The following is a 244,351-nucleotide window of genomic DNA, read 5'->3' as shown; positions in this document are numbered from 1 at the left end:
CGGCCGCTGAAGGCGCCGCATGTCCCTGCACATTGTTGTTTAAACAGAGGCATCAGCAGCGGGGAGGAGAAGCATCGTGAACAGTCGACTCGAACTCCCGCGCGTGCAGCGTGCAGGGGCGGGTGTGAGCCGCACGTGTGGCGCGAGTGTAAATATCTTAACCGGTGCTTTCTTTTGAGCTTGTTTCTCTTTGTTTCCGTTACCCCCCTCCCTCCCTCCCTCCCTCTTCTCTTTGAGAACGATCGGTCGCGTGATACAACTCTCTGAGTCATTTGTCCATAATTGCATTGTAAATAAATATAACTATATATATACACATGCTCTCGAGGGCCGATTGCGTTTTAATTTTACGCGCGCGCTGCTGCATAGCGTCGTTGGTCGTGCGGTCTACGAAGATCGAGGCGTGGGGTCGGTCTGCGAGCAGCAAGCGAATCTACGCGGGTCCCCAGCCTGGGTGTTGCTTGCGCGGTCGATCACGACACACGAGGAGGTTGTCCACCCTGGGGGGCCTACGGGGCGACGTTGTGGGCAGCCCAGCAACATCCATCGTTGTACCGTACTTATATGCTTTCGCGCGTCTATGCTCCCCGCTCGCCTTCGCCAAACCCGCACTCACCAGCGCGGTGATGTATGGCCAAACAACTCCACCCGCCACATCACCGACACGGCGTGACGGAGGCCTTCATCATCCAGCAGTGGACTGACAAAGGCTCTGCAGAGTAAATTACCAATGCGCATGCTCAGCCAAGGAACGGAACGCGTCCGAGAGGCACGTCCACCGGGGAGATGGAGCGATAGAATCACGTTCGTGTGCAAGTTTCCAGAGATGGATTGTTGCACCCTAACAATCGTGAGAGGAGGCGGGCTTTAAGGCGGTCTTCATCCAGCAGTGGATGAAATCACGGCAGCTGCTGCTGCTGATGGTGATGCTGATCATGATGATGACGACGACGTTCGATGTGGCGTAAACGGGGCCCTGCCACGGGGCTTGCGTTTGACACCAGCGCTCGCATCACAATCAGACGTATTGATACTGGAGGAATCCGATGAGCTATGAAGCTCTTTTTCACTGACAAAACAAGAGAACGCGGAACGAGATGTGACGACATCGCGATGCAGCGCGCAATAAGTGGACGTCCAGGCGCCGTAGCAGCAGCAGCAACAGCAGCAAAAGTAGCAGCTGCACAGAGGGACAACAGTAGCAGCAGCAGTAACAGCAGCAGAGAGAGACAGCAGTAGCAGCAGCAGTAAAAGCAGCAGCAGCTGAGAGAGACAGCAGTAGCAGTAACATCAGCAGCAGAGAGAGACAGCAGTAGCAGCAGCAGTAAAAGCAGCAGCAGCTGAGAGAGACAGCAGTAGCAGCAGTAAAAGCAGCAGCAGCTGAGAGAGACAGCAGTAGCAGCAGCAGTAAAAGCAGCAGCAGAGAGAGACAGCAGTAGTAGCAGCAGTAAAAGCAGCAGCAGCTGAGAGAGACAGCAGTAGCAGCAGCAGTAAAAGCAGCAGCAGCTGAGAGAGACAGCAGTAGCAGCAGCAGTAAAAGCAGCAGCAGCTGAGAGAGACAGCAGTAGCAGCAGCAGTAACAGCAGCAGCAGAGAGAGACAGCAGTAGCAGCAGTAACAGCAGCAGCAGCAGCTGAGAGAGACAGCAGTAGCAGCAGCAGTAAAAGCAGCAGCAGCTGAGAGAGACAGCAGTAGCAGCAGCAGTAACAGCAGCAGCAAAGAGAGACAGCAGTAGCAGCAGTAACAGCAGCAGCAGCTGAGAGAGACAGCAGTAGCAGCAGCAGTAAAAGCAGCAGCAGCTGAGAGAGACAGCAGTAGCAGCAGCAGTAACAGCAGCAGCAAAGAGAGACAGCAGTAGCAGCAGTAACAGCAGCAGCAGCTGAGAGAGACAGCAGTAGCAGCAGCAGTAAAATCAACAGCAGCTGAGAGAGACAGCAGTAGCAGCAGCAGTAATAGCAGCAGAGGCAGCAGCAGCATCATAGAGAGACAGCAGCAGTAGCAGTAATAAAAGCAGCAGAGAGAAATAGCTGCAGCAGTAGAAGAGAGATACAGCAGCAGTAGCAGCGGTAGTAGCAGCATCAGAGAGAGACATAAATGAAACCGCCACGTCATAGACACATCGTACATAGACACACCGTACACAGACACATCGTACATAGACACATCGTACACACACATTGCACATAGACACATCGTACATAGACACATCGTACACACACATCGTACATAGACACATCGTACATAGACACATCGTATATAGATACATCGCACATAGACACATCGTACACAGACACATCGTACATAGACACATCGTACACAGACACATCGTGCATAGACACATCGTACACAGACACATCGTACATAGACATATCGTACACATACACATCGTACACAGACACATCGTACATATACACATTGTACATAGACATCGTACATAGACACATCGTACATAGACACATCGTACACAGACACATTGTACACACACATTGTACACAGACACATCGTACACACACACATCGTACATAGACACATCGTACACAGACACATCGTACATAGACACATCGTACACAGACATCGTACACAGACACATCGTACATAGACACATCGCACACAGACACATCGTACATAGACCCATCGTACATAGACACATCGTACACACACATCGTACACAGACACATCGTACACAGACAAATTGTACACAGACACATCGTACATAGACACATCGCACATAGACAAATCGCACACAGACACATCGCACGTAGACATCGTACACAGACACATCGTGCATAGACACATCGTACATAAACACATCGCACACAGACACATCGTACATAGACACATCGTACATAGACACATCGCACACAGACACATCGTACACACAAATCGTACATAGACACATAGTACATAGACACATCGCACATAGACACATCGCACACAGACACATCGTACACACACATCGCACATAAACACATCGTACACAGACACATCGTACTTAGACACATCGTACACAGACACACCGTACACAGACAAATCGTACATAGACACATCGTACACAGACACATCGTACATAGACACATCGTAAACAGACACATCGTACACAGACACATCGTACATAGACACATCGTACACAGACACATCGTACATAGACACATCGTACAGACACATTGTACACAGACACCGTGCAGGGAAAGCCACAGATTGCCACCCGCCCGCCGAGTTTTCTCTCGCCTGTAACACTGCACCAGGTGCTGATTTTAAGTCTGAGTCGACCTAAGGGAGGCACAGGGCCATGTTGAGATGGCCGGGTTGGTCGTGGAGTGCGCTAACCACGACACTACCGCCACTCCACCGCTATTCGGCGGGACGCACAGATAGACACACGCAGACAGACAACGACACGCTTCGTGGAATGCAGGCAGGCAGGAAGAGTGAAAGCTATTGACATAGACGGATCGATAAACAACAAGAGAAATAGGGATACTGACAGACACACACACAGACAGACAGACCCGCAGACATGCAGACAGGAATGCAGGCAGGCGAGAAGAGTTCGGGACAGTGAAAGAGGCCTTGACACAATGGCATACAAAAAGAGATAGGCATACAGATAGACAAGCTGACTGACAGACACACAGATGCAGTCATGGAATGCCGGCAGGCAAGGGGAGTCCACGAAGAGCAGGGGACATGCAGACATTCAGCCGGTTTGGACGAGTAGCGTGAGAGACAGCAACTAACACACAAGGAGATATGAAGGAAATAAATAGGGCAATACGGAGACAGCCAGAAGAGTGATAGACATTCACTTCGATGTATAGAGAGACAGAAAGACGGGAATGAAAGCATGAAGCCAGCATGCAAAGAGTGAGAGACACTAACGAGCAGTAAGACAGACAGACAGCCAGGGAGACACGCGCACACACACACAAGCGGAGTGAAAGGCAACCAGACACACAGACGTACAGGGAGACACGTGCAGAAAGACAGACAGACGGTAACGTCGACAGGCAGGCTGGCATATGGAGACGGCACCGATCTTGATAGACAGGAGAGCAGACAGACGAGTGGAGAGCAAATCATAGACACAGAGGCAAGCGTGCGTCCACGACGCTTTGGATGAAGGCCTTCTCACTCTCCGTGTCAGTGATGGGGGGTTGTTGGCCATACTTCACCACTCGCCACTTACGGTGCAACCGGGTTTATAACGCAGTGCACTAAGCACTGCGTCACCACACCATCCCTCCCCCTCCACGTATATAAAGACACACACAGAGAGAGATGCGCAGAGGAGTCGGTCGGGGAGAAGAGGGTTAGACGCACAGAGCGGGTTTGTGTGGGGTGAGAAGAGACGTTTGTGTGTGCGTTTGACGAGCAGGGCGGGTGGCGAGAGGATGGGGCGAGGGAGGTGAATTGGTCATATGTAAAGCAGGATGGTCTGCCTTGGCCTTAAGCAAGCAACGGAGGCGATACAGTGTCGGCCAAACGATTGTCCCAGGTACACGGGGCACATCCATCAGCATGAGAAAGGCGGGCGAGAGAGAGAGGCCAGCTCCCCCCGGCATTGAAAGGGAATTGTGGGCGATATAAAGACGCCACGTATTGGCCTCCGTCTTTAGTGCGTAAGTGGATTAGGACCCCCAAATTCTGACCCCGTAAATTGCTTTCCATTCCGCGGTCCGCAAAGCAACGTATCCGTGACCCGCGCGCCAGCAACTCCGCGGCAGCGAATGAGGATTTGATGATGAAAAGGAAAATGTTTTTTAGTGGGGTTTTCTTCTTTTTCTTTCTGACACGAAGGGCGCTAAGGGACGTGACTATGTGTGTTGAGGATAAACGGAGAAAACGAGGGACACTCATTGCTGTTTTATTTTTTGTATATATATTTTTTTAGAGATTAAAGATGACAAAATAAAGTTTGTGTGCACACATGCCAGATTTTCAGCGGTAATGTGCTTCGGTTAAATAATAATAATTATATACTCAATTAGGATAAAAACACAAATACTGTGTATACAACGGCAACGGATTATTCGTCAGAGTAGTAATAATAATAATAGCACGGTAATCAATTGATGAGGTGACATGAGATCTACATTACTTTGCATTGTAAGAAAAGCAAAGTGGTGTTGGGCAGGACACGTCGCTGGAAGGGATGACAGAGCCCCCCGTGGTCGAGACTGGTGACGGATCGGCAGCCAAGGTTGGGGAGCGCGCCCGAGAGGACTGTCCCCTCCGTAGAGACGGAGCGGTGAAATCACCCAGCTCGTGTGCAGGCGCCAAGCGAATCGTTACAATCGCACGACCGAGACGGATGGCGACCGCTTAGAGGAAGCCTTCATCCAGCAGTGGATTGATCACGGCCGATGGTGATGACGATGAGATTCGCGCTCATTTTGGACGCCAACATTCTGCTGACTCACCTCATCCCTCGCTCTTCTCCTCTTTCATTGTAACCCCTCCCCCCACCCCCTGCCACCGCCCCCTTACCATCCCACCTCACTCCCCCCACGTTGCCCTTCCACAAGGAGGACGCAATCTTGAAGACCCAATTAAAGGTCCCCTCGATCACCCCAGCACCGGGCGCAGTGGTGATGCGTGCGCCTCGTTGTGATGGCCCAGTCCGTGTCAGTTGGGCTAAGCTGCACGTCTCAACAATGACACCACGTGCTCTATTGTGTGCCCTTCTTTCACCACCGCTTTTGAACATCGATGTTGAGAACTTCATCGTCGTCGTCAGTCATAGTTAGTCCACTGCTGGATGAAGCCCCCCCCCCCCCCACCGCCCACAAGCCGCCGCCGCCGCCACCACCACCACTCGCGATTTTGCGATGCGTCGATCCCCTTAGCACCTGCATACCAACTTATATAATCATCGCTCCCATCTCCACGGGTGGGACCCTTGGGGAAATTATGTTGCTCAAAAAGGGATTTGGTTGAATGTGCGTGCAAAGCGGATGAATGCAAAAATAGATAATTTACAAAAAAAAGTCATGAATTTTCTGGTCTGCGTAAACAGTGTTGCTGATTATTTCATTCCTGTTGTTCTCTATGTTGGACTTATCTTCGGGCTAATTATTTAATGACCGCGATTTACAACGTCGTGATACGAGTCGAGATATATCCAATAAAAAAAGCAACAGCACAAACTTCTTCCTTTATTAAAATATAATACATTTCCGGGAAAGCCAGTGTGCCAAAAAAATAACTCGTGCGGAGAATGCGTTTCATTGTTGTTGTTGTTGTTACTCAATCATCTCTACAATAATTGTAACCCAGTATTAATAGTGCAAGGGATTTATCTTGTAATTCGCTTTCAGAAAGCTTGCCCAACAATCGTTACACATGCGGGGCTATTAACAGGGTTGGACAATTCTCTGCCTCTAAGTTGTGTCGTTCACTATTAGACACAATTACAAGAGAGACTGCCAACAACAACAAAACAGCATCACGCTCAACGCATGCATCATCACGTTCCGCTCTGAACAAGGAAAAGTGCCCGCAACGTCGAGGGACTGCTAATTTTATTTTTATCAGTGGCATGAAGTTGCTGATTTATTAAACGTACATATACAATCACAAGTTAATAAAATTAAAACAAGAATTGTATTACGATGTCACCGAGAGGGAGGAAAAGATCTCGACGTTTCGGTCGACTGACGTTTGAATTGAGTTTTAAACAGCCTTGGTTTAGGTGAAAGATTGGTGGTGGATGTTTGTCAGATGCGGAACGTGGCGAGCGTTGATTTATTTTTATTTATAAAGTGAAGCCACTCACTGATCACTGTGAGTGAGTCTGTCCGAATGCTGATGCACAAAGATCCTCCGTATAGCCTTCACAGTGTGTGGTGTAAAGTGCTGTTAGCGAGCACCTATTAAAGCCGGCACGGCACACGAGGGTGTGGGTGGCCAGTACCCATCCCGGGCCGCCTTCGTCTCCCGAGCGACGATTTGTTTTCACGTCGCACCAGCCATTCATTTGAGGCCGAGTCGACCTAAGTGAGAGCCTGGGACCGGTCCAGATAATCGTCACTGGTGTTGACCCGTGAGCGGGAAAAATCGAACTCGCGTCGGCCGAGTTTATGCGCTCACCACTTTGCACCAAAGCTCGCCATGCCGGGTCTCGCACGCGCCACGGGCACGGGGAACCCTCAACAGCAACCCACGACTCGACAAACTGAAATGGCTTATGCGAGGCATGCAGTTTTGCTGCCATGGCTACAGCAGTTAGGGATATATTCGGGATTAAAGTTGCTCCATCTATACAGCCAAACGTTCTCTTTCTCTGTCCCCCCCTCCCTCCCCGCCCTCCATCTTCTCCTGCTCCTCCTTTCAAATAAGCCTTCGGAGAGCAAAAACCGGTCGCTCTAAATAATCCCAGAGCATTATTAAGGCGTGCGCTTTGAAAACAGACGGATTAGCCGATTGAAAGGCTCCCCCTGAATGGGCCAAAACGGGGGAAGGCAAAGGGTTGATGCTAATGAGGTTAATTCTGTCTGTATCGCCGCATTACACGAAGTCCAATTCGCCTCTATCTGCTGAATGCAGCGCGACTCCATCCCTCCCTATCTTGCTGAATACAGACGGGACCTGAAACCCCGGGACCTCGGCTCTGATCCTCCGCTACCTCCCCTAATCCCCTTAATTACGGCTTTTCTCCAGCGCGCCATTGAAGTAATGGGTGAGAACATTCAGCGCCGCCTGTGTTCAACGGCCGCTCCATTGAGTCGACGCATGCATGGCCATAATGTGCCATATATAGGAGGAGGGGCGCGGAAGGGCGGGGTGGGGGGGGTGGGGGTCTAAGGGGGCTGCGGGGGAGGGAGGGAAGAGAAGAAGGTTCTGAGACAAGATTCCAAAAATAAGATTACGAGAAAAGAACTATTTTTTTTTTTTTTAAAGCGATTACCAGGTAAGACGCACTGAGCTATATATATATATTTTTTTTTCAGAAGTGACCTGGCGTTCACAAATGATAGCTCAAACGAAGTGGCTTATCACGTGGACATTCATAGCAGCCGAATACTCTAAGCGCGTGATGTTGATTCTAAATGCGGAGGGAAAACCCCAAAGGACCCGGAGGAAAGCCCACGCGACCACAGGGAAAGAGAGAGAGAGAGAGACACGCAAACTCCAAATATACAGCAGGCGTCAGGGTCGGGTTCGAAGCCACGACCTCCTGCATCCCAGGCGAGGCAGATGACATCTCGCTACCGCGAAGCGCGCTAATTACAGAAGCCACCATCTTCTTGCGTAGTTCAACCGCATCACGCGCACGCGTGTTCTTAACATGCGTGAGCCTGAACACGCATGTGTTCTTAACACGCGTGGGTCCTCATGTTGCACGTGGGAGCGGAACGCGCCACCGACACGGCCTTTCCCCCTAGTTTGCTTTGTGGCGCGGCGCTTAGTCCAAGACGCGTTACAAGATTGGTGCTGAGTGACCGCACTGATGGATGTTAATTCTCATGCTGTTCTGAGAAGGGTTACAATGCTGACATGTGACACACGCGCAGTGGCGTCCGTGCTTCTTAAACAAAACATAACCCCGAATAATATCCCCAAATTAAAATGTTTCGTGACGGTAATAGATAACACTGTGTAACATTTTGTTTTGTTTCTGGGTAGCAAGTGTTATTTCCTAATTGCTTATTCCTCAAAAGTACAGAAAATGGGTAATATTCCCCAACAAACTTTGATTTTGTGACCAGGACGGTGATATTTTTTAATTTACCAATTTTCCAGAACATTCCAGATAGATTGAGTGCTGAGTAAACTTGGAGTAACTTCTAGAACATTCTAGAAGTTTCCAGTCATATAAATAGTAGTATAAATACAGGGACCTGAAGCCCACTAGTTCAGTTTAGCTCCAGCTGTCTAAGTGGATACGTATCTGCATTTTTCTGAGATGGCATCAAGAGACTGCAAGCATCCAGCAGACGCATTTTGCTATTTCTGTGGCCAATTTATCAAGACAAGAGCGACAAAGTACTCTGTGGAAGCATCTGCTAAGAAGTGTGAGGCCTACAAGGCACATTTCGGCATGCCTGTCGGGGATCAAGACAAACCCTGGGCACCTCATTTCACCTGCGAGCAATGCAAAAAGTCTCTGGAAGGTAAGATGGAAAATTGTTGCTCGGAATTTTATGTTATAAAATTTGTTAAAAGTTTTATATTTTAAAATGTTTTACAATTTTCAATGTTATTGAAAAAATATATCATATATGAAAAATGTTGCGAGAATCTCTTACACATTAGTCATGGGGGAAATAAATGTATTTTGTAGGATGATACAGAGGGGAAAAAAGAGCCATTAAGTTCACTATCCCATTAATTTGTCGGGAACCCAACTGAACCCCTCAAGCAACTGCTACTTCTGCATGGTAGACCCTTCGAAACGTCAGACTGGCAAGAATGCACCTGCTATCACGTATCCGGACCTTCCTTCATCCATCGCCCCGGTGCCACACTGCAATGAGCTCCCCGTACCCACTCCTACGGAGAGAGAGCAGCCGTCTTTAGAAGAGAGCGGCAAGTCAGAGAGCGAGGAAGACGTTGCAGATCCAGATGAAAGTTTCAGAGGTGGAGCTGAGGAGAGAACCCCATACTGTCCCAACCAAAAGACCTCAATGACTTGATCAGAGATCTTGGTCTCAACAAGTCCAATGCCGAGCTTTTGACGTCTGGGCTCAAGCAGTGGAACTTGTTGGATGAAAGTGTGCAAGCCGCAGATCAGAGGAAGCGTCACCAACCTTTTTACAGCTTCTTCACCCGTCAAGATGGGCTCGGCTTCTGCCACAGTGTGACCAGTTTGTTCGAGGCAATCGGAATCGCCTGTAACCAGAATGAGTGGCGCCTTTTCATTGACAGCTCATCCAGGAGCCTCAAAGCCGTGCTGCTCCATAATGGTAACAAGTACCTGTCTCTTCCCGTGGCTCACTCGGTGCACCTCAAAGAGGATTACAACAGCATCAAGACCTTGCTGGACGCCTTGAAGTATAGTGAGTATGGCTGGGAGGTCATCGGAGATTTCAATATGGGGGCATTCCTGATGGGTCTCCAAGTAGGTTTTACCAAGTTTCCCTGCTATTTTTGCCTTTGGGACAGCAGGGACACCAAGGCGCACTACCACAGGCGGGACTGGCCACAGCGTACAGAGTTCCCTGTGGGGAGGAATAACGTCAATTGGGAGCCACTGGTGGACCCCCGGAAGGTGTTGATGTCAACACTGCACATCAAATTGGGCCTTATGAAACAATTTGTCAGAGCTGTAGATAAGGAGTCGGCAGCCTTCAAGTACCTTCAAGACTTCTTCCCTAAGCTGTCTGAGGCAAAGGTCAAAGCCGGTGTCTTCGTCGGACCACAGATAAAGAACATCCTGGAGTGCAATTAATTCCCCAAGAAGCTCACTAGTAAGAACTAAGCGGCTTGGGACAGCTTTGTCGCAGTGGTTCGTGGCTTCCTGGGCAATCACAAGGTCGAAAACTATGTGGAGCTAGTTGAAACTCTGGTGAAGAACTACAGCACAATAGGCTATAGGATGTCCCTCAAAGTCCATATCCTTGATGCTCATCTTGATAAATTCAAGGAGAACATGGGAGCGTACTCGGAGGAGCAAGGCGAGCGCTTCCACCAGGATATACTGGACTTTGAACGCCGCTACCAAGGACAGTATAACGAGAACATGCTGGGAGACTATATTTGGGGGCTGATTCGTGAAAGTGATTTAAAGTATAATCGTAAATCTCGAAAAACTATTCACTTCTAAATCTTTTGCAGTAATTTTTGTATTACTTTAGTATAAATAAATGTTAATTTGATTAATATGTTGTTGTTTTCTGACTTTATGTGAACGAAAAGACAAATTTGCCCGTTTTCTCATTGAAAATAGGTAAATTTCAAAATATCACTTTCCTGGTCACAAAAGCAAAGTTTGTGGGGAATAATAGCCATTTTCTGCACTTTTAGGCATAATCAATTCCGAAATAACACTTACTACCCAGGAACAAAAAATTGTGTTACATCGTGTAATCAATGATTTAGCCCATTTTCACCCCCCCACCCCGCAGCTTATTAACAATGACGATGCTACGACACGCGTGGCATGTAGTAGCATAATCATCATTGTTATACAACTGCACGTGTGGCGTGTCGTTGTATAATGACTGTGTCGTGCAGAGATAAATGAAGCATGTCACGATGAGTAACGAGGGAGAATATCCCGTGTTGAGAAATACCTCGCCACGTCCTCAACCGGCAGCGCGCAATCATATCCTCGGAACATATTCTGCATCAAATATATATTTAAAATATATAATATATATTTTTCACATGTTGGTGTGCTAAACGCCCCGGCTGGTATAGAATTTGTTAAATTGCAACTTTGTTAAATAAAGAAATATTATTTTTAATGCGTGTGTGTGTGTGTCTCTCGCTGGTATATCAAGAATTGGAATAGGTGACGACGCTTTTGCCGTGACACCGCCAACGTTTTGGAACAACATTTGTTTCTTCCATTAAGCTAGCAAATCTCTATTCAAATCGTATCCTTAAGCAGAATATGAGTGCCAGATACAGCCACATTTGCAACGGCGACTTTAAACTACGAACCTTACCCATGACATCGATAGTTAAATAATAAAGTTCAATATAATTGTATCGGTGTCGTTTTGGATTGTTGGTACTGTTTTTTTGTTTTGATGTGTTGAACCATCTACGTGACTTTACCGAAAGACCCAAAGAATATGTCTTGCCCAAGCTTACATTTGGTCTTGATACATCTGCAAAAAACACTTTGTACACCAGTCCAATATGTACTTCCATGCTAGATCTATATTTACTTACTAATGACCTTAAATGTCTCTATCTTGCTCTAGTACCCTTTATTGTATTATTCGTTGATGTAACCTGCTCACCGGTCTCTACTAGACATTGATGAAAAACTAACTTCATAGCTAATGACATTCCTCCAGGATAAAGATTCTGAGGTCCGTGAGAGCATTAAACATAACAACGACGAATAAAGAAATAGCTCGTGGAATGGATAGTCAGAGGCAAAGTCTGTTGGCACATTTTCGTAATGAAAATGTAACCGCTTGAGTTCTGATCACGTCCAGCCCTTTACCAAGCCGCTGGTGAATGAAGTCCTCCCTCAGAACGCTGTGCTGTTCGGGGTGGAGATGGTTTGACCATACTTCACCAGGCTGGTCACAGCGGGTTCGGTGAAGGACGCGGTGGTTGAGTGGAGCAGGGATGTATGTTGAACTTCTTTCGCGCCGTACGTAACCGAACGTGCTAATCGGACGTGTGGAGGATGGACACCAAACTAGACACAACAAGCAGTTCTAACGAAATGAGGGATGGGAGCAGAGGGCTGGATCGGTTCGGATATCACTCGCCACTGATGATAGCAGTGGCCCGTGGATCGAACTCAAGTGACCGCCAGGTTCATAACCACTCCAGCGCTGTAACCACTGCTCCCATTAGCCAGCTTACGCGTTTTAATGAGGTGGCACTTGTAGGACCGTTCTGTTTTTCACCAACAGCTGGCCAATTGTGTTTTCTTTCAGGCTACGTCAAAGTCGCAGTTAGTAAGTGTCCTTTCAAGTATGGCACGAAACGATCGTAACTATGAGTATGACGTGAACGATGATGGCGACGATCTCGATGATGATGATGACGATAATGAATTTGATGAGATGCGTGTCCATGCATGTTTGCAGTGATGGTTACTCTAAATGTTCAAGTAGGAAGGCAAAACGATGCCTTGTTAATATGTAACCCTCTGCGCGCACGCAGATGTATATACAATTATACACGTTCTCTAAGACGTATTTGGCAATTAATGTATCGATCCTTTGATGGATGAAGGCCTCCCCAAGTTATGCCTTTCATGGCGGTTGTATGACCATGCTTCACCTGGATGGACTTGATAAATAATCATAAAAATACGGATCTGCGGATTTACGAGACTTCCAAACGATTTGATGAATTGTCGTTATTCTATAATCGTTCCACTGTTTTGTCATATTTTACGGCGAATATAGTAGCGGCCTCTTGCGGCTGCAGGAGCTAGGTAACTCCATTTACATGATTCGAAATACATCGTTTCAGGAAAATGCACGCATCGTGAGCTTCGGAATGGATATCAATCGATGATTCGGCGCACCTTCACAGCCCAAAGTAACACCGAATCGCAGCTGGTTAAAACAAAAAAAGCGATACGCTACAGTAAGCTCACGTTATCTCCCTGCGCGGCAGGCGAAACTATAGGAGGGTTCATTTTCACCACCACCCCTCCCCCCCGCCGTCGCCACTGTCCACCCACAGCAGGACGACTGGACACACACCACGCAGTTAGTTGATCGACAAGGTTCCGTGCGGTGGACAACGATGACGTGTAAAAGTATTTCCACCTCTTCCAAGACATCATGGCCGGCGTCTAGAATAGTGAGGTCACAGTAACCCACCTCTCGACTCGGGAATCTTTCAATCTCTAAATGGCAGTAATACAAAATGATTAATATTTCCGGAACATGAAAACACGTCTCTTTTATTTAAACGCAGCAATAAGTTGTTTCATAGTCGGTGGTGGTGGTGGGGGGGGGTAGTTTAATCAAGGTAGTTTATCTAACTTCATTTTTAAATTAAATATGATGAGTAAAATATTGATTAATGTGCGAAACAAAAAGGTATAATAAACATTGTCACTATTTCCGGAACAACCCGCAGCGGCTTTTGGCTGGCCATCGAGCAAAGGCGGTCACCGCATCGCTCGTGCTTTCAGATGCGCTTCCGCGCCCGTCTGGAATGCTCTCCCTTCCGATACTTATGAAGCCACTGGAGCTATGCACTTCTTAAAATCGAGACTGAAAACGTATTTCTTTACAACGCCTTTATGTTTATGTTGTTGCTTCTCCCCCCGCGCGCGTCTCCGATGCAAACGACGTTCAACATACGTACGTGCATTTGCATCAGAGCCTTTCGAGGGCTACTGATGGTGTGGGGACCATACTTCGAGAACCACTGCTGTAGAGTGACGATTACTCCTAACGGTAAAGATTCGCACGCACACGCAGCCTCTCGTTAATATATATTCACACAAAAAGAAAAACGTGCGTGATGGTTTTTTTTATTGTTGTTGATCATTCCGTAGCGAGCACGCTCGGAGCAATATTTGCACAATTAAATAATAAATAGCTTCGGTAAATTGGCATTGCTGTTCACACGCGCGGTGAATGTATGGCTACAGTCAGCATTAATGTGCTTGTTCTCCCTGTGTGTTTACCGCATTCAGACCTGTAATTAATACACACGGCGCATTCATTAAAGCGGTATCGTATTCGTACGTGTAGGGTGTGAGTGCGTGTGTGTGTGTGTGTCACTTGTCCAAAAAGTCGGTGAAGGCTACACGGGGAATCTTTGTCTTGTAGCGGTCAGCGCGCTGCGCTCCGAACCCGACAACCCGAGTTCGATTCCCGCTCACGGCCAACACCGGTGACGATTATTTGAACATGGTCCTAGGCCACCCCTAGGTCGACTCAGCCTCAAACGTGTACCTGGTGTGTTGTGTATACATCGTCACTGGGGAGACAAAGGCGACCGGGCGTGGATGTTGGCCACCCACCCCCTCGTGTGCCGTGCCGGCCTTCATAGGTGCTGCTCGCTAACAGCACTTTGTCGAAACAGTCTGTTAAGACTACACGGGGGGGGGGGGAATCTTTGTCTTTGTAGTGGTTCGCGGAATGCGCTACGGACCTGGCCATCCCTGGGTTCGATTCCCGGTCGGTGACCGATCCCGGTCTCTTCCTAGATCCACTCAGCATTAACATAAAGCATCCGCTGCGGGTGTTGTGGCACAATCAGCGCTTTGGAAGATCACGGCAGTCGCATGTGCTTCTTCTGACGACACCGAAACCCTCACGCGCATTGCCAGACTCAATAGGTGCTCGCTAACTACACGTGCCCCATATAGTAACACGGTGCGTACGTGCATATGTATACAACTGGATGTGCATACTTTCATAACGTGGCGTTTGAAGCTGTCTCTGCAGGCGAATGATGCACGCTCATAAAAACACACATAGACCACCCCCCCCCCCCCGTATAGCCTTAAATAGACTGTTGGGGCAAGTGCTGTTAGCGAGGGGGTGGGTGGCCGGCACCACGCCCGGCCGCATTTGTCTCCCTAGTAGCGATGTTTAAACACCGCGCGAGGTGCTCATTTTGAGGCTGAGTCGACCTTGGGGAGGCCCATGACCGGTTCAGATAATCGTCACCGGTGTTGGCCGTGAGCGGGAATTGAACTCGTGTCGCCGGGGTTCGTAGCGGGGCGCGCTAACTACTGCACCACCGCTCCCTCCTCCAATAACATATAGGCGCTCAACGGTGAGTGGATTCGATGCGATTATTAATCGATGTAATTGTTCTTAAAATATGAATTAGGATCCTTGCGCTCACGGTAAACACGAGTCGAACGGTGCGTGTTCGTTCCGTGCACGATTCGTAATAACCGTTTGCTTGTACCACTTGTTGATATTGCCGCAGTCAACCTCGGCTCAGATGGAGGTCACTCGTTCTCCTCTGCTGCATCACTCACAGTCCCGATACCTCCATCCCCACAGCCAGCCGTGCTCTCGACTCCCGGCCCCCCTTCAAGTCCTGGCTTAAGAGACCTTCAAATGTGTCGTCCCCTCCTCTGCCTCTCCTCTGACGTTAGTTCTATTCTCGGCCACGGCGAGCATGGGTGGCGAGTGGCATCCGAAGCCATCATCGGCAGCCCCCCTTGCTTCAAACCAACCGGTGTGGTGAATTATGGTGAAACAAAGGCGGGGGGGGGGGGGGGATAGAAGCTTCATCCAGCAGTGGATTGACTAACATCCGCGAAGTAGAGATCGGCCAGTCCCCGTGGGGCCCCGTGACCCCGAGTTAACGCGTCCGTCGCGGACACAACAATAGTGTGACAAGGCGCAAATGGCTCCGGAGGCAGGCAGGGGTGTAAATTCCCGCTCCGTTAATTAACAAACGCCGTAAATGAGGAGGGCCATGATGAATATGTATGATTTTGCGGCCGCGATCCTAAAAATTGCTCGCGACAATCTGGTGTTTTGGGTCAGGCCGTTCCTGCCACCCAATCAGCCCGGCGTGTGATAATTAGCGAGGAACACGTCTGTGTGTGTCTGTGCGTGTTCAGGTGTCGGTGTGTTTTTGTGTTGTGTGGACGTGTCCGTGTGTGTGTGTTGTGTTGTACGTGTTGTATGGATGTGTCCGTGTGTGTGTGGTGTACGTGTTGTGTGGACGTGTCCGTGTGTGTGTGTTGTGTTGTACGTGTTGTGTGGATGTGTCCGTGTGTGTGTTGTACGTGTTGTGTGGATGTGTCCGTGTGTGTGTTGTGTTGTACGTGTTGTGTGGATGTGTCCGTGTGTGTGTGGTGTTGAACGTGTTGTGTCGATGTGTCCGTGTGTGTGTTGTTGAACGTGTTGTGTGGATGTGTCCGTGTGTGTTGTGTTGTGTTGTACGTTTTGTGTCGATGTGTCCGTGTGTGTGTGTTGTGTTGAACGTGTTGTGTGGATGTGTCCGTGTGTGTGTGTTGTACGTGTTGTGTGGATGTGTCCGTGTGTGTGGTGTTGAACGTGTTGTGTGGATGTGTCCGTGTGTGTGTGTTGTGTTGTACGTGTTGTGTGGATGTGTCCGTGTGTGTGTGTTGTGTTGTACGTGATGTGTGAATGTGTCCGTGTGTGTGTGTTGTGTTGTACGTGTTGTGTGGATGTGTCCGTGTGTGTGTTGTGTTGTACGTGTTGTGTGGATGTGTCCGTGTTGTGTCGATGTGTGTGTTGTGTTATACGTGTTGTGTGAATGTGTCCGTGTGTGTGTGTTGTGTTGTACGTGTTGTATGGATGTGTCCGTGTGTGTTGTGTTGTACGTGTTGTGTGGATGTGTCCGTGTGTGTGTGTTGTGTTGTACGTGTTGTGTGGATGTGTCCGTGTGTGTGTTGTGTTGTACGTGTTGTGTGGGTGTGTCCGTGTGTGTGTGTTGTGTTGTACGTGTTGTGTGGATGTGTCCGTGTGTTGTGTTGTACGTGTTGTGTGGATGTGTCCGTGTGTGTGTGGTGTTGAACGTGTTGTGTCGATGTGTCCGTGTGTGTTGTGTTGTACGTTTTGTGTCGATGTGTCCGTGTGTGTGTTGTGTTGTACGTGTTGTGTGGATGTGTCCGTGTGTGCGTGTGTTGTGTTGTACGTGTTGTGTGGATGTGTCCGTGTGTGTGTGTTGTGTTGTACGTGTTGTGTGGATGTGTGTGTTGTGTTGTACGTGTTGTGTGGATGTGGCCGTGTGTGTTGTGTTGCACGTGTTGTGTGGATGTGTGTGTTGTGTTGTACGTGTTGTGTGGGTGTGTCCGTGTGTGTGTGTTGTGTTGCACGTGTTGTGTGGGTGTGTCCGTGTGTGTGTGTTGTGTTGTACGTGTTGTGTGGGTGTGTCCGTGTGTGTGTGTTGTGTTGTACGTGTTGTGTGGGTGTGTCCGTGTGTGTTGTGTTGTACGTGTTGTGTGGATGTGTTCGTGTGTGTTGTGTTGCACGTGTTGTGTGGGTGTGTCTGTGTGTGTTGTGTTGTACGTGTTGTGTGGATGTGTCCGTGTGGATGTGTCCGTGTGTGTGTTGTGTTGTACGTGTTGTGTGGATGTGTCCGTGTGTGTGTGTTGTGTTGTACGTGTTGTGTGGATGTGTCCGTGTGGATGTGTCCGTGTGTGTGTGTTGTGTTGTACGTGTTGTGTGGATGTGTCCGTGTGTGTGTTGTGTTGTACGTGTTGTGTGGATGTGTCCGTGTTTGTGGCCTCAGGGTGCACATAGCCTGGCACAAGCGTCGTGGTGACGTCACCGCCACTTAGTGGCGAATGGCGGTTGTTGTTGTTGTTGCTGTGTTGTACGTGTTGTGTGGATGTGTCCGTGTGTGTGTTGTGTTGTACGTGTTGTGTGGATGTGTCCGTGTGTGTTGTGTTGCACGTGTTGTGCGGGTGTGTCCGTGTGTGTGTGTTGTGTTGTACGTGTTGTGTGGATGTGTCCGTGTGTGTTGTGTTGTACGTGTTGTGTGGATGTGTCCGTGTGTGTGTGTGTTGTACGTGTTGTATGGATGTGTCCGTGTGTGTGTGTGTGTTGTACGTGTTGTGTGGATGTGTCCGTGTGTGTGTGTTGTGTTGTACGTGTTGTGTGGATGTGTCCGTGTGTGTGTGTTGTGTTGTACGTGTTGTGTGGATGTGTCCGTGTGTGTGTGTTGTGTTGTACGTGTTGTGTGGATGTGTCCGTGTGTGTGTTGTACGTGTTGTATGGATGTGTCCGTGTGTGTGTGTGTGTGTTGTACGTGTTGTGTGGATGTGTCCGTGTGTGTGTGTTGTGTTGTACGTGTTGTGTGGATGTGTCCGTGTGTGTGTGTTGTGTTGTACGTGTTGTGTGGATGTGTCCGTGTGTGTGTGTTGTGTTGTACGTGTTGTGTGGATGTGTCCGTGTGTGTGTTGTACGTGTTGTGTGGATGTGTCCGTGTGGATGTGTCCGTGTGTGTTGTGTTGTACGTGTTGTGTGGATGTGTCCGTGTGTGTGTGTTGTGTTGTACGTGTTGTGTGGATGTGTCCGTGTGTGTGTGTTGTGTTGTACGTGTTGTGTGGATGTGTCCGTGTGTTGTGTTGTACGTGTTGTGTGGATGTGTCCGTGTGTGTGTTGTACGTGTTGTGTGGATGTGTCCGTGTGGATGTGTCCGTGTGTGTGTGTTGTGTTGTACGTGTTGTGTGGATGTGTCCGTGTGTGTGTGTTGTGTTGTACGTGTTGTGTGGATGTGTCCGTGTGTGTGTGTTGTGTTGTACGTGTTGTGTGGATGTGTCCGTGTGTGTGTGTTGTGTTGTACGTGTTGTGTGGATGTGTCCGTGTGTGTGTTGTACGTGTTGTGTGGATGTGTCCGTGTGTGTGTTGTGTTGTACGTGTTGTGTGGATGTGTCCGTGTGTGTGTGGTGTTGAACGTGTTGTGTCGATGTGTCCGTGTGTGTGTTGTTGAACGTGTTGTGTGGATGTGTCCGTGTGTGTTGTGTTGTGTTGTACGTTTTGTGTCGATGTGTCCGTGTGTGTGTGTTGTGTTGAACGTGTTGTGTGGATGTGTCCGTGTGTGTGTGTTGTACGTGTTGTGTGGATGTGTCCGTGTGTGTGGTGTTGAACGTGTTGTGTGGATGTGTCCGTGTGTGTGTGTTGTGTTGTACGTGTTGTGTGGATGTGTCCGTGTGTGTGTGGTGTTGTACGTGTTGTGTGGATGTGTCCGTGTGTGTGTGTTGTGTTGTACGTGATGTGTGAATGTGTCCGTGTGTGTGTGTTGTGTTGTACGTGTTGTGTGGATGTGTCCGTGTGTGTGTTGTGTTGTACGTGTTGTGTGGATGTGTCCGTGTTGTGTCGATGTGTGTGTTGTGTTATACGTGTTGTGTGAATGTGTCCGTGTGTGTGTGTTGTGTTGTACGTGTTGTATGGATGTGTCCGTGTGTGTTGTGTTGTACGTGTTGTGTGGATGTGTCCGTGTGTGTGTGTTGTGTTGTACGTGTTGTGTGGATGTGTCCGTGTGTGTGTTGTGTTGTACGTGTTGTGTGGGTGTGTCCGTGTGTGTGTGTTGTGTTGTACGTGTTGTGTGGATGTGTCCGTGTGTTGTGTTGTACGTGTTGTGTGGATGTGTCCGTGTGTGTGTGGTGTTGAACGTGTTGTGTCGATGTGTCCGTGTGTGTTGTGTTGTACGTTTTGTGTCGATGTGTCCGTGTGTGTGTTGTGTTGTACGTGTTGTGTGGATGTGTCCGTGTGTGCGTGTGTTGTGTTGTACGTGTTGTGTGGATGTGTCCGTGTGTGTGTGTTGTGTTGTACGTGTTGTGTGGATGTGTGTGTTGTGTTGTACGTGTTGTGTGGATGTGGCCGTGTGTGTTGTGTTGCACGTGTTGTGTGGATGTGTGTGTTGTGTTGTACGTGTTGTGTGGGTGTGTCCGTGTGTGTGTGTTGTGTTGCACGTGTTGTGTGGGTGTGTCCGTGTGTGTGTGTTGTGTTGTACGTGTTGTGTGGGTGTGTCCGTGTGTGTGTGTTGTGTTGTACGTGTTGTGTGGGTGTGTCCGTGTGTGTTGTGTTGTACGTGTTGTGTGGATGTGTTCGTGTGTGTTGTGTTGCACGTGTTGTGTGGGTGTGTCTGTGTGTGTTGTGTTGTACGTGTTGTGTGGATGTGTCCGTGTGGATGTGTCCGTGTGTGTGTTGTGTTGTACGTGTTGTGTGGATGTGTCCGTGTGTGTGTGTTGTGTTGTACGTGTTGTGTGGATGTGTCCGTGTGGATGTGTCCGTGTGTGTGTGTTGTGTTGTACGTGTTGTGTGGATGTGTCCGTGTGTGTGTTGTGTTGTACGTGTTGTGTGGATGTGTCCGTGTTTGTGGCCTCAGGGTGCACATAGCCTGGCACAAGCGTCGTGGTGACGTCACCGCCACTTAGTGGCGAATGGCGGTTGTTGTTGTTGCTGTGTTGTACGTGTTGTGTGGATGTGTCCGTGTGTGTGTTGTGTTGCACGTGTTGTGCGGGTGTGTCCGTGTGTGTGTGTTGTGTTGTACGTGTTGTGTGGATGTGTCCGTGTGTGTTGTGTTGTACGTGTTGTGTGGATGTGTCCGTGTGTGTGTGTGTTGTACGTGTTGTATGGATGTGTCCGTGTGTGTGTGTGTGTTGTACGTGTTGTGTGGATGTGTCCGTGTGTGTGTGTTGTGTTGTACGTGTTGTGTGGATGTGTCCGTGTGTGTGTGTTGTGTTGTACGTGTTGTGTGGATGTGTCCGTGTGTGTGTGTTGTGTTGTACGTGTTGTGTGGATGTGTCCGTGTGTGTGTGTTGTGTTGTACGTGTTGTGTGGATGTGTCCGTGTGTGTGTTGTACGTGTTGTGTGGATGTGTCCGTGTGGATGTGTCCGTGTGTGTTGTGTTGTACGTGTTGTGTGGATGTGTCCGTGTGTGTGTGTTGTGTTGTACGTGTTGTGTGGATGTGTCCGTGTGTGTGTGTTGTGTTGTACGTGTTGTGTGGATGTGTCCGTGTGTTGTGTTGTACGTGTTGTGTGGATGTGTCCGTGTGTGTGTTGTACGTGTTGTGTGGATGTGTCCGTGTGGATGTGTCCGTGTGTGTGTGTTGTGTTGTACGTGTTGTGTGGATGTGTCCGTGTGTGTGTGTTGTGTTGTACGTGTTGTGTGGATGTGTCCGTGTGTGTGTGTTGTGTTGTACGTGTTGTGTGGATGTGTCCGTGTGTGTGTGTTGTGTTGTACGTGTTGTGTGGATGTGTCCGTTTGTGTGTGTTGTGTTGTACGTGCGTTGCGGAGCGGTGGCGCAGTGGTTGTCGCACTGCGCTACGAAACGTGGCCAGCCGAGTTCGATTCCCGCTCACAGCTCACATCGGCGACAATATATGAACCTGTCCTGGGCATCCATCCCCTAGCTCGACTCGGCTTTAAATGAGTACAGGGTTGCGGTGTGTAGTAAACATCCGCATTGGGGAGACAAAGGCGGCCAGGTGTGGTGCTGACCACTGACCACTTCATGCGCCGTGCCGGTCTTAATAGGCTCTCTCTTAACAGCACTTGCCCCAACAGTTTGTTAAAGGCTATATGGATAATGTTTGTCTTTACTAAGGGCCATAAAAAACAACGTTCGAACACAAACACACACACACACTCTAATGTCTGTACACACATATAGAGATATACACAAACGCGAGGTAAATATCCCGATCTTAATAGGTGCTCGCAAGAGACTGTTGTGGCAAGGGCTTTGTTTTCCTACTGGCGATGTTTACACATCGCACCTGGTGTTGGCCGTGAGTCAGAATCGTTCTCGCCGGTTTCGTAGCACAGCGCGCTAACCACTGCGCCACCGCTCTCCACAACACACACATCCCAGTTGTCTGTTCTGTATATAAATGTCTGTCTGTATACACACACACCCGCTATCATTACTGCTGCTGTTTCCTTACCCCCCCCCCCGCCCGCTCCGTCATGACGATAAGAAAAAGCAACAGCTCTGATCCTTTGTGCAGTTTAATTTTTCAAAAGGCAATTAATGCATCAATTACGGCGCAAATGGTAAATCCCATACCGGGGGGGGTAATTTGTCGCCTGCCGTTCGCTCGCTTGCACAGAGACACCGCTGTGTAGAAGAGGGGGGGGGGGGCGGGGAGGTGGCCAATGGGGGGGGGGGGGGTACGAGGGGGAGGAGGGAGGGAGCGGAGGACCTGGCGTTCTGTACACATACACAAGGCTGGCGTTGCACTCTTTCCCCATGCGGATAACGCTCCCCGGGATCTCTCCCCCCCCCCCCTCCCAATGTGGAAATCGCCACTTTCGTCAACAATGCTGCTCTAAATGAAAATTCTATGTATATATATAAGCAGGCGACGTTACGGGCAATGACCCTTCTTCGTAGCGGAGTGATGGAACCGGACAGCACAAAAGCGCCACACACAAAACCGTCACGTCTCCTCTCCCTCCTTGAACCATGTGGGGGGGGGGGGGGGGGTTATAGATGAAAATGAAGTGGCAGCGAGTTTACAAACACGAGATATAGTTTAAAAAAATTGCATACAGCTGACGATTCAGTATACTGCAGCGAGTGCTCTGTTCACCAACGTGCGGTGACAGGTCAGGGTTAGTCCACCTCTGTGACAGCTCCCTCCTTCATCCACAGCTCTCTCCTCTCGTCCCTCCTCCGACGTGCCCTCGTATCCCCACGCTCTCCTCTCCCATTCCCTCCCCCAAACCCCTCAAAGCTTTCACCTCACTTCCTACCTCTAGCTCGGACCATGTCTCCTTATCTACAGCCACGAATCCCCTTTATTGATACCGGGAAGATCAAGTTCGGTGCTGGGTATAGGGAACCGTTATGGACGGAAAAGCGGTTAGATTGTGTGCCTCTGCCGAATGACACTGTGTCACGCAAAGTGCATGATATGTCACCTCATGTGAAAGACATTTATTGTGAAACGTCTGAACAGCAGAACGTATTTTGCATTGCAACTGGATGAGACCGCTGATGTCGCTAACCTTGAAAATCTTCTAGCATACATCAGCTATGAGTGGGTAGGGAAAGTACTGGAAGATATAGGAATAGGTTTTACCCTTTTAACTGGCACAAAAACTGACACCTTTATGCAAGGCATCATGTTTGCAATAACCACAACACAAGCAGTCAAAATGCAAACAAAAAAAAGACAACTCTGATAATAATATGCACTGTCCTTGAATTTGATTGGTCCACACCCGAGACAGCTTTTCTTAGAGCCTAGTCTCCACTGGTGTTGGACCAGAAGACGCCAAAAGGCGTACAGCTCAAAAACAGTGCACTATCAGAGTATTGAGGGCTCGGGGTGAGCATTTACATTATGAGACCTCCTTTGCCAGTAACAAGGTATAGGAATAGGTTTTACCCTTTTAACTGGGTTATAGATGGAAATGAAGTGGCAGCGAGTTTACAAACACGAGATATAGTTAAAAAATTGCATACAGCTGACTATTCAATATACTGCAGCGAGTGCTCTGTTCACCAACGTGTGGAGACAGGTCAGGGTTAGTCCACCTCTGTGACAGCTCCCTCCTTCATCCACAGCTCTCTCCTCTCGTCCCTCCTCCGACGTGCCCTCGTATCCCCACGCTCTCCTCTCCCATTCCCTCCCCCAAACCCCTCAAAGCTTTCACCTCACTTCCTACCTTCAGCTCAGACCATGTCTCCTTATCTACAGCCACGAATCCCCTTTATTGATACCGGGAAGGTCAAGTTCGGTGCAGGGTATAGGGAACCGTTATGGACGGAAAAGCGGTTAGATTGTGTGCCTCTGCCGAATGACACTGTGTCACGCAAAGTGCATGATATGTCACCTCATGTGAAATACATTTATTGTGAAACGTCTGAACAGCAGAACGTATTTTGCATTGCAACTGGATGAGACCGCTGATGTCGCTAACCTTGAAAATCTTCTAGCATACATCAGCTATGAGTGGGTAGGGAAAGTACTGGAAGATATAGGAATAGGTTTTACCCTTTTAACTGGCACAAAACTGACACCTTTATGCAAGGCATCATGTTTGCAATAACCACAACACAAGCAGTCAAAATGCAAACAAAAAGAGACAACTGATAATAATATGCACTGTCCTTGAATTTGATTGGTCCACACCCGAGACAGCTTTTCTTAGTGCCTAGTCTCCACTGGTGTTGGATCAGAAGACGCCAAAAGGCGTACAGCTCAAAAACAGCGCACTATCAGAGTATTGAGGGCTCGGGGTGAGCATTTACATTATGAGACCTCCTTTGCCAGTAACAAGGTATAGGAATAGGGTTTACCCTTTTAACTGGCACAAAAACTGACACCTTTATTCAAGGCATCATGTTTGCAATAACCACAACACAAAGCAGTCAAAATGCAAACAAAAAAGAGACAACTGATAATAATATGCACTGTCCTTGAATTTGATTGGTCCACACCCGAGACAGCTTTTCTTAGAGCCTAGTCTCCATTGGTGTTGGACCAGAAGACGCCAAAAGGCGTACAGCTCAAAAACAGCGCACTATCAGAGTATTAAGGGCTCGGGGTGAGCATTTACATTTGACCCTTTTAACTGTGCCAGTTAAAAGGGTAAAACCTATTCCTATATCTTGTTACTGGCAAAGGAGGTCTCATAATGTAAATACTGGAAGATATATATCGCTGTCAGTCACTGCCAACTAGAAAAATTGCAGAACATATTTTTTTCAGTTATTCGCCGAGTTTGTGAAGGAAGACAGTATTGATTGGCAACGTGTTTACTGGCGGCGCATGACCAATTACGGGAAGACGTCGTGGGGTGAAGGTTCCACGAAGTGGCACTTCATGCGTAATGGGTGCATGACAGCATTCGTGTGGAGGCACTCACAGTCAACAAAATGCTGTGCAAACGGAGGACGTTTTGGATTCTGCAAAAATATTGAAAACCTGTGCATTCTCAAATGTTAAGTGCACAGGCGTGTCTCGCTTCATGGGCGTTCTTCCTACGATAATTCGCTATAATGATAAATTTGAACTTAGACCAATTCGTTCGCAAAGCGAACAAAATGTTCGCGTAGCGAGCAGAGACCGATCGACCGAATGCGTCCTGTGGTGGCAAGGGGAGCGTGGCAGTTGTGCTGTGCCCACGTGTTCTTGCCGTGTTGGGGAGGGCGTCTCGCGGTGGCACTCCAACGGGTGGGTGTGGCAGTGGTGGATGCGGAGGAGCGGTGGGTGGGTTGGTGGGGGCGGCACTCATTAGTTGCAGACGCTGAGGACAGGAAGTCGCGCTCCATCTCGCATCCCGGCAACGTTGCTATGAACCCAGTAACGCTGGTTCGATTCCGAGCCACGGCTAACGCCAGTGACGAGTGATATTTGAACCAGCGGTCGTGCATGGCCCGCGCCGCTCCCTCCACTCACTGACATGTACTCTTGAAACAGCATAAATGCCAGGCACTTGCAAGTACCGTGGTTCTTCACGTTTGGCAACTGCTACAATTGATGTTTAATGACTTTATTTAAAATTTTTAATTTGCATTTCCTCGCAAATTTCAAGTGGCACGCGAAAAAAAACACCGTTTGAGAACTGCTGGCAGATGGCAGTGAGGTGGTGGCGGTCGCAGCTCTCCCCAGAAAACATTCTTGACCGTTCTCCATGCAGTTCACGTCGCGCTCTATCGAAAACAACTGTTCTAAAAGCGATTTTTTTTTAAAGGAAGGATTAACCGTGTATCGCTCCCCCATTCTGCAACTTTAATTCCCCGAGTTATAAGCAACGATGACCGATCGCCTGGAAAGGATTTGTGGCCGATGGTCAAGAATAACGACTGAGTGAAGTATTAGGATAAGTAATCCAACTGACACACGTCCACCGAGGAGATGGACCGATGAAATCAGTTCCGTGCAGGTGCTGGGTGGATTATTACATCGCAGGATCGTGAGACGTGGTATTGGCTTGGGGACCCCTTCATCCAGCAGTGGATTGACCATGGCTGATCATGATATTGATGACAAATATGTTTCAATCATTCATTAGTAGGTTGATGTCATAGCAAGGCAAGCAGGGGAGGTGGGGGGGGGGTTATGCAAGCAATGGCGTCAGAATATGAATACGGCATTTTGTAATCGCCAGGGCCCCAGACATACGCGATACCTGGAATGCGTCTGAAACATCGCAGCGCACGCGCGATCAGTGCACAGATAGCGGAGAAGCCACTCCACGCTTCTTCTTCTTCCACCGCGGGTCCGTGACATCACCTGACCGCAGCTACGCAGGAATTCGCGGCATGTGCGCCCGACGCGGTGTGACGATGGCACGCCGCGTCACGAGCACTGCTGGACCAAGGGGGTCGCCAAACGTGCGCCTCGGGATCGGCACGCGGCTCTTTTAAGGAGCGCAGTGGAGACGCTTGAAATTCGAAAAACGCTGGCTCTTTTATTTTGTTGTTTTGGTTGCCGACAGTGCCGGATTAAGCTTAATGCGGGGCCGGTAGCATATGTTATAAAGGGGCCTTAAATAAAATAAAAAAAAACTAAATATTAAAACGCATACATTTATTAAATTGCATAGTAAAGTAATTGTATTTATTCATTTGCTATACAGCGAGATAATACGACACAACGCTAACCTTAAACACCCAGTCGTTCATAAAAGTTGAAGGCAGTATAGTACTATAGTAATAGAGCAAGTGCAGAATTACTGAACCGTAATTGATAGCTTGAAAGCACTTAGCGCGGGGCCCTTGAAAGTGCGGGGCCCGTAGCTACTACATGTGTAGCTATTATACGTGTAGTAGCAGCTACACGTGTAGTAGCTACTACATGTGTAACTACTACACGTGTAGTAGTAGCTACACATGTAGTAGCTACACATGTAGTACATGTAGTAGCTACACATGTAGTAGCTACTACTACACGTGTAGCTACTACACGTGTAGTAGTAGCTACACATGTAGTAGCTACTACTACAGCTACTACTACACGTGTAGCTACTACACGTGTAGTAGTAGCTACACATGTAGCAGCTACACATGTAGTAGCTACTACATGTGGTAGCTACTACATGTAGTAGCTACTACATGTAGTAGCTACTTGTGCTACTTGGATCATCTGGCACTGGTTGCCGTCCCCGTGAGCATGGAAGTCCAGTAAAACCATGGGCTTCGGAGGCGCAAACGGCTCATTAAGGACTGTTTCGTGACGTTATTAATTAAGGACCGTCTCGCCTTCACGTGCATTGCGGCTCTAGAAATATTTAGTTTTTTTTAAAATCAAATAATACAAATAATGGCTCTTCTTGTCACTTTGGTTGACGACTCCTGTGCCAGACGCACATGCAGGTTTTAATTTAAAACCATTATTACATTATATACATGGACCTCCCGGTGTGTCAGTTAAAACAATTTGGCATGCTGATAAAATCATATTACCTTGGTCCACAATTATAATGGGGCAAATCGCAGTTAGTCGGATTGGCAAGTTGACGTCTGGTGAGCCTGGAAGAGTAGGCCAAATACCGTCCCTTGACATCCTTCAAGTGGAGGACTTTGCTACGGCAGAGGTGTTAGTGAGCCATTGCGAGGCTGCGCCTTATCTCTTCCAGATATGGGAGGAGCGGTGGGACAGTGGTTTTCGCATCGTGCAGCAAACCCGGCGACCTGAGATCAATTAGCGGCCACGGTTGTCATCAGTGGCGAGTGATATCTGAAGGGGGTCGTGGATCTCCCCTTCCTTCACCATTCCGCACTGACCGGCGTGGTGAAGTATGGCCAAACAATTCCCCATGACCGATAACGGCGTGGGGGGTAACGCAGTGGATCGGCAGAGGTCTCTTCAAGAGAGACGGCAACGGCTTGGCGCGGCCTTCGTCCAGCAGTGGATCGATCATGGCTGACGAGAATGATCCACACGTGCACAGCTGTACTGCGAGAAGACTATTTCTATCAACATGACAATGTCGCTTCAACACCTTCGCATGTGTACAGCCTCTCTATATATATATCGTGACGCCTCGGGGCGAGAAGAGACTAATTAATGGGAATTCGCTACGGCAGAGCAGCTTATTGCGCTTTCGCAAGTTTTATTATTATTATCATGTGTTCCATCAGCGTCGTATTAAAGGGGAGGAAAACGACAGAGGCCACTTCTTCACCACTCGCGTTCTCTTTGTCCACGCACAGACACGGCCCATATTGCACTGTGGGTGACGATGTTGATAATGATGACGATGAAGATCATGATTATCTTGAACATGACGCCACGCCTCTCACCGACCCTCCATGTGTTTCCCACGCAAACGTTACCGTGTATCCCATGCAAAGGTGCGGGCAGTGCGAGTTGCTATATATATATTTTTTCAAAATATGCATACTGTACATAGCAAACAATTCATTCATACGCCCAAGTTTCAATGCATGTTTCGTGATCGTAAAAAAAAAAATCGTTTTTTCGTAAACTGCACACTTCGTGGTGCGCCAATCGTCTCCATCGTCAGACGCAGCACGCGCCCAATGATTGTTCAGCACGCTGCGCGTGACAGAGAGAACGTCCGATTCAAACTAAGATCAAGAACTTCTATGTGTGTGCGTGCGCGTTTGTGAGTGTGTGTGAGGAGCGGTAGTGTAGCGGTTAGCGCGCTGTGCTGTGAACCCGGCGATCCTGGTTCGTTTCCCGCTCACGGCCAACACCGGTGACTATGATCTGAACCGGTTCTGGGCCTCCCCTCGGTCAACTCAGCCTCAAATGAGTACCTGGTGCGGTGTGTAAAATCATCGCCACTGGTAGGACAAAGACGGCCGGGCGTGGTGCTGGCCACTCACCCCCTCGTGTGCCGTGCCGGCCTTCATAGGTGCTCGCTAACAGCACTTGCCACAACAGTCTGTTAAGGCTTTATGGGGGATCTTTGTACGTGTGTGTCCGACGTGAAGTAGGGAGACAGTGAGACTTGTTTAGCAATCATCGGGCACGTGCTGCGTGTAGAGGCCTGATTTGCGTATGAGCGGAGAAGACTGTCAAAGCATGGAAAGACGGGCCTTGTAGAATCGCGAGGACTGGAGTTTGAGAAACTGAGTTTGAGAAAGAAAGTGCGGTGCCATCACGCGTGTTCTATTCTGAGCCATGCAAGCGTCCGTGTGTCTACTTCACACGAATGGACACATCTCCAGACCGCTGTAATATTCATATATTATAGACCGTGGTTGGGAGCTTTAATTAAGAAGACACGTCTCATGAATTAAAGTCTGTGCGCACTTACACTGGCATATTATCATCGCATTTAACCGCCACTGCAGCTGATTTACTATATACAATATATGATTCACTATATACAATATATGATTCACTATATACAATATATGATTCACTATATACAATATATGATTCACGATATACAATATATGCAATGTATGATTAACTATATACAATGTATGATTCACTATATACAATATATGATTCACTATATACAATATATACAATGTATGATTCACTATATACAATGTATGATTCACTATATACAATGTATGATTCACTATATACAATGTATGATTCACGATATACAATATATGATTCACTATATACAATATATGATTCACTGTATACAATGTATGATTCACTATATACAATGTATGATTCACTATATACAATGTATGATTCACTATATACAATGTATGATTCACTATATACAATATATGATTCACTATATACAATATATGATTCACTATATACAATTTTGGTATGTCAGCGTGACCGCAGGATGAGACCCATTGGGCTGTTCATGCTTTGTATCCAGAAGTCCCCAAACCCTTTCAACTGTGTGGACAACAAGTCAGGCGTATGGGGACGTCTGTCCAATACTAGAGTATACAATTCATCGGGATATGTGAATGATCGTGTATACATTAAGGTGGCGAGGTGGTGAAGTGGTCACCGCACCGCGGTATAAATCCTGGCTACAGCTAAGATCTGAACAGGCCCTGGCTGCCTCTCCCAACAACAACCCCCGCCATTCGCCACTTAAGTGTCAGTGACGTCACCACGGCGCGTGTGCCAGGCTAGGTGCTCTTTGAGGACACGTGAAGTATCCAAGAGCTTGCTGGCACGAGGCGAAGTGTGGTCAAGCGACCCCCGTCACTGACACTGCGTTGAGAGGTCTTCATCCAGCAGTAGACGCACATCGGGCTGGACATTATAATTATTGTGATAGGCATTCATACGCACATATTGTACATTATTACAAAGCCACGCAAAGTGCCAATGCGTAGCGGCGCTCTTCTATATTTACGGCCCCGAGGCAGTGATGGGAATTCCTTATTCCTATGACAGGGCGAGTCCATCTGTAGAACAACCACACATACGATGCGTATCGACGATCGTGACCGCGTGAGCGACTCATGCAAATTCTAACAATGTTCTAGAAGAGCAACAATGCTGATTTTAGAAGAAAATAAATATATATACCTAAAACAACCCATTCTCATTCGGGACTAATCCACGGTCACGACGGAGAGGTTGCCTCCAGTTTGGTTCGAAGGCTTCACGCATGACGGCAGGGCAGACCGAGTGATTCGCCTCCCATGGAGAGTGACGCTCGAGCCAACAAAAAGCGGGACAATTTATCTACCCGGTTACCGGTGTCTACATCAAAATGATGATGATCATCATAACCATGACCTATCCACTGCTGGACGAAGCGGCGCCTCCCTCGCTACTCAAGCCGTCGCCATCTCTTGACGGGCACGCGAACCGACGGTCACGTTCCCAGAGCCGTGATTTTTCTCGACGTTTCTCTTCGCGGGGAGGGCTCGTGAGGCCATGGGCAGAGATTGTGAAGCAGGAGGATGCACAGACAGTGAGCGGTGCGGGGAAGAGGTGCGCGGCCTTAAACACATATTTCTTTGGCCTTATCGTCAGCTATTCTGACAAATACACACCTCTAATGAGCAATTACACCGTAATATGCATCCAATTAGTTGGAATAATGACACATCTACGTGCCTACCTTTTTATATATAAATCGTATTTTTAACTCACGTTCCCCCACCGCCCCGACGTTGGCAAATTATTTTGCGCGGAAAGGTGGTGGTGGTGCTGGTGGTGGTGGGTTGTGTGAGCTACATCCCACCATATCCACGTGTATGGATAGAGACAGTTTCCAAATATCAGTTTCCATCGTCTCTCTCTCTCTTTTATTCATTGTCTCTCTGCGCTGGACCTGCCCCCCTCCCAGTATAATTAAGCATTACGGACAACTCCAATGTGCCCCCCCCTCCCACTATTGCTTGCGCGTTCATATTCTCATCAGCCAACTCGAACACTTATGGGAATTAATTAAAAGAACCGTATTATTGGGGGCCGCTCGCACAGACACCACCTGAGTGTACGGGCTTTAATCACATTAACATTTTCATTAGCGGTGCTCTCGCTCATTAACCATCGTACGGTTTTAATAATACCTGAAATGTCACGAACCGCGCGCCGCTCACGTTCCGACTCAATTAGAACGCTAATAAGGTCGGTGCGCGCCTGGCCGTCTCCCTCGCCCCACTCCTCTCGCGCTGTCTTTTCCTGTTGTCGTCGTCACCACATTACTCTCTGGACGTATCCTCGCGACTAAAACATCATCCCGCCGTGGGCCCACCACGTTCCACGCAGGCTTCGTCCGTGTCCCCGTCTGCGTTCGCGGTGCCGGAGTAAGAGGACGGCAGTGCGGGCGAGGTGGTGGGCGAGGTGGTGCGGAGTGGGTGGGCGACACGGCACCCTCCAAGCAACTTTGTCACGGGGGTGGGGGGGGGGGGGGAGGCGCCGTCGGTAACGGAGGAGACGATTTGCTGGGGACGATGCGAGCAGTGGCGGCCGGTGACTCAAATTGTTGGCGGGACCTGGTTTTCCGGCCACCACCATGTCTAGCTTGCTTCTTCTTCTTCTTCGTCTTACGTGAGGTCTGCCTTCCTCTTGTCCTTCGTCTCCTCGCTCATCCACTCTGGAACACCACCGCCGTCTCTCTAGGCCTGCACTCCCTCTGTGTCCGCTGCGGTGCTCTGCTTGTTCGTCGCCTGTCTCCTGCTATCGATGTGTGTCGGGGGGGGGGGGGGGGGGCTCTCGTCTTGCGGCATGTCCCCGGCTGTCCTCAGTCGACTTCCTTTCAGCTTGTCTCGAGTGGCGAGCCCACGAGGCTGAGCTTCATAGCGGTCGAGGACTTTTCCTTTTCTGCCCCGCCGTTCGAGAATTGCGTCCATGTAACGATCTCACTCGCGTGACGCCAAAAGCCCACTTTGCCCCTTTCATCTCCTGGGCGTCGGTGGGAAAAGAGCTTTGGAGCTCTTCCTCCAGTATAAATACAGAGATTCTGATCTCCAATCAGAATTGTCCGCCCCTCTCCTGCGATCTTCCCCTGGTTGCGTCGATTCGAGTTGTCGCGTCAAACATCGAGGCATATATATCTTTTTTTTGTTTCAATTATAAAAAAACGACAACCTCTCGTGCGGCAGTTGCGCATCTCCAAGGCGTCGGAACAAAATTCTAGTTGAGATGTAGTTTACTCACACGTCCATTCAGCAGTGGAGTGGGCCAACGGCCTGTCGAGTTGTCCGTGATAAGTTTCGAGAGGCTCCGAAATGAGCGCGTCCCTGACTGCAAAGAGCGCGAGACATCTCACGATTGCCTTTTTTTTTGGGGGGGGGGGGGTGTTTTACATCTCAGATAGATCTTGTAACACGCTGTCCCCTCTCCGTGAAATGTAATCATTAAGATGATTTCACAGTCTTTGGGAATACATTACTTGTCTTGATTTCCAAGCGCGAACGTTTCCACCCTTCCCCCGACCCCGCGTCTTCCTTGTACAAATAGTTGTTCGGTCTCAATGGGATCTCGCTCGGGTTATAAATACAGATCACTTCTTTATCCACGTGTCTAATTAATAAAAAAATCGTAATAATTTACAGGCCCTTGACGGTCAAAGAGGGGTTTTTTTCACCGTACTTCACCACGCTGATAAGTTCGGCTTTGGCGACGAGTGGGGTGCGGCTAGGGACCGGTTCTCGAGATCTCACTCGCAACTGATGTCATTGAGACTCGAGGTGGCTGGGTTCGTGGCGGAGTGCGCTGACCACTGCGCCACCGCTCCTCCGTAATCATCTTACATTATTATAATTAGCAATGGATACACTGTACTTGTTCCTGATGGTGTTGTCAAACGATGATTATTAAAAAGGACACAGTTTTCAATGCTCTCGGACCCTGCAGTTAAGCAAAGGTCATCGTCCCTCTAATTGCCTGACTTCCACGCAACAATGTTTCGCTATTAGGGTTACTAAGCGGCATTGGCATTAAAGAATGACTTCATTGTAGAGAGATGTCTTCGGTTTCACAAGGGTGGAGCGGTAACGCAGTTTTTAGTTATCTCATTGCTCTCTGAATCCGACCTGCCTGAGTTCGATTCCCTGCCACGGCTAACATCATCAGCCACGAGGCATGTCTACATTGGTTCTGTGCCTTGGCCTATCGATCCAACAGTCCGTACTGAGGTATGGTCAGTATGAATGTTTTTTTTTTCCCTTACAATAATGACGTGTGTTAGAGTAACTTTGACGTTTGTATTATATTCGGGCTTTCGCTTCAAACTCAAAAAACAAATTCGTTGTAATTTTGCAAGAATTAGTTTCACACACTTATGTAGCGATCACTCCAACTGATGGAGAACTTGCTGTTAGCGAGCTCCTATTAAGGCCGGAAATGCACACGAGGCGACAGTGTGGCCAGCACCACGCCCGGCTGCCTTTGTCTCTCTCAGTTATGAATCTGTCACACGCGACGAACGATTTGATTTAAGTCTGAGTCGACCTAGGAAAAGCCGAGGAGGGTTTCAAATACCGCGTGGCACGGACGTGCATCGTGTCCAGGATTCGAACTTGGATTACATGGATTGTGGCATTCGCTTGAACGTACAATGACACACACGTACAAAGACAAACACACACGTACAAACACACGTACACAGATAAACAAGGCGAAACATCTCACAGACAGTAAGGGGCAAGTGCTGTTAGCGAGCACCTATAAAGGCCGGCACGGCACACGAGCGGGTGGGTGGCCAGCACCACGCCCGGCCGCCTTTGTCTCCCCATTGGCGTTGTTTATACAACACACTAGGGTACTCATTTAAGGCTGAGTCGACCTAGGGGAGGCCCAGGACCGGTTCAGACAATCGTCACTGGTGTTGGCCGCGAGCGGGAATCGAACTCGGGTGGCCGGGTTCGTAGCGCAGCGTAGCGCTAACCGCTACATCACCGCTCCCCAGAAAGATAAACACACGGGTACAAACACGCACACACTAACAAAGGCACACATGCAAAAATACAGACACACAGACAGACCCAAGAAGACCGAGGTACGTATACAGTACATAATATGCACAGATACACACACGTACAGACAACGTATTAAGAGACAGAGATATTCGTTAACGATGTTGACTGTTAGCGGGAATCGAACTCAGGTTCGAAGCGCCGTGCACTAACCACGCTGCTGCCGCTTCTCATAAAGACAAGGACCCACACAGACACACAGACGGACAAACACATCTTCAGAAACACACACACACGCACACACACACGTGCGTACGCACGCACGCACGTACGCACGCACACTCGGCGGCTTTGAAACGCGCGAAGGAGTTTTTTCGGACGACCGCGCGTCTGCGTGCCGGCTGCGCGTAGCTTGCCCCAGCGATATAGGGTGACCGCTCTGACAGCTACGAACTGTGGGATGACAATAACCTGCCCGGTAAACACCGCCGGCGCGGCTGCTTGGGTTTCCGCCTCTCGGTGTCATTCAATCTGCCGGGCGGTTACCTGCGCAGGTGTGCGCCTTCCGAGGCCCGCATTCTCGCCTTGCCGCGGCGTTAAAATGCTCATCAAGGTGTCACAACTCAGTGAGTCCGCGCTCTCACAATCCCCGTACGCACACAAACACACACACACGCGCGCGCGCACACACACACACAGAGGCATGCACTAAGATAAAAATCCCCGGTATAGCCTTAACAGACTGTTGGGGCAAGTGCTGTTAGCGAGCGCACATGAAAGGCTGGGCGGGCGGGCGGGTGGGTGGGTGGCGAACACCCCCCACCCGGCCGCCTTTGTTGCCCCAGCGGTGATGTTCACACGTCGCGCATCGGGTACTCGTCTAAAGTCGAGTTCGGGCGTCGAATTCGGGTGTCCGGCTTCGCGGCGCAGTGCGCTAAGCACCGACTCTAAAGCTCCCCCTCCACGCAATCAAAGACACGTTGACACACAAACACACGCGCGCACGTGCGTATATACAAAGACAGACACACATAATCACGCGTCCGTACGCAAATACGCACATGTACTTACACACACACACACACGCAAACACTCACACACACCTAGCCATACACACGCGCACGCCTGCATGGTCATTTAGAAGCGTCTGTCTCTATCCGCTCCACCGACTTGGCCTTTGTAACACGGGCCAGCATACCGTCGCTGGGACTCTACACATCGGCCCTGCATGGTGTATGCGTGTTTGTCTACATGTCTGTATGTCGGTCGATCCGTCTTCTTGTCAGTCTGTGTGTACGCAAGGCTGTGTGTCTATGTGTCTGCTTGTCTGGCTCTCGCTATGTCTGTTTGTCAAACTATGTGATTGTCTGTGCCCTTGTGTATCCGTTTATGTGAGCGTCTGCCTGCCTATCTATCTATCTACCTTTCTAATTGTCAGTCTGCTTAGACATCTGTCGGTCTGCCTTGTGCGTGTGTGCGCGTGCGTGTGCGCGCGTGTGTGCGTGCGCGTGTGTGCGCGTGCGTGTGTGCGTGTGTGTGCGTGCGTGTGTGCGTACGCGCGTGTGCGCGCGCACGTTCTCGGGCAGCTCCTTCGTCGCGTCTCGTGTTTGATTTGCTGCCTTGAAGAGTCAAGTGGATTATATTTATCTTATTATATTACATTACAAAAGACGAGATAAATACACGAAGAGAGGGGGGAGGAGGAGGAGGCGTTGGAGACGGGAATGCGGGTAATTACCGATTGATGTGTTTGTTTAACGTGCAGGGGCTGCTGCCTCAAAGGAACAAATCGGGGACGCGTTCTTAATTGCGTGAGACTCCTCACTCAGCGCGCGCGCGCGCACACACACACAGGTGTCTCGAGTTCACACGCACACACCCGCGTGCCGTCAGCACCTTCACAGGTACAGTATACGTGTGGTGTGTCTGTGTATGTGGGGAGCGGTAGTGCAACGGTTAGCACGCTGCGCTACGAACCCGGGCCTCCCCGAGTTCGATTCCCGCTCACGGCCAAGACCAGTGACGATTATCTCTATCGGCACTGGGCCTCCCCTAGGTCGACTCAGCCTCAATTGAGTACCTGGTGCGGTGTGTAAACATCGCCACTGGAGATACAAAGGTGGCCGGGCGTGGTGCTGGCCACCCACCCCCTCGTGTGCTATGCCAACCTCCATAGGTGCTCGCTAATAGCACTTGCCCCAACAGTCTGGCAAGGCTATCCAGGGGACCTTTGTCTTTTTTTGTATTTGTTGTAGTACCCGCATGGAAGTGGTGCAAACCACGATTTTCCAAAACTTACGTCCGCGCGACTCATCCGTCCATCCATCACCTTTAGTAAACACACATTTGTAAAATGAAAAAAATATATATTCGTACCGCGTAATCGTTCGGGTGTTAGGTGTCTGTGCAACTCAACCAACAACGCACGCGCGTTCATTTACCTCGAGGGTTTCGCTTCTTATTGCCGTCTGATTCACAGCGGACGTTCGTGATCCCGTTCCGTAATTCGCAACACGTGGCCCCACCGTGCACCGGTGTGACGGTGCGAGTTCGCGAGGTTGCGCCCTTTTGGCGATCGGGACTTTTGGTAAGCGTGGCCCCCAAACTATGGAGCGCCTTGCCACTTGAAATCAGGGCAATCTCAGTCGGTAGATGTCATTAAGTCTGCTTTGAAAACCCCATCTCTTTAAAGTGGCCTTCCCTCTTCAGTTTGGTCGGTTGCCCCTGGGTTCTGTTTTTGTTTCCTGCTTTTCATGCATTGCGCTTTGGGATCCTAAGACGGAATGCGCATCAAACATTTAGTTTATTATTATTATAAAACTTGAAAAACATCCCAATTGAAAAAAAATGCCAATGTTTTACTGCGAAAACATGGGCAGGACCCTCCTGAAGAAAAAGTGTCGTAAGCCTCATTGAGGCTGTGCTGAATAAACAAACGACATAATTGAGGCGAGTGAGAGCCAGGTCTGTAGACCTTTCTTAACCACATTGGCACGCGGTCACGTTGACACACGCGAATATAAAAAAAAAACACCCCATTACTGGAATAATTGTAATTTACAGAACGCTGGTAAAACCACAGCCGCACGGAGGCCTCCACATCCCGTGTCGGCTATGGGGGACCATACTTCACCACGCTGGTCAGTGCGGATTGGTCAAGTGATACTCGATCGTATGGCCGTTTTAAGTGTCACTCGCTAGTGATGGGGGTTGGTAAAAAAGGGGGGGGGGGGCGGAGGCCAGGAAAGGTTCAGATATAAATCGCTACTAGTTTGAGCCGTGGCCAGGAATCCAACTCGAGTCACCGGGTTCATAGCGCAGTTGCGGCGCGCTAATCACTGCGCCACCGCTGCGCCCGCGTGTATTACAATCGGGCTAAGTCACAGCTGTTTCAGCTGTTTTACGCAGTAATTATTTGGCTGGCAGGCGAGTGCAGTTATGCACGCATTATATGGTCATGTTATTAGCCCATTACTATAACACGTGGCTCCACCTGTCAATGCCCCCAATCAAATCGACCTAAAATGTGTCCGATCTCGACAGATCTCGGAAGCTAATCACGTTGTGAGTCTGGATAATAGTTGGACAGGAACCTGATAGCCTGCGACTATTGGGTGTTATCGGCTTGGGCTGCAAGGTGTCCAGGAGGGTAAGCCTACAGTCGCAGCACGAATTAAACTAAAACTTTTTCTTTATTTTTACCAGGTAAGACCCACTGAGCTATACAGCTCTTTTTCAGAAGCCACCTGGTCACAAATGATAGCTAAACGGCTTTTCACGAGGAAATGTATAGCAGCCAAATACTCGAAACGCGTGTTGATTCTAAATGTGGAGGGAAAACCCGGAGGGCCGGGATGGAGAACTTGCAAACTCCAAATGTACAGGCGTAAAGGTCGGGATCGAACCCACCACCTCCTTCATACGTGGGAACGTAGTTAAAATCTCGCCACCAGTACAAATATGGATTCTTGAATCTATCTGTGCGTAGCTCTCAGGGTTTTTTCTCTGGCGACTTCAGTTTCCTTCCACAAGCCAAACACTCATTAAGCATCTTGAGACTCAGTGAGCCTTTTCTTGGTAAATACATTATATTACAATTATCATTATTATATCACACTATATAAAACACTCGGGAAATTTACCCGAGATACCTTTCGATTGTTTAGAAAAATCTTAAACTTCACCAAAACTACGCAACCATATTATAGACTTGTCTGAAAATTCCACGAGGCTCGTCTAAAATAAATTAATTGCCAGTTGCCATTTTCAGCCTGCAGGGAAATCCAAGAGCGTCGTGCGTACATTTCTCGACTGTCTCTCAACGGACGTGGCATTATTTTTTTGAGAAAACAAATCACTGTTAGAGCACGTGGAGGTGTCTGGTGTCAAACGTGAATTTGGATAACTGTGACCAAATCACCCCCGTGCCTCTATTGCTCCCACGTCGACGCTCCCCGCTTTCACCCAAGGCACATCGACAAAACATCTATTGATGCTAAAATGGTGAAAACAATTGCACATTGCCAACCCATCCAGTAATTAGGAGTGGAACAGTGGCGCAGTGGTTAGCGCACAGCACCTATGTACCCAGCGACCCGAATTTAATCGTCGTTATCGGTATCAGCGAACATTCGTGGCGAGTGATAACTGAATTGGTCCCGGGCCTTCACTTTCTATACCTACCACAAAATCAAACGACCCCCGATGACTGACACTGTGCGGAGAAGGCTGCATGCAGTAGTAGATTGACCAAGGGCTGTACATGTACACGGAACATAACTACATACGACTACACCACACGCACACACGTAACATCAACCGACGCGCGTGTGTTTTTCGTGTAAATAAGTGTTGTGTTAGTTCTTGCACGTTTACACATTTCCTCTCTGAGGTGTTCTGAAGCTACCGCCACTACCGCCCGTCTTGGGCTGTGATCGTCCTTGTAACAGAGCTTATTGCCTCAATGGGGCCTTCCTTGCCAGCTGAAATAATAAAGCCTAAGTGTGAGTAAACACATTACTCAATGATGCTGCTGCGTTGGCAGTGGTGCAAAATTAACAAACAATAACAACTCACTCGTCATTAACAACATTGTAGCCTTAAAATAAAACATATATATTGTTCAGGCAATGGTCCTTCGTAGCTTCTCAATGACTTATAGTGGCGACGTTTCGGCCAAACGGGTCTTCATCATAGCTCGCACACAAATTATTCCGATAGTGTGGGGAGCGGTAGAGTAGCGGTTAGCGCGGCTGCGCTACAAACCCAACGATCCAAGTTCGATTCCTGCTCACGGCTAATACTATTGACGATTATCTGAACCGATCCTGGGCCTCCCCTCGGTCGACTCAGCCTTAAATGAGTACCTGGTGCGGTGTGTAAACATCGCTACTTGGGGAGACAAAGGCGGCCGGGCGTGGCGCTGGCCACCCACCTCCCTCGTGTGCCGTGCTTGCCTTCATAGGTGCTCGCTAACAGCACTTGCCCCAACAGTATGTTAAGGCTACACGGGGAAGCTTTGTCTTTGTCGGCGTTCGACATCCCGTGCCAGTAAACGTGACGGCCCCTTTGCCCCACGTTTTCAGTCGCAGGGAGCGTCGGCAGCAGGAGCCGTCTTTAGACAAGGGGCGGGGGGGGCGGTGATGAGTCACCGCCACGCTCGTGACAAACGCTGTCACAATACGAGCGGGCACGTGACGCGCCGGGATGTGCAGGCTCTGCAAACAGCGCGAAGATAAGAGCGGAACTCGAGCCGATGTTTGGGTAGAGGTGCGAAAGGGGGGGAATGCGCAGGGCGGGTGTAAGAGAGCCGCGAGTATGCGCTTGTTTCGCATACGTGAACACGTGTGCGAGGATGAGCGCGTCTCGCGCGCCCGCGGACAGAAGCGCACGTGGGGAGGAGGCTACGGCGAGTTCCTGCCGACACTTCGCGCGGCCTCAAAAAAGTGTGGGGGGCGGGGGGGGGGGCAACCTGGCCCGGCGCAAGCTCTCCATGGTGCTCGTAGGTCCGCGTATCGTTAACGAGGCCCAGACATGATTATGATTTCACTCGGCCGGCATTATCGTCGACCGGCTCCCCCAGAGCCGTCGCGGCCGTCTGCCCGTGGACTCGCGATGCAAGGATCCATCTCGCGCCTGCGCACGCAACGGCGAGGCCGATCCTCGTGGCCTCCATCTCAGGTGGTGAACTTTCGGGCGTGTCCGCCCCCCTCGGCTTTGCCACTCCCCATCGTTCGCCTCGGCCGCTGGCCCGTATCCTCGCTAGCGACTTTAATAGGCGACGAAGCAGCGCCGTACGTTTCACTTGGTGTTACCATGGAATTCGTCGCACGGTCTGGGTTGGCCACGAGCCCAGACCTGCGTTACTCTTCGTTATTAAGCTTCATGGGTACCGATTTATGTATGTTGCCAATGCGAGTGAATGGTGCGAATGGGTGGGTATCGCACAACTCGTTCTTGTTGAAACAGGTGAAATAACAATACCATCTCATAGCAGCGGTACGGCGGTTAGGGGGCACAGGTGGTGAATCAGCCAGTGAACTGAGACAACCCATGGCACCTGCTGGGTCTGAACCATGACCTCCTACCAGCGGGCGTTCGACACTTCACGTGGCTTTAACGTGCACGTAGCCTGGCACAAGCTCCGCGGTGACGTCACCACCACTTAGTGGCGAATGGTCGTTGTTGGCGGTTGTAGCAGCGCTATTTGACTGACGACCCTGGTTCCATTTCAAGCCATAGCTAACGTCAGTAAGCGAATGATATCCGAACCGGTCCTACGCTCCCCACTTTCACTCACAATGGCCAGCGTGGTGACGTATGGTCAATTAATCTCCACGATTGGCACGATGTGGGACACCTTTAGCCAGCACACTGACATGGGAATGTGATATCGTCGTGATTTTTGTTATTTTTTTTACCTACGTGACTTTGCCGAATAGAACCAAAGAGTAGAAATGTGAATTATGATCAACAATAATCAAATACATAATCAGATATTCATGCTTCACCAACCGATTTAAATCATGACGATGTTCTCAATCGATCTAGTGTCATCCTTATTAAAGACCTTTTCCTTATTTCACGATCTTCTGCGTCTCTCGTGGAGACTCAACTCTAACAATTTCCCACCAGCCGATATTTCTATTCGTTTCCTTCTTCCCTATGCGGAATCATCTGCGTCCAATTCTTAGGATATGTCCTGCACGTGGCCCAGTTCCTTTTGGTCAAACGTCTCAGTAATTAAATCTTGACTCAAAGCTTTTCGTGACTGCAGGAATTCACTTCTTTGGTTCTTTCGGTAAAGTCACGTAGATAGATAATAATAATAAAAAGGTTATTCCCACTTGTAGTCTCTCTCTTTCTCTCTGTGCACATGTTCATTCTTTGTGATGTTATTGAAGTCGTAAAGAGCTGACATTCTGCACAAATATAGATGACGCGTGCGGCACTTGACGCAACAGAATTGCCATCATTATTATTGACGATGTACACGACAGTCAACATGAAACGCGCAAGCGTGAACGATATCACTGAAGTGTAAACTTTATTTCGGTGAGAAATTGTTCAATAGATGTGCTACCCTGTTTAGTGTGAGGCGTACATTTTAACAAAACAGTCAGACCACAAGTGTGAGTGGGATTTTTCAACAACATCATAATTAAAATTATACTTAGCGTCACGCATTAACAATTAATACATCTTGTAAACGTTACATTATTTCATTACATTGTTACATGACAGACAACTGTGGAGTGTTGACACCGTGCTGAGACAGAGAACTGCACTATCAACCCAGCCACACCGAGTTCGATCCCCAACCAGGGGCTGACATCTGAACCGGTTCTGGCCACCCTACCCCTTCCTTCACCGACCTACGCTGGCTACCATGGTGAAGTATGGTCAAACAACCGCAATGATCATCACGATGCGAGAAGCCCTTCAATCCAGCATTATATTAATTATCACTGTAGTCATATACTTATTTACGAATATATTATGATTATGTGCATGTTTATGGAAGCCCGCAAGTTCATTATATTTTCAGCTACTAGACATTTTGCAGGCACGAGAGCGAACAATAATGATTGCGGCTTGAATACATTCACAACCTTACATGCCAAGGACAATTATCTCAGATATCATGCTCAAGACTCTGACCAAAGCGAACTCACAACAAAGCGTACTTTCAACATTCTAGAGTCCTTGGTCAAGATGATTGAAAGCAACAGCTTATTCTCTAGGTAAGTCACGAGGCACCGATTCGTCGATTTAAATTACAGAAACAACAACAACACTAATATAATACGACTCTCGTGCATGCTGCATGGCACCAACCAGGGCCTTCTTTTTACGGAACGCAGCAATATTCTTGTGTTGCGTTTGCCGCACGCGACCCTTGCAGCCACGAGAGACGACGCTACGTTAACTTTTCACAACAATCACACCCCTAGATTGGAAGCTTTCGTGACTGCAGGAATTACTCTTCGGTTCTTTCGGTGAAGTCACGTAGAAAATTAAATTAAATAGTAATAGAATACGACGTTTCGATTGCAACACAAGCAACCGTCATCAGGTAAGAATGAATTGGAAAACCTAATATAGTAAACTTTTGAAATATAATGCGATACAACACAGAGAGTCGGCTAAAACAAGTCAACACGCGTTGTGTTAGCCGACTCTCCGTGTTGTATTGCATATTATTCATATTATTCATAATATGCAATACAATCCGTGTTGTATTCTATTATTATTACATTTTATTTTCTACGTGACTTTACCGAAAGAACCAAAGAATAATCACACCCCTCTCCTCCTCCTCCTCCCCCCCACATTGATTCTGTAATCGAACCGTGACCTCAAATCGCGACGATTTATTGGAACGAGAGGAAACAAATCGTTAATTGTGGCTGCAGGCGTCGTACAAACAAATAACGCACCACGAACAGGATTCGTCAAAAACAACTCATCCTTACACAAACGATGTAATGCGCTTATCGCTATTTTAATTATAATTAATCAGTTGTAATCGACGAATCAATGCAGCGCAACATGCCCGCAAGGCAGAAACATGACACCTCGCCTTCCCAGCCGATTCACTTTGTGTCATCTGCATCATCTTTCTTCCCCTTCGAGTTCGCGCAGTTTTGTTCACTCCGTTAGCCTAAATATATCGTAAGCGTCTCATCTCTATGAGCGGTAAACCATCGGCTGTTTATACGCGCACAATCCAGTTTATGGAATCCAACTTATGGATTGTGAGCACAAGACCCAATTACGGGGCTAGCAGGCTAATGGACAAGGTCCAGACCCTCTCAAACCCCCCCCCCCCCCCCCCTACTGCACTGAGTGATTCAATGAATTCCCACGATCCATGACACACATTTCAAGAACCAATGACAGTATTTTGTTTTAGCACTGCAGTCAATGGCAGTGTAAGCAGCTGTAGCGGCTTGCGGTAGGGGGGAGAGGGGGGCTCACGTGACACAGCCGTTGTGACGCGACGCGAATCGTCGCTACCCGATGCGGTTCTCTGGTGATGCACGCGCGCGACCACGAGCGAGAGAATCAAGACCCGTCGACGAACCGGACTTGTAGCTCAAACCCGGCTGGCACGCGATGTGGAGGGAACAACAAAAAAACTGGCACGTACGTGGGACTTCTTTCGCACCGTACGTAGCCAACCGTGCTAGTCAGAGGTGCCGCGCGGTGTGCGTGCAGGTATCGGGGACGATTACGTAATGAGCGGCTCTTCTCCTCCTGGCCCGCTCAGTCCCCCCCTCCCCCCCCGTGTCTCTCGACAAAGGCCCTGCATCATTGTCGCGTCGTGTCGGACGCGACAGGAATTCGAGTTGGTGCAGCTGTCCGTTTTCTGCAGCGCTCAAAACACGCGGTTATTTTTCTCTCTCTCTCTCTCTACGTCTACCTCCCCTTCTTCGGGTTCAAACCCCCATGTGAACGTTATACTAAGCTTGTATCGGCTTATCTTTCAAAGCGTTGTTGTTGACCTCAGAGGGATTTTGTTCCGTGTTCACTGCGAAGGGTTTCATTCTCTGCCGTAGGAAGGCACGGCATTAAATAACAGCCATTACATTTCTCTCTCTTGGTAGGGCCGCGTTTTTTTAAAATTATTTTTTACTCTTGTAAAATTGCGTTGGGGGGGGGTGGGGGTTATTTTTAAGTAGCTCACGCATTCCAGCGGGTCAAAGGGTTTGAATTATGACTTGCTGCTCAATAAAGGCGCATGTCACATTACGTCCACAATACCAAACAATCCCAGGGAAAGAGAGAGAGGGGAAAAAAAAACACCGAACGCTGCGTCGGTCCGCATGCGGCGAGCGGCGCACGCACCACGACGCAACGCGATGAGGGCCTTTGCCTGGGAGGGACGTGCAGGTGCGAGCCATGGGGAGAGTTGCGATTTGTTGATTTCTTGCAGGCGTCTTCCAGGGTGGAGAGAGGAGGCGTCACTTGCCTCACAGGCCCTTGTTGTAAGTGAGGATCTTGTCCGTGGTCGACGCTTGTATCTCTGGCTCCAACAGGGAGACGTCAATCTGTGCAAAAATGAGAGAGGGAAAAGGCAAGGAGAATTAATAAGTGAGCAGGCGTTAAGGGGTGAGACTTAAGGGGTGATACTTGGGGCGTGGCGAGAGGCAATGGGAGCACAAGCATTCTTACTCTGACCTTCAGATGTCAGAGTTCATTTTTGTTTACTTACAAATGTAATTTTTTTTATTGGATTCACCGCAGAATTTTATTGTTGTTGAATAGTTTCAGCACAAAATATATACAATTACAAAAAATTGTGTCGTCACTTAATTTGACGGAATACCAGTTCTGAGAATTAAAACATCTGTTGACCGTCAACGTAACAAACACCAGTCTCATAGCAGTGTGTATCAGAGGATGCGCCACCTTTACTGAAAAATAAAACACCCCATTAAGAGAGGAATAAGAAGACACAATAGGGCCGAGATTTCCGAATGTATGCCTTGTGTCATCATGACGATAGCGCAGCGAGAATAACATTAGGAAGACCAAAACACAAATACATAAGTAAGAATCAATGATAATTGATTAATCAATGCATCGTATAACCCATACATTCTCTCGACCACTTTCTGAAATGACAATGGATCTTGACATGCGACATTGATATTCCAATCTGGCCTGGGCGTTAGCTTCGCGCAAAACCAACCAGATAGTTTTCACAAGAAGTATCTTTCAACACGACAAAGGGGAAGTACATTTCTAGAGACACCAGAACCATCGCCTGTATAATAATAACAGCTGTTGGACGTTGATTAGGATTTTATATTGAAAGGTCAGGCAGTGGTCAGTTACCCCCGTTACTCATGAGAGCAAGGGTCAGGTACATGATTCATGAACAATCGTCACGCCTCTTCGTCCATTCAGGTGGTGGAGGTTATTCGACCACACTTCACCACGATGGTCAGTGTGGGGTCGGTGCAAATGCGGGGGAGTATAGAAGTGGGAGTATAGAAGCACAGCGCAGCGATGGATTTCTCTGCACTGCCCTTCGCTGCTGGCCACAGAACAGCGGCCTGTGACAACCTGCCCGCGCACGCTGGATCACCCATTCAAACACGAGCTTGGAAACAAAAAAATCGAATGCGATCCGGTAGAGTCCCTACGTGCTTGGGTCATAGTTCTCTGCACAACCACGGCGCTGCTAAATTAATCCGCGCGGTGCTTAAAGTGCCCGCGCAAGGTTAATGAGGCACACGGTTTGATTGTGAGCAGCAAACGGTCGCAAGGCGTTGTCGCCGACGAGGAAGACGCAAATCAACGGCTTTTTGGTAATCTACGGGACGCCAAAATTAGAGCACAACACTCATCAGATAACCGGCGAAGCCAATTCTTTTAGATTAATTGAGAGAGAGAGAAAAAACATGGCGTTTGACGAGACTTAGGGTGATTGCCAATTGTCCCTTTAAAGATAAGTGGCGGGTACGTTTTTTTTTACTCTATTGGCCACGCAGGGGATAATTATGACTCTGAATGCAATCAAAATGTTATTGAAAAGCAATGAAATAAATAACTGCCCGTAGCATTTCCCAACACAAATGATATAATAATGAAAGGGCTTTTTTTTGCGCTGATCCATGATCGCTGCTGTACGTGCAGATTGCGCCCTAATCTGCTCGCTCCGGCGCAAACGCAGCAAACAAGGGGCGCTAAAACAGCACTAATTATGCGCCTAATTGTGTCGCGTCGTGTTTGCTCTGATCAGTAATTAGTCCAGACGAGGGTAGATGCAGCCTGTGTTTAACGTGTTCTCACCCCCAGCCCCGCCCACGACCAATCAGACCTTCCCCATCCCTTCATCCACCCATCCTCACCCCCCTCTCTCTCATTCTCCACCCACGCCAATCCAGCCTGCCTGCCTGCAAAGAAGACAATGACTGCTGCAACCGCACAGCCAAAGTATCGTCGCATCAAGCAGTGGAGTCGCGTGATTGGGCCATGGGCCAACGTGCAAAGAATGACATAGAGGGCCTTCTGTCGTATCCCCGCCCTTCTTCGTGGCCCAGAGCCTGGGACTCTTCCAGCCTGAGCGCCCCTGTGCAGTTGCACTGCCTACACACTCGATGGCTATGCCCCCCCCTCCCCCCCAGCATGAAGCAGTGGCAGTAATCAGCTGGCTTGTAAACATCTCCAGGGAAGGAGATAGGGGAGACGGGGGGGGGAACGCAGGGGTGTGGGGAGCGGGTCAGGGCAGTGGCTAGGGAGGGAGGTGGGGGGGGGTACACGTTGTTGTCTGTGCCTCCCCTCCCCCGGCTCCCCCCCTCCCTCCTGGCAGACTCAATCTCCCCGTGTAACCCCAGGGGTGTGGGTTGGGGGCAGGCATGCAGCTGGCTGTGACAGCAGGGAGGGCGTTGTACTACTAAATGGGATTATATGGTTTTACTTGATCAGGCGGGAGGGGAGGGAGGGAGGATGGTGGGGTAGTGGTGTGTTTAAGGGGTGCTGGAGGGGTTGAATGGGGGAGGTGAAGAAAATTGGGGAGTTTGGGGGAATTGGGGGGGGGGGGCACAGCCTGGTGTAGGTGAGCAAGCCCGCGGTCATCTCAAGATCTGTGTTGCACGTGGAGAGGAGGGGTGGGCACAGCGGTTAGCGCGCTGCGCTATGAAACCGGCGACGTGCGTTCGATTCCTGGTCACACATTCACACACACATACACACAGTCTTATGTGCATACACAGACACACATTCACATACACACATTCACAAAGATCCCCGTAGCTATATAGACTGTTGAGTCTATCAACTGTGAAATCTATATAGCACCTATTAAAACTGACACGGCACACGAGGGGGTGGGGTGACTAGCCCCACGCCTGACCGCCTTTGTCTCTCCCTAGCGGCAATGTTTACATTGCACCAGGTACTCGTTTGAGCCTTAGTCGACCGAGCAGAGGCCCAGAACGGGTTCAGCAAATTGTTGCTCTCACCTCTTTCAAGATGTTTGGTCAGCGCGGAAGAGGTCACAAAAATACATTCACGGGGGAAGGGGGGCGGGGGGGCTCTTTCTCGAGTTCCCTTCTGGTGAAGGTCCTTCTGCCAGCAGTGGTGAGAACAAGCAATTGCAGTGCTGCACCTCTACTGTGGACATTATCAGCATGCCTTTCCAATTATCTTTGTGAGCAATGTAAACACAGCACGTGCAACAAGAGGCCATCAATCCTGCAGCAGTGAATTGATCACGGCTGATGGTTACAGGTATGTTGGGGGTGAGTGGCTGTGCAGCTGCGCGCACACTGCGCCATGGGTCCTGTGTGTTGCGTTTTACTCCTGACCACGGCTAACATCAGCGGCGAGAGACACTTAAAAGCGATAATCGGATCTACCACTACTTTACCAATCCGCGCTGACAAGCGTGGCGAAGTATGGTCAAACAACCCCCGTCAACGACACGGTGTGCGGAGGCTTTCATCCAGCGGCGGATTGAAGTTTATTATTTTGATTGATAACCAGGTGAGAACTCGAGAGACGAGGATGAGCCTCATTTGCGAGAGTGGGTGAATGATTGTGTAGGTGATTGAGTGGGTGGGTGAGTAGGTTCGTGAGATGGTGAGTGAGTGGGTGGGTGAATCAGTGAGCAGGTGACTTCAAGTCGATTGTGTTTTCAGGTGTGAATTCAAGAGACCAGGATGAGTCTCATTTGCGAGAGTGACCTAGGTCACCAACACAGAATGAGCAAAACAAAGTAAACAACAGTTAAAACAACAAAACAACAAAAAGCCGCATCACACGAGGAATTGAAAATATGCCACGAACGTAATTATGTGAATTGCAAAATGATATAATTAAGGTTTAAGTTGCCACCATGGCTCTAGCCGTTGATACGAACATATGCTCTCTCCCCTCCACCAGACCCTTTACTTGAGCTATATAATCTATATAATAATAGACTTTAAAAACATTATTAATGTGTATTACAGTGGGAAAGTGTGACCCGACTGTCTGGTTGTGATAATACACAGTTGTAATTGACTAGAAAAATACAAATTGTGTTGTTTTGTTTGATGGAATAGATTATTACACGTACACACAGAATTAGCGAGCACACTGTCACGAGACACCATTCGAGGGTGCAGTAATAAGGGAGATTTTGCACGTTCCCTGATTTGCAGGGCTGGGACTTGATACAGATTTAATTGGGATGGACATTTTTGGACGAGGAAAAAAAAGCATTGCCAGTGAGGCTACCTGGTGTGCAACAGTCAGTTGTAGAACACAAAGTCAGTCGGGCTCGACTTGACATCGACCGTGGATGCACGATTAAGGAACGTCGAGTCCGGCCAATGAGACATTCCGGTTCGGATGGGCACGGGCCAAGTATCTTCTGCTTACAGTTCCCATCCATCATCGTATCTCAGCTACGGTTCTGCAATGCCAGTATCCACCGATAACCTGCACGCGAGCTTGATTACATCGCCACATTTTTAATCCCGACCTAGTGGTGGACATTCCTCATTCCTATGATGGCAGCGAGTCTATCCACAGGACAAAACCACTATTGTATGCATGTTCCACGAACTTCTTTTGCACCGTACGCAGCCAACCGCGCTAATCAGATGTGTGGGGGAAGGACAACAAACTAAAGCGATATTAATTTTATCGACCCTGGAGACATGAACGGCCGAGTTGATCTCAACCAGGATGTGAACAGAAGCCTTCTAAATTGCAAGTTGCACACTTAACTATTATAACTCCTGGCCACATCTCTCCCGCGCAAGACTAACTTACGCATGTACCAAAAAACACCCACGTTAGATGCCCACGAGAACACATCATTCTTGAACCAAGAACGTCACAGCCTCGGGTGGCGCTGCGGCCCAGCGGTGTAGCACGATCACCGCTTGTTGCAGAGGTTCACGGTTCGAATCCTGTCGGCCGCCCTGGTTACTACTGCGGGCTACATACGGCGAAAAAGAAATTCAATATGCGTACATACGCGCCGTCCGCTTCACAGTGTACGTTGATGATTGCCTGATGTCGTTCGCAAGAGTTAGGCCCCCACTGTGTGTCGGCGTAAGGGTCCAAATTTGGCAATGTCGTAATGTACTCGCAATTTGCTCAATTGGGGTTATACGCGCAGCAGCATTCGTCACCCGCTACCGGCAGACTAATGGGCCTGGGTCACTCTTGCAAGTGAGGCTCATTCTGGGTCTCTTGAGTTCTCACACCTGGTTAAGCATAAACGTTGTAATTATGACCATAACTGAGTCTCATGGTGATATATATTTTTTTATGATGGCGCTGTTTGTGATGTTTGGTCAGTTCATAGTAAAGCACCTTGAGTGTGGGATAATGCCAGAGTGCCCGGACAAAAACCCACGCATTTGAGTGGAAAAGACGCCACGTGAAGAGAACCCGTATGCGATACACGACACATCATACAGAAACGTTAAATAAATATCACAGCAATGTGACTGAAATTAATCGAGAATTCTACAGTTTCATGAACATTAAAAACATTTAATTAAAACAAAATTAGCAAAGGGGAAATGTAATAAAAACATTACAGAGCGCAGTGAAACTGCTAAATGACAAAATTGGCTCGACATCATCTCAAGCCAGCACAGGAAGCAGAGCCAAACGCACGCGCTCACACACCTGCACGGGGTGACACGACAAAGACGTGCGTTTGTGGGTGCGCATGTATGAGTGGGTGCGAGGGTATGAGTGTGTGCGTGGATCTGTGTGTGTGTGGGCGAGGAGTAGTGACGCAGTTAGCGCGCTGCGCTACGAACCCGGCTACCCCAGTTCGGTTTCGGATCATGGTCAACACCAGTGACAATTGTCTGAACCGGTCTAGGGCCTCCCCGAGGTTGATGCAGCCTAAAATGAGTACCTGGTGCGACGCGTAAAAATATTTCCACTTGGGAAACAAAGGCGGTCAGGCGTGGTGCTGGCCATCCGCCGCCTCGGGTGCCGTGCTGGCCTTGATAGGTGCTCGCAAACAGCACTTGCCCCAACAGTCTGTTAAGGCTATACGGGGGATCTTTGTCTTTTCGTATGGGCGAGTAGTCGCATAGTGGTTGGCGCACTGTCCTAAGAACGCTGTAGCGTGTCCAAGTCCCAGTCATGGCCAACATCAGCGGCGAGTGATGTCGGAACTGATCCTGGGCCTCCTGTAGGTCGGCTCAGCCTTAAATCAGTCGACTTGGCACAGTCGGTAAAGCTCAGCACTGGGGAGACAAAGGCGGTTGAGCATGGTGTTGGCCATACCACCCCATCATGCACTGTGCCTGCCTTAATAGGTGCTCACGAACAGCACTTGCCCAAACAGGCTATAGAAGCTAAACGGGGGGGGGGGGGGGATCACTGTCTTGATACATGCGAGTGTGCAGGTGCGTGTGTGTGTATGTGTGCATGCACGTGTATGTGAATGTGTGTACGTGCACGAGTGTGCGTGTGTACGTTCATCTCTACGCGTGCGTGTGTGCTTCAACTGACCCCTCCTGACCCCCCCCCCCTTTCCTTTCCCTTGCCCCCCCCTCCCCTTCCCAAAAAAAAATCCCAACGGGGCAGCAGCCAATGGCAGGCTCCGTGCCCGCCTGATCGGTCAGGTGTTGCCAGGTAACCGGACAGATCCAGCTCAACGCCGCCCACCGCACAAGTTAACAAGGCACCCACGGGTACAGAGGAGGAGAGCGATCGCTAAAGCCGTATTCATTTTGGTTTGTTGTTTTTTTTTTCTCTCTTACGTAATGACTTTAGCGGAAAGCTGTAGTCATTCGAATTGTTTGAACATTCATCGTCGAGACCATTCGAAGGGAGGGGTGGTAGCGGGCGCGCGTCAGGGTCGCGGGAGGGAAGACGGTTTTGCGGTATTTACCCAAAGTAAATGATACGAATCTTAGAAAATTTAATAAAAATCGTTACAAAGGATTTTTTTTGGGGGGGGGAAATGTTGGCAAGCATTAATTCGGCAGAATCAATTACCGTTGTTATTTTTTTCATTTTATTTGTTTAAAAAAAAAGAAAATTCAGTCTCGTGGAAATAAAAAAGCAACTATAAAAAAAACTTAGCGTGTAGAATTATTTTAATATACACACACGTGCGCGGTAATTTGCGCCGTTAATTTTAGTTCAAAATTTTTTTTTTATCGTGCAGAAAAATGTCAAGAACCAAATAATTCCGATATTATTTTAAGCGGAATTGGGAATAATTTACCGAGAAAGAACGCCGCCGCCGCCGTGAACGCCTCCTCCCCGTCAGAGCCTAGACGCGCTCACGAACGTCGAACATCCCACCGACACGGCTCGCCCCTGCAAGAGATCTAATGAGCTGATTACCGTCCGCGGTTTAACACTCGCGCCTTCGTACGACGTTAAATCACCCCCCCCCCCCCTTACATCCGACGCCGTCGCTCAGCAACAAAACATCGTCCGCAAAAAAAAAACTTTAAAAAAATCTCAGACAAGCAAATCTTAACCCGCTTATTGCGACATTCCCAAATGTGTTTCCTTGGGAGTCTCAACCACAGTTCGTATTTTACTCCCCCCCCTCTCCCCCCGGCCCCTGCCCCCAACGCCCTCGCAATGTCCATAAGCATTTAAAGTCCTGAGACGGCAGAACGAGTGGCAGTCAGCCCTTGCCTTGATTTTCCCGAGCGGCAACTTTCACGAGTGAACTGCCGAAGGGGGGGGGAGGCGGGATTGGCGGCCGGGCGAGCGAGGGTTAAAGGAAACGTCTCTTTGCATGTGCTCGCTTGCCGTAGCGTGTGCAGCCAACAGACGGTTGGCATCAATAATTATGAGGCTGCTGCTCTCGGTGGAGGTGGCGGATTAGGTAACATTTATAACCAAATGATGCCCGGCCCTGCCTGCTAATTAGGATAATTAGGAAAACAGGGGGCTTCATTATTGGGCGCGCAGCCTCCCAGGACTCCCTCCGACGCACGCTCACACGGTGAGACGCCCAGACGTCGCTCGATCGCTCGCTCGCTCGCTCACTCAATCCACTCACCCACCACCCACTTGCTAGCTGACTCACCCCCCTGCTGACCCAGCCGCTCAATCGCCTGCCAACCCACTCGCGCGCTGCCTCATCGCTCACTTGCCCACCCACTCGCTCACTTCCATGCCCGCTCGCTTGCAAAGTCGTCGTTGATGATGACGATGATGAACGCGCAGCCTCCAATAGACATGGCTGCACGTTATATTATCAATCCAGGGAAGCTGCCAATGCGTTGCGGCGCACGACGTCTGACAATGATCCCGACCGACATCAAGCCGAAAGCATAACTGCAGAATAAACATCAGTGCAGAGATGATGCTTTTCAATAATGCCGCCAATCAGCAAATGCTTGGATCTCAAATCGTTCTCGAGCACCGCTCACACTCCAATGGTGCAATCGGCAATGCTTTGGGACCTCATTACAGCCCCGAGTTGTTGACCTATCAGTATGCATATCCTTGTGACCTGCAGACATCAGGCAATTAAAATGGATTCACTCCCACGCTCCACTGCCTCCTAAACAACAGCCCCCCCCCCCATCGCCACCCCTATCCCCCCAACCAGTTCCCTCCACTGCCTACCCCCCATCCACACACGCGCACATACAAACACATGTTCGCGCACAAGCACGTACACACATGCACGACCACGCACGCCCACACACACGGACGCATGTTGCACGCAAAAATACCGCTCCCCCCTCCGTATAGACCGAACAGACTGTTGGGGCAAATGCTGTAAGCAAGCCCCTATAAAGGCCAGCACGGCCTTTGTCTCTCCAGTGGCGACGTTTACACACCCCACCAGGTACTCATTTGAGAGGCTGAGTCGACCTAGGGGAGGCCCCAGGACCGGTTCAAACATTCGCCACTGTCATTTGGTCGCGAGCGGGCATCGAACGAGGCGCGCAGCGCAGTGCGCCAACCGCTGCGCCACCGCTCCCCACGCGCGCGCGCGCACACACGCACACGCGGATAAGCCGGTCTCCACGGTTGCGTGATCTTTAGGAAACGGCCGGTGGAGTGGCGGCGTGCGAGCGCCACGCTGGCCCCGCGCGCGGCGCCCTTCCCCTTTGGCCTTCCTTTGTTCCGACGGCCGTCGCAGTCTTTTACATGAAAAGGTCACGGCGCGAATCGATTCCGCGCGCACCTCCCGGGAAATCGGTGGCACAATTCCAGCCCCCCTCCCCCCGCCGCCAGGCTACATCTCTGAATCTCTCGGCGGTTCCCCCCTCGACGACCAATTCACCCCCCATCCCATGCCCCGCACGTGCCTCATCATGTCCGACCTCGAAGGCTAAGCAGGCTGAGCCTGGTTAGTACGTCGATGAGAGACCGTTGCTTGAGAATGCCACTGTGTTGTGAAGGTTGGGCTGCAAGCGGGCCAAAAGATGGCAGGGCAGCGACGGATTCTTGAATCCATCTGTGCAGAGAGATGGGTGTTACCACCCACGAGGGTGTGCGTGATGGGTTTTCTCTGGGGTTCTCTGGTTACCTCCAACGTGCAGCCAAACAAAAGCTCGTTCATGGGATTGGTGAACTACCCGGTGGAGGGCCCTCCTGAAATTGAGCTTTCAGACTCATGCGAGTCTCTTCTGGATAAATAAATGGCGTGACTATTATTATACAAATAATACAAACTATACAAAAATAGCCATAATAAATAATTATACAATAAATAATTATAACTGCGAGGGTTAGTTTACGTAACATAAAGCACTATATGCATGTCACTCGCTGTTTGCTCAGTGCGCATTTGTATCACTTGCTCGGTTTTTTTTTTAAAGACAAGAGAGAGAGAGAGGAAAACCGGGAGTGCTAAATTTGTGAAAATGCACACCATATGTAAGGGTAATTAACGCTAATAGGTCCTCGCCGGCGAGAGAAGATGCGCCGAGCGTGAAAACAAAGAGGCGCGTGCACGCGACAGCGACGTGGCAGACACCAAACTCCTCCTCCTCGTGCCGCTCGGATCCCCGCAGGCTCACGTGGTGGCGACACGGCGGGTCGAAGGGTCCACGTCGAGTGTATTTAGTCATTTACTTCGGAGCTGTTGCCGATTTAGTGGCTCGCCCACGCCGCGCCATGAACTCGGCGGACCGCGATTCGTAATCGAGTCGTCGGTCGGGTTCGCCGAAGTGAAATGTGTGCTGTGAACCCTCCGCCACCTGACGCGGCCAGTCCATTAAGTTGTCACGTCAACAAGCGTGTCGGGTGGAGGAGGGTGTACAAGGCATGTTTTTAACCGAGCACGATCTCACCCAAAAATCAATAACGCATCATGGCAATGGTCGCGAATGGTTGCGCCTGTTTAATTTGGCGAGCGATGCCAGAACCGGTCCTGGGCCCACTCCCCATCGCACCTCCGCCAAGCCGCATTGACACCAGAGTGGTGAAGTATGGTCAAATAAACTAACAAGAAACCCCCCCCCCCGAATTATCTCGGGGTGAAACTTTGACGTGGCCCAAGCCCACTCGGGTGGCGATTTGATGCAAGGATCATTTAACACTGGGGTGAAGGATAACGCACACGAGTGGCTGCAGGGGCATGCATGTTGAACTTCATTCTCACCGTACGTAGCCAACTGTACTCATCTGAGGTGCGCGGGGGAAGGACAACAAACTACAACTTAAAAACGGAGTTCTAACGAAACGAGTTGTCAATCTGGACTTAAAAGTGCACTTCTCCAGTCGCTACCTAAAATCACGCGGAGCGGAATCGCATCAGACGCACACGTATCGTAGAAGACATCGATTCCCACACGCGCACGACTCAACCGGCAGGGGCGCGAGCTTCAGGATCGACGTCGAATCGACGGCACCAACTCAGCGTGGGACCCCGACGAGCGGGCAAGCAAGCACCGCGAGCAGTGGGGATATCAAATTCACCATCACTGGCACGGAGCCATCCCGCGTTCCGCACGGCCATCTGCACGCGACACGTTCATTAGGCAATCACCAACGCGGCACGTTTAATTACCCCTTAATTGTAAGTCGGGCAAACACAAGCGAAAAGTTGTGCAGCAATATCTGACCCCTTTTTTGCTCGCCTGTTTGTAAAAGCGCGCGAGCAAGTTTACGGAGGCCGTTTCGCGTGGCGGTTGCACAACGGCACCGTTCTGCGAGCCGTTCGGTGTCGCAGTGACCGCCAGCGATGCTGATCTTTACAGGCGACCCGCGCACCTTGTCCTTGGGGAGGCCAGGTGTAAACTCGCATTAACACAATTCCTCCGGGGGAAGATGGGGGGCCCTGCGGGGTTTTGGTGTGCGCCGTGAGCCGTTGAGGGTTTTGGTTATTTTGGACAGGGACTGTTGTTTGGAGGAGCTCGTGGGCAGGAGAGACGGGAGGGCCAAAGGAGGGGAAAGTTATCTATTGAAATTTATGGCCGCCCATTAAAACGCAGCATACAAGCGATGCGCGAAATATTCACATCGGTGCGATAAGTCAAAGCGGCATAACAGATGGAATTTCCTAATCGCTTTCCTTTTTCTTTTTTTGGGGGGGGGGGTGGTGGGATGCGACGACACGTGACCCCAACAGGAGCTGTTTTTTGTGGCAGTGCCGGGGTGGCCTTGGGTTCTGCAGCCGAGGCCGTCGGACGAGGCGAGCTGGGGCGGCGGTTGTAAGGGCCGTGATTCACTCGGCCAGGTTTAGCGCCCACCGCTGGCAATCGTCTCCGACAAAGCCGTTACTCTCGAGCGGCTCTGGCAGCTTGGCACCGCAGTGACACGGCGTGACAACGGGGCTTCCGTCAAGACAACTGTGAACAAAGACATCTATGTGTGTGTGTATGTATTATGTGTATGTGGGGAGCGGTCGTGTAGCGGTTGCTACGAACCTGGCGACCCGAGTTTAATTCCTGCTAACGGCCAACACCAGTGACGATTATCTGAACTGGTCCCGGGGCTCCCCTAGGTCGACTCAGCCTCAAATGAGTACCTGGTGTGATGTGTAAACATCGCCACTGGGGAGACAAAGGCGGCCGGGCGTGGTGTTGGCCACCCCCACCCCTCGTGTGCCGTGCCGGCCTTTATAGGTGCTCGCTAACAGGACCTGCCCCTACAGTCTGTTAAGGCTATACGGGGGATCTTTATGTATGTCGCAGTGCATGTCGCACTGTACGTAGCCAACCGTGTTACGGGGGAAGGACAACAAGCTAAAGACGAAAAGCAGTTCTAATTTGGTCCACTTGGTTACAAGTGTGAGATACCACGGTGTCGATGATACTCCGGTGAACCGACTCACCCGTCCATGCTGGAATGATGATGGTGCGTTCAGTTTTGTGCGGACGTCACCAGGTCATGTTTTCTAAAACTAGTGATAATTACCTTCAGAGTGACACCCGACGTGCATAATTAGGATGATTTTGACTCGTGAGGGTTGCCTAATTTGTGGAACCAACCCAATAGCGTTGGTGTCGTGGACGATGTGATTCCCGATCGTGAGTCTGGCTACCAGTCAAGTATTCAGTTTCATTTTTTTTATTTAAAGCTTTCGTGACTGCAGGGATTCATATTCTTGGTTTTTTCGGTAAAGTCACGTAGAAGGGAAACAATAAAACAATTAAAAATATATATAAAACAATAATATTCTCACGACGTTTCGACTGCAACACAAGCAATCATCATCAGGTGTGAAAACCACAGCAAGAAAATTTGAAAAAAAAAATATTGCTGTGGTTTTCGCACCTGATGATGATTGTTTGTGTTGCAGTAGAAACGTCTTGAGAATTTCATTGTTTTATATATATTTTTATTGTTTCTCTTCTACGTGACTTTACCGAAAGAACCAAAAATATATATTCAGTTTCAGTTTATTATTATAATTTCTTTGTATAGCCCTGTGAGCCATTCGGCTCTTGAATCGGGCGCAACCACAACAAACAAAAAAACAAAAACACGAACAAAGTATGCTGGTTCTATATAATTAACAACCTCGCCTACTATGCAGGAGGCCGTGGGTTCGCCTGTATATTTAGAGTTTGCGTGTCCTCCCCGTGGTCGTGCGGAATTTTCTCGGGATCCTTCAGTTTCCCCCCCAAAATTTATAATTAACGTGCATCTAGAGGATTTGTCTGCTATACATTTCCACGCGATAGACCACTTCGTTGGACTATCATTTCTGGTCAGGTCACTTCTGAAGAGCTATGTAGCTCAGTGGGCCTTACCTGGTAGAAAAAAAAAATGTTTAGTTGTATTTGAAAGGTAAGAGGTAAAGGTGCGGCCCCGCAATCGCTCACTCACGCCACTGCTGGCCTGGCGGGAAGGGCCTCCGATAGAGGGAGCTCTAGAGAACAACTTTGCAGGATATTTGGCCTACTCTTCCATGTCTTTGAATACCACTTGCACCTTTCCCCACTCGCGAACTTCTGATAGACCGTGGTAGATCCACTTCTACTGCTGGGTGTACAGAGGCCGGGCTATGTAAGAAACTTGCTCACACGGGGGTTGTTTAACCATACTTCACCATGCTGGTCAGCGCAGGTTGATGAACAGGTTGTACGAGGCCAGTTCAGATATCGCTCGCCACGAACTTTAGCTAGGAATCGAACGCAGGTGTTCAGTTTCACAGTGCAGTGCGCAAAACACCGCACCACCGCTCCACCCAATAAAAGTAAAAAAAAAAGAAAAGAACAGCACGTGCTGAAAATTTCAACAAAATATATATTAAATATACACAACTCAAAAGCATTAATCTCGTCTGCAAGTGGCTGATGGATTGTTACTCTCCTCAGCACCGTGAGAGACAGCAAAGGCTTGGGGAGGGCCTCCATCCAGCAGTGGGTTGATCACGGCTGCATAAGAACCCCGCTCCGCTGTTACATTGGGGCGGCAGAGTGGAGCAGTGGTAACGCCTGCGTCCCGCAGCAAGAAAGCCCTGGGTTCACGTTCTGACTTGGGCGCCGGTCTGTGTGAAGTGTGTACGTTTCCCCCACCCCCTCCCATAGCCAAAAACATACAATGTCACCGGTGTTGGCCAATAATCCCAATGCAGGACCCTCCTGAAAAGGAGTCTTCGGACTCAGCGTGGCTTTTCTGGGTGAGCAAGTCAATAACTGTAATAATGGTGGGAAAATAAAGCAAGTATTGTGGGCAATCAAACGGCGAAAAATGTAAACGTGAAACAATTCCGCCGGCAAGGCCGTAACACCTGCACGGCTCACGAGTGCGGGCAACGTATTAGCACCGGCACGGTAACCACCACTACCACACCAAGGTCACAGAGAGAGAGAGAGAGATGCTTCTACATCAATTTTACTTGGCGGATTAGCCAGGCGGGCCTCTGATCAAAGCACGAGCACTGACATCATCCGAATTAATAGCATCATTACTCCCGACATCAGGTTACAACAGCCTTGCAAGGGCTTCTGTGGGCAGTTACGAGTAATTACTTCTGCCTTCTGTTATCATGAGGAGAGCCCACAATATTTACGTCCACTTGACTTAAAAGGAAAAAGCCATTACGGTACATTACATTTCTAGCGGAAAAGGGGAGTAAGAACAAAAAAAAAACGAAAGTGATTTAATTAAAGGCGCGGGGGGTGGGGGAGAATGTAACTTTGACAGTTTGTAATTCTAATTTTGACTTCTAACACCGCTGGGATGGCAACGGGTCTCTCAAGCACGGGGACACCTGGTCGGGGTGATTGGTGACGTGCGAAAGTAGGATACAAGCCCCACCGACATGCCGGTCGACGTTTACCGCAATGCTGCAATGTGTTGTCGTGAACGAATTTGCAGGCCACTCTGCCTCCCCGTAATGGGCCGCGTGTATCGTTATGCCTTGATGATGATAATAATAACAATAATTATTTAAAGCCCTTCGTCACTCCACTGTCGGATGAAGGCCTCCCCGCACACCACAGGCTGTGAGCGTTGCTTGAGGTGCGTGTGGTCTCGATGATATATGACCAGTTCAGATATCGCTCGCAAACCTATCCTAGACGTGGTCAGGAATCAGACTCGGCTTGCCAGGGTCATATCGCGGTGCGCCAAGTGCAGCGCCAACGCTTTAACATTGCGATTGGGAAAAAAAAAATCACAACTCAAACTACTAATGTTTGGCCTGATGAGAACTGAAGACCAGGATTGGCTCATTCGCAAGATCTCTGCCCTCTGCGATCAGCTCAGTTTGCGCCTGCGGGCACGCGCACACACATCACAGGCTGCTGCTACCGATCATCAGTCTCCTTAGAAATTCACGCAAATTAAAACGTTTATCGATAGGTATGAAATTGTCGCCACTCAGAGCGAAAAAGTGTATCCGTTATTTTAGTTGCGCGGCTGTGTTTTTGGCGCAACACCATACCGCGAACGTGCGTCACTTGTCGCAAGCGTAAGACATTCAATTAATTTCTGATTAAAAAAAAAATTAAGATCGCCGAACTCGATGGCACTCGGCCGTCATCAGCTACTGCGGACGGCTTCCGATAACCGCGAGAATCCGTTCAATTTCTTTCGTCGCAAATTAAAATCCGCACACAAAAGGAATTCCGACCTTATGCAAATTGCAACAGCTTAGCAGCCATGCGATTATATTCATAGAGATCTTAGAAACTATTTCAGACATAAGGGCCTTAATTAGATGTAATTTTCCTTTCTGAATTGAGGGTCAGGAGAGAGATCCCCCGAACGGAGCCACCAAATGAAAGGGTCGGGTCTCAATGCGGTTGCGTTGGAAGTAACTGCCATGTGCAGGTCACATTCGCTTGAGAAAGGAATGTTCCAGTTACCGGAGACATAATCCGTTAATCGGCAATTTAGCCGACTTGCTGGACGGCTGCCCCGCCAACGGGGGATTTCTGAAGATTGTCCGGTATCTTGGAAAACGCTGCCGCGCTAAGCGACGACAAAAAAAAAAAGACGGCCGCTGTGATGAGCAAGTTATCGCACAGTCCCGGCGCGAGTGTTTGTGTGGCGTCTCGCTGTAAGAGCAGGGCCCGCGCTGCCGGTGAGATGCCAGCTACGACGTGAAGGCGGTGAAGGGCGCAGCGCTGCCATTCGACCGCTCACGCCACCGCTGGCACAGGAAGGGCTTCCAACTAGGGGGAGCTCTAGAGAAACCCTTTATATTTCGATTTAAAGCTTTCGTGACTGCAATGATTCATCTTCTTTGGTTCTTTCGGTAAAGTCACGTAGAATGTGTTATTTTATTTTATCAATTTATTATTTTATTCTCATTCTACGTGACTTTACCGAAAGAACCAAAGAAGATAAACCCTTTATAGTTGAGTATTTGCCCGACTCTTTCATGATATTCTTGGTTCTTTCGGTGAAGTCACGTAGATAGAAAATAAAAATATTAATTAAAATTTTAAATGATAGCCAGATTAATTGGAAGACGTGGGAGTTACCACACTCTATCTCACCACCCGGGACTTGGCGATCGACTCTTTACACCGCTGGAGGAGGAGGAAGGGTGGGGTTGGGGGGGGGGGGAATTAAGGATTTTAAATCCCATGCCGGAAGAACGAACCTTCGACCTCAAGATTGCAAGTCCAGCGGCTCTCCATTAAACCGCGGCAGCTTCCCTTCTACTACGTTACAATTTAACGCAGCGTTGCAACAAGGCAATCGATGTCTACGGGAACGACGCATGCCGATAGCCGCGAGCAGCGGTCGAGTTGTCATCTCAAGTCCGTTGACTTCGTGACTCTGAATGTGTGAGCCACCCCGTAGCACGCGACACCATCGGGCGCAAAACCGCGTCAACGTTCGCCTGCAGACATGCCGAGAGCGAGCGTCGTCGCCGTCACGGACGACGACGCTCGCTCCACGCAACACGACGTAGGAGCGGCCGTAACGACGCGCCAGTCGGAGTGTTGTTGATTACGACGACGCTGTTCATTCCGCGCCACGCTCACAAACATCGTGTCGCGAAGACACGCGCTCTCAGGGCATGAACATTTTGATTTCGCACCTCTGATTGGCACGGGTGGCTACGCGCGGTGCGAAAAAAAGTTCAATGTATAAAATCCATTTACCGGTTTCGTTTTGCAACGCGTGTTAAATCACAACGGACTTTGGCTTAGCCAAGACGGTCACCGCATCACGCACTTTCAGACGCGCTTCTGTGGCCGTCTGGAATGCTCTTCCTTCCGATATTAGGAAGCGACTAGAGCGATACACTTTTAAATCTAACACTGAAAACTCATTTCCCTTTAGAACTCCACTCTGTGTTCAGTTTGTTGCCCTTCCCCCGCACCTCCGGATTAGCACGGTTGGCTGCGTACGGTGCGAAAGAAGTTCCACGTGCACATTTTGCACTTGGCTCCCAAACCCTCAGCGCCCACCTGCGACACTCGCCACTCGCCGAACTATAATGTTCACGGGTTCAACTCCGCGAGCAGACGCACGCGCGTGAACGGCACGCGGCGCTTGAATCCAACGAGCGGGCGTGTTCAATTGCCGCTTCCCCAATAACACGAGAGAGTGGAGTAAATTGCGGGCTCTGCGTTATGGGCGCGCTTACACGACACCCTCGGGGGGGTGGGAGGGTCACGGTAATAACTCCCCCCCCCCCACCGCCTCTTCCTCCCCCAAAAAACCTGTCAGCCCGAAGCGAACGAGCGTCCGTTTCACGTGCACTCAACCCTGTACGTCGCGTACGCATTTCCCCGCACGCGTGCGCCATTTCAGGCTGAGGTGACCTAAGCAACCCCCCCCCGCCCCCCCAGGTCATGTTTCGATACTCTCAGCCTCTGTATCCATCGTGCCGAGAGAATTTGCTAACCCCGACGGTAACACCAAGGTAAAGATCCTAACCCCCTAACCCCCATCCCTTAACCCCTGACTCCAAACTTAACACCTAATCCTCATGCCTGGGGCATAGTGCAGTTGTTGGTGGGCACCTATTAAGGCCAGCACGGCGCTCAAGGGGGTGATGCGGCCAATATCACACCCGGATGTCTTTTGTCGCCCCAGTGATGATGTTTGCATACACAACCAGATACTCATTTAAGGCTGAGTCGATCTAAGGGAGGTCTTCGGAGAGATCTGGATACCACTTGCCACTTGGTGTTAGCCGTGGCTATGAATCGAAGTCAGGTAGCTGGATTTGTGAGCACAGTATGTTTATTATTGTGGCAGCGCTCAAAGAGCGTGCATGCGCGACACCATCAGTGGTGCAGTGCACTGCGCTACGAATCGAGCGAGCGACCCCAGTTCGATTCGCTCTCACGACCAAATGTCGGTGACGAATATCTGAACCGGTCCGAGGCATCCGCTGGGTCGATTCAGCCTCATGCGAGTCCCTGGAGTGGTGAGCAAACATCACCACAACCTCGTGTGTGCCGTGTTGGCCGCCATCATACAAAACAGCACTTGTCCAACAGTCGGTGAAGGCTATAGGGGGGATATCTCTGTCTTTGTGATCCTGCACACGTGCACACACGCATAAACAAGCACACGCATATGCACGTGCAAAATACAATGATCCACCTGTGGCCTTTAACGGAGTTGTGGGGAAGGTACTGTTACCGAGCAGCGAGTAAGGCTCACCACCGATGTTAGACGAGGTTGGGGCTCGAACTCGTGCATGCGTGGGGAGCAGTGTGCCACCACTCCCAACACACAAATAAAGACAAAAAACCCCCCAGTACAGTCTTAGCAGACTGTTGGGGCAAGTGCTGTTAGCGAGCACCTATGAAGGCGGCACGGTACACAAAGGGGTGGGGTGGCCAGCACCTAGCCCGGCCGCCTTTGTCTCCCCAGTAGCGATGTTTACACACCGCACTAGGTACTCGTTTGTGGCCGAATCGACCGAGGGGAGGCCCAGGACCGGTTCAAACAATCGTCTCCGGGTGTCGGCCGTGAGCGAGAATCAAACCGACGTCGCTGGATTCGAAGCGCAGCGCGCGAACCGCTACCCGCTGCCGCTCCCCACACTCCCCGCACTCCCCACACTCCCCGGACTCCCCGGACTCCCCGGACTCCCCGCACTCCCCGCACTCCCCACACTCCCCGCACTCCCCGCACTCCCCGCACTCCCCGGACTCCCCGCACTCCCCGCACTCCCCACACTCCCCGCACTCCCCGCACTCCCCGCACTCCCCACACTCCCCGCACTCCCCGCACTCCCCGCACTCCCCACACTCCCCGCACGCGTGCAGACATCACTGGTCAACGCGACGGCGAGGCGAGTGTTTCACCTCGGAGCAGGATCGTGAACGGGTGCAATTGATGCACGCGGCCAATTACCCGTGCGGTGGAGGCACGTGGGGGGTCTGCGTGGCAGCCAGGCGGGACAGCCAGGCGGGACAGCCAGGCGGGGACAGGGTACGACAGGAGGGGAAGCCAGCAGCAGCCGATGTCTCAGCGCGTCGGGGAAAGTATCCGCTCGTGCAGTGAAGAAAAACATTGCTGCAGAGGGTGGGGCCGTTGTGTGATGTGTCAGCACAGCTTCGACCCTGGGTTCGAATACGTGTTGCAGCACCTGTTGTTAAACCAGGTTCTCGAGCAAAGTGAGTTGATGATGGTCTGGGTCACCAATGACTGAACACAAAAACCCAACTTCATATTGAAAAAAAAAAAAGTTTTGCCGGCTGCCTGTCTGTCGCACGTCAAAAGTATCCGCACCCGCCGAGGTCGCCGGCCAGTGTTCCACGGCGAACGGCGCTGCGCCGGCATCTCGGCGGGCGGGCCGCACGGCCACCCAGGCCCTGCCCCAAAAACCGCTCACGCCCGAGGCCAAGTTTACGACGTGAAGCGAGATCCGTCCCTGGCAGTCCACGCGTCTCCCCGAGGTCCCCCCCCGTTACCTCTGGATAACCGCGTGCCGCTCTCGCAGAGGAATGCAAAGGCAAAGCAGAACTCCAGCTGCACAGGCAGGCAGGGGCTGCTGTTCTTTATCCGTCTCATTGGGATCAGCTGTGCGAAACGCAGCGCGCACCGCACCGCTTGGCCACGCGGGTCTCGAGCTCGTCATAGATTGGAAGTAAAAAAATAAAAAAAGAGCGATTTACTAAATCATTTTTTTTTATTCCGCTACTGTTCTTTGTAGTACAGTGCTACATTTGAATGTTGGGGTATGATACAGCCCTACTCAACTCAAGGTTTAGATTTTATTTTTAAACAGCCCTGAGTCAATTCACTGCTCGACGAGGGCCCTCTCTCCATGCTGTGTCAGCAGTGTGGGATTCATCGACCGTATGTCGCAGTGCGGACTGACGAAAGCGCAGAAGTGCGGTACAACGAGGGGACTTTGCTGCACTGGTCTTTCTCTACTGACATCACAGCCCCGCAGCAGCAGCAGCAGCAGTCTGCAGCGCCCATCCAAGCACTGTCCAGGCTCAACCCTGCTTAGTTTCAGAAATCTGATGAGATCGAGCGCATTGCAGGCGATTTGGTCACTTGTCGTCGTTGTTGTTGTTGTGTGTTTTGTTGTTTGAAGGCATATTAAACAACTGTGCCAGGTGGTTGTCTTGATTCCGCTGGCCAGGCAAGTGTCAGGCCTAACACAGGGACTCGCTCCGCTGTAGAGAATAATCTGATTGAGACTTGGACAGCAATGGCCAGGAGCCAGATAGGAGCAAATTTTCATGCAAAAAATGCATGCCAGCACCATGGGGGTTTTTTTCCTACCAAGTAAATTTATTTAACGAACTATTTTTTTTATTTTACAAGGTAAGGCCCACTGAGCTACATAGATAGCTCTTTCGCAGAAGTGACTTGGCCACAAATGATAGCTGAACGAAGTGACTTATTACATGGAAAATGACAGTAACCAAAATACCACTTTGGGTGTCCGAGTTCGCATTAAAAGTGAACATCTCAAAGTTTGTAAAACGTAAACACCAAGAAACCGCTTCTTGGAGATGCACGAGAGGAGCGTGCAGGGAGAAGTGCTGGGCAGTCGCCATATATGTGGAACTTCTTTCGCACAGTACATAGCCGACCGTGCTAATCGGAGGTGAATAACCTTCGACCTCTCGAGCGAAGAGATGAATTGTCACGATTCAGAAATGCCATTTTCAATATTTTTTAACGGTCTCGTTTTCATTGGTTCTCAATTTTGGTCCGTCACATTTGTACGGTTTCCTCCACTCCATCAGCCTCGTTGCGGCACGCGCGGAAAAATTGCAACAATATCAACGAGCGGTTATCAAGCGCACGCTTCGACGCATTTAAACGAGAGCGTAGGGATTGGTCTCTAATCGACGAGCCGAGGCATCGTGACAGGCCCGTTGGTAAGAACGACAAACAAACAACAACGCCAAGCTGCACCGACCAGCGTGGTGACCACGGTCAAACAAACCCCAAATTCTGACACGGCGTGGGGGGAGACCATCATCCAGCAGGGGACTGACAAAATAAGCTACAATATTTTGAAGCGTTGGCTTATCTATTTCACTGTGAATGGAGCCTAAAAAGTCAGCCACTGTGAGAATTCAAATTACTTCACGTAACTCCTGAAATCAACGTCTTCGCTCTGAACACTGCATTTGATAGTGTTTTCGATACACGATCACATGACAGCATTTAACATTGAACTTGGTATTGTTTTTGATTTAGCAAAGGAATGCTTGGCAATGACGTGCAGAAACTGGACCCTCACATTTGCCTCATGCTGAAAACCGTTAAACCAATTTACCCACTGAACCTTGGCTGCTGTTCCACTATTTATTTAACCCAGATCCCCCCCCCCCCCCCTTTGCTAAAGAAACTCCTGCTCCCAATGGTCTCTTCCCCCTGGTCTTAAATAAAGGACGTTAACTGACTCCGGCACTTCTCCGAGTGCATTAGGTATTTGGCTAGGATCTTCGTCTTCATGGTATCAGAGCAATTAGCATAATCACCTAAGTAATAAAGGTTCTATTAATAAATCACCCCTCCACAAATTCGTCTGAGATCCCAGAAACCAACTGTTGGAGTTCTGCTGCCGAGGATCCTATCAAAAGTTGAGGGCCCCGCGCATCTGCCCCTTCGTGGCTCCGTTCTGCCAAGAGAACTGTAGCGGCTCCGTCGTCAGCCGTTTCAGGAACAGCGACCACTCGCTGCCGCGCTCGCCTCTTTGCCGCAGTTGAGTCGGTCTAGAATCACGGCGACAGTGCAGTCAAGACCTTTCCAAATCACATTCCACGAAAAATAAAACCCAACTGGACGGAGTCTGCTGCCAACGCTCAGCGGTGCCGTTCCCGTCCAGCCTGCGTGCGCGCAAAATACACGGGGGGGGGGGTGGGGGGGGGTTCTTGGTGGTGGCGGCGGCCGTGAGTAATGGAGCGCACACTCTGTGGCTGGCTGCGCGGGAAGATGTGAGCGCGTGATAGAACCGACGTGGGACGGCGCAGATACGATCGACGGGCGAGCGCCGGGGCCTGCCCAGAGGCCCCCGTGCGTGCGTTACATGGCCAACGAGCGAGCTGAGAGCGGGCGGGCGGGCGGGCGGGCGGGCGCTCAAACACACGCCGCATTTCCTGAGGGGCCCCTTCTTGGCCGCGCTGGGCAGGTGAGCGAGGGGGTAGCGTCCCCATTCGTTGCGGTTAAAAGTTCAAAGTTCAACTGCTGCTCAGCTCTACACCGCCACCGCCATCATCGTCACTGCAATGCTCCAGAATGTGACAATCAATTCCACGCACCGTCAGCGTAGAGAACGGGGTGAACCCTGGGCATGTGACGATTCATCCCGGTGAATATTATGATAAATCCGTGTCGCGATTTTATTTTTTTAAATATGTTTTTCCTTGGAAAAAACATCTGATGTTTTTTTTCTCAATTGTTTTTTTTCATCTCGTCTGTACAGTTTTGGTCGCTCCATTTTTGTAAATTTAACGTTAGCATATCTGGTACCTACAATTTGCACAGTGTGTAAATAAATGCAGGATTCTGTGTGTATTGTGAGAGTAAGAAGTGGTTTTAACTGATGAATCGATGCCTCGATGCACAAATAGTTACTGGAACTGTATGTCACACACACCTGCAGAGCTATTAGCTATCCCACATTAGGCTGTACAAAGTTACACTGATGATCTATCTGGGTTTATTTTGTGACTGAAACAAAACATTACCCGCAAGCTACAGGAGTGAATTATCATTGTTAATTTTCTCTATAATGTACTTATTAATGCAACGTTATTAAAATTATAAACACAGCAGGAGACACCATTTGGCACTATTGCGTGACATAAGAGTGTACCTGTGACATTTTCTCCTCCTCCCAAAACTTAATAAAAATTACGTTATCAGTGGGAAAAAAAATTCGCGAATCTAGAATCGAGTCACAACCACGAAACGTTACAACTCGTCTGACCATGTGGATGAAAGGAGAGGTTAACTGTTACCTGTCCGAGCGACATTTTGGGCTGCCACCCCCTGACATTAAAATATCCAGGACATATTACAAGAAGGAGGAATGTCTCACATCGTCCGGAACGGCAGACGGAGCAGTTAACGTAAGCCGTGAACAGTCCGGAGCACTGCTCCGGGAATTATTTTGGCACCCAGCCACATTCACCTCGCCTTGTTTTGTCCTCGCGATTCAGTAGTGTGGGTGGTGGTGGCAATATAGGGAACGATAATATGGAATCATTATGCTATGAAGAAAGGGCCATTTCCATGAAACATCGCCTATTATATGTTTCCTTTTTGGGCCGCAGTGTTATTGATGAGCGTGTTGAATGTTTTATTTGTCCTTGGGCACCAATGCTAACTCAAGTATCACCAAACAATTTACAGGATCGTTATGGATAGGCATACCTTGTACTTGCTGCATTCACAGTTTAGTGAATAACATAAAAGAAAACATTTATAGTCCTGTGTCAGTCCACTGTTGGGTGAAGGCCTCCCCACATTAAATTAGTTGTAGGAATCTTTTGACCAAACAGCGCAAGGTGCGAGGCCTAACGCCAGCCTAGCAGCAGTCCAGGAAAATAATAAGTGAGAAAATGAGCCCTGGGTGTATCATCATCATTATTATTATCACCCGCCCCTACTGGACATCTGTGAAATAGAGATTTATAGCTCATCGGATTCCTCCAGTATAAATACATATTCTCATTTTGACTTTTAGCGTCCCGGGAAAGACTTACAGACCTCGCAGGACGGACAATCGGAGGAGCGGGAAGACGATCCTGGGAAAACCGGAACAGGTGGCGGCGGTTCTTGGTGTTGTTATCGGACCCCCCCCCCCCCACCACCGTGGGTGTGAACGGAGGGGCGCTCACCTGGGAGTACTGCGGGAAGATGGCGATGGCGAGGGGCAGCGCGGCGGCGAAGGTGGCTGTGCACACGAGGGTCTGCAGCGGCAGGGCGAGGCGGGGCCATGCACGCAGCAGCGCGGTCCTGTGCCAGGCGCACGCAGTGAGCCCCCCGCCCCCCATCGATTATTAATTATGATGATGATGACACAATGCGGTCGGTTAATTAAACATAAGGAGCAAATCCCACAGACGGGGTTGGCTACGCACGGCGCGAAAGAAGCCTAACGCACGCACGCACATACATACCAAGCAAATGAAAACCCTTACTACCAAAGCAAAATAAAAAATGAACAAATTAAGAAATGGCACTAAAACAAAAAAAGCACAAACAACAAAAGAGTTATCACAACAAAGATTAGCACGGCTGGCTACGTACGGTGCGAAAGAAGTTCAACTACATACATACGGCAAACTACAACAATGACAAATTAATGTACACTCACATGGACAACAGGCAATTAACAACTATTATCGTTATTATCATGCTGTTATTAAACAGAAGTGTGAAGGCAAATCTTGTGTGCAAGTGGAATGCTTACGCAGGCATTATTGACCTCTCAAGCACATAAATATTTCATTGGGTAATGCTGATCCTTTCTTATTAGATCCTGTGGCTAATATAGATCCGTAAAAGAAGACATCTTAAAAATAAAAAAACGCCAGCAATTACGCACTCTTTTAGAGATACGTCGAACATTTCACGCGCGAATTAATAAAAAAAAACCTTTTAAAATGAACACGTTGTGCATCAAGGGCCGTTAACATGAATTTGCGCGCTTCCACGCGGAACTCTCACAAGGCATGCCGGCCACCGTGCAGGCCAATCCTGAAATGTGAAAATCGATATCCCAAAAAAGAATTTTAAAATATATATCACACTTAATCAAATTACTATTCTTCGATTAAACAAAAAATAGTGAAGGAAAAAAAATCCCATTATCTCATCAACCCGAGCACCACAACTACAGAATGTACAAATCACGCAGAGGCAATCACCACACGGGGCAGTTGCTGCAATTAAAGGCGCGAGCGAGCGACGCTGTGCGTCGTCTGAGAATGGAAGGGGCTCTCTCTCTCTCCTCGTCTCTGTCTCTCGCTCGCTCGCTCGCCCCCTGTGTGCCCCGGCACACCTGTGGTGGCGCGGGTCAGAGATCACAGCGCGGCAGGAAATCCGAGCCATTCTCCGCTCATTTCCCGAGGTCGCGAACCCTGAGCCGCACCCTTGGCATGCGCGCGTTAGAGCGGGTTGTCAGGCTCTGCGTGTGTTTGTCTTTGTGTGCGTCAGTGGGGAGCGGTAGTGGAGCGGTTAGCGCATTGCGCTACGAACCCGGCGACCCGAGTTCGATTCCCGCTCATGGACAACACCGGTGACGATTAGCTGAACATGGTCCTGGGCCTCTCCTAGGTCGACTCGGCCTCAAATGAGTACCTGGTGCAGTGTGTAAACATCTCGCCACTAGGAAGCCAAAGGCGGCCGGGCATGGTGCTGGCCACGCACCCCGTTGTGTGTTGTGCCAACCTTCATAGGTGCTCGCGAACAGCACTTGCCCCAACAGTCTGTTAAGAGGCTGCATGGGGGGGTCTTTGTCTTTGTAAGTGGGAAATGGTGAAATGGTGAAATAGTGGACAGTGAATGGCGCTTCAAAACCTGAACTTCTAACTTTGAGTGCCAGCCATAGCATCGGTTGTGGAGTTCCTCGAGGTCAACTCGGCCTTATATGAGTACCTGGTGCTGTGCCGGCCTGAATGGGCGCTCACTAACAGCACTTGCCCCATCAAGCCTGCTAAAGGCTATATGGGGCTTTTGGCTTTGTTTGTGCGTGCGTGCATGCGTAGAGCAACTGAAAACAAAGTTCAGCTGATGTATCATTTGTTCTCTAATTTGTGTGCTTACGGATGTCAGATGTGCCCGGAATGGCTGCCGAGATCTCGTGTCACCGCATGTTGGCATGAACACCGTTTGAGACGAAAAGACAGAGATGCCGTTGTATCTTTGAACGCTCGAGTGTGTGTGCAATACGAAGATCGAACAAAGATCCCCCATATAGCCTTCAGCAGACTTTTAGGGCAAGCGCTGTTAGCGAGCACCAATGAAGGCTTGAATGGTGGACGAAGGAGGTGCCGATGTTTACACACCACACCAGCTACTCATTTAAGGCCGAACTCACAAAGGGGAGGGCCCGGAACCGGTTCAGACGACGCTCGCCGCTGACATTAGCCATGGCCAAGAATCAAACTCCGGAAGTCAGATTTGTAGCGCAGTGCACATGCACACACAAGCACGTATCCCGTACTCTCCGCAATGAGTGTAGCTCCTCTTAACTTTGTTTGCAAAAACTAAAACAGTAGATATCTGGGAGCGATTCCTCCGCGTCCTGTGCGAGGCTACCCACGTTTGACATGAACACTGACACGGCAAATACAAGTCTCATTCGTGAATCATTTTCATTTCTTTGTCAATTTTCAGTCCACCGTAGGATGAAGGTTTCCCCGTCTGCCCCTGGGGTGATTTACTTCACGAGGCTGGTCACTGCCAGGGGGCGAAGGGTCGAGGGCCCAGGACCATATCAGATTTCACTCACCACTGATGTTAGCCATGGCTGGGAATCGAACTCAGTTCTGTAGGATGCAGGGGCTCTCTCACCCCCCGCCCACTCACGGCTTGTACTTTATGCAAGTGGCTCGAGGCAATTATCCAGCAGTGGATAAGGCATAGTTACTGTTGCTCATGATGAGTATAGCACATTTTATATATGCATGCATTCTCCCATACTTGCAGTGCCGACAAGTCGGAGAATTACAAATCCGAAATCAGAATCTGAATATTTATTTATACCGGAGGAGCTATGAAGCTCTTTTTTCACAGATGTCCAGTAGGGGCAGGTCAGAACGTTACACCAACAAACCAAATGCCCTGCCCACTGCTCTTACTGCTGAGCATCTGTGAAAAAGAGCTTCGTATTCTTCGAGGATAAAACACATTTTTTGAGATTAACTACAACTTTACTCACCACCATCCTCTTCCTCCTCCTGCTCCGCCAATCACACCGCGAGCAGATCCACGCTTTTATTTTCACAGATAGGCCTCCCCGCCCTGACAAACAGCCACCCAGGCCTCCGTTCCCTCACGGGGGAATCCTCTCCTGACATTCCTCGGATTGTAAAAGTAATTTCCTGGGGTCAGGCCCCTTAATGACGGCTGCACCCCCCCTCCAAATCACCTCCACAATCCAGAGATAATTTCCGCTTGTGTATGTGTACACACAACCACACGTATACACACACACACGAACACTCATTCGCACAGGCAGGCGTACACCCATACCTTTGTGTGTGTCTGTGTGCGCGTCTTCATATTCGCATTCATAGGTCCGAACATGTGAGCAAGCAAATATGCAACGACCGTGATGAGAGCCTCCACACACCGTGGAAGTCGTGGGCAGGGCAGGGGGGGGCATTTGACCATACTTCATTTCGAGAGCCGGTGAAGTTGGGCACACATACAAAGACAAAGATCCCCCATATAGCCTTAACAGACTGTAGGGGCAAGTGCTGTTAGCGAGCACCTATGAAGGCCGGAACGGTACACGAGGGGGTGGGTGGCCAGCACCACGCCCGACCGCCTTTGTCTCCCTAGTGGCAATGTTTACACACCGCACCAGGTACTCATTTGAGGCTGAGTCGACCTAGGGGAGGCCCGGGACCGGTTCAGATAATCGTCACTGGTGTTGGCCGTGAGCGGGAATCGAACCCGGGTCGCCAGGTTCATAGCGCAGCGCGCTAACCGCTACACTACCGCTCCCCACACATACACACATACACACACACACAAACCGCATTGCACACAACCACGACGGAGCCATACGAGAGTCACATGGACCGCCACGAACGTGGCCTCTCGCACGGCGAGGGTAGATACACAAATGAATGCACAGACACTTCATCTCCGAGCGCCGGCAAGCGCTGTTGGCCACTGTGCTAACGTGCAAATTAGGCCGCGAGAAACGTGTTGCGCGACCAAAGCAACGGGAAAAACCGGCACAACACGAGCGGCGGTGAGTACGGGGCGGGGGGGGGTGCATCTCATGAAGTGGTGCAAGGCAGAGGAGGACGTGGGGGGGGGTCGATGGTGCTGATCGTTCGGTCCCTTCGCGATTGATCAAATGCGCGAGCTCAGGCGAGCCTGACGTTCATCATCGTCATCGTCATCCCACTGCGGGGTTGGCGGTGGGCAACACCAAGGGGGAGGAAACCGTCAAGCGAATCCTCCTCCTCCACCCTCCTCCTCCTCCTCTACCCCCCTCCTCCTCCTCCTCTACCCCCCTCCTCCTCCACCCTCCTCCTCCTCTACCCCCTCCTCCTCCTCCACCCCTCCTCCTCCTCCTCCTATACCCCCCTCCTCCTCTGCCCCCCCCCTCCTCCTCTGCCCCCCTCCTCCTCCTCTACCCCCCTCCTCCTCCTCTACCCCCCCTCCTCCTCCTCACCCCCCTCCTCCTCCTCTACCCCCCTCCTCCTCTACCCCCCTCCTCCTCCTCTACCCCCCTCCCCTCCTCTACCCCCCTCCTCCTCCTCTACACCCCTCCTCCTCCTCTACCCCCCTCCTCCTCCTCTACCCCCCTCCTCCTCCTCTACCCCCCTCCTCCTCCTCTACCCCCCTCCTCCTCCTCGACCCCCCTCCTCCTCCTCTACACCACCCCCTCCTCCTCCTCTACCCCCCTCCTCCTCCTCTACCCCCCTCCTCCTCCTCTACCCCCCTCCTCCTCCTCTACCCCCCTCCTCCTCCTCTACCCCCTCCTCCTCCTCTACCCCCCTCCTCCTCCTCTACCCCCTCCTCCTCCTCCCCCCCTCCTCCTCCTCTACCCCCTCCTCCTCCTCTACCCCCTCCTCCTCCTCTACCCCCCTCCTCCTCCTCTACCCCCCTCCTCCTCCTCTACCCCCTCCTCCTCCTCTACCCCCCTCCTCCTCCTCTACCCCCCTCCTCCTCTACCCCCCTCCTCCTCCTCTACCCCCCTCCTCCTCCTCCTCTTCCTCCTCCTCCACCCCCCCCTCCTCCTCCTCCTCCCCCCTCCCTCCTCCTACCCCCCTCCTCTACCCCCCTCCTCCTCCTCCACCCCCCTCCTCCTCCTCTACCCCCCACCCCCCTCCTCCTCCTCTACCCCCCTCCTCCTCCTCTACCCCCTCCTCCTCTACCCCCTCCTCCTCCTCCTCTACCCCCCTCCTCCTCCTCCTCCACCCCTACCCCCCTCCTCCTCCTCCACCCCTACCCCCATCCTCCTCCACCCCCACCCCCCTCCTCCTCCACCCCCACCCCCCTCCTCCTCCACCCCCACCCCCTCCTCCTCCACCCCCCTCCTCCTCCTCCACCCCCCTCCTCCTCCTCCACCCCCCTCCTCCTCCTCTACACCCCTCCTCCTCTACCCTCCTCCTCCTCTACCCTCCTCTACCCCCCTCCTCCTCCTTTCATCCCCCCCCCACCACCAACACCTCTTTGTGTCTTCCACCCCCACCGCCACCTCCCATGCGTCGCATCCCCACGATTCGAAACGAATATAATCAGCCTGACGTGTCCTTGCCCATTAAGCGGCAATTACACAGCTGGGCGGTTCTCAGTGACCGGGTAAATAAACACCACTGCATGAGGACAACGATCTTCGCCGTTCTGCTATCTCCTTGCCCCCCTCCTCTCCTAACACACCCCACACACAATACTTGGGGGGGGGAGGAGGGGTAAGGCAGAGGAGGAGCGGGGCACGGTTAAGGAGTTGGGCGAATGTGCTAGGAAGTGGGAGAGGGAGGGAAGCGGAGGCGGTGGAGATTGATCGAGCGCGAGTTGGAGGGAGGGTGAGAGGGAAGGCTCGAAGCAGCCGTGTAATTACTCCAGGCTGCACAAACAAGCGGCGCTAATGAGCCAATCAGGGCCTCGTGCGCGTCTCTTAACTCGCCCCATCCCCCGCGCCCCAACGCACACCGCCCCTCTGGTCCGAGTCGCCACGACCCTTGACAATGCATCCGCCATCAAGTCGGCCGCTACCTGCTGGCGGCACCGGGGGTTGCCACCTGTCTCAGTCGTTGTTCTTGGGAGCTTTCTCTTGCGAGGTAGCTGCTGTCCCGGGCAATCTGTGAGTATTCCCGGGACATTGTAAGCGCCAGTTTTTTGTTCAGTTGCATAATGGTAACGATGCATTTACACGCAGATCTTCTCCCTCTGCTGGTATTGTAAGATATTTGTCGTGTCACGCTACCGTCCCGGTTTTTAGATATCCCTGAGGTGGCAACCGTTTCTGGTATCACACAGCCACTGACAGCAGCAGCAGCAGCGCGCTTCGGTGCCTGCAACCCCACCGCGTCCACTCTTCCGCTCGGGTTCGCAGAGGTCTGGGGATTCAGACGGAGTAGCGGTCTCGGTGCCGTGAGCGAGATGTTAACCCCCTCGCCTGGTATACAGGAGGTCGGGAGTTCGATCCCGACCCATCACGCCTATATATTTGGAGTTTGCATGTTCTCCCCCCTGGCCGATCTTTCTCCTCCGGTTTTCCTATTCCCACCACCCCCAACCCCCCCTCCATATTTAGAATCGACGTGCGATTATAAGAGTAATTGGTTGCGATTCATTTCCACGTGATAAGACACTTGGTTGAGCAATCATTTGTGGCCGGGTCGCTTCTCAAAAAAAAAAGCTAGATACATACAGTAGCTCAGTGGGGCCTTACCTGGTAAAATAAAAAAAACAAGTTTAGTTTGGTTGAGATTCTCGGCACGTTGCTAAAAGCGAGGGCGGCCGTGGTCTACGCCGTGGCGTGGTGAGTGCCGTGCGTCTTGTTTTGGCCAGCATTTGGTGGGGGGGGGAGGTGGGGGGGGTGGTAAATGTGGAGCAGATGGTCGCGGCCACGTTTCGTGGATGTGGGATTGATTAGGCAATTCTTACACAAGCGAGAGAGAGAGAGCGGGAGAGAGACACTCCGATACACAAACACGCAGTCCTTTGCGATCTGACAATGTGTTAGCCAGACAGCCAACACATCCACTCTTAAATCTATATATGTATTACTAGACATTTTTTTCCCCCCTCCATTTGTACAACTATCCACAAAATGAGACATTCATGCTCGAATTTTACGTTTAAATGGTTCAACCCTTTTGCCTCTTTTTTGATATCTAATATCTAGTGATTGATTTTATTTGAATATATATTGCTTTAACAAAAACTACGATCTGTACCGCTGTTACAAATTGTTCTATAAGGTGCTAATAGGCTCAAAAATATCGCTAGTGGAGTCGAATTAATGATTGTACCCAACTGCGCAGAGCTTTGAGTTATCAACCTTGCATTGGTCATGAGCATTCTTCTGGTATCTCTGGTGTCCTCCAACGTTCGGGCAAAACACCGGTACATGGCACCGGCCAAGCGTCACGATGCAGGACCCTCCAGAGAACGAGTCTTCAGGCTCAACAAAGTTTCATTGGCTAAAGGGGCGGTGGCGCAGTGGTTAGCACGCCGCGCTAACCACTGCCATGTCTAACATTTCTGAACCAATGCTGTAGCCCCTCCGCCCCCTCTCTCCCTTCGCCAGCCCTGACCGACCAGCACGGTGAACGATGGTCACAACTCCCACGGCTGACATAGCGTGGATAATCTTTCATCACATCAGCGGACTGACATTAACTCTTAAAATAAAATGACCTCATAATTTTTCACCCCCCCCCCCCCGCATCCCCAACGTGCGTAGCTCTCCTCCGGCGAATTACACGTGCGCTAAATATAACCGGTGACACATATCCGCTCAAGAATGTGAAGGATGCTTCATTATAATAGATTTAATTGATTTAGCGCCTCCTGACTGCCATACAAAAAGAAGTGTTGTCCAGAGGTCACGGGGCCTAGCGGGCTGTTCCTAAGCCTGCTGGCGCGCTCGCAACGATAGTTTATCTTAGATCTGTCAAGCGCGCTCCGTCATTCAGCACTCGGCCGTATTATTTCAGGTGCACTTACACTTCTGGTTAATATTAGCGCTTTGGTACAGAAGTCAAACAAACTCGACCCAGCGTCGTCGTCGGCGCGGGCAATATTGGTTTTCCTCGTCAGTGCGAGCTCGGGGAGCACGGGGCCGGGAGGGTATGGCTGTGAAGAGGGGAGTTGCGGGGTGCTGAGGTAGGGGGGTTTAGTGGGGGGAGGGCGAGAGAGGTTAGGGAAGGGGGACAGGGCCATGGTGGGGTCGGTCGGGGTGGGGGTTGACGGGGAGGTGATGGCGAGAAGAAGTGGACCTAATATGGGATCAGGAGGCGGTACAGCAAGCGGGGTTGCCAAACTATCTGCGAGGACGTTCGTATGTTTTCCGCGCAATTCCGGGTGCCATCTCGTCAGCATCGTTCATTCATAATAGATGCATGTAATAAAAAGAATGAACGGCCATTTCTCAACCTATTTCTGGACGAAGGCCTCCCCGTGCCGTGTGGTCACGGGCATCGTTTAAACGTCCGTCACCGCGCTGTCCCGTGCGAGGATGGTGAACTCGGAGGGCAAGGGGGCCAGATTCGGATGCCACTCATGTTTGCCGTGGCCAGGAGTCGCGCGGTACACGAACCACTAAACCACCGCCTCCCAATTAGTGAGTCCACGCTCGTGAGATGATAGGCGTGTTATAGGCATGAGATTAATAGGCGTGTAGCCAATGCATCGATTCCACAAACAGCTCTTGATACAGTACTTGCATCAATGTGGCAAGTAATACTCAATTATACAAGAAAGCAAGGCTCTATTGTAACGCTGATTTTAGGCTAATGGAATGGGACGTAAAATCGTGACCAAGATTTGACAATTCATCAGCACGAAATTGTGACAATTCATCAGCACGAAATTGTGACAATTCATCAGCACAAAATTGTGACAATCCATCAGCACGAAATTGTGACAATCCATCAGCACTAAATTGTGACAATTCACAAGCACGAAATTGTGACAATTCACAAGCACGAAATTGTGACAATTCATCAGCAAGAAAGTGTGACAATTCATCAGCACGAAATCAATCCACTGCTGGATGAAAGTCTCCACACCCATGTTGGTTTTGGGGTTTTCTTCAGCTACGCTGATCAAGGGGAGGGGGGATGCAGTCAGGACTGAGTCAAATGTCCCTCCCCACCGACGTTAAGTCGTGGCTAGGAATCGAACTCCTGCCAGATTCCCAACGGGGCATTAACCGCTGTACTCTACCCCCTAAATACAAAACACCTGAATATATACACGTTTATATATTTTTATTTTTACGTGCGAAATCAAGAATCAATTTGTCAATCGAACAACACCTTCATAATAGCATCCCACAACGCTGTACATTAATTATCCATGAGGGTCAAATCCCATATTCAAGCCACTACACCAAGCAAATGAAAAGCCTACTTACCGAGCAAAATGAATCAACAAATTAAGAAAAATGCACGAAAAAATTCGCACGAAGAAAGACAAAAGCACATTGTTCCACTTCCTTTGCTCGCCGCAGCTACCCGGCTCTCGTGGAGCACGGGCAACACGGCAACAGCAACAACAACAACAACAGCGGCGGCGCTCAACGACGACACGAGTCCCTGCTTATTGGAAACTGGCGTCTAAATCCTATTTTCAAAATTACATCAGCCGCTTTCTTCTCTCGTGGGCTCCGCACAGTGGGAGGGGGCTGAGCGGTTGTGGGGCGGGGAGGGGGATCTGAAATCCGGTACCGGGAGTGGGGAGCGGCGAGTCAATCCTGCCGTTGTGGGTTTTGTGGATTTTAGGAATTGCGTTGCATCGCGGCTGAGAGCCGCGGTGTCGTCGCGGTTCTGTTGGAGAAAGGTTCCGCGAGCCCGACCACTAGCACTCGCGCGGACCCAAAATACGGACTCAATCCCCCCCATTATACTTCATTAGTTGTTATGTCTCAGCCTTTAATTAAGAAATAACATTTTCACCTTCGATATATTTGCACTGCGGCTCATGCGTGACCGCAGGTGTGTCCTCTCGGCCCAGCCGAAGGGGCCCAAAACATTCCACTTTTTTTTTTGCGCCCGTAGTGTTTTGATTGTATAAACTTGAGCCCGACGCTTGTGTAAACATCCCTAAAGAACCTCCTTAGTGTTTGTTAACGTCCAGAGAAGTGCAATGTATATTTTAGTAGCTAACTAGAAAAGTGTATTTTAAACGCCGCTTTTTATGCCTTGTTAATCATGGTTTCATTAAAAATAAATAAAGCTTTACTCAAAATAGGAGAGCACTGATCGCTATAAATAAGCCCTGTACTTCGAGAGAACTGTACACACAGTAGTGCGTACGCACACGTTGTGCGCGTACGACGTGTTTCAGCACGTAACGAGGAATTGCACGGCCAGCCGCTGAAACACTCGTGTCTCACAGCTCGAAGACCACACTCGCCGCAGTCCACCCACGACCTCGAACTTCCAAAGTGCTCCGTTACAATTAAAAACACACGGCGTGTTGGGCAAAGCGGGCGTGCGCACGCGCCAATTACTTAACTCGTGTCAACACTTTTCATACATAGCTGAGCAATTGCATTCTCAGCCCGCTGAAAAACACTCGTCCCGGCAGCTCTCAAAGGGGCTAACACTCGCTGCTAACACTCGCCGCTGCCGCCGCCAGCACTGCAACCCACACACGCATCCTCAACTTTTCCCAAAAACCGAACCGCTCCAACACAAACAAAACGCGTGGTAAATCAGCAGAGCGGCTCGCCCGAGTTTCTGAGGACAGGCCTACGCCGTTGCGAATATTTTTGTCGATCGTCGGAGAACTTGACGTTTGTGCTGATTAGCGGGGACAACATTAATCGAGCGAGTGACACATGTGCAGCTTGACGGATGACTTAATGACCCGCCACAGGGGTTAAGCTGTGTGACTCTTGCTTGACGGGTAAAGGATTTAACGCCATGCATATGGAGTTAGGTCGTAGAGTGTTTGTGTGTGTGCTCGTGTATCTGTATGCGCGTGCGGCTACACGCGTGTGCACGTACATATATGTCCCTGTGCATGTATGTAGTGACGCACTTCGCAGACAATGGGAGGCACTCTGTTTATTAAAGCCTTCACAGGCACAAGGAACACGATGCTTAGGTCAGGACAGCAACAGGCTGCCTGACCCACAACGCTGTAGACGATGACAAAGATGGAGACTTGTGTCGCTCCACGGGTTCCCCTCCAGCGACAGCCCTGAGTCGTCTCTGGGGTCCCCCTTTTATTCCCCCAGGGCAGACTCGCTCCCCCATGGCTACGCCCCCCCCCCTCCCCCAGTTCTAGAACCTCCTAGAAGGTTCCCGGGCTTCTCCCGTACCTCCTCCGTCACCTTCTCCCCACATCCCTTCCTCCTGCCTATCCCCTCACCTGCTGGCCGACAGGGTTGCCATGGCAGCCGAGCTCCTTTTTGCCAGCAGCCAGCGGTACACGCTGTAGTGACCTATTAGATATCACTACATTACCCCCCCCCCCCCCCGTGAAAAAAAACAGCCATCCTGGCTGACCTCCATCCATACCCCGTGTAGCGGGATAATACAACAACCAACAACAATCCAACACTAACAACAACAAACTAAAAAAGACTTTCGGAAACGCACCCCAATAACCCAACCCCGAGACTATATACAACACCCGACGACCGCTGGCACACGACAGCCCACGAACCCAGGGAGGACCCAGTTCAGGCGATGAATACAGTCCGGCTCGTGTGTGTGACCACTTGCCAGACAGTGGCGGAATAATTAGGATGACCGGGGCGGTCATTTAAACTGCACGGATTTTGGGATCTCATCGCCAGGCCCCCTGGTTCCCCGGGCCTGTCTCGGCGGGGGCTTATGACAAGCACATTCAACACATCCCTTCAGCATGTTATGGACATCCTCTGACATTCTGGACCAAAAAAAGTCGCGTTTCAGGGTCAACAAAGTTTTATGTACCCCGAAGTGCATCAATCGCACATGGACAGCCCGCGTAATCCTACCCCCGCAGAGCAGTCGGTATGACGATGCAGTAACGTTGCATCTCTGCATCTCACCTCATCAGCAACCCATTGCGGAGGACCATGAGGGCCATACCCGCAGGTCCTTTTCTACCTTCTGTCGCTCCCTGATGCGACGTTGCAATTTTAAGAGGTAGGCATCTTTCATTTGGAGGCGTCCCCATTCAGTGTGCGAGAGGCCAATTGTGTTGTCGCAAGCAACGGTTGTTGCAGGTGGCAACGCGTCAACCGATGCTGTGATGGTGCATGGTAGTCCTGCTACCACCTGTTTGCAGCGGCCTGCACCCATCAAGCATGCACACTGGCTCTTTGGCAGCAATCTCGACAATGCATCCGCGTTACAGTGGCGTGTTCCCTTCCTGTAGGTGACAGTAAATAGATAATGCTGTAAGATTTCTAGCCATCATGAGAGCTGGCCGGACAGCTGGCCAGACGGCTGGTCAACTCACAGCGCATATTGATGAGCTGCGTGGTCTGATCATATAACAAAATGCCTCCCATATAGGTACGGACGGTATTGCTGTACAAAATGTACAATTGCCAAAAATTTGCGGCACGTGACGCAATAACGCTGCTCTGCGGGAGACAACACGCGACTACCATAAGCGACCACCCTCTCTACACCGTCCACTACCTGCGACAACATGGCGCCGATTCTGGTATCACTGGCGTCCGTGTCAAGAAGAAATGGTAGTGAAAACTTGGGGTACTCAAGGGGAGGTGCATTGACAAGGCCGACGCACAGCGCAATGAAAGCGGCTTCCTCCTCCTCCTCCTCCCCTCACTGAAATCTTTGACCTTTTGCGGTGAGCGTGTTGAGCAGTTTTGCAATAGTAAAAAACCCTGGCACAAAGCGATGGTAATACGACGCAAACCCGACAAAACTTCACCCACCAACGTGGGGATTGGCCACGTGCGCACGCACGCAGTTTTGTCGGGGTCCGTGGCTATCCCGGACTCGCTAACGATGTGACCCAAGTAGTGAACCGGCCTTTACAAGAGGTGGCACTTCTGTGGTTTAAACTTGAGATTGGCCGCCCGTACCCTGACAAACACTCACCGCAACCTCTGCAGGTGCTCCCGGAACGTGCGTCCAAAGATGATCACGTCATCCAGATAAGGCACGAGTCCCATTGGAGGCCCGCTAAAACCAGCTCCATAAGTCGCTGGAACATGGCAGGGGCCGAGTGAAGTTCCATGGGAAGGCAATTAAATTGAAATAAACCCTGTGGTGTTCTGAACGCGGTTTTTGGTTTGGAACTCTCTTCCAAGGGCAACTGCCAGAACCCCGACAACAAGTCAAGTGTGGAGAATAACCGAACACCTGACAGGGCATCCCAATGAATCGTCCATCCATGGGAGCGGGTATGCATCCGCCATGGAGACCTTGTTTATAACTTGTGGAAATCAACGCAAAATTGCAAACTCCGATCATGCTCTTTAACAAGCACCATCGAAGCTCCCCGCGGACTGGTGGAAGGGGAGATGATGTCGGCGACCAACATCTTGTCAACTGCTTGGCGAACGTGGTCCTTCTCCGTGGGGCTTAGCCTATATGAATTTTGGCGAATGGGAGCAGCGTTACCCGTGTCAATGTGGTGCTGCATAAGGGATGTGCGGCCAATGTCATATCTGCCCTGACTGAAAATGTCCATGAATTCCCGGAGCAATGCACACAACTCGCTTTGCTGCTGACCGGGTAAATCGGGATTTTTGGAGCACAGCTCATCCATCCATGACTCATCCGGCTCGCCTCCCTGCTCCACCGCGGCCACGACCCGCGTGGTCACACCACTGGTCTCCTTGCAAAATGCGGCCGTCACATCGGCGAGAACCGTACCTGCCTGGATAACCGCGGTGCCCAGGCCAACATTCAGCACTTGTAGGAAGAGTTCTTGGTCCTCGTTAACTATCGTTTGTGCCCCCACTAACGTGAGACCATGAACCACTCTGTTGGAAGGTGTTAAAATAACTCCTCCTGCAGTGTCAGCACGATCAAGCTGCTTCCAAAGCCACAAGGGCACCATTTGTGCCCCGGGGGGAATCGTGACAGTTTCTTTAACGAGAGCCTACACCGTGGTGTTGGCCATATGCAACCGAGTTGGAGATGATAAAAAGCCCATTCTACGCCCCAATGGCAACTCGATGCACCCCTGATCCCACAAAATCTTAAGGAGCATCTTACCCAGAAAATCGGTCCCCAATAAACAGGGGACAGCCAAGGACTTTGAGACCAACACTGGGCCCGTCAGTTCAATGTCCCCGATACGTATTGTAGCCTATATGTAGCCCACAATGCCCAGACTCCCATCGTTTGCGCAACAAATGGCCTACCCACCGGACAAAGACAACAGTTTTTTGTGGCAAAGTACTGTAAACAATTTCTGAAATAATTGTAGCGCATGCACCCGTGTCGATGAGCACCCACAACTCCACACCTTGCACCCACCCTACAACCGTGGACGATCCTGCTGCTGCCGTGACAACACGCTGCTCCAACGCGGTCCACTGTTCCGGACCCTGCGGGCATCCTACACCCGCCCAGGTCCAACTTCCATGCGCTATAACACGACAAGAAGTAGCGGTGTGTGAACCCGACATGGACTGAAATGGCGATGCATGAGGTGACTATGTCGGCCAGGTGTGTGATGTGTCGCGACTTGCCTTTGGGCTGGAAGAAGCGGAGGACGGCTGGCCCGAAAAGGTCGAGGAAGAGAAGGGCTGTCCCGGGTCCGCGCGGCATCCCCTGGTGATGTGGCCCCACATGCCACACTTGAAGCAGGAGACGATGGCCCTCCTTGGTGGAGGGGAAGTTCCGCTCTGGCGCTCCCACTCCTGCCGCCGCTGTCCTGCATCGGCACCCCCGCGTGGATTTCCAAGTGATCGACGTGCAGGCTTGGGAAGGATCTTGCTGCTCAGGATCGTCCTCCTCACCCGAGAGTGCAGCGCAGGCATCTACCCCGGCCCGCCATCGCAGGTTGCAGTGGGCTTGGATGCAACGGGCGATCTTGATGGATGTTAGGTCGTCCTCCTCCGTGGCGGGTAGAAAAACATTCATCTCCTGTGCTAGAGACAGCAGACGCTCCAGCACTATAAAGTCCAGTCCCGCCTGCTCCATTTTTAGGAAAAGCGGCTTGCAGCTTTTCCTAACAAGGCAAGGGGCATCTCGGTCTCCCCCTATCTTCGCAACACGAACTTCTGGCATGCGTTCGACGGCGGGTCGTACACAGCCGCCATTTGGGTGTACGCCTGTGACAGCATCGCCCTGTTCACTGGTGGAATGGCATAAAACACCGCTAAGCCGTCATTGTCCAGGCCGATGGGGAGAGCCCACAGCGCCTCTGCGTCGGTCCATCCCGCGAGCATGCAGGTAGCGGTGAAACGGCACTGGAAGGCAGCCCAGTCGCCGCCCACGGCCACAAACTCTCTCATGAAGGGCAGCCCCTTCTTGAAGGAAGGCGCCCCCGTGAGGAGAATTGGCGCCAAATCAATTTTGGCGGGAAGTGGTTCCCGCGCGACCGACAAAATGGCGGCCGATCGCGCGGGCAGGAGCTCTGCCGCTTCCCGCGCTTGGCCGGTGACAGAGGAGCTTCCCGCTTGTAGCCCCTGACCCGCGGCCTCTTCCTCCAGCTCCTCCAAGTCCAACTGGTAGACCAGCGCCACTACAGTGGACAGCAAGTTCTTGAGGCACGCAATGGCCTGCCCTCCGCTTTCTCCGGCCGGCAGCGCAACGCCGGCGTCTCCTGTGCTCTGCTCCGCCGGGATCGCCTCGTCGGGACCGGTGTCCGGGGTCCCAGTTTCCGGGGCTGTCTGGGGAATCATCCCACCATTGTCCTCTTCGTCCGAGGATAAAACGGTTTGGAGCCTTACTTCTTGTGGACCTAGACATCGTCCAGCCGTTGCATTTTCCCTACTATATGAAATAAAATAATACAATTTACTTTATCGTTAGCACTTCTGGCACCAATGTAGTGACGCACTTTGCAGACACTAATAATGGGAGGCACTCGGTTTTTTAAAGCCTTCACAGGCACAGGGAACACTATACTTAGGTCAGGACAGCAACAGGCTGCCTGACCCACAACGCTGTAGACGATGATGAAGACAATAACGAAGACTTGTGTTGCTCCACGGGTTCCCCCCAACAACAGCCCTGAGTCCTCCCAGGGTCCCCCTTTTATCTCACCAGCGCAGCCTCGCTCCCCCTTGGCTACGCCCCCCCTTCTAGAACCTCTTAGAAGGTTCCTGGGCTTCTCCCGTACCCCCTCTGTCATCTTCTCCCCACATCCCTTACTCCCGCCTACCCCTCACCTGCTGGCAGACAGGGTTGCCATGGCAGCTGAACCCCTTTTTGCCAGCAGTCAGCGCTACACGCCATAGTGACCCATTCAATATTACTAGACATGCATGTATGCATGTGTGAGCGCAGAAGTGGAACATTGGTGCGGCGGTTAGCGCTCTGCGCTACCAACCCGGCGAACCGAGTTCGATTATCGCTCACAGCCGACATCGGTAACGAATATCTGAAAAAGTCCTGGGCCTCCTCTAGGTTGACTCAGCCGTAAATGATTACCATGCTGGGGGTGTGGAAGTCCTGGCCATCCACCCCCCCCCCCCCCCCCCCCCACGTGTGCTGTGCTGGCCTGAATAGGTGGTCACTAACAGCACTTGGCGCAAAAAAAGTCTGCTATGGCTAGACGGGGGATCTTTGTCTTTGTTGCGAGTATGTGCGCGTGTGTGTTTTTCCACGGTCTCACTGCAGACGTGAAAATGTTTAAGGTGCGCTCGTCCACGCCAGGTGTAATGAAAAATGTAGTTTGTGCTCATTTTCTTTTCCTAAATATGTTGTGTTTACTTGTGGGACACATCTTGGTGGCAGCCAATGAAGTACATTAAATTATTTGACTAATAATCCAAAACATTACTTCACGTAATACATAGCATAATAAAATGTGTTTTTTTATGTTCATAGTAAAAACATTGTAGTCTGTATAATTAAACATTAGAAATAAAGGCTTTACTCTTAATGAGTATAGCAAGTAGGCTACTGAGGAACGGTCTCTTAATGTATGACAAATAATCCCTTCTTTGATTAGTTTTTTTTCTTCATAAGCTCCAGAAACACGCAGAGAAGAAATGTAATTGGCGATACACCCCAAGAAGGACCGTCAATGAGACCGAGTAGGGCTTTCCTGCACATATATCTAATTATGATGATTATATTATATTGTAGTGTGCCACAGTAGGGGCACCACCATTTATGTACCCAATCAAACCAAGATGATTCAGTCTCAGATATGGAATTTAGCCAAATTCAGTATAAAAAAAATACAAACTTAATATAACGGGTTTTATTTTTAAGCAGCCATTGGTGACTGACCTGAGATCATCAACTCTCAACTCAGTTTAACCATGGGTGGCCAAAACCCAGATTCAAACTCCGAACCTGGGTAGTGCTGGCTCATTATCCCCGTGATTCCCCGAGCCACCCAGACGCTTTTGAGACAACTGAAACTTTTTCAACCTCTCATCACAATCGCACTTTCTACCAGAGGGGAAATCAAAGTGAATTCTCAATGAGTGAGCGAGCGAGCGAGTTGGCGAGCGAGCGAGTTGGCGAGCGAGTGAACTATGAGCGAGCGAGTTGGCGAGCGAGTGGGCGAGAACGCGAATTATGAGCGCTTGAGCAATGCCCTCACCTCTCCAGCATCGCCATGATGAGGGGGGGCAGCACCAGGATGGGCATGGGCAGCACGATGCGCGTCACCGCCGTCTCCGCCAGCGCCTGGAACGGAGCGAGCACGGCCGCCGTGCGGGGCGAGACAACCAAACACGGTTGTGGGACAAACGTGCAAACACGTGCCACGTGCCCACTCTCACTGGGAAGAGTGCCGGCTAGGTGTGTGAACCGGGCAGAGCTGACTCGGCTTGTGTTGCCACGGCAGTCCTGATGGGGCTGGGCCGGCAACGAGCAGGGTTGCCAAGTGAGCCTGCGGAGCTGCACGCAGGTTGGAGCTTCAGGCTTGGTCTCACGCGTGGTATTTTACTAGAGGTGACTGGTTTTCCAAATGCATAGGTTTTCGGCATCACAGCAACACATCTCAATTCCGCAGTCCGTGTAAGACATCTATTCAGACTTGCCTTCCCATAAAATCGAAAATTTTAAATTAAAACGGTCTCTTTACTTTTCCTGTGTTTTTAGGGACTACTTACCTTTCTTATGCTATTCGTTGCGCTCGGTTTGCACTTTATTTTGTGTGCGGTTACAATTGACTCTGCTCATCCGGTGTTCCCATTCCGTTGTAATGTGCACCGATGCCCACTTTATTAAGGGCATAAAATAAAGATTGACTGATTGATTGACATCTCCCTTGGTGGCCAGGAGAAATGCCCAAACTTCCCACGAACAACAACAACAAATGACACACGGGGCGCCCTTCAATGGAACTGAGCGCGTGCACGACCATCAACGTCGATGTGAAAGCAAGTTTACGGAGGCGGCGTCCCCAGCGTCTCGTGAGAGGGAGGAGTGGAGGGCTTGAGCGATGAGTGTGAAGGAGGACAGGGAGCAACTCCCCAGCGACTCGTGGAAAGTGGGGAGAAGGCGACATGAGAGATGTGTGGGAGGGAGAGGGAAGCGGCTCTCAGAAACTCGCCAGAGTAAAGCCACATGCTAGGATCCGAATCGGATGACAGGGTGGGGAGGCGGTGTAAGCCTCCGAATTTTACTCTCGGGTGAGCGTACGCAGCAAGTGTCAATAGGCTCAAAATATGAAGCGAGATAAGTCGAATGATAAACGGTGCATTTTATAAGAAAAAAGTGTGACCGCACTATTTCAATGAATAACTTACAGACCCTTAATAATGGCTGTGAGGTAGCAAGGAGATGGCAGCACGACAACAAATTGTATCCAACTGCACAGAGCTTTGAGTTATCAACCTTGCATGGGTCACGAGCATTCTTCTGGTATCTCTGGTGTCCTCCCACGTTCGGCCAAAACACCGGCACATGGCGCCGGCCAAGCCTCATGATGCAGGACCCTCCAGAGAACGAGTCTTCAGGCTCAACAAAGTTTCCTTGGCTAAAGGGGCGGTGGCGCAGTGGTTAGCACGCTGCGCTAACCACTGCCATGTCTAACATTTCTGAACCAATGCTGTAGCCCCTCCGCCTCCTCTCTCCCTTCGCCAGCCCTGACCGACCAGCACAGTGAACGATGGTCACAAACAACTCCCACGGCTAACATAGGTTACAAATTAATTCGCGAGGCCCCGCAAATTAGTTCATGCAGCCATCGTTTAACGATTGCTTACGGGCGGGCGAATCGCAAGGCCCCCTCCGCGCTGCTTGTAAACATCCGGCATTGCACCGCCGCGCGGTTTGGTGTACGCCTTGCGAACACATTTTTGGGGACTAATTTGACAATAAAAATGCCGTGCCAGGTCACAGTTCTGCATTGACGCTCTTGAAAAGCATCGCGCCATGTACACCATCAGTTATCCAAGAAAAGTGCGTAAATTAAGTGACGACGTGGTAACGGCCCGGAACACGAGTTTACAGCTTCTGATTAAGTCTCCTCGTCAGTGTTTTACATTCAGGTGTCAGCGCAGCTGGAAGCATCTGCACGCAGGAGGCCGATTTTCAAAGTGTCAACGCTGGCTTGCAACGTGGATAATATATATAGAAAAAAAAGAAACATTTACTGATGAGAAACATGAAAATTGAACAAAAGTTGGAAAATGCACAAAGGTAGCAGAAGAGCTGAGCCGGCACTGCCAAGACTCTGGGTTCGGATCCAGGTTTCAGCCACCTACAAGAATCGAACCAGTTTCTCAAGTTTGTAGCAAGTTGAAGATGTCAACCCAGTCACCAATGACCATCGTAGTAAATCTGGTTCTGTAATAGCGCTGAGAATTAAAAACAATACGTGATGGACAACAGCACGTGGGTTAGCGGGTATATAACTACATACGGTGCAAAAGAAGTGCAACATACATGCATGCATACAATTTAGTTATCATGGATACTGTTAATTAAAGTGGCATTTGGGCAAGAAACGCCAATGCAAGGGATGATGGACAATTGGCAAGACTGATGGCGGAATGGCAGCGAAAGTGCAAAGGAGGGAATGCGCCTGGGTGGGTACAACTGCAGAGATGGAGCAATGAGATCAGCTCCGTGTATAGCAAGCGGGATGGACTGGTCGCATCACGGGACCTTGTGGGAATGGTGATGGTGTGGGAATCCTTTCATCCAGCAGCGGATAACACAATCGCTGCAGGTGATGAGCGATCGATAAGTTGCTCGACGGAGAAATACATAATTTAGAACGCGCGCACACGCACACCTCTGCAGTTTAGTCTGGGGAAGGAAATGTGCAAGGCATCCGAGACTCACATGCCACCGCGTTCGAAACGGCTTCGGGGGCCCGGGCAATGCGTTTGGGTGTTTGACGAGAGCGGTTATTTGCTGCCGCCGTTTTCGCAACGACAGAGGCCACGTGCGCGCGTGAGCGCTCATTTGTGCGCTCGTTCGCATTCTCAAAAAGGGCCTTGTAGGGAAGACTCTCGCAAAAGTAGATTAACGAGAAAACGCGGCGACGTACGAGCCCGCCACGGGCTGTGTGTGAAAAAAACACACAAACACACAACAGTGTGAACATCAGATTATATAGGGCGCGTATACATCCACACGAGCCGATTTCATCACTCCATCTCCATGATGGGCCCTTATTCCAAGGTGCGTTCCCTCCTTAGGCCACCACGCTTGTTGCAGTTCTCGCCCACTTTACTTTTCTTAACAATCAATATTGACGTGTATAAACGTATTAATCCACGTGTCCCCTCCCCCCCACCTCCCCTCTAGTTTAAACCAATTCTAACACTTTGGCTAAATGATGAGAAACTGATCAGGCAAGAAATGTACATGCAGGCTGAACATAAATAAAGGATAGCAATAAATAACATAATACGAGACGCACGAAAGAATGTGATTTCCAGATAAAAATTTGGTTTATAAAAAAACTATAAACCACTTCTATTTTACCAGAAGTGACCACAAATGATAGCTCAACAAAGTGCCTTATCACGTGTTAAAACCAGAGGAGCTGGAGAAAAATACACGTGACCACGAGGGGAAGATGCAAACTCAAAATGCACAGGCATTGTCAGGGTCGGGATCGAACCCAAGACCTCCTGCATACCAGGCGAGATAGTTAACGTCTCGCCACTGCGGCACCATAACACCTAAACGCAAGCCGAATTTTCATTGTTCCAACTGCAGTGGACGTCCTCTCGGGCGTGTTCCTTCCTTTTGGTCATCACTCCGTCGCTCGGCTCAACCAGTGCCCCACCATTGGCTCAACCACCGTCATGCGGGTTTGTTGGCGTCACGCGGGATTGGTGGTGTCACGCGAGATAGGTGGTGTCACGTAGGATTGGTGGTGTCACGCGGGATTGGTGGTGTCACGTAGGATTGGTGGTGTCACGCGGGATTGGTGGTGTCACGTAGGATTGGTGGTGTCACGCGGGATTGGTGGTGTCACGTAGGATTGGTGGTGTCACGCGAGATTGGTGGTGTCACGTGAGATTGGTGGTGTCACGCGGGATTGGTGGTGTCACGTAGGATAGGTGGTGTCACGCGGGATTGGTGGTGTCACGTGAGATTGGTGGTATCACGTGGGATTGGTGGTGTCACGTGAGATTGGTGGTGTCACGTGAGATTGGTGGTGTCACGTGGGATTGGTGGTGTCACACGGGATTGGTGGTGTCACGCGGGATTGGTGGTGTCACGCGGGATTGGTGGTGTCACGCCAGATTGGTGGTGTCACGTGGGATTGGTGGTGTCACACGGGATTGGTGGTGTCACGCCAGATTGGTGGTGTCACGCGGAATTGGTGGTGTCACGCGGGATTGGTGGTGTCACGCCAGATTGGTGGTGTCACGTGGGATTGGTGGTGTCACGCGGGATTGGTGGTGTCACACGGGATTGGTGGTGTCACGCGGGATTGGTGGTGTCACGTAGGATTGGTGGTGTCACGTAGGATTGGTGGTGTCACGTGGGATTGGTGGTGTCACGCCAGATTGGTGGTGTCACGTGGGATTGGTGGTGTCACGCGGGATTGGTGGTGTCACGTAGGATTGGTGGTGTCACGTAGGATTGGTGGTGTCACGCGGGATTGGTGGTGTCACGTGGGATTGGTGGTGTCACGCGGGATTGGTGGTGTCACGCGGGATTGGTGGTGTCACGCCAGATTGGTGGTGTCACGTGGGATTGGTGGTGTCACGCGGGATTGGTGGTGTCACGCGGGATTGGTGGTGTCACGTAGGATTGGTGGTGTCACGTAGGATTGGTGGTGTCACGCGGGATTGGTGGTGTCACGCGGGATTCGTGGTGTCACGTGAGATTGGTGGTGTCACGCGGGTTTGTTGGCGTCACGCGGGATTGGTGGTGTCACGTAGGATTGGTGGTATCACGTGGGATTGGTGGTGTCACGTGAGATTGGTGGTGTCACGTGAGATTGGTGGTGTCACGCGGGATTGGTGGTGTCACACGGGATTGGTGGTGTCACGCGGGATTGGTGGTGTCACGCGGGATTGGTGGTGTCACGCCAGATTGGTGGTGTCACGTGGGATTGGTGGTGTCACGCGGGATTGGTGGTGTCACACGGGATTGGTGGTGTCACGCGGGATTGGTGGTGTCACGCGGGATTGGTGGTGTCACGCCAGATTGGTGGTGTCACGTGGGATTGGTGGTGTCACGCGGGATTGGTGGTGTCACACGGGATTGGTGGTGTCACGCGGGATTGGTGGTGTCACGTAGGATTGGTGGTGTCACGCGGGATTGGTGGTGTCACGCCAGATTGGTGGTGTCACGTGGGATTGGTGGTGTCACGCGGGATTGGTGGTGTCACGTAGGATTGGTGGTGTCACGCGGGATTGGTGGCGTCACGCGAGATTGGTGGTGTCACGCGGGATTGGTGGTGTCACGTGAGATTGGTGGTGTCACGTAGGATTGGTGGTGTCACGCGGGATTCGTGGTGTCACGTGAGATTGGTGGTGTCACGCGGGATTGGTGGTGTCACGCGGGATTGGTGGTGTCACGCCAGATTGGTGGTGTCACGTGGGATTGGTGGTGTCACGCGGGATTCGTGGTGTCACGTAGGATTGGTGGTGTCACGTGGGATTGGTGGTGTCACGTGAGATTGGTGGTATCACGCGGGATTGGTGGTGTCACACGGGATTGGTGGTGTCACGCGGGATTGGTGGTGTCACGCGGGATTGGTGGTGTCACGCCAGATTGGTGGTGTCACGTGGGATTGGTGGTGTCACGCGGGATTGGTGGTGTCACACGGGATTGGTGGTGTCACGCGGGATTGGTGGTGTCACGCGGGATTGGTGGTGTCACGCCAGATTGGTGGTGTCACGTGGGATTGGTGGTGTCACGCGGGATTGGTGGTGTCACACGGGATTGGTGGTGTCACGCGGGATTGGTGGTGTCACGTAGGATTGGTGGTGTCACGCGGGATTGGTGGTGTCACGCCAGATTGGTGGTGTCACGTGGGATTGGTGGTGTCACGCGGGATTGGTGGTGTCACGTAGGATTGGTGGTGTCACGCGGGATTGGTGGCGTCACGCGAGATTGGTGGTGTCACGCGGGATTGGTGGTGTCACGTGAGATTGGTGGTGTCACGCGGGATTCGTGGTGTCACGTGAGATTGGTGGTGTCACGCGGGATTGGTGGTGTCACGTAGGATTGGTGGTGTCACGCGGGATTGGTGGTGTCACGTAGGATTGGTGGTGTCACGCGAGATTGGTGGTGTCACGTGAGATTGGTGGTGTCACGCGGGATTGGTGGTGTCACGTAGGATAGGTGGTGTCACGCGGGATTGGTGGTGTCACGGGACGTGGAAGGCACGATGGGTACACGACCGATTGTTTCGCCACTATTGTGGCATTTTCTGCCATGGAATAGCACGTTGTGTGAATTGTTACACAGCCATTCCGTGTCGGATAGTTGGAGGAGTAGCTTTACTATTTGAGTTCAGGGTTAGGTCAGGGTCAGTATTGGGATTTGCATCCCAATTGCCCTTTATCCATCGAGTAAAGCCTCACTCGAGTCTTAAGTATGTACGTTTGAATCCAACCGTGCTAATCGGAAATGCTAGTCCCGCCTGTGGTAGTGTGCGTTGGTGTCTAAATCTTTTGTATTCTTTTTGTATTACTTTAGTATAAATACATGTTAATTTTGATTCATATGTTACATTTTCTGACTTTATGTGAACGAAAAGACACAAATTCGCCGGTTTTCTCATGGGAAATAGGTACATTTCAAAATATCACTGTTCTGGTCACAAAAGCAAAGTTTATGGGGGAAAATAGCCATTTTCTGTGCTTTTGAGGCATAAAAAATTGTGTTACATAGTGTTATTTGTTAGTATTAGGCATAGCATTAGGGTTGGCAATGAGGTTATGGTTAGCAATAGCATAAAGGTCAGAGTTAGAGGCTGGTTTTGGGTTCGTATCGGGGTTAATGTTCGTGTTGGGACTAGATAAACGCTTATTATCAGCCTTGGCGTAAAGGTTAGTTTTAGTTTTAGGATTAAAGCTGAGGGGGTTATAGCGTTCGCATTGGGAGTTCAATTGAGGATTAGTGTTGGCATTAGGGTTGGGGTTAAGGTTGTGATTAGGATTACCGTGGTCACTATGGTTATATTTTACCAACACAGCACGAGACACTGCTGGCATGGATGACATCACTATTTTACAGGCAGCGGGGGGAGGGGGGCTAAATGATGCCTTGACTTTCTGGGGTGGTGGTAGGGGGAGGGGCTGGGGGAGGGGCTGTGGGTGGGGGTGAGAGGCAAGTGGGGTTACTGTGGTCGGTGGTGATTGATGGAGAGCCTGTGACAGCCAGGTTGAGGGTAGCTCCTGCTCGGCTGACGGCCGTGTGCGTGTGTGCGTATGTGCGTGCCAAAAGTGGCAACTGATACAGCACGGAGCACAGCTGGTGCATCTGACAGTCATCTCGGTCAGTCAACCCATGGCACCTGGGTCTGTTCCGTGACCTCCTGCCAGCGATCATTTCGACATTTCACGTGGCCTTAAAGTGGACATACCCTGGCACAAGCGCCGTGGTGACATCACCGCCATTTGTGGCAAATGGCGGTTTTTGTTGTGTCTGCGAGTGTGTAGGGGGGGGGGGAAGTGGTAGTGTAATGGTTAGCGCACTGCGCTACGAACCCTGCAACCCGAGTTTGATTTCCGCTCAAGGCCAATACCAGTGACAATTATCTGAAACGGTCCTGAGCCTCCCCTAGGTCGACTCAGCTTCAAATGAGTAACTGGCGCGATGTGTAAAGATTGCCACTCGGGAGACAACGGTGGTCGGGCGTGGTGCTGGGCACCCACCCTTTCCGGCCTACATAAGTGCTCACTCACAGCACTTGCCCCACCAGTCTGTGAAGGCTATATGGAGGGAGGGGGGGGGATCTTTCTCTTTGTGTGTGTGTGCACGTCCCACACTCACGTGCTTCGCTGCTGTCCGCGAGGTCCCCACGACGCGGCCGTGCTCATCCACGACGTCCACCCCCTCCTGCAGCTCGTTGTGCCGCATCAGCAGAACGTTGCACACATTGGCGGTGGCTGTTGGGTTTCCGCATGCGAGGGGGAACGCTTCAGGACCGGGTCGCACCCCGGGAACGTTTCTTTTTAGGGTAAATCGTTTCTGGTCAATCGTGGCCAGCAATAGTTGTCGGCGCCGTTTTTCGAAAGCTTTGACAAATTTACTCGCGCAAAATCGGGCAAACATGATCGCTGCCACCAGGGCCGGATTAAGGCACGGGGGGCTTTAGGAGCTGCAGCCCAGGGACCTCTGCCAGCTGGAGGGCCTCCAGAGATTCAGTTAAAAGTTATTTCATTTGTGAACGCTGAATTTTATTTGTTGTTAGCCATGTAAAAATAAATTATATTTCTCTATAACTTTGCTTTCCTTTTGACAATATTACTGGGGGCCTCACAGTACCTGTAGCCCAGGGGCCTAAAAAATCTTAATCCGGCCCTGGCTGCCACCGCTCGTGGGTGACTGGGATGGCAACGTCGAATCGGATCACAGAGATCACGTGCCCGCCCGGGGGTGCTCTGTGCGCCAATCAATATTCAGCGAATGCTCTTTTCAATAAATTATGTTTTCATCGGCTAGACACGACTCAATGCCACGGATGCCCCCCCCCCCCCTGCCGCTCCCACCAGGGATTAAAATCAGTGTTCTCATTTGTACAGTTTTGATGGCTACATTTGCTTACATGTGAATTCACATTTTATTTGCATAAATCATAACTAATCTCACACACACAAAAATTATACGCTTGTATCATGAGCCTAAAAATAACTGAAGGGAGGGGCCAGAATCGGTTGAAATATTCATCACCGATGTTGGCCATGAGTGGGAATTGAACTCGGGACGCCCAGGCTCATGGCACGGTGCGCTAAGCACTGCCCCTGCCGCTCCCCGTTCGATAGGAACGCAGGCACGCACGCAGGCACGCAGGCACTCCAGGAGCACAACGACGAGCAACTGGAGACTCTAGGAACGGCTGTGGCTAGCGAACTAAAGACATTTGAGGTGACACAGAAACGCGCGGTGACATCTTAAGGAGGTGAAATGAAATAATCCAAAACAACAAAGAGAACGCGCTATTTATTTATTTATCTCTGCCCACCGTCCTTCGCCCGTGAACAAGGCCTCGTCACGCGAGGCAAGGGCAGAGCAGCTCATTAACCTTTAACGGGCCTGGTCTAAAGCCGATAATGAGGACGTTAATAGAAGTTTTAGGTCCTTATGCGCTTAATAATTAAACTGCCCTAGCTCGCTCGCAAATCTCCCTGGAAGCCTTTAATTTCCGCGAAACTCAGGAGTCCTCCATTAATTAACGCCGCGCCAAAACTGAATAAGCTACCGAGTCTGGCGGCTATATGATACATTTATTTCAGAGAGCTCATTATAAACCTTCGGTTGTTTTCTTTCTGCTCTGCAGTGTTGGTGATTTTCTCAACTTTTTCTATCAATTGTATTATTTTGCGACCCCGTTTTTTTTTTCTCTCGCGTGGAGGAATTCCTGCAATAGTTCTGCGTAACGCAAGTGCTCGCTGTTAATGAGTCTTCACACTTCTTGGTCGCTAGGTTTCCCATGAAACACCTAGCAACGATAATGCAGCTTTATCGAATAAAACAATGCATTTGTTAAAGTTGAGAAACTTTGCTTTCAAATAGAGAATAGTTTATCTTTCACGATCACCTTTCTCACGGAAATTTAGGCGTTTTCACAGTAGCCTCCTGATTACAATTGGCCGTGATCGGACACAGTCTGTCACGTGCACCCTAACTCAACTTAATCTTCATTCCCTTTTAAAAAAAAATGATTTTTTTAAGACATGCGCGTTCCTTTTATTCAAACTTAAAGAACAATTTTGCAAGAACATGTATATATATAATCTTATCCATCCCATACATTTGACAAAAAAATATACGTATATCCAAACAAACAACACTTATTTGAATAAAATATTTTGGCTCACACGCACATTTCAGTGGCATTAGCCTCTCCCCGAACAACAACAACTACAAGCACCAGAAAGAAAGGCCAATGTTGACACTGACGATGTCAACTGTTCAAGGTTTTTAACAGAAACGCAGGAAATTGTGGCTTCGTCACAAGGGCTGTAAAATAAAAGTGAAATTCAAAACAGCGGAATGTGGAAGGGGTGGGTGCGGAGCGTCATGTAAGGTGTGTGTGGGTGTGGTGTTGCGGTGGGGGAAGGAGAGGGTGGGGTGGTTTGGGGGGGGGGTATTAGTGGGGGGTAGAAGTGAGGGGGTGTGGAAACTTTACCCACGGCAGGGAAGGGAATGAGGCGCTGGATGAGGAGACGGGTGGCCGGGCTGAAGCCGCTGGCTCTCTTAATGAAGACGTTTAGTCCCACCTGCCGATTGCACACGAGCACATCACACAAAACAACACCAACTTCCCCCGTATAGCCTATTAACAGGCTGCTGGAGCAAATGCTGCGAAGCGAGCACCTATGAAGGCCGAAAACCACGCCCGACCCGCCTTTGTCTCCCCAGTGGCGATGTTTTTGCACACCGCACGACCCGGGAAAGGCCCAGGGGACAGGTTCAGATCATCTTCACCGGTGTTGGTCGTGAGCGGGAAACGAACTTGGGTCGCCGGGTTCGTAGCGCAGGGCGTTAAACACGACACCACCGCTCCCCACACACCCCGCACAACCACACACGCACATACACACATGCACGCATAAACACTGCTTACACATGCTGTCTAATGTGTATCGGGGTAAAGCCGTATAAGTGCCAACTTTAAAATGTGACAAAACATAAGGATTTTTTTTTTACTTAAAAAAACATAAGCGATTACTTCAGGCAAACAGCATGTATATAGTACGTCAACATAATTTGATAATGGAGAAATGCTCATGAGGTACCCATGGTATCGGACACACTAACACTTTTTTTTACTGCGCTGTGGTTTTGATGCTGCATTCCATTTCACGTATTCGTCAAATCTGTGACTTAATCCACTTACAAGTCATATTTTCTAAAACCAGTAAAATTATACCCAATTAGTGTTCTGTATTTTTTCTGTCACAGTTATCCTAATCTCTGAAACTGCTGCCAGATTCATATTCTTGGTTCTTTCGGTAAAGTGACTTTACCGAAAGCTTTAAATCAAAATGCTGCCAGATTACCAAATTATGTTGTAAAGTGAATATTTAAGACAGCCATAATTCTATCTGAATGTCGACTCAATTCCCTCTTGGGCCTGGACAATTATGCCCACAATTCCTTCTCGTGAGGAAACAACAACAAAACCTTGCGGATGGGCACATTTCTCTACATTTTGTCAGCGTCTTGAGATTCATCACGCGATTCGACAATTTGTAAATCTAAATTGGAGTGAGTGTGGAACGTCATGGCTTGAAATTTGACAAATGTGACAACGTCTCGCCAATAAGGCTGCACAACATGTTCAACTGAGCAGTGTGCCTTTAATAATATTACATTTTATTTGTGAGCGCTTTCTGAATACTCAAAGACGCTTTACATGAAATCATAAAAGCAGCAAAAACAACATCAAATGGTAAAAACACTAAAAACACATCAAACTTAGCTAAACATTAAAAACAATTTTAAAAAGGTGAGCTTTAGTCAATGATTTGAACGCTGGAAGGTCGGTGCAGTCACGGATTTGTTTTGGGAGAGAGTTCCAAAGTGAGGGGGCAGCTATAGAGAAGGCTCTGTCACCCCAGGTTCGATGCATGGTCCTGAGAGGTGGAGTCAGGAGGTTGGCGTCAGATGAGCGAAGGCTACGGGATGGGTTGTGGCGGTGGAGCAGGTCAGTGAGGTAGGAAGGGGCCTGGTTATGGAGGGCTTTATGTGTGAGGAGGAGGATCTTGAATTGAATTCGTTGTGGGACCGGGAGCTTATGAGACGATCGATTAATTTGCACACACAAAAAAAGTGAGGTCATTTTTGGGACATTTGCATTCATTTCCACATGTTCTAATGTATCTATTTAAGCCAGAGACGAGGTGTGCAGTCCAGCGGTGCAAGTAACATGCCGATCAGATGGACAGAAAGCTCTTGGCGATGTCGAGAACGAGACATCACCCCAATACACGGATCCTTCAGCTGGCTGCTGTTCCATTCACGTGAGCTGTGACCGGGAATCGAGCTTAGGTCGCAGGGTTCGTAGCACAGTGCATGAATCAAATTCACCGCCCCGGTTAACAAGGACATGTATATTCTTGGTTCTTTCGGTAAAGTCACGTAGAAAGAACCAAGACTATGAATCCCTGCAGTCACGAAAGCTTTAAATCAAAAGGATATGTATTTTAAAACTATCCTAACATTTATTGGGCGCAACTTGTTCTGGTGATATACAATTGGAAATGTTTCTGAACTCTAGTTGTGTATACTGTGTTTATCGTACACAAAGACAAAGATCCCCCATGTAGCCTGAACAGACAAATGGAGGTAAGTGCTGTTAGCGAGTAGCACCTATGAAGGCCGGCACAGCACACAAAGGGGGTGGGTGGCCAACACCACGCCCGACCGCCTTTGTATCCCGAGTGGCGATGTTTGCACATCGCACCAGGTACTCATTTCAGGCTGAGTCGACCTAGGAGAGGCCCAAGACCGGTTCAGATAATCGTCACTAGTGTTGGCCATGAGCGTCAATTGAACCCGGGTCTACAAGTTCGTAGTGCAGCGCGCTAACCGCTACACTACCGCTCCCCACTTACGCACACAAAAACAAACACACAAACGCAGGTGTGCATTCAGAGACCCCGTTCACGCGTCGTGTTTATTGTACCTCAAGCCTGCTTGCTGACACTCTTCGTGCTGCCACAAAGCAGGATCATTAACACACTTGAGAGCAGTCTATTTTCTACAGATGCTCACCAATTAAGGCATAATTATACACATTTAATCATTACTGCTGCAGATAGCGGCCTGAAGTAATTTTAAAAGTTGGTAAATATGACATAATTAATGCACAATTGTGTGCCTATCTCCCCTCTCATTTAGAGAGTTTCTTTTATACAATAGCATATATAATTTTGTATTATAATGCAACACTTGCAAAAGGAAACTTCAACTCTACTGTAAAAATGCTAGCAATAATCGCGTTTAAACGCTCCACTTTAGTTTTGTGCAATTCAAATTGTGAAGCGATATCTCGTTAAGAGTTTTAAAATAATATAAAAAAAGCGGGACAGAAATACACACCGGATTTCCACTTTAACTGCGAAACAGCAATTTTAGTTCAAGGAATAAAATAAAATATTTCAGAGCGTTTTAATTAAAAGCTTATTTTAATAAAAAAATATTAATAAAAATAATAATAAAAAACACACAAGATAATATTAGAGATGGTTGGTAGGGTACAATTATATTTTTTAATAACTTTTTTTTTTGCAGAAAAGTCAACAGTACAATTAAGGCGTGACAAATCGGCAATTGTGGCACTGCTGAGGAAGGGGAAAAAACGTGTTCTCGACAATTGCAGACGTGATAAAAAAAAATCTAATTAGCGTTACGCATATGCAGCCAACCTATGAGCCACATTCTATCATTTGAAAAATTCTCAACACAGTCAACTAAATAACTGCTTTGTGCCGAGTTAGGCAAGAGTGGAAAACAACTGTTCCGCTTACGATAAATTGACACTTTGCAACTTTGGATAAGCATTTGTATATTTTTTACACTAATTTTTCCACTTGGAATCCCAAAATGAACCTGCATTTATGAGTTTCTAAAAAGCCGCCAGTCCCAATCACGCATGTCACGGATTACAGCCATAAGCCAGTGATGAAAATTCCACATTTCTCTGGCAGCAAACGTTTCTTCAAACAGGGCAATTATTGACTTCTGCCAAGCGACTTCCATTCACGACATCACAAAGAGAAAACGCATTTTCTACAACTATGACACACCTCTTAGTTGGCCGCGGTGGACTGGAGGTGAGATGTGTATCACAACTGCGCTGTGAAACTCGTCAACCTGAGTTTAATTCCCGAACTCGGGGGGGGGGGGGGGGGGGGAAGTGCAGGGAGGAGGAGGAGGTGGGGGGGATTGCCACACCCACAATATCGCCTTGGGTCTTGGGACTCTGTCGGCCAGAGGCCAGATTACAAGCGCCCGGCACTGCGGCGCTCCGGGAAAAGTTAGACGCATCAAAGGAACACACTCCTGGGGCGCTTGAGCTTGGGCTCACTGCTGCGCGGGGACAAACGCGTTAAGTAATATTACACCCCGGGCGACCCCCGAAAAGCCGGCAAATCTGCGCAAAGAGAGTGAATAGCAAACAAGCAAAAAGGGGATTAGACCACATAGCCCACATCACCTTCCACTCTACCGAGTCCTCCCTCCCCCACCAGCACCCTCCGCCCCCTTTTCCAAACCTCCACGACCTCGCCACCCCAACTTCCACCCACAATGAGTCGCCCACCTGATCTAACGTCCGGTGTCACTGCCCCTCAACCCTCCCGACCCTGCAACTCCAATACGCCAACCCACACTGACCAGCATGGTGAAGTATGGTCATTTAAGCAAAACGACAGCCCACCCCGCCCCCTTGACCAAAAAAGTGTCGGAAGGACTTATTACAATCGAAGTGACCAAGAGTTGTAAATTATTAAATGATTGTTAATGCTACTGTTAAACCCGCGTTCTACGAATTATAAAACGTTCCAGAAAGTACGAAGCACCCCAAACTACAGTTGTACAAATATAGTCTAACACACAAAAGACAAAGATCCCCCATATAGCCTCAACAGACTGTTGAGGCAAGTGCTGTTCGCGAGCACGGTTTTTGCGAGCCAAATCCTTCACAAGCATGCGTCCACACACACACACAAACAGACAAAAAAGGACGTTTATAGGTAACAAGACGCACTCCCAACTTTGCTTTAGAACACTGGGGGAAAATACGGTTTTATCCACTTTCCAAACTCAGAAACAGAATCTTTATTTATCCTGGAGAAATCCGATGAGCTACGAAGCTCTTTCCACATGCGTCCAGAAGGGGTGGGTCAGAGAGATACAACAAACAATACGAAAAACTATAAGATTTCAAAGTATATGAAAATGTAAGCAAATCACTCAAATACTAAAATAAACTATTTTTGTTTTACCAGGTAAAGCTCAATGAACTACGAGTTATTTTTCAGAAGCAACCTGGCTGTAAACGATAGTACAACAGAGTGGATTTTGTGGAAATGTATTTAAAGTAGCCAAATAATCATCTGGTGTTGTCTTGCAAGCTGTCAGCTCGCAGGAGATGCACCGTGTAACTCGTGGATGCGTTGCACCCCCGAGTCGCGGATTGTAACCCTGAGCCCTAAACGGAATCATTCCACTGCTGGACGAAGGGTGGTATTAGCGAGTGTGAAACGTGCTCCCTTCTTCTTTTCGAACCCCGACAAGCCAAAAACGGCGAGCTTCCTTTCTATTTACGCTTACAGGCCGGAGGGTGAGGAGAGCACGTAGAGATGAGTTGCATTCGGTAGGGAGATCGGGTGCAAAATAAACGGGATGGGGATTAATTACAATTAAAGACGATATGAATAAATGGTCCACAGACATAATAACCGAATGCACACTGCAACAACCATGAAATGTAAGAGCGCAAATCAATTTAAAAATGCAATAGGCGTTTGGTGGATAGACTCTAGTTTCTGGCATTAATCTGCTAAGAAATAATTGCGTTCATGATAGCCAAATACATTTAATTTTGCCGAATGAAATTTGATCGAAATTGCATGAGATGAAAGATGCAGGGCGCACGCAACGTCGTTCGAGGCAGGGTTGTGTGCAGCACCGGTTCACCCCAACAAGGCCACCGCTGTCACCCCAACCACCTCACCACCCCTGCAGCACTCACCCCAACCATCGCTGCACAAACTTCCTCCCCCCCCGCAAACAACATGCCCCCTAACCCAACCCCCACAGCTACTACCCAGGCCGTCCACGCTGTGGTCGGTCGCGTTAGCGCCCAATTACCAGCCGAGTGGCACCGTGTCAGAGACGAGGCGGGGGACCCCATCCGCACTCGCTCAATCCGCTCTGACGGGGGGAGGGCACCTTCACGCCTCTGCAGCCTTTGAGGGGGGGGGCGGGGGCTGCTTTAGCGACTTAGCGGAGCGCTGGCCCCAAAGAAACGGCCCTGGTGCTCGGGGTGAATGCGCAGTGTTGCGTGCGCTTTCATGTGCGTGTGTCTGTTTGTGTGTGTCTGTGTGTGTGTGTGTCTGTGTGTGTGTCTCTGTGTGTGTGTCTGTCTGTGTGTGTGTCTGTCTGTGTGTGTGTGTCTGTCTGTGTGTGTGTGTCTGTTTGTGTGTGTCTGTTTGTGTGTGTCTGTCTGTGTGTGTGTCTGTCTGTGTGTGTGTCTCTGTGTGTGTGTCTGTCTGTTTGTGTGTGTCTGTGTGTGTGTGTGTCTCTGTGTGTGTGTCTGTCTGTTTGTGTGTGTCTGTGTGTGTGTCTGTCTGTGTGTGTGTGTCTCTGTGTGTGTGTCTGTCTGTTTGTGTGTGTCTGTGTGTGTGTCTGTCTGTTTGTGTGTGTCTGTGTGTGTGTCTGTCTGTTTGTGTGTCTCTGTGTGTGTGTCTGTCTGTTTGTGTGTGTCTGTTTGTGTGTGTCTGTCTGTGTGTGTGTCTGTCTGTGTGTGTGTCTCTGTGCGTGTGTCTGTCTGTTTGTGTGTGTCTGTGTGTGTCTCTGTGTGTGTGTCTGTCTGTTTGTGTGTGTCTGTGTGTGTGTCTGTCTGTGTGTGTGTGTGTCTCTGTGTGTGTGTCTGTCTGTTTGTGTGTGTCTGTGTGTGTGTCTGTCTGTTTGTGTGTGTCTGTGTGTGTGTCTGTCTGTTTGTGTGTCTCTGTGTGTGTGTCTGTCTGTTTGTGTGTGTCTGTCTGTGTGTGTGTCTGTCTGTTTGTGTGTGTCTCTGTGTGTGTGTCTGTCTGTTTGTGTGTGTCTCTGTGTGTGTGTCTGTCTGTGTGTGTGTCTGTCTGTGTGTGTGTCTGTCTGTTTGTGTGTCTGTCTGTTTGTGTGTGTCTGTGTGTGTGTCTGTCCGTTTGTGTGTGTCTGTCTGTGTGTGTGTATCTTTTTGTGTGTCTGTCTGTTTGTGTGTGTCTGTCTGTGTGCGTGTGTCTGTCCGTTTGTGTGTGTCTGTCTGTGTGTGTGTCTGTCCGTTTGTGTGTCTGTCCGTTTGTGTGTGTCTGTCTGTTTGTGTGTCTGTCCGTTTGTGTGTGTCTGTCTGTGTGTGTGTCTGTCTGTTTGAGTGTGTCTGTTTGTGTGTCTGTCTGTTTGTGTGTGTCTGTCTGTGTGCGTGTGTCTGTCTGTTTGTGTGTGTCTGTCTGTGTGCGTGTGTCTGTCCGTTTGTGTATGTCTGTCTGTGTGCGTGTGTCTGTCTGTTTGTGTGTGTCTGTCTGTGTGCGTGTGTCTGTCCGTTTGTGTGTGTTTGTCTGTGTGCGTGTGTCTGTCCGTTTGTGTGTGTCTGTCTGTGTGTGTGTCTGTCTGTCTGTCTGTGTGTGTATCTGTTTGTGTGTCTGTCTGTTTGTGTGTGTCTGTCTGTGTGCGTGTGTCTGTCCGTTTGTGTGTGTCTGTCTGTGTGTGTGTCTGTCCGTTTGTGTGTGTCTGTCTGTCTGTGTGTCTGTCTGTTTGTGTGTCTGTCCGTTTGTGTGTGTCTGTCTGTCTGTGTCTGTCCGTTTGTGTGTGTCTGTCTGTCTGTGTGTCTGCCCGTTTGTGTGTCTGTCCGTTTGTGTGTGTCTGTCCGTTTGTGTGTGTCTGTCTGTTTGTGTGTCTGTCTGTTTGTGTGTCTGTCTGTTTGTGTGTGTCTGTCTGTTTGTGTGTCTGTCCGTTTGTGTGTGTCTGTCTGTGTGTGTCTGTCTGTTTGTGTGTGTCTGTCTGTGTGTGTGTGTGTGTGTCTGTTTGTGTGTGTCTGTCTGTTTGTGTGTGTCTGTCTGTTTGTGTGTGTCTGTCTGTTTGTGTGTCTGTCTGTTTGTGTGTGTCTGTCTGTTTGTGTCTGTCTGTTTGTGTGTGTCTGTCTGTTTGTGTGTCTGTCCGTTTGTGTGTGTCTGTCTGTTTGTGTGTGTCCGTCCGTTTGTGTGTGTCTGTTTGTGTGTGTGTCTGTTTGTGTGTGTCTGTCTGTTTGTGTGTGTCTGTCTGTTTGTGTCTGTCTGTTTGTGTGTGTCTGTCTGTTTGTGTGTCTGTCCGTTTGTGTGTGTCTGTCTGTTTGTGTGTGTCTGTCCGTTTGTGTGTGTCTGTTTGTGTGTGTGTCTGTTTGTGTGTGTCTGTCTGTTTGTGTGTGTGTCCGTTTGTGTGTGTCTGTCTGTTTGTGTGTGTGTGTCTGTTTGTGTGTGTCTGTCCGTTTGTGTGTGTCTGTCCGTTTGTGTGTGTCTGTTTGTGTGTGTCTGTCCGTTTGTGTGTGTCTGTTTGTGTGTGTGTGTCTGTTTGTGTGTGTCTGTCTGTGTGTGTATCTGTTTGTGTGTGTCTGTCCGTTTGTGTGTGTCTGTCTGTTTGTGTGTCTGTCCGTTTGTGTGTGTCTGTGTGTGTGTGTCTGTCCGTTTGTGTGTGTCTGTTTGTGTGTGTCTGTCCGTTTGTGTGTGTCTGTTTGTGTGTGTCTGTCCGTTTGTGTGTGTCTGTCCGTTTGTGTGTGTCTGTCCGTTTGTGTGTGTCTGTCCGTTTGTGTGTGTCTGTCCGTTTGTGTGTGTCTGTCCGTTTGTGTGTGTCTGTCCGTTTGTGTGTGTCTGTCCGTTTGTGTCTGTCCGTTTGTGTGTGTCTGTCCGTTTGTGTGTGTCTGTCTGTTTGTGTGTGTCTGTCCGTTTGTGTGTGTCTGTTTGTGTGTGTCTGTCCGTTTGTGTGTGTCTGTCCGTTTGTGTGTGTCTGTCCGTTTGTGTGTGTCTGTCCGTTTGTGTGTGTCTGTCCGTTTGTGTGTGTCTGTCTGTTTGTGTGTGTCTGTCCGTTTGTGTGTGTCTGTCCGTTTGTGTGTGTCTGTCCGTTTGTGTGTCTGTCCGTTTGTGTGTCTGTCCGTTTGTGTGTGTCTGTCCGTTTGTGTGTCTGTCTGTCTGTTTTTGTGTCTGTCCGTTTGTGTGCGTCTGTCCGTTTGTGTGCGTCTGTCCGTTTGTGTGCGTGTGTTTGGGAGAAGTATTGTCACTGTTATCGCACTGCGCTACGAACCTGTGTCACGGCCAACAGCAGTGACGATTATCTGAACCGGTCCTGGGCCTCCCCTAAGTCGACTCAGCATCAAATGAGCACCTGGCACGGTGTGTAAACATCGCCACTGCGGAGACAAAGGCGACCCGGCGTGGTGCTGGCCAACCATCCCCTCTTGTACTGTAGTGGCCTTCATAGGTGCTCGGGTAACAGCACTTGCCCCAACAGTCTGTTAAGTCTATATGGGGATTCTTTGTCTTTGTGTTTGGACGCGTGTGCAAATGCATCTTTATAAGGTGAGTGGTCACATAGTGGTTAGCGCCATACTGTACGAATCCGACGACTCGAGTTCCATTCCTGCTCACGGCCAACACCACTGACAGTCACCGGAACTGGTCCTCAGCCAAGAGAGAGTCAAGTGAGGCTTTCTGGAGCAAAACAAATGTCATCATTATTGAGGTTAGCGAGCTTGGGCAGGACGCATAACTAGAAGGGATGACGGCCGACGGGCACGGCTAACACCAGTGTCTGCCAAAGCAGGAAACGTGCACGGGCGGCAGTCGGAATGATGTTCCACGGAATATTCAGACTCCGAAGAAGCTGCCAGCGCACGGAGCGTAACGTCGGACATCGTTCCGAACAACACGCGGCACGACCCTGAACACCACTCCACGCAGCAGCGCCTGACGAATTGGCTGAAACTGGAGGACAGCCGGAGACGGCAGCTTCTGGGGAGACCTCCATCCAGCAGTGGGCTTTACTATCACGGCTTACGACGACGACGATCGATGTCGTACGGAGAACACGCGAATGATTTCGCACGGGGAGCTCGTTAGCCATCGGGCCCGCATGCCGCCCGCCGCTCACGGCGAGCGGCGAGCGAGCCCCCTACCTACCCCCCACCCCCCCCCGGTTCACGCCTCCCCACCACCCCCTGGGCTGTCCCCATTGAGAGAGGCACCGCCTCAAGCAGGGAGGCTCCTACTCGCACATAATTGACGCAGCCGAACACAGGGGAGGTGGCGGGGGGGAGTTAATCGGGGCAGGATTCCCAGCCACGCTTGACCGGCTGTTCAGTGTGCGATTTTCGGATCGGCTTGGCTCGTCAGAGGAGGGGGGCGGTGGAGAGGTGGGGGAAACAGGGGGGCGGGCGGACGGACGGGCGGGCGGGCGGGCGGGCGGGCGGGCGGGCGGGCGAGCGAGCGAGCGAGCCTTCTGGTGCCGGGGAGAGGGGGAGAGCGTTGTGCGATAGGGGTCACAGTGGTAAGTGGCAGAATTCAGCTCACAAGATCCGACCTTAAACGGCTCTCGACGACGTTATCCGGCGCGCCAAGCGCGCACGCAGGTGGGCCGAGGCGAAAAATCCATGCCCACGGGCTCCGTGTGCCGACATGCACCGAACGCCGACATGCACCGAACGCCGACATGCACCGAACGCCGACATGCACCGATCGCTCTCGCCTCCACCCGTGCACGCTCTCGCCTCCACCCCGGAGCACAGGGGCGCATTTTCAGCCGCGTCTGTCCAGATCGGTAAAGCGCGACACGCGATACACACCACATCCAATCCAGGATACCTCTCACTGTGGCAACTGCCCGATGAACTTAGCAACCGCTGGGCCAATGCCGGCATGTGGTTGGAACCATTGGAGCATGTTTACTGTATTTCCCACCTGTATTCTAGAGAAAAAGTTGTCGGTGAGTCTCATAATCTGTTCAGTTTGTGTGCGTGTGTGCGTGCATGAGCGTGGGGAGCGGCAGTTCAGCGATTAGCATGTTGCGCTATGAACCCAGCGACCCAAGTTCGGTTCCCGGTCAAGGCCAACAACAGTGACGATTGTCTGAACAGGTCTAGATTCTCCCCTAGGTCGATTGTGTAAAAACATTGCCACTGGGGAGACAAAGGCGGCTGGGCGTGGTGCTGGCCACCCACCCCCTCGTGTGCCGTGCCGGTCTTCATAGGTGCTGCTCGCTAACAGCACTTGCCCCAACAGTCTGTCCAGGCTATGCCATACGGGAGATCTTTGTCTTTGTATGTATGTGCATGTGACCAGATCTGTATAACTTTCTTGACACCGGGCCACAATGTTTGGGTTGTATCTTACTTAGAATAAGGTGGTCACGTGCAAACGACTCTGGGCAACCAGCGGTCCCGGAAAATATTTCCAACACCTGGCACACCCCACCACATCCAGTATACCTCACGCTGTGGTCGTGGCTACGAGTAAACGTCACTGGCAGATGTCGTCTGTGCCAAAGAGGCTGAGATTAAGAACATGAGCCGGGTAAACAGCACGTTTGACCCCGTTTCGTTTGTGACACGTCTAGCCGTGCCTCGGGACAGCACTCAACAGTGAGTGACTCAACCCGAAAGCATCAAACCACTTTACTCCAAGAGCACAAAGACAAATACACCCCGTGTAGCCTTTCACGAAGAATGGGGCAAGTGCTGCGAAGAAAGCACCTACGAAGGCCGACACGGCACACTAGGGGGGACACGGGTGGTTAACACCATGCTCGGCCACCTGTGTCTCCCCAGTGCTGATGTTTACACAATGCACCAGGTACTAGTGAAAGGCTGAGTTGACCTAGAAGGGAGTCCAGGGATAGGTTCAAACACTGCTCTTCACTGATGTTGGCCATAGCTCGTAATTGAAACCAGGTTTGCTGGGTTTGCAGCACAGTGAGCCGAATCATTACATCGCTTTTTTGCAAAAGCACAGGGACACACACACACACGGACACATACGAGTACACAATTACATACTCAAACAGACATACCCATCTACAATTACACTCAGACACGCAGTAGTGTAATTTCACAAACGTGGTTCGCGAACGTTAATACCAGGCACACACACACACACAAACGTACCAGACATGTGCACCATTGCTAGCTCATTATAAGGAGATCGAACCTCGGCTATGCAAGTGTCACACACAAGTCAGGTGTTCACTTTCAGAATAGTAGCTGGCCTACTTACAGCATCTCCATCGCCAAGTTACCCAGAATGCACCACATGCTTGTCAGACCTCGGAAGCTAAGTAGGCTTTGGGCCTGGGAAGTACAGGTTGTTACAGGCTGCATGGCTAAGCAGTAAGAAAGCAGATGGTAGGCAGCACAAACAAATGTTTTTTGGACTGTACCTCGACGCTCATGCTTACGTACGATCCTGCATTAACCCTCGCGATGGGCAAATTAGTGGGTTTTTTTTTACATGTACGGTTCGAACAGAAAAACAAAACGCACACGCATGAAGCACCACACCCAGGTAGTCACCTGGGAGAAGCTGTCCGTGTGTCATACCGCGCATGTGTCATAACGCGCGTCTGTGTCGTTCCGCACGGTGTCCAACAATTCGCTCCGCGTGCCGGAGAGCTCCAGCTGCACATGGAGCGAAAACGTCCGACATGTACGTGTGTATCTATGTTGAACTTCTTTTGCACCGTACGTAGCCAACCGTGCTACTCGGAGGTGCACGGGGGGGAGGGTCGGGGGGGGGGAGAAAGGACAGCAAACTAAACACGCACAAAAAGCGTGGACAACGTGCCAAACGACGCGGGGCACAACCCGAGAAACGCACTTGGAGCGCCACCGCGAAAAAACTTCCTCCGCAGTGCGACCTTTTCTTTTGTGAAAACTAATTTTCTCTTCCGGCTGCCGCGTGGCTCCGGTTAAGATCCCCGACTCAAATCCCGGGGCTCATCGCCGAGCACGGCAAAGCGACCGAGGATTTTCAAATTCCGCTCGCCAGGTGCGATTCCCGGAGGTCACGCGGACACGCTGGGCAAGCGGTGGGGGGGGGGGAGGGGGGGGAGGGGGGCTGGAGGGGGGGGACCCTGCCCGCCACGTGGACGTGGGAATTGAAAGCGTGGCGAACTCACTGAGAGGCGCGTAAAAAAAAAAAACGGGGGGCGCGTAGCCATTTCGGTTCCCGGCTGCGGGTGGAAAAAGATAGTGACTGTGTTTCCTCAACGCAGCTGGGGCTGCCGACACACGGAGCTTAGTGGAGATTGGAGATGATTTGGATGTTGACACCCTTCGGCGTGACACGCCGCATCAACACCCTCGCCGGATGTCAAGGGCGACCGGGCGCTGCGGGGGGGGGGGGGGGGCAGCCGAGATTAGCGGCGTGTGGCGCGCGCTCAGGGCAAGCGGTGCAAGACGGGGCGCTATTATCACAGGCGGCACCGCGCAAAATCTTCCATTTCCTTTCGGCATTCTCATGCTGAGGACCGAGTGCGTCGTGATCCGGCGACTTGATGATCTGTCACGATTCATGGGTCGCGGTACTTTTATTTTTATATATATTTTTTAAATACATTTTATATCCGAACTATGTTCGTCTGCGTTGTCTGTCGCGCCTGTTCACCGTTTGTACTTTCTCACTGGTTTTGCCTCGCTCTGTCTGACTTCTACCATCTCACTTTGTCTGTCTAATTTATCTCGTCTTGTATTTTCCCGTTACATAGATATTGCTCGTCTTGTTTGTGCTGTCTCGTAAGTTTCGGGAGCCGAACGCATCAGATCTAATGTACAGCCTTTTATCAATCCACTACTGGATGAAGGCCATCGCGCATATACAAAGACAAAAATCCCCCACAGAGCCTTAACAGACTGTTGGGCAAAGTGCTGTTAGTAAGCACCTAGGAAGGCCGGCAGGGTACACGAGGGGGGGGGGGTGGCCAGCAATAAGCCAGGCCGCCTTTGTCTCTCCAGTGGCGATGTTTACACACTGCACCAGGTACTCATCTGAGGCCGAGTCAACCGAGGGGAGGCCCAGGACCGGTTCAGATAGTCGTCACCGGTGTTTGCCGTGAATGGGAAACGAAATCGCGTCTTCGGAAGTGGCAGCGCAACGCGCTCACCGCTGCACTCCTGCTCCCCATAATCCACTTTCTTTTCTCACGCACATTTCCTTCAACGCACTGCATCGTAAGCGTACGAAAATCGACGTTCAATCGATAAGCCACGTGCATCGTTACGTGGCCAACGAGGGCCGCTTACAAACGGCGAGCGACGTGCTGCTATGCTGGCAGCTGCCAGACTCTGGTAGGGCCGTGTGGTCCGCGATGGGGTTAGGTAAGTAAATAAATAATGTGCACATGCCTGGGGCTAGCGAGCCGGAACACACAGGAAATTACAGGTAATGCCGTACACCCAGGAGTGGCGGAGTGGGGGCACTGGGGTCAACCCCAGCAAAGCAAAGGCGCTAGTGGAAGAACAGACGAAGTCGGCAGGTTTCCCCATCAGCTGTGCCCATCATAAAAAAAGGAGCGCCGGGCCATGATCGATCCACTGCTGGATTAACGCCCACCCAGAAAAACCCGCCGCATATCCCCCCACGGTGTTGCGATGCTAAAACAATCCTCCCATGGCCAACGTGCCGGCTGATTGAATCGTTCCGTCTCCGTGGTGGACGTGCTCTCGCTCTCGCTCTCTCTCTCTGCTGCGTTCCAACTTCGGCTGCTGCTCAGTCGTTACTCTTGCCCATCGGCAATCATCCCTTCGAGCGACGCGTCCTGCCTTATCGCTCAAAACGATGTCGTTAACCTGCGTGTGTACGTATGTATGTTGAACTTTTTGTCGCACCGTACATAGCCAACCGTGCTAATCGGGGGGGGGGAACAAACTAAACACAAAAAGCAGCTGTAAAGAAATTAGTTTTCAATCTAGATTTAAAATTGTATAGCTCCACCGGCTTTCTAACACGTATCCTAATCCACTGCATTAACTAATTCGAACACTTTTGTTTGACAGTGGTTTGTAATTATTGTGTGTGACAAATACACATACGACTTTTAGTTGAATGCAGCTTCTATAAAGCTCCTAATAGCTGCTGAGAATTACATTTCACGTGTTTGTTTTGTTTTTTTGAGATACTTCTATTCGGCGCGGGTGATGATCGTAGTTTATCCAAACTAAGGACGTGCCTCGTTCATCACCTGTGTACAAATTATTTGGCTAATTTTAAAAGAGTGTCGCTCTCCTTTCGCATCACCGTACACTACGTATGTCGCATTGCGGAGCCGCGTGAGATGGTGATAGCTCAAAGAGGGCCCTCGTCCAGCAGTAGATTGATCGTGGATGACGGTAACTGATTTATTATGCGCATGTGAAAATATGCAACTATATCCTTGATACACATATTGAATGGAAATGTCATCCTTTTTAGAAATCAAAACATATCATATCACAATAAGTATTAAAAGCACATGAATGCCAATTTATATTGTCTAAGCTGATTTATTAATGCTACTATTGAAAATGTTGGTGTAATGTAACGCTGTATATGTTTTTTGAGAAAAATATTAAATGGCTCTCGTTTCATTTTTTAAAGTATAATGCCTTATTCAAAGCGTTAGAGTTTAGGGTAAGGGTGGCTGAATGTAAGAGTAACTATGGCTGTGACGATGGCTGTGGTCGTGCAGAGCAGTAGTGTCGTGGTTAGCGCACTGCGCGATGAACCTGGTGACCTGCGTTTAATTCCTGCTCACAGCCAACACCAGCGACAATTATCTGAACCAGTTCTGGGCCTCCCCCCTAGGCCGACTTAGCATCAAGTGAGTACCTGGCGCAAAGTGTAAACCCTCACCACTGGGGAGACAAAGGCGGCCGAGGCATGACACTGTCCTGCTACGCCGTGCCGGGCTTCAATAGGGTGCTCGCAAACGGCACTTGCCCAAACCATCTGTTAAGGCTATACAGGGGATATTCATCCTTGTGTGTTTTAATCCGACAATGGCTGTGGTTGTGACAAGAGGCTGTAGTTTAATGGCGAGAGCGACTGCGGTTGAACGCGACACTGAAAAAGAGACAGTGTGACCCTGGCTGTGAGGGTGGCCTGTGGTGACGGAACACTCACCGCAAGCGCCACCGCGCTGCACACTGCTCCCAGGTATCCCTGCACGAAGCGCGCCGTCGGCGTTGGCTGTGGTGGACAAAATGCGCAGAAACGTCGAGGTCACAGAGGCGAGAAATGGAGAAAACAACGTTTTGACTTGCGACCGAATTTGCACGCGCGCTTAAGTGCTTCAACATCGCGGCAATTACAAGTACAGTATCGAAACGACAAGATCCGTGCGATTTAACCAAATGTAACTCCGCGACGGAGCATTAACCAACATATTCTCACCAACGCCCAAAAACAATAACAACGTTTGCCGTTGCTGCCGTTGAATTAAAAGAGATGTTTGTGAACGGTGCGGTAATATTAGCAGAGGGTACGACGCTGCATGCCTCCACTATTACGCTCACGTTAGCGAGCAGAGCATTTCCCAGATGCTCGATACATTTACACAATAACAAATTAAACTTTCACAGCCCTTTGACAAATCCGCTGCTGGATGAGGCCTACAGATACAGATGAGGCTTATGGGGTGCCGCGGTGGCGAGATGTTAACTCCCTCGGCTGGTACGCAGGATGTTGTGGGTTCGATCTCCAACCAGACGCCTGTGTTTTCTCCCCGAGGTCGTGTTGATTTTTCTCCGCGTCCTCACATTTTTCCCTCTACATTTGTAAACATGCATTTAAAGTGTTTGACTGCAATACATTTCCACGTGATAAGCCACTTTTCGTTGAAAAACAGCTATATACTGCAGTGGGCCTTACCTGGTAAATAAAAAAATGTTAAGTTGAAAGTTTAGATAGGATGATAAAAATTATTATTTCTGGATGTACATTATTCTTTTTTGTTACAATTAATATACCTAATAACCCTCCACAGCTTAAGCAACAACAAAAAGTCAACGTGCTCGTCGATAACAACGCGGCCTTAAAAGGGGCAAATAAAAATCACGTGGGCGACATTTTTGGGCTTTGGGCCGTCTTCTTCACAGCACACGGCGGTGTGGGTGCGGGGGGAGCAGGAGGAGACGGTGAGGCAATGTCCTTACGCTCGTGATGCGTCCGTTAAATTGTCCTTTGTCGGACTCGAATGACTTGCGATGACTGCAAATTCACCGATATCACCGAGGGGCGGCCGGTGTAAAAAACAAAGGAATGCGGCAAGCGCGTAGTAAAACGCCGAACAAAAAAACACCGTTCGAAACTTAAAATAAGAAGGGATACTTTAAGTGTAAGCGTATGACATGCTGATGTAACTCTTAGGCCAATGGAGCAGAATATAAGTATACAATTCAAGGCAAGAACAATACAAAAACACTGTTCAATCGGATAACAGGCCCGAATCGTGACGATTAGTCGAATCGATGCCAGGGGGAGGGTGGTTAATTCTTAGGTAGCAGCCAGTGACCCTATCGGGTGGACATGGGGGTGCTGTTTGGATGCGGCAGGGGATAGGAGGGCAGTGAGGTGGGCTTGGCACCGCCGACAGCTTTCATGGACCCGACTTTGATGTCTCCCGAGGCCGGCCAGGGAGGTAATGGATATCCCGGAGGCATTTCCTCCCAAAACAGGTGGGGGCATCGCCATCCCTCGTATCATCTGCCGCGAGGTCCTGACACGGAGAGCTCGCGCGCCGCGGCCGGAAAGAGCAGCAACGATGGCCCTGCGGTAAAGAACACTGGGCGTTGTTGTTTGTTGGCCAGCGAAACGAGGCTTTAGGGCCGGGATTAGTCACCTGAACCTGGGAGCCCGAGAAAGAGCGAGACAGCGAGCGGAGTGAGCAAGGGACAAAGCGCTACTTCGGCGTTTGCGTGCGAGCGTCGCTCGTTTTTATTATTGTTCTCGCGCGGCAATGCGCACAAAAACCAATTAGGGCGAAAACAATTTGAGCTCGAGCGCCGGTTTCCCACTTTAATTGGCGGCGCTACTCGGAAACATCGACGTGTTTTGAAGTGCGGCGTACGCGTCCCCCCCCCCACCCCCACCGCCTTGCAAGAAGCGAGCGGGGGGGGGGACGCGGGCGTGCTGCTCACGGCCGCCGAAATCACGCGGCCCGCGATCGAGCGCTCGCCGTTGTAATGAGAACGTGCACATCACGCACCACGAAGGGGCACCCCCTCCACCTCCACCTCCCCCCCATCCCTCCCCTCCATCCCTCCCCTCCATCCTTCCCCTCCCCTCTCCTCCCACCATGCCTCTCCATTGACCCACACCCATCGAACCCCTTCCCCAACATCTCGCTAGTCCTATTAAAATTGTAACGTTGCGACCTTCCACCGCTGCCTGTTGACTAATTGTTAACGGTCGGGTTTGTACGAAGTCTGGCGTGTTTTCTCTAAATAGGGACTTTTGTTCCGTGGATTCGCTTCCTGGGGGTTGGCCGGCCTTCCTAATGCATCTGATCACTCGCAAAGCAATTTGGAAAATTGATTTACAAGCGTCGGAAGTCTACGATGTGCACTATGAGCAACGACACTGAAAGGGGAACAACAAGTGAGAATGGGGACTATTTAACGCGCCGGAGATGCGGTACGGGTCACGTTTGAGTCGGTGCGAAGAATTAACGCGTGAGACTGGCTGACTAGTTGGTCAGGATTAGGGGTTAGGATTCGGGGCGAGTGTTTGGTCGACTCTAGTGCTCCACCCCCCCCAAACCACTCGCCTCTCTTTCCCATGTCGATGCACGACCTTTTCATTAGTCCGCCCATTTGTTTTTTAACGTATGCATGCATGTAACATGCATGCATGCATGTAACATGCATGCATGCATGTAACATGCATGCATGCATGTAACATGCATGTATGCATGTAACATGCATGTATGCATGTAACATGCATGTATGCGTACTAACGTCGACGCACACAGGATCCTCACCTTGCTGGCGTTGCGGTTGGCGTAGTTCACGCACGCGTTGTGACTTTGGTTCAGCCACTGCAAAGCACGGCAACGGGGGGGGGGGGGGGGGGTGGCGTCGCGGTGACACGGGCTCGGTTACACGTGCGGTGGAACGAGACGTCGCGGTGGCCCACGAGCCGCTGCGGTTACCGCACTGAGCCGCTGACCCTCGACAAGTCAGGAGCCGACAGCAATAGAAGCGGCGTGCACCTGCCGTGAACAAAATGTGCTTATATTTGAGCGAGCGCAGCCAAATCCGGCGGCCGCGGATAATCCAGCGCTAGATGTGCGTGTGAAGATGAACCGAAACAGGACTGCGTCGCCCGCAAAGACTCCTCTCGGTATTTTTTTCGGTGGAGCGGAGTACGACAAACGTTCGTTTTGAATTATTTCAGGAGGGACGGCCCCAATGAGCTTGCTGCTAGCCCCTGTTTCATGGGACGTCCTGCGGCGACGGTCGAGATGTTGTACAGCACAGGATCTTGGTTGCAATCATGGTCACAGAGGTGGCGATACACGCAGCGCCAGTATCGGTAGGCTTCTTCGCACGTTATAGGAACAGTGGACCGGTCACAAAATGTAACAACAACACAAAAAACGACTACATTCTTTTCTGAGCAAAAAAACCGGAAGGAAAAAAAGTTTCATCTCACAAAGGGAATTAGAAATAATAGCAAGTAATGCTGTAAGGGGATGTTCGTGAAAACAATGCTCGGAACTAAATGTTTTAGAGAAACCAAACATACCTGCCAAAAAACCGTGGTGGCGAGCGTCTGATTGGGGAGTAGGAGGCCAACAACCTGTTGATGAGAGGACACGGTTCTCCAGTTGTTTTGAAGAGCGAACACGCAGCCCATGCAGCGGTAAACAACACCCATGGCACACGACATCACCAGTTGTTACTGCATTGACAATGCACAATGTCTACACACCTCAAATAATAAAACCATCACATGGTACGACGATTTATGAGTTGCAGGACGCATTGCCTCCACGTCAGGTTTCGGGAGGCCTTTATCCAGCAGTGGCTTGGTCATGGCTGCTGCTGCTGATGATGACGACGATAAGCAATGTGAGTGATAGAGGGAGAGAGAAAAGTTTTTTGTTGAACTCGAGTACCACCCACCTTGCGGTGAGAATTAACGTGACTGTTGCCATGCTTTACCGTAGGGCGTGCAACAATGCTCCAATTCGCCGATTCACGGAGAAATATTGATCCGTCAATTAATATTGATCCTACATGCTTCAAGTCACACGTGTAAAAATATATATTTTTTATTCGTATCGTGGTTCACACGTTGCACTGTAAACAATACATTTAGTTCCGGGCCACAGCTAACATCAGTGGCAAAATGATATCCAAACTGGTCTCGGGCACCTTGGGCTCCCTCCACCAACCCGCATTGACCAGCGTGGTGAAGTATGGTCAAACAACTTCCACGAAGGACATAGTCCGGGGCAGACCTTCATTCAGTAGTTGATTAAGAGTGATTTAAGAGTAGTTTAAGAGTTGATTAAGAGTTGTAAACCATTACAGACAACAGAGGCTCTGCCATTCACCACATGGTTCACAAAACAACAATGTTCCTGAATTGAATTGTGAGCATTCATTGCATCATAAGAGTGGGGAATTCGGTGTGGGGGGGGGGGGGTGAATTGGGGGGAGGGGAGGACGGGGAGCGGTGGGTGGGGGGTGTAAATCAGTTCACCCCTCCTTTGGGGGGCGGGGGCAGTGGGGGTCACAGGTCATTATTAAGTGCCATGTGGGAGCACGCAGAGCCCGGCACCTGTGAGTAAACCCAATAGGCCGCACGTGGCGGCGGCCAGACACGTTCTCATCATCGCCATCGTCAGCCAGCAGCGATCCACTGCTGGATAAAGGCCTCCCCAAGGCCTGCGCGATCTCTCCCCGCCCTGCAGTGCAATTATATAAATAAAGACCACCTTGCGCCCGCATACGGGGCCCATTTCAGTCGCTCCACCTCCTTTGTGGCCATTCTCTCTCTCGTGTGTGCTCCCTCCTTTGGCTGCCACTCAGTTCCTATTCTTGCCCAGCGACGCGTCCTGCCCAAGGCAACATACTTTTCAAAAATGACGTCTTTAACGGTCGACGTCGTCTCGAATGCATTCCATCCTTTGGCCAAAACTCCGTTTTATTTTTTTATTTTTCGAGCACTGGACAACTATCCCTCCTAGCCCTGACGTGTGCTGTCCAAGTCCACTTAATATTCTTTAACAAAAGCTATGCCGCCTTTGGCCTGCGTACGTTTTCGAACGCGTGTGTTTAAAGCACCAACTGTGGCACTTTCAAGACGTGACGAGAAACCCAACGGATGGGAAAATATGAATGCATTCAAGGAAGAGATGAATCCACCTTAGCAGCCGAACCGACATTCACAAGGTGCATAGGTGCATGGAGGCCTTGAAGGAAAGGATTGGTGGGGTGTTGGCAAAGTAACTGGGCTATGTGAGACCGCGCTTACCCACATGTGTTAAGTTTCCTGGGAAAATACGATCGTGCGGATATCCAATTATTCGGAAATATGCTTCGCCGTATGATTTATCGCCTGTGTTTTAGAGCAATTCTTTTTCTGTCTTCCGAAAATTGTGATTTGCAAGCGCGCCGCAATTGACATATGGTATTAGAATGCTTATTGCGCCCCAATTTAGGGTTTAATTTCAGAAAGCTATAATTAAAATAAAACTTTCGAGATAAAGCTCATTAAAACGTTTGTGAACGAATAGCAAATTGGAATTAGATGACAGATGTCAAAAAACACAAAAATGTGGTGCACGGCAAGGTTCAGGATTTTTTTTTCGTCACAAAAGGAGAAACATCACTCGCTCGTTGTTCATGCTTCCAATGGTGCCCACTCATTTTTACGAACAAGGTAAATATTTTCGCGAGAAAAAAATCACCTGGGTTTGCGCTGCTAAATCTGCCGGGTTTTAAACGGACCATTGTAAGAAGAAATGACGGCAAAAACAGCAAAACGGCGCGCTAAATTAGCCGCCCCAAATTAGACGAAGTAAGATTCTGGGTGATCATTAAAAAGACAACAGAAATAAATATATAATATACCCGATGTGTATATTTAAAATTGGATGAGGTGACGTTATTGAAAATGTTAATTGCAGATTTTTACACAGACTTTACCGCTTCTTTTTAAAGTGTTTTTTTCCTCTCTCTCGTAATGGGGAAAAAAATAATTTTGCGCACTTATATCGTACGTACATTTCAACATCTATAATTATTACCATTATAATGTACAGCCCCTTTGTAAAATCAACCTTGCCTGATGAAGGCCTCCCGACGCTGGGCTCACCATGAGGGTTGTCTGGGACCTACGTCGCCAACACCCGGGGAGCACGGGTTGAAAAAGTGCGGCGACGCAAGCGGTTCGGAAATCGCTCGCCACCGACGCCAGCCATGGGCGGCATTCGGTTCAGGTCGCTGGGTTCGTAGCGCAATTCGCTGGACTACTGCGCCACCCTAAAGCCAAAGATCCCCCTACCTCCCCCCGGCCACATAGCCTTCAGCGCACGTGGCATGGACCAACAAACGCACACCCCCGGTTATCTTTGACTGCCCCAGTGCTGATATTTACACACCGCACCAGGTACTCATTTAAGGCTGAGTCGACCTAGGGGATGCCTAAGACAGAATTCTTGTAATTGCCATTGAAGTTGGCCATGAGTAGGAATTGATCTCACGTCATCAGGTGCCGTGCGATAACCAACACATGACGCGCGAGCACGCACGCACGCACGCAATCTCACACACTCCTACACGTCAGGCAATTCCCACAAGTTGTCTCCATTTAAAGGATTATTTGAAGCCCGTTGCTTGTTACTAAGTACCTGACATTCTAAGAGTCCTACACCGTGCGGCTTAGAGACTGTATCCTCATCGCGCACATTCACCAAGTTAAACGCGGTCCTTCTCCTACCTGGGAAACAGGGCGCCACTGACACACGTAAATGGGCAATTTGTATCCAATAACCCTACAATATTGTTCCACGGAATTCTCCATAATGGCAGTCATGTGCCACCCGTCAAAGGTTTAGCTCATGTTGATCTTGGGTCATCCACCAAAAATTCAGATGTTAAGATAACACCGGGGGCTGCTAAAAAAAAAACCCACTCCCGGCAGTAGCGCGGCGACACGGAGTGGATCTGCGGCGCACATTTCTGCTGGAGCAGCAAGCCGCCCCCGCGAGGAGCCCCCCGCGAGGAGCCCCCGTCGGCGACCGGACACGGCGGGGGGCTTACGCTCGCGCCATTCGAAGCCAATAAATAGTGCCGGGCTTGGGTGTAAAACATTTTTTTTTTACTCTGCCAAAAATTGGCTTAGCGGGGGGGGGGGGGGGTGGCTGGGCGAGCGAGCGGTGCTCAGCTGTGTGGGCTAATCAGGAGGCCTGCGGCAGTGGCGGCGCGAGAGCCGAACGGGCGTGAGCGCGCCCGCTGTTAACACCGCACACGTGGGCTGCCCTTCGTCTGCCCCCCGTTTAACCACAAACATGTGGGGTGGGGGGGGGGCACTGCCAACCCACCCAACGCCTCCCCCCCCACCACCACCACCGTCGTCCCCCGCCACCCACCGCCAACACAAATTTGCCACATTCCACCTAACAACCTCCCCTCGACGTCAGTGTCAGATCCACACAGGAGCCAGCGTTCGTTTTTTTCTGGCAAGATTCAAAGCAGGGATGAGCCTGTGCTTTAGGGTTTTTCTCTTTGTGTCACGGTTAATAATAATAATAATTATACTTTCATTTTATATAGCGTCATTCATGCCAACAGCATCCCACAACGCTGTACATTCATTATACAAGGACCAAATCCCATATACGCGGTTGGCTACGTACGGCGTGAAAGAAGCCCAACACACACACACCTATATACCAAGCCAATGAAATCTGTACTACCAATTAGAACTACAACAAAAATACTTTAAAAAATATGAAATGGTACCAAAACCAAAAGCGCAGGCCCAGAGGCCTCGAGTGCAAGCGGCCAGGGGACTCAGTGTGCCAATGATGTGCAGTGCAGATAAGGGCCGACGTCGTTCTTTAACTGTGTGAGGTTAGGGGAAGTCGGGTAAAAGAGATGATGGGCGTTCTAAAGGGAGCAAGGGAGAACAAAAAGGACAGAAGAGTCGATGCAAATGTACGCGTTATCGTGTCCATTAGAAGCTTGAGGCCGCGTTGTACTTGGATGGGAGACTGACAGGGAAAACCAGGTGCTGTAGACTTGGGCTGAGGTGAGCGGGAGATGGCAGCGTAAGCGTGGATTCCTGAATCAATCGGTGAAGGAGCATTACGTGTAACCCCTAGTTTTTGTGTGGCATTTCTCGAGACACGTGACGAATGATCGTTCATGGTACTGGCCAAACATTCTACCGCAGGGACCTCCAGAAAAAGGGTCTTGCGACTCACTGGTGGGTGTTCTGGGTAAAGGGGCATTGTCCCCTGATCACGATGAGGAAGAGAATGGAGGGAGGGGGGGCAGAGACACTTTTCACATATTCGGAAAATGTTACCACTTCAGTGACAGCTCATACAATAGCAGGTTACATTGAAATAACAACACTGCTTTGTTTTGCTCCGAGTAAAATTAAAGAAAGATTTAGACATTCCAGCTGACTGCCCTTCTTCAGTCCACCAGCAATCTTCAGGCCAGACAGCTAAAATGTCAACAACTTCCTCTCCACTCCCGACGAGAGTCAAAGAAAACCCCGTTATTATTTTAAATTATCCGGTTATTCACCCTTTATTTATTGACGGGTAAGCACACTTGAAAGCTATTATTACAAATGATTGGCATTAATGACCACGTGCGATTAATGGTGACGACTTCCAGCCCTGCGTTCGAAAGACGGAGAAAGCGCCTCCGGTCCACCCCCCCCCCCAACCTGGTTTCACTGCAATCATGAAACTATGTACAGTAAGGAGTGGGATGTATTTAATCCATTAAACGATATTTCGACTCGAGTCTCTTCTGGTTAATATCACATGAGCAGATGGCCCTACGTTGCAGATTTCCTGAGTGAACAATTTGTATTCTTATTATTACCGTTACTATCAGCGGGAGGAAATGATAGCGCAGCGGTTAGCGATATTTGCGCTATGAGCCAGCCCACATTCTAGAGTTAAATTCCCAGCCACGGCTAACATCAGTGGCAAGTGATATCCGAGCTGATACTTGCCCCCCCCCTCCCCCTCCGTCGTCACCAATTTGGTTGAACCAACGCGGAAATTGATAGTCAAAAATAACCACCACGACTGCTGCGGCGTGGGGGAGGACCTCATCCAGCAGTGGATTGACAAAGTGCTGTGATGTATTTAAAATTCGTATCCTTTGTCTGGCGAAAACAGCAGCAACAATTACCACCCGCATGACGACTAAGTTCCTTTTGTGTTGTTGGCGAGGTGGCGTTTTGATCCGATTTGGCTTTTGCCGTCGTATAAAGCAAACAAATAATGCGTTTGGGCTTCTCGTGGAGCAGTGGTTACCTCCCGTGCTGGAGAACATCTCGCGGAAGCAGATCTCAGAGAAATACTTCTGACGTCTCTTCAAGCGAGCGAGTGAGCGAGCGAGCGAGCGAGGTTCGGAAAGCGACATTCGCGATGCTGCCAGCGAGCTGAACGCGTCGCGTCACCCGCGTTCACCGTCACCCGGCCACGCGCGTACCCCTCTGTCTGCTCTCTCGCGTTTGGGATTACGCGCTGCAGGCGAGCGTGCAACTCTGCCTTCAATTAAAACTCGGCAAAAAAAAACGAATATAGTTCGACCAAGCCTGGCAACGGTTCGAATTTAACAAACAAACGGGCTTTCCAGTTTTCATTTCATTTATTTGTTTTCTTGGTTCTAGAATTAACACAGCTGTTCTTGTTGTGGTTACGGAAGAGAATGATATATATTTTTCGGGAAGGGAGGAGGGCGGATAATTTGATGGAAAAGTTGAGTCCAGAGGCAAATGATTACAGTACTCTTAGTAAAACAAGGCCCCAAACTGGCAGAGCATGATGGTTAACCAAAGTGACATTTCAATTACATTTTTAAAATGTCCTTGTAATGAGTAAAATGCCAAAAGTGGCACAGTCGAGCAATTAACTTTCTTCTTGTCAGTTCCCATCTCACTTTGATAAGAGATTTTCAGCAGTTAAAACTTATTTACTGTAATGGTTTTTTAACTTGCGTGCACAAAGCGGGCGCCATAGCAGCGCAGAGCGCCGTGCAATGGCAGTGTCAGTGGCAATGAAAGTGAGGGAGGAGAAGGCATCATTTAGTCAACAGGTTAAGCATTACAAAACACCGAGAAAACTTCACGCAACAACCTTCAGCGCTTGGTGCTATGATACCGGGCGACAACTTGCCGAGTGCCAGATTTGGCGCATGTGACAAACGCAAAAGCTCGCGCGTTCGACCGCTGTCACCGGTCTTGGTGATGGGTGGCGGTGGCGGCGAGATGAGTGCCAGAAGCAGTCATGCCGACACCCGACCCTGCGTCCTCACCAGCCAACCTCCCAATATTTCCTGCACCGAGCTCTGGACAAAGAACGACGTCCACAGGACGAGCCGCATGGCCACACCCAAGCCTGGTCACCAAATCGTACCACCGGGTCCTTCCAAAACAGAAGCAGAATTCTTTATTCTGGAGAAATCCGATGAGCTATGAAGTTCTTCATCACAGATGTCTGGTAGTTTCTTGGATTCAATCTGACCGAGCTCGCTGCTGTTGTTAGATCAGATGAAGCCCGATAACACTTCCCCCCCCTCCCCTGCCTCTCTTCCTCATTTTGTTTCCCCCTCAAAAAACCCGAAACGCTGCTGCATTATCTCAGTGGGCTGGAATATATATCCGTATCAACTTTCGATAATTATGGAAGGACTCGGTGTTTTGCAGGTGACGTAACGTTAAAATTTGCGGCAGACAAGCGTTAACGATCGCCAAGTGAGCCACCGGTTTAAATCAAGCGGCCAAAACGCGCCGACGTCTCGGCGCCTTTGTACACCGACCGCAGGCCTGCACTTTTCACCGCCTTTGCCGCATTTGGCCGCGCAAATGCCGTGCTTTGGCAAATCATCACGCGCGCGGTTTGGTTCAGCGGAGGCAAAACGCGCACGGCCCCCCCCCCCCCCCCCCCCCCACTTGTATGCCCAAAAATGAAAACCACGGGTCGGCGCATTGTCCAAAAGTAAATTGGAAGGAAGCATCCAAATTTTCGAAAGCATTCGGAGGGCGCGATGCTTCCGGACGCATGTGCGCCCGGGGCAACGTTCAATATGTGCGCGGACGCTCTGTGTACACGCGCGAGCGAGAAGTGTGAAAAAGTGTGCATTTAGCACCAACGCGCATTTGAAGAAACGAGGCCCGGCAAGCTGTGCCGAACAGAAGGGGGAAAAACGGGGGAATTAATTTTCTTCGCTGCAAAGGTCAGCAGCAGACACCCCCGCTGCTTGCTCGCATGCCCCGGCCCGCGCGCGCACGCACGCACGCACGCACACACACACGCCCCGCACGCACACACACACACGCCCCGCACGCCACGCACACACACACACACGCCGCACGCCACGCACGCACGCACAATTACTCCCCACGAGCAGGGATCGGCTGCGCTTCGTTAAAAAAGAAAACCCCCACCCTCGCAGCGCAGATAGGTTTACACACCGTCTGCCCTGCCGCCACCCTGCCGACTCTAATTACTGCTCTTCACCGGGGTGCTAGGTGCCGTGCCAATCTCACTCCCCCCCTTTCCTCCTATTATTTTATACCTCCTCCGTTGCACTCTCCCTCCTCGTGATATTTCTCTGGCGCTCTTCCGCTCTCTTTCGCTCGCTCGCACTCCCACGCTGCGTCTCCCTCACCCGGGCGCTATCTCTCACCTCCGACACGCGCTCCACATCCCCTCTCGCGTTCTCGTTACTTTGCTCCGTGGAAGACTCGCGCAATCTCCTTTGCCCACCCCCTCCTGCCGTACCCCCCAACAACAACCTTGGCGAGTGAATTTGTTCCACATTTTAATGTTGGTGGCATTGCCACTCAGCGCCAATGCCCAAGATGCCATTTCAAGTGACGACTTGTGTCCTTTGGCAAAAATACATTTTACAAAAATATCTTCAAAGTACGATGGCCCCCGGTAACACGGAATGATATTTCGCATCTGGGCTGCGTTTGAGCATCGCAATCAAATTTCGTTTCACGGACTGAAACATGAATCAGCAAATACGAACGAGTTTTACAACGACTTTTACAACGAGTTTTACAAGGTTACATACATATGATGCGGCTACTTGACATGCATGTATTTTAATTTAGCCCAGGTCTGCCTTAAAAAAAAATACTTTAAAAAAATCTCAATTTGGAGCTCACTTGTTAAAACAATGCTAACGGATGATTCACCACCTTTCATAATTCCAATTGCCACATTTTCTCATTATCTATATAAATTAAGACCTTGATCTGTACGTATGTAGGTCTCAAAAACCTCCAGGGTACTTCCCGACAAGGTAGAAAGCTGACATTTGGTACATGGGTAGCTTTTAGGACACAAACAAGTGGAGCAATGTGAAACATCCGAGATTTTGTATTTTCAGGCCGCCAAATCTCGATTTTAAGTAACCCCATGAAAATGTGTGCGCGCATCATTCAGAAACCATTCCAAAGATAAGACGTCAGCTTTTTTTCGTTTGACAGGATTAAACAGAAAATACAATTTAAGCGAGAACCATTGGTTCTTTCATTTATTGTTTTGGAGATATTTCGGACTAAAGTGGTTTTGAACAAAAAATACGAAAACGGAAAAAGATAGGAGCTTCCCATCATTGAGTATTAAGTTAATTAGTGTTTTTTCTTTCTCATAAAGAATGGGATCTTTCCATTGAGTGGTTTCCGATAGGTATGTCTTTAAATAAAAAAACAATGTATTTTTCGTGTTGAAAAATACACATTTATGGAGTAGTTGTTTGTGTCTGATCGTAGATTAAAAAAATCATATCAGGTTCATTATTCGATTTATTGAAAACTTTTGCCTGGAGAAGACAGACTTTATGAACTAGTCAAGATATATATTTAAAAAAAGAAAATAGTGGCATCAAAGCCATTCCTAAACTGAAATATAAATCTATAAATATGTAAACCAAATATTTTGATAGAGTATATTTTACTTAAACAGTTATTGGGGTGGAGCAGTGGTACAGTGGCTAGGGCACAACACTACGAACACTGGCAAACCTCAGTTGGATTCCCAGTCAACAGTTAACATCTCTGCTAATGTGATATCCGAACCATCGCCAACCCACACTGACAAACGTGGTGAGGTATGGTGAAACAACCCCCACGACTAACGCAGCCTAGGGAGGCTTTCATCCAGCAGTGTATTGACAAAGGGCTGTAAATTTGTTGCTATTAAATTATTAAATATAATACACAATCATTTCAGTTCCAATTGCCACCAAGTTTCATTTGCTTGTGAATTATGCATCCAATTAAAAGCACACATGGAAATAATTTCTCAAATGTACTTGGTTCAGCATACTTTAGGGCAAAGTGCATTGGCTGTGCTGGTACTTATTATTCACGGACAGACAGTGCAGGATCATTGCAATCTTTACATTTTCAGACGTATATATCGTATATATGTAAATAAATAATCTCAATATATACACACACACAGTACGTTAATGTTTGTTTGTAAGCCGCGTATACGCAAATAAATACCCCGGCATGTCATATTCGGTTGGAAAGCAGATGGCATGTAAGTGTGCACAGTGCAAATCAGTTTTGAAACATCTCCAAGCCAGGTAGAATTCTGAGCTATCGCGTTATTCACCAAAAATGTTATGCCCCAGTTCCTCCAATAGCAACTGCTGCTTTAGCAATGCCCGAAATCTGAACTCTTCCTTTCACTCCCGAGTACGACACTGGGGGAACTACAGAGCGAGCCGACTCATCGTGAATCGGATCCGGACTGGTGGTAGTAGCACGACGATTGTGGTCTGGGATGCGACCTCGTGGACTCATTTCTTTGTTGTGATATATTTTTGTAGTCTGTGCTTTTTGTTTTGGTGCCATTTTCTTAATTTGCTTATCAATTTATTTTATTTAGCTTGGTAGCAAGGGTTTTCATTTGCTCGGTATGTGTACGTGTGTGTGTGTGTGTGCTGGGCTTCTTTCGCGCCGTACATAGCCAACCGCGTATACGAGATTTGGTCCTTGTACATAATTAACGTGCAGCCTTGTGGGATGCTGTTAGCATGAATGACGCTACATAAAATGAAAGTATTATTAACTGTGACACAAAGAGCAAACCCCTAAAGCACGTGCTCATCCCTGCCTTGAATCTTGCCAGAAAAAAAACAACGCTAGCTCCTGCGTGATCTGACACTGACATCGAGGGGAGGTTGTGTTTGGTGGAACGTGGCAAATGTATACATGTATAAAATTAAAGTATTGTTATTAAGCGGACGTCGCAAGCGGCTATGAGGGGTTACAGAGCCGGTGAGTTCCCATCTCGTGCAAACTCCACGGGGGGTGGGGGGCTCCGTGAGCAACGCCTTCCAGCGGTCCGATCGCAAGCCCCTCCCGTCTGTCTAAATACCACCGGAAAAAAAATTTGCATCGGAAAATTCGCTCAGAAGGAAAAAAAAGAGTCCCAAGGTGAGAGATGTGCCGCACGATTTATTCACTTGCCTCGGGGTTTTTTTTTCTCCCCGCGTTAATTTATTTAGCAAACTAAACTGCGAGCTCCACTATAAATATGTGTTAAATAGGCAGACGGAGTGCCTTCCACACGTTTATAATAAATGAGAAGAGCTCGGGATATGCAGACACCGTGAACGCGCGCACGCTCACTAAAACACGCGCGAGCGCACACACACGTTCGCTTACAACCACGAGCAGACCCACACACACCAACTTACATACAAGCACACTCAAGACACATGCTCAATCACACTCTTATACTCTTACACATGTAGTGGAGTAAACGATACGCATAGGAATTGGCCACATACAGTACATACAGACAGACAAGGAGAACGGGTCACATGAGGTCGAACAGGTGGTCGAGTCACGGGTGGCGTAAACAACCCGAAGTAATTAAGGGAGTCGTGGCACGAGGGCTGTGATTGGTCGAGAGGCTGTTAGTGTTAAGTGGTGGCGTCTCGAAGTCTGACGAAGGGGACAGGTGCGAGCTGGCGGGAAAACGGCCAGCGAGCCACGTGGCAATTAATTAAGGCTAATGCGAGAGGGGATAAAACGCGAGGTGATTTGAACGGAGAGAGAGTGGTTACTGGGGAGTTGTTGGCGAGAGGTGGAGAGATACTAAGAGGACAGCTGGAAATGTGAGGGAAGAATAGATAGAGAGCCGAACCCAAGAGACAGTAAATAGCGATAGGGAGAGTTAGCGTTAGCGGAGACAGAGTCACTGTGTGTGAATAGACAGATAGAGTCACTGTGTGTGAATAGATAGATAGAGTCACTGTGTGTTAATAGGTAGATAGTCACTGTGTGTGAATAGACAGACAAGATACTGTGTGTGAGGAGATAGAAGAAGAACCACTGTGTGTGGAAGGGAAGTCACTGCGTGTGAAGAGATGGCGGCGATACTGTGTGTGAGGAGATAGAAGAAGAACCACTGTGTGTGGAAGGGAAGACACTGTGTGTGAAGAGATAGAGGAAGAACCACTGTGTTTGGAAGGGGAAGCACGGACGATGCCGAAGTGAATCGGAGTGTCCGAGTTGGCGGAGCGCGAAGAGGAGAATTACTGTGTGTACGGAACTATGGAATAAAAGTGACGGTGGAAAGGAGACGGTTATCGTCCGAGTGAATTCACGGCACTACATTTGGTGTCAGAAAAAGTACGGAACACGCCACGATGTCAAGGAAAGCGGCAAAGAAAAGAAATGTGCCAGTGGACTCGGGCGGCGACAGCGACAACGACGATTTGCAGCCCGGCCAGATGGCCGGCAGTACTCCGGACGGTGACAGCGGTTCGGGTGGTGCTGAAGGCCCGGGATCGCCGGAGGATTGGCGAGTCCTCATGACCCAGTGGGAGGCCAGAATGGAGAAGTTGTCGGAGGAATTCCAGAACTTCTTGACGGAGAACCGCATTCAACTACCTGTACCGGGTCCACCGCCGGAGGTTGCCGCTCAGCCGGAGCGGTTGGAAGATTCTGACGACGAAGACGGCCAGTCGGAGGGACCGCCACGACGGCTACACGTACAACAATTTGAGGCCAAAGGGGGAGATTGGACGGCGTTCATACGAAGATTCCGTGCGGCTTACGAATCCCTGAATTGGACGGAGAGTGCCGCGTAACAAGCACTGCCGACGGATGATGACTCCTTGGCGACGGATGATGACTCCTTGGCGACTTTTAACGGACTCCCTGCCGCTGTCAGAAAAACATTGGACGGTGCTATTGCGGCAATGAGGAAGGTCTACAAGCCGCGGTTGGTCGCCAAACGTCGATTTCAACAGAGGAAACGGGAGGCCACGGAGTCCCCCCTGGCATTCCGCAGCGCCTTGCTGGCCCTCGCCCAGGTTGCATACCCGGCGATGAAAGAGGAGGGCTGGGACTCCCTGCTGCAAGAGAAGATGTTACAGCTGGCGAAAGAACTGAAAGTCGTCTTGTCGCTCCCGGACAAGGATGATGACGATAACGTGTCATCGTTGCTGATCGCCAGGAACATGCAAGTCAACTTTGACATACGAGACGAACCAGCAGCGGCGGTAGCGCAGCCGTCGCTGACGACCCCTGCCGGGGCTGCGAGCACGGTGGCGGTGGTGGTAGACGAGACGCCGCCGATGGCAGCGGCGGCCGGGCTGTCGACCGGAGAACGACGGCGTCGTCCCGGGGTATATGGAGATGGCGTGCATTGGACATGCTACGAGTGCGGGTGGAGGGGTCATCTCGCCCGCGACTGCTGGAGACGGAGAGGTGGTCCTCCGTGGGCGCCGAACAACTACAGCGGGCGGTTCCCCCAAGACCAAGGATCCCGGGTGAGTCGAGATGCATTCAATACACGGCCGCCCTATCCACATCACTCATCCGCGTCATCTCAATTGTATTCATCGGGTTCGGATAGTACGCATGGCCAGGATATGTGGGGTGCGTTGGTACATCGTGTGTTGGGGGCCACGCCGGGATCGTCGGATGTGATGGCATGTATTCAAGGTGTTATGGTACGGGTTATTGTAGATACCGGGGCGTCGGCAACTCTCATTTTGTTGCAAACTTTTCGGTCGCTGCCGACGTCGCCTGGATAGTTAGCGCCAGTGGAAGGGCCATGTGTAGCGGCAAACGGGGGTAGTTTGGGCATTATGGGCTGCGTGGTTGCGACAATTCAAATTGGGGAGGTCATTGTGACAGGAAGTGTTTTGGTTTCAACGGCCTTGGCCGTACCGTGTTTGTTGGGCACGGATTTCTTGCAAAAGATGCCAATTAAGATTTCAGTGAAAAAAAGGTTGTTTGGAATTACCGTCGGGGAGATGTATGAAATTTTTGGGGACGCCTTCGAAATTTGCGGTGGCGAACGCTGTGGTGCAGGCCGTGGTGAACCGCACCGTGCGCGTCCCGCCTGCATCGCAAATATTGGTACCGCTACGGTTAAAGAAGGAATTGCCTTGGGATGAGCTACAGGAGGGAGTGCTGTTGACACCCTCAAATGCTGTGTCGAGAATGCCCACCGTGGTAGGAGCTTTGACCATAATACCAACATATTGTGATCCCTTCATTCAAATTGTAAACGCGGGGCACGAAGAGGTTGTTATTCAAGGGGGCACTACATTGGCGCACGCAACGGGTGCGTCGGGTCCAGAAACAAAAACATGTTTTGCTACGGGACAGGATGAAATGTTGTCAAGGGAGGAGGACGATCCGGAATGGTTAAGAGATCTTTACAAACAAAATCCAGAGTTATCGCCTGTGCAACGGTCGAGTTTGCATGCGTTGCTAGTGGAATTTAAGGATGTGTTCAGTTCAGGGAAATACGACGTGGGTCGAACGACGTTGTTGCAGCATCGTATTGACATGGGGAACGCACCCCCGATCAGGCTAAATTCGCATCGTGTAGGTCCTCTTTAGAAATAATGTATTCGGCGATCTGTTGATGAAATGCTAGAGCAGGATATTATCGCCCCATCGTCCAGCCCGTGGGAAGCCCCTATTGTCCTCGTTAAAAAACGTGATGGAACCATGCGATTTTGTGTTGACTATCGGAAATTGAATAAAGTTTCGGTGGCGGAAGCGTACCCGCTTCCACGAATTGATGATTCACTGGACGCCCTGTCCGGCGCCAGAATCTTTTCGACCCTCGATTTGTTGTCGGGCTTTTGGCAATTGCCCCTGGATAAGGAGTCAAGACCTAAAACGGCATTTCGGACACCACAAGGATTGTATCAATTTAACGTGCTCCCGATGGGATTTCACTCAGCGCCGGCGACCTTCCAGCGATTAATGGAACTCGTGTTGTCGGGCCTGCAATGGGAGTCATGCTTGATATATTTAGATGATGTGATTGTTTTCAGTAGGAATTTCGATTAACATTTGCAATGGCTGCGCGCCGTTTTTGTCAGAGTGCGGCGCGCTGGATTGAAATTTAAACCACAGAAGTGCCAATTGTTAAGAACATCGGTGAAGTATTTGGGGCATGTCGTTAGCGCGTCAGGAGTGGCCACTGATCCGGAAAAGACGAGTTGTGTGCGTACATGGCCAGTGCCAAAAACAGCAGGGGAGGTGCGTAGCTTTGTGGGCTTTGCGTCGTATTATCGGCGGTTCGTTAAGGATTTTGCCACGATTGCTCGACCATTGCATACGCTGACCGGGAAAGGTGTGAAGTTTCAATGGGGGATTGCTGAACAAAAATCGTTTGAAGCGTTGCGGGCCGCACTGGTGGACGCACCGCCGTTGGGATACCCGGATTTTACGAAGGGATTTATACTTGACACGGATGCCTGTGATACGGGCATAGGCGCGGTTTTGTCACAAATAGTTGATGGCGTCGAGAGAGTGGTGGCATATGGCAGCCGGGTGTTATCGCCGGTGGAGCAAAAATACTGTGTGACGCATAGGGAATTATTGGCAATTGTCCATTTTGTGCGCCAGTACCGACCGTATCTATACGGCAGGGAATTTTTGATTGGCACTGATCACGCGGCGCTACAGTACTCGCTGCGCGTGGATCAGCCGTCGGGGCAAATGGCTCGCTGGCTTGAGATCCTCCAGGAGTACTCTTTCACGATCCAGCATAGGAAAGGAACGCACCATGTAAACGCGGATGCTTTGTCGAGGTTGCCGCGACCGGCTGAGACGTGTCGGTGCACAGAGGGCTCGCTGCGTTGCGGCCCGCCGCTGCAGGAGGTTCCGCAAACGGTCGCTGCAGCGGGTTCGGGGGTGCCAGGGATAATCCCTGGAGCAGAAATTGGACTGTTGGGGCTGTCATTGAAGCAGTGGAAGCAACTGCAGGTGGAAGATTCCTCGCTGACCAGGATGAGGCTGCGTGCCTCTCGTTCAAGGGGATCGGAGGATCGCCCATTTTTGATGTTAACAGAGGGGTTGCTTGTTCACTGGGATGTGGAAACACAAAAATTTTGTATTGTTGTCCTGAAGGTGTTGCGGGGGAAACTGATTAACGAGATACATGAGAAATTGATGCATCTGGGGGAGAAGAAGACCGCATTAACGGTGGGGAGTGAATTTTACTGGCGGGAATGTTTAACGATGTGAAACAGCATGTAAAAGCGTGCCAGGAATGTGCACGGAGGAAAGCGCCGGCACGGCCATATCGTGTCCCTTTGCAATCGATTCAAGTTTCGAGAGTGAACGAAATTGTGGCACTAGATATTTTGGGTCCGTTCCCCGTCACCCCCCGAGGGCACAGATATTTGCTCGTCAGGGTGGAATACTTAACTCGTTGGCCGATGGCATGGCCGCTGGTAGACCAGTCAGCGACGTCGATCGCTGAGGCTTTCTTGAAAGGATACGTATTAGATAAGGGGGCCCCGGAACATTTGCTTACTGACCAAGGCAGAAATTTTTCCATCGAAATTGATTAAGGACGTGTGTGACTCGCTGGGGACCAAAAAGATCCGGACGTCCCCGTACCACCCGCAGACTGACGGGATGGTCGAGCGGCTGCATAGGACGCTGACGTCCATGCTTTGTCACCAAGTAAACACCGCTCAAGATGATTGGGATCTGCATGTTGCAGCGACGCTGGCCACGTATAGATTGGCCCCGCATGCCTCAACGGGGTACTCGCCATTTTTTCTGATGTATGGACGGGAACCGGAAGCGCCGGCTATTGTAAAATTGGGGATTCGAAAACGGGAGAAATCTACGACGGTGCCTGCTCCGATGCAGGTGGCTTTGGACCGTCTACGGGAAGCCCGCTAATGAAAGATTGTTCGGCAGGCAGCGGCCACGAGAGCCGTGGAGTGTTGGAGATAAAGCCTGGTTGCACTGCCCCATGGTGCCGGTGGGAACGTCCCCGAAGTTTCACCGCCCCTGGCAGGGGCCCGTTGATATTGTGGAGGTTTTACAGGATCAGAGTGTGCGAATAAAATTCGGTCGTCGGACATGGTTTGTTCACCCGTCGCGCCTGAAGAAATTTGTGTTACCATATGATGCGTCATCCCCAATCCGAGAGCGGCCTGTATTGGATGTGTCCGACGAACCTGTGGGGAGGTCACAAGTGCGCGTGTCCCAGAGATCTGCCCCCCGTGTGCCTGCAGGATCACCATTTTTGGGCAGGGTTACCGACCGGATGCCGATTGAACGGCCACAGATCCGGACCAATGGCCGTCCCGACCGTGAACGACGGACAGCCCCGCCAGCTGAGTGTCGCTGGGACAGGGATGGGCGCAGGGTTCATTGGCAAGACGAGCGAGGCCCTCCCTTACCGCAGGGTATCCCGTGCAGGGGAGATAGACCGGCAGCGGGAACCCGTTCCATGAGGAATACAATACATTGACTTTGGGGGTTGGGAATTCTGTATATAGGTGCTGTGTGCGTGTCGTTGTGTGGTTGTCCAAAAAGGTTGTGTATTGCAAATGCGTTATGTATATATGTTGTCATCGTTCCGTCCGCTTCACTCCACTACTCCAATTCGAGTATATCGTAGCCAGGGACGGCTAGGTTCTTTCATCACGGGGGGGGGGGGGGGGGTGATGTAGTGGAGTAAACGATACGCATAGGAATTGGCCACATACAGTACATACAGACAGACAAGGAGAACGGGTCACATGAGTTCGAACAGGTGGTCGAGTCACGGGTGGCGTAAACAACCCTAAGTAATTAAGGGAGTCGTGGCACGAGGGCTGTGATTGGTCGAGAGGCTGTTAGTGTTAAGTGGTGGCATCTCGAAGTCTGACTAAGGGAACAGGTGCGAGCTGGCGGGAAAACGGCCAGCGAGCCACGTGGCAATTAATTAAGGCTAATGCAAGAGGGGATAAAACGCGAGGTGGTTTGAACGGAGAGAGAGTGGTTGCTGGGGAGTTGTTGGCGAGAGGTGGAGAGATATGAAGAGGACAGCTGGAAATGTGAGGGAAGAATAGATAGAGAGCCGAACCCAAGGGACAGTAAATAGCGATAGGGAGAGTTAGCGTTAGCGGAGACAGAGTCACTGTGTGTGAATAGACAGATAGAGACACTCTGTGTGAATAGATAGTCACTGTGTGTGAATAGACAGACAGGATACTGTGTGTGAGGAGATAGAAGAAGAACCACTGTGTGTGGAAGGGAAGTCACTGCGTGTGAAAAGATGGCGGCGATACTGTGTGTGAGGAGATAGAAGAAGAACCACTGTGTGTGGAAGGGGAAGCACGGACGATGCCGAAGTGAATCGGCGTGTCCGAGTTGGCGGAGCGGGAAGAGAAGAATTACTGTGTGTACAGAACGATGGAATAAAAGTGACGGTGGAAAAGAGACGGTTGTTGTCCGAGTGAATTCACGGCACTACACACACAAGACAAAAGGCAACGATCCCCCCTTATAGCCTGAAACGACTGTGCTGTTCGTGAGCACCTATGAAGGCCAGCATAGTACACAAGGGGTTGGGTGATTAGCGCCACGCCTGGCCGCCTTTTTCTTCCTCCTGGTTATGTTTACACACCGAGACTGAGCCGACCTAGGTGAGGCCCAGGACCAGTTCAGATAATTGTCACTGGTGGTGGCCGTAAGCGGGAATCGAACTTGGGTCGCCGGGTTTGTAGCGCAGTGAGCTAACGGTTGCACTACCACTCCCCACTCTCTCGCGCGCACACACCCTGACTCTCAATTGTACACATACACGCATTCTCTCACTCCAACACACGCACAGCGTATGTCACACACATCTTAGCACCCCACTGAGCTGATCTTTACAGACACCTTCCCATTACCAGTTCGCATGTCACTCTTGCTTGTCGTCACAATGTCACTCATTCCCAAAGCATCAACTACTGTTGAATTAACCCCGAGCTCCCAACACTCAATAACTCTTCAACGTGTGGCTCAGCCATACTTCACACTTATCCCACTCCTAATGCCATATTCAATCTTGACAATCGCAGTCCGAGTTTGGAACATCGCTTGTAATATTACATTTTACAGACACTAGACTTTTGTTGGTTGCTTGTTGTTGTTTGTTCTCACGTCATCATCATAATCGTCAGCCATGACCTATCCACTGCTGGACAAAGGCTTCTCCAAGCCGTCAGCATCTCTCTCTTGGTCCTGCAATGTTAGTGATCAAAGTAGGTCCTGCATACGAGCCAATCACACAGCTTCATCGCCGCAGTGGCCGTCCACACGGGCGCGTAAAATTAATATTTTTTTGTCATCATCATCATCCAAAATCAATCCACTGCTGGATGAAACCTCCAAACTCCATCCCTCCCCACCCAAGCTGCTACCATCTTTCGTGGCCCTGTGATTTTCTGACTGGATGAACCAAGTCAGAAAATCGAGGTGACTCACACGAGTCGCTAAGCGCCTGCTGCCCATCTCTCTGGCAAGCCAACGTGCGCGTGTCCGTCCGCTCTCTTCACGAAAATGTTCATCACTGGCCTTGACATTGGTCAAACCGGATGCAAGAGATAATGATCACCCCCCCCTCCCCCCCAAACGCTTCGGGACTGTCGTAGGTATCGCTCGTGGCATGAAAGGGGAACCGGTCTCCTTCCGTCGCTTCGTATCCAGCACCCCCCCCTCCTCCCATTCCACGATTTCTCCCGATCCTCCTAGATTGTTTTTCTTTCATGTTCTTTTCTTTCGAGTCTTCTCCTTTGTCTCCTTCTTTTGTCGAACACTTTTCTGTCCCTCCGCACGTTCCTGGCTGGGGGGGGGGGGACCACCACGATTGCGTTGCGCTGCGTCGGTCGGTCAACCCGAGGGTGCGGAGCCTCGCTTCGGGTGTCTTCTGCTTCGACCTCGTCGCCGCTATTGTCGCTGCTGCTGCTGCTGTTGTTGTTGTCAGAGGATACAAGTAAAACAAAATTCGAGCTGGCTAACGACTTGGGGCGGCCGCGTTCCACTCCGGCACATTGCGTAGTAGGCAGGCAGGCAGGCGAGACAGCGCTACAAGCGTCGCGGGCAGGAAGCCATCGGCAAGGAGGGAGCTGCCACACAGGCCTCCGGCTCGTCACAGCTCCTCCCAGCCACGCTAATGAATCGCTCCGGCGTTTTAATGCAAAAACGTCAAAGAACGCTCCCGCATTCTCCGCCGCTTCGCCGAATAAATTGCACGCTCGCGCCGTAATTAGTGCCACGCCGTAACGTACTTGTGCATTCAACGCGTGAATTAAATAATAAAAATAAAAAATAAATAACTTAGATTTATTTTTTTCGGATAAAAAAAAAGGTAACGGCGTATACTTTAAATAACAATCCCGTCAGTTGTCGCATATCTATTGTAGATTTTTTTCAACATAGGTTATTCGCATTAAATGATAAGGCCTGCTTATAAAATGTATTATTTCTCATTATTCACAAAATGCTTTTTTTGGTTAAAATATAAATATATTCGCTCTGAGCAGATTTTTTATTTAAATAGCATTACACTTTGAAAAAGGTGTTGCAGAAAATGTTCCATGCTGTTAATACTGGTCACAAATGCTCATTAAATTGAAGGAGGCTTTTTTTATTATTTTGTAAATTAGATTGGGAAATGTAATTTTGCAAACGTGTAGACAATGTACTAAAATGAGTGGAGATTATTGATAATATCGTGATATTTATAATATCTGTTGTACTGGCCTAGTGGCTTCACTTTGTTTTCCACCGTCTGACTGAATGTAGAACTATCCTAACAGCACATTAACGAAACTTGAGATCAGAATTGTTAGAAGATTTTTATCACGATAATGAACGCTGGCAATCGACTGCTGGATGTAAATTTCCCCACGCCGTCTCAGTCATGGGGGTTGTTTGACCATAATTCACCACGTGATTGAAGGTGGTGGAAAAGGGCAGGACCGGTTCACATGTCACTCGACACTCTTATCATCCGTGGCCAGGAATCAAACCTAGGTCTCAGAGCTCCTAGCATAGTGTGCCAAGCACTGTACCCCAATCGCCCTTCACCACTTACCTTGTCGATACAAAAATAACAATGCAATTATAACCCATTGCATAGTCTACGAATGTAAATTGCTTAATATTGTTCATCGGATAGCATCAAGTGGTAGCTTAAATTTGAAGAAGCAATATAGTCACGTTTCTTGTAAAGTTACAGAATGTATTGATGTGAGTTATGAACTGAACAGCTAAACTACCGTTATGCAAAAAAGGCACTTTAGAAATTGATTTGAGTGGTAACAGTTTGTAGCTGCCAGCTGGTTACATTCTCAAACCGTAAAACATCCACACCTTTCATCTCAAATCATTACAGAAAGTTGCCATGCAAAATTCACAACCTTTGCCAAAAAAATATGTTGTCCCACGTTAATCGCTCGTGCTCTGCCCCGCTGTGAGAGCGGTGAAATATTTATTAAGGACCCCACCACCCCCCCCCCCACAACGGGCACCACCAGAACGGCAACCCACCGGCTAACATCACCTAACCACTGGGGACGTGTATAGACCAGGGATGCGTACCAACTTAATGGAACAATCCATAGATAATCCACAAAATTATACCAATATATGAAATATTGAAAGAACCAAAGAGTAATCTGAAGTAAATGTTTCGGATTTATGTGACTGTTGGAGGTGATCTCACTACTAATATGACGTTACTTCCACTCTTTTCCTGCTAAAGGTGGTGTCACACCGCATCGGGCAACATCACTTTTGAGCACGAATACAAAACGGACATGATCCGTAAAAATCCAAACTCTTGAACGTTTTCATCCAAAACGTATCCCTAGGATAGACACAGAGGAAGCCAGTGAAAATATTATTTGTGGGGCTGATTTTCTTTGGACATACACAAAATGTGTTCTTAGTTTATAAATATACATACAAAAATAAAAAAATAAACAAAAGAGTCCAAGGTTGACCCACACAAGCAGAGCACGTAGCAGACAAATGTGGCCAACAGGATCGGTTCAATAATTGCATCAGTCCACCCCTTCTCTTGCTCATAGTGAGTGACCCTGCACCCTCTCGTTTTTGTACATTAATTGTCTAAATACATTAAAATTGCACGGGTTCACCATTGCATCAGCCCACCACGTCCTCTGCTAATGGTGAACTTGCACCCTCTCGTCCTGCCTCGCTGCATGAGGGTTTCACTGTACAGGCTGTTTGAATGCCAGCCGGTGAAGAGGTTTGAGGAGGGGGCTAAGCCCCATTCGCCCGAGCCGCCCGACCGCCTATGCACAGACCTCCTCAGCCTCGGCCCTCACCGGCTATGCACGCCGGCTATGCAAGTCGGCTAAGCACCCCGGCTATATACACCGGCTATACACACCGGCTATGCACTCCGGTTAAGCGCTCCGGCTACGCACGTTGGCTATACACACCGGTTAAGCACTCCGGCTAAGCGCTCCAGCTATATACACCGGCTACACACGCCGGCTAAATAAACCGACGACGCGCTCCGGTTAAGCACGCTGGCTTTATACACCGGTTATGCACGCCGGCTATGTACACTGGCTATGCATATCGGTCGATGTCTTGCACGTGCTCACCTATCGGTGACTGACAGCATGCACACACAAGCCAACCGCTGATTAGCGCCCGGAAAACTGGCTTCAATTAAGGCGGCCTTCTCCAAACGGTGCAACATAAAAAGGAAGTACCCTTACAGATTTTGAAATGTGATAGGACATGGCTTTAAAAGAGAGAAAGGGGAAAAAATTAATGCTTTATCAGTTTTTTTAATACCGTACTTTAGTCTTGATATACTCAAACGCAATCATTGCGCCAACAATTTGCCCTAATGCCAAAAGCAGCATGAGAAGGAATAATTTTGCAGCAATTTCATTCTCATCTCGCCAACCGATCACGGGACTTTAGCCGAGTTCCGGGACTAATGAGATCTCTTTCCTTATTTGAAACAATCAATAATACTATTCCCAGTGATGACGCAGGCAGCGATTCTGCCTTCTAACTCAGTGTTTTATTCAATGACCGAATCAAAAGCGAAGGTGAAAATCAACGAATTTTCACCAAAACCCAGTGACTCGGTGGCACTGTAGAACATTAAACGACTGGCACAGAACGCACTCGAGCAAATTAAAACTCGCAACCGCCAGAACGACACGACTCCAGGGCACGTTCCTCACCCGTTGGACCTACAAAGCAGATGAAACGACATTGCGTACTTGTCATTGATATGGAAACAGCACCGCGGCATGGTTGGCATGGCGTGGTTGGCGTGGCCCGTGGAGCACGGAATTAAGTGGGGCCCTCTTTGTCTCCCTCTTCATGGTCTGGCCACCTCGGCGTCTCCAGGCCGTGGGCCTTGGTCAAGTTTGCGCCGCCTGGACACTCGATAGCAAATGTGTCCGGGGGCCTCATTTATCACCGAATATGTTACGGGTCGCTGGGATAATGGAGTAGGCACACGGCTCTAGTGTCCGCGGCCATGACAAGAGGTATAGTGGACGTGCTGCGTTTCGGATTGCGGCAATGCGGTAAGTGTCACCGACCCAAACAGCCCAGGTGGAAGTTAAGCGCTGGCTACTGTGGAAGAGACCTGAATGAGGCTTGGCTTTCAATAATGCAAACAGGAAATCCGTTCAAATGGGCCAAACTCGAATTAAACGGCTCTGCACCCGCACGATGCCGCCCCGCAGAGTTAACGGCGGCGAGAGCCACTCTCGCGAGGAGAGGGTAAGAGGAAGCATAGGCGCTAATAGGCGTCGTGGAGGCAAGCCCCTCCTCCCCTCACCGACAACCAAGCCTCCCCACCATGCCCCCCCCCACATCCCCCAACAAGATCTTTCCAGGTAAGAAGTCATCTTCACAGATTGCCAACAACCAGTGGCAACACTGAATTGCACACGTGTAAGACAACGTATCGGCATTGGCTGGGCACCCACAGCTGTGCACGCTGACCTTTAGCAGATTTCTGCGTGCAAAAAGAAATGTATTAACTTTTGACACAATGCGCATAGCGAGACGAAGTGGGGGAAATAAAGAGAGAGAGACAGAGAAACACATACGATTAATTTCACATCAGGTCAGCTCATTTTATGTGACAGTGGTAATCGCTGTATTTACTACATATATGCACGAGTATGTATATATACATACATACAAAGGAGAAAATAAATAAATAAACACTCCGTTAATTTTTGCACTGGGCCTTGGGCACCATTCCCTGGGTGTGTGTGATTGCTGCTTCAGGTTCTAACGACTGCTGGGTTAATTAGGCGTTTCGTTTGTAATTACCACGCGCTACAGAGTGCGAACAGCATTTCAGTCCCTTGGTATTCCCCCTCATGCGCTAATTTGTATGTACAATATTTTAAACATGGGGTGTAAATACAGTACATTCCCTGTATGGGACCCAGTCTGCACAAACAGAAAAATAAAGTTTGCAAGCCTGCCTACAATAAAACATCTGTGGCTATAATTTTTAAGTAAACAAACTTAATTGGTTTAAATTGTGATTTATACACAGAGACAATTTTAACCGAGAAGATGGATTCTGGCTTAGCAATCATTGGAAGGATTTGATCAACCATTTCGGGTCTTAATTGATTGTTCACGTGGCTTTCAGACCGCATCCATTATTTTCGTCTCCCCCCTCCTCTTTTCCGAACATAGATGGACTCGTCCATCTGAACAAACTGCCAAATCGCTCTCCGTGGTGCTAATGTTAAAAAAACCGCCACTTTTTTCAAAATTTCTTGCTGTGGTTTTCACACCTGATGATGATTGCTTGTGTTGCAGTCGAAACGTCGTGAGAATGTTATTGTTTTATCTTTTTTATTATTTTATTGTTTCCCTTCTATGTGACTTTACCTAAAGAACCAAGAATATAAACTTAATTGAGTTTCATAGGTTTTATCGATTGCATTTAAACAGGTCATACTCTAGCTTCTCCACGTTTCACAGGTGACAATAAAGGTTTCCGCCAAGGTGATTATCATGGACGTTGAAAATAAAAACAAACTTGGTGTAGATAAATGTACGAACATGAAAGGGGATCATTTTGACTGTTAAAAATAAAAACCACAACCCATCAGCCCCACAGCATTCCAGGATCGTATAATTTCAGTAGCATTCACTTTCATTTTTTTTAAGTGAGTGAGCTTGGAAAGGGCATGCCCCTAAGAAGGGATGATCCCGGTAAAGACGCAATGATGGGCCCCAATGTTGGTCTCACGATTCCAGCCACATGTCAACGTTGGCACAATGGTGTTGGAGCTATTTAAGTCTGTTTGAACACTCACCTCTTTAAACTGGCTTTCACCCCCTAAATCTGGCCGTTTACCCCGGTTCTGTTCATTTCCAGATTTTCATACACGGGGTGCATGGGGATCTACGGCTGAAATGCGCTTTACACGTGTAAATTATTGTTATACTGGTAGGAACGAAGTTGTAAACTGAGTGTACCAGCCTGCAATAAATTAATGTGTCCGTCCCCTTTCAATACTTTAACGAAGTGAAATATCGTGCTGTTGGGTGTAAAATCAGCAATGGACAGCACAGAGACTTGTCCTACCAGCCCACCCTGCAGGGACCTGTTTATTGATACAATTATCTGGTACCTGCATCTGAGTTTCCAACAGTAATGGTAAAAAAACGTTTCCGTCATCCTGCTAAGATTTTACGCCGGCTAGAGGATGTAGCCTCCTGCAGGTCCTCTTACTTCACCGACGCGTTACGACATTAAAACAACAGGTCATAATAATGAGAATAATGACAATTACTTGAGGTAGCTTCCCAAGACTATTTTCAGGAGGACCCTGCATTGGGATGTTTGCGGTCAATACCATTCACGAGTATCTGTCATGCAGGGGGTGGCCCACCGGAGAGAAAAAACAACATACGTACGAGGGGGTGATGTACGGCACTTCCATGTCCTGTCCACCTCGCAGCCCCACACCTCTAGCAAACAGCTGCTAAACATTGGGCTTACCCAAGTATTGGCCAGGCTAAAAAACACTGCATAGCTTCTGAGATCCGAAGAGGTTAAGTGTATTTATGGCAAAACATCCAAATGCCAGACCCTCTTGTGTAAGGTGTCTTTAGACTCAGTAAGGCCTTTGTGGGGTAAATCATTGCCATTATCGTGATTATGATTTTGATTTTTAAAAAATGACATTTACAAACATAATAAATAATGTTACCAACTGCCAATTGTTTATAACAGACTTGACCACAACTGAAGTAGTTTCGTATCGACGGATAAGCCCGGCATTTATATAAATCAGCGGGCCGACTTACGTAAGAGCGTGCGCGCAAACCTTTCCTTCCTATCAACAGGAGCACGGCGATAGCGGATGTTTCGAATACCGCACGGTGCACAGCCGCTATCTCCTCGTGGGTGTAAATCACGAGCGGTGTCCTCGATTAAAACTAACAAGGACGAATGCGTTTTTTCGGGGGTGATCGGGTGGGTTGCATTCCGCACACGCGCAAGCGTCCATCCGCCGGCTCCGTTATCAAACCCGGCATGAGTAACGGGGGGGGGGGGGGGCCCCCCCGGAGGCCACGCTGCAGGCCGAAGGAATCCCCGCGCTCGCGTTAAGTCATCCATCCCGCGCGTGAGTAATGCGCTCTATCCGCCCCGTGGCAAGGATCTTCCTCCGACTCTCTGCGTCTGGATTGTGTCACCCACGGCGGCACAGGAGAGTACGGCACCCACGCCGAAAGGCAGCTCGATCCGTCGCCCCCCTCCTCACCCTTCGCCCGTCTTTCCCATCTGTACGTTCATCCCTCAGTCCGTCTCTCCATCAGTCCTCCCATCGGTCCGCAACGGTAAATGCCAATGACGCAATGCGCCCCCCCCCCCCCTCAGCGCAATGAGGGTATACGTGAAGCATAATGAGAATAACTCCAAGGCAAGTATTTGTTTTTATATTCATATATATATTTTTTCACGAGGTTTCAACGGCCGGCACATTTAAAACCAATTGACGCAATGCATTCAACGCGTTTTTCCTCGACCCCCCTCCGTCAGCGCAGGGTCACTTTGATCACCAGACGCTCCGCGGCCAAGCACGCCCTCGCGGCGAAGCCCGCGGAGGGCGGACAGCGGCAGCACTGTCGCATTGGCACAGCACGCGGGGGGTGGAGGGGGGCGGGTCGTGGCAGTCGGTGGGCAGCTGCGTACCGTCAGCCCTGACAGGGCCGCTCGGATCGCGATCGTAAAACTCCCCGAGCGGCAAGACGTGGCACCTGCGAGCCCGCCGCCAAGGAGGAGGCAGGCAGGCAGGAATGAAGGAGGGAGGAGGAGGAGGAGGGGAGACCTGGCGGGCCCCCTGTCCCTGCGGAGGATTCTGGAGCGAGTCTCGTCTCAACGGGGTCATCCGCCAGGTGCGCGTCGCCAACCGCCAGGCCTCCCCCGAGTCCGGACAGTTGGGGGAGGCCCGGGTTGGTGGATCAGGCAAAGATGAAGCCACCGTACGCATGAGGCAACAAAAAGACAAGAGATTTCCCCCCCTCCCTCTGTTAGCGAGCAGCTATGAAGGCCGGCACGGCGCATGAGCGGGAGGATGGCCAGCACCACGCCCGTCCGACTTTATCTCCCGAGTGGCGACGTTTACGTACCACACCAGATACTCATTTAAGGCTGAGTCGACCTAGGGAAATGCCAGGGCCAGGTTCAGATGTCACTCGTCAATAGTCACCAACCGCCGTGCCCCACCACTCGATGCACGAGTGTCTTGCAGTAGGCCAGTGCGGCGAAGAGGTTGCTGCTCAACCTATCGCCTCGCTTGCGTAGGTCTTCTCTGGGAATCAAGTTCACTTCCCACATGCCGAGATGCTCCACCAGCTGAACACTTATCAATAATTAAGACCCTCCGCCACCGCACCCCCCCCCCTCCCCAGGAGAGCGATTCTTCACCGGGTTACCGAGGTCTCGGCGTGGTTTTCCAGGCTCACAAAGGAAATCCTTTGTGAGCCTGCGATACGACGCAGTCTAACCACGTTCAGCTGGATCTGTGCGTGTGTGCATTTGAGGCTTAATGGAATATGAGAACAGACAATAAAAAAAACGTGAAAACAGAATACTTTCATGAATGTAAGTATGAATGTCGAACTTCTTTCGCACCGTACGTAGCCAACCGTGCAAATCGGAGGTGCGTGGGAAGGACAACAGACCATACACAAAAAGCAGTTCTCAATAAATTGAGTTTTCAATCTAGATTTAAAAGTGAATCGCTCCCCAGTGGCTTCCTAATGTCGGAATCGCATTCCAGCTGACACATTTAAGCGCGTTATGCAAATGGGACATTGCTCGAAACGTCGCCCGTTACATATTGTGCCGTCTAAGGCCATGCAGTGTTGTCGACAAATGCGTTCCGTTTTATTGTTTGATAGATGTGCTTTGTGCACCTCTGCCAACGCAGCAGCGGCATCGCCACATCATCTGTAATAACAAGACGTACTCATTCGTCCCATTAAAGTAAATATTTTACAGCACTGTAGCTCTCTGTAGCAACGTGTTTGTATTGACCGATTTCTAATAGTCAATCGGGCCCCACTTCCCGGCCAAGCATCACACATGGTCAGTGTTAATGACTGCCGAACAATCCCCAACTTGTTGGGGAGAGTTGTGTGCTCGGCTCTTTCGATTTTTCAGTGCAAACGGCCACGCGGTCGGGTTAAAATTTCACACGCAAAACTGTGTGGGGCCCCGTGGCAACTGGTGGTAGGCTTCATGCGCTTTCCACCGGCTTCAGGATCACACTCCATGGAGGCGAACTACTTGGTTCGCTGACGATCATATATATGTGTAAGTGTTTAGAATGGGACAAAGCAATTGTAGAACTGCAGGCTTAATCTTGCCCAATTAAAGTGAAACCAATCGGCCTCGGGCCGTCATTTTTTGCGTTTGTACGGGAGGCCACACCGCTATAAAAGGGACCATGACCGGTGGGTCGGCACCAAACAACGGAGGGGAGAACACATCCGGGAGCACGTCCACCCCGGCATACTGGAGCGGCAAAATCGGCTCGCAACGCCAGAGCCCCAACGGATTTCCGCAGCGCAGGGAACCACGGAGCAACGGCGAAACGGCCTGGGGGAAGGCCTTCATCCAGCGTTGGATAGGATCGTGGCCGACATAGCGTCGGGGAAAACAACAGGAACGCGTTTCAAGCCCTCCGCACGATGTTCGGTCGTTGGGGCTGCGCTTGCCTGAGCAGCCGCAACTCTCGCCGAGCTGTGGCGGCAGCAGCACCAGCAGGTGCGACCGTTTTGCTTGAGCATCCGATACGCGGCTGCGCGCGCGAAGTTTCGCAAGCGCCATGTGTGCTGCGTGTAGCAATCGGCCTCACACAGGCTACGGGTCACGGGGCACGCACCGGCTCACCCCTCGCCACGACTCAACTCGTGTACCATTCGGAGGGTTAAATATTTTTTTACCCGTATAGTTTATGCCTTTTCGTTTCTATTGTTTCTCAATTGCTGTTGTTGTTGTTTTTTTCCCGTCTCGTATGCACAGTGTTTGTAAAATTAAACCCGAGTGCGAGACGTTGGCGTTTCACTCGCATGTCATTTGCATCACTTGTAACATCACATCCATTTGAACGTCCACAATTCCACGCAAATATCCCGAGCGTCGGCATCGATGCTCGTTATGCGCCCAGTCCCCCAGTGTTTCCTGCGGCTCGCTAAAAACAACGTCCATGCAATGGCCTTCATCACACGCGCAAACCGGCGAGCAAAACAATAATTTATTTGGATCCCTCGTGCGGCGCATCGTCAAAACGCCGAACGCGCAACCTTGAGGGTGGTGGCTTTCGCCTTCCCTCTTAAGACAATGGGCGAGCGGTGACACAGCGGGACCCACTCAACTCAACGACAGCGCCGTGTCTCTAACGTGGTTGGGCATGAGCAAGCGGCCGCATTGACGGAGAAGCAAAACGTGAAACGGACCTTCGCGAATGGTTCCGCGATCGGCGTCGTCGTCATCAGCCAGTGTCTATCCACTGCCGGATGGAGGCCACGTGCCGCAGCCAACGCTCGCGGCTCTGGCGAGGTCTTAAAATATTGCGCAGAAATGGTTTGCAAGCTTGCAGCCTGTAACAATGGAGCTGCAGTTAATACCAATTGGCGAGCAGTGACTGACCGTACGAGGGCCGCGAAATGGTCACCTTTATGTCCCCAGCGCTTATGTTTACACACTGCAGAAGGAACTCGTTTTAAGGCCGAGTGAAACTGGGGATAGGCGCGGAACTGGTTCGGATATCATCGTGTGCGACCGATATTAGCCGTGGCTGGGAATCAAACTCGGGTCGCCGTGTATTTAGAGCAGTGTCCAAAACGGTCGTCATTGGTCTGACGACGTTGGTACGATGGACACAAAAACGATGAAGCCCTCTGTCAATCCACTGCTCGATGAAGGCCCTGCCCATGCTGTGCTGGCACAGTGCGGCTTGGTAAAGCGGCCGCCTGGCACCTGTTCAGTTCATAGATCTCTCAGAGATCTCTGAACTCGGCTCGCTGGGTTCAAAGCGCAGTTCGTTAACCCGCTGCACCGCTGATCCTCCGCGGCCATTGTTTTCGCGAAATTATAAAGTACAGAAAATAGGATCTTTCATTTATAAAAAAAATTGTTAGGAAGTGAATAACATGAGGAAGCAATCTCCAAATCTTGTGAGATTTATTTTTCCTTCGCCATAAAAATGCTTTTCCTGCGAGCGGTAACGCCGGCGCAAACCCCACTACCCCCAGTCATAACACACGCAATAATGCGGGGCAGCCACGTCAGGTGTGAGGTTACATCCTGAAAGAAATGCGGTAATAAATGAAGCAGTGTAGATGAAATGGATGAGATGTAACATACTCACAATGGGGGTCCCAAACGGTACGTAACCTGAGGAGAGAAGAAATTTGCTCGTTATATTTTAATCACAGAGCACATAGTCCTCACATTAAGAGCCAGACACCAGGCAGAAGGGAAACATTAAGTCATGAATTAGGCTGGCATTACTCTTAAATTACTTTCTCTTTCGTGGCAATTTCATAATGAACGGACTGGACTCCGAGTTTCCTACCCTAATCTCGCTCGCTGGTGGCCTGATATTTTGAAATCAGTTAAACGAAACTGAGATGCCTTTTCCTATAACGTGCTTTTGGTTTTAATTATAATCTCTTAAACATGATTCATTCGACTGTTATTACACTGCCCGGCGATGGCTAATTATTTCATTTTAACGCAATTTTCAAGTCAATAGGAATATACAGCAACACAATTACCGCCGTGAAGGTCACGGACGATAGGATTACGCTTTTCCATGAAATGGGAGCCGTGGCTTCAGCGGTACCACATGCACGCGGTTATGAATACAGTGGTAAATAGAAACAAGAGCTTGTGTTGCATCAAGTTATATTAGGGTAATTTCAGACAAAACAGTTCCCTGTTTGAGTGCGGAATTGGCCTGGCCCTTGTTTTCGCGTGTTCTTCATTGCTCAAATATAAGCACACCCAGCCTGAACGCATGGCCGCCCACCCTGCCATGCCACCCCATTACGCTAACTGATTAAGACACAAGAGCTGTAACCCACAAATTGCACGGCACTGTAATAACGAGATTCCTCATTTCTCTTTTCCGCAAGCAAGCTTCTATGACTTTGTTTGCCCACAAGTGACACTAAATTTGTTTAACGAAATAAACAATGCCTCCCCTTCCAATATTTGTCTCCGTAAACCGTTTTTTTTGTTTAAACACCAAACCATCTGCCACACGGCCTACTGGGAGTAAATCGTATCAGCAGCATTGGTTCATGACAAGCAAACGCTGGACCGGTTCCAACATGTCCCTGTCATATTTGCAGTCAGCCTTGCTTGAGAATAAATGCCGGTGAACCTGCCCGGTGTTTCTTGGCAAGGACCCTCCCCAGTAATAAACGCGTCCTCGCTCAACAAAAAAAAGATATAAAAAAACATGACGCAAAATAATCATTACAATTTGTATCAAATATCCAAAAGGCCACACACATTAAGGCATCGTATAATAATTATTATAATAATGTGTTGAAGACTGCATTTATGAAATGCTTGGTAATTACATTTCTCTAAAGTACTATTTTTATCCCAGGTTACGTAATATTGGAAAATATGCCGTGGAATTATCAGCCAAAATCAACAAAATGTCATTTCTTTAATCAGGTTCCCAGTGTTTTTGTTGATTTTGTAAAGGTCGTTAACCGCTTTATAATCAATAATGGCAACGTTAGAAAAGCAACATTAAAAAAAACTGCTGCAAGAACTGAAAGTCAGATACTACACTCATAAAAACCACCTGGGCGACTCAGATGAGAAGAATGAGAATTAAGACTTTGGTTTTGGATGGCTGTGGATTCTGTTGCGAGTTCACAATTCGGTCCAATTTATATACAACTTGATGGGCAAGGCTTAGTTCGCGTAAATAAATGTTTTTTGGCTCTTGTTAGTTTTTACATTCCCTCCCAGCAATGTCCTGTAACTGTGATGTCCCGTGACTGTAATGTCCCGTTAACTGCAATGTCCTGTAACTGTCAACACTGCCGACAGTCTTGAGCTGTGGTCGTCCTCGTAGCAGAGCTGCTCAGCTCACTGGGGCCTCACCAGCTGGAATAATAAAGTCTAAGTCCAAGGCCTCAAACGGAACGGAAATGTGTTCAGCTCTACACTACCTTGATTCAAGCTAAGTTACAATCATTTTTTTTTAAATAAACATCACTGCTTACCTTGAACTTACAGTAATTTTAATTTGTATACAGAATTAGCAACGCTGCCTTGGGAATATAGCTTTTCTTTTCAACCATAAAACATGCGGAATTAACGTTTATTTACAGAGCGGTTTTTGGTTTTGCATTTGTTGGCCAATTCGCTCAAAACAACTCTTGATCTGCCGTTATTTGTCCATTAATTTAGGCCACAAACAACAAAGCAAAAGTACTTCGTAAACACACACACCAGGCACTGTTATTCGCATACCTGTCAACCCCTTATCAGTGCCGACCTTATTACAGACCAATTCAGACATTATTGGTCACCCCGTACCCTTATACATCTCAACGTTCATCCCACAAAGTCCCATCACAAGGGAGAAACACAAATTTAAAAAAAAAATGTTCGCCCGTATTGCAACGGCTGTACGCCGTATGGACCTGAAAACTCAATTTCACTGTACTAGAATACGGGTAAACCGTATGGGTTTGACAGGTATGCGTTCGCCTTAATAAGAACTTCGCTCTATGTCAACAAATTACTTTTGAGTGAATGGCTGCGAACGTAATAAACATCTAACACATCTCGCAACACCACCCTCTCCAGCAGCGCGAACAGCGCCAGCACGTGTGCTTAATAAATGTGATAAACAATATCGAATCATTGCCGGGGCTCAATCGGCCTCCTGTTTTATGGGCTGAAACAGCTGCTTTCAGAGGCCCCGTCGAGCATTTTCGCTGCCGAGTCATGTGATTCCAATGAAAAATCATCTCGGATTTGAAGTCGGCAAAGTGCGTTCAGGACAAATTTTGCAACGTTTTGCAGCTGCCAACCAATGGAACGCATTTTATTTACTGCCATGGATGGCCAAAATAGGAACGGCACTGTTGTAGGACATCGGCTATCGTTTAGACCAGGGGTGGGGAACCTTTTTTCTGCCAAGGGCCATTTGGATATTTATAACATCATTCGCGGGCCATACAAAATTATCAACTTAAAAATTAGCCTGTTATATTTGGTCAAACATTTAATTCACTCACCCCTAATGTGATGGCTGGAACTGCTTCTCTTTGGTGAGGGTGTGATGTTAGCTGGTATTGATGATGTTGCTACTCACAACTGCTTTTCCAGGTTTGCTCCTAGATTTATTGAATTTCGAGTCTCGCCTGCGGTTGCCTTGGCAGGGCCAGACCAAATGATTTCGCGGGCCTTATCCTGCCCGCGGGCCAGACGTTCCCCACCCCTGGTTTAGACTGACGTGGCCCATGGGAATTTTTATTTATTTTGAATTTTTGGCCACTATAAGTGTCCACGTGATGAGCCAATTCGTAAAGCTATCGTTTGTGGCCAGGTCGCTTCTGAAAAAAGAAGCTAACAGCTCAGTCGGCTTTACCTGGGAAAATAAAAATATATATTCGTTTAATGATTTGCTTACCTCTCCTATACTCTGCACTCTGATCGTGTTTTGTTACATTTGTTGTTTTAATTATCTGACCCACCGCTACTGGACATCTGTGAAAAATAGCTTTATAGCTCATCGGATTCCTCCAGGACATAGGAGGCCGGGCACAGGAGGCCGGGCACAGGAGGCTGGCTAGAGGAGGCCGAACAGAAGAGGCTGGGCACAGGAGGCAGAACAGAGAAGACCAGACAAAGGTGGCAAGGCACAGGAGGCCAGCGTAACGGTTTATGCCGACGCAGAGGAGCATGGGCTGTCAAGGCGCCCGGCGCATTAAGACTGCGAGTGGAAAGCATGGCGTAGCGTGGGCTAGACGTGGAGGCAGAGCTCGCTAGGCCTTGCAAGTGGTGGCAAGCAAGGCGACAAGATCGGTGTCTGGACTTAGGGCACCACGAAGGAGAGCCAAGGATTATCCACAAGGACGGGCAATTACACGGTCCTTGAAATCATAATACATTTGGTATTTTGTGCCGTTATTTATAGCAAAGGGGCTATTACGAAACCGCTATGTTTTAGACAATTATGGTCTACAGTAGTTTCACAGTAAGGAGTGATGTTACTACATGGCTTCAGCCAATTAGTGTATTTTTCCAATTTGGGTTCATAGCATCGCAAGGGTCATTAGGCTAGTTATGATGATCATTTGGCAAGTCACTCCCTCCCTTGGCCATGATATGCTGTGTATTACACTTGAAATTGCAAGCGAGTGGTATCTTGAGAATTAAAAATAAAATTCTGGTGGACGACCGTTTTCATCGAATATATCTGGAGCATTATGTAGAACGATTCAAATCATCGTAGCACAACAATATCACCACTTGTAGGGCAGGGACATGTCGCAAGGAGACATGACGGGCCAGTGTTCACACCCAAGAGGATGAACACGGCGAAGAAGTGCAAAAGCCAGACTGGCATCGTTTGACTGTTGGACGTGGTGACAGCTTGAGGAGGAGGCCTTCATCGAGCAGTGGATAGATCATGGCTGATGATGAAGCAGTGGGTGTATGAATACTAAGAGGTTCATCGGCCTGGGAAAAGGCCTCACAAGCCCGTCCTGGCTTAGAGCCCATGAAAACGACCGGCACAGGGGCATTACGGAGATATAGATATATATTCCAAAATAAAAACCCTTGCAAGGCCTTTAAATTACAGCTCTTGCCACTTTAAACATCCCCAAAAGTTACCCTTGGATTTAACGACTGTTATGGTGTTATTTTAGCGGATCTGGCGCGAACAAGGTAGACGTTAGGCACCCCAGGTGGTGTGAAATTCACGCCACATGTCTTGACACAAACGTGTTTCGGCCATGTCTTTTGTGGGCCCGCTTCACCTTGCTTTATTACACGCAAAGCTTGGGGTGTGTAAGAAATAACAATAATACCTTCCCCTGTCTCTGTGTAAACACAGGATGTTGAACATCGTTGGAACAGAAAGCATTAAATATCAACATATAATTAAGGGGGGAGGGGAGTGCATAGTAAGTAAAATCTCAGGCTCATGGAAAAGGTTTTTGTCTGTTTTTTTAAAGTTATATTTAAGTACTTCTCATTTGCAGGTTAACGCATCAATCAACACTGTTCTAAAGAAGAAACAGTGTCCATTAGGCAATGTTTTGGGCAATGGCTCTTCTTCATAGAAGAGAGACAGGGTAGCGGCGAGAGACATAGTGAGTCAATAGTTCTCAACCGCAGTGCCCGATAGAAAATATTATTTTTAATACATCACGTGTGTGTCGTGTGCCACTGCGGCCGGTTCACAAGAGCGGGGGTGGAGAAACTCCACTCACGAATACCGCGGAGGAAACGCAGAGACAGAGGCAGGTGGCGCACGGCTGACACGGGTAGGCGGTGTTGACGGATTGGTTGTACGACTGGGGATTAGTCACCGCAATGTGTGTGGGGCGGTCAATGTGCCAGCGCAAGGGCACCTGTGCAGCGTCGCCAAAGGAGAAAAAAATCGAAATGCTCGGGCAGCAGAGTGCGGCACTTTACCGTGGTCACCACGACCCGGTACGCTGTTATCCAGAAAGCCGATTTGCGGACGCTGCTTGTACCTGCACCTGTGCGGCCCATTGTCCACTGCTTGATGAGGGCCTCACCGGGACATGTGGCTTCATTGGGCCGTAATCGTTATGTTAGTGAGCTCAGCTCGGTTTGGTGAAGGTGATGAACATATCCGCATGGAAGCGCAGTACAAAGGTGGACTTTATGCTGCACTGCCCTCTGTCGCCCATCACGCTGCCTTCAGAGCCTGTAAGACCTGTTTTGCATGGCAGTGGCCCATCCAGGAAATATCCAGGCTCAAGTTCGCTTAGCTTCCGAAATCTGATGAGATCAGTGGCATTGCGGGTGATATTGTGACAGGTGGATGATGCGTATTAACTTTGTATTACGTTCACATTCATCCATCTCAAATCACCTCTGCGATGAAACCGTTTAAAAAAAAAACAATAATCTCTGCAAATGCGTTTTGTTTGAGAAAATGTAACGTAATTTTTTTTAACGCTGCATAATTCACGCATGATATTTAAAAACTATTTTAAGAGGTGACTACGTGGCTCAGAGGTCAGAGCGCTGAGCACCGCTGCGTTCCCTGGGTTCGAATGCAGGCAGCCACCCGTGACTAAACCGTCTTCTCACAAATGACTGCACGACCAAAAACCCTCACGTAAAATGTGTTTCTGCGCTTAAAATACGAGCTCCGTCAATTCATTATCGGGCTGGCCGTCACGAGATGAGCATTACTCTCTACTGTATAGCCAGAGTCCACTTGAGAGCAAGCTCTGTGATATCCGCTTCCACGCATGCATGAGATGCATGCGAACGGATATTTTGGTCTCACGACGCGATCGGAGAGCGCGAAAATGACAACTACAGAAGACGGAAAATAAAACACCGCATTTAGATTTGTGTGCGCTTATGAAGACGATCGGGAGGGTAGCGACGGCGGGGTGAGGGGAGGGGCAGTGGAGAGGGGGGTGGGGGAGGGGGGTTCACCCTCTCGGAAACGCCACACATTCGCTCGGCCGCATGCTCGGACCTGTCCCGCAAATTTCGCCGTGCGCACACCGGGTAATTATCCCACACGGAATCCCCATGCGATGGCGGCCAAACCGCACCCTCGGCCCGGCCTGAGCAGGCGGGTGACGAGCGGTGGCCACTGTGAGATGTATGCGAACACGTGGATCGTGGCCCCGAGCATTTCGGCAAACGCGGCGCGTCACGGTGGAGAAGTGGCGGCGGGGGGAAGAGGGGAAAAACCCCCCACACGCTTTCCGCCATTACCAAGCCCAGCATTATTCCCAAGAACATGTGTGCACGGGCAATAAATTACCGGAGTGTGTTACTGCAAGCTCCGTTCGTTTGCGCGGGGCAATGTAATGTGGGGGTAATGTAACGACATCGCTTAATTCAGAGGGACTTTCCTTCTTTGCACTCCTGGACGTGTTGAAATATGGAACGCCAATTACGTTCAAGGGTGTTTGCCCGAGAGCGATAATGATCAATTAACCCCTCCCAAGGGTTATTTATTGAGCTGTGCATTATCTTCAAGAGGGGCCCGGCTGCTGAAGACAAGGAGCCGTCGACGGGCGGGATATTTATCGCTCTTCACTTCGGAACTCGTCAAAGACGCCGCCTTCCCTCCCCACTCCCGTTAAACAAGCCGAGCGCCACGGAGTCCTCAGTCCCCGGCTCGAGCGCGGGCAAAAGGGAGGCACCCACGGTGGCGAGATGGTAACTGCCCTGCCTGGTATACGGGAGGTCGTGGGTTCGATCCCGACTCCTGACGCTCGTATATTTTAAGCTTGCGCGTTCTCCCCGTGGTTTGCCTGGATTTTTGTCCTGGACCTCCGGTTTATCCCTCCACATTTAGAATGAACATCACGCGTTTAGAGCATTTCGCTGCTATACATTTCCACGTGCTAAGCCACTTCGTTGAGCTATAATTTGTGGGCGTCGCTATATAGCCTCAGTGGGCTTACCTTGTAAACCATTTTTTTTTGTTTGAAAACAGCGCCCATGCCAAAATTAAATTAGTTAATTAACAGGCAAACAAAGTCGCTGATGAATCTACAGACCCTTGGCTCATTAAAGCTGGGTTTTATTTTAAGGTCCTTTAAATATACATCCCATTGTGTTTAGAGGAAGGGGGGAAAAAAAGCACCCAGGCTGGAGGTTGGGTATGAGTTTCATATTTCATGCCTGGTTTAATCTGATAGCAGGGCTCTCTCTCTGCCCAGCCGTATGCACGGTTCTAAAACTTTGCTGGATGCAGTCGATCACGTTAGTGCACCGTGATTCTCTTTTACACGCTCTTTCCAATTTTTTTTTACTTCCTCCCTTTCCCACTTCTGCATTTAATTCCTTCTCTAACAGACGCCGCTACTCGTTAATTGCCACCAACGGCCACACCAGGTGAGCGGGAGAGGACGGCCCACGAGGGTGGCGGTGCTGGGTGTTGATTCGTAGCGGTGGTGGGGTTGGTTGGTTGGATTGGTGGTGCTGTTGGAGGTGGGGGTGGCGGGCAGTGGTGGTGGTGATGATGACTGTGGTTTCAGTGTTGCTGGTGGAGGAGGTGGTGACGGGGGTTGAGGTGGCGATGGTAATAGAGGTAGATGTTGGCGATGGTGGTGGTGTTTGTCGTTGCGTTGGCAATGGTCGTAACTTCAACGGTAGCGGCGGTGGTGGTTGGAGTGGTGGTGATGGTGTACAGCGGCGGTGGCGGCGGTGATGGTGGAGCTGTGGTGGTGGTCGGAGTGGCGGTGGCTGTGGTGGAGGCGGCGTGGAGTGGGAGGTGGAAGCAAGGAGGGGCAGCGACAAGCGGGAGGCAAGGAAGTTCGCATGGGGAGGGGGCAAGGGTGCTGTGGTGGAGGGAGAGAGCAGCCCAGTAACCCCTCGTTAACGAGCAAAATATTCGGCATGGTGCGAAAAGACCGCGTCCGAGTGCGCCGAGCGAAAGCCTCACCTGACATCCGGAACGGCATGAAAATCTTCTCGCCCGTGTCAGGGTGCAAAATGGCCTGCGAGAGAAACAGCCATTAGGAGCGTGCACAGACAGAGGGAGAGGAGAACGACCGGGGCCGAGTTAAAAAAAATCAAATAAACATCGGAGCGAATTCTTCGCCTCAGCGGAATGGAGTGAGAGAGAGAGAGAGAATTGTTGCGCACCACGCACGATCGAAGAACGGCTTTGAGCAAGCAGACGGCTCGGCGTAGAGGACCTGGGGCTCCGGCACTTCCCATTACCCGACGCCATGGGGCTCTTCACACACAAATGAAATGCCGAAGTCTGAGCGCACCTGCGATCGCGGTTTCCTGGCCTCTGCAGGCACTGTGCTTGGGCCGCAGGGCGCGTCGCCACTCATTTGTGCATTTGTCCCAAGCTCGGGAGATGGGTAATTGAAACTGTCTGTTAGCGAAAGTTGGGAGCGTAGCGCCCTCGTGATACGCACGTGGTCTTTTCTCCCCGGCTTCTCTGGTTTTTGTCCCACGCTGCGGTAATCTCAAAGCCGAAAAGCTCACGACTGGAAATGGCCAAATATCCCAATGCAGCAGGACCCTCCTTACAACTAAAATATTGAAACTGAATGAGGCTTTGGCTGCGTAACGGGAATTATGACCGATGTATTATGCGACCCCGGGGGGCCTTCACCAGCTAGAAAACTACACCCACGCAGCGACACATTTCGACGAGGTGCCGCTCCTTACACGTGCCATCAAATTAAACGGGGGGGGGGGGATAACATTGCACGCATCCTACCGAACCCCCGCCACCGTTTCACAATGGAACACAACACACCCAGGTAAGACACCAAAGAAAAGTATGTGGGGGGGGGGGGGGCAGAGGGGAGAAAAAAAATCACCATCATCAGCAGCAATTTCATGTTTTTCTGCAAGAACCTACACTCGGGGAGTAGGAAAGTAAGGCTGAAAGAGAGTGCAACAAGAGGGTAGAGGGAGAGAGAAAGAGGGAGGGAGTGCGCCAGTGATGGGGAGTGAGAGATGTGCAGCCAAGATAAAGGAAGGAACGGTAATTAGCGCCATGCCACTTCTTTGCACAGCCTCCTGACAGGTTTCATGCCGTGAGCTCCGGGCTAGGCCAATTTGTACTCTGCCACGCTCTCGCTCCCCATCTCACCAGCTGTTGCCCAAATTAACCTTTCGAGGGCCACGACAGCCAGGAGCAGATTTGCGCTTAAGAGCCAACGAAGAACAGCCGATGGTGATTTGCAGCGTTTCACGCCGTCGCGGGAACCGTTAGGGTTTTAAACTGCGAACGTCATCCCGCGGTAAGGAAAGTCGACCGAGGCAGAAGGGACCGTGGCAGTGCAAAGCGGGATTTTGTGTGCGCGATCGCTTTAAGGACACGTTCGAGCGGCCCGGTGAGAGGCGCCGTCCGGACCGGCAAAAAAGCCACCCGGGTCCGCGCCTTCGCCGAAACCGTCACACGATGGCCCCCCACCCCCCCGCCCCCCGCGAGAGTTCGTAGACCCGCTCGGGCCCCGGCTGTGCTAAGGCGGGGAGCGCTCGGAAGAAGTCTGGGTTAAAAAACAGCAGTCGTTCTGGTCTATTTTTTACGCGCCTTACAGGGCAGCGGGCGCGTGACTTCCCAAACGCCTCGGCGTGAGGGGCGCACGACTTTCTCGCCGCTGGTAGACCGGAGTAGACGTGGCACGTGACTCGAGTAGCCGGAGCCTTAGCGAGAGGCACACTGGACGTGGGTACCTCCGGGTACGAAAATCCTTTCCAGGTCGCAGACCCTGCTGAGTCGTGACCCGTCTTGCAGCACAGCACAGCAATGCTAATTAATGGCGGCGGAATTGTTTTGACTTAATGTATGAGCAATCGCAGCTAGGTTGTGTTTGACAGTGTCATTTCGGTTTCTCAAAGAGGTTGAAAATTACCATGCTGAGGCTTAACATTGCTGGGAATGGGTAAGAAGCAGTTGGACTTGACAAAGCCCGGCTTTGATTATTGGTTCCACACTATGCTCCAACTGGCTCACAAAGGCAGCAGATTAGCATCGTTAGCTGTCCGTCAGAGCACTTTCGGGACAGAGGGGAGAACGGGGCCAACGTTTATGGATGAGTGTGTACGCCAGTGCACGTGCGTCTTCGTGTGTGCCTGTGTCTGTACGTGTGTCTGTACGTGTGTCTGTACGTGTGTCTGTACGTGTGTCTTTGTGGGGAGTGGTGGTGTAGCGGGTAGCACGCTGCGTTATGAACCCGATGACCCGAGTTTGATTTCCGCTCATGGCCAACACCAGCGACAGTTGTCTGAACCGGTCCTGGGCCTCCCCTAGGTCGAATCAGCCTCAAATTAATATCTAGTGTGATGTGTAAACATCGCCACTGGGGAGACAAAGGAGGCCGGGCGTTGTGCCAGACGCCCACCCCCTCGCATGCCGCGCTGGCCTTCGCTAGGCGCTCGCTAACAGCACTTGCCCCAACAGTCTGTACGTAAACGCGCATCTGCATATGACTGTGTGCATGCGCGCAAGCGTGCGCCTGCGTCCATGTGAATTCCCCGTGTGCGAGAATTTTCATGTGTGCGTGTGTGCATGTATGCATGCGCGTGCCTACTACCTGCATGTGCTTTGTGTGTGCTCGTGCGTGCGTGTACGTGTGTGCATGCGTGTACGTGTCTGTGTCTGCGCGTGTGCGTGCTGGTTAGCCTCGGCCACGAGAGAGCCTGTGCCCTGCTCCTGACTCGTGTCCTGGGCCTCCACCAACATCTGGCTTATGATGAACATTCCAGGCCTAGTGGGGGTTTTCATTTAAAAAAAATTATAATTTCTTTGGTCTATCGACTGCAAACAGGCAGTAAAATGGGCCATGTACTAAAAAAGGAACTTTGATTCATCAATATCACTTGTTAGTGTTTTAATGGCATTGCTTAGCACAAGCGCCGAATGCCAACAAAGGTGATCAAGATCTCAAAGCGCTAATTATATCGCAGCAGAAATTAGCTAAGACAATTTTTTTCTTTGATTCGGCGAGGTTATAGCAACTTTGGGGAAAAAGATGACGGATCGCAGAGCAGTCCTGAGGAAGGGAGCAAGAGAAATGAACTCTCCGGCACCATAGCATGTGAACACTAGGCGCGTGACTGACGATGCATTGATTAATCAATTAACACCAAGTGTTCCAAACATACCGATTGGGAGCGCGTGCGTGCGAGTTTGTGTGTTGCGTGAACGACTTATTGTTGACCTGTGTAAGATTTAAAGTGGTTGCGCTTTGGTGAAAACCCTGCAGCAGCCACTAGAGGCGCTAAATTAAACACAATACGTCAAATAGGATGACGGTTGCGAATGGTGCGCGGCGGAAATCATCTCGTGCCAAACGGACACAGGATGACACGGCAAAGTTAGCGAAACAAAATTCAATCTGAAATCATTATTTTAAACTCTGCCACACAACTTCCGAGTTGACGTCCTCGTGGATAGAACAAAACGATTCACGCTGTGGAACTGTCGCTCAAGGCACTGTTGCATGCGCACATTTTCCATGGCAACAAACATTCCTATCGTTCGTTACGACTGTTCCCGCTAAACAGCTTGCAAGTGAAACTTATTACGAACAAACTGCGCATCTGCGTGCCAATCCACTGCTGGACGAAGGCTGCCACAAACGGCGCGCGCATTCACGAGGCGAGGTGCAGCCAAAAGATGCCCCGTGAATTTGTGTCAATGTAGGCCACCAAGAATGGTGAGCTGTGCCGGCAGCCACGTTGTAAGCCACAATCACCTAAACTGTAAGGTCACCTATTTCTGTCGCTGTAGATGGTAATTCATTTTCAAAAACTTAAAAAAATGTACATTTTAGTAAGAGCAAGTAGGCCGGAATTTTTTATTATAAACTAAAATGAAACAAATTGTTATTTTACCAGGTAAGGCCCACTGAGCTATATAGCTCATTTTCAGAAGCGACCTGGCCACAAATGCTAGCTCAGCAAAGTGGCTTATCATGTAGAAATTTATAGCACCTAAATTCTCGAAAACGCAAGTTTCTAAAAATGGAGGGAAAAACCGGAGGAGCCTGAGAAAAATCCACACGAGGGTTGGGATCGAACCCATAATCTCCTGCATAGCGGGAAAGTAAGTTAACATTTGCTCATCCATTCAGCACATTGAACGATGTGGGGGCTTTCTCTTAGCACTTGGCTTTCCTCCCAGATACAGCGATCACTTCGAAAATCTACCGGCCTAACATCGCCAACAGAGACGGTATATTAATTTCAAAATCACCACTGTCATAATTATCATCATCACCATTATCATCATCGTACAAGAGATATAGATGTATCTTTATCAATGATCGAATACTTGAATAAATTACACACTGGCACAGCACCACAACGGACAATTAGCACATCGTCCGGTTCCAAAATCTTAAGGTAAAAAGAGGACCAAGAAAATGAAAGGAGGGTGGCAAGAGGAAAGGGCTCTCTGGCAAACAAAGCCGATATCACGCACAATATCGCGGCTCGAGTGGCCTGGACGTAAATCGCTTCGCCCTCGGATTAGAGCACAAAGGCTCAGTCTCCGCGGAGAGCCGATGACGAGTTGATTGCAACGCGCAAAAATGTTAATGCGGCCGCCGCATTGCAGAGCGAGCGAGCGGGGCCGGAGATGGCCGATCTCGGTGGATTATGCAAATGTTAAACCAACTGTGCGCGCACTCCGAGGGGCTTCCACGTCTGATCCCCGAGTGACTCTCTAATCGTCTCAAACGTCTCTGTTCGGGGGGTCAGCGTACAGAGTAGGGCATTGTGGGCGAGGACAATGAAGTTCAGGTTCGGTCAGCCTCGTGCGTGCGTGCGGACGTGCGGACGTTCTTGTGCTTTTGTTTCATCGCTTGGACGAGTTCAAATGGATTGCCCACCCCGCCCCCCCCCCTCCCCCAAAGTCCAGGTCTGGGAGGCTTTGTACCGAGCGTCGGGGAGCTGACGAACTCGGCGTGCGTTTGCGCTGGGAAGCCCGCGCCGTCACTGCCGCTGCCGCCCCTGGGTTTGCTCACGGCTTTCACTGGGAGGGTCCGGATCGCACCGAGAACGTGGATTACATACCTGCTTGACTTTCTGCGCTTCCCAGAGCTGCAAAAACAGAAAACAGAACAACGATTTTGACTTAAAACTTTCGTCACTGCAGGAATTCATATTCTATTAAGACCGCTTGTGTTGCGATTGAAACGTCATCAGGACCGCTTGTGTTGCGATCAAAACGTCGTGATATTTTTCATCACTTTCTTTTTCTATCTACGTGACTTTACCGAAAGAACCATAGCATGTAAAAACGATTGCTTTTATATGATTATTATTGTTGCTAGTATTCTTTATTTTATTCAATGTAACATTGACAGTAAAATGTTTTGGTTTTCACAGCCCTTCGTGAATCCACTGCCGTCAGTCATAATAATGCAAATTTCAACTTGTAACGCAACGCACAGTATTCACTCACTATCCAAAACAGGAGACGACTCAGAGGCGCCAGGAACCAGACAGGCGGGAATGCAGCCTCACGGTGCCAACAATTTCCCAAGCTCCATGTTCCTCTGCATAATAAGGTGCTATTATTGGCCAATTAAGGAGTGTTCACACGTGGGTGGAAACCGGAGCACTGGGAGAAAACCCACGCATGCAAGGGGGAAACACTCTATCCCACAGACGGAACTGGTGGCGTCCACAATTTTGCTGTACTGCATTCTCCTGGCGAGACAGGGAATGACACCTCCTGGACATCCACACAAAGGGAGCTTCACGTGATTTGTGTGATCCACTAACCCTCGCGTCTACAGTGCTGGATTAGAGGGGTGCGTAGCCACCACCGGCCGGATCATTACTTCACCACACTGGTCAGTGTGGCTTGGTGAATGAAGATTAAATAGTTATAATAATTGAGTCTTCATTCACCAACCACTAATAATTATTTTCAAAATAGCCCAAGTAGGTTTCCCACTGAACTGGACATAGGGTGGTGCTCACCTACTCTTCACAGCCCTGAGCTCGTGGTATGAAATCCACATTTCTTTGGCGAGAGAGTATTTATAAAAGATAACCGCTCTTGATTTCCTCATAAAGTTGTATATATTTTATTGAACCGAGATGGATCATGGGCTGAGTCGACCCCGACTGGAATTCGAACTCAAAGGCTTCCAACCAAAAGCCGCTGAGCCACCGGGGGCATATGGTCAAACAACTATTAAAATAAAAACCAGAGCAGTCTTCATTTGAGTATTTAACTTAACAATGCCATGACGTTTACATGCCACCCCATCATGCGACAAGACATTTCACTCTTACATTAGGGACGAAGTCAGACAAAATGTTAAATAAACCCCTGTGGGTTATCATCGTCAAGTCCAGACTTGCACATCTAAAATGTATGTCAGGTCGCACTATATCCGTAACACATAGGCCAGACCAAGATCAATAATAATTATATTAATATATTTACCAAGGAAAGTCTTCCTAAAATTACTGCAATTGTTGTCACGACTGTTCATAAGTATCGCTGCTTGTTGGAGTTCATTTTGAAAATAACATGAAATGCCAATTAATGATTCCAGTATTTAAAAAAAGAAAGGCTCTCTCTGAGTCTCTGCACACTGTTTTCAGGAGGGCCCGCTTCATTCGGATGTTTGGTCAATTCCATCAATGAGTGTTTTGGCATCGAACAAGCACTCACATTGACCCCCCCAGGCCTCAGCGTCGATGCCATCAAACCTTAACAACCAACTCCCCTTCGCTACGCGGAGTCAAAGGGGAATGGGACTTGGTCGAAGGTCAAATGTCAGCTTCCGACACAAGTGGCCGAAACCAGAGTTTGAGCCTCTCCCACTGACGAGATTGCACACGTGTGTTCCCGAAAAAAACCTACAAGCGAACTTTAAATTTGGATTCGGCATATTACAAAAATACACACAGTATGTTTCCATCACCAATGTAGAACCACGCAAACTTCTATGGTGGTGAGATGTTAACTACCTCGCCTGGTATACAGCAGGTTGTAAGTTCGATGCCAACCCTGACGCCTGTACATTTAAAGTTTGCATGTTCTCCCCGTTGGAGCGTGGATTTTTCTCTGGGTCCTCTAGTTTTTCCCTCCGCATTTAGAATCAACATCATGCGTTTAGAGTATTTGGCTGCTATACATTCCCACGTGATGATAAGCCACTTCGTTGAGCTATAATTTGTGACCAAATCGCTTCTGAAAAATAACTATATAGCTCAGTGTGCCTTAACTGGTCAAATTGAAAAAAAATGACATAGTTAGTAAAAATCAATGTATAGTCAGGGTTTTTCCCCGAGAATGATTTCTGTGAATCTCTAAGAAAATGTCAACCACTTCAACTATTCAATCCTCAGCTTTATATTAGATATATATGTTTTAAACTGCACTCGTATTTACCGGAATCGTGTTGGTAAGTAGAGATAATGATAATGAAATGCACGAATTAGTTAAGTACTATATTGGTAAATTAACTAATCAATTTAAGCGTCAATTACTGGCAGGATCCTGTTGAGAGGCAGAGAGAGATGTGTAAATTAAACCATTAAATTAGAGGGGGGGGGGGAGGTGGCAATGAAGCGATGAATTGGATTTATTAGCATCCATTTACCTTGCAGCCTTTTCCTTTTTCCTGGCCCATTTCCCAATTAAACAGCGCTACCAGCCAAGACAAGTCAATGTGGAAATGTCAGGGAAAAAACAAAGACAAGTGTCCCCCGGATAGAACAAACTGTAGGGGCAAGTGCTGTTAGCGAGTAGCAACCTATGTAGGCCGGCACGGCACACGAGGGAGGTGGGTGGCCAACACCACGCCCGGTCGCCTTTGTTTCCCCGGTGGCAATGTTAACGTACCGCACCAGGTACTCATTTAAGGCTGAGTCCACCTAGGCGAGGCCCACGACCGGTTCAGATAATCATCACTGGTGTTGGCCGTGAGCGGGACTCGAACTCGGGTAGCCGGGTTTGTAGCGCATCGCGCGAACCGCCACACTATCGCTCCCCACACACACACACATATATCCAAAAAAGACAAAGATTCCCCGCATAGCCTTAACAGACTGTAGGGGCAAGTGCTGTTAGCGAGCACCTATGAAGGCCGGCACGGCACACGAGGGGGTGGGTGGCCAACACCACGCCCGGCCGCCTTTGTCTCCGTAGCAGCGATGTTTACTACACACCGCACCAGGTACTCATTTGAGGCCGAGTCGACCTAGGGGAAGGCCAGGACACACACACACACGTGCCAAGTGGCCAGACTTGTGCTGCCATTTAATTGAAACCAAGTCAACTGAAAACCTGTCTTGAAGGGCGACCTTCTCGAGCAACACCGGTGACATCTGTGAGTTGGTTATTAATGCGGTGGCTCGAGATGTAAATTCATCACCTGGAACACCAACTGGGGGCTATCTTCATTTCATGGTCCCTTTGGCAATCGTGCATTCGGCTAAATAAACGATTAAGAAATGAGAAGGTATCTTCAAACATAAATGTATTTTGAGAGTGTGTGTGTGTGTGTACAATGCACACAATACATAAGTGAACGCCTCATTTACATACCAATTAAGCAGTTCACGTTGCAATTTCAAAGTATTGTGTTGAAAGGATGAACACAATTTGTTTATGACCCAATTAAGTGAATCAATGCAACTGCTAATTTAGCGTTAATTGGATAATAATTGTTGAAATATAGCAGGTAGGTATTAATTGTAAATTCATTTTTAAACGAACAGAAAATAACGGCTGTATTTAACGTACAGAAACACCACAAAAGCAGGCATATGAATACTATTCCATTGACATCACCGCATTTATTTCCTAAACCACAATTGTCATGTTTTCTCTTGTGAAGTCATATAATAATAACGTAATTGGATTATTTGAACAGGGACACTCAGAATGTATCACCACATGCAACAGTAAAGTGACTCAGCGACTAATTGCAATGTAAACAATTGCATATTATGCGGGAACGCTAACCGTTAATTCACGCAAACCAACCAACACGCGCCTTTTGAAATATTTCACATCGCGCGCCAAAATACACACGCACATCAGCGAACACCCAAGCAAATAAAAATGCGTTTGGGAAAACGAGCCAGATGGATACCGCACTGCGTTGAGAAGTTTGAGAAGTTCCTCAACGCAGCACGACGGATGTGGCTACGGATTCGTGCCGATCTCAAGCGAAAAGAATCATGGACGGCGGCGCTCGCGTGGTTCCAACGGCGGAACCTGCGTCGGCGGTACGCGCATGCGCACAAAGGCAAAGGATCCCCCCCCCCCCCCGTATAGCCTCGTCGGACTGTTGGGACAAGCGCTGTTGGCGAGCACCCACAAAGGGGGTGGGTGGCCGGAATCCACGCCCGGCCGCCTTTGTCTCCTCCCGGGCGGCGATAACTTTTACACATCGCACCAGCTGCTCGTTTGAGGCCGAGTCAAGCTAAGGGAGGCCCGGGACCGGTCCAGGCAATCGTCGCCGACGTTGTCCGCGAGCGGGAATCGAACTTCGGGTGGCCGGGTTCGTGGCGCAGGGCGCGCGAACCGCGGCGCGGCGCCGCCCCCACGCTCGCAGGCGCGTCGGCGTGCCTCTCCATCTCGGGCGCGAACCCGCGCGGACGTCACGCGCGGGTGACGCGCGTGACGTCACGCGCGCGGACGTCACGCGCGGGTGACGCGCGCGTGACGTCACGCGCGCGGACGTCACGCGCGGGTGACGCCCGAGGTCGCGCTACCTGCTTGTCCGTCACCCCGGGATGAGCGACGCCTTTCTTGTAGTCGTCGAGGGTCTCCACGGCTCGCAGCAGCTCCGCCTGGGCCGGGGTCGGCGGTTCGCAACGGAGCGGCGGGCAACGACGAACGTGACAACAGGTGGGGTGGAGAGGGGGCGGGGCGGGGGGGGGGGAGCATTCCGAGCAAAACAAGGAACGGGAGAGGGGGGGAAAAAAAAAACGTTAAACGTAAAGTTAGGTAAAATCAACGAGACAAAATGGATTTTTTTTTTTTAAACATCACCGCAACATTTGGTTCACTTCACGGAGACAGATGGACCGAGGGGCTCCACCCATGCGCATATCCGAGGGGGAGGCGGGGGGGTGTAAGTTGGTGGAGGGGGGGGGGGGCAGGAGGGGTGTTGAATCGGTTCCTGTCGCCGCACAACAAACCCCAATTAGCGCGAACGAGATGACTCTTACGCCACCGGATCAAAGCGAGAGGCCTGGGCCCTCCTAGGGGCCACTGCGAAGCCGAATTAATTAGTTTCTTGAGCGTAATGATGAGAACGGAGCCGAGTGCAAAGGAACTCCCGCTGTCTCTCCCCGCGAAATAGCGGTGACGGGGAAAAAAAAAAATACCCGCCCTCGCTCTGCACCCTCATTATCCACCTGTTAGGAGACCAGCCCCCCCCCACCTGCCCTCCTTGCCCTCAACCCCCCCCCCCCCCAAAAACCTTCCCTTAATGCCTTCCCACGTCTAGTTATTTATTTACATCGTATTTCTCCTCCTTCGCACATTCTTGTGGGGCCAATTTTGTCTTTGGGCACAGGGAAGGGAAGAAAAAAAAACCATTCGCAATTCAAAAATCGGCTTCTTATTAGCCGGCGACTAAACACCTCTTAAGCAAACGTCAGAAACCGCGAGACATTTCCACACCCTCTGAACTCGGAGGCCAACTGTCACAATAGCCCCATGCAGCGGTGTCTTTTTTAGAATGTGAATAACACCGCGAGAGCCAACGTGGCGCACGTTGCCCGCGCGCCACAGTGCGCGCGACCGGTTTAACGAATAACACGTACGTACGCACGGACGGACGTCCGCGAATTTTCGTTGGGAGAGCAAATTACGATAAAAGCAAACGGCGCGAAGAAGATACTGGAATTTTTGAGGGAATGGCAACGAACGGGATCTTACGCGCAATCCACCCCGCACTCAAGTGATTTGGAAGTTATTAAAACATATAATGGGCCCGGAGGTTCTTATAAATTAAATACGCCAGTTCAAACAAATTAGCCCTTTAAACTTTAAATTAACGTCAACCAAGAAAGGTTTTTTTTTTTCTCAACTGCAAGCACGTGGGATCGTTTTTCATGTTTCCCAGCAGAAAATTTGAAATTACCAGGCAAATGCGAGCACTTAAAATGTTCCCTTTGGCTACGAGACTGTTTTTAAAAACTGATGTGCCATGCTGTTAAAGCAATTTACATATTCAATATTTTTTTTCTCATTTGTAACTGAAGTCAAATTCTTTTATGCAAATTAATCTTTCACTCTAATCACTTTGCTTGTTCAAAAGTTGCTTCCAGTTTAATATGTTTTTTCATAATAATCGTAAAAAAAAAATAACTTCTGCGGGAGGATTCGTAATAAAGAGGTCGTGTTCTTTGTTATAATTACAAAATACTTCCATTAAACAAGTGACTTTAATAAGCGCAGCTCACCAACATAATTTCTGTGGGTACTGGCAATTACAGTAATGACAGTATAATGTAACGTGTAGTCAATTTCTGATTATATATCCAGGGCTGCTCGTGTACACGCGGGGCGCCGCGGTCGTACACACGCGCGTATGTGTCCACGGACCACACGTTTGGACGCGTGGCGCCCCACGCTCGTGTCCACGCACGCTCGTGTCCACGCACGCTCGTGTCCACGCACGCACGCGCGGCGCTCCGCGTTTAACAACGTTCCTGCAATTACGAGCAATCTTCGCGTCAGGCAGGCACAGGCGCACGCACTTCAAGCCGGTCCACAGGCTCCGCCGCGCTCCTTCAGCGAGCGTATTTATACGACGCCTCGCTGTCGGAGACACTGCGTAATTTTTCTGTTGGCCAATGCTTGAAATGTATATGCCGTATATATCGACGGGTATACTGGACGTGGCGTGTGGAGGGCCTTCATTCAGGAGTGGACTGACAAAAGGCCTGTAAATCATGACCATCATCGCTTTACTACGGGTGGTGAATAATTTTGAGAAAACGTCTTCCCTTGAATGGCGAAAGCGCGTCACATTGTTCGACTCGCCCTGTGACAGGCGTTTCGTTAATTTCTCAACGTAATCTCAGTGTGGCTGTTCCAGTAGAAACAAAGGCATACATGTAAATGGAGAGAGAACGTTCACCATCTCAGATTTTTTGACAACAAAGATATGAGCTGTCACTCATTAAGTTCATCATCATCGTTAGATATTCATTTTAGCCATGCGGTGGTGGCTATGCTTGTGGCCTGTAATCCAGGGTTGGTGGATTACCGCAAAAATGTTGTGAAACTTCCTTCCTGTGGGCGTGGATGTTACCATACCCTGATTCGCCAGGAGAAGGCGATACAACAATTGTGAACTAATCTCCATCCGTTACCAAAAGTACCGGGATAGATTGTTCCAGTTTCCTCCCACATATCAAATAATCATCATAAATTGTCTGATAATGTCTTGAAATAAAAACCCTGTGTTGTAACACTCTTCGGAAAAGGAGTCGTTGGACACAGCGCAACTTTCCTGGATGAATAATGATTGTAATTTTTGTTAAACATAAACAGATATCATGTGTTGTTATGCAAACATGCATGCATGGGGAGTGTATACAGGTGTATGTCAGTATTCTCACAAGGGGACGCACTTGTAACTGACACGCTGTTGCTCAATTACATTGTGCAGTATTGATAGCTTTCTTATGTAAATTGAGTTATACAATCTGAATAACTTTGGAGGATATTGCAACTCTACTGGGAAACAGTTCGAATGTCTAGCCACCCGTTGCCGCAATTCAATTCTTGAAATCGAATGAAATAACATCAGTCTACAAGACATCTTCTGAAATTTATAGATGGTTCACACATGACATTAAAGTTTACATACGGTGAGGGAAAAAAAGTATTTGATCCCCATGCTGATTTTGTACGTTTGCCCACTGACAAAGAAATTGATCAGTCTATCATTTTAATGGTAGGTTTATTTGAACAGTGAGAGACAGAATAACAACAAGAAAATCCAGAAAAACGCATGTCACAAAATGTATCAATTGATTTGCATTTTAATGAGGGAAATAAGTATTTGACCCCCTCTCAATCAAAAAGATTTCTGGCTCCCAGGTGTCTTTTATACAGGTAACGAGCTGAGATTAGGAGCACACTCTGAAAGAGAGTGCTCCTAATCTCAGCTTGTTACCTGTATATTAGGAGCACACTCTTAAAGGGAGTGCTTCTAATCTCAGCTTGTTACCTGTATGAAAGACACCTGTCCACAGAAGCAATCAATCAATCAGATTCCAAACTCTCCACCATGGCCAAGACCAAAGAGCTCTCCAAGGATGTCAGGGACAAGATTGTAGACCTACACAAGGCTGGAATGGGCTACAAGACCATTGCCAAGCAGCTTGGTGAGAAGGTGACAACAGTTGGTGCGATTATTCGCAAATGGAAGAAACACAAAAGAACTGTCAATCTCCCTCGGCCTGGGGCTCCATGTAAGATCTCACCTCGTGGCGTTGCAATGATCATGAGAACGGTGAGGAATCAGCCCAGAACTACACGGGAGGATCTTGTCAATGCTCTCAAGGCAGCTCGGACCATAGTCACCAAGGAAAACTATAGGTAACACACTACGCCGTGAAGGACTGAAATCCTGCAGCATCCGCAAGGTTCCCCTGCTCAAGAAAGCACTTGTACATGCTCGTTTGAAGTTTGCCAATGAACATCTGAATGATTCAGAGGACAACTGGGTGAAAGTGTTGTGGTCAGGTGAGATCAAAATGGAGCTCTTTGGCATCAACTCAACTCACCGTCTTTGGAGGAGGAGGAATGCTGCCTATGACCCCAAGAACACCATCCCCACCGTCAAACATGTAGGTGGAAACATTATGCTTTGGGGATGTTTTTCTGCTAAGGGGACAAGACAACTTAACTGCATCAAAGGGACGATGGACGGGGCCATGTACCATCAAATCTTGGGTGAGAACCTCCTTCCCTCAGCCAGAGCACTGAAAATGGGTCGTGGATGGGTATTCCAGCATGACAATGACCCAAAACACACGGCCAAGGCAACAAAGGAGTGGCTCAAGAAGAAGCACATTAAGGTCCTGGAGTGGCATAGCCAGTCTCCAGACCTTAATCCCATGAAAATATATGTGGAGGGAGCTGAAGGTTCGAGTTGCCAAACGTCAGCCTCGAAACCTTAATGACTTGGAGAAGATCTGCAAAGAGGAGTGGTACAAAATCTCTTCTGAGATGTGTGCAAACCTGATGGCCAACTACAAGAAACGTCTGACCTCTGTGATTGCCAACAAGGGTTTTGCCACCAAGTACTAAGTCATGTTTTTCAGAGGGGTCAAATACTTATTTCCCTCATTAAAATGCAAATCAATTCATAACATTTTTGTCATGTGTTTTTCTGGATTTTGTTGTTGTTATTCTGTCTCTCACTGTTAAACTAAACCTACCATTAAAATTATAGACTGATCATTTCCTTGTCAGTGGGCAAACGTACAAAATCAGCAGGGGATCAAATACTTTTTTCCCTCACTGTAATGCATTCTCCCACGAAGACTTTGATCATCACTCTGACCATGAACCAATGGCACTGACAATTTTTAATTACGGATAAATATGGCACATTACACAACAAGACAGACGCCAACGTAAGTTACAATTAAAACGTACCATTCAGCCTTGATAAGAAAATCAACATCATACGGCAAAAACCACCAAACGATAATCAACACGAGGAGGAAATCGAGACAACATGCCACAGATAAATGAATCTATTTCAGCACATATCACGCAGATTAACGCGAAAGTACGTATCTTATTTTCAACCCAAGTCACATCAAAGCTTCGCATCAGACTATAAAATTCTTGTTTTTTTCCCACGCATCTCAATGTATCGTCCTTTTTGCCGCCAGTGAATTTCGGTGATAAACAGCTGAGAATGATAGCGGCGTTCTCTGCAAGCATTGCATTGTGTCAGTTAGCGTTGAGTGTCACTGTGATGCAGCGTCTCATGATTTATGTCTCTTACTAAATAAAAAAGGTGAGCAAACTCTTGTTTAAAAAAACAGCAATGGCTATCGACTCGCATTACCTCAACACAAAGGACCTTAAATCTTTAAGTGGCGTCGGTTTACCTCCCTCACCAGTTGCCGCTTTTGTTTTAAAAGTCGCATCAAGTAAAAAAAAGAGACATCGCGGTACCGTGCATCATTGTGCATCCGGATGAAAATGAATGTGGATATTCAGCCACAAACAAACAGCTGCATACTCTATTTTTACTGCATTTTTTCACAATGACATAATCCGCGAAAGTGCACACATCTCCTTCGTGAAAAGGAAAACTGAAGACAAGCCAAAAGCGTGCGACTGCAGCCATGTAAACCCCAAAACATCGAGCGCATAAGAGCGAGCCGCCAAAGTCTGCGCTCCTTCAACGGAAGCGCAAAACTACCGAAGCTCTGTTGTGGCCTGCAAACATCGACTATTCGCATTTAGCGCCTGAACATATCCCAATGAAATAGAACCCACTTCTGTATAAAGGCCTCCCCCCACCCCGCCCGCCCGCCAGCCCGCCCCCGTGTCGTGTCAGCCGTGGTGGTTTATTTGACTATACTTCACCCCGCTGGTCATAAAAGAGTGCTAAACTGGGGATGGCGGGGGGAGGAGGAGGGGGGGGGAGGAGGAGGGGCCGGGGAGCAGGACCTGTTCAGAAATTCGCTCACCACTGATGTGTCAACCGTCGCCGGGAATCGAACCCGGATGGTCAGGTGCATGGCGCAGCACCTGAATGCCTACACACGCTGTTGCCCCTCAACCACAACTGCACTGTAACTCATCAAAAGGGGAAATTGTTATTCATTATGACTATGACGAGCATAAGCATTGCTACACGTACCTGTAAAAAAAAATATTAAAAGTGCAACTGTGTACGATGAACGTCAACGCGTTCGCGAGCGCTTGCTCCACCGTACAATTGGTCGCGGTGCGTCTTCGAAGCAAGCACTGCATCACGCAGACGTAACATTCATTTTCATAGCGCACCTCGTCGTCGTTAACGAGGTTTAACTACCCCCTGCGCGTGTATTTGTTTGCCAGCCTTAATTATGTGCTCACCGTCGTCACCTGCCCCGACAGCCTTTCAGTGGGCTTCATACGAGGCATCCTGCTGGTGGCGTGGCATCGGTGAAATTTAGCGAATAACAAAAAAATAAGCAAACAGAGATACACCTGCGACGGTCGGAAATAACTCGGGAGGCCGTGCCTTCATTGAATTATTTCATCTGTAAGTTATGTGTGCATGACGAAGGTGAGGGAGGGGGTGGTGGGGTGGGAAGAACCTCATAATATAAGAACATCCAATTACTTGTAAAGAGCCCGAGGTCCCTTTAAGCTCTCAAATCAATTGTGAATAGATTACACTTCAATAGCCCTATAGCACGAGTGGTGGAATATTGATTGGTGCTCCGCAAGCCTCAACATTCCTCTGGCCCCTCTCCTCGCACACGTGTGCACGGCTCGGCTCCACAGCCCAAGGCTTAAATCCAGATTTTCTTTGTTAAACTCAGTTATAGCACTTGAATTAAAAGTGCCAATCCTATTCACGGCAAACACACACACACACTCACGGACGTATGTACGTACGTAGGTATATATGTGCGTGTGAAATAGTTTTTGAGTAATGGTCTGTCAGCTAAAACATTGATTTGTTCCTTTCCATTCAAGTATTACATTTTAATAAACTTAAGTACGGGCGTTGAACGAGCATTACTATGTTTTATTAAACATTTCTTAAAACGCCGAAGATGTATTTTTTATTTCTTTAGAATGCCGTAAAATTATCCCCGTGTGTTTTAGTTTTTCCCCCCTTTCGCGCCAGTGATGAATGTTGACATTTTTCATAAATTGAACAAAAATATATATTGCTGTATGCATTATCGTCGTCATCATCATAATCATCGCCGTCATCGGCCATGGTCGATCCACTGCTGTATGAAGGCCTCCCCAAAGCCGTCGCCATCTCACACGTGCACGCACAACGGCGCGTTTCTAAAAATGCACCTTTAAAAAAAACGCACCTGGGCTAAGACGCACACACACGATGTGACACGCACACACGATGTGACACACACACGCGCACACACGATGTGACACGCACACGCACACGTGCACACGTGCACACGCGCACGGCACAGCGTCGTGCTTCTAATTCGATACCGATAGGACACAACGAGAAGCTCGCTCGTTACGAAAGCCAAACGCGCCGCACTCCCCTTACAGGCGGTAATCATAATAATAATAAAAAAAAAACGTCTGGGAATTTTGCTTCGAGTGTCATTGCGGCTTCGCGTGCCACATTTCCAATCGTTCACAATCGGTGTTTTACACTATGATGCGTGCAAGGTGATTCTAGACTCGGGCATGCAACTATTACCTCGATGTGCACGTCCTCCCCATTTGTACGCCGGTTGGAGATGCGGTCTCGCACTTGGGATGAATTATAAATCCAATTTGTGTTGTGTTTACGCCCGAATTTCCATGGTTGATGGAATTACAGCACGGCCAGGGCACGGAACCTGATGATCACAACATTGGACACGAGAGCAACGTTTAGGTATTCATCGTTTATGAATGTTATTTCGCAGAAGATGGGCCCACAAGGCGTCACGATTGTGTTTTAATCTTACTGCCTTGCTCTCGAAATTTGGTTGTGGCGTAATTGCCCATGCACAGAATTCTTATACACCAGGCCGGAGCCCCGTATTGAATTAACCATCCTCTCCAGTGACGCACGTCACAAACACGCAGCAGCAACAACAAAAATACAAAGTAGCATTTCAGAGGTGCACACAACACGTATTACCCTAGCGGCGTCCACGGCCCCCACAATTACCCAGGCACAACCTCCACCACCACCACCACCACGACCGCCCCAACCGCAATCCCCAAACAGTGCAGACCGGATCGCGCCGATAGCGGTGCGGTTCAGGCCCACCCCGGACGCTCGGGCCGAGATGGCGATGTTGCGACGGGTCCGGAGGGAGCGGCACAGGCGGGACCCCCTCGCGCCGCCGTCTCCTTTCCACTGCCCTCCGCCTGCCGTGGCGGCTGTGCCGGCGTCGGCGCAGACGGGCGTCAGGCGGCCACCCCCTAGCGGTGTGCTGCCGAGCCTTAATTAGCACGTAATTAAACACACAGCTCCTGTAATTATCGGCACAGACACTTGTTTAATTGTACAGACACCTCTCCTCGGCGTGCAGGGGTTACGTTCTCCGGGGAGGCTCGCATCTGTGACACTGCGGGGGGGGGCAAATGGAACCAACCCTCCACCTACGACCCACCCATCTCCTCCGAACTCGCGCCTTCTCTCCAATCGTTTCATTTCTACACTGAATGTGGCTAAAATCTTGCTCTGGAAATTCAAACTGTCGGTACGATCGTCACGTGACGTAACGTTACTCTTCGTCGTAAATTGTGCCCACCACTGTGTGGAACAGCGGTCCGTCGGGATAGGGTTGATGGAGTAAACGAAACGACACCCACAAGACGGAAACAAACACCAGTAACAAACCGACTGGAAATGAGACCGAAAATAATTGCAGATTTGAATCGGGTCACACCCCATATTCTTGATCGCTTGCGATGCAGCTGTGTGCTGCATTGAAGACGCGCTGCTTGATGTGAGAGGGAATTTTTCGACACGGCAGTTCGGTTCCAAAGTAACTCAATAAGCGCAAATATTAAAAAAAAATGTATACGCTTGCTATAGCTGATATACATATAGACGGTGCTTTAACAACATAAACACATACTGTGTACTACAACAACAACAGTGGTGTTTCGATGGGAAAACTGCCCCCCCCCCCCCCCCCGGGCCATATGAATGTAGAATATCCACCAGAAGCGGATGAGCACTATGCGCCCCCCCCACCCACACTGTCCAAATAAGCGCACGACTTTCACTTGCCGTCATCCTAGACTGGGCAGCAGCCAGCGAACTGCAGATAAACTCAAGAACATCACGGGGAGCATGAACATTCCACCTTTTACAAAGGCTTAATGCCACCTTCGAGCTAACACTTACGGAGCAACACAGCGGCCAAGCTCTCCGTTGCCGACTGAGCACCGAGACACAAACCCCAACAACGCAGCGCGGGTGCACGGAGACACGGATTCGCCGTAGAGCTTGAACGGACTTTTGAGGGCAAGTGCTGTTAAGCGAGCACCTCTGTGATGGGCCGGCATGGCACCAAAACGAGGGAGGGGGTTGGGAGGTCAGGACCGGTTTAGATCATTGTCACTGGGTTTTAGGCCGTGAGCGGGAATTTAACTCGGCTCGATGGGTTCGGGGCACAGAGCGCTAATCACTGTGCACACGCACACGCGCACACACACACACGCAGACACACGAGCACACACACACACACGAGCACACACACACACACGCACACACACACACACGAGCACACACACACACACACGAGTACACACACACACACGAGCACACACACACACACGAGCACACACACACACACGAGCACACACACACACACACGAGTACACACACACACACGAGCACACACACACACACGAGCACACACACACACACGAGTACACACACACACGAGCACACGCACACACACGAGCACACACACACACACACGAGCACACACACACACACGAGCACACACACACACACGAGCACACACACACACACGAGTACACACACACACGAGCACACGCACACACACGAGCACACACACACACACACGAGCACACACACACACACGAGCACACGCACACACACACACGAGCACGCGCGTGTCGAGTCGGCCACGTCCGCTCACGCCCGACTGCAACCTCACCATGTTTTCATTTTGAGTCGTTTATTTTTCCTTCTCGTACACCAATAAACCTACGCATAACCTGAACCGTTTTGAAAATAGCGGTTTGCCCTCAACTGTTCGCTCGAACCGAACGATCGCGACGGTGCGTTTCCATGAAGGCCGCCTTTGTGTTTCGCCACGCCACAGCGGACCGCCGCCGATGCAGTGTTATTGCGACTGTCGTAGGTCTGACGCCGGCCACTGCACCACAAGACGGGTGGGGGATTGACGGTAGGTAATATCACATCATCGGTGGAGAGTGATGTCTGAACCAGTCCTATCCATCGACCCCCACACACGCTACACCGCTTTCCCCACGCTGCTGCGCTGCCCAGCTTGACGAAGTATGGTCAAACACGCCCCAGATGACCAGCATCGTGATTAGAGTCCACTAATTTGGATGCAAGGGTACTTTTTCATATATTTAGCTTAATTATGATATTTGAGAGAGTACATTCAGCACATTTACAAAAGTGTGCACTGCAACGATTAAATTAATTTATACCACCGAATTAAATAGCAAATATTCATTGCACCGTAAGTGCCGTCAACCATCCCGCAGCTAAGTTAAAACATTCATCCACCGTGCGTCACGCCGAAAATCAATACAGGGGGGCGATGGAGCAGAGGTCCGAGAACTGGGCTCCGAACCCGATGGACCCGAGTTCGATACCTGGACACGGCTAACGTTCAGTGGCGAGCGATACCTAAAACCGGCGCTGTGACCCCACGACCCTTCTCCCATTGACCCATTACCAAACGGCTCTGACCCGCGTGAAGTATTCTCAACCAATCACAAGGGTTAAACCTGTCATGGGGGTGGGGCCTTAGTAAAGCGGCAAATTGATAAGGGAGCGACGTTAAGCTTTCCACTTGGAAAAATTGGGAGGCATCTTGGCAAATCTCTTGATCTGCGAGACGTAAAAAAGCCACACGAAATAATTTGCAAAATGTGTACGTTGCCAACAAATTCTCAAGCAGGCGTCAGAAGTCACGAACTTTAGAACGCCCCTGGGTGGTTTAATAAAAACAGCGTTAAAAACACTGCCACGGATATCACAGTTGGTGATGGCAGATTATTTTTTGTGCATGAAACGCCGCATATTTGACAACGCATCGAGCATTATTTTTTTTATTGAACTGCACGCTTATTTTCATTTCATTTAAATTACATCGCTTAAAAACTTGCAGGCTTAACTTATAACAGGGCGAGCATCTAGGGCCAATTTTAGCAAAACGAAAGTGAATCTTTCTCTTTTTGTTAAATGAACCGATCGTACCAAACTAATGCAGTGGAACTTTGGCACTCAACTGTAACCTCCTCCAAGTAAGCTTGAGTAGAGGTACCATACTCCGTACAAAATGTTAACTTTACGTCGTCACATGCATGCACGCGCGCACACACACACGGACACGCGGAAACTCCACCGCACTCCAGTGCCGCTACCGTGCATTAAAGAACATCAGCCCGAAAGAAAATAAACGCCGAACGAGGCTTGACGTTCGTCCTCGCACCCACACTCGAGGAGTACAACGACGGAAACGGATCTTGAATTTCACGCTGGGAAAAATGGTCGCGGGGTGAGCGTGGGCCGAGTTTATTTGCAGGGCGGCCCACAGGGGAGGGTCTCGTGTCCCCGCCAGGAGGGTCTCCCCCCGTTCACCGTTCAGGTTCAAGAAGCAGCAACACGACCCCCGAGCCGACCTCCTCAGAAGTCCCCTCTCACGTGGCCCTACCCCCTTCCCCCTCCTTCCCTAGCCAACAACACACCACCGCTGCGCGGCGCGAGAGTCAGCGAGAGAGCGGGGGGGAGGCGGTCACGGAGGTTGTTGCTGAAGTTGGGGTGCGGGGGGCAGGGGAGTTGAGACGGGCAAAGGCCGGGGTGGGGGCAAGGCTGGTTATGTCTTTAGGGAGACAGAGCGGGGGGGGGGGGGTACTGCACACCACTCGCACGTCAAGGCGTGTGATAATCATTATGCAAATGCAGTCTCGCCGGGGAGGAGAGATAAGGGGGAGCGAACGAAATTCGCGGGCGGCTGCAGAGGAGGGAGGCGCCGGCGGCGGTTGGCGGCCGAGTCGCTCGCCGCAGGGAGGGAAGTCTCGGGCGCGGCGGACGGGACCTGTCGTGACACGCACGCGCGTGCCCGCGTGTTCCCGCGCGTGCGTGCCCGCGCGTGCGTGCCCGCGCGTGCGTGCCCGCGCGTGCGTGCCCGCCCGCGCGTGCGTGCCCGCGCGTGCGTGCCCGCGCGTGCGTGCCCGCGCGTGCGTCCGGGTGTGCTCGGCAGGGGCGGTCGTGGCGGTGTGGCTCGGTGGGGAGCCACGAGCCGAGGACAGCTCCCCCGCGGAGAGTCACAGCTCCGGCAGCTCTGCCGCCATCTGGCGCTGTCACTTCCCGCGTCGTCTTCACGCCCGCGGTGGCGCGGGGGCCCCGCTGTGAGCTTCACTCCGCCGACACCGCTGCCGCAACTGGTGCCTGTGTAGCTCTCAATTAAATGTGACTTGTTGTTGTCGTGATGTTAAAAAAAAAAGACTTCAGAAAGTAAAAAAGTTACGAGTCTTAAGTTCTGAATGTTATTTTGGTTTTCACGGACGTAAGTTCTTCCTTTGATGTTGTTTTATGATGATGATGATGATGTTGTTGATGATAACAATAATAACAGTGCCACAGTGGTTCACGCACTGAAGCACATATTCGGTGACAGCTTAAGTGATATGTGGACTGGCTGCGAGCCTCCCCCTTCACCAACATACACTGACCAGCGTGGTGAAGTATGGGTCAAGGAAGCCCTAATCCGATTCATTTTACAATTTATGAAAATGACACGCCGATACTAAAGCAAACAAAAAAACCATGGCAAATATTGTTTCAAACCAGACGGTAAAAAGGAGACCAAAAATTGTTCTTGAATGGAAATGCAACACGATTGGTAAAAAGTTCTCAAATACATTGGGGGGGGGGGCAGTTGAATGATTACATGCCTAGAGTTGAGGGAGGCCTTCATCCAGCAGCGAATGATGGCTATGATAACTATGGGAATTAATTAACCCTGGTTCATGAGCCTATTCTTGCTGTGATTTTAAAACAGGACCTCACAAACGGGAACCCTTCCAGCCAAAGACTAGGCTAATCTGCCCTTCACCAAACCAATCCACACTGACCAACACGGCGAAGTACGGTCAAACAACCACCACAACCAACGTGACTCGGGAAGGTCTCCATCCAGCAGATAATTGCCAAAGGGCTGCAAAACGTTGTTTCATTACGATCGTGAACCTTGCAAAATGTAATAATCTCAATCTCAAGTAACACTGCTCACATTAAAAGGGGAAGCGAATACTGCGCACAGAGGATAATGATCGCGGGCGTCTGGGTGAGTGTGGCGACGATTGGTTTTCCGTTTGGCGAAAAAAATCTGTTTCAAAATTGCCTTCAAACTTCCTGCAGACTAAGCGCCTCATTTTGCACGACCAGGGCAAGTTCAACTAACGGACAAGCGGGCGGCTCACGTCAGAGCCAAAACCGTTTAAAAATGAAGGCATCGGTCACCGCCTCATCAAACTTCCGACGTGACGAACACGTCCGAAAGGAGACGAGCGCTGTTACGCCCCTCAGAGCGTACCGCTCGGTGGGTTGCCCACATTGCGCCTACGCTAAGCGATATCCGAGTCACCGATTTGTTGAGCACCCCCCCCCTACCACCTTTGCTCCCCGCGCTGGCGATGTTGCTTTTCTTGGCACGGAGGGCACGCAAGCTAAGTTTGCGCCGACGTTCCTTGAGAAAACCGAGAGGGCCCGTTTTAACCCAGGGTAACCTTCAAGCAACGGGTGGAACAGAAGTTCCAATTACCCGGCTAATCGTTCGAGCAATGTCTCCGCATCATTCTTACTTACTGTCATCGCCATCACGATGACAGTAAGTATTCAATAATGATTACTTTGGTAAGCGTGGTGCTTGTGTATCGATGGGTAGTGAGAAGATTGAGATTTTTTTTGTAAACATCTTGAAGACGATCACTGTGCTGGTTACTAAACACGCGAGACATTCGCGACAAAAGGGCTGTCCCGAACTAGAGTTTTCATTACGTGAATAAAGAACCAACAATCCTACTAAGCCACAGTCCAAGCAAGACAATGCTGATGCACGTGGGACAGCCACGGCTGTGTCCATCACTTGGAGTGAAAACGACTTTTGTATCGCTTCAATTCGTATACTTTGGGGTTGGATTGTATTGGTGCGAGCCTGCATGAGTGCGTGTTTTGTACAGCGCATCGTCACCTCCGGGTGAAAGGCGCATTAGAAGTGTCAATTGTGATTATTATCGTAAATATGTAAATGTTTTTTTTTTTTTTAATGGGCCGAGTGCAATATAACACTGCTCAAGTCAAAAGTCTCGAGTACTTTAGTCAGGGAAAGAAAATGTATAAGCATTCCATTGACTAAAACATAGTCGACGATACACTACCCTGTGTTGGGACATTGTAGATTTCAAGAGTACAGAGTGCTTTTGGGTGATTTTTTTTTAAGTTGGCAGCACCGCAGTGTACAAACGTACACAAGTGAAAGTGAAAAATATAACAATGTCATTTACAAGCAATTTGTAATGCTATTGGAGGATGCTTTGACACAGCAACTATCGCCAATTTCAACATGTAACACGCTATCGATTTGCTGATGACAGCTCTACTCGATTGCAAAGGCAAACACACGCGCAATGTCCTCAAATAAAAGTTTACAAGCGCCCACCGGCAGCACCGACTCCACAGCCTCCTACACCGACCCATCTTCTCCACTCGCACGCAATCTACACTAACGTGCACCGCGCGCGCCCGATGATGGGCGGACGCAGGAAGCTAGGCCAAGGTGGAGGGGCCGACGCAGAGACTGAAGTTACACGACAGCTGCGCCGATGCTGCGCCCGTTGGGATTTGGGCGCCGCTCGCTCGCTGGTGCCACTGTGCGTGCAGATGCATCGCCCCTCACCTCTACCCCGTCCAGAGACTTGGCGGAGGCTGCGCTAAGTCACGCCTTCCACTTCACACCGCGGACTTAGCAATTAGCCGAGGCTCGTTAGGGAGGCCCATATCCGACACATCCGTCAGAGTCCTCAAGGCTGTGTGGTCTCGCACACGTGTCGAAAGCAAGGGAACGATCACGCGAGCGTGGGTGGGGATGGTTGGGGTGAGCCGTCAGCTGATGAGACGGACGGACAGATGTGCAGCAATTGAGACTTAGCGAGGTGGGCACGGGCGCTCCGCTCGGAAACCCGATTCCGCCAAAAAGCCACCGCCACCATGAGACGCTGCTCCCGAGAAGGTCAAGGCTCTGTCCACGTCACTCGGTCCGGATGGCGGAGCCACCAGGTGCTGCGAGCTAATCGCTGCGGCTTCACGGCGTCGTGTAATCGTGGGTTGTGGAGATTTGACCGCGGGGTTACGAACAACTCGCAAACACACACTGCCGTTTCCTGCCGGCCGATTTGGAAATAAAAGATCTTTCGGATGGATAAAAGTTTGATTAAAAACATGCTGAATATAAATTAAAATGTATACACTTACAAATTTGGACTTGTGTAGGATGTAAATGCGACCACATCAACATGTCAGCGTGCAAAATAGCGAAGATCGTGGTGGATGTAATATATCCTCAACATTAAAAAAATCCATTCGGCAGTATTCAGTAGGCATGTAATGATCCATTCGTTAAAAGGGATTTAGTAACGTTACATTTTGACTAATGATGCAGCATAACTGAACAAATGTAAAATTATACAAACAAGAGAGATATTTTTTCACCTGATGACGATCACTTGTGTTGCGATCGAAACGTCGTCATATTTTTATTTTTGTATCTACGTGGCTTTACCGAAAGACTCAAAGAATATAGATACATCACTTTTTAAACATTCCGGTGCAATATATGACCTCTAGCAGCTGCATGGGTTTACAGGAACCAATTGCAACATAAACAAACGCTAAATAGTACATTCTTAAGCGCACAATTATCTACATATACCTTGAGCATAACATTCGATTTTAATTGAAGATTCGACCCATCACTACACCTCTAATACCTTGTCACGGATTTGATGTGAGGATATTTGATGTGACACTGTTGTTATGTTGCATATTGTCCCTTCAATCCACATTCACAGAGTTAAAATCCCGGACGAGATAAATTCACCTTGAGACAATATCTCCATCTTAGTGGGTGCATTACAGCAAGTCCATTGTCATATGGGCAATTCCACGATCAGAATCAGAAAATTAATTTGTATTGGAAGAATCCGATGAGCTACAAAGTTATTTTTCACAGATATCTTGATGTACAATTCAGACACTACGTAAGTGGGTAATCATTTGTATAGTCACGAAGTGGCATATTACCTGGGCATAGAATGTTAACGAATTATGACTTTTATCCAGATGTCAAATAATAAATTGGCCACCCTTTTCAATCGGGGAGTAAAGCGAGCACGGTGCCGCTGTGAAGGACGAACTCAGGCGAACCAACTGCTTCACCCAGGCTGGGACAATGACGACACATTTAATTTCGCATACGCGCCAAACCAGCGACTTAGTCTATAAACAAGCCGGATTAAACAATTTTATTTTTTTACCACAACACTATTATTACCTAAAAAATGACACTCCAAATGTATTGTTGAGATGATTTTTTTTTTATTTTGACTGCGGGGTCACCCAATTTGCACAGCCACCAATTTCATCGCTTTACGGTAGTGGTAACAATCATTCGCCATCACCCAACACTTGCAAGGCAAGACTTGCAATTTACTTAATCATTTTTGTTTTGTTATAACCATCTATCACCAACGCTGTGTGCCGAAAGCTTCCACGTGCCATGTTGATTTTGGGGTAGGCCTGATCATACTTCACCGTGCTCGTCGGCGCAGGTTGGGGAAGGATTTTCTTAACCCCAGTTTGGGTTTGTGTGGAACGGTGCCTAAGGACCGGTTCAGACCTTCCCCACCACTGACATCAGCTTGTTTCTGGGGGGGGGGGGGGGGGGGTATCCGACTCGGCAACACAGCGCAGCGCGCTCAACCTCTGCGTCACCGCTCCGCCCCCGGTAATAATCGTTAACGACGATAACAAAAACAGCTCGCGAGTCAATCGTCGTGGCGCGGAGGGCCATATGGGAGGCCGCTCGCTTGCAGGGAGGTCTACCGGGAAAGTGGGCCCCCGTAATTTTAGCGCCTCATTCGTCACATCAAGGCCACACAGCGGTCCGCGGCCTAATTGCGGCCGAGGCCTTGGTCGCATTCACCCCCCCCCCCCCCCCGCTAGCGGAAAACAGCGTGGGGACACCGGGCGTCGGGTGCAGCCGGGTGGTCCGGCCCGGGAAGGCCGAGCTCACCAAGGCTAATTGCGACCGCTCAGGTGCAGCCGTAAACCGATCTGCCGCCAAACCAAAGCTGACAAGTTCAATGTCACAGAGCCGGGGGTGATGGGATACGGAAGGGTAAGGGAGGGGGGGGGAGAGGGATGATGTGGGAGGAAGGAGGGCTGGTTCGTTCGTAGCTCAAATACCTCGCGGGCTCGGGACCAGATGTTCTCAATTGTAATGACGAAATAAGTGAGCACGTGCGTGCGTGTGTACGTACGTACGTGCGTGCCGGTGAAAAACAGAGGGACCGGTTTGAAATGGGCATACGCGTAAGCTAAGTGACACGAGTGCAAATTGAACATTTTAACAAGCAATGTTAATGGTTCCGGTTTAAACAGTCGTTATGTAACGCCTTGAGAAAATAATTTGTGGCACATGTTGACCTGCAGGCATGGGAATGTTCATTTGGATCCCAATTTTTTTTTCTCAAATTGAGACACTCACCCAAAATGAGATGGCCGGGTGGCTTATGGAGATAACGTTCAAGGCGAAGCCTCGAACGCAATACCATTTCAATACTAGTGCTTAAAGACCAAAGGGGACAGCTTTTGCAAAATAACCACAGCCTCTTGTACATGCAAAATAGATTGCAATGCAAATGCTAAACATCATGCGTGTAGAATTGTATCCGATTGGTTACTGCCGATTGCAGAAATATTAATTGACATGGCTCACGCCTGGGGGATATCTTCCACCGATAATGTAACGTACAACCCTTTGTCAATCCACTGCTGGATGAAGGACTCGCCACGCCGTGTTGGTTTCGGGGGTTGACCATACTTCACTATGCTACTCAGTACAGATTAGTGAAGGTGAGGGTGCCTACAAGCCCGTGCAGATAACATTCGCCAACTGATGCCAGCTGTGCCAGAATTTAAACTTAGTTCCAAGGCTTTATACAGCACTGTGCACGTGGCACTGTGCCACATCTACCACGCCCTTTTCTATTGATGGACTGGCGCAAATATGAATAATTTGTGTCCGTCACCAAGAACATCAACGGGCATGCGGGATTTCGCGACATCACAATGTCTGCACACACAGTATACGTGCGCATGCACAGAAATGCACGCAGTTATACACAGAGTGCCAGACTAAGGCACCTTTGGAGTTACCGCAGCTTATCATTAATGACCAAGGTTCATAGAACCAGAGTAAGGCACGTGAAGAATGATCAGGGTTCAACATTAATATCTCAAGCTCAGAGTTACACAAAGCCACCTACTGGCTTCTTGGTGATCAATAATGCCTGATGCTCATATAGCCAGCCTAAGGTACATTTTTATTAAGGCAAATAGTTACTGCCCAAGCTGTATAGAACAATACCAAGGCACGAGCGTAATTCTTAAGGTTCAGCAATTAATCCCTCAGACTATGCCAAATTGTCAAATTCTCCTGATGACAGAGAGAGAATCAGAGGGCACTAAATTCTACACGTCCATTCATATGTCTTACACCAACAGTCCGGACCTTAAATATATGTTTTTGCTTTCAACTGTGATAAAAACAGGGCTTATAACAAACTAGGGGACAAGGAAAACACTGGTCTACCGGACCAGGGGCTGAGCCAGGGGGGGTGACAGGGGTGAAATTCTGCGTATAAGTGTACGACACTCGGTCTGGCGGACTCCGTGCAACTGCATTGTCAGAGTGTGTCGCCAACCGATGGCGTCTAGCTCAACAGCCTGACTCTCTAATCATTCTTGAAATTAAAATTTGTTGAATGTCACCCCGGCCTGAAAATCCTGGCTCCACCCCTGTACCGGACACTTGAGTTTTACAAGCGTTTAGAAAACACGGCAGAGAGAAGGGATCTTTAACAAAGGTGCGCTGTGTTTTAATTTTTTTAAATAACCAATGTGAGTACACCACATGCTATATGTGTCCTTCAGGCCAAAAACTCTCTGCACATCATGCACGCCAGCAGTTTTTATATGCACCACAATGCCAAATTATATAAGTCAGACACTATAACCGTTAAGGATAGACTTCCAGCCACACAAGTATTATGTATCGGTCTATGGAGAGAAATCAAAGATATGAAATATTACTTGTGTGTTCGGCAAACGTTAGCTTCAGATGTTTTGTTTAAGGTTACCACATGGTTTACTTTATGTAGGTATAGGAATACATTCATATTCACACTGGAAAAATAGCACATTAAGAGTATTGTTTCATGCAAGGGATGCGGGCGGGGGGGGGTGTCACGTTGGTTGGCACACTGCGCTGTGAAGTTGGCGAAATGAGTTCGAGACATGGCCAAGCAAAAACATCGGTGGTTCGCGATATGTGAACCAATCCTGCACCCCACCCCCAAATTCAACAACAAGCATTGGCCAACAAGGTCAAATATGGTGAAAGGATCCACATGACCAACGTGGCATGGGGAGGCATTAATCCAGCAGTGGATTGACATGGTGAATTGTTACATACAACTGCACTTCAGTGGAAATGCCTTTAACCATTTAATTTTCAAACATACGATGTATTCATCACTGCAATGCCTCTCAGATACTCCTTGCTAAATATATGAAGTATAATTCTGGAATTGTCATAATTTTTCCCAAAAAAAAACACACTCAGCAAAAATCCAGATTGGCTGGCGGAAAAAAAAAATATATCGTACTAAATTCATTATTTGGCTCTGCCAGGTATCGTGTATATATGTCCTATATGGACAGTAAAAGTAATGATCCACAACTCGCACAGGTTATTAATGGCCATGGAAAGCACAGCTCCATTCTCTCAGAGGTTCAGGTATCAAGGACTCCCAGTAAGGCATTCCAGATGCCAGAGCAGCCGTTTCCAGTGCTCACCTCGCTCACGAGCAGAGTCCTTGGGTCAATGATGTCGAGGAAGTGCCGAAGGCGTCCGTAGAATGTGGTCTGAAAATAATAACACGGTACATTAATAATATAACAAAAAAATTACGGTGATATTAAAAACCATTGACTGAGACGGAGCAGTGCTGAATGACCATCAGTCATAATCAATCCACTGCTGGATAAAATCCTCACCAAGCCGTCACCATCTCTCATCATCATGTGATGTCATAATCCTATTGTGAACCATCTTGCCCCAGCCGATATCATTGATGCTCTGCACCCATATTGTCCCCTCAAGGTCCTTAAGATCTGGGTATGATGCAGATCTTCTCTGCATTCCTAGGTCGAGGTTTCAGTCTATGGGTGGCTGAGATTTTTCCCCGTGTAACCCCCCAGACTATGGAATACTCTTCCATGAGATATGAGGATCTGTGGACATTTTAAAACGTGTCTTAAAACATATTTATACGCTTCTGCTTATGAAGATTTTAGTTAATTTAGTAAATGGATTATATTTTTTTTTTAATGCTGAGTGTCCGCTGCTGCAGTGTCCTGTACAGCACTTTGAAACCCTTGATGAAAAACGCTATATGAATGGAATTATTATAATAATAATTAATCCACCGAGCACCTGCACTTCACTGCATCTCCTCGGTGGACATCCTCTCGGATCCATCACGTTCCTTGGCTGCCACTGCGTTGTTATTATTATTATTATACTGGACCATGTAATAGTCAATTCAATACGATGCCTCTACCATGCGTGTGTTGCGGTGGTATGCACCTGACAGCCTAAGATTTGTAGGTGGGCGTTGGTAAATCATCCAGAGATCCGAGTGTGTGGCGTGCGTGTGACTACCCGTTGCAGCGGCTACAAGGTGCCAGAAGGCAGTACAGCAAGTATGTTTGTGGCCTGTGTGGAATTTCAGTTATTCCCCTTGGAATGAGTGTGTTTTCTCCAGGCATGCCAATTTAATTCCACGCACAAACATGTCCAAAACAGAATTGCCAAACAATCCTGACACAGGGCCCTTATGAAGAACACTTCTTTAAACTCAACAATAAGCCTTAGCTGAGAAAATAATTACGCCTTATAAAAAACTTATTCAATTAGTGCAAACTTACTCTATTGAAGACCGCAAACAGGAAGACTTCACAATACTGACAAATCGCCTGATGAAGTTGGTTGTAATCACCAGCGAAACTCAATATTTAAATTGTAAATGTTGTGGGTTTACTCTCCAACACACCGATGTGCTGAAGTAGTAACTAATTGGCACGTTTTGTTCACTTGACAAACCTTACTAATTGGCTGTGTCGGGTGGTGGTGGGTTATCGACACATTTGTATTTAAGCAATCTAACCCAAAAAAAACTTTATTATGAACAGTGCAAACTACCTGCTATGGCATATGGATCAGCGAGATATGGTCACCGACAAAGAAAGTGGAACAAAAGGTTGAAAAGTGCACAAAGGAGAGATATGGTGCACGCTTGGGATTGCTCACAGATAGACAGAGGGATCACATGGACCAGTGAACGTGCACAAGTTGTATATACATCATACTCCAAACTTACAATGTGGTGAGGCGCTAACCATCGGACATATCACTGATCACCGGCCAAAACAACACGCGTATGCTGGTGGAACTAGCAAACTCCACTCGGCTACCCCGTATGCTGTGGAATGGCTCGCAACATACACGTAAAAATGTCAGTCTGTTGCCTTTTTTCAAACGCCATACGTAACGAGATACTGTACATCATACGGACTCTGTAAGTGACGCACACCTGTCAACCCATACAGTTTACCCCGTATTCTTGTACAGGGAAATGTAGTTTTCAGGTCCATAAGGCGTACAGCAGTTTCAAAACTGGCTTTAGGAGATGGACGTTGAGATTTATAAGAGCAAGGAGTGACCAATAAGGTATTGAGTGGTCTGTCGTAAGGTAGGCACTAATAAGGGGTCGACAGGTATGTAGTGGTGAGTGTACTAGTGGTGAGTGCTAGTAGTGGTGATCGTCTATTTGCTTGTGTTTCTCCCTTGTGATGGGACTTTGTAGGATGGACGCTGAGCTTTATAAGGGCACGGGTTGCCCAATAAGGTCTGAATTAGTCTGTAATAAGGTAGGGCACTGATAAGGACTTGACAGGTGTGTAATGAGCACGGGTGAGGCCTAGGCAGGATGACCGCTCGTCGTCGAGACTAGCGACAGAGTGGCAGCCCAAGGATGGAACGCGCGCGTGAGCGCCCACGGTGGAGATGGAGCGTTCGAATCGGCTCGTTGTGCAGGCGCTTCGCAAGACCATGCGAAATGGCCAACGGCTTGGCGGAGGCCTCCGTCCAGCAGTGGACAGATCACGGCTGACGCCGGCCACGACTGTAACAGTGATTTTGTTTCCTACGAGCAAATGAAATTCACACTGTTGTGAGCTCACCACAGCCGCGGAGAGTGTCAACGCAACAGCAACAAAAAAATGTACTTAGCAACGGTGCGTGCAACTGGTACAAATGCTGTTTTGGACAAAGGCGTGCTTGTGAGTGCAAGTGCGCGTGTCTAAACTTCACGGACGCCAGTCCTGGTCGTGCACTTTAACTCTGCGTCGTCCTCTGCGCATGCTCCTTTCGGCATCGTCGCCAACTGAATTCGCCAACGCAGTGGATTCAAGGTGCGTAAAGTCTACGAAGCATACGTACCGATGGCAAAACGCCACGTAAATATCCGCCTATGACCAAACCAGGTTGCGTTCGCCCTCCCACCGCTCCCCGGCAAATCTCAAAAGCTAAGCAGTTGACGTCTCTAAGCGAGGCAATCTGACGGGTGATCACCCCAAAGGCTTGCCAGGAGTTGTAGTCACGCAGCTGATGGCAGTGCCGCACGTAACCACCCCCCACTACCACTTCTCTCCAAGTTTCCTCCAACACAGAGCAAAAAAATCCGTGAACATTTGATGGCATTCACGGCCAAAAATCAATCGCCCCAAAATGCAACAGGACCCTTTGACTAAGAGCGAGGACACCGTGATTGCTGTGCTGGGGTCACACCTATTGTCGACAGGACGAGGCACCGCCGATGAGCCGGCCTCACCAAAACATCGAGACGGGATGTGTCGCGAGATATGAACCCGTGCCACATAACATCCAACTCTTTTATAGTCGGATGCAGCGAATGGGGGGGGGGGGCAGGGTGGGGTGTCAGCGGTGGGGGGCAGTGGGCCGCGTGTGAAGAACGCAAAGTAGACGCGGTCTCTTTTCGACAAGAGCAAAAAAAAAACCCCACCCCCATCACGACGGAAAGCTTCATCTCCTTCCTTCCTCCCTGCCTCTCGCTCTCCCGGCCCCACGAGTCCATGCCGAGCCGATCAATAATGGATGCAGTCTGTTGTGTACTGTCGAATGCGAAGGGAGCCGCATATCCTGCAGCGCGCGGGATCAAGCGTCCAAAGCGGCGAATTTGAAGCGCCCGTGCTAAAGCGAGCGAACAACGCGCGGCTGGACCGACTCCCCCGTATGTCGCGCCCGATGAGCCACGGTCAATCCACTGCTGGATGGATGTGAAGTCGCTTCCCCCTACCCCCCGCGCCAAGCTGCGGCGGTGCCGTCGCTCCGTCTCCCGCGGAAGAACGTGGTGGACGCCACTCTTTTACTCTCTCGGAAGCGTTCCATCGGCTGACCATCTCGGCGCATGTTAAAACACTAAAACAACTCCATGCCCCACGTGGCTGTGACAAAACTACCACGGTTATCTTTCACGTTATGCAATGACAACAGCACACACGCACACACACACACGCGCGCGCGCGCGCACTAAACTACGCAACTTGGCTTTTAACAGGCTTAGTTCCTTCAACAGGACTGTAAACAACAGTGTGTAGAGGATATTTTCAAATACATCCATTGAATTTTTTAAAACGTTGTTCTTTATTTTTGTTACCTGGTCAAACATGGACTTTCCAAGCTTGAATGGCGGGCATCCTGGACGCTCCTCCATAGCTGCTTTAAGAAATTCAGCGTGCCTCGCGTAGCAAAGGTTGTGCCACCGACTCTATTCGAGTGAGTGAGTGAGAGTGGGCGCGCGCGTGTGTGTGCGCGTGCGCGTAAGTTTACGCTCTAGTTAGCAAAAAGTGTGCGCTAATTGTTTGTGAAGCAGATTGCGTTGCCGGATCAAGGGACACAGGCTGCGCCAACGTTACGCGCATCAGTTCCGCATCCCTCGGTTCTACGGATACCAACCACGGCGTGTGGGTAAACACGTTTCACAAACGCGAGGCACTTGCAGCAAGGTGTGTTCCTGTGTACGTTGGACGTGGTCCCACCGCAGGATGGTGCACTGCTGGCTGCGAGAATGCCCGAATGAAAGGGTGAGGTTTCTCGCCTCGTCACCTAATTATTGAAGCCGACAGAATCATTGAATCGAGTTTGCCTTTGAAACATTTAATTTTTTTTCAAGCCAAAAATCGATTATCATTTTATGTGCTATGATAACGTCGTCTATTAGATATTTTGTATTTTAATTTTAAGGCCAGTGTTTTTGACAAATTTGTTTTAAATTCGTGTCATTGCCGAAAGCTTTTTGGGAGGAGCAGTGACATGCAATATGTACTTGGCAAGTGAACTCATCAGTTTGAATCCTGGTCACGGCTGACATCAGTGGGGAGTGATTATCTGAACCAATCCTGGATGCACCCCTTTACCAACCAGCACTGACCAGCGTGGTAAAGTATGGTCAATAACCTCAATGACATGGACAAGGTGACGGTGACTACCTTCAGCCAGCAGTGGATTGACAAAGGGCTGTAAATGATACGTGCATATTTATCACACCAACATAGTTACCTCTACACCCTTCTCTACAACCCGGCCAGATGTTGGGTTGGAGGACCACGAAGAGATGGGGATATTACTGTATTATGTGTGCACTCAGCTACAGTGTAAGAATTAACAAATGAAGAGGCTAAACATTTACAATCAGGACCCTCTTGAATATTCAGTCTTTGGACTCAAAGATACTTGGCAGGGAGCAAAAATTATAATAACTGTACTATAGACGACATAACACTTACATATATTTGCCGAGCCATTAGTGGCCATGAGTTGTTTCCAAGCACACTGGGGAATTGGAACTGCCCCCTGCTGCTTCTCTGTATTTATCATCAATCACTGCTGGATGAAGCAATCAATAATTACGGTACTTAATAATTCAGTGCCGAGTGTTCCCACCTCAAAATGCATGGTGGATTTTATAACAAGCGTTTGTCCTAGGAAGCATTTAATTAGCGGTAATAACGATAGCGCGCATGCCAGGCGCACAGGCAAAGCAATGCGTTAAGAGTATTTGGCTGCTATACATTTCCACCTAAGCCACTTTGTTGAGCGATGATTTATGGCCAGGTCGCTTCTGAAAAATAGCTCTATAGCTCAGTGGGCCTTACCTGTTAATAATTTGCAAAAAAAATACGTCCTTAGACCATGATAAAACATCAAGGCAAGTACTTTTAGCGCTGTTTTTTTAATCTCCACGTTTTGGGCAACACCTTGATCGATTTATCCTGTTTTCTGTCGGGTAATTCCCTAACACAAACGCAACTTTACATTAAAGTTTTGCTCATATTGGATCACCTTTACGAGAGTTATTGACAGATGAACAAAGCTATGACTGCATTAAGCCTTAAACCGTAGTTTTAGTGTTCAAGGTGTGAGAGGCGTGGCTGCAATCGCCCCGCCAGCCTTGAAACCAACACACTCCGACATGAGATTATTGAAACAGTACCATATCGATATCTATTCCCGAGCACTGTTGTGGGTACAATGGTCATTCCAACATCCCATGGTGTATTACCCGGGTTAATGAATCGACGTGTTGTAGACTGAACAAAAAAGTGGACGATGTATATGATTTGTTTCCAAGTTAAACTTTGCCGAATCTGAAATGTTTAGCCAATTCCTTTCTCACCGGCCCTTGGTTGGGTGACCACCGCAAGGTCTTTCCATGTGTTGTAGGCGGCGAGGTGGCCAGAAGATGGCAGTGCTGGGTGTTACCCCCCCCCCCCGCTCCCATCCTTCATGAATGCTTGATTTTCTGTTCGTTTTTTTGGCATTTGCCCATAAGAAGGCACTCATGAAAGGAAGAGATTCGAATGTAGAAGAAACATGCACTGTTCAGTAATTTGTGTAACTCTTGAAAAACATTGCTCTGATCAATTCTGAGTTCATTTCACAGTATGCGCTGTCCTAGTTTAGAAAATATTTCTAAGTGTGTGTAAATCGCTCGTATTTAACAACAATTGTATCCCTGTTATGATTATTGCGGTAATAATAACGTACAATGTTTTGTTCATTTTGTGCCACGTATTCGCCACGTCATCTTCATCACCATCGTGGACGAAGGCATACGATGTGGCCGTTTCCCCCGATCAGTCTTAACAGCAAATAGCAATTGCATCATTATCTCAATAGCCTCTCACCTGCTCACAAACACCAGAGCCTTCCACTTAAGCTTCCATTCATCCTCATCTTAAACGGCTCATTAACGTGGGCCACGACATTCTTACTCCAACAACCCCATTGCCACTACAGCGGACCACTTTCATGATTGTGATTGAATTAACGCAGCGCACATCTGGCCATGCACCCTACCACATCAAACGCGCTTTGGGAATTAAGACTGCATCATGCAGATTTGAAAAAATAAAATGTGCACACCGTGTTTCATAACCAAGCACATGATTTTTTTTTATCTCATTGCATTGAGCAATGTAGAGTCTATAAACTCTTAAGAGTTTTTTTTTTTACAAGAGCCCGGTACAAAGCACGAAAGAGGGCACATAAATCCCGTGGACCGAAACACAAACTCAGTGCCCCTGGATTTAGAGAAGGGGAGACAATTGGGCTCACTGCCCCCACGCACAAAGGGACTGCGAGCGGAAACGTAGGGTTTGTTTAGTTTTTATATGGGGAAAGAGAAGACACGGGAAGAGGCACAAACGTAAGTGGTGGTGCAGGAGGGTAGAGTCTATATAACTAGTATTTGCTGTACCAACAGTGGAGAGACAGGCATGTGGCGATGCATCTATTCATACGAATTATTAAAGCTCACGACATGTTCATGGGATCACGTTTAAAAATAAGACATTTTTTTACGTCATATACATTGATAATTAGGCGTGGGCAGATCACGTCGCTGGAAGGGATAATGGCCATGGTAAAGAAAAATCACAGCGGCAACCAAGGCATGGAACTTATCCAAGGGTACCCAGTATTAGCGATTAAACCAGATCATGTGCAGGTGCTAGAGGTGGATTATTGTATTGCATGATGGCGAGATGGCTGTAGGCTTAAGTAGGTCTTCATACAGCAGTCGAATGACCATGGTTGATGATACGTTGTATGCAGTGGGTTCGCATGAGCCCTTCAGTTTCTGTAAAACATAATTATTAAGTAGAATCGCGAATTTGAAATAGCTACGATTCGCACAATTGTCAAAAAGTTGGGGAAAAGTGGGCTATGCTCTACATCCCTCATGAACAGCATCTAATAGCGGCGGTTCGGGTTCATGGCCTCCCACACGACACTCTTTGGCATTCCTTGGCATGGAAATGCAACATTCCTGCTTGGATCCTCACTTCACGTCGCATTAAACGAGGGGAAGTGATGCGTGTCGCTTCCACAAGAGGGCACCAGAAAACAGACCACAAGGGCCTTTTTGGGCACTCCCACAAAGTGTTGCCAAAATCACAAAGACAAAGATCCCCCGAATAGCCTTAACAGACTGTTTGGGCAAGTGCTGTTAGCGAGCAGCTTTGAAGGCCGCCACAGCTCACGGGGGTGGGTGGCCACCTTCCCCTCCCTAGTGACGATGTTTACACACCACACCAGGCACTCATTTGTGGCTGAGTCGACGTCAGGGAGGCTCCGGACCAGTTCTAATTAAATATCGTCACTGGTGTTGGCCGTTTGCGGGAATCGAACTCAGGTGGCCGGGTTCGCAGCGCATCGCCCTAACTGCTACACCACCGTTCCATAAATAATCACAAAGACAAAGATCCCCCGTATAGCCTTAACATGCTGTTGGGGCAAGTGCTGTTAGCGAGCACCAATGGAAAAAAAAGAATACGCACAACACACACGCGCGCACGGCCATGCTGTTCGAGAAATGCGCGGCCACCAGTGACACAGACATCCTCCGCACACGCAGATGACAAATGTCACTAAGAGGGCAAAACGGATCGGGCAGATTCTTCCTTGATGCTCTTTATTAGTTTATTCGCAACACACAACGCTGCCATGCTGTACACGCTGCAGCAACATTCTTTGGTAGGTTGGCATAACCCATCCAACTATTAGCCGTGCCCTGTGCTCTGCACTTACTCGAGACGACGTCCAAAAGACAACGTTTGCTTGGCATTCCAGCCCACAACCTTGAAACGAGAGGCGTATACTGTGCGCAGCAATTGCCTATACATTATTGTCGGATACCTCTGCATAATCGCGACGGGTCTCCGGTACTGCAGCAATTTAAGGCAAACGAAAGAAAAACCGGCGATCGGAGAACGACAGCAGAACACACGTTCAGACGGATGCTCGCACGTAACATTAACTGAACATTATCGATTGCGGAACAAAAGGTCACACGCACTGCAAAGTCCACATAGCACGGGTTTTATGATCCACTCGTCACACGCTGCCGGGAATAAGCAACCAACCACAAGCGGCTGCGCAGGCACTCGATTACAATGAACAAACAAGCTGCGTATATGATTTTAATAGATATGCATTTGAGACTTAATTTTCCGATCAGAATTGTTTACTGTAGACGTCAACGTGAAAATCAATTGCAAATTCGCCACTATCATCATCATCATCATAAGCCATGATCATGCCATTCCTGGATGCAGACTGATGAGTATGGTGAAGTATGTTCACCCCCCACTGCATCCACCCCATGAGCAACACACTGAAATCAATAAAATGCGAATTATTTGCGTTAAACCTTTCCCAGCAACTGGACGCGAATTGGCTTATTGGTGCTGTTAGAGTCCTGGGTCCTGGATATGATTTGCCTTTTTAAGTCTGTTATGGTGTGCTGCACGAATTGCCAAGCCATTGTGGTGTTGCAGAACACGAACAGCCGCCGCACGTGTGCCAATAATGCAGAATTATTAAGCATTTGAGTACCGTTCACCCGAATGTATCCACACCGCAGGGCAGGTAAAAGACATGGATGTTGCTTTTTCGAGTTGCTTCGTACTTGAATAGGGTTGATGTTTTGCACGAACAATTATCAATCACCAGTATCAGAGCAGCCGGGAATCTACCCACAGTGGGATGAATGCCTCTCCGATTAGCTTCCCGCACCTCTGATTAGCACGGTTGGCTACGTACGGTGCGAAAAGAGGTTCGGCATACAACAAAACAGTCTCTCCAAACCGTCGCTTTCTCTCAGTCTTGCAAAGCGGAAATCCCATCGAGTCACTGCACGTGAGCCGATCCCGTTGCTCCATCTCCACAGGGGAGATCCTCTCGGGGAGGGTGCGCCTCGTTTGGGTGCCACTCTTGTCACGATTCCTGCAGTCACGAAAGCTTCAAATCAACTCTGTCATTAGTCTGGACCAATGTGGCCTTCATTCCGTCGAACGGACGTGTCCTTTCCAAAATGTCTCAAACGTGCGTGTGTTCTCCAATCCACGTGTTCCTTATTCCTCAGTGAAATTCCTATCAAGCGCTTCCACGTTTGGAAAAGCGGAACTTAATAATGAATGGCGCCCAAAGAACAAAGTTGTGTCATCAGCGTACATTACTTGCAATGGCATGGATTAGAAACGTAAGTCTGACCATTTGTTATCGCGCAATCATTTGAGCCTAACCCATCACGAAAGCATGAACATTGCTATACCAACTAAACAATCCACGTTGCCATAGCGACAAAAATAGCATTGTCAGTGAAAGCGCAGCCTCGTATTCCGTTCATAATAGGGGTGTAATTAATCGTAACCTCTCGCTTCCCATATTCAAATTAATTGTCACAATACTGGGTCATTTTGACCATGGTCAGATTGACTTAAAAACTCAGCGATGCCCTGGAAGAAAAAAAAAGTAACAACACAATAAGCCACATATATCCCACTGTCCAGAAAGAAGGTGAATTTGGCGCATGGAAAATGTGAATCATTAAAGTTAACGATGTGGCTCTGCCATTTAGAGATGATAGAATGAAAACTACCACAAGTTCAATGGAAAAAAAAATGTTGCCAATTTGAAGATAAATAAAAGCGGGTTATAAAGGCGTTCTAGTGCGCCACTCACTAGATTGCGTACCGTGTTGTGTCTGTCCAGGACCTGACCACGACACACGAGGGCGTTGGGTGGCCTGCACCACGTCTGGCCACCTTTGTCTCCCGAATAACGATGTTCACACACCGCACCAGGTACTCAACTGAGGCTGAGTCGACCAAGGGGAGGCCCAGGACGGGCAAACTGTTGGCCGTGAACAGGAATCGACATCGGGTAGCAGGGTTCGTAGCGCAGTGCGCGAACTGCAATACCACCTCCACCCACACGCAAACACACACAAGCGCATACATATATACAAAATACGGGTCTGTGCGCGTACACGCACGTGTGACCATGCACTATTTATACATCTGCAAGGCTGACTGAGTTACGCTCCCCGGAGTGGCAATGGAACTAAAAGGCAGACCACCATGCAATTTAGTTACTAAAATCCAGCCGCTATTTCCACGTTCACGATTGTGCGGATGTAAGTAAATGTTGCGAACAAACATGCCAAAGAAAAAAAGCCTCGTGCGTGCATGGGATTATTTTCTATGAAAATAAAATATATATCAAATAACATTAATACATGTTATATATGGGCCATTGCAATTTCAAAATGTTACTTTATTGTTTTCAAATTACTTTAAAAAACAATTTAATTTCGAAAAAAAAATTTTAGCCATCTGGTTTTTGCAAATATAATTTCCCTAGTTTTCTAAAACAAAATTAAAATGTTAAAACCTTCCACGTGTTTTTTTTTATTTTCCATACTATATTGATGGGGACATTTAAGTAACTGTAAAATGAAGATGTATAATAGAACAAAAATGTTGGCAGAGTGAAATAACAAGAGGTTCAATAACAATGTGTACTTTATTTTAAATGAGGCAACCAACTTTCAGCCGCAGTATAATGTTGTTGTTGCCGTACGTCTTTCTGTAACTTCAAGGAAGGAGCCTTTGTAATTGCAACAAATTTTTTTTTAGAGCAAAACAACGCATGGTGGTCCCTTTTTAACCTTTGAACAAATAATTCCTTTGTGGGAATCAACAACGGTGCTTTTAAAAAAAATCACAATGCAAAGTCAAGTGAAAACCTATAGCCGATTCACAAGGAGTACATTTTAAATGCTATCATTCAAAAGCAACAGAGTAAGCGGTAATTAATGTGGTTCATTCGGTCTGGACCGTCCAATTTTTTTTTTATCCCCGTATTTTTCCTAGAAACTGTCAAAGAAAATAAACAAGCAACAATAGATGAAACCTCGGAACAGGAAAGCGAATGCTTTCATAAGGTGTCTCCAGTAACAGAATACTGTAAAAACATAGCCTTTTTTTGAAACGCAATTTGCTGCACACATCAGGGAACAGCAAATGTAATTAAGAAACGCTTCGCATGCCACTTCTCAAAAAATGTAGCACTCGGGGGGGGGGGGGGGAACAAAATGCAACAAAAACCTGATCATTTCTATATGCTGTTATTGTGCTGTTTATTGCTGGCCGCTTGTGCACAGCAACTGTGATTTTTCACTTTAAATGTAGAGACAGACAAGTTCGTTTTATGGGCAGCGACATTTTTTGATTGAGTCTATTGTAGTCCGTACAGCACTAATAACAAACAAAAAAAAATCTACATCAGCCACGATACATCATGTTTACATGTGTTCAAACACTTAAGGCAAATAGACATTTTAAATCCTTAAGATTCTGGCAGAATATAAAAAAAACATTCATGCATCCAGGTCAACTAATTGGGTCATTTTATATGACGGGGAACACTGAATATGGTATTTGAAGCCAGTCCTCCTACAGGATTGGCTTCATGCACTGTAAATCGATGTAGACCAAGCATCTTGCAATAAGCCAGTTAAGCTGTCCATAAAATAAAACTAAACTATTTTATGATAATAGGGGTTTCCCCTCTTTGCTGGCAACAAAACAGGTTTTGATTTAAAGCTTTCGTGACTGCAGGGATTCATATTCTTGGTTCTTTCGGTGAAGTCACGTAGAAGGGAAACAATAAAATCATTTTGTTTTATATTTTTATTATTTTATTGTTTCCCTTCTACGTGACTTTACCGAAAGAACCAAGAATAACAAAACAGGTGTTACGATGTTGAAATAGCAAACTGAAACCTTTTACAAGGAATCATGTCTGCATTAACCACAATACTTGTGGTCAGAATGCAAACAAAAAACATAGTCTGATAATATGATGCATTGTCTTTGAAAATGATTGGTTCATACTAGAGACAGCTTCCTTTTGAGCCTCGTCTCAAACGGTGTTAGACCAGAGGACGCCATATATATATACAATATAATTACCTCTGTTTGAAAAAAACTACGTGATTTTAATTTTACCAGGTAAGGCCCACTGAGCTATATAGCTCTTTTTCAGAAGCGACCTGGCCACAAATGATAGCCCAACAAAGTTGCTTATCATGTGCAGGGAAAAACCGGAGGACCCGGAGAAAAAAAACATCCGACCACGGAGAAAACATGGAAACTCCAAATATACAGGCGTCAGGACTGGGATCGACCTCCTGTATACCAGCAAGGTAGTTAGCATCTCGCCACCGCGGCGCCCCTAAATGGCCGCGTTGCAAAGGACATTGCCACCAGATCGCCGTGTCATTTTTAAACATGGTTTCCGGCACTAATCCTCTTTGCAGTGTTACTGCCAGCAGATATTGACTTTCTGTCAATAACACTTGCCCGTTGCACATTTACCTGAATGCGATTTGATTTATATCGTGGAATAATACCGATGCAAAGTAAGGCAGCGAGCTGTACCGGTACGGCCCTTTTGTCAAATCCATTGCTGGGTAAGGGCCTCCGCATACCGTGCGGGCCGTCACAGGTTATTTGACCATACTTCACCACGCCGGTCAGTGTGGGTTGAAGGCGGTGAACACGTTGAGAGCACACAAGTACAATGCAATAATGGACGTTGCTGCAATGCCCTCTGTCACTGCTCTATGACACCCTCTGGGTGGTGGTGGTGGTGGTCACCCATTCATGCTCAACCCATGCGTAGCTTCCAAAATCTGACGGCACTGCGTGCATTCCGGGGTGATTTGGTCGCAGGCGTTCAATATGGTGTGCGGTATATTAAATATTTGATGATGCGATAAACTGATGTAACACTCAATCCGATGGAAAGCACGGCAGTTAGTAGTTGTAGATCACATACAGATGCGAACAATATTTAGCGGAGTGTAAACACGCCAAAATAAAGCTGGTGTAAAAAAATACAAAATGCTCACGCTTAAAATAAAGCTCACATTTATGTGAGCATTACACATTCAGTTTTGTCACAACTTAAAAAAAGCAAAGTTTCTGTTTGTACCTACATTAATTCAGCAACGTTCAACCCCTACAGATGCGGATATACTCAACAACACTGTTTGATAAACAATACAATCTTACAATCACTATTATTGTAATTTTTACTTTCCTATATTCTTAATTGGCTTTGTGCTTTCACTTACAGCTATGAAGTTCAATTTGACATTTCCATTTTTGCAATGTACATTATTGTCGTTTCTTCCACAGCATATTGAGGCATACATTATCGTATAAACATATACTATACTGTATATACAGAATTGAATTGGCATATAATCATGGACTTGTATTTACCCAAATTTACAATAATATACTTCTGATGATAAACCAAATAACTGTAATGCAATAAAAATGGCAATTAATCTATGGAACGTAACTAATAAACATGTATTCATGCATGCAGTTGGACCTAGACCTTCTGAATAATTTCAATCATCAACTGCACCAATCCTTTGGGACAATGAACAAGCAGCCCTGCAGCAATTACACTGCAAAATGGTTCGACGAGCTTGGGCTGTTTTCATAGCGGCGTGCCTTATTTGGAAGAGCACATTCGACACTGGTTAACATATTCCATACGCACTGTCAATTAAAATTTGCAGTATCGTTCTTAAACACTTTTGCTTACACGTAACCCTCTGGCCGTGCGGTCACGTGTTAAACTAAACGGTTTTTTTTAAATTTTATTTTACGAGGCATGGCCCACTGAGCTGTATAGCTCTTTTTCAGAAGCGACTTGGCCACAAATGATAGCTCAACGCAGTGGCTTATCAAACGTACAGGGCAAACTGGACGACCCGGAAAAGCAATCCACGCAACCACGGGGAGGATATGCAAACTCCAAACATACGGGCGTCAGGGTCGGGATCGGGATCGAACCCACAACCTCCTGTATACCAGGAGAGGTAGTTAACATCTCCTAGCCACCGTGGCGCCCAAACACACAGGCCATACACGTACATCTTCACTAAACGAATCTCGATCGTCCTTTGCCAAATCCATCACCGTATCCTCTGGATAATAAGGCGCACTGTTTTCCCCTGTATTTTACAGCAAAAGTTGGTGGTCAGTTTTGCAACCCAGTAGGTGTGTGCATGTGTGTGACCTGATTTTTTATTTAACTTTATTGGCACCAGGCACAAGACTGAGGTGCGCCTACTTTCTGGGACATTTATAATTCGCAGAATGCAGTATGTATATCTGCTTTCGATAAGAGGGTGTCAAACACATACCCATAATAATACCACCTGAAATGGAATTAGCCTTGCTGGTCAATAGCAAATACTAGTTGGATTCATAAATATTTTAAAGCCTTGCAAAGGGAATACTCCCATTACGGGCCGTTTAATACATGCCCAAAGAAGTCTTATTTAGCTCCACAAGTAAACGCATGAAATCTGTCCTTGTACCACAGGGCAAGTGTGGATGGCGGAAATAAACTGTAGCCCTTAATCATGAGCCTCAGCCCACGCACACATCTGAGCTAAGCTAATTGATCAACGTCCTATACTTGTTCAGATTGTGCCTAATAGAACCCAAACAAACATTTTACTTTTTTACCTCCCTGTAAATAGACTTATTATAGTTAATTCACCAGCAACTGTCCAGAGTTTTAGCAGCTGAGGGGAATGTCACTAACAGCGCTCGGAGTAGGGGAGCATAGCGGAGTGCCGTTTACAGTTGACAGTTTTTTTTTTAAATCCTCGCCCCCACCCTCCCACCCCAATGGCTGACTCCTCATAAACATTATCATCGTCATTTAATATTCATATCACGCCTTTCCACGCAGTACATCCGGGCATGCCCAGGGCTTCATTTCTCTCCAAATATTTCCCGGCTTGCCGGTTGACTCGAGAACATTGCACGTGACTAGTAGTAGCCACAGCCGTAGTGACAGGTACACTGGATGTGGTGCACCGGGAGCGGAAATATTGTCTGGGTCGCTGACCCGGACATGCTCGGCTGAAATTAAGCCCCGCGCACACCACTAACCGGCGCTGGCAAGGCCCCACCACCGGCATCGGCAAGCGACCAACAGAGGCACACGGGGCCAAGTCCGGGCCGAGCCGAGGGCACGAAGTGATGCCGAGGGCATCACTTCTGCCCGAGCGTAGCGGCCCTCTGGTATGGCACGAGCAACAGGTGCGGCGTCTCCTCCATGATGCGCAGCAGCAGCCCGTCCATGTACTCGTGCAGGTTGCGGATGGTGTCGTCGCGCCGTGCCAGCTCCGCCTGCTGACGAGTCACCAGCGCCACCAGCTCGGCGTGCGAGAGGCGCGAGAGCACCGCGGCGTTTGCCGCCACACCGCCGTCCTGGGGGCGCGGGAGGGGGACGCAACGAGTTGCAGCGCTTCGGGGCGAGGCTCGGTTGTGGGGGGGGTGGAGTGGGGGGGGTCAGAGCTAAGGGTTGCAACCTCTGTGGTGCACACTAAATATATATCTGTGGGGTCGTGTGCAAATGTGTTGTTTTGAATGCCATAGTATTACGGAACAGACAAAAACCAGGAATCGTCACGCCCCGTGAAGACTTACAAATTTCTCAGGATGGCTACGTCTGTGAAGGACGATTCTGGGAAAACTAAGACAGGTGGCACCGCTGAGGTCCTGGATTGGAATCTGGGTTTCAGCATTCTATGATTAATCTGGGTTCTCTCTCACGTGTAGTCAGTTTACGGTGTCAGGATGGTCACCAAAGCAAGACCGAGCTTCAGCAGAAGGTTGAATGAGAAAGTAGCCGCGTTGCTCAGGGGCAGTGGCATAGCTATCGAGCGTGCAGGTGGTGGCAACTACACTTGGGCCAGCGGGCTGGAGGTTCCCACACGCCATGCGATGAAGACTCTTTGCAACGCTTATAAAATGTATGTCCTTAGTGTGGGTGAGAAGGCCTATTGTTATCTTCTGGAGTCCTTCTCAAGACACACGGTGGAGCACCGAGAGTCCGGTGAAACTCTCTCGCACAAAATAAACATAGAAAACGTATAGCATCACGTATCCGTATATCGGTAAAGGTGCAGCCCTGCAATTGCTTGCTCATTTCACTCCACTAGGACGAGTTCTAGAAGGTCCCAGTAGAGGATTTTTGACCTACACTTCCAGTGGTTACACGTCCTAGAGGAGGTGAGTTTTCCCACACTTTACCCCACCACAAGAGACCTGCCGAGCATTTAACTCTGGCGTACCCATTTGTACTGCTGGGTGCACAGAGGTGGGGTGATTCAAGAGGATTGTCAATGGTTTCAGTTGCCGCGCCGGGAGATTGAATCAAACCGCCAACGTTAAATGCAAGTCTATTGTGCTAACCATTATACCTCGGCAATATCCCATAAGATATATATAACATTTTATATACATAAATATTGAATGTGTTTGCTGGCACTCTTGTGTCATTCACTGTGACGACTGTGGCTAACCCGAGCCTCGTTTTGTTGCACCTCCAGGCAACGTCACGAGATTAATGTCACACACCACTTCTTTGGCACGTTAACATGCGTTTACAATGAATACGCAATGTACATGTTACAGAGAGGTCTCTTTGAGTGTGTTGCTGAGCTGCAGATAACCAACCTTGTGAGTTCCAGCTGGAAAGGTTTTAACATGGTCTTCCATTTTCTTCCCACTTGCGTTCAACGGTGGCACCGAACGGGGGCTGCATTTGCAACGGAAGACAAATACGCTGGCAGCTTTATTGGCCGTCATTGCTAACATACCAAATTTAAATCGAGGTTTACAATACAACGTACAACGTATTTTTTTCCCAAATCTCTTTTTTAGGGCGCCACAGAGGAGAGAATGTTAACTATCTCGCCTGGTACGAGGTGGTGGGTTCAATCCCAGCCCTGGTGTCTGCATATTTGGAGTTTGCGTGTTCACCCCGTGGTCGTGTGGATTCTTCTTCAGGTCCTCCGGTTTTTCCCTCCACATTTAAAAACATGTTTTTAAAGTAGTATCTGGTTGCTATAAATTGATACACAAGCCACTTCGTTGAGCTCTCATTTGTGTGACCAGGTCGCTTCTGAAAAAGAGCTATATACCTCAGTGGGCCTTACCTGGTAAAATTAAAATAACGTATTTTTTTTCAAACAAGGTAAAAAAATTATCTGATGGGCAATAGTAAAACTACTGCCGAATGAAGTGGTTACACTTATGTAAAAGTTAAAGGTGCAGGCTGCAAATTACGCTAACCATGGTTAGTGAGGATTAGTGGAGAGGAGGGTGACCAGAACCGGATCGGATATCACTCACCACTGATGTTAACCGTGGCCGGGATTCAAACTCAAGTAGCCGGATCCATAGCACAATGTGATCACCACCGCACTGCTGCGATACAAATCTAAATCCTGCAGCCAATTCCTTGTTGACTTGAACAGGCAATTGCCCAAGTGCACCACCGTACACAATAAAGCAAATGTTACAACACCCTGTAACAGCTTTCACAGAGATAAGTTGTCATGACAGATATACCACTATCGATACAAGACCTAAGAATGGTAATTTAAATTAATTTGTTAATCCACTGCTGAAGGAAGGCCTCCTCATGCCGTGTCAGTTGTGAGAGTTCACCATACTTCGCTCGACTGCTCAGGTGAATGGAGGGCCAAGCCTGGTTCAGATATTACTTGCCACTGATGTTAGCTGTGGCCAGGAATCAAACTCAGGTTGGTCGGGTTTATAGCGCAGTGCATTAGCCGCTGTCCCACCACACCATCAACACAACTCTTGATGATTGTTAAATGGAAGCTTCTAATTTAATATATAAACATAACAAGAGCAACATAAACAGCAGCTATGCTAACACATTTTTGTTCCTCAACTGCAAAATGCCTGTTTTGGTAAAATACAGAAATACACCATATTTACCCTGCATGCCAATGTGAATATTAACACATAATGTATATACATACACGTTTTAAACATTTCATTATTCCATTCTCTGCGAGAGAATGTTTCAAATGTGACGCGTGAACCGCACGTTGAGACCCCACGCTGGAACCCAGCGATTTGCTGGGTTTCTTGCACACACCTGAAAATAGCTTCACTGGGTGAAAATTTTCGGGTTTGCAAACACGCTCGTGAGAAAGACCTCGTTGGCGCGCCGCTGAATGCACCAATCAGGATTGAAGGTATACCGCCTGTCTAAAACATGACCCCCTGCAGTTTGACAGTCTCAGGTAGCCACGGAACGATCTGTTACCGAAGCGGTCGGATGCATATTTACAATTCTGGGTCATGATTAAAAAAAAAAACATCGTTCGTCTCGTGTCTACTCTCCCCATACGCATTATTTAGCTTATGATTTTCGCGTCTTTTTATTGTTTTTTGCAGTCGTGTTTGCACCAGATTATCCTAAAAGCATCGTTGTAGCATTTGCATAAATATAAAATCCAAATAATTCAGTTCATCACTTGGTGATGCTGCGTTGGCAGTGGCGCGCAAGCACGGATATCTAAAAACTCAAACACATTCATCAATTAGACTGTGGCCTTAAAAAGAACAAGTATATAACAGGTGACATTTTGGGCAATGGCCCTTGTTCATATCACTTCTCAATTTGAATATAATGACCGACACATCATTTGATGCATTGCATCATGAACCAAACAACCGAGATGTCGTTAAATATCCAGCCCAAAGACCTCTTGCTGCTGACAAAACATCTTCTTGGAACATATTTTACATCGTAGATTTATTGTTCCTGCATCAAGGAATGCTTCCAACTATAAACTCCAAACACTGGGCCGGTTTTGACATTTTTGAGCCTACTACTATCAGCTAAATGCTACTGAACTCTGTGTACAAACGTATGCGCTTAACAGGGCCCCATAGCTTAAATGGAGTGCTCTTGTGGCCTATTTGTGCCAGTGTCGTCCAAATTTGCCGAATAAAAAAAAATCCATAAATTATCCAAACGGGAAAACACATAACAATCAATAGCCCCTAATGCAAAACTGCCACAGACTATGTTTGGGAAACATGTCTTTGTCACAGTCTTGCGCTATAATAATAGCACAAATACCAAGTGTACGAATGATTGTATTTGAATAACAGATGGCAACCCAGAAGCTATTTGTCCAAGAAAAGCCTGACTGCTGACGAGTCCAAAAATGTCAAAACCGGCCCAGTGTTTGTGTGCTGAAAAAAAAATCTGCTGTGTGGACTTGTTTGCGACAATGCAATAGGTCGATGGTATAAAATAATTGTATTCATATGTGTAGACAGTATAGAGGTCTGCTTATATACACTCACACTAATCTCTGTGTTTAACTCCCGACCCAAGTCCCTGTCCTGTTACGCGTCCATCAAAAAAGTGCTGTGGTCAGGCTCACCTGATTCCAGCATCACAGCCCTGCGGCTCCGAGCAGCCTGGCCGTGTCTCCGAGGCTGAAACCAGTGGGGAAGAGGAGGATGGAGGGCCCTTTTCCCTTCGGCTGTGCCAACCCACATCACCGGATGGACCAAACTCGCGAGCCGCCGTAAAGGGCATCACGGGACGACCAACTGGGGCAGGAACAGAGTCATGCGCGATGGGGTGGCGGGTGCAGGGCTCAGCAAGCGCAGGCACAGAGCCAGGGGAGGGGGGCGGTGCGAAGGAGGAGGTCACCCGAGACACTGTGTCTACGCTGTGTTGCCTTTTGGACGTCGACTGCAACGCCGCGTCCCTTTCGGTCGCACCGGCAACGCCCGGTGGAGGCTCTTCACTGCTGACGTCCGCGGGTGTTGCTGACGAGCTGGCCTTATCAATTTTTTCCAAGTTATTAATGGGCTTGAAAGTGTCTGGCGAAAATGTTTTGCTACCCGCTCCGTCGGTGGGAGAAAAGGCAGAGAAGCCAGAAGGCACACGAGTCTTCCCTGAAAGTGCTTCATTGTCCATCTTCCCTGAGCCCTTACTTTCCAAATTAGTAGCCTTTGTATTGAAGGTGCGACCAAGCAAACCATCGTCAGACATTCCTTCATGCAGAGAACTGGGGTTATCGTCCTTCCTCGGCTGCTTCAGGGTCGAAACGTCCAACTCATCAGCAAGAGAACTGCCTTTTGTAGTGTCTGACAGTGATTCCTCACTCTTCCTCGTGGCTTGCGCGTGCTTGGCCTCCAACCACTCGGCCAGAGTGGAGGACGGCTGGGAGAGCGTAGACCCGCTCCGAGAACCTTCTTCATTCTTTTTGGAAGCAATGTCCCTTGGTTGAGAACTATACTTCTGCGCAGGCCGAGTGGTGACCTCTATGTTTAAAATGCATGGCTGCGTGTCCGAGTCTTTCACCGGTAACTCTGCACCCCGCTCGGGGAAGCCCGACGCTGTGCGTGAAGAGCCTGCGCCTCGCGCACCGCTACGGTTCGTGTCGGTTGAAGCCTCTTCGGGCGATTTTGGCTGAAACTGCGAAGGGGCTGTGCGGCGAGAACCTTTCTCAAAGTCCTCCTCGGCGACTGAGAGTTGTAAATAAGGCGGCGAAGTGTCAGCCGCGTCCGAGCGTAACGTAGACGCGCTGTAAAAATGAGGCCTGTATAACTGGCTTTTGACAGGATAATACGAGGTTTCGTCCTGGTCCAAGTAGTTCATTTTTAACGACGACTCTAGGTCGGCGCCCTCAACTTCACTGTACATTTTAGTGGTTGACTTATCCAAGAGATTTGGCTGAAGTCCCGGCGTTATGTTCGTACTTGCAGTGGCGTCTACCAGTTGGGCAGGAGTTTTCTCCTGTTGTACAGGCACATCTTGAGTAGGCTGTTCCTCAGAACAGGACTTGCCTGTCCCACTCCTTTGTTGGTCATTCTCCTCAACACCCTGCAGGAAAAGCGGTGACCTTATAGGGGAAGAAACCTTTCCTTTGCCCAGTATTAAATCTGAAAATGACTGCATCTGTGTTTTTTGGTGAATAGGATCGTCTTGGCGAGCAGTTTGTGTGAGCACCACAGCATCAGCTTTCTGAGGTGGCCCAACATTTTCCTGTTTTTCAATCCTCCCCATTGTTGGCATTGGCCTCAGACGGGCACTTTGTGGAGGTCCTGTGGCCTGCATCTGAGATGAACCTGGAGAGATATGCTGAGTGATCAGGTTATCAACTTTGCCAGTCTCTAAATCACTCAATTTCACAGAATCCTCCTTCGATCCTGTCATAAAATCTTTGCCTCCTTCATGTTCGATGTCCTTCTTGTGAGCGGAAGATTTCTCATTCTCAAGTCCACGTGTCCTGGCTTCGTCATTGTTGGGAGCACGTTCAGCAACGTCACCCTCTCTCGCTACCGTCGATGTCTGCGACGCCTGAGCTTCCGTGCCCTCGCACAGAACATCCAGGAACGGGTTAAAGGAATGGCTGCTCAGGAAAGGGTTTTTAGCAGAGGACGGGAAAAAGAAGGGGTTGGAGGATTTGGTGGAAACCTTCTCCGGTGAGGAGGGCGGTGGCGGTGGCGACACCAGATCGTCCCGAGCGAAGGCCGCCGCCGCATTCGACAAATTGTTTTCCCGTACGGGACTCCCGGGTGCGATCACGGCGCGGTTCTCGGCGTGTGGAGAAGGCCGCGGCGCCGGCCTAGGTGCAGGGGGGGATTTGGGAAACTCGGCAGCGTCGGTGAACGACAGCAGCGACGCGGGCGTGGGAGGAGACTGCGACAGAATGGAAGGGGGTGTGCTGGGAAGGTGTAAGATTATGGACATGGGGCTGGAGGGAGAGGTGGGGGAGTGCACGGGTGCTAGTGGGGGGCACAGAGGGAAAGGCACAGCGGGTGCAGCTGCCGCAGCGAGGGGCGAGTTATCAGACATGGAAGGGCTTTGTGGGAGGTTTGTGGTTTCGACCTCGGGAGACACGTCCAGTCTGTGGGGGAGACACAAAACAAGGGACAGAAGGAATACAAATCGTTTTACCCTCTTACCCGTCTCCAGCCACGGCGCTCCGTTATTGTGAGACGCAGCAGGGTTAAAAATTATGCAACGATTCACTCTGCCCCCCCCCCCCACCCCGCCTTCTCTATCACCAGCAGCAGTTTGATGAAACATCACAATTTGGGGTCATGAATCGATTTAAGATCAATTATTTTCGTGTAATTCTTACCGTCTCAGTGATATCCACTACGTGTAGCTATATGTGAGATTAGTGAGCATAAGAGATGGTGAATTGATGCATCGTTGTATGCCAAGTGGAATGTATGACAAATACGAGTTAAGTCGCGCGTATCCATAAAGTGTTCACAGACGGTGAACGTTTTGATAATTTTAGCTTAAATTAGTATTACGTGAGCTGAAGGCACCGGTTAATGATATTTGTTCAGCTGAGCATCTGGACGAGCCATTATCAAAGCGTGCTTATTCTTCTTAAAGGAAGACGTGGGAGCTTTTTCCCTCGAGACAATTTTGTTCTCAATTACCAGGTTTCCAATGTACTGTCATCTAAAAAAGTACCATTAATCCCCCCAAAAAAACAATAGAATGATTAACAATGTATATTGTCCATCCCAAAAAAGTGTACCCACTCACAAACGGGCTAAAAATGTGAAGAGTTTGTCTTTTAAATTTTGCTGAAAAAATTAATTTACGACAGTTAATGCGTTTTAAGAAAAATAATGTACATGTGACTCCATCAAATCACAGTTATAATCAGGAAAAAAAATACCGTAAAATCATAGATCAGAGGACGTGGCTCTAGTTTCTGCCGTATATAAAAAGCATTTCAATTTTGGAAAACAATTTATTTTGGTGATTCTGCTATGTTAACAGTGGTGCACAAGCACATGTACCAAACGATTCAACGCCTTCGTCAATAACACTGTGGTCTCAAAAGGAAAAACATATAATAGGTGAAATTAATGGCATTGGTTGTCAGCACAGACGATTTACAGCACGCAAATCATTTATATTGCGATACAGTAAATAGATTACGTGCTGTGGAAACGTCGCCAACACACACATGTGCTGAACTAGTAACACACTGACATGTTTTGTTTACATGAAAAACGTTACTAATTGGCTGTGTCGGGTGGTGGTGGGTTTAACGACACATTTATATATTTACACGACCTAACCCAAAAAACCTCCATTATAGATAATATTGGTGTTAACTCTTTGGTTCTTTCGGTAAAGTCACGTAGAAAGAAAATAAATTACATAATAGAATACGACGTTTCGATTGCAACACAAGCAACCGTCATCAGGTAGAACTAAATTTGAGAGAGAGACAAAACACAGACACGGAGACACACACAGACAGACACACAAGCAGAGAGAGACAACACAGACACAGAGAGAGAGAGACAACATCGACTCGGAGACACACAGACACAGAAGCAGAGAGAGACAACACAGAGACACAGAGAGAGACATCGACACGGAGACACACAGACAGACACACAAGCAGAGAGAGACAACACAGAGACACACAGAGAGACAACATCGACACGGAGACACACAGACAGACACAGAAGCAGAGAGAGACACACAACATAGACACACAGACCCAATGTGTTAAATCGCCTATTCTACGTTTCCTTTTAAGGCAATACGTTGCGCAACATATTAGAATGCAAGTTTAATAAGCCGCCTTGCTTCTCACTCCCGCTCGTCACTGAGAACCTATTGCAATGTTAGTAATAAGTAATATTTAAAAAAAAACTTGTTTTAATACACGCTTCAATGAAATGTACCCTACTAGTAATGGAAGAACTCCACGACTCCAGGAAGTGGCCCGAAGCTTGCCATAACGTAAGGGGACCGTGGTCAATTACAGCCAACGTCAGTTGAGCGTGGACAATTAGACCCAAGCCGAAACATAACATATAAAAAATAATGATAGAATATAGTATTGTCATGAGGATGACATAAGTATACCAAGTTTGCAGTCGATACCATATTGGGAAGTGGGTAAAAATTGAGTTACAAGATTTGAGGATACAACAGACGGTGATTCATATTCTTGGTTCTTTCGGTAAAGTCACGTAGAAGGGAAACAATAAAATAATAAAAATATAAAACAAAATTCTCACGACGTTTCGACTGCAACACAAGCAATCATCATCAGGTGTGAAAACCACAACAAGAAAATTTGATAAAAGTGGCGTTTTTTTTTTACGTTAGCACCACGGAGAGATATTTGACAGTTTATTCAGATGGACGAGTCGATCTATGTTCGGAAAAGAGGAGGGGTGAGACGAAAAATAATGGATGCGGTCTGAAAGCCACCTTAAGCGTAATCAATCAAGACCCGAAATGGTTTATCAAATCCTTCCAATGAATACTAAGCCAGAATCCATCTTCTCGGTTGAAATTGTCTCTGTGTTTGTATATGTGGATAGCCTCATGAACGAATCTCTCATGGTAGCCAGATGGCTTGGAAAGAACCTCTGTCTTGGAGAAGTCAATGTCATGTGAACCTACTGAATTATAACAGTGATCTGCCACGGCCGAGGTGTTGGTCCTACCATGTTTCAGGTCTGCTATGTGTTCACGAATGCGGTCCGAGACATGTCGTTTGGTTTCTCCTATGTAACTACTACCACAGAGGCAACTTAGTTTGTAGATGCCAGGGTACTGTATGTCCGGAATCACATCTTTTACAGATGGAACCAGATCACGGATTTTATGTAATGTGTTGAATTGGACCTGGATCTTGTGTTTATTCAAGATTTTGGAGATCTTTTTGTGATCCCCGCAATGTAGGATAAAGTTATGGTTTTGAAAGGCTCCTCAAGAGGGTCCTTCTTCATGGTTGGAGCGATATCTTTGCGGATTGTGTAGTCGGAATAACCATTAGCCTTAAGAGCTTGGTGTATGTGCTTGAGTTTACTGGCTATATGTTCCTGGTCGGATATGCATTGGGCTCTATGGTGCAGAGTCTTGACGAGGGAATTCTTCTGGGATGGATGGTGGTGGGAATCCAGTTTCAGGTAAGCATCCTTATGGGTAGCTTTCCTGTAGACATGTCTCGGACTGCATTCGTGAACACAAAGCAGACCTGAAACACGGTAGGACCAACACCTCGGCCGCGGCAGATCGCTGTTATAATTCAGTAGGTTCACATGACATTGACTTCTCCAAGACAGAGGTTATTTGCAAGCCATCTTACTACCATGAGAGATTCGTTCATGAGGCTATCCACATATACAAACACAGAGAAAATTTCAACCGAGAAGATGGATTCTGGTTTAGCAATCATTGGAAGGATTTGATAAACCATTTCGGGTCTTAATTGATTTATCACGCTTAAGGTGGCTTTCAGACCGCATCCATTATTTTTCGTCTCCCCCCTCCTCTTTTCCGAACATAGATGGACTCGTCCATCTGATCAAACTGTCAAATTTCTCTCCGTGGTGCTAACGTTAAAAATAATTGCCACTTTTTTCAAATTTTCTTGTTGTGGTTTTCACACCTGATGATGATTGCTTGTGTTGCAGTCGAAACGTCGTGAGAATTTTATTGTTTAATATTTTTATTATTTTATTGTTTCCCTTCTACGTGACTTTACCGAAAGAACCAAGAATATGAATCCCTGCAGTCACGAAAGCTTTAAATCAAAACAGACAGTGAGTTAATAAAAAGTGCGTAATAAAAAAAGCGTGTAGTAAAAAAAGTGTAATAAAAAAAGCATGTAATAAAAGCAAGCGGACCCGAAGCGAACGTACTCTCTCATTTGTGAGTAGGTGACGGTATGTGGGGCTGTCGCAGCTATTTGTATTGGTGAAAGTCAAGCAGTGATGTTATCATATTTATTTTTACAAGTGTTATAAATATCATGCAGTATAGTACAGTGCACCTCACGGTTGCCAGTTTTAAATGTGCCACATTGTGCAGGCGAATCTCTTGCATAAATGGTTGAACGTCCGCATGCTACCAAGTAATAACGAAAGTAATCGAGGGCCCTTCGCCTATCCACTGCTGGGTGAAGGCCTCCCCATAATGCACCATCGGTCATGTGGGGTAGTTGGCCATATGTTATCAAGCACATTTCGGTAAAGAGCAATTTCAAGGTTAATTGGCACACTTAAATACTGTATAATAAAATAACTTGCGTAAAACGAATCAAATCTTTGTTAAAGACTGAAGCAATGAACGTTACAATAATAATTAAAAAAAACTAATGATATTTTATACATTTTTCCAATTCACTGCCGTGGCCAGTCACCGTCGCAGTTTTATCACACCTCACCATACTGGCCAGTGTGGGTTAACCATAATAATAAACTACATTTATATTGCACCTTTTTACAAGGTACTCAAGTAGCTTTACATCACACACATAAACACATAAATAATAGAGCACTTACCAAGGGAGGGGGGGTGGGGGAACAAACAAAAAAATATAGAAGCTAATTTATAGGACCGAACGCAAGAGAAAATGCACGCGTCTTGAGGCGTGAGGTTTAAGCACCACCGCCGTTGTCTCTGAATCACGAACAACACTGGGCAAGAGCCCTCCCCTTACGGGCAGCAGTGCAGCACAAGGCACGAGCAAACCAATGTGCAACACCACATCACGGGTGAATGCACAAGGCCACTGGACCACTGAAGAACAAAGTTTTCGGGATGGCCACACATACTGGGGTGAGTAAATCTGTCCACTTTCGAGAGCCTCATTTGTCAGAAGGAAAATCTTGGGACTACAACTCTGGATTTTATAGGAAGCCAGCGAAGAGATGCCAAGAGCGGACGGATATGTTCGCATGTCCGGGACTCTTTGATACAATTCTGGTAGCCGAGTAGAGGACGTATTGCAATTTAGGACTGAGGCAGAGGCACCAAACAGAGAGCACTGCATAATCGGTTTTTTTTGTTATTATTCTGTTATTATTTTTATTATTTTATCTCCATTCTACGTGACTTGACCGAAAGAACCCAGAAGATGAATCCCTGCAGTCACCAAAAGCTTTAAATCGAAAATTAAAGTTTTTTTCTGGGTTAAATTGTGTAAATATAAATGTGTTGTTCAACCTGCCACCACCAATCACAGCCAATTAAAGAGTAAACCCACAACATTTACAATTCGAGTACGACGTTTTGCCGGTAATTACAACCAGCCTCGTCGGGCGACAAGCCAGAGTTGTGGAGAAATCCTCATGTTTCGTCAAATTTACGCTTAAGCGATCTAACCCAAAAAAAAAAACCTCTACTACGAATAATATTGGTCTCAAAAGCCGGAATGTTACACAGACAGCACTGCAATGATCGATCCTTGAAAACACAAAGGCGTGGTGGATCAGACCGTCGGCATCAGAAGCGGACGAGTAGGGTCTCGGACGAGCGATGTTTCTGAGGTGTAAGAAAGCTGCTTCAAGTGGTGTTTTTTTTTTAACATGAGGCTTGAATGACAGCGGCCGAGCCGAAGACAACACCCGGATTTTTTTGTCTACAACGCCAAGTGGAGAAACAAACGTAGGGTCATCGACAGTGGCACGACCATTGCGTTAAGAGCCCAAAGGCACACACACGCGAGTTGTCGCACTGTTGAACTGTAAGAAATTAAGACTGAAAACAATCTTTGATATCGCCAAAGCACAGCGTCAAAGACGATATCAAACTTTGATGAAATATTAATGTTTGAGTGTCATTCACGCACCAATGGTGTTTAATACCGCTGGTCAAGAAGGAAGATTGTAAAGAGGGTGTCCAGGATTGGTTTAAATATTACGCGGCAGTCCTCGACTTACGAACGGCTTACGTTCCTGAGACCCGTTCGTAAGTCGATTTTTTTCCTATCTCGGAACTCAATATTTAATTGTACATACGGTCAGTGTTATAAAATGTGTTATGGTTCAACAAAAGAGGGAAAACACTGTTAAGCTCATAAATAAGAAGAAAGATTCACATTTGCATAAATTAAAGAAGCATGAAATTTAAAATATATATACTTTATTTTCACTTGCATTGAGCCCTGATGCTGGCTTGCTTGTCAGAATGGGCGTTTCTAGGATGCTGGGACTCATTACATCTCGTGAAGGATCCCTCCGCCGAACAACATAGGTCCGCAGTTGGGTTCGTTGGTACGACCGAACGTTCGCCAGTCGGTTGGTTAAATGGCATCTTGAATAACACCTCAGAGCGGTTCGTTCGTAAGTGCGGCTGTTCGTAAGTTGGACATTCATATCTCGGGGGTGGGGAGAGGACTGCCTTGTACTGATGTGAGCTGTGGTCATAAATCAACGTCAGGTGGCCAGGTCCAGAGCGCAGTGTTGCTGACCACTGCTAATACCTCAATTAGCGCCACAAAAAACACACACACACAACATCGTTCCCTGCAATAACATACATATTTAGCATCGTACATACTATATAGTCCTGTATATACAGAATCTTGATTTAGACTGGAGGAATCCGATGAGTGATGAAGCTCTCTTTTAAAGATGTAAAAGAGGTCAAGTTGTACCGTATAAGCTGCAGTACATTAGGTATACATTCGCCTGTACTGCATTGACATTTTAATTACTTTAAATACAAGCAAAAACATAGCATTAAAATAGCATACGACTACATTTTAGAACCGTTATATTCCCAATTTTGTGTTCCAAGTTTGACAGAGGTTGCCTAACCCAAGCCAGAGTACTGTGCCGCATATGGAAACAATTTTGTTCCAAAGTAAGGCCATACATATCGCACAGCGATCGTGTTACAGAGCACTCTAAAGAAGAAAAGCATTCGAGGATGTCCAAAGAAAACCTCACAAGTAAATGGCGAATATTAAATGTAAAAAAAGATGATGCATGTTGATGTGATACATGGTGAGCTGCGTACTGCTGTAAAAGGATTCTAGACTAAAGGCAAGCTTACCAGCAGTGACTCGAACCGCTATGTCGGGGAGATACAAAATCCTGCCAATACCTGAACATTATCCCATTTGTTCATGATCCCATAACATCAAATATGATAAACGTGTGTTGTTTCAAAAAAAATGTATTATTTTCATGGCAAATGTATTAACACTTTTAAGAATACAGTACTGCACGGGGTTTTAGGTGCATTAAGTAGCTGCACACTGAAAACATTATTTTGATGCATTATATATTTTTTGCATGATGGGTTACATATCATACTCTGTGTGCCTTTAACAGCACTTAAATAATAGCACTTATAGCACTTATAGTGCTGTAATTTAAGAAGATGCAGTCTAGCGGCTAGCGCGTTCACTGCTTATTGCAGATATTCATGGTTCAAATCCAGCGCCCGCCCTGATTAATACCACGGCGTCCATTGTCATTTAAAATATGAGGGCACCGCGGTGGTGAGATGTTAATGACCTCGCTTGGTATACAGGAGGTCGTGGGTTCTATCATAAAAAACATGCAATGTTGTATCACAGTGGACGTTTAAGATCCTATGATGTCATTTGCAAGAGTAGGTCAATGTGTGCCAGCATCATGGTTCAAATTTGCCATACTGAAAACTTACAACGCAAATTACACATAAATCATTGTCCTGAGCATGAAAAATTAGCAGGATGCTCCTTAAAAAGAATCATGAGACTCAGTGAGGCTTTCCTAGTTAAACACGAAAAATAATATCACTAATTTTTTATTTAAAGCTTTCGTGACTGCAGGGATTCATCTTCTTGGTTCTTTCGGTAAAGTCACGTAGAAGGGAAACAATAAAATAATAAAAATATTAAACAATAAATTTGTATCACTTTTTAAATTTTTTCTTGCTGTGGTTTTCACACCTGATGATGATTGCTTGTGTTGCAGTTGAAACGTCGTGAGAATTTTATTGTTTTATTTTTTATTATTGTATTGTTTCCCTTCTACGTGACTTTAATAATATCACTGCCTTGTAATTTTATGCCATTTTTTCGTTGTGCTGCATTCTACAGACAGCTGGGGTGGGGAACCTTTTCCTTACCGAGGGCCAAATGTGACTTTGAAATACCTTTGGCAGGCCACACATATACAAAGATCCCCCGTATAGCCTGTACAGATTGTTGGGGCAAGTGCTGTTAGCGAGCACCTATGAAGGCCGGCACGGCACACACGGGGGTGGGTGGCCAACACCACGCCTGGCTGCCTGTGTCTCCCCAGTGGCGATGTTTACACACCACACCAAGTACTCATTTGAGTCTGAGTCGACCTAGGGGAGGCCCATGACCGGTTCAGATAATCGTCACTGGAGTTGGCCGTGAACGGGAATTGAACTCGGGCTGCCGGGTTTGTAGCGCTTCCACTACCGCTCCCCACGGACAAAACTACGCAAGTACACACACTAACACACTCACCTCATTTCCTTCTGTCACTGCAAGAGGCCCTCCCTGGCAGTGTCAGAAGTGACTGAGCGTGCTCAGATTAGAAACACGGTATTGACACAGCTTGAAAACACCTCCCCTCTAATAGCCGATTAGCGCGGCTAGAATGGATCGCAGTGAAGGATACATATCGTTAACAGGCTGCTTGAAAGTGGTCCGGGATCAAGTGACCTGCAGGCTGCAGGAAACGAAGACAGGCCGGTGAGCCGCAGGTTGCCTACTAGTGCTCTGAAGCATTTCCACATTACCCCACAAAATGAACTGGTGGCATTTCAACAGAATGCAGAATCCGATGCCATGTTTGTCTCTGCCCCGAACAACCACGACATTGTGTGTGGGTCATCCATTTTGTTTTCTCATGACTCATTTCGTTTTGCCTAAACCGTCTTATTTTGCCAGAGCCTCTGATAGGCACTTACAAACGAACGCGATATTGGCTATCGGGCACCGCAGCCGTGTCAGTGCCACTTGCAAGCGAAGACAACAGGAAAGTTGCACAACCTTTTTTAGGGTTGGTGTCAGCGGACGGGACGGTCCCGCACGCCTATTTCCAAATTGTCACTATCGCACGCGAACGACGTGTGAGCGCCGATAAAATATTAATGCCGCTCGTTGTCAGCGACATCGCCCTGATTAATAATACATAAGGGAACAAAACGCATAATGCCATTGAATTGACTGCAACACACCCCCGTGAATACGTAAATGTGTTTCATGCCCGCAAAACATATCCCATTACAGTATTTTCAGATGTATCGACAACATTTACCCAGCTGTTTTTGACATGCCATCATTTTTTTATTGTATATGTTTAGTCATGTGCCCTACACCATCTGGCAGTGTAGCCTTTGTAAAAAATATTCTGACACCACCACAAACTATGTACTTGTGAAATTTGCAGCAAACACAATTTAACAAAACGATTCAATAGTGTAACATCTTCATCGTCAGCCACGCTCATCTATCCACTGCTGGATGGACGCCCCAAGCAATTGACATCTCTCAGTTTCATCATGAGGCCTCCTTTGCCAGTACCAAAATATACTAATAGGATTTTTCCCCTTTTGTCTGGCAACAAAACTGACACCTTTTGCAAGGAATCATGTTAACATTAACCACAATACTTGCAGTCAAATGCAAAAAAAACAATACTCTGATAATTTATGCATTGTCCTTGAAACTGATTGGTCCACACCAGAGTATTGCTTTTTTGTTTGCATTTGAAGTATTATGGTTAATATTAACATGATTCCTTGCAAAAGATGTCAGTTTTGTTGCCAGAAAAAAGGGGAAAACCCCCTATATTTTAGTACTGGCAAAGGAGGCCTCATGATGTCGATGCTTACCCCGAGCTCTCATTACTCTGATAGTGCGTTGTCTTTGAACTGTGCGCCTTTTGGCGTCATCTGGTCGAACACCGTATGAGACTAGGCTCTAAGAAAAGCTGTCTCTGGTGTTGACCAATCAGTTTCAAGGACAATGCATAAATTATCAGAGTATTGTTTTTTTTTTGCATTTGACTGCAAGTATTGTGGTTAATGTTAACATGATTCCTTGCAAAAGGTGTCAGTTTTGTTGCCAGAAAAAAAGGGGAAACCCCTATTAGTATCTCTCAGTTTTGCTATGGAAAAATCCCATCTACCTCCTGCACACGAGCTCATTTGATTGCTCCATCCTCATGACGGACGTGGTGTCAGGTGTGTCCTCACCTTTGGCTACCACCTGCTATTGTTAGTCTCAACCAACGCCCACCAAGCCTTCAAGTGACATGTCCATTTCAGGCCCACTTGCTTTTCTTAAAAGTCAGTGATGCCTCAAACTTGCATGTGTTCGTCCTGTCTCTCAATGTATTTCCAAGCATGTACCTCTCAACGTGTTTTTATAACACTGTAATATTACATTATATAACCTTATTTTGATGATGTTCATTTAATATATCAACAGCAAGCATTCTTTTTTATATATATTAATACATTTTGTCTCAGGCCACTATTATACAACCTAATCGTTATGCACTATGTTTAATATAAATGTTCATACGCTGCATTTAGCAAAGAGCAGCCCTTGCACGGTTAATGCAAGCTACTGAAAAGGCCTATCGATTGCCCGGTACTGCAAAGCTTGCCAAGACACACGGTGCATAATGGGCTCATAGTGATGGAAGGAAAATTGGCAAGCCATGATAAAATGAAAACCCGCGCAAACTTGTTACATACCTGACTTTCACAACTTTGTCTTTGTGGTCCCGATGAAAACCGAACGTGGTCCCATGAGCAAGCTCTTCGGCCAGGTTTTGCCCACTGGAGCTCCGACTGGCACTTTCAGATTTGTTGGACCCGGTCACAAAAGACTTGATTTTCAGCCGACTTTTCTTTCCATCCTCCTTTTTCCCCTCTTCTACTTCCTTGGCCTTCACTTTGTCAAACAGGTCCAGACCGACGCCTTTGCTGAGGTCTAGCGACCTCCGGGACTCCTTGTGCATTCCATCCTTCCCCGGTTCCGGCACCGAGGTCGACTCCAGAACTCTGTCACTGCCAGCTTTCTTGTCCCCGAAAAATCTGGCTTCCACGGCGTCGGCCTTACCCACGCTAGCCGTCTTCTGGATGGAGGGCTTCTGCTCCTCCGCGTTATTGATGTTCTGCAGGGATCGCGACAGGGCGATGTTGGGTTTGGGCTGGGCCTGGCTCTGCCCACCTGTGGCGGCTGCGCCCTTTTCCGGCACGTACAAGTGGCTGCCATTGATGCACAGCGAGGACTTGGAGGCCGTCTCGGATTTCGGCTTCAGGCCCCCGAAGAGGTTTCGCTCTTCCTTGACGGGCAGGGCCATCGTTATGTCGGCACTCTGTGTCCTCCTGCGACCTACGCTGCCTGCGGAACACATTTTACATTAAAATATTGATCGCCATTCCCTGCAGACTTCGCAGAGTATGATACAACTTGGGTTAATACAGTGTATAGATGCGACCGCATCTTCGAGACACTGCACATAAACAGTGGCCATTTGTTTTTCTTTCTGCATGCAGTCATAGGCAGAGGAACCAAAGGAAGGTCTTGAGTTGGGATGGCAGGGTGAATGAAGTTCAAGACTACAGGGGCAGCAGCATAGGAGAATGAGCGGTCTCCCACTTGCTGCAACAGAAAGCCTTGGTTGGTGGAGTGAAGAACTTCTGGTAGGGGCTTTATAATGTGTTGGAAAAAGACATCACATTATTGTGATGCCAATAGATATGAAAACACATTTGCTAGTTATGGCAGTGTTGATAAACACTGTAGTGTCATTTAATTCATTTGTTTATCGTAAATTATTTGTATCATGACAATAAGTGTGTTGCTAATTCTAGGTGCGTACAAAAGTGCAGTAAAATACAATAAAGGGAGCAGACGGTCGAGTAATAGGCATGAAATCAGTTTCATCATAGCACGTGAATAATATCTGGATGGATTAATGGATTTGGTGAGAATACCTTTAGAAATAATACTAAACAGTAATGATTTAATCGTTACTGTTTTAGAACGCAAGTGGAAGATGAATGTGCAACGATTCGGAATGGCATTAACGTTACCTAAAAGAGGTGCATATGAAAAGAGGGAACAGATTATGTGTTGGCAAAAAAAAAAACCTTATTGCTAGGCATTCTTTGGAAAAAATAAATGATATAGTGTACGGTGAATGTTTCAGATTAGATGTCTTGCATTCACTCCAGAAATCACTTTCAAGAAATATATTGTATAAATACGATTGAAAAATCAAGGCAATTGAATGACCTATCAAAAAATAATGATTTCAAGCCCTTTGTCAATCCGGTGCTGAACGACTCCTATGCTGTATTTGGGAGTGTACAGGTTGACGCAGGACAGTGTGGGTTAGGGTGAGGAGGTGGTTTACAGGATCAGTTAACATCTCTTACCATTGATCTTAGCCATAGCTAGGTTTTTAAAAAAATACATTTTTATTTATGCACTATTACAGTATTGTCTAGATGATAAGATGTTTAAAGTTATACAAATCTGGTCTGACACACACACGCACCTACCCGATTATAAGATGCACCATCAACTTATGCTTTAAAATAGAGGGGGGGAAAAAGTTTTTGTTATATATCATCTGAAGTGTATGGTACATGTCTAAAATGACCGCTCCTAGATCCTCACCAGTCATGTCTTGCTCTGGAGCCAGCTCAACAGGTGGGGGAGTAATGACGGTTGTCACCCCGACCCCAGCGCCCGGGCCGGACGGGAGTCCCAGCGGCGGCAACAACGGATCAGGGGTGGACGGGATGGACACGTGCGAGGAGGAAAGTGACGAGGATGAGGAGTGCGTCACCGAGGTTTTCTTCATGCCCGGCAGCGTCAGGAAGCTCTTGCCCTTCGTCTTCTTCTTAACCTCCTCTTCCCTCTCCACATCCTCCTCCTCGTTTTCGCTGTCGATCCGCAGCACGCCGGGGACGATGGCCGACGAGGAGTCGGAGGTGCTGCCCTTCTTCTTGCCCTTCACCTTGTCCTTGAACTTGCCGAAGGCAGAGCGGGGCTTGTCACGCGTCGACAGGTCGAACATGCTGGCCGTCAGGTTGTTCCTCATGAACTGCGTCGAAAGCTGCACCTCGCCCCGGTCCTTCTCTTTCTTCCCGGCTTTCGAGTGTAACTTGTACCACCTGTAAGGAATGCCAACGCAAGGGGGAGAGGTTTAAGCGTGGCGTAGCGCCAACTTGTCAGACTGCAGTTACCTCTGAGGCAACTCGGCCTGCCAGCATGACCAGGGGTCAGCAACGTGCGGCTCCGGAGCCGCACGCGGATTTTTAATGACTGCTTCGTGACCGTTATGCACGTGCATTGTGGCTCTTGAAATATAGAGCTTTTTTAAAATAAATTCTAAATAAATTCCTCTTCTTGTTATTTTGGCTGCACACCCCCCGAGCCTGACTGTTTCATCTCATCCGAGGCTACCCAGAGGTTCCTGGAGGCCTAGAGCAGAATGCCAACTGGGGCCCCCTTATTCCTTAGCAACATCAACAAAATAGGCCCTTGGCGGAGTCCTTTTATGTGTGAGGCCAGTGGCGAATTGCCCCTTTTGTTGCTCCTCCGAATGGCCCTGGTCAAATTCACTCTGTGTTCACCACCGTAAAAACACTTCTATTTCTGCTTATTTCATTGCACTGCTCGACTTAGGAATTCCCTCCCATCATCTCTTTTCCCAGCTTCTCACAACCTTGCTCAATGCAAGACACATTAACTCGTGTCTGTTACACTTTCAACAGTGCTGCATGTTGCTAGCCATTTGTCAATTTTGGAAGTTTGGGCCTGTGCAGAGCGAATGTGATTAAAAAAAGAGTAACCCTCTGAACTTGGTAATTTCATATTTTGGCATCAGGCACTGCGAGTAATGTGCAAATGTGGGCCATGTCTCTCACACATGAGGGATCCTTACCGCATTAAAATATTCTTGAATGCCCATTTCTACAGTGAATCCCCACAGGGTGAAGTCTAAATGAAAAAAAATGGTTTATATTGAAGTGGCTAATGGACAAGTCCTAGATTACTCCACTACAATACCGTAAACTCTATGGTTATAATGTCGTTTGTAGCGTGTATTTTAAATATAGCATGCAAACACTCGACCACATTTTTTTCTCCCTCCTACGACATTCCAGACATATCTCACGATAGCCGTGGGCAGTGTGAACTGGAAGCCTCGCGCCCATATTCAGTGTACATTTAACGGTAACTTGAGCAATAAATAGGGATTAGCTATACAAGCAGAAGAGCGCCTATTGTGTTCGTGCACGATAAACCCCCGAGACGCATCCATTACCCCTACATACGGCACTTGAAGATAAGGCAACCTCCGTTAATGGTGCGGCGTGCTTTTTTTGGGGGGGGGGGGTGTAAACAGAGCGTGCAAATTCGGAACGTGGGATGGAAAAAAAAAGAGTTGCGATAAACAGGTCCTCCTCGTATGTAGCAACAGACACGTCGCGGCACCGAACAACAAGTGAACGAGGAGGGAGGGGGTGATGGTATTGAGACGCAAGTACTAATTCAGCGTGAGCAAGAGTCGCACTTGCATCATTACAAAAGCATTCACATCAGCCGTTTGACCGGTTTGTTGACAATTCGATATCGACGAGCAAAATGCACATTGCGGTAGTAGGCTGCACCAAAAGACGGCGGCGCTGACAACGCATCCGCTAATTTGCTTGCGATGGAGTCAATGTAGTGGGGGGGTTCTTCTTCCAATTTTCGCTCTAACCAGTGGAGGATTTCTTTCGTAAGGCAAAAAAACAAGTGGCAACGAGAAAGTGCTGATTGGATGCAATTTGCTTACCGAGCGGTTATCTGTTGTTGGCAGGCCTGTCTTGAGTGCGAGCACTTAACCACCGCGGACTGCGCCGTCAAATTGGAACTCGTAATGGATCATGAGCTGCACTGAGCCACGCTTAGTATGAATTAATGATGCTCTCTGCCAGCCAGCCCACCACACATCTAATGACCTTGCAATGACCATATTTATGAACGCACCGACGAGTCTCCAGTTCCTATCCCAATTTAATAGCGGACGGCATACACGGGAGAGCTTTAGTGCAGGTACGGCTGCATTTAGATGTGGAAGCAATTGCATTTTAAAGAATAACTGTTCGTTTCCCTTGCCAGTGTCGTTTAACTGCAAAAAGAAAAGTACAAATCAAGTCTGTTCATGTGCATTTATAAACAGCCCCGAGGGATTTCAAATGAAGGCAGGCATGGTCAACCTGGTTCAGATTGACTCAGAGGGCTCTATTTCCCCAAGAGAGGCCAAGCAATCTGGTGCAAGACAGAAAAACTGCACTCATATACATATTACAGTAATTTTTATCTATTTGCATATATTCTCAACTCTCACCATCGTCATCATCGGTCACAATCAATCCACTGCTAGATGAAAGCCTCCTCAATCCATCACCATCCTTCAGTCCCACAATGCAACAAGCCATCGCCATCCTCCAGTCCCACAATGCAACAAGCCATCGCCATCCTCCAGTCCCACAATGCAACAAGCCATCGCCATCCTTCAGTCCCACAATGCAACAAGCCATCGCCATCCTTCAGTCCCACAATGCAACAAGCCATCGCGATCCTTCAGTCCCACAATGCAACAAGCCATTGCCATCCTTCAGTCCCACAATGCAACAATCCATCGCCATCCTTCAGTCCCACAATGCAACAATCCATCGCCATCCTTCAGTCCCACAATGCAACAATCCATCGCCATCCTTCAGTCCCACAATGCAACAAGCCATCGCCATCCTTCAGTCCCACAATACAACAAGCCATCGCCATCCTTCAGTCCCACAATGCAACAAGCCATCGCCATCCTTCAGTCCCACAATGCAACAAGCCATCGCCATCCTTCAGTCCCACAATGCAACAAGCCATCGCGATCCTTCAGTCCCACAATGCAACAAGCCATCGCCATCCTTCAGTCCCACAATGCAACAATCCATCGCCATCCTTCAGTCCCACAATGCAACAATCCATCGCCATCCTTCAGTCCCACAATGCAACAATCCATCGCCATCCTTCAGTCCCACAATGCAACAAGCCATCGCCATCCTTCAGTCCCACAATACAACAAGCCATCGCCATCCTTCAGTCCCACAATGCAACAAGCCATCGCCATCCTTCAGTCCCACAATACAACAAGCCATCGCCATCCTTCAGTCCCACAATGCAACAATCCATCGCCATCCTTCAGTCCCACAATACAACAAGCCATCGCCATCCTTCAGTCCCACAATGCAACAATCCATCGCCATCCTTCAGTCCCACAATGCAACAAGCCATCGCCATCCTTCAGTCCCACAATGCAACAAGCCATCGCCATCCTTCAGTCCCACAATGCAACAAGCCACCGAGCACGAGAGAACGTGGGGTTATTTTATCACTCCCTTCTTCGGTCGCCGCTCTTGTTAAGCTCGACCACCGGTCATCACCTCTGCGAGCAACTCCTAACTTCCCCTATACAGCTTTCATCTCTCTCAAATCAGAAGTTCAGTTTTATGAACGTTGTATTATTGGCCTGAGTGCAACAGAAAAAATGCTCTATAAACTCTACATTGTATATATGACCCACATGAACGGCAATTCAATGCATCTCTCAATGAGTTTTTGCTAAAACTTAAGTTCCAAAACTTTAATATATGTAACCTAAACATAATTTCAAACAGGTTACATATTAAACACAGGTTATTGTTTCCATTATATTTCAAATAATTTTTGTTAAAATGTAAGAGTTCTTTGAGCCACACGCAATCACAAAGAAAATGCCTTCTCATTGTTGGCCATGTTAAATATTTTAAGATTCTTACAAAAATATCAACAATAAAAACATGATCCATGTAAACACAAACCCAAGAGGCATGTCGCCCCATTCTTTTCTCTGGATCACCTACCATGTGCCAGACTGGAAAATCGCCCGACTGTTTTTCAGTGCAATAAATAATGAGGGCAACACATCTGCTCCGTGTTTCAGATGCTCAAACAATGGCCTCTTTACAAAAGGAGCAGAATGGAAAGCTCTTTAAACGTTTACCTGCTGGGTAAAAGGTAAAAGTGCAGGGCCGCAATTGCCCGCCCACGCCACTGCTGGACGAAGTGGGCCTCCACTTGCGGAAGCGCCAGCGTCCTCACTGGAGGCAATTTGGGCCTACTCTTCCACACGGGCCAGACGTCTTTGAAGAGATGGCGATAGCCAACCTTCACCCCACCACACACTGCTGCGTGTACAGAGGTGGGGAGATGCGAGAAAAGTGCCCACCGTTTCAACTCCCGAACTGGGAGATCGAATCGAAGACCTCTGAATTTCAAGTCATGCCTGCGAATTATTGTGCCACGGCGGCATCCAGTGTTTACATAATATCTTTAAATATTACGCTACGTCCTATTTTGCCTCAAATAGAACACTGCCATTGGAGAAGGGCAACTCTGCAACAAAATGCAATGCAGCATATGTTAATAAGCCATGGTGTACCGTATTTTCTAGGAAAACAACGCTTTATTCTGTACTGCATTTCGTTTTGTTTATTGCGTAAAGTTAATGGCTGCTATTACTGTGCACAATAAATAAGTGTGCATAATTGGTTCAATTTGTTGCACTTACAGCATGTTAAATTAAGAGACCCCCCCCCACCTACTCACAAAACATTAGCGAGGGAGAACAGCGTGCCGGATACGTGCTCAATTATCTCACAAATCTACGTGGTTTGCTCCGGCAACACAAGATATAATTTAGCTTCACGGCCCCTTAAACAACAATCTGTAGGGACATTTGATGGGACTTCCCGGCACAGCAGGATACGAAGCACATCGCACTAATGGGCCTTCATAGAGGACGAAGCAGGCAAACACACGGACTTGCTGGAATCGTTCGCGTGAGCATATTGGCACAATACGGGAAGTTTGCTGTATCTCTGTGTTACGCATGCCAGGAAACTGACAGTGACACGGTGCTAGTGGTCGCTATCTCACACATTGCCTTACTGCAGCCGCATAACGGATGACACAGCACCCGCAAGAACGGAGGAGGGTTGCCAGCGGTATCATGTAAATGACTGTTTCTTACAAATATCGTATTGATCGTTGACATGACCAGTTCATATGCAATATTACATGTAAAAGTTATGGTAAATAATAATCTACAATCCCTTAATATACTGTTGGGTGAAGGCCTCAACCACACTCTCTTGTTTTGATATAAAGCTTTCATGACTGCAGGGATTCATATTCTTGATTCTTTCGGTAAAGTCACGTAGAAGGGAAACAATAAAATAATAAAAATATAAAACAATGAAATTCTCACGACGTTTCGACTGCAACACAAGCAATCATCATCAGGTGTGAAAACCACAAGAACATTTTAAAAAAAAGTGGCGGTTGTTTTTAACGCTAGCACCACGGAGAGAGATTTGACAGTTTATTCAGATGGACGAGTCCATCTATGTTCGGTAAAGAGGAGGGGGGAGACGAAAATAATGGATGCGGTCTGAAAGCCACCTTAAGCGTGATCAATCAATTAAGCACGTACACCAAGCTCTTAAGGCTAATGGTTATTCCGACTACACAATCCGCAAAGCTATGACTCCAACCATGAAGAAGGACCCTCTTGAGGTACCTTTCAAAACCATCACTTTACCCTACATTGCGGGGATCGCAAAAAAGATCTCCAAAATCTTGAATAAACACAAGATCCAGGTCCGATTCAACACATTACATAAAATCCGTGATCTGGTTCCATCTGTAAAATATGTGATTCCGGACATACAGTACCCTGGCGTCTACAAACTAAGTTGCCTCTGTGGTAGTAGTTACATAGGAGAAACCAAACGACATGTCTCGGACCGCATTCGTGAACACAAAGCAGACCTGAAACACGGTAGGACCAACACCTCGGCCGTGGCAGATCACTGTTATAATTCAGTAGGCTCACATGACATTGACTTCTCCAAGACAGAGGTTCTTTGCAAGCCATCTGGCTACCATGAGAGATTCGTTCATGAGGCTATCCACATATACAAACACAGAGACAATTTCAACCGAGATGGATTCTGGCTTAGCAATCATTGGAAGGATTTGATAAGCCATTTCGGGTCTTAATTGATTGATCACGCTTAAGGTGGCTTTCAGACCGCATCCATTATTTTTCGTCTCCCCCCTCCTCTTTTCCGAACATAGATGGACTCGTCCATCTGAACAAACTGTCAAATCTCTCTCCGTGGTGCTAACGTTAAAAATAACCGCCACTTTTGTCAAATTTTCTTGTTGTGGTTTTCACACCTGATGATGATTGCTTGTGTTGCAGTCGAAACGTCGTGATAATTTTATTGTTTTATATTTTTATTATTTTATTGTTTCCCTTCTACGTGACTTTACCGAAAGAACCAAGAATATACACACTCTCTTGGTCATCGGTGTTTTCTGAGCATGCTTTACCATGCTGGTCAGAGTGGGTTGGGGAAGGGTGGGACCCAAGGACCAATTCTGATGCCACTCGCCAATGATATTAGCCATTGCCTTGAAATTAACCCATAGTGCAGGCTGCTATGAACCCAGCCAGAAAGCATAGGGAGCTCTTCATCCAGCAGTGGATATACAACATAACATTATCTGGAAGATAGAGTATACACTGAACTTGGCCAGTTGAATAACAGTGTGCAAGAGAGCTACGTGTTGTTACGCACAGATATAGCACAGTATTTGGCACCAAGGGAGTACCAAAGGTAATAATTTTAGATATTTTAAAGGGATCATTGACGTCATGAGTATCATAAACACTCTCACTTAAGGGCAGCTGGCGTCAAACATTATTTTTGGAACGTGCCATGCAGAAACGTCAAGAAAGAACAATGCCGTTCACAGTGCAGATTCAAGTACTGACATGTCATCGTGACACCAGCATAACAAAGAATGGTTTACCTGAAAAATAGATCTAAGGAAAGGGTCGTTCATAGACGATGACAATGTAAAGGTGTCACCCTTCAATCGCTTGCTCTTTTCGCTGCTGGAGGAAGGGCCTCCATTACAGGAAGCTCTATAAGCCCTCGAGGGGGTATTTGGCCTACTGTTTCACACTGGTCAGATATCTCGAGGAAAGTGAGAGAACCCCACACTTATCCCACCATAAGCGACCTGTCAATCGACTGCAGTGTACACATTTATAATGCCGGGTGGACAGGCCAGGGGATTTAAGGAACTTGCAACCATTGTTTAAAGTTTTCCGCTCCCGCGTCAGGAGACTGAATTGAACTGGCGACCGCTGGATTGCAAGTCCAGTATGCTAACCATTACAATGCAGCAGTCATGCAATTCATGTACTGCATTATGCGTCACAGTATTTTAATTGCAAATATCATATTTTACTGCAGGCATTAATGGCTTTGGGTTTCATATGTGTTTTCGCAGCCTTCCATTAGGGCATTAGGCACATTAAAGCATTGTTTATTAAGCTGACAAAGCTCAATGTCTTCATTCTTTTATGCTATTCACTTAAGTAATTTTTGTTCTCAGAAATTACAGGCTATAACCGGATTTTATGGATATACGTTATGTATCCATTACTCATGAACTATGTTGCACCCAAGTTGTGTGGTTTGATGTTCAGTACATGTACAGCCCTGTATCAATGCACTGCTGGATGAGGGCTCTTTCAACACCGTGCAGATGGTGGGATTTATACTTCAGCACGCTTCTAAGTGCTTGTTTGTGAAGTCGGGCAACAAAAGCAGCAGGGGCATAGAAGTACAGTTCAACAGTTGATTTTACGGCATTGCCCTATTCTACTCACCACGTTGTCCAGCCAATAACAACTTGTTTGAGCATGTTGGTCACCCGTCCAAGCTCTGAGATCAACCCTGCCTAGCTTTGCTGTATTGTAGGTAACCACTTTTCAACCGTACCACATATATATTACTACGAGACTTGGATTCACCACGCCCGGGCGCCTTTGTCTCCCCAGTGGCGATGTTCACACACCACACCAGTTACTCGTTTGAGGCGACCTAGGGGAGGCCCAGGACCGGTTCAAATAATCGTCACCGGTGGTGGCCGTGAGAGGGAATCGAACTTGGGTCACCGGGTTCATAGCGCAGCGCGCTAACCGTTACACTACCGCTCCCCACACACAAAGACACACACACACGCGCGCGCGCGTCCATAGCTACACATACACGCGCTTGCTGCAGACACACACAACTTTCAGGGTGCGTACGGCAGTAAACAACTCAAACAATAAACCAATGCTGCGCGAAGAACGCCTTAGACCTGCAACACATTTGTATGGCACTTTACTCGCAGAGGGTTGGGGTGGGGGATGCGTGACATCAGCAGGCACACTGCGTGACGTCAGCAGGCACACTGCGTGACGTCAGCAGGCACACTGCGTGACGTCAGCAGGCACACTGCGTGACGTCAGCAGGCACACTGCGTGACGTCAGCAGGCACACTGCGTGACGCTTCCGCATGCGGGTGACATCACAGATGTAACGTCACAGCTCACTTGCCGTGCAAAATATACCCATTATTGCGCCCCCCCGCCCCCAAAAAAAAATATATATACAAAAGTCAATTTTTATAATTTTCGCATGGTGTACAGTCTGGAAAGTACCCTCATGCCAAATTTCAAGTTTGTTTCATGTCGGGAAGTATGCTAAACATTTCGAACAGACACACATCTTCACAAATTTCCCTTTTATATATTACTATATTTTACTATTTTTGTCCCAGGTAAGGACCACTGAGCTATATAGCTCTTATTCAAAAGCGACCTGGCCAATGATAGTTCAACGAAGTGGCTTATAATGTGGAAATGTATAGCAGCCAAATACTCTAAACGCATACAGTATATTAATTTCATCATGGTGCTGTTTTTTTGGTTGTGCCAATATATTATAGGAATGTATTCTTCTGTAGAGTTACAGTATTGGGGTGGAGCAGGTGCGCATTGCTATGTACACTGCGCTATGAACCCGGCAACCTAAGTAAATGTATTGGTCATGGCTAACATCAGTGGCAAGTGATATCTGAACCGGTCCTGGACCACCGCACCCTATTCACCAATCCGCACTGACCAGTGTGATGGAATATGGTCAAACAAACCCTATGACCAACATAGCGTAGGGAGCGCTTCATCCAGCAGTGGATTGGAAAATCGCTTTAAATAAGTATTACTGGAAGAGGATCCATGATATTGGTCGCCCATATTTCTGTGTATCGGTCAGCTTATTGGTCAAAATGCCTTTCTTTATCACAGCCAATTTTGTCCAACATCCACGACGGTAATTTAAACAGTATCGGCTGAAATATTGACCAACTTGAATGTCACTTGGGTTGTCATTGATTTTTCGCTAACGAATCCCACAAGAAACTACCTTGCATTTGGTTACGTGACAGAAAGTCACGCACACCACAGAACAAACAGCTAAACCAGGTTAGCTGATGACTTGGGAATTTCTAAATCTGACCCTGATCTGCTCCCTGGACGCAATAATGCCTTGACATTCTGTAGGACACAGGGGCAGAATAACAGCTGCTGCACTGTACTGTAGGTGACCAAGTGTGGACCGTAATATAAAAACAAATCCTTGACACATCGCACCGTTTTTCAATCACGCATGACTAGAGCGTAATAACCAAGGTCAAAACTCAGTTTGCAGATGCAATATGAATTCCACACCACGAAAATATGGAACACCAACTGATATAGTTCGGGTGGTAGGCAACGAATATTGTTGAATGTCATCGGTGTGTCATTTAATAATAACAATAATGATTATTCATCGTTATTTACCCAGGAAACCCTCATTTAGCCTCAAGAATTGTTTTCAAGAGGGTCCTGTACCGGTATGTGTGGCTAATTCCGAGAGAGTTTAACATGTGGGAGGAAACCCAGGTTCTCTGAGAATGCCCATCTCCTCGCACAGGAAGGGGAGACATTCATCATTGTCATATGATGGTCAATTCAGAGCCTCGCGGCTATGACACCTAGAGAAAGCCCGTCCAAGTGTTAAGCAGGCTCAAAACCCTGCTTTAGCTGACAAGCTCTGAAAACATCACGATTGATTCGGGGAGATTTGGTCATATATATTATTGGGCACATCCAAGGTGGACCTGTCAGAATGCCCAGACACAAGGTTGTTAGGCGTTACCACCACATGAAAAGATATTAACATTAAAAATTCCAGCACGCAGCAAGACACTCCTGCAATTTCTATCCTAACCAATCTCCCCCACCCTACACCACCCCAACTGACCGCCAGCTCAATTACAAGGGAGATAAATGGCTGCACCACTGCCTTTCATAATGCTCCACTGTACGATGGGAAAAAAAGCAATGTTCTGGGTGGGACCAGTTGACAATAATCACCATCATCATTATTATCACCGGTCATGATCTATTCACTGCTAGATTAAGGCCACGCCAACCCATAGTCATCTCTCGCTGTTCCGATCCTACGATCCATCTCGCGTCTGCACACAAGCCAATTTCATCGCCCAATCACTGCGGCGGACGTCATCTCAAGCGATGTATCCCTTCCTCCTTAGGCTGCCACTCTGCTCCTGGTCTCGTCCACGACCTCTGAGCAACGTGTCCTGCCCAGAGTACACTTTTTGGTGTAATCGTCTGTGTGATCTCCAAAGCCAACCAAGCCTCCACAGCTTCTTAATTAAATAATTCCCCCGTAGGGCTCCTAACAAATCCGTTATCAGCAAAAAATATTCACAAGCCCTGTTGTGTTTGGCCACGGATTTATTTTTTTAAAAGCCTTTGTTGTGGTCCTGTTCTTCTCGCAAGCTTTCGGGTTTAGGTAATAACGTTGAGTTCTGGCTGAATTGATGTTGCACACTGTACGGACTTGACTTTACGCACTGCTGCAGAAGGTAGTAGCTGTATGCAAGTGCTGTCGGTGGGGGCAAGCTTCATTTCTGTTTGTGAGCTGCCGATGACTGCGGATGCATTGCTGAAACGAGAACATTTCACCGAGGCCCAGACAACGCAGAGCTCAAATGTGCTCACCACTGCTGAGCAATGTGTTTTCCACTACTCTACTGTATGCAGTGCAGGCACAAGCACTAAACCCTCCACCTCCACACACACACTGTGTGTGTGTGGAGGGTTGTGTGCATGGTTATTCCCGTACTGTATTAGCCACTGTGGCACCAAGGCTTGCATACAAAGTGTGGAGTCGCTGCAATGTACTGCAATGCAACGTTAATTACGTGGGCCCTTTGTCAATCCACTGCTCGATGAAGGCCTGACCCCACCCTGTTTTGGTACTCGAATGGGGGGATGCGAATGGGTTTTGTTAAACCGTACATCAACCACGCTGGTTGCACTGTGCTATTCTAAATGTGAATGTACAGCAAATGTACTGTAAACTACTACAGTTATTGTACTGCTCTTGTGTGTGCACGTCATTACAGGATGTTAAGACTGAGAAAGCATGTTGGAGTACTGTGTAAAAGAACACTATTTTTTGCATCTTAGTCTTGCATGGAAACGCCATCTCTATTTTCACACGCCCACCCACCCACTTGTATTGTAATAGGGCATTTCAACAGCACGGTATAGTAATGAGACTACTTCAGTATTATGGTATGGAATATAGGTTGCATATCATTACAGTACTGTACTATGTATCCCAAGTCCTGATATAAATGGTGGAAATTCCACATTACTTGGACGGAAACCAGTACAGGATACCTACAGGACAATCACATAGAGCACACTACAGCACAGTATTGCTCGACAGTACTCGATAACAGTGTATATATTTTCGAGTCTGAAGTTGACAATAATAGTTAAAAGAGTGTCCTTTAATAACCCAGGAAAACCTCACCGAGTCTCAGGACGTTTTTTTCAGGTGGGCTCCCCATTTTGATATTTGGACGTTTTAATTCTCAAGTTCACGATGCTGTAAAATTACACCATACCAGCAGTTCATGATGCACAGTGGAATCCTGTAAACCGGCCAAGCCCACCTCAACTCCAAACACAATCCCAGCTCCTATCCCACACCCAGCTTTCATCAAAAACCCAGCTCCTATCCAAGATTATATCCCAACCCCAGATTATATCTCAACTGCTATGCAAAACTCAGCTTTTATCCCAATCCCAACTTCTATCTTAAACCCAACTCCTATCCCAACCCCAGCTTCTATACCAACCCCTATCCCAAACCCAACTCCTTTCCCAAACCCAGCTCCACCATCCAAACGTGTCCCTCCCAAACCCCCACCCATAGCTCACTCGGGCTTGCGTCTGGACTTGTCGACGTAGAGTTCGGAGATAGACACGGACACCTGCCCCAGGAACTTGTCCGGACCCAACAAGGAGCGGTGCATCACGGACACCACCACCACGCAGCTCTGCGACTCCTGGCGGTGACCTCCTCCTGCCGCTCCGTCTCCAACCAGGGCGTCTGGGGGCAACTCGAAAGAGCACTCCTCATTCCATTGGGGATGGCAGCTCTTCTCCAGCACGGACGTGGCATAACGCTCTCGGCCCAGCTCCATGACTGCGAAGGCATCGTTGGTTCCATTCTTGCCCTTTGAGCGCAGGCCACGAGCCTGGAGCACGGTGATCTGCACGTGAGTGGGACACCACCTCTGAGCTGCCTGCTCCTCCAGAGATCCAGAAGACATTTTTCTCTTGCTCTTCTCCCCTCCTGGCTTCTTGAATGGCAACACTATCCGGCGGTGTCTATGTAGCTAGACAATAGCACTCAACAGTGGAGCTGAACGATGCTGTGTATTGATATTATAATTATCTTAATATGCTATTTATCTTGGTATTATAAGCACTTTACCTAAATAAGCGATGTACCTTTGATATGCTATGTAACCTATTGTCATATATTTTCAATAGGGTCTTCTTACCTGATTTCAAATATAGTAACAAGCCTCTTCGAATAACCGCGGTGCACGACTGATGTATACTCTTCAGTAATAAGTGGTGATGTTGTATAACCACTGTGTTAGGCACGCTGTGTTAATGTGCTGTGTAAGACAAAACAGTAAATATGAAGCCACTTTCTTATCTCTGTTGTTGCCTTTCTGCCTTCGACCGAAATAATCTACATTAAATACAGCCTTGGTATATATTTGTGGCAATCCGTTACTACGCCTCGAACTGTCTTCCTCTTTAAACCCTGCCCCTTTTTTATTCACTCCTCTATAATAATATTTCGCTCGTGTAATTAAAAACAACAATGCACCCCAGGAAGAGACAGAGAGAGGAGGCTCTGTCCGCGACTAACAAACACCAACTTCAATCCGAACGATCATCCTCCCTTCGCAGTCTTCCAGATCTTCCTTTGCTCTCTCGCTTGTCCAAATTCCTCTCCGCTTCAAGACGCGTTCCGACCGACCTCCGTCCTAGCCCGAGGAGAAGCCCAAGACGGACAGGAAATATTTCGGAGGTTTTTAAAAAAAAAACACAAGAATTACAGTTACAAAGCAAACGCGAGTTCGTTCTTCAAAACTCAGCATCGACGAGAGCGCGAGCACGGATGGAGACACGGAGTTGTTGATCGCTGCACCCTGTATCTTTAGAAGAATCACACTGTCGCCTTCATCTCTGCCCGTGCTGCTGCTGCTGCTGCTTCTTGCTGTCTCTCCGAGCCGCCGTGTTCGCACGTTGACGATAGCATCTGCCTATTGCGCGCAACACGCGCGCACACACGCGTGCATTCACACACTGGGTGGTGTGCGCGTGTGTGTGTGTGTGTGGTGTGTCAGCGTGTGTGTGTGTGGTGTGTCAGCGTGTGTGTGTGGTGTGTCAGCGTGTGTGGGTTCGTCCGCTACTTTGCTACCGTCCCACACACAATGCTGTGTTTGTCCGGCTGCCGTAAGCATGTGTGTGTGTCTTGACATGCGCTGCCGACTTAAGGAATGGGGGTGGGAGGGTGGAAAGGGGGTGGTTGGGTTGGGTGGGTGGGTGGTGGTGGTTGTTGGTGAGATGATTGCTTGCTTAGCTTACGAGTGGGGACTACGGGATATCATGACTTGGGTACGGGGGGGGGGGCGTGTGGGATTGGGTGCCGCGCATGTTGTGATATAGGCAGGGGGTTTTGTGTGTGTGGGGGGGGGGAGGTGTGTCGCAACTTGTTTGTACAGAAAGGGGACAATATAAATGATATAAATAATCCTGTTAACTTGACGTCACTGGCGGCGTCACTGCTCTTCATCTCTGGAGCCACGTGGGGGTCTCTCGGGACGTTGACCCCCCCCCCTCCCCGTTGTTGCGCGGGGGACGTGAGGTCCCTTGACGAATGGCCAAATGGAGAAAGAGGGAAGAGAAACTCAGATTCGGCGGTGGTGGGGTGGTGCTTATGCCACACGACAGCCACACGATGCAAATGATCAAATAGAGAAGTATTTTTTTTTTAATTTTGCTTATCCGTACAGCATCAGACAAATGCACGTGTTGTGCTTATGGATGCATTCAGCTGATATGGTTATTGTCAATAACTGATGTATTCCTAAAGTAATTTACATTTTAAATACTATGATTAATACAAAACATTAGTGTTTAATCTACATGACAGTTTTATAGTTGTACTGGCAATCTGAAAAACAATCATTTGTTACAAGATTGAGTTTATAATGGACTGTACCATGTCAACTGAATGGTCACAGTTAAATAATCGCATTTTGGTGATGCCCTTCATAGCTTTAAACAATTGTCGGTAACGTTCCTAAATGTGTTTTTGTAGATTTATCACCGTATGATATTGGTAATAAGTTATTGAATGCACTATATCCTTTATCCCAAAACGTGAATTTTGCTACAGTGTGAAATGTGTTATTTGGAACGTCAATTCAATAGTTTTGGTATTATCAATGTCGTAAGATCTGGGTAGTTATGAACCTTTTTAAAGATTCTTTGCAAAACTGATGTCGATGAGACCGTATTAAACAATTTTCTGGGAATGTTTTTCATATTCCAAGGTTATTCCGTGTTATTTACTAGCAATGATGTGATCGATGCAATGACTGACCATGCCTTTCACGCCGCATTTCACTTGTTATGAGCTCATACTATTTAATTTTCAGCAGTTGTTGGTTGCCTTTTTTTTAGAAAGAAAAATCAGTGTACCCTTGAAACTTGGACATAGCCGAGGAATTACTGCAGTGTGAATTAACAGAGGCTGCAGCGCGTGTACTGTCTACATATTTTAAGAGCAATCGGGCCGTAATTATCACAGTTTCTTACCCACACCTGACATGGGGAATTTAGAAAATAAATGTCAGATGGCTGCAGGCTTTGAACAAGTCTAGAGTATATATTCTTGGTTCTTTCGGTAAAGTCACGTAGTGAGAATTTTATTGTTTTATATATATTTTATTATTTTATTGTTTCCCTTCTACGTTACAATACAGAAAGAACCAAGAATATGAATCCCTGCAGTCACGAAAGCTTTAAATCAAAATCAAAAGTCTAGAGTAACCTCCTGTGCGTCGGCTTTTCTCATCCATGTCACCGTTCTCGCCGAATGCTGGGAGCAGATTTGCCCTTTTGCCAGTAAATTACGGCAGGCTGTGAATTAGGTCTGTGGTAGATTCATATTTTACAAAAAATATAGGAGAATTCTTCTTCTTAATTTCATGGCAAAAAAAAGAAACAAACTTTGGGGCAAAAGCAATGTTTTCCCAAAAAGGAACGTTATTCAGCTGACTAGTATAACGGTCTGGCAGGGAGAGCAGTTCTCCTGCATGCCATTGCGTAAACGCATTTCACATTGCCATGTGGCATGGAATGGCTCTCTTGGCTCACAGGCAGAAAAACCGCTCATTAATTCAAGTGCATGTCCACTCGCGATCCCTCCGTACAGTATTTGTATGCACGAGGGTGCGGTTGTGCAAACCAGGTTGAATAATTAATTGTCCTCTATATAATATAACATCATTTATTTTATCCAGCAGCAAATATATTTTTTTTAAATAATGGCGCTATAATTACATGGCTTCTTGAAAATATAGAAATGTTTGAATAGGTTCTGCATCATTCTTCATTAGTCTAAATTATTTGCACCCGTTTCAGATTGTCTTGCCAGGATCTCGCTGATATGTGGGTAGAGAATTAGCCATACATATTTTCAGGATATCCTTCAATGAACTGTCCTTTTTGGTATTTATTTCCGTCTGTCAAAGAAAGTATAGGGAGGCATGGTAAGAGTGTTTAGTGCCCTGGGTTATGAACCTAAAAAGCTGAGTTTCGTTCCCCACCATCGCTAACATCAGTGATAAGTGATATCTGAACCTTCCTGGACCTTGTTCACGAATCAGCACAAACCAATTTGGAGAAGTATGATCAATCAACTTCCGTGACTGACACGTGGTGCGGAAATCTTCACCCAGTAGTGGATTTACAGAGATGTACAGTAATTTATTCGTGTGCTATGCATGCACACCCTGGCGGTTTCTCTGCAATACATACAGCATCTACTGCCGCCTTGGATTGGTTGAAGGATGTTAACATTAATCTATGACATCTATACAAACTGTTGCTTACACACCATGCGAAAGCAGAAGAAGTAATTTCTTCATAAATATTAAAGAACAAAAATATACGGTTTAAAGCGTTCGTGACTGCAAGGATTCATCTTCTTTGGTTCTTTCGGTAAAGTCACACAATAAAATTAGTGATAATAAAATTAGTGATAATTTTATTGTTATTTTATTTTATCAATTTATTATTTTATTCTCATTCTACGTGACTTTACCGAAAGAACCAAAGAAGAAAAATATACGGCTTAAAATGAAAAAAGTAATGAGAGGCTTCCTTTGTGTAATCATGCTTTTCAATTATAAAATAATATTGGGCACTGAATTTACTCTTGTGCCAAATCGCAATGGTACAGGTAAAGAAATTAGAGAAATGTAGTAAACTTTAAAAAGTGACCTTTTCATCAGTCACAGTTAATTCAATATTGATATATCGTACGCTGAACACAGGAAGGTCTGCCCTAGCTACAGGAAGCATCTGTTTCTCCTTTTAATAGCTGAAGTATTTCCCTCAAACAACTCAAACGGCCATTCCTAGATAATTGCCTTGTATACTATATGCCCAGTGGCATAGAATTGTTGGCACCGGCCCTGGTGCAGTGAACAAAATGGGGCCCCCTGTCCCACATCCACCCTCTTCATGGCCCAGTCCATGGGTCCCAGTGCACTTGCACTGCCTCCACACTTCACAGCTGCCTCACTCACTACGCCCTCTCAGTTAATTATCTTCCTTTGATCTGAGGTCGTGTGCCTCCGAGCCATTTGCAGTATTATTGTTTGCAACAACAAAACGGACCACACCTATATTTTGTTCACGCTTGGGGATACATGTAAATGTGCGGTGTTTTCGGTGACTTGAGGTAAAGGGCACAGATACCTCGAAAACAATGGTCCACATTAAATGGAATCCGCGTGTCTCTCGTGGCAGATCCACCCACTATGACACTCGCAAACGTAAATTCAACGAAAGCCCGGCGCGCGATTCCAAAAACGCTGACCCGACCATCGACCACGTCACATGGTACTGAACTCCCAAAATTGAACCGAGACAAAGAAGATAGCCACCACACATTCACTAAAGCCATTTCCTGCCCTCCGCCTCAGCCGCCACCGGCCAAAAAACACTTTACAACCATACTTGCAGCACGGTGAAGCATACACAAACAATCCCCATGATCAAGGGGTCGGCAACCAGCATAACAAGAGGCTTCTTTTTGTTCGAATTGGATAACCGAAAAAAAACACCTCAATATTTCAAGAGCCGCAATGCCATGTGAATAATGTCATGCAGCAATCCCTAAAGAGCCGCACGAGACTCCTGCCCATGACGGACACAGTGTGCGGCGATTGGGAGGCCTTCATACAGCAGTGCATTGACACAGTCATTAACATGATTTCTTTTATGTACATTTTATTTATAAATTGTCGCACACAAAAAAACACGTTGTCCATCGAAATATTGCACAGTATCACTTTCAATGAGCATTCCTTTAATTGCGGCGAAGTCGTGGAGAGGCATGGTGAAGTATGGACACTTAATCTCTCACCTCCCCCCCCCTTTGAAAACAGTAACTCCTCCGTGCAGCTCACTACTGCTTGCTCCAACATTCTTACTCCCCCTTCATTCTCCGCTCATCTCTGACATCTTGGACTCGTCATTCCTTCTTCCAGTCCTCTTGCCTGCGCTCCTGTTATTTTGCTGCTGCTCATCTTGAGCTCTGTCCTCTTTGTCTGCGTTGGGGACTTCCGTCCCAACATCCCTTCTCTTTGCCAGTCATCTTGCCCCTGTATGCCCTTATTTTGTCTCTTCCCTTTCCCGTTAATTTTTCTTTTTCATTTAATTATATCCTTCATTCTACTCCCCGTCTAGTGCCACGGGTAAAAGGTTATTACTATTACCGCATTATATTGTACATAGATCTCAGTTTTAGTTGATGGGTGGTACAACATCAAATTTATTTATATGTACAGCTACCGACGCATACTATAGATTACATAATATATTCATGAAACATCCATTCATTGCTTGGCAATGAAAGGATTCAAAATACAATCCCACTGCACAGTTTTCTCAAAAGTAATCGCGCACTGTTTGGGCGCGGTCGGTTACATTCCAGAGCAAATTGTTTACAGTTTCGCTCAAGTGCAGGATTAGCCATACTTAGACCGCAATGCATACAACAACTCAGTGTGTAATATTTGTGGATTTAGTGAAAATAGATAGATGGCAATTGTTCTAATGTTTTTTCCAGCTAAATATTGCCCAAACAGAAGTACTGTTCATCAACAAAAAGTCCACTCTCAACAAAGACCGGCAAACAATTTGGCACAGACTTGCCATTGTATATTGATCCTGAGCTCTCGTATTTTCCACGCATCTCAACTCTGCAGAACCTTACAGCTCCGTCCGTGCCACATCTCCCAAATTCTCCGTTTCCTTAACCCAGCTGCTACTGAGATTGTCGTTCACACCTTGATCACATCCCGACTTAACTATAGCGACTCTCTCTTCAACGGCCTCCGAAAATTTGTAATCTTAAAACTCCAAATAATACAAAATACCACCGCTGCCAGAAAATTTCTCACTTGGACCTTGTAAATGAGACCACATCAATACACTTCCTCCAATTTCAACTTTACACTAACCTTCCCTAGGGTCTTTAACGTCTTCTTTCTACTCACCACTGCCAACGTCTTCTCTATCATCTATCTCCACTCGCATCCATGCACTATCCTCTCCAGCAACCAAGCCCACGTCAAACCTTCGCTCAGAGGGGATTACTTTTTCTCCTCTGCTGCCCACGTATTTTGGAACTCCTATCCCCGAGCCGTCTGTGCTGTCGAGTCCCTGCCCATGTTGAAGTCCGGGGTTCAAAACATTCATTTCTTTCCCTCTGTCGATGACTGACTGTCTTTTTATATATATAAAAATTACGTCCACTATTTCTGTACAGCAACTTGAGATGCAGTCGCATTTAGACGCTAGGTAAATCCACATTGAATTCTACAGTATAAATATTCATCAATTAATGTTGATTTTTACACTCATGATAAATGCATCAAATCATTATTCTCTGTCATCGGTTCAAATGACCCCTCCAGCCACGACAGACTAATTACAAATACACAAGGGATAAAAAAAAAATAAACGTCCATTCGTGATTCCAGTTTGTATCCTTGAATCCCAGCAATTCACTGAATCTTGAAGAGGGGGGTTAAAATGTTACACCTCTGATATGTAGCCTGTCACTTCGGAGCAAATGTGCGGTGAATTGTGTGCAAGTTTTCATGACCACACAGGATTTTTCTAAGCAAATCAAACACCGTTTAACACATTGCTGATAACGCGTTATCGGCTTCCTGATGCGTCGCCTCTGATTTGCTAAAGCAGAGTGGATGGCCCTTCCACTGGGCCACACTTGTAAACATTGTGACGGGTTAGCCACTGATTGCCCTGTATTGATTATTTCTTTCTGGTAAATGCATTGATTAGTTGTGTTCACGGTTATAGTGTGTGTACTATTTTAAGATGAAAAACAGTTGCATGGCAGGTTAATAGTGCAGTAAATGTCTTGTTCTATGAAAATGGCACGACCGTACTGGCATATCCCTTGGAAGGTTTACACTATACGTGTCAGTGATGGAAGTTATTCTACCATGCTTCAACACTCAAGTCGAAGAAAGGCATGGGGGTGGAGACAGGACCATTTCAGATATCACTGGCTGCTGATGTTAGCCATGGCCAGGAGTTGAACTCAGTTTGGCAGGTTCATAGTGCAGTCCCGCTAACCACTGCCGCTCCTCTCCCCGAGAGGCACGGCCCCAGAATAAAAGAACAGTAGCTGCTAAGCATAAATGTGATCATTAGGTCAATGCACTTGGGAAATTACTGCTGACCAGCCATTGCTCATGGCGTGTGATTAGCCGTGTCTTTAACCTTAAAAAAGATGCTCGGTAGTTCAATGTCTTAATTGCTCCCATGCCTAAACGTAATTAGCATTTTATTTCTTGGTCTGTTATTGACCCGGTGAAGTCCCTTCAATTACACATGTACACATCTACGTGAACTGTGGAGCCCTTTTTTAATACACCGGTGGATGAGAGTTTCCCCATGCTGTGCGCATCAGTTTAACACGTAGGCTTTCGCGACCAATATCATACATAATAGAGGTATTTGGGTTAGATCGCGTAAATATATAAATGTGTCGTTAAAACCGGTCACCACCCGACACAGCCGACTAGTAAGGGTTCCTTTAGTAGGGGTTGTCACGTAAACTGAACATGCCAATTCATCACGAGTACAGCACACCGGTGTGTTGGAGAGCCAAGCCACAACATTTACAAACTGAGTACGACGTTTCGCCAGTAATTACAACTAGCTTCATCAGGCGACAGCCAGATTTGTGGAGAAGTCTGTGCGCATCATCGGTTACCAGGCTGGGCAGTGAAGGTTGGTGAAGCCGGATAACATTGACATGAGAACACAGAAGTAGAGTACAATGGGTTCTGCTGCCCTTCTGGTTATTTGTTCACTGTGTAGCCCGGCACCAGCCTATAACAATGGTCGCTGATCAATTATACAGCTTTGCTAAAAAAAACATATATTTACGTTTTGCCTCTTTATTTTTAGCTGTATGACAGGACGCAGCAAAGCTGTTCGCAAAAGACACCGGAAGGCGGATGTACACGTGTGCCCCTGAGGCAAGATTGAATCTCGCCGAATCTAAAGAGCAGCAGAGCCCACGGCACCCAGACCCCGCGGGGCTCGCACTGCGGTACGAGTTGTCGGTGCCGAGTGGCCGGCGCGGTGTGTCACACGGGCACGCAAATCTCTGTGCGCCGATCGGTACACGTCGCTGTGGCCGACCCGGCGCGAGTCATCATGTTCCCATAAACCAGATGGCCCCATCCTCTCCTGCTATTGACACCCAAAGAACCAAACCCAACCCAGACCCTTACCAATACGTCCGGGGTGCGGAACCTGCAACCGGAAGGCCGGATCAGGCCTGCGATTTATTCTACACGGCCCACAACTTCATACGACCCTCGTCGTCGTTTCACAAGACCCCAATGACTGTAATCCATAAGGCCCCATGACTAATGCATACGGCCCGCGATTTTATTTCATATAGGCCTGCGGTCACGTAAGACCTCCCACTTCTGAACGGCCTGTGAACGATCGTCATTATCGACATCTTAGCGGTACGAATCAGGAATAAGAGGGGAATCTTTTTTTTACCGAGTTATTTTTTTCCCACCGAAGGTAGAGTTCTATTCGGCCCTCCGAGGAAAAGGTTCTCAGCCACTGCGTGACACTGCAGCTGAGCGTGCCACCTTCCTGGTCAGGAATCTAGGAAACATAGACGGGGTGGCTAGAGGAAAGAAATACATTTAAAATGTGAAGGCGAAGTTTGATCTACATGTAGGTTACAGTAGGTTAGGCTATGTTTAACTAAAATGCTAAAGATATATGTTAAATGAGGGTGAAAAATTTACCTGGCATGGAAAAACAAAGTGGGCCTTGGATGACACTTTACAGCATATTTTTTCTGAACATATGATGTATTGATATTCAGGAGTATTATCTGGAGATGGAGCAATAAAATCAGTTCTTGTGCAGGAGCTAGATGGACTGCTGCATCGCAAGACCATGAAAGATTGCGACGGCTTGAGAAGGCCTTCAGCATCGGATAAATAATGCACGAGGATGATGTTGATAATAAACCTATATAAACCCTTCGGTCCAAATGGTATAAATTATTTTCTCACCGCAGATAACAACAGTTGCACTAGGCCTGCACATACTGTAAATATAAAAAGGATGAATTGATCTGGGAGTGATGTTCATAAGTTATTATCAAAAAATGATACGTATCACTATATGATTCTAATCGTCTGCTCACTGCGAAGTCATGGCGGCGGTGAACTTCAGTACTCCCCTACATACACTCTCACAAAGGCAGACTTGATCTGGGAGTCACGTTCAGTCCTTTGTAATGCAGACCAGGGCAAACTTGCAGGAATGTGCAAAGGCCAAATCAGAAAAAGAGAGGGTGAGGGGGAAACTCTCTTCACGGGAAACCATTTCCTGCCCCTTTAGAACACCAAGCGGTGAACATCTGGTTTTCGTAAAGTGAAACGTCCGAACAATGATATGCACCCACGGGGACTTTCCGGATCACGATTAGGGACGGGTCCTATTGTTCCTTAAACAGTTTTCACTGAAATAAGTAAAACAAAAGGTAAAGGTGCGGCCCTACAATGTGCTTGCTCACCCCACTGCTGGCGTAAGGGGATAGTGGGCCGAGTCTTCCACACTGGCCAGATGGCTCGCAAGTGGTGGAGGTACCCACACTTTACCCCACCAAAGCGATCTGACAATCGATTGTGGTGTATCCATTGACAGCTGCTGTGTGCAGAGAGGCGGGAGGAATTTAAGAAATGTGTACCGTTGTTTCAACTTCCACGCGGGGAGGTAAACTAAAACTCAACTAAACATTTTTTATTTAATTTTAGCAGCTAAGGCCCACTGAGCTATATAGCTCTTTTTCAGAAGTGACCTGGCCATAAGTGATAGCTCAACTGTGCGGCTCATCACGTGGAAATGTATAGCAGCCAAATACTCGAAACGCATGTTCATTCTAAATGTGGAGGGGAAAAACCTGAGGACCCAGAAAAATCCACTCGACCACGGGGAGAACATACGAACTCCAAACATACAGGCGCCAGGGTCGGGATCAAACCTCACGACTTCCCATATACCAGGCGAGGGAGTTAACATCTCGCCACCGAGATCAAACCGGCAACCTCTGGATTGCAAGACGTGTACAGTTTGCTAACCATTACGCCAGGGCTGCATCCGCTGGGATAAGGTAAGTTTTTTTCTGGCATTTGCCAATGTGCAATGCACGTATTATTCCAGGACAAATCTGCAAAAATTGACAGAAATATACATGAAGCCACAATTTATTTTTGCAGTTTTAATATAAATCTGGGTTTGTATGCGAATGTCAGATTTAATTGAAAAAAAAAATGTTTGGCATACATCCAACAATGAGAGTAATTCATGTTCCAATCTGCTCAGAAAAGGAGACAATAACTAAATAAATATGATGTCATGAGATCAGGCAAAACGTGTTTCATAATGTTGCTTCAGAATGCGAGCATTCATTCCATGATA

The 244,351-nt window shown here is 48.5% G+C and overlaps 2 protein-coding genes and 1 long non-coding RNA gene across 7 annotated transcripts; 1 reads left to right on the top strand and 2 right to left on the bottom strand.

Moving 5' to 3' along the window:
* Positions 1 to 41,864: 41,864 nt before the first annotated feature.
* On the bottom strand, positions 41,865 to 193,437 carry SFXN5 (sideroflexin 5). 4 transcript variants are annotated; one of them, XM_076065891.1, is made up of 14 exons: positions 191,272 to 192,094; positions 185,309 to 185,377; positions 164,958 to 165,035; positions 160,284 to 160,310; positions 155,179 to 155,233; positions 146,890 to 146,915; positions 116,225 to 116,278; positions 115,458 to 115,514; positions 112,601 to 112,666; positions 96,904 to 96,994; positions 94,545 to 94,660; positions 86,719 to 86,804; positions 68,988 to 69,105; positions 44,674 to 44,888 (listed from the first exon to the last, which is right to left on the bottom strand). In XM_076065891.1, exons 1-14 carry the CDS (start codon positions 191,374 to 191,376, stop codon positions 44,811 to 44,813), a joined length of 1,026 nt encoding a protein of 341 aa, XP_075922006.1. In that variant the 5' UTR covers positions 191,377 to 192,094; the 3' UTR covers positions 44,674 to 44,810. The 4 variants fall into 4 exon arrangements, with proteins under 4 accessions (XP_075922005.1, XP_032806420.2, XP_075922006.1 ...); XM_076065892.1 differs by lacking the exon at positions 191,272 to 192,094 and adding an exon at positions 189,253 to 189,754; XM_076065890.1 differs by lacking the exon at positions 68,988 to 69,105 and having other exon boundaries at positions 41,865 to 44,888; positions 191,272 to 193,437.
* LOC142924153 (uncharacterized) lies at positions 48,023 to 69,537 on the top strand. Its single transcript, XR_012941317.1, has 3 exons — positions 48,023 to 48,333; positions 51,397 to 51,503; positions 68,834 to 69,537. It is a non-coding gene; the product is annotated as an uncharacterized LOC142924153 (long non-coding RNA).
* A 106-nt stretch (positions 193,438 to 193,543) lies between the features above and the next one.
* Positions 193,544 to 234,569, bottom strand: LOC116940564 (rab11 family-interacting protein 1-like). 2 transcript variants are annotated; one of them, XM_032950533.2, is made up of 6 exons: positions 232,913 to 234,569; positions 220,291 to 220,790; positions 218,355 to 219,006; positions 205,261 to 207,741; positions 202,502 to 202,583; positions 193,544 to 201,250 (listed from the first exon to the last, which is right to left on the bottom strand). In XM_032950533.2, the coding sequence occupies exons 1-6, from the start codon at positions 233,305 to 233,307 to the stop codon at positions 201,032 to 201,034; spliced, it is 4,329 nt and encodes a 1,442-aa protein (XP_032806424.2). In that variant the 5' UTR covers positions 233,308 to 234,569; the 3' UTR covers positions 193,544 to 201,031. The 2 variants fall into 2 exon arrangements, with proteins under 2 accessions (XP_032806424.2, XP_075922004.1); XM_076065889.1 differs by lacking the exon at positions 205,261 to 207,741 and having other exon boundaries at positions 232,913 to 234,563.
* Positions 234,570 to 244,351: the final 9,782 nt, after the last annotated feature.

The sequence above is a fragment of the Petromyzon marinus genome, chromosome 9, assembly GCF_048934315.1.
Source record: "Petromyzon marinus isolate PM22_M1 ecotype Great Lakes invasive population chromosome 9, UKy_Petmar_22M1.pri1.0, whole genome shotgun sequence".
Classification (NCBI taxonomy): Eukaryota; Metazoa; Chordata; class Hyperoartia; order Petromyzontiformes; family Petromyzontidae; genus Petromyzon; species Petromyzon marinus.
This window is presented reverse-complemented; position numbering and strand designations above follow the sequence as displayed.

What these genes read in the sequence shown, in the direction of transcription:
- LOC116940564 (XM_032950533.2), bottom strand. Translation starts at nt 233,307, where the DNA reads ATGTCTTCTGGATCTCTGGAGGAGCAGGCAGCTCAGAGGTGGTGTCCC. An exon ending in GACAAAGTTGTGAAAGTCAG is followed by an intron (nt 207,742 to 218,354) that starts GTATGTAACAAG and finishes TCTCCCCCACAG; the next exon opens with ACTGGACGTGTCTCCCGAGG. An exon ending in GGCTGTGATGCTGGAATCAG is followed by an intron (nt 202,584 to 205,260) that starts GTGAGCCTGACC and finishes TTGCAAATGCAG; the next exon opens with CCCCCGTTCGGTGCCACCGT.
- SFXN5 (XM_076065890.1), bottom strand. Translation starts at nt 191,376, where the DNA reads ATGGGAGCGGGGGGGGGGGGTAACACCCAGCACTGCCATCTTCTGGCC. An exon ending in GCAGCGCGGTGGCGCTTGCG is followed by an intron (nt 96,995 to 112,600) that starts GTGAGTGTTCCG and finishes TGCAATCGGCAG; the next exon opens with GTGGGACTAAACGTCTTCAT. An exon ending in CATTCCCTTCCCTGCCGTGG is followed by an intron (nt 94,661 to 96,903) that starts GTAAAGTTTCCA and finishes GAAACCCAACAG; the next exon opens with CCACCGCCAATGTGTGCAAC.